This window comes from Seriola aureovittata, chromosome 15 (genome assembly GCF_021018895.1).
Source record: "Seriola aureovittata isolate HTS-2021-v1 ecotype China chromosome 15, ASM2101889v1, whole genome shotgun sequence".
Taxonomy (NCBI): domain Eukaryota; kingdom Metazoa; phylum Chordata; class Actinopteri; order Carangiformes; family Carangidae; genus Seriola; species Seriola aureovittata.
Genome location: NC_079378.1, coordinates 11,357,125 through 11,645,482, shown reverse-complemented (window position 1 = coordinate 11,645,482; position 288,358 = coordinate 11,357,125). Strand labels below are relative to the sequence as shown.

General features: G+C 39.0%; 13 protein-coding genes and 1 long non-coding RNA gene across 21 annotated transcripts in view; 5 read left to right on the top strand and 9 right to left on the bottom strand.

Annotated features, from left to right (window-relative positions):
• Positions 1-16,083, bottom strand: part of fnip1 (folliculin interacting protein 1) — a 43,829-nt gene extending 27,746 nt beyond the window's left edge. Inside the window, exons 1-2 of one of the 3 annotated variants that reach the window (XM_056396964.1) lie at positions 15,907-16,083; positions 1,253-1,382 (exon numbers count right to left, since the gene is read on the bottom strand). In XM_056396964.1, the coding sequence (XP_056252939.1) occupies positions 1,253-1,382; positions 15,907-15,998 (222 nt within the window). In that variant the 5' untranslated portion in view covers positions 15,999-16,083. Of the gene's footprint in view, positions 1-1,252; positions 1,383-7,586; positions 7,916-15,906 lie in introns of those variants that run through there. The other 2 variants (XM_056396963.1, XM_056396965.1) reach the window with 2 other exon arrangements.
• Positions 16,084-16,415: 332 nt separating this feature from the next.
• On the bottom strand, positions 16,416-20,514 carry LOC130182614 (uncharacterized). 2 transcript variants are annotated; one of them, XM_056397666.1, is made up of 8 exons: positions 20,230-20,514; positions 19,809-19,909; positions 18,677-19,040; positions 18,456-18,590; positions 18,204-18,243; positions 18,009-18,064; positions 17,779-17,849; positions 16,416-17,695 (listed from the first exon to the last, which is right to left on the bottom strand). In XM_056397666.1, the coding sequence occupies exons 1-8, from the start codon at positions 20,318-20,320 to the stop codon at positions 17,324-17,326; spliced, it is 1,230 nt and encodes a 409-aa protein (XP_056253641.1). In that variant the 5' UTR covers positions 20,321-20,514; the 3' UTR covers positions 16,416-17,323. The 2 variants fall into 2 exon arrangements, with proteins under 2 accessions (XP_056253641.1, XP_056253642.1); XM_056397667.1 differs by lacking the exon at positions 17,779-17,849 and having other exon boundaries at positions 17,505-17,695.
• A 1,720-nt stretch (positions 20,515-22,234) lies between these two features.
• Positions 22,235-60,833, bottom strand: acsl6 (acyl-CoA synthetase long chain family member 6). Of its 2 annotated transcripts, none has more exons than XM_056397204.1 (21): positions 59,688-60,833; positions 46,472-46,692; positions 44,867-44,981; positions 42,792-42,856; positions 40,849-40,950; positions 40,412-40,511; positions 39,329-39,507; positions 37,971-38,003; positions 37,139-37,190; positions 34,547-34,620; positions 34,216-34,293; positions 30,501-30,635; positions 29,912-30,046; positions 28,725-28,820; positions 27,759-27,831; positions 25,177-25,265; positions 24,739-24,855; positions 24,465-24,608; positions 24,083-24,184; positions 23,901-23,972; positions 22,235-23,505 (listed from the first exon to the last, which is right to left on the bottom strand). In XM_056397204.1, exons 1-21 carry the CDS (start codon positions 59,731-59,733, stop codon positions 23,365-23,367), a joined length of 2,169 nt encoding a protein of 722 aa, XP_056253179.1. In that variant the 5' UTR covers positions 59,734-60,833; the 3' UTR covers positions 22,235-23,364. The 2 variants fall into 2 exon arrangements, with proteins under 2 accessions (XP_056253179.1, XP_056253180.1); XM_056397205.1 differs by lacking the exon at positions 59,688-60,833 and adding an exon at positions 53,511-53,737.
• A 7,907-nt stretch (positions 60,834-68,740) lies between these two features.
• Positions 68,741-73,559, top strand: irf1b (interferon regulatory factor 1b). 2 transcript variants are annotated; one of them, XM_056398096.1, is made up of 10 exons: positions 68,741-68,890; positions 69,602-69,694; positions 70,411-70,510; positions 70,607-70,774; positions 70,980-71,020; positions 71,259-71,391; positions 71,569-71,688; positions 71,841-71,869; positions 72,065-72,185; positions 72,740-73,559. In XM_056398096.1, exons 2-10 carry the CDS (start codon positions 69,608-69,610, stop codon positions 72,841-72,843), a joined length of 903 nt encoding a protein of 300 aa, XP_056254071.1. In that variant the 5' UTR covers positions 68,741-68,890; positions 69,602-69,607; the 3' UTR covers positions 72,844-73,559. The 2 variants fall into 2 exon arrangements, with proteins under 2 accessions (XP_056254071.1, XP_056254073.1); XM_056398098.1 differs by lacking the exon at positions 72,065-72,185.
• A 25,090-nt stretch (positions 73,560-98,649) lies between these two features.
• LOC130182617 (organic cation/carnitine transporter 2-like) lies at positions 98,650-106,739 on the bottom strand. The gene is made up of 10 exons (XM_056397670.1): positions 106,332-106,739; positions 105,618-105,721; positions 105,362-105,516; positions 104,825-104,996; positions 103,613-103,739; positions 103,190-103,290; positions 102,784-102,998; positions 100,240-100,422; positions 99,566-99,701; positions 98,650-99,021 (listed from the first exon to the last, which is right to left on the bottom strand). The coding sequence occupies exons 1-10, from the start codon at positions 106,737-106,739 to the stop codon at positions 98,943-98,945; spliced, it is 1,680 nt and encodes a 559-aa protein (XP_056253645.1). The 3' UTR covers positions 98,650-98,942.
• A 1,108-nt stretch (positions 106,740-107,847) lies between these two features.
• On the bottom strand, positions 107,848-114,413 carry slc22a5 (solute carrier family 22 member 5). The gene is made up of 10 exons (XM_056396605.1): positions 113,591-114,413; positions 113,368-113,471; positions 111,553-111,707; positions 111,287-111,458; positions 111,032-111,158; positions 110,380-110,474; positions 110,054-110,268; positions 109,011-109,193; positions 108,685-108,820; positions 107,848-108,271 (listed from the first exon to the last, which is right to left on the bottom strand). Exons 1-10 carry the CDS (start codon positions 113,978-113,980, stop codon positions 108,175-108,177), a joined length of 1,674 nt encoding a protein of 557 aa, XP_056252580.1. The 5' UTR covers positions 113,981-114,413; the 3' UTR covers positions 107,848-108,174.
• A 3,244-nt stretch (positions 114,414-117,657) lies between these two features.
• On the top strand, positions 117,658-128,641 carry LOC130182564 (organic cation/carnitine transporter 2-like). Its single transcript, XM_056397575.1, has 10 exons — positions 117,658-118,203; positions 118,724-118,827; positions 120,022-120,176; positions 120,283-120,454; positions 122,587-122,713; positions 124,343-124,440; positions 125,842-126,056; positions 126,331-126,513; positions 127,566-127,701; positions 127,945-128,641. Exons 1-10 carry the CDS (start codon positions 117,793-117,795, stop codon positions 128,027-128,029), a joined length of 1,686 nt encoding a protein of 561 aa, XP_056253550.1. The 5' UTR covers positions 117,658-117,792; the 3' UTR covers positions 128,030-128,641.
• Positions 124,455-135,543, bottom strand: LOC130182566 (organic cation/carnitine transporter 2-like). Its single transcript, XM_056397577.1, has 11 exons — positions 135,337-135,543; positions 133,502-133,681; positions 133,212-133,315; positions 132,646-132,800; positions 132,304-132,475; positions 131,976-132,108; positions 131,623-131,723; positions 131,040-131,254; positions 130,263-130,445; positions 129,962-130,097; positions 124,455-125,489 (listed from the first exon to the last, which is right to left on the bottom strand). Exons 1-11 carry the CDS (start codon positions 135,541-135,543, stop codon positions 125,330-125,332), a joined length of 1,746 nt encoding a protein of 581 aa, XP_056253552.1. The 3' UTR covers positions 124,455-125,329.
• Positions 135,544-135,722: 179 nt separating this feature from the next.
• On the bottom strand, positions 135,723-145,194 carry LOC130182565 (organic cation/carnitine transporter 2-like). Its single transcript, XM_056397576.1, has 11 exons — positions 144,290-145,194; positions 143,721-143,903; positions 142,376-142,479; positions 141,501-141,655; positions 141,164-141,335; positions 140,579-140,705; positions 140,346-140,446; positions 139,214-139,428; positions 137,836-138,018; positions 137,607-137,742; positions 135,723-136,327 (listed from the first exon to the last, which is right to left on the bottom strand). The coding sequence occupies exons 1-11, from the start codon at positions 144,494-144,496 to the stop codon at positions 136,258-136,260; spliced, it is 1,653 nt and encodes a 550-aa protein (XP_056253551.1). The 5' UTR covers positions 144,497-145,194; the 3' UTR covers positions 135,723-136,257.
• A 270-nt stretch (positions 145,195-145,464) lies between these two features.
• Positions 145,465-152,776, top strand: LOC130182793 (sodium-dependent phosphate transport protein 2A-like). The gene is made up of 13 exons (XM_056397942.1): positions 145,465-145,527; positions 146,954-147,107; positions 147,232-147,375; positions 147,522-147,633; positions 147,718-147,913; positions 148,524-148,676; positions 148,795-148,798; positions 149,214-149,381; positions 149,540-149,656; positions 150,202-150,326; positions 151,023-151,135; positions 151,695-151,978; positions 152,094-152,776. Exons 1-13 carry the CDS (start codon positions 145,465-145,467, stop codon positions 152,387-152,389), a joined length of 1,929 nt encoding a protein of 642 aa, XP_056253917.1. The 3' UTR covers positions 152,390-152,776.
• A 13,122-nt stretch (positions 152,777-165,898) lies between these two features.
• On the top strand, positions 165,899-169,155 carry LOC130182792 (CD48 antigen-like). Its single transcript, XM_056397941.1, has 3 exons — positions 165,899-166,214; positions 167,967-168,257; positions 169,094-169,155. Exons 1-3 carry the CDS (start codon positions 165,899-165,901, stop codon positions 169,153-169,155), a joined length of 669 nt encoding a protein of 222 aa, XP_056253916.1.
• Positions 169,156-173,434: 4,279 nt separating this feature from the next.
• Positions 173,435-180,363, bottom strand: LOC130182695 (uncharacterized). Its single transcript, XR_008829743.1, has 3 exons — positions 180,068-180,363; positions 178,202-178,280; positions 173,435-174,049 (listed from the first exon to the last, which is right to left on the bottom strand). It is a non-coding gene; the product is annotated as an uncharacterized LOC130182695 (long non-coding RNA).
• A 12,346-nt stretch (positions 180,364-192,709) lies between these two features.
• pdlim4 (PDZ and LIM domain 4) lies at positions 192,710-238,135 on the bottom strand. The gene is made up of 7 exons (XM_056397085.1): positions 237,860-238,135; positions 228,316-228,467; positions 218,115-218,196; positions 205,748-206,031; positions 204,029-204,183; positions 197,253-197,391; positions 192,710-195,326 (listed from the first exon to the last, which is right to left on the bottom strand). Exons 1-7 carry the CDS (start codon positions 237,950-237,952, stop codon positions 195,122-195,124), a joined length of 1,110 nt encoding a protein of 369 aa, XP_056253060.1. The 5' UTR covers positions 237,953-238,135; the 3' UTR covers positions 192,710-195,121.
• Positions 238,136-257,960: 19,825 nt separating this feature from the next.
• On the top strand, positions 257,961-284,858 carry p4ha2 (procollagen-proline, 2-oxoglutarate 4-dioxygenase (proline 4-hydroxylase), alpha polypeptide 2). 3 transcript variants are annotated; one of them, XM_056398050.1, is made up of 16 exons: positions 257,961-258,098; positions 266,492-266,591; positions 268,344-268,440; positions 269,473-269,624; positions 271,831-271,968; positions 273,503-273,742; positions 276,124-276,320; positions 277,008-277,184; positions 277,754-277,824; positions 278,071-278,170; positions 278,738-278,791; positions 279,409-279,468; positions 279,540-279,605; positions 281,041-281,109; positions 282,381-282,477; positions 283,328-284,858. In XM_056398050.1, exons 2-16 carry the CDS (start codon positions 266,510-266,512, stop codon positions 283,396-283,398), a joined length of 1,671 nt encoding a protein of 556 aa, XP_056254025.1. In that variant the 5' UTR covers positions 257,961-258,098; positions 266,492-266,509; the 3' UTR covers positions 283,399-284,858. The 3 variants fall into 3 exon arrangements, with proteins under 3 accessions (XP_056254025.1, XP_056254027.1, XP_056254026.1); XM_056398052.1 differs by lacking the exon at positions 279,540-279,605 and having other exon boundaries at positions 283,328-284,857; XM_056398051.1 differs by lacking the exon at positions 279,409-279,468 and having other exon boundaries at positions 283,328-284,852.
• Positions 284,859-288,358: the final 3,500 nt, after the last annotated feature.

Below are 288,358 nucleotides of genomic sequence, written 5' to 3'. Positions count from 1 at the left end.
CTGTCAGCTGAGGCTATTATTATTGGAGATAAGAGCACCAGAACAAACCGGTCAGGGTTAGACAGGAACACACAGCAACGCTGTGAAAATATTAGGCATGTTACTCAAAATTAAAAAGAGAAAAAAAAAAGAAAAAAAAAAGAAAAAAAGAGAGGTGACTGTGTGTCACTGCTTGATGGAACTTTCAGTTAGCAGGTGCTGTATGGGAGAGGCCATACACACATGACTGGTAGTCAAAACATATAATTCACATGTTTGAGGACTGTTGTTGTACACACCCTGATCAGACTCCATTGCTGTAGTAAAACAGTTTTTATCAGCATATCTCACTGGCTGAAATGGGTGTGTTTACAATTTGCCAATGCTGCTGAAAAGAGTCTGAGTCCCACAATCTGAGGCACATAATAACACACAATACAAATTAATTACCTGTTTGACATACTGTCAGAGTTTTAGGGTCATATCTGCCTTCAGAATTGCCTTGCCCTGGAAAATTGATCATATGACTTTTTGGCACCCATTGAGTCAAAAGGAAACCGCACCTTTTGTTTTAGAAACTGCACACACAAAATTCTTAAAACAAGACTAGAGATATTTACCTCAAACAACCAGTGAGTAACCCAATTTGATTTCTTTTTTTAAAAGTTGAATTCTGTAACTCAGTAATAACCCCCTAAATAAAATAAGGAAATAAATGACTAAATAAAAGTCTAATAAAAACCAAACTGCCAAACGAGACACATTCCCTGCCTTCCACTTCTGATGCCTTGGTCAGACACTGTTCACTATGGGGCAGTGAGGCATCCTGCAGGATAAGCAAGACAAGGTGCAACTTGTGTCCTCTGAACATCATGGCAATTGCATGACTTCTGTTGGATGTCAAGCCTCTCTGTCTGTCCCCCTCCTCTTATCTTTGCTCATCTATTCTGACTGTCTGTGAGCTTTAAAAGTCAAAGTGTCTGCAGATTAAGACTGAACTGAACAGAAAATACACAACGATACCTGTAATAAAGACAAAATATAATAAATAAGCACAACAGGAGAGGGGAAAACAGGAAAGTAAAATGTTCAGCAATGTGCAATTTAACCATGTTCTGCAATGCATTTCCACATCTTACTTCCTTTTAAGGAAACCTTTTAACAGACTTTTAAATAGGACCTGCAGCTATACCACTGTATCAGCTGACACTTGGAACAACAGCAACAACACACACACAAACACACACACACACACAACAGACATGTGACTCACAGTGATGGGGGTTTCCTCGGTTCCCCTCTTTTTGGCATTGGAGTCGAAGAGGACATTTCTGCCGCGCCTCTCACAGTCCTGGTACACGATCAGCCTGATCTGACTGGGCTCCAGCTGGGGAAGTGGCCAGCTAGATGGAGGGAAGAATAGATAGAGGAGAGGGGGATATAGAAAAAAGGCAAAGAGTGAACATAGAAAAAGCAAAGTGATGTAGAAAAAGACAGATTTGGAATAGGAGGATGGAAAGTGTGAGAAAAAATAATGCAATTAGTACAAATAATCTTATAAAGCAGCAGAGATCAGTGAGATGAAACTAAGAGAATAGGAAAAGAAACATCTCACATATTCTTTAAACATCTTTCAGTTTTTCTTCCAGGGAGTTTGCACATTAGAGAAAATGAGGTCATGCTCCAGTAACAAAACACTTCCCAAAACAATCTGCTGCAGCATAGTATTGAACGTAGCAGTGGAGCAACAATACAACTATGTCTGTTGTATTACAAATTCTGAGCGCCACTATATCAAACTGTCTACGATGCCAGGGGTCAGCATGCCTACGTTCCCACCTTTGCCTGTCACCCAGCTTCCATTGCACCCAACTGCAAACCCCATCCCTGCAGGTGGTGGGCTCAAAGGGCAGCGTTCCATGTCATTTCTTCAGGCTGTGCCTGAACAGGCCCTATGGACCGAGGTCTGACCACCAGACACTCTCCGGAAAACTCCCCTCCCAGGTTGGACTCCTGGGGAGGGTCAAACCTCCATAATCCAGTCAAGATAGTGCAGGTTTGAGCCTTCTGTTTTATTACAGTCCTTAAAGCACCTCCTAGTCTGAGGCCATAGTGCTCTGCTGGAAAACGGTGGATTGCTCCCTCAGGGTTGGAGTGAGTTGCTGCCACAAGTGAGGGAGTTTATGTATCTCAGGGGTCTTATTCACAAATGAGGGTAAAATGGAGCATGAGATTGACAGGCAGATTGGTGCAGCATCAACAGTAAAGTAGGCTTTGAATGATGGACTTTTCTAGTGAAGAGCTGAGCCAGAAAGCAAAGCTTTTGATTTACCTGTTGATCTATGGTCAAACCCTCAGCTATGATCATAAGATTTGGGTAGTAACCGAAGCAGTCAGAATGAGTTTCGTGCGCAGAGTAGGTGGGCTCACCCTCAGAGATAGGGTAAGGAGCTCAGAGCGGAGCTGCTGGTCCTTCATGTCAAAGGTCTACAAGGATTGTTTGGCTGGGGTAGGGTCTCTGTAATTATTCAATGAACCCTATGATTTGTTAAATTCAAATTACAATAAAGAACTGTCTATATTAAAACTACTTGTGATTAGGGACATTTTTTCTCTGATATTTTATCTTAATAACTGATTTTGTTGTGATGATCATTCGAGCCACATTGCATTCAATGATAATAATAATTATCATATCATTAATAACTATTAATTTTTATATATTAATAATAATATCCAGTATCTGAATGGCATATACCAGATACCCGTATGAGTAGAAAACTAGCAATAAGCAGGAGGGATGACGTACTTGCAAGCTTGTATATAAACTCTCTTTAAGCTGTCATCCCTTCTGGGCAACAGACCATGCCACAGCTGCCATTCATCCACTTCATACCTCAACCAGTGGGGAGTTACAAAGATATGCCTCAACAACCTAATACCCACCTACCACCACAGATTTACAGTGTACCCAGATAACATATAGCTCGATTTCATCTGTGATAGCTAAGAAATTGACTGGATAAGTTTTCATCCAATGCTATAATTGTAGAGTGATGTGCGACTATATCATGTCCCAACTGAAACTGTTCTCAAACAAAGGAGTTTTAATCAACAGTCATATGATTTCTAACTGTTGATTAGTAACTGAAATCAAAATATCTGTCAAATTGTTTTCGTAGAAGCAGATATCTTAAGACTGATTGATTTGCGTGATTTGTGAAATGGTAGCAGGTATGACCATGTCTATTCATTCAGTAATGACTAATACCCCATTTCTTACACAACTACATATTTCTTAGCTAATCATGACTCCATTAGACAAAAGAAAAAAAGCTGCACATGCACTTAATGCAACTTGATTTGAGTCATTACACAATAATGGGTACGATTTACACCCATTTTGAAGATTTGGGATACTATTAGATTATTATATTATCACATCTTAAACTGTTATAGACTTTCATAGTGATACATTTTCTCTGGCAGGAAACACTTGATGACAGTTAAGTAACAGTTAAGCTGTTTTCACAGGCTGCCTCAGCTCCATGCCTGTTGCTAGGTAACCTGTGGTTTCATATAGCTCATCTCATTAAAGCTGTTCATCTCAAGTAATATTGTGAATGAAGTGGTTGCAAATCTACACCTGCATCCACAGAATGATCTGGCTGTGCAACAGTCACTGTGGGTACTAGCAGGCTGTCACAGGACTCCGGCAGTCCCCTCTGCGTTTGACGAAACTCAGTCCCCTTGTTGATTTAGTAGGGGCTATAAAGATGACAGGGGATTGGACCAACAGACAGACAGTTGAGGATTTCTGTCTGGAACTGATGGATAGGTGGTTCAGGCAGATGGACACATTGCTGGACCTAAATATAGCCTTTTATTGGGGAGCAGGGAGCATCCCTAAATGCAATAACACTGTATAGCAAATAAGTTGGCTGGAAAGGGTGAAAAAGTGACAGTTAAGTCCACTTAACTTGTCAACAAAGTAGCGCACAGAAGCCCACACTCAAAGGCAGCATTTCAATTGTTGGTCAGTGAGCCTTGAGAGAGCAGGGAGTACCTGTGTATTGGTGTATGGTGTATGCGTGAGAGAGAAGGTCTTTGTGTACATTTCCATGCATGTGAGCTACTATTTACAAAACATGGGTGTCAAAGTATGACCAGCATTCTTGGGGGCAAAACGATTCAGCAAGGGAGCAAGAGGAGAGAGAGTCATGTGCTGCAGCCTTAGCGTTAGGTTGTCAAACCAAAGTCATTTGTCCAACGCGGCCTTGAGAGAATGTTATGGGGTTCACATGTGCAACATTGAACAATGAGTTGTCTCGCAATTTCTGTATGGAAACATCACTAGCATTCACTCCTGTAGCTCACTTTCTTTCTATTTGCCAGAAGTGCTGCCAACCAATATGGACCAAAACCACCATCTGAATTTAAATTAGGCTTTGTGGGCATTGAGCAGAAGCAGCCACATTTCACTCCATGCATGCTGCTGCACAGTTGTTCCTCCCTGTTGCGTGCATGCTTGTGTGTGTGTGTGTGTGTGTGTGTGTGTGTGTGTGTTTACTGCTAGGATGCATACTGTAGTTCCTGTCGTGTTCTCCAATTGCTTAAGGTTCTGTGCTGTTAATAAGATGTAACGCCTGTCATTGCACTAAAATCTTTTTTGTACCTGCATTGTTCAAAATGACTTTCAGACATTTCATTTCATTTCTTTTAAAAATGTATTTTCAGATAGAATTCACTAAATCAACATTTACTAACAAGCTAAAATGTTTGGCAGGTTGGTTCACCGGAGAGGCCTACCACTGCTATTACTTTAAAACATGAAGCTAGGGCTGGGTGATAAACCAGTAATGATAATTATCTAATTTTCCTCAATAGAAACATAAAAAAATGGTTGATAATAAATTACAAACTGCCAATCACATTGCAGAAATAGAAGCATCTTGCAAGTTAGGTTTTAGATTAATTAGGTTAGATTTTATGATTATAATTGTTTTGAAAGTTCTAACTCAGCTTTGTGAAATGTTCTGCTGTTTGGCAAGTGTTACTCATGTTCTGACCATAAAGATTAGTTCAAAACCACAATTAACCCTCTGGTTTAACTCAGCAACAAAAATCAGCCTTTAAACTGGAAAGTGTTTCTGTTGAGGATTCAGCATACAGATTCCTCTGTCCCTCTCAAATATATTCAGACCAGCTCCATCTGTTCAGGAGGCTCCAATAGGTCCTCATGGCCCTGGACCAAGTATTACTGACCTCTTAGGTATGTAACAAGTTCTCACAAATGAACCAAAAGACATGCACCATTGAGCTTTATGATTCAGGCCACTGGTGGAGTTCTGCCATACTGATTCTTCCTGCATAGTTCAAAGGTTATTGGTATTCCGACCACAGGCTGTTTGGAAGAGTCACTCTCACAAACTTCCAGTGACGTAGTTATGGTTTTAAAACTGTCTGTGACATTTAATTTTGTTCTTATTGAGATCTTACAATTCACTGTAATGCTGTCAGTAATGATTATTTTCATTTCATATCAATTAATCTGCTGATTACGTCCCCATTAATTGAGAATTTGTTTAGTCAAAAAGCAGAGAAGAAACAGCCATCACAAAGCCCAAAGTGACATTTTGAGATTGCTTAATAATAACAGTCCAACAATCAAAGATATTCCACTGACTATCATTTATAACAAAGCAAATCCTCACCTGAGAAGCTTGAACCAGCAAATGTTTGACATTTTTCCTTGAAAATTACTGAAATGATACTCAAAATAGTTTCCACTAATCCATGAATCAACTCATCATTGCAGCTCTACTTGATTGGAGTACTGTCACATGCACACAAGCTGTTATTCAATGACACATCACTGGCCAGACTGTGACTGCCTTATACCCCTTTGGTAATTGATCTAATCACATGAGTCAGATAATACACTGCTGGTGAACAAATGTGCTGTTAAGGTTCAATCACCTCACAGAAAATGAAAATATCTTCAGATTTTTTCCTCCTGGTTCCTATCCAAGGGAAGACCGAACCCCTCACCCAGCCTTACTGCTAAATGGGTGACGTAATACCTGCCTGGCCTACATGAGCTCAAATTACATTGTATGGAGATAGGTCAATATTAAGCTTATAGATTTGTGTGTAAGATTACACATCAGGTGGTCGTTTTAGTGTGTCACATGCCTCCTTGTAATTGGAATACCACCTTTCATGTGTGGTTTATTTATAAATTTGACTTTGCTGTTGCTTTTAATGTGTTCAGCTTCTGTGCATCATTGTATCATTGGGTTGACACTACTTGAAAAAGCGGTGCTAGTAATAATCTCTGAAATTCCCTTTTTATAACTATAATTAACTGTTCAGAGGTTTAAAGTCAGTATTAGCTATTTCCATAGAATTTTAATGAACAAAATCCCATTCACTTTCTGGCCAAATGTGGGTGAAACAATTAAAAAAAATAAGATGATGTGTTGTTTACAGATCAGCCCGTAAGGGATCTGTATTTGTCACCAAGCTCACTGCTCCCTTTGTTTTAAACATAACACAGAGAAAAGACAGAGTGAAAGATGCAAGGAAGAAGGAAGAAGCACAGGACAGGGGGCAAGAAAGATGGCAAAAAAAGACAAAGACCTTTTATTAAGCAACAGCAAACAGAATTAAAAATATTACCAAAAGAATAGGTAAGGAAAAGACAAATAACTGGGGGACAGAACAAAAGCTAAGAGCAACATAAGAAAATAAGTATGATGAATGAGAAAATGCAGCTAATGTTGAAGGACGATGGAGAGAGAACCAGGATTAAGCATAAATAATGAGAGAAAAGGTCACAGAAAACAAAAACCCAAACAGAAAAACATCTGACAAAGACAGAAAAGCATCTGAAAGAAAGACAAGGCAGAATGAGAGCGAAGGAGGAAGTATCCCATCAGTGAGCTTGTGACAGTCACAGCGCTGACTGAGGAGAAAGGGGAGTCATTCATAAAAGCAGCACATGACTTCATGACTGTTACATACTTGTACTGCTTTGACCTCAACTGTCTGAACCAAAAATGAGTCAAAAATCCTCCCCCATACACAGGTATTCATTTTCTTGAACAATTAGTGGATCTCAAAAGGAAAATCCCAACTATTTTGTTTTGGTTACATTTAAGACAACAGGCACAGCCTTAACTACTTTGAAATGATTCACCATCTTCCTTAACAATATGTTATCATATCTGACATCACAGATATGGAAAACAGCAAATCTGTTTAAACTAACACTCCACCCAAACACGTATATGCCAGACAGTTTCTTTCCTTATCCAAAAACAAAAGGCGTGCTTCACCACAAACCCATAATTCACTTTATATAGCATGACCACAAACGACTATAACCAACCTCGGTCATCACCACACATGATACTAAAAACTACTGCCTGACTACTTCAAACTGAGTGCTATCCAGCTGGAAACAGCCACAGGTTGCCAACACTGTTAGACAGAAGATAAAACTAAAAGGAAACAACAACATTAAGAATGTTCTCAAACCTCCTTAACAAACACCATCATGCCCACTCAGATGCATATAAGTCTGGTATAATACCGACTCCTACCTGGGCATCATTGCGAGTTTGCCAGTCTTTCCCCAGCCCTCTTTCTCTCTTTCTATTCCTCTCTTCTCTCCTCTCTCAGCCAAAGCAGGGTCTAAGAATAGCGGTGAACTAAATTCACACAACAACATGAGACTGTCAGGTGATTTCAGGAGCACTGTGTGTGCTGGGCAGTACAGAGGCAGCAACAGCAGCGAGCCCGGATTGCTGACTGCCAGAAAGCACTGTGAAAAGCCAGAGACAGTGGGGATTTGTTTGTGTGTCGTTTCTTAATCCCGCTCTTTTTGTTCCTGTCTCCCTTGTGGTCCCTCTTCCCCTTCTTTCCATCTTTCTTTCTTCAATAAATTTAAAACACATGAATGCGTGAATGTACAATTCAACCTCAACAAAAGAAGTCTTAGAAGAAAGAGCAGGAAAATAAATAGCTTATAAAGAAGTCTGATTCACACATGAAAGCTTCCCAGATCTTTATTACTCGTCAAATCTTCCTTAACAGATACAGGAAGGTTGGTTAGTTTTGTGACAAGTGACAGCTTATTGAAGTTAGTGGGAAAAACTGAAACTTGCCATGCCATTTGGCCAAAGCCATTTTTTCTTCCCATCACTTTATGTCAGTGGGGTTTCATATAAGATTGTGAACTCTGGTCACTGTGGGTCATTTGAATAAAAGCCAAGAAATAAACTATTTTCAAATTTGAAAAAAAAGAGCACAATAGAAAAGGAGCACTTTTAGTTTCACTCTTATTATGCAGTGATACAAACACAATTTGCTGGCTGTCTTAAGGCTGACACAATTTTTGATATCACTGCTAAAGCATTCCCCTTTTTAATAACTACTTCCCCAGAGTAAGTAGGTATGTATCATAAATGTATGCCTCCTAGATATTTGAACATGTCAATTATTTAAACCTAATCAGTTCAGGCTTAATTAACTGTCTCAATAACATCTCTGGGACTAGAGCCAACTGAAGGAATAATTTAAGATATCAATATATCTACTTTTATCAATAAGTTGCCAACTGTAGCTCGTATATCCTGTAGCTGTAATTATATTTTACATATCTGGCATTTAGTGGCCTCTCCATAAAACATATGCACTTTGATGACTTAGCTTAGCTTTTGGGGAATGTAAAGAGTACACCCAAAAAGGGTACAAAAAAGGGTGTACTAGGAATATCAACTCCATACTAATGGGAGCTACATATCTTGAAAAATCACTGAAGAAATTAAAAACATTGTTTCATCTGACAGTGAAACAAACTCTTTAAAATTGCGGTAAAAGCTCTGCTCCTGGCTGTGTGTACTGATAAAGGTCACAACAAAGCAATCAAGTTTCCTTGACTGCAGTCTGACATCAGCCTACTTACTGACCTCAAAGAGACCTCGTTCTCTCTCCACTACCACTGGAACGTCTGTGCATGAGTGTGTGAGAGTGTGCATGTGTGTGTGTTAGTGTTTGTTGGAGACAGGGAGACAGTTACATAAATATCCCCTCAGTCCATGCTGTGTGACGTTCTTCCGGCTGTGTGTGACAGAGGTTTCTGTTAGGTCCAGCAGCTTGTCCTCCAAATATGTCACAGTAGACATTTCTGTGGCATTTCTGCTGCAGACAACAGCCGTCAACACTGTCATTAAACAAATTTGGTTTATATAAGTTACTACATTACTACAGTAAGAAACTAGTCATCAAGGATTTCTTACTGAGATGCTTTTCTCGGTTATCTAAGTCCTGCACCACTTTAGGGTAGTGAGGACTTTACTAATGGCCACAGTGTTGGCAACCACTGCAGGTGGTTTGACTGCTGCTTTTTCTAATCTAATGGGAAAATGCTGATGTAGTGGAGACAGCAGGAATATGGTAACACATGAGAAAGGTCAGGAGTGAATGCTAAAACCTGCGACACTGTGAGAAGCATTTGTGATATCTAACAAACCACACCAGGAACAATCTAGATGAAGTGAGGCGAGTTTTCCATAAGGTTAGCCTGCTCTGTAAGAGATGTTTGTTGACGTGACCTGTCCTGAGTGAACACTGCACAGCAATACTGCCAACCCGATATCTCAACACTTTTAAACTGATTGCATAGCAACTGTGTACTTAGCCACAGGTCTGTTACCAGCCCCTGACAAACTGCCTGATGTATCACAGGATTAATACATATGTATGAGCTGTGATGCTAATTACAAACTGTAGCTCATTCTGTGCTGTGATACTACTTTCCCATGATGCTGTCCACTACTCCCACTAGATATGCATCACTGGAGTGACACAGAATCCCAGTCATCACATCTAATCTTTTAGATATCTCTAGCCTTACAGAGGGCACCTTCTGCACGTACAGTCTCAGGAATGCATAGACACCTTAATACTTCCCAAGGTCTGCCTGCTTGTAAAATTGGAAACCCTCCATAAAGAGATTGGTGTATCAGTGTAATGCTATATTAGCTGAAAATTAACACCTAATAAAAGGGACCACTCCTTTGCTACTGGAGCGCCCAAGTCACACTTTCTGCAAGGTGAAACACAATACAGTATATACCTCTTCTCACAACGAAAGAAGTGCTGCACTTCCTTGAACTAACAATTGTTTAGCTATGACGTCAAAGAAAACAGCAACAGGCCCACATGACCTGAAAGCACCTGACTACCTGCATACCTGCTGGTTTATCTGCTGGTTATGTTGCGTTAAGGACTTCTGCATTCCAGCAGTCGCATGATGGTGAGTGAGTGAAGATGCTTCAATGCACAGTGGTTACCGCACTCACAGCTACAATACATTTGAACATTGACTGGTTGACTGAGAGGACTGATATGGCCAGAGGCTAAAAATGGCTGGATTCAATCATTGTTTTCAGAGTCAAAAGGAATCAAAGTCACCGGAGTTGTAGAAAACACACAAAAACAAATGTTATTATATGTCACAAAGATGCTAGTTTGAGAAATAAGACCTGAGAGTGTATATTTAAAAAAAATACCAAATATCTATACATTTGTCTTTACACTGTGTGTGTGTTGTGTGTGTGTGTGTGTGTGTGTGTGTGTGTGTGTGTGTGTATGTGTGTGTGTGTGTGTGTGTGTATGATGTAATGACTATGTGTACACTATGGCTATTTCTGTGCTGTGTCACAATCTGCTACACTTGACAGAAAAGAGAGTAATGAGTGTATGACTGTGTCTCACAGAATCACATGAACAAGTCACCAAGCTAAACAGGAGTGGTAGAAACTATGTAGAAATCAGGGTGTATGGTCAATTTAGTTAAAAGAGGATTTGCCTCAATGTGACTACTGCAACAAGTATTACACATGAATGTTTTTCTTTCTTCTTATCTCCATTTAGCAATCAAAAAAAAAAGTGTCATGTGATCTACATGATTAAATGCTCAGCCTTAAAACACAGTGATTGTACTGTAAGTCAGCACATCCTGTCTCTCTTTCAAACCACCCCCTCCTCCCTCCCTATCATTTCTCTCTCTTTCTCCCTTGCTCATTTAGAGACTGAAACTAGGCTAATCGGGTAATGTGACAGTTTGAACTTGATGTTTCACTAATCAAGGTCAACAGCTAAACAAGCCATCTTTTAGACAAAATTAATAAAAAAAAAAAAAAAAGTACACCACATCTAGACCGATTTAAGAACAGTGTACCAATACTTTTTGATCAAGAGTAAACAGTACCCAACTCAAGACAAACAGTGGATGCAATAAGAAGGGTGAACAGAAGTCAGTATATACTTAGTGGAGTTAACTAAATATAATTACTTTAAAATGACTGTCTTTAAATGTTCTAAACACTTGTAGAGCAGTAACACAGTCTGGTGTCCAAAGTATGTGATGCACAGTATCTTTGCATGGTTTGTGAGGCCCCCGCTGCCCTAGTATCATACATATACTCTCGAAAGGCCAAATAATAAACCACTCAACAACAACCAATTAATTCACCTAAAAGAGCTCACTATCCTGCAAGGTATGTAATGTGGGCAGCCCTTGAATGAGCCTCCTCACAAAGTTAAGAGGACACCAAGGTCTAACTAGATGTTAAGCTGACATAGTAGCACTCACCAGAATGCTACTGTGTGTGTGTAGCTTTTACGTAAAACTATATCTTTACCATGACCCTGCAGTTCTGAGAAGCCTGAGTGTAGCCACTTAAAATAGCCCCGATAGGAACCTGATGACAGCCGCTGTCTTTACAGAACCCTGGCAGGCCTGCAACATTCACGCACGCACACAAACACACAGACAGAGAAATAAGCAGCACTTGCAATGCAACACTAAAATATATACATGAATCCATGATGCTAAAATGCTTTAAATGTGCACAAGTAACAAAAGTATGGAGTGTGAAGCTGCACACACACACACACACACACACACACACACACACACACACACACCTCTCTCCCTACTTATCCAACTCATAGGCTTATTCCAGTGACTGAGAAGGCAGCCATGTGATCGTCCCACAAACATGACAGCCTGAGATTGATGAAAGCCTCACATGACACACTGGGTTCTGAAAGTACGCAGTGGAGGAAGGACACCATGCCAGTCAGGAACCTGAGACACTACTTCTGTAAACTACCAAGGAAAAAAAGCATCCCTATAAATAAATTCATCTGATGGTGTAAAATTTGGTTCTGCAATCTTGGCCATCATGCATTTTCACAGGTTGAAGACGATAATTGGACTCTATATTATATTTTAAATTTCACACAAATTATTACTTTTATGTCAGACTGATGCACATTTGAAATGCACATTAGTCTTTGCACCTACAAAAATAACCAAGTAAACACTATAAGCTGGCTTATCAAAAGGCTTCATCTTCATTGTTACTCATTAAGAAAGATTGTGGTCTTGTTCAAAGAAAGTACATTAAATAGCAAAGTTAAATGTTTTTCTAATAACATTATGGGTGAAATATTCAGTACCAGTTCATCAGTATCACTTCATTCATATAAGACTTCAGAAAAATACTTTGCATTCGGACATCACTTTACCCCTTTTAAACACCTCTGATTCAGGTTTTGAGGTGTTATGAAATGAAATAAAATGACTGCGTACACTAATCCTATCCTCTCCCTTGTGTACACACACTCCCTCATTTTTGTATCACAGAACAAACAGTTATATTGAGCTCTACAGCCCAGGTTAAAAAGGAAGTTTCCTCAGCAGGCAGCAGTGGCAAGGGGCAGCCAGAACAAGCAGTCTGAGCGTGGGTGAGGACAAAGCTATTGGCTGGTGATCAGTCCTCTGACTGGCTAAAGGATGAGCCAGGAGCTCTCAGTGTAATGTACAGTATGCTGTCCCTGGTCAGGTGCTAATGCCAGGGAAACAGGAGAGGCTCTTTAGGCTTTCCCCACAGGGTCAGCCAACCTGCTGCCCTCTGTGGTATTCTGGAGGGCACAGTGCTGGGCTGTGACAGAGCTTAGGGTGATGCATTATGCAGGATAACCAGGTTGCAAAACAGCAAAGTATACATACGTTTTACTTTCTATTACTCACCTGTACATCTTTTGCTTAGTAAGATAGTACAATCACAGACAGTTTAATTCAGTACTGCATAATACTCTACCCTTACTTACAAACATCTCAAGTGTGATAATGTGATATGCTCTCCCAGCTCAGAGGCTGCAGAGTATCAAAAACAATAGAGTCAGTGGGACAGACTACATAAAGACACAGTTTTAGTGTTTTCTTTCATTCTTTTTTTTTCCTTCATGTGGGTATTTGCCTGTGACAGACCGGTGTTTGGTTGAAATTCTGCTATTAAAAGATTAAGGGGGAGTTCTGATTCCAGTGTGCAGTTACTTTTCTATTATTTCTTTCAGGCCAGCATTACTCTACGACAACCTGCAGAGGTGTTGTTGTGACTGTCTTCAAAGTATAAGCTGAAAGGGACTGCAACAAACCAGCTTGATTTATAATATCTGCTCTCTTACAAAAGCATTCCTGAGTGCAAACAAATAACATTAATTATTAGATGAGGCTCAGAGTATTGTGATCGTGCTAATCTCCACAGTCCACCTCTGTCAGTCGTAAGGTGTAGACCTTATCCTCTCCTCTACCCATCCTCTAAGTTGCTCACTTCCTGACCATCCAAACTCTCCCATATTTACATTATTTTCTCCTCTCCCATCATCCTGTAATCCTCCTCCAATTCTTTTCCTCTAACTGGATCCACTCAGCCTCTCTCATCCTCCACTTTAAACCATCTATCGGATGCTCTCTTCTTCTCTTATAAACGCTTATTCACCAACTTCTCTCATTCTCAATCCTAAATTAACTAACCTAAAATATGTATGCTAGCCTATTTCTGCTCCCAGCAAGTGTCCTCTCCATCACAGCTGACCACTGAGTTAACAGAAACGCCTGCTGCCTGCCTGCCTGTTTGCTCTAGGATTGAAGCCAGCCAGCCAGCCAGCCAGCCAGCCAGCCACACACACACACACACACACACACACACACACACACACACACACACACACAGCATTTATATCACTGGGTGCAGGGCACCTTTATGGCCGTCGAACGTGCTCTGGCACAGACATGAGCCAAAGTGCAAGTAGCACTACAAGGAGGTGAGCTTTCAGGTGTATGTATTTATATATATACACACACACACATACACACACACACACACACACACACACACACACACACACACACACACACACACACACACACACACACACACACTACGGGTGACAGGTCCAGAACAGCATTTTACAATGCAAGTGTATTTAAAACTAAAAAGAGCACTTTCCCCTTGGTAGCAGACCTGACCCTGACCAAGAATGTGTGCAAGAACATACACAGGGAAACGGCAAATCAACTCAGGGAGTATAGAGTATCCTACTAGCAAGCTCAATGATGCATTGCTCAGTCAGGTTCAATTTAACCCTAGGGTATTTCAATAACAAGCACTTTTATTGCTTCTAGTGACACTGTGTCATGCTTTGGCTACATGGATGTACTTCCAAAGCTCAATCAAAGACAATTTAAGACATTTTTTCACATAAAATACTTACTGAAAACATTTATTCCATTTTAAAACAAGCAGCACCCTCTGCTATGAATGACCCGTTATCATGGCAAGCATGTCAATATTCTGCAAAAGCTGCTTTGCATCATATCAATGTTACTGGTGTGATGACAACATGATGCATTTTGTACAAACAGACACATAGGTTTGAGACTGTCTTACAGTGTGTTAGATCCACTAAAGCTGTTTAGTGGAAACCAGAGCAGTGTTAAGTAAAAAAATCAGGACATACTATCTTGCACTTCTTCTAAGCATTACTGATGTTGACTAGCTTTATATGGTTATATATGTCTGGTTAACACGAATGCAGTGTTCAGTTCTAAATCGGGACATATTATCTTTCGTTTGTGGAGGGCATAAATTGGACACGATGGTATTTCAATAAAACAAAAGCATCTGTATTTCACTTTTAACACAAGCGATTATTGATTTTTTTTTTTTTTTTTTAATAAATGCATTGTGCATACCCAATCTGGTCTGTATAAGGAGCCTGAAGCCCTGCTTGTCGTGGATCTTGTCTGTCATCAGTGGCCGACTGAAGTGATCACATGTGCACCAGCACAGAGCACACAGTGTCCTCCCGCTCTGCTGTCTGACGGCACTGGCACAGAGTACAGTACCGTCGGCATGACTGAGAGAAGCCACTTGTACTTTGCTCCAAGTTATCTGGGCTATAGCTCATGATAAGTGACAAAAGAGCGTGGCTGTACTGTCACGGATGCCTCGTTGTTTTCTTTCTACCATGCCGGGTTAGCTGATGTTATCAAAGAAACACAAAGGGGGACGCGGGGGAGACAAAGGAGAAAACACGACACTGCCTCTGCAACTTCTAAACGATGACACCGATTAACTGGTTAAGGAGAGGAGGAAGTGTTTATTATCAACTTATTATCAGTTTATTAGCAACAGCACACCAGCATCAATACTTGTGTAAACGAGCAAAAAAGTGCTAGCTAATGAGGTAAGCCGAATCCCACTAAGAGACAGCGTGTTGCAGCAGCCCTGCTAACGTCTGGTAGCTAGCATTAGCATGTTAGCTAACCTCACCAACAGGCACAACACGTCTCCCACGTCTCCCTGCACTTTGCTACGTTCATGCCAAAATGAACAAAAACTACACAACGTCAATGTATAAAAGTGCCTCCAAGTTCACCATATTCACCACACCAAAACTCATGCGCTCCAGACATCATAGCGAAAGTCATATATAACATTAACGCACACACGTACAACGTTACACACAAACCACAAACATACACACACATTACACAGCTACCTGAAAGCTGGGTCCTCTTTGCTACATCTCGGGGGCGGCGACGAAAACGCATTTCTCTTGTTGAAAAGTTTCTGGAAGAGAGTCGGAGGCATTTTGTACCAAAATAAATTCGGTACAGAAGGTCTCTTTTCTTTTCAAATCCAAGAGCAAATCTTGTTCCTTGTAACTGTCTCCATGGATGTCACAGTCATATGACAGGCATTAGTCACAGGAGCCGCTTGGTAACCCACTACATTTTTCTGATTGGCTGACCAGAGGCTGCTGCTACTACAAAATACCTGATTGGCTGGTATTTTTGGCCCAGTACCACGTGGTAAGTGGACTCGCTGTGTTGATGTTTTGTCGGGAATCGTGACAGCATGCAATTTATTCAGAGAAAATTATACAAGTGCGATTGCTGAGCGGCTTGCAAGACACTGTCAAAGATCTACGAAAGATCAACATGAGAAAAGTTAGGTGCAAAAAACATAATTGTGTTATGACAAACACAGAGAGGTATGCAACAAAACTTATTTAAGCATTGAACATCTTTTAATTTTATACATTTACACACTCACACGTGTACATTTTCAAAAAGACAAATGACTTACAAATACAGAATATAACACACAAAGACATATAAACATACATTTTAACTTTACAATGAGCTTACGTTAAACATTTAGATAAAGTTCTTATAGCATGGACACATACTTACAAGAATCAATGAAAATGCACAGATAAAGATCACAAACGATATATATATATTCTCACACATAAAACTAAACACAATCACTGCCAGGACAAGAAAAAAAGGATGGTTATTTAATAGAATACAGGTCTGACATCTAGTGGTTACATTGCACCACACACTCTTTGATAACAAATGCAAAATAAATAAAAACGGAAATGGGTGGGTAGTTAGGCTGTGTGTGTGTGTGTGTGTGTGTGTGTGTGTGTGTGTGTGTGTGTGTGTGTGTGTGTGTGTGTGATGATGGGGGTTGGGGTTCAGTTCTTACATCATGTGAAAAAAGTACATTGTCATAAGCATATATTTAAAGGACTAATTATTTTTATATGGCTCACTAACAGCTAAGCACATGGGACCACGGATTGTATGGGATAAAAATAAGGGCCAGGTAGAGAAGTAAGGGAAGGTCACTTAGATCATGTTCACAAGTTTTATGGTGAGCAAACACAAACTTAAAAGACAGACTGTGGTGTCCATTTGAATTATTCTTTTCAAATAACACATTTAAATACTAATGAAATTATTTCACAGACTCGTGCACCTGTTTCAAAGTACACACATATTACTCTTTTACAGGATATTTCACATACAGACCTCACTGACACTAATTATGGGAGAATCCACAGGCCACATGTCTACAAACAAAATTTTGGCTTCAAATGTCACAGAACAGAAGCTTATACGAGCTTAGCAGCTGAGAGGAAATAAAGGGGTGCTTCTGAGTTTGACACACCTTTCTCTCATCCTCTGAAAGAACATTTCCCTGTCACTTTCACTGACAAAGTCAAAAAACTTGGCATTCTCTGGGCTACTTTTTACAGGACTTTTTAGCGTCACCATCAGATGTTGTGTGACATCTTTGAAATGTATCTCACCCGCCCTGGATGTCTCTGCATCAGGCTTCATCTGCTCGGCCAGAGTGGACGTTCCGACTGACTCACTGGCGTTGTGAGCGGTTAATTTGGTTTCTCGGCTATGTTTTACTTCAAAGGTCTCAGCAATGATGGGGGTTTTGAATGATACCTTCTTCTTGCACAGTATAGGTCTTTTGCTGGTGATCTAGGGGAGAAAAATTATATTTGTCCATGACTACCTTTGATTTACACAAAAATAAAATACATAGACATCATATTTTAGATTACCTGTAAAAGACAGCTAGGTGGCTTTCCTGATTTTGCTGTGGTTTTGCAATTGAATGCTTGTGCCTGATTGTCTACAGATTGAAGATTAAAAGACAAAAACTTACTATGATTTACATTAATTATGATTATTTTATTTTATATGCTAGAAAGAAACCCTTGGTAATGTATGATTCACATTAAGTTTTGGTTCTGAGCATACTGTATGCATCTCATGAAATAAGACTCGATACCTGGTTGGAATGAGTCTGTTTGTACGCTAGTCTCAGCTTCAGGTCCTCTGTGCTTGCTTCAAAGTGAAAAGACAGTTATTGAATGAGTTTTGATCACGTAAATCAGTGTCCCACACTAAACCTGTCAAGTAACAACACAGCAAATGTGGCATGTTAAGTGGCTTTTGCCAGAAGAAATGCAGCTGACAAACTAACCTGATGTTACAGTTCTTTTCAGCAAGAGTCGTGGAGGCACCTGCAGATAAGAGGTTTAATTCTTATCAGACAATTATCGAACACCCAGACATCAAATTAGATCACAGTTTTGAGATTTCCGTTGCCAGAACAATCATCATACCTTATATCACACCTAATCATTATTGAATGGGATCTAAGTATCCTAAGAAATGAAATTTCAAATTTCTTACTAAACAACAAGAAACGTGTGTGGGATTTTCTCACACTTACCAATGATGGTAGAAAGGTCAGGGGGATGATGCATGTGGATGGTCTCAGCATGGCTCACATCCAGCAAAGTGGAGTTTTTTATGTTAAGATGGAGACCCAGCAGTTCCTCCTTCATGGAGAAAGCCAATGTTTGCACTGTGAAGACAAAAATAGACAAGACGAACCATTACAACAGAATAACCTTGTAATTTGGTTGTGGATCTATAAAAGTGCACACACACCATAGTTCTCTTTTCTGAAGATCTCCGGTGAAGGTAAGCTGCTTGAAGATGAAGAGGCAGAGGAGTAACAGTCTTCCTCATCATCATCAAAGTTGAAAGTTGTGTCTGTCTCCATGCTAGAAGATGTGATGCTTTTGGGAGTCACTGCCAAGTTTTGCTCTTCGTATTCAACTGGCATTTCACAACCTTTAAAAGCCTTGGGGTCAGGAGTCATCTGAACAGTTTGGTGCCACGCTGGTGACACTTGGTAGCCAGATTTTTTATCAGCTGGAGTGGCAGCCGAGATAGCTATGTGTCTGGGGTTTTCAGTGTATGCAGGGCTGGTCAAGTGTAATACAGATTTGCATTCAGGCTTAGTGCTTGTCTGTGTTTGTAGAAGATAAGCATGGAAAAGGAGGAGACAGTAAAACATAAACAAAGTTTGAAAAACCTTGACAAACAACATGGATTTTAAATTGTAGTATCTCAGAAATGATCTGTTATCCACATACCTGCTAAAATATAATGGCTGAATTGAGTGTTTGGCTACATTAATCCTAACCTCAGACTGTACCCTTATCAAAGCTGCATTATCAACTAGGAAACGCAGGTGACTGCCCAGGAGACCCCTAAAATCCCCATGCCAACTCTATCATCTGTTTTTTTCTGTGTCAAGAAATGAACACACAGAGAAAACCTCAGGTCATGTGGTATTATTCAATCATAGTTGTACTGTAAGTCTCCAAGCAACAATTATTTTCATTATCAATAACTCAATTATTTATTGTTCAATGTCAACAAATAGTGAAAAAATGCCCTCGTTATTCCCTGCAGCCCAAGTTAACCTATTGAAGCTGCTTTTGCTGTCCGAGAACCAGTCAAAATACAAAGATGTTTAATTTACAAATCAAAGAAAACTGGGAAACTAATACATCTTCACATTTGCTAAGCTGGTGGCATTTTTGCATAAAAGTCATTTAAAACATTCAATTATCAAACTTGTTGCCAATTAATTGTATGGCAATCGACTAATCAATGAATCATCAAATCTTTTCAACTTATGAGTACTTGTTGGTTCCTGGGTGCCTGGGTGAATGATGAAACGAGTTTGTTAATATCGACACATGGAATAAAACCGAAAGTGCACACTCACCCTCACCGGACTGCGTGGTTTGACAGTGGGGATCATCTCCTCCACTTCAGGTTCCTCTGGAAGTGTCGCATAATGCTTGTTGGGCAGAGGCCTCCTGTGCTCTGAGTGTCAAAGCAGGGTTGTAGAGAATATAGATACAGCAAATGACTTTTCCTGTACTTTACAGGACATTGCTTTATGAGATAGTCCTCTTAAAGCACTGGCTTTAAGAGGACTATGATTTTTAAAAAAGAGAAACAAACGAAGGCTGACAAACAAGTAATGTCAATCATACATTTTATGATTAGGCATCTGAGGCTCAAATCAAAATCTAAGGCGTAAACCGTGGGCTTATGAAATAGTAATATATTTCCCTCATTACAGTGGGCATTAACACGTGTGTGTGTGTGTGTGTGTGTGTGTTTGGGTGTTTATTTCTTACTGTATCGTCTGCTCAGCGCTGGTTTCGCAGGTGTACCTCGCCTCTTAGCAAATCCACTGTCACGACTGACTGGCCACTTCGTCCGTCCCATTATCGCAAAAAAGAAAAAAAACAAGATTTCCAGACTCTCCAGCAGACTGATAAACTTAACTAAACTGGTTTTGTACAAAAAATGTGCCAGTCAAACGTTAGAATCTAAATATTTTGTAAACACTGAAATTTAAAGTAACGGAAAAACTCGTGACGAGACGCTAAAATTAGCGTTACCTTGTTGTCTCCGGTGTCTGTGCGGTTCTTAGCAACCAAGCACACCTGCACTCTCAATCTGCCAATCAACGGCTGGTGGCTTCTTTAAGCCCTATATGTCAATACACACCGTCTATGTTTGAAGCCTCAAACGGAAGTTGTTAGAAGTTGCCTCGCTATTATGGCCTTGATGCTTGTGAAGTTTGACAGATGTTATGTTTTTAACCAGTCCATGGTTTGTAATCACTGTATTCACTGGCCTCTAGTCACCGCTAACACAGCAGCTAACTGCAATTCAGTTCAGTTCATTTCAATTCACAATAGCCTACTTTATTCGACTCTTAAGCGGCAATTTGAGGCAAGCAAACAAATGTACAAATAAACAATTCATTTACACACAAAGCAATAGAAATCTTAGAAAGAGCTAAAATATACAAGGATTTATAACTGGACAGTCTGCAGCTGCAGTGGACAGCCCAGTGTCCACAAAGGCACATATTATGGCCTATATAAGGACTTTATCAGTATTAGGGATTTTGTGTTTTGCCAGTGATTTTAGAGACAGACACAACAGCGTGCTAGTACTTTCAGGGAGACTTTAAATATAAAACCTGTATGCAAATAGCCTTGAAAACACCATGAAGAAAGAAAAGACACCAGTTTAAAATCATTCCAGAATATCTTTTATTTCATTGCCCTGGTCGTATTCCCCACCCTCCCTCATCCCTATTGCTGCACTCAATCATTACAAGGATATGGTGCTGATTCCATTTTACAGCAGAATAGATAAATAAATAAGTACAATTCATCTCACTACACGCAAAAAGAGAGAAAAAAAATCCATTCAAACCACTGATTTAATAAATATGCTTACATCTAGCTGTCCTCGTTTATGTACATCCACATTGTTTATGCTTTGGGACGGTAATCAACTTAAAAAGCCTATACATTACTTCTATGTGTAAACACCTTCAAAAAAATTGTTTCTGTTGTTTAAAAGTTGATGTTTGTTCTGTTTACCTTCAGTGAGTGGAATTCATCAGCTTTGCCTACGTTACAAAGCCTTGCACTAGCAGCAGTGGCTGTGGGCAGCTGAATACATCCTGCTATTAATGGCCACAAAGAATTACTCGCCTTTTCCAAGTCAAATGCTAACGGTCCCAGCACTGCAGGGCAAACTGCATGCATTGCCCTGACCCCGGCTTTGCATTATTTCTTTTTGTTTTCTTTTACCTGACACACTCTTTGTGCAAAGATGGATGAAAAGAAAGTTGTAAAATTGTCAACTGTGCAGTGTGAACTTTGATGATTGTTACAGTGGGCCAGTCCTTCATATAAACAAGGAGCATGCATGCTAAATTGCTGATCACAGCCATGTAGAGATGACTTAATGGATGAGTGAATATATGACATGAACTGTGATTTTTAGATGTGGCTCAAACACTCCACATGAAACAGTTCGGACAACAATGATTTTTTAAGGGAAGAGCTGCTACTCTCTTTAACTTACTACATTAATTCTGATCTGGTATTGATCTAATTGCAAAATGTCTGGGTTAAACAGAACTTTAATCCTTGTTGTGTCAGATCAGGTGAGATGCTGTCAGAAGGTTGCTTGATCAAATGAACATCTACTGTTTTCCACTGGGGATGAAGTCCATTACTGCCCCACAAGGTGTCAGTATTATCACACATCTAGACATCTCCTTGAGCTACTCTAAACACAAAGACATCATGCTTGCTGTCGTACAACTGTGGAACTCGGTTGTGTTTGGCTGGTAGGTTTAAACTAACGGAGGAGAGAAGAGAAGCAGAGTGACAGGAAGTAGGGATGGATTTTTCAACGTAAAAGTGCTGATGAGTTTCTGCTGCTGGGGACAGAGTATTTGATGGTTTGTTTGGGTGGATAGCAGGTAGCAGTATATGGAAGATTTAACATGGCTTAATGAAAAACGAATCAAACAAAGAACATGAAAAACAATACACATTGTTATATGTGTATTTTTTAATATGTCATAATTGAATGAAAAACATGTATATAGGACAATTACTTAGCTTTTTGTCTTGTTCTTCATTGTGACATGAATTTTCCATGATGTATCAATTACAAATCATAACACACAAAACAAAGAGGTGTACTGCATTAGTGTTGTCTGACAGGTAGCAGAGTAAACCTGCCAATACTTAATGCATAGCACTGTCATGACTTCTCACTTTTAAAAAAAAAAGAAAGAAAGAAAGAAAAAAAAAACACATTGTCAATGTCAAAATGGAAAGGAACAACCAACTGTCCAATCACAGCTTGAGGACAGGACAATGGGTGTGAGACTTCAGGATGGATAAATTTTGCAGTACGTAACTTTACAACTGCTTACGAAAGCACAAAGTCTAGAAGTTTTTGCCAATAAATAACTTCCAGGTACAAAAGGCCACTCACAGTAGGTCTCCTCATACAGTAATTTTAAAAGTTTTAAGTGACAGCTGACTATCAGTAGTAGTAACATAATGTACAGCAAAATTCATCCATCCTATAATCTTTTTTTTAATGCAGCAGGAAAATTCATGTCACAATGAAAATCAAATCATTCAGTTATTAAAGACCACAAAGCTAAATAACTATCTCTTTAATATATGTTTTCATGTATTTATGACACAGTAAACATACATAAAAAGGAAATACATATGACAATGTGCCTTGTATTTCACTTTATTTCTTTGTTTGATGTGTTTTTGTTTTCACACTCTAAATCTTCCACAGTAGAGCCAGGTTTGGCTTGATTTCCAAAAGCATGTTGAGCCTAAGGTGTCGCATCTTTGACCACTGCAGGTCAATGGTCAAAGCGGACCTTAGTGTTAAGATGCTTAAGGGAAAATGAGGTCCGCTGGCCTTCACATGGAGATGCTGCTGTAGAGCTGGTCGATCTTCCCCTTGAAGAACTCCTTCAGCTCCGGTCTCTTGGCCTTTAGTGTTGGAGTCAGGAGACCGTTTTCAATGGAGAACATCTCGTTGTGGACGTAGATGTTCTTCACCTTAATGCAAAATGGAAAAGAATAGAAAAGATGCTGAATGAGACCAAGATTCTTGAGAGACTCTCTAAAGCTAATGAAAGCTTCCTTGGATAAGAACAGACACGAATCCCAGCTTGGTGTAAGTTAAGGCAATGTTATTATAGAAAACAAACGCACTGGTGTAAATAAGACCTGTAATTAATATTTTTGGGCCATCCTTTACTTATCCAGGGAATGGTGTTTTATATATATAAAGATGAAAAATTGAAGAAGAATGAAGAAAGGTTTACAATGTGTATAAGTATAACCACGGTATTTTAATAGGTCTTAATTTTTGTGAATAAACTACAGACAATACTGCTGCAATAAAAGGCTAACCAAACATTTTTATGATTTATATATTTTTGCCTGCCTACCTGCTCAAAGGAGTGGAGGCCACTGCCCTTGCCCAGACGTACCAAGTCTTCAAGGATTGCTTTCTTTAGTTCCTGTTGACAAAAGAAGAAAATTATCCTCCTAAAAGTATTTACAACATCTATTATAAGCAATGATATCTGAGGGTTTATTATATCTAGCAAAGGTTTGACGTGTCACCTACCGTGTTTTTACAGAGGTCCTTGTAGGTACCTAATATGCCTTTCTTCTTGGCCCATTCGGGCATGACTTCAGGGTCAGGAACCACAATGCCCACCAAACAGGACTGGAAAGAGCAAACACACACAAAAAAAAAAAAAGTCAAAAAATTGTGTACCAATTCATCCAAAAAATGGCAACAGGTAGGTGAGCATGTATTTGATTTGTTCTGGTTTGATGTGCCGCATATCGCTTAAAGAACGATGGCACATATCAGAGCTACAAAGTACATTCATGCCTTTGAAAGCTAAACGTGGACAAATAAGAATCTGAGCAGAAGACCTACTCCATATTAAGGTCTATGGAACACTATCGTACTGTGAATGTGAGCCTACTAATGTCTTTACCTGCAGACTGTCTCCATGAACATAGAGCTGTGCCACAGGTTCACTTCTAATGTAGATGTTCTCGATCTTCTCAGGGGAGATGTACTCGCCCTGCGCCAACTTGAAGATATGCTTCTTCCTGTCAATGATCTTCAGTGTGCCATTCTGCAGGAGAGGAGAGGTTGAGAGGCGAAAACAGGATGAATTATTTAAAGCAAAAAAGCTTATAACATCAAATATTTTAGTCATTATTATGACTAAATACTGGAATCAAATGTAAGCTGCATGTACATACAGGTAACCATTTTCCAATGTCTCCGGTGTGGAGCCAGCCGTCTGCATCCAGCGTCTCGGCTGTCCTCTCTGGATCTTTGAGGTAGCCCTTAAAGACATTTGGTCCCTTCACACAAACCTAGATGGAAGATCAGAAAATTAGAAAAAGGTTGAGGTTGGAGGTGAAATACTGTATATACACTTTAATATATACACTGTAGCTCCTGTACTAACACAGGTTTTTAAAAGTCTGCAAAGATTATACTCTTTTATTTCTTCCTACTCTAGTTGTCTTTATTTCTGGCCTTGTTTCTTCAAGTCAAAGGCGCACTGTAAAATTTTAAAAGAGCTTAAACGTAGCTCTCTGACGTGTGGATACTGTGATGAACACACACACACACACACACACACATACTCACATACATACATGTGCAGTATGTATATCTCTTTCGTTGCTTACCTCTCCCTCTCCCTTAGAGGCAAAGTAGTTCTTCTCAGGAACATCCACCAGTTTAATGAGGTTACATGGCAGCGGAGCCCCGACGTGACCTATTTGGTCAGAACAAGATCAATAGTTAGGAACTCACCAAAATGAGTTTTCTTCAGTTTTTCCTCACATTTTTGACAGTGATGAGGCCTTCATCAATGCTAACAATGCCCACTGCCAACTGAATGAGTTTCCTCAGACTCATCAAAAAAAAGTTCACAGCATGTCAGTGGAAACTAAAGGAAAAGAAGGAAGTAAGATCAGTCAACATCTGTTTTCAAAGAAATACAGATGATACAGAGCTCATGGAATATTATTACTGAGCAGCAGGGGGTGTTGCTAGACTGCATTTACATGGCATTTCCAATGGTAGTATTATCTAATAGCCTTTTAGTTACTGCCCCTGCTACATGTGGCATAACACACTGGGGCACATACCATCTGAAACCGCTCTGTCTGAAATGCAGTCATTCAACTTGTGCCATTTCTTTCTTAGTGTTTGTTTCTGCCATCCTTTCCCGCAAAAAAATATGTGAACATGAGTAGAGGAAAGAGCTAACATTAAGTGAAATGGTCATAGAAACTGAGTACCTTCTAAGTGTCCTTGTACTTTTTAGGAAACATTTTTAAGTCAGTAATTTTACTTTTACGTATTTATTTCACAATGTCTGAAAACACAAGTAGAGTACAGAATTCGCAGCCTCTCCTCTTGCATCAGGTATGTGCAGATGAACAGGAGTAATGTTTATTTTTTTCACCATTTATGTTCCTTAAATCAATTTCCAAAGTAACCTAGTTTACTACCGCCTTCTTTTAGACTCACTTAAGAAAGCTCACATCCAACAATGTTGTCTCAGTGCCTCTTCTAAAATGTAAGTCATTAACTTTTATGCTGGGTACATTTTAAATGAGGGGCTTTTGCCTTTTACATGAGCAGCGTTTTACAATGGTACATTTTCTCCAGTCAAATATTAGCAGCTGAGCTGTGCATGTGTTTGAGAAGGAGATTAAATTACACTTTGAAAGAGACATTTCTGACTGCATGTGCTGTACATGCAAAACATTTGTTTAGTTTTACTTTTACTGATTCAGATATAAACAAATTAAAATAATGATAAAGACTATACCGTCGCAGCAGCTGCTTTATAATGTAAAGGTGAAAGGTCATGTGATATTTTATTAGCAATCAAATCAAGCCCAGTTGACGTTAAAGCTCTGTCTACACGGTTTTAAAGAAGACTCAAAAAAGTGGAGGCCTGGAAAACTTCTTCAGCGCCCATGCTGGGTTGTCAACCGCCTAATGGAATGAACAGGGCACCATCCAGTTCTTGATGGCAACTTGTCTCAACAACATTCCACGTTACTGATCCATAAATAGAGGTTGAGCTCTCAAGCTATTTGCTGGTTGACAAGGCTTATTATGAAACCAAGAGGAAAAACTGAGTGTTTTCAAACTTTGGCAATTTTCAAAAACATTCAGAAACCATTTGAGAAAAAAAATGATCTGAAGTTTCATATATAAACCTTAGAATTACAGTTATCTGTATTATGTGTGTCAAATCATGTACATTCAATAATGCAATGATAGGGGCGTCGAGTGGCACAGTGGGTAGAGGAGGCGCCCCATATGTAGAGGCTACAGTCCTCGCCGCAGTCGGCCCCGGTTTGAATCCCGCATCGAACGGCCCTTTACTGCATGTCATTCCCCCTCTCTCTGCCTCCCCATTTCCTGTCTCTCTCTACTGTGCTATCATAAAGGCATAAAAAGCCCCAAAAAAAATCATAAGAAAAAAATGATAATGCAATGATAGAAATAATAATTATTTGTATTCAATTGTAGTAATATTGACCCTCAAAAGATAAATCTAATTGCTCTGAAGGTACAGCTCAATTAAGAAACATGCACTCTTTTATTTTGGTAGAACTCTACCCTATAAATATACCATTTGATAAATGTCTTCAGAGGATGACACAATTTACACTTAAGGGTTAACTGCATGGAAGTCACTTGGGAAATTACCATCAGTGTCAAGCGGTCCAACATGTGGCACACTACAGGGTAAATACAGGCAGTTATGCCAGCTACAGTCTTTCATACCTGCTTGTTGATTTTGGCAGTCACCTAAGCAGGCATTATGATAGTTGAACATGTGGCCTAACAGGTCTATTTTCTCTGTCACCATTCAAGGCCCCCCCCCCCATCAATCTACAGGATACAAAGCACACGTCCTACTTTTTCCTTCTGAGAGCAGTCTAAAAATTGTTTTATTGCGTGCAGAGCTGATAAGGCATGAGATTTTACGTCATTATCTCAGTGGCACAGTCACAGTTTTGAACAATGTCATTAAAATTGATTCAAGTAGCAGCAGTGATTACAGAATTCACTTATCAAGTTTATAGAGACAGTGACCTCAATTAAAGACTAATCCAGTGTGGGACTTGTCAATTCCTTATAACTCCAGCCACATCACTTTTAAACCTTTGGACTGATACCAAAGTCAAGTAAACAGGTCTAGTCAGAGATAAAGCGGTCTGTTGCATAAACCTTGGCTCACCTGGGGTCCAGTCTCCAGGTGTGGTGAAGGTGCAGCCAGCTGTGCACTCTGTCTGGCCATACGCCTCATACACCTGCACATAGACACAGACAATGTTGAAAGGAGAGGTGTGTGTGCACCTATATACTGTATTCGTATGTGAATGTGTAGTTTGGGGCAACGTGCGTCAGTGCATATACTGTATGCCGGCCAGACACAGTTTATACCTATCTTTGTGAGGACCAAGTTTTATACCCTAAGGGTGAGGACATGTTGTCTGATCCCCTCTTCTGAACAGGGTTTTAGGATTATACCTGCAATAACTGCTTTTTTTGGCTATGTGGTTGTGATGACATATCATCTCTTTTTAAGTTAATATGGAGAACTTGTTAGCAAACAGCTGCATATTTACTCATCCAGCAGTTACATAGCAACATAATCATTCAATTGAAGTCCCGTGTCTGGCCACTGATCTCAGTTCAATATTCACATTCAGTTTTGGACTTTACCAACCTCTGAGGGTAATATAGGGTAATCTGTCTCTCTTTAAATGTGCCACTGTGTTCACCAGCAAGTACTTTACTGTGTCTCGTTGCCATTTGGCGCAGAGCAGGTGGTGTACAGAGCGCTATTTTTGCAGAAAACAGCTGCCTACTGTGGCTCACTTACAGTCAAACAATGAGCTGAAATTCGCTGTAAATGCTCTGTAAATAATTCTCTGTAGATTCATCACCATGAGTGACCCCTTTCATGTTGTTTTGACAATTTTTTCATTTGACACATTGTCATTATAAAGATATAGATTATAGCCACTTAAAGGTTAGACCTATTCTTAGGTTAAGGATGTGAGAAGGGTTAGGCATATGTTTAAGATGTTTAGATTTAGGGCCTAGAGAATTCATTATATCAGTGAGGTTTTTGTGTGTGTGTGTGTGTGTGTGTGTGTGTGTGTGTGTGTGTGTGTGTGTGTGTATCTGTGTGTTTCACCTGGCATCCCAGAGCTGCTCTGAGGAATCCCAGGACACTGGGCGAGGTAGGAGCCGCTCCAGTTATAATCATCCTCAACCTTCCTCCCAGGCTGGCCTGTACAAAAGGGAAACATATTATTAGTATAAAAACATGTCCAGGAATATATTGATGTTGACATTGAATTTGAAAGATTGGGGTTTAGAGGCATGATGACGGTTATTGGGCTCATTTGTTAGGGAAATCTAAACAGACCACATCCACCCAGTCTGGATGAAACATATTAGCTGAGTTTAGTTCAGCCATGAATGTAATTTTTTTTTTTTTTAAAGTATATTTTTTGGGCTTTTTATGCCTTTATTTGATAGTATAGTGGAGAGAGACAGGAAACAGGGAGGCAGAGAGAGGGGGAATGACATGCAGCGAAAGGCCGTCCGATGCAGGATTCGAACCGGGGCCAACTGCAGCGAGGACTGTAGCCTCTACACATGGGGCGCCTGCTTAGACCACTACGCTACACGACGCCCCGCCATGAATGTAATTTTAAAGAATAAATGCATAATGATCACCTGGAAGATTATCCAAGAGTTTTTAACGCAACATTGAAACACACTAGAGGGTAAATACAGGCGACTGTGATAGCTACTTGTCTTTTACACCCACTTGTTTGTGATGGATTTTAAAGAATGGGTGAAAATCAGATTATAAAAATACCTTTCACAGCTCAAAAACCATATAGTGAATGTAAACTGTATGGCTCTGACCTCAGCTGGGATCTACGTCAACTAGACTGTTCCAGGCATGAAGTTATTTTCTGAAATGCACTGAACAAACAGAAGCGTATGATGTCATTATGCTGTTGCAGGATAGCAGCAGTTAATGTAATAGATGTCCACAGTAGCACATGTGGACATCCCACTTAGGCAGCTGGAGCTCAGGAGGTAGAGCAGGTCGTTCATTTTCGAAGTGTCCTTGGGCAAGACACTAAACCCCAAATTGCCCCTGATGTATCACTGGTGGAGTGCGTATCATCTAGGTGTGTATGATAGAAACCTGCATATGCATAGTAAAAGTGCTGTATGAATGTGTGAGTGAATGGGTGAATGTGGCTTGAAGTGTAAAGCGCTTTATACTAGATGTAGAAGTACTATATAAGTGCATGAGGTAGACGCCCCACATTTGGTTCAGGGAGAGGAGACACTATTTACCTGAATCTTACTGAAGAAGATTTTGTCCCAGATGCTGTCACTGCGAATGATCCCGCTGCTGACTTCAGCACCTTTTCTCTTAGCAGCAAAGTTGAGCAGCCAACGCTTCAATGGGCTGTTAGCCTGGCTGAAGATCTGTGGTGGAGACAAAGAAAAAAAACACCAATGTTTTGGTTGGGATTGGCTGGCGCCTGTCCCTTCTCCCTCCAGCTGTGGAAAACATGTAAATTTATTCATGCAAATTGTCCTGAAATTACCAGGAAGTAGGCAAAACCAAACTGATTCCTTCTTTTACATTATTCTCCGTAACCCTCTTTAAGTTTATTACACAATATCTGTTTCTCAAGTCATTGTTGAAAATCAAGACTTCATCCCATGGATGGCAAGGATGTTTGTATGACTCAAAGGTAGCGCTAAACTATTTCTTTGTATTTTCAAACCACAAATCCCTGTGTGAGTCAGTCACTTTCCAGGACAGTGCAAATTTTCACAGATGTTCTGATTTCTGGAGAAAATCTCAATGAACTGAACAAGCTAATGTGATTGTTCTCTTAAGAGTCCTGTCTGTATCTGTTCAGTTTCAACTCACCTTGTCGTACATGCGGTTGAGTAGTCGAGGCACCACAGGGAAAATGGTAGGCCGTAGGGCCTTCATGTCATCTGGGAGGAGACGGATGTCGCCCTGATAGAAGCCGATCCGCCCTCCATGGCAGTAAACCACAGACTGCAGAGACACATAACACAAAAAGTGACATTAAAGCTATTAGCTATATTGTATATTTTACACAGAAAATCCCAACACAGTTTTTTTTTTAGATATGTGGTGATAAAATTTACATAACAGCCAACAATTGATGGAAATGAATGGTGAACTTTATTTATAACACTTTTTAAAACAGTAGTCAAAGTGCAAGAAAATAGATCTTTATATTCATAAAATTCTGCACATAATCTTGTGGATGAAGTGCCGAGTGACTTCTCTCTACTAATTGTGCTACACAGGATAAGAGATCCATTATGAATGGGTAAATGACTGATAAACTTACAGGCACTTGTTGGTCACTCATGTGAAAGACCAGTTAATATATCTGTCATTGTATTTGTGGTAAAGGGTCAGGGTTCTCATTCCCAACCTCTCAAGTACCAATGTCCTTTTGCAAAAAGAGGAACCTTACTGTCATGTTTGAATGATCATTGATGCATTAGAAAATGCTCATTCAGTGGTTGTTAGTGTGTGGAAGACATTCATTGTTACCATCAGTGATGGGGGAATTACTGAGTAGAGGTACCAGTATAAAATGTATACATTCTCCTTTACAAATAAAAGTAAAGAACCCAAAGTAAACAGCTGAGCAGTCAAGATGGAGCTATTTGTGAAAATTATTGATGGAATTGCATGAAAATCATCAATAATAAACACACACCACACTGTAGTAGATGACTAAATATTGTACAATATAGTGGACTGTTCACATGCACAAAGCAGAGTGTCAGTGGAGAGTCCCCAGAACAACAGTGTGAAACTCCCTTTTTATACCAATAGAAGAGAACAAAGAAACCCTGTCTGGTTTGTCTGATAGTAACCAGTGACAGATTTAAAATCAATATCAGGAAGCACTCAGTCCCACATATATCAGACCTATGGAACACGTTCATGCCTGAAAGAACACACTAAGATTTACCACAAAATACTCAAACATACAGGAATATTATTCATACTATAAAAGATATAAGCTCATAATAGAACAAACACATTCCTCCATATTCTATAGAATGCTTTCGTCGCATGGATATAGAAATTACAACTAACAGCATAACATTACACAGTAGTCACACAGCACAACTATATCATACTGCTATGCCATGTTCATACACTGTTGCTCATAAAGTTGGAATAAAATATTTTTTTCCTTTTTCCATGAAATGATTGTGACAATGTGATTTACTTCATTTCACCTGGGTAATTGGGACACATAATGTAATCATTGCACCTGGTCAAAAGTGATTACTGATGCATTTAAATAGGAATAAACAGAGAATTGATTGGAAAACAAAATTATTCCAACTTTATGGGCGACAGTATATATCATATGTAAAGAACAATTATGTAAGGATGTTATGAAAGGATGTTTTCATTGTCTTATCCAAAATATTTTCACAGTTCCTAACCTTGGGGTCAGGCCCCTGTCAGTGGTTCACAAAATAAATTTGTGGGGTCGCGAGATGATTAATGGAAGATAAGAGTTGTAAAAAGTAAAAGCAGAAGCAGCAGAAGAAGTGTTGTTGCACTCCTTCTGTGTGGCGGTGCTGATTACATTTGAACAATTCTGACTCAAATCAAGAAATTACACATCAGAAAAGTGAGAAAACTGAAGTGCAGTTTGCAAATTTTTCTGCTGTTGCAGATTGTAGTACAAACTAACAGAGGATATTTTAAATGAGATGTATATTCAGTTTGTGTTATGTTCACACGCCTTGCGGATTGCGACACTTCCACGGACTGGCCGAGGATTAACCAAGCACACATCCTTTGTTATCAAGTGGCTGTGAAAAAAAACTGCATTATGTGTCCCACTTCCTGTTTCTGAGGCCATCTGAGGACACAGCGTAACAGAGGGTCCACCCTCTTTTTTCCCTATGATAGAGCCACCACTGGTGTTAGATATGGAGTGTGGTGTATTTGTGTGCATGTGTGAGAGTCTTGAACTTGTTTCTATTGTGTGACCTGATGAGCTGACTTGTAGGGAAGTTAGGTGATTTCCTGTGTCTGAGTCTCACGTTGCTAAAAACACTGCTATGCAGGCAAACAAACCAGGCTGGTTCAGCCTGATACAACACGACTAGCCACACACACACAAGTGAAGAACCACAAACACACACACACACACACACAACAAAATACACTATTACTGATCCACTTAATGGAATAATGATACCTAGTATTAAAAACGCTCAGCAAGGCTAAAGGTCATCTAAATCCAGTCTCACTACATCTTGTCTGAGCTGTTTAATGTTTGATGTCAAGTTTTGTGACTGATCCTGAATAAGTTATGACAAGTGGTGTGAGCAAAACCCACAGCCTTGACTGACAGACTTTATATTCCCAGATTCTAAGTAAAAACAACCTCCTCTTGCCTTCAGTTAGTCTGTGTGAGGTCTGGAGGCTAACTGCTCAATTTGCTGTCAATATTTAGTCAAAAAACTTGAGTGGAAACTACTGGAAGAAAAACCAACACAAAATCTGATGCAACCTTCACTATTTACGTCTTTGTTTGATCTGCATTAAATGTTTAAAAGTTTCCTTCTATCTCTGAGAAACAATTGACCTTGCCCAGGCAGACGGATAGGGGAAATCCTCCAACGCAGTGTTTAATTTGGACATACAGTGATGAATGTTGTGTCTGTCAGTGTGTTTATATGCAAGTAACCTGTAGTTATCTGATTTCCTACACATTGGCAATTGGAGTGAAGGGGCTTCAGAGAAACCTGGTTAACACAGCTACACTTCTGGAAGATAAACCTGATTTCTCTGTTTCAAGTAAATACTTACATGGGTTTCTGGTTGGACTTTTCCCGGAAAATATGTGAATGGCAGGGGATTCAGAGAGGGAAAGTATCCCTGTAGTGTTCATTTCGTAGGCAGCATAATTAAAGCCAAACTGACTAAAACTGAAACTGATGAATCACGTTTTTTTCCATAGTTGAACAGTAGACCCTTTGCAAGATTTGGGCACTGTAAAATGGTGAATGATCTAACTACAGTCCAAATGTTCCAACAAACCAGTTTGGTTCTAAAATATGTTAGAAGAGAAATCTGTTGGTGACCAGCTGCATGTAAACAAAGGCTTTTACAGTAAACGCTGCTGATCTCTGAGCTGCTTGTAAACATGCCCTCTGATTTCCTGCCTTAACCTGAGTTCTTGCAATAACACTTTGTGCATATAGATTGAAAGTTCTCAGACATCTGCATATGTGCTTGTGTGTGCACGTGCTTCAGCAGGGGAAATGATGTAAGATGCACACCACTGACTGTAAAATGCAGACATGGAATTTATCCTCAGAGTTGGAAAGCAAAACTAAAAAAAAAAAAAAGGAGAAGATAATTTGGGGAGAAAGAGTCTCTCTCCATCTCTTCTTCCTTTCCCATACACTACAGTTCATACGAGGACATACAAACATACAAGTTCAAATTAGTGCCCACCTTCCTTCATCTTCCCCTGCTACCATCATAACAGCTTGAAAATCATAAACATACTGTAACTATCTCGTTGTTGTGATTACAGATCTCAGTTCAAGCCACTTACCTCGATGAGCCTCTCAAACATGTGGGCCAGTGGCAGGAAGGAAATGAGGCAATCATCTTGGTTGGGGAAAATGACTTTCTGCAGGAGACAATAGAAGGGAATCAGATGGCCCTGAAAATATTTTTGCAACACAGCAATTTAATGAAAAATAGAAGTTTCATGGAAAAGAATGTTAAAAAATAAAACCAGACTGATGAATCACAAAGTCAGACCTTGACATTAAATCATCCCAAAACCTGGGTGACATCTGGGGGTGGTGGTGGGGGGGTGGGGGGTGTGATGTTATGAAAGATGTCTTGAGCCAAGGACAAAAGAAGAGAAGGTCACTTACATCTGTTACTTTGAGGAAGCCTGAGAAATCAGCTACCACGTTCCCATGGGTAAGCATGACTCCCTTTGGGTTTCCTGTGTAAGCAGACAGAAAAGACAAACACACCAACATCACAGAAGTGAAACTCCCGTCACCTACCAGAGGATCCAACAGTCATCAAATGAACAGGCAAAAGGAATCCAGGCCTGGAAAGACATGTCTCTGCAGAATTTCCTCTGAATTGTTCTCACAATGTCTTTGAACAGAGGAATAACTTATGCACTCATGGACCACAGCATGTGCCATCTGAACACACACACATACATGCTGTATGTCTGAAACTAATTTTTAAAATATAGCACTATCCAATCTATTATTTACAAAATTCAGCTGCAATCACTCATTTAATCATGTGAGAAATTAAGATTTGGGAATATTATGTCTATATTATGTATTTTCTCTGGTTACTTTGCCTCTAGAAACTATAAATACACGGTTGAATAAATATTTTACTCAAATTACCAGACTAAAGCCACGTGCCACTATCATTTCAAGTGGAAAATTAGGAGTCTATGATGTCACACTTTAAAATGGTTGTGGCAATTCCTATAAGAGACTAAAATTACCATTTCTCTTCTCAGTTTCTGTAAAGTCATTTGATCCATCGATCACACACACACTGGTTTGTGTGAAGCAATGTCTCTTGAATAAAATGCGTTCCTCTTTCTAAACACACCATCTGTCTCACACAGCTGTGAGCAATGTTTTAGATTCAGAGCCGAATAGTGTGTGGTTGTTGCAACAGACACGGAGGGAATTCATAGGAAATGCAGAGCGATTTGAGGAAACGAGGCAGCAAATCTCCCTCGATGCCAGCAGGTGGCAGTGTTTTCAGCACACCAGTGAACACTGAATGCGCTGAGCTGCATCTGCTGTCACTTGTAAACTGACACCAGTGTGTCCTCACTTGACCTGGCCTTGGTTCCCTTGTCGGTTGGTTTCAGAGGCTGTTGTTGCTGTGGGATAAGAAAAAAAAAAAAGAAAGCAGCAATGCTTCCTTACTTTGATGAATGTGCCGCTCTCTGGCATGTCAGAACACGCCGGTGGAATATATTTATATAATGAGAGGAAGGAGAGGGAAAATCATCCTCTTGCTATTAGGTAACTCTGCTGTTGTGTTGTAACTAGATTTATTTACGGTAAATACTAATCTTCCTGTCGCTCATTAAAGTGGAAGAGGAGTATTTGATTATTAATTAATTAATTATTTATTATTTTTAGATCCGAAAATCCTCACATTTCTGGGAATTATGGAGGAGCAGCCCTGTAGTAAATGTGAATTACAATGTGTCATACTTTTGTCTTCTGTTTTCCTTAGCAAAATACATTCAAATGCATTACACAGAAATTACCATATACTGATTGTCAAACCAATTTTCATGTCAAAAAAACATAATTATTAGAAATTTCCTGCAAACTACTACTGAATGATTTATCTTGTATATGCTATTTTTGTGCACAGTATACTTTAAATACTTTAAACCACTTGATTATCATAATCGTTAATTACAGGTTTAATTTATAGTGCCTGACAACATCATGAGTGCTTTTATTTTCAGCATGGGTGATCCCAGTTTACAGTGGCACACTGCCTAAATCTCGCAGTGTTAGTGACATGCTGTATCCACTGAGTCACACAGGATCAACATCCAGAAAGCAAAGGGCAGGTGACTGAATTTGCAGCCAACGCATTGTGCTTTCAGTGAAATAGACAAGCCAAGCCAGCAGAGTGTGCAGACTTTGACTTCTTAACTCCTCCTAAGAATCAAATATGTGTGATGCAACTGATCAACTTCCACTGGGCTGAACAGGAATTTTGCAGAACAGTTTATGAACAGGTGTGTCCTGGGCAGGCTGTCCTGTCTGACCTGTTAACTAATAATGCAGAACAAGCATTATTTAATCAATCAAAACCTGTGCGTGACTTCATTGGTAATTTGATTTAGTTGAATTCACAATGACCTGTCCACATGTTTGATCTGCAGTTAACAATTGTATCATAATTTGCCCTGTAAAATCATAAACAACAGTGAGTACAATGAATAGAAGGATCAAAGTCAGGTGATAAGTCAAAGAGCACATAACAGTTTGACAAGAAGTAAAAGGAGCAGTTTCTGGTAAGTGCAATTATCCCATTGCTAACACAGCAGGTGTAGATATGGTGCGGTATGGTGCAGTATGGGAAATATTTTGCATGGGGAAACAAACAAATCCCTACAGAGAGGCAAATTAACAGAAGCAAAAAGTAACTATTTTCATCTATATTTAGCATCTTTATATACCAAACCCAATACTATGTATTAATATTTAGTCTATCATGCCTTCTCTTTTCTTATCTCTCATTAAAATATGAACATGTATGATTGGCTCTGCTGTTAACAGCCTGTAAAATGACAGATAGTCAAAACTTAACAGTAGCTAATAGGAATAAATTGATAGGCTACTGATAGCATTGTTAGCCACTTAGCTGCGCCACACATGTTCCTATTTGTGAATTTATTGGCACCAAACACAAATGAAGCATGTTATCCACGTAATTTATACAATTAATACCTGTGGTTCCACTGGTGAAACACACAATAGACAGGTCGTCCGGTGCTGGTGGCTGCGGAGAAAAAAATAATACTAGTCAGAAGACGTTCGACACAATCATAAGATAAACTTCTATTTGTATCTTTTCCAAGTGCAAGCTGCGCCAACACGTGTCATTACAGGGTAAAGAATGTTGGATGTTTGTAAATGTTGAGCAACATTCACACTGCTTGGCTCTGTCCCCTTTCTTTGTCATCACAGCACTATTTCATCAAAGTGCTTTCAATGTATGTCCTATCCAAGAGGGATCTCTCTCTGATTTTCAGAGAAAGAAATTCACTCTGCCAGCTAAGCTTAGCTGGCTAATATCCAGTAGCCGCAGGGTTGGGCCTGAATTGTCAGTGTTCAGTCTAGTTTAATCTGTAAAACCAGGCAAAATATGAATAAAGCCATGTGAAGATACTTGTCTTTTGTATTTTGGACTGAAAAGCAAATATAAAGCTTTCAGCAACACTGTTGTCTTGCTCATTTATAAAGTCTCAGATTATTACATTAATCCCTTGTCCGGCTTTAGACAAGTTCAGTGACGTAGTCAGCAGGCGTAGTGTTTATCATGTTCACTATCTTTGTTTAGCGTGCTATTATACTAACATTTCCTAATTAGTATTTTTAAAAAAGTATGATTCATCGTCTGCGAAACACTCGTAATATCTGTTCAAAATGTAATCAATCCAATAGTTGTTGAGATATTTCAGACTGGACCAAAGTGGTGGAGCGACTGAGAGACCGACATTGTTAGCGTGTCTAAAAATGTTGTTCCCTATGTATAGTGGAATTGTGATTTAGTACTTACTATAGGTTTTCTGTAGTGCTCTCTGCCCAGAGCCTGTGAGAAAAAACAAGATGAAAATAATTTTTACTAAAGGACTTGACACTTGACATGCATAAATGACATTAAAACAACACTGTCTGGTGTAATTTAAGGGTTATTTCTCCTGATTCCTTGAACGTGAGAAACTTTTCTAAATAAAGGATAGCAACATGTGGGTCAGTGTTGATGGGGGCGTGTTTGATTTGTCATCATTTGGTTACTGAAGGCCAAGCATTTACATGTGTCAGTGTAGATCAAGTTCAGCAGCATTTACAATAACTCATTCTTTTCATTTAAGGAGGTGTTTGTTAACTGGGTGTCTATCACACTGGCGCAGTTACACAACGGTTGGTCATCAGAGAAAAATGAACATGTGACGGCCAGCTACTTTCCTGTAATTGTCTTTGCTTTCCACAACTCATTGGAACATCCTCACTGTGCTATAAATGCCTTGTATATTTTATTCAAGCACACCACAACTTTTTTTGATCTTTGTATTTTTCACCTTTTGGATATAAGATGTCATCACTTCATCATTTTATCCTATTTAACATTTGTGTTAAATTGTGTCATAACTAGCGTATGAATTTGTGAATTGTGGCCAAAAACCATGTTTTGTGAGGTCACACCGACCTTGACTTTTGACTTATGACTACCTAATAAGTTCATCCTTGAAATGTGCATCTATCTCAAAAAAGCCCCAGCTATAACCTGCTGGACCAGTTTCATGTGTCTGTTTGTTGTGGTGATTGAGCTAATGGGGCATTAACATTTACCGTTATAAAAAGAGCAGTGAAATTACTGTAAATGAGACGGACATAGAGGTCTATTTTAATGCAATACGCGCTGTCTGTGTGGGATTTTGCGATTGTGAAATGCCACATGTGTCAGATTCTGCAGAGCTAGAGGCAAGTACAGACAGATCTCACCAAACATGGCTAAGAAGCGACGCAATGTTTTGATAGTGTGTTGACCAGATCTAAACATCACTTTGTTATGACTGGATGTTAAAAAAATTCAACTTGTGCAAAGGTGAAGTTTCCTGACTGTTGGCACCTATAAAAAAGTATGTTATCCCTGCAGCCATTACTGCTGACACAGACATTTGGATGAATCAACAATCACTCTTCATGACATGACATATTTTTTGAATTACAGTGAATATCAGGATTATTCTTGATTGACGACCACACAGTAGAAAATATAATATAATAATTCAAACCTCTTTAAGTGTGCGTATACATTTATTTTGATATAGTTTGCATGATCTGCACCGAGCCAATTCTCCCACTAGACCCGTTTTAGCTTTACAGAGTTTCCTCTTTTCCAACGTGTCACACCTCGACTTCCTGTATGGCCTGCACATGGACGCTGCAGTCCTTGCCGCGCTCCATGAGGGCAGAGTCGAAGGCATCCATCAGGATGATTCTTTGCAGGCCTGGAGTCTCCTTCCGCTCAACGTTGTCCAGCAGCACCTCAGCTTTCTCTACTTTGTCGCAGATGACCGTGGAGATGTCAGCTGAAATGACACAAGCACACAAGAGCACACGCACCCTTTGTGTGATTATCAGCAGAATAAAAAACTAAAATAAAACAATCCAAAAAAAAAGAAAAGAAAAGGAAGACCCAAATGTGAGTAGGGAGTTCAGTTGAAATCTGATCAGATTTTTTGGTAGTTCTATCTTTAGTTCAGAAATAAAGCAGTTACGTTCAGTTCAGTACAAAACCTATATAAGCACAAGGTTAACAGCTCAGCAGTCACCCATTTGCAGCAGATTTCTCACATTATGGTTGTCTCTCTGGCTTTTGCAGTCTTTAAATAAAAGTTTAGCCAGGAAGTATCTTACTGAAGTTTGTTCACCAGATACTAGAGAAAGAAAAAACAACCAAGAGAAGACAATTTGTTTCTACAAGCAGATAAACGTTGGCTGACGATGACAGTTGTCTCAGCAGTCAGGATAAAAAAAGAACTGACTCATGGGAGAAACATTAACAACCACATGTGTACCAGCACAGCTGTATGTCCCACACATAACTAAATCCCTACATCTAGAGATTATATTACACATGAACACTGTTGTGTGATTAACATGTGTTGTTAAAGTGAAGATGACGCTTTCGGATGCTGATCATTTTCCAATAGATCACACGGACTGACATTTCAGTAATGTCAGCATCATCGGTACAGCCTACATAGGCTAAACTGTTTTTGTGAAGATCAACAAATATTGACGAATTATTCTTCTTCTTATCTAAAAGTTAGTGGAACTAGCTTTCAGCAGTCAGTCACACTGATGCTGTTTCAAAACCAAGACACATACTGAATCTTCAGTAAGTAAAGACCCTTAAATGTCTCATGAAATCATGACTTCACTCTATTAAATAAAGTTATTTAGTTGCAGGCTTCATGGATCTGTTCTTACCAGTATTAATGATGAACCGTATGGCGTCTGGGCCCAGAGTGTCATAAAGGGGAACCACCACCATGGAGTAGGTGTAGCAAGCTAGTTCTGAGATGATCCACTGTAATCACACACAAGTCAGGGGTCAAAGGTCAGTGGTTAGAGTTCATTCATCCAGTGAAAATCCGGCCACATCCTTTTACTCTTTCCAAGCCAATACATTTTAATTTCTATGTATATATTTTTCAAGAGGGCAAAGGCGAATCTGTTTAAACAAGAGAGCAATGTGTACTGTTTTTGAGTGTGTGTGTGTTTATGTTTACATCAGTGGCCTGTATGAACGAAACCATCTGTAAAATGGTTTACCTTGCCTGAGCCAAATGATGTCTGATACAGACAAGAAGAATGTTAGATTCAGAAGAGACAAACTGAGCAAAAAAAAAAAGAGTGGCTGTCACCTCTGGCCGGTTCTGGGCAAACACTCCTATGAACTGGTTGGGGTTGGGCTGGCAGCCTTGGTGCAGCAATCCTGAACCCAGATGCTCGGCCCGGGCTGTCACCTATGGAGTGAGAAGATGGGACAGAGCTGATTGGATAAGGTGGAACAATACCAAACAAATACTGAGCTAGTTTTCCAGCTAAAGAAAATATTTCATGTGATATTAAAAACTCAGTTTCTTGGGAAATAAACAGTAGAGGGCAGAAATTCTTCTCAGCGTTCGGTGTTTACTAATTTAGGCAAATAACATAACCTCAGTAACAGTTTGAAAGAAAAGGGAAATCCATGGTTGTCATAGTCTGGATTATACGTGCTTAAATTGTAAAAAACAATAATATTCAAAGGTCATCTGCCACATTTTAAGCCCATTTTGGAAACATCCACAGTTGCATCTCTCGAGAAATGACTCTCCATTATGTAAACTGTTAAATTACTAAACTCTCATTTCTCAAGTTACCATGATTATGAAACACATCAAAGAAAACAGGTTTATTTTATTTTTGCTTAGACAGCAAAGAAAGTTGCATAATGACTTTCTTTCGCAAAGTGTTGCACATTATTTTCCACCCTGGGATGAGAATAAACGGTGCATTGTTTATATTACAGAAAGATATGGCTTCTCACTGAATGAGACTGTTAGCAAGTCCAGACTTATCTGGCTTTCCTGAGAAAAAATAAAAGAAGAAGAAAAGGACAATCATCCTCCCACAGTTCTCTTGTAAAAAACATGATGTCACTGATAAAATTGTTGAAGGTGGCATAATTCCCTTCTTATACAGCCCTTGAGCTTTGTTCTACAGTAAATTGCTACATCACTTGTCTTAATAAAATTCCCTGCCTACCCAAAACCACCACTCCCATGAGTCTCCAAAACATGTCAGGTTGTCTCCTGAATTGATTTATTGGGAACGGAAACTGCTTCATGGGACGTTGGAAGTTTTCCGTTGCTCATGAGCTGCCAGAGATGACTTCAGTACAATTGTGAAGTTTGCTGGTCAGCGCAGCACTAACAGTGGAAGAGGCCTCCAATCCGTACACTCCACCAGATATTGGAGAAAGAAAAAACTACAGACAGGAGACAATTTGTTTCTAAAAGCAGATAAATGTTGGCTGATGACAACAGTTGCCTCAGCAGTCAGGATAGGAAATTAATTGACGCATGGGAGAAATATTATAAACGACATGTGTGCCAGTGCTGCTGTATGTCCCACACATAACTGAATCCCTGCTGGTGCTACAGCTACAGATTATATTACACATGAACACCGCTGTGTGATTAACATGTGTTGTTAAAGTGAAGATGCTGATCATTTTCCAATAGATCACACGGCTTGTCATTTCAGTAATGTCAGCAGCATCAGTACGGCCTACATAGGCTAAAGTCTTTTGGTGGAGATCAACAAATATTGACGAATTATTCCTCTTTGTTTTAAGAATTTAAGTTTTTCATTAATATTACTGTTTTACATCCATTTTTCAAAAGGATAAAAACTGATTGCAAGTTGTTGTTTACCTCTTCTGTCAATTTATTGGGAAATCATAAAGATTCGAGCTTATACTGAAAGCGTAAAAGATTATCAATGATGTCCTCAGGGATGGGTTTTAGATTGCCTTTATGTAAAACAAACAGAAGGAAGTTTGGTTTTATTCCGGGAGCGATTACACTAAGAAAAGGTTAGTTCCCCTTATGTACAGACCGACAAATGCACTTGTACTTTGACACTGTTTGACATAATGTTCGAGCTATTGTTGGCCAGCCACAGATTGGCCACTCACATTAATCCTTGTGTATTTCAACTCTTCTTAACATTTCCTTTCTTGTCATATTCTGACATATTCTGGTTGCTGGGCAGACTGGGTGCCACAAAGCCTGTGACTGATTGTCCTCTGAAAGGCACTAACCTCTTTGTAGGACATCCATTTGTAAGGCTGGTTAGGGAGCCGCGAGCCTAAGCAAGGTCCATCACCTGTTGGAAGACAGAGTGAGACAAGTGAGAGACAATTTTAATGAGACAAGTTTAAGAACATTGTGAAACCTATGATGGCAGACAAAGCATCATATTTTAAAATAAACATATGACCAAAACTCTGTTAGTAGCCTTGAATTGTAAACATGGTATTTTGTGAGCAAATGGTTGACTTATTATCATTTTATTATTTAGTCACTTTTTAAGCATTCAAATTCTGATAGACAGGACTGGTATAATTATATTTAAAAACAATTTAAAAAGAAGTTCTAAACTATAATGAGTGGACCACTTCAGAGGAAGAAGCTCTCTCAGGAGCAGGTGTGGCTGGAGTGCTCTTAAGCAGAAATGCATTATCTCTGCAATGTGAGTCAGTCGCTTAACGTCCCTGCTTAAACTCCCCGGCTGTGAGCCCTGAAGCTGTTGCCATTAGCAACGATGACCATCCTATTGGCAACCAGAGGACTCATTTTACCTCAAGCACCAACAAAACATTGATTAGAGGTTTTATGGTCGAACCACAACATTGTCAGACTGTGTGCTATCTTTGTATAATACATGAAAAAGTACTACAGTGTGTGTGTGTGTGTGTGTGTGTGTGTGTGGGTGTGTGGGTGTGTGTGTGTGTGTGTGTGTGTAAGCCATCTTTTACTGTGCATCTAGCAGTCTAATAACTTCTGTGTGATGATGAAAGAGTTGGACAGACTGACTGAAAGGCCCTGATAAGTATTTTTGTATTCTTAAATGTTTTCTGTGTAATATACCATGACTCACTTTGCCACTTCTGTATTTTTTATACGTCATATTTTTATAGATAAATTATATTCGTTTATGTTTCTTTCATTTATGTGTCTGAAAAGCTGAAACATGAAACACTGGAGTTTTGTCCATAAACTAACGTTGGTCGGTAAATATTTCAGCACATTGTCATTTTGATCATGGTAAAACAGCGACAACATTGTTTGCAATTATCTCATGGCTGAATGCTGCCATGAGGTTCCGATAGTGCATCTATGCCTAAGACTCGTGGGAGTTGTAGTTGTTACTTACAGCAGTATTTTATAAGTACATCTCCCAAAATCATTATTTTAGATTGGTTAATATAAAATGTAAGTGAGGCATTTGCTGGGCAATAAGTACTGCATTAGACTTAGAATATAAACTCCCTAATAATTAGTTCATATTTACCAACTCAGGGCTCCTCTCATCTGGATTTTGGCAGCTCGACAGTAAAAAGACACTGTCTGGACAGATTTTTTTTGTAAGAAAATCCAGCTGAAAGTAGAAAAGTATGGGGGACACAATATGACTTTGAATAGTGCGGCAAAGGAGCGCGTGTTTGTTTCTATATTTGTGAAAATGTCCATGAATATTGGCATGTGTGTGGTTAATGATGTGCGTACAGCTGTATGTCTGTTTGTGTCGACAAATTTGTATCTCATTATTATGTAGCCTCATAAGTAAATCAATGGGTGAGTCAAGCATGTGCATGAAAATGTATTTTTGTGTGTGTGTGTGTACCTTCAGATGTTATCTTATCAGTTACATTACCCTTTTGATCACATCTGCTTTGTTGATCCTTGATTGCTCTCTTCATGTTTTATCGATTTCATTTTTAGTCTGTGCGATAAGTTTGTTCTATGTTCTACGTTCTGTCTGTCTGTCTGTCTGTCTTTGCCAGGACACTTCTGTAAAAGAGGTTTTTAATCTAAGCAATTAACTTTATAACAGTTAACTTTGTTTTAAAATTACCTTCATAAAAACACACTTATATGCTGTCCCGTACATTAACAAATGTAAATTAAACTTATAATATGGGTGGAAAACCCGATTTTGATCTTCTTTTTAGAGTGAAATAAACACTTTGTGAGGAAAGCTGTCCAAGTCTAGAGGAACAGACCAATTTGAATAGTATATATGAGTAGGAGTGGAAACGTCTGTCTGGTTGTGAGCTCACAAGTGAATACTACACAGTGTTTATTCTTCACCCTCAGACAGTATTCTACCCACCAGATATGTGGAGGCCTCTCTGGAAGACCTCGTACATGGTCCTGGCGTCGTCATGGTAATGACTCAGCAGCTTGGAACTGTCGCCCATCATGGACCGGCGACCTCCATCTTCATGCTAATGCAAAGAGAGAGAGAGAGAGGGTGAGTGAGACAAGGAGACAGTGTAACACCATAAACAACATTTTTGCAACATTTTCTCTAAACTTTGGAGGTGTTAGTATCGTAATGAAACAGAAGAATGAAACAAAACTTAAAAAAAAAAGAAGGTCTAATTCATCTGCAACAGGAAGACGGTGTTGAATAGACAGTAGAGGCTGAAGAAAATTGTTTTCCTTGTTCTTTTGTCAGCTCACAAATACTTAAAAAATGTCAGAGCTTCTGAATTGAACAGAGCTTTGTTTCTTTCCCCTGTGTGCACACTGCTGATGCATTCCGGGTGATTAGAGTTAATTCTCACAAAGACAAAGAAAAGTTCAAGCAAATTTCTTTTTGCAAATGAGTCATTTAGGCCGAAAAGATTAGGGAGCCTTTAGCCTTGGGAGTTATGAAACACTGAAACACTGACTTGAAATCTTGAGTGTCTTTGTGTGTCTCTGCATGCATGTGTGTGCTTGTACTGTAGTTTTTGCCAGCACTTCTCAGATACACATTCATCTCAGTCTGTTAAGCAGTAGCATCACTAGCTCAAACACATTTATCAAGAAAAGAAACCTGTCATAGCCACAGAAAGCGTTTCAAAGGAGTTTCATGTTGATTACAAATGCTGCCAGCCTCACCAGTTAGTCAGAGGGCACGGGGTTGAGGTGTGAGCGTGAAAAAAAAGCATGCGGTTTGGTTTGGACAGTGGTTAAGGTAAACCAGGACCAGGGTTTATCAGTTTAGTTAAAAGTTTTAATAGTGGCTAACATTCATATATGTCTTTATTACTTCTTTGTTATTATTTATTTATGTATTTATTTATTTATCATTACACTTTTATTAATAATGTAACTTTTGATATAAACTTTTGCGATGCTATTAAGACAAGTAAAATGTACAAAGTGATTCATTATCATTATTATTATTATTATTGTTATTAATATGTGAAAATTATCAATTGAATTTTCTCTGAGGGTAGTACAATGTCCATTCAACACCATTGCTGGCTCAGCATTAGTGAGCTCAGTTGTCACATGTTACCTTGTGTAGTGACCCTACAAGCTCCACCTGTGCTTAGGGCAGCATGTATATAGCCTGAAAGGTAAAACCCAGGACACACACACACGTACGCAAACCACAAACACCCCAAAGCACTCCTGCTCATGAAGCTTATTGCTTCATGCAGTCCATGAAGGTGACCTCAATGAGGGTATCAGCATTTTGCTTCTCTCATCTGGATTTTGGCAGCTTGACAGAAAGAGAGTGCTGCATGGACAGATTTTAGTGAGTAAATCAAACAAAAACAGGAAAAGTGTGGGGGACAGAAATAAAACAGCAAATAAGACTGCATCTGTAAATCCACGTTTCTCCCCAACTCCATCTATTAATTTATTTGTGTGTGTGTGTGTGTCCGTGTGTGTGTGTGTGTGTGTGTGTGTGTGTGTGTGTGTGTGTGCTCCATCTTACCGGCACCTCCTCAGACTGGTGCAGAAGGCTGCAGGGTGGTTTGATGGGGCGGGGTCTGGTGGCCAGCCAGTACGCCAGCACGGCCGTCAGAGCGCCGATGCCCACCAGCGTGGATGTTGGCAGGGAGCGGAAGAACTGGCCGATATCGTCCATCTCCGGTATCCTCAGGCCGCTCATCATCTCCTGGGCCTGCATCTTCTCCATCAGGGTGGAACTCAGCTCTGCAGGAAAGTGGACAGGTTGACTTAAGTCAGTCATCCAGGTATGGCTATCCAAGGGACTGGACAACTGGACTTTTAACCTCTCATCCAAGAGGCTTCTTCAGTTCTGACTGACTGGTGGGGAGACCCAGGTATTTAACCTCTGTGGGGTCAGAACTGAAGAAGCCTCTTGGATAAGAAGAACTTCAGGTATCTGCAATGAAGTCCACTTGCCCTCGATTTAACCCGTCTTGGATTTCAAACAAAACTCTGGTGCTTTTTTTGTGTGCACCTACAGAATCAGCATTGTTTTCAAATTCTTTCAAATGTTTCAGCCACATTAACATTATTATTTATTATTACTTTCTCTCAGGGAGCAAAAAAATCAACAGCTTTTATGCGTCTTGGCAGTCAATATCTAATAAATACCTTATAACGCTAAATCAGATGTGCCAGGGGGGGTATTTAAATAATGGCTTAGATGTTTGTGATCCAATGCTGTTGAAGAATAGACATGATCTGGAAAATACATGGCAATCATCTGTCCAAGGATTCAATTCTAAATTCATTCATTCATACAGTCTTACAGTTTCCAAAGAAACACTCATTTTCAAAGCAGGCTGTATTTTGGGATTCAAAGACAAAGAGAAAACCAAACAAACAAAACAGACAAAACCACAGTCTGGCACCTGACATTAAACTGCAGCAGTACGCATAAAATCAACCAAAGTCATGTGAACATGTGTCAATGGTCTTCAATTTTCTGGTTATAAAAAAGCAGCATCTTTCACTTCCACAGACAATAAACTCACCAAATCTGCCACGAAACTCTCCTCTTCCTCTATTCAATGTTCAATCTTCCAGCAATGTGCTCAATTTCTTAGATGTTAACACCACATCTGGTGCAAAGTATCATGAAAGAATTTATATGTGTAATGGTTTGTGTGCTACCACATGCACATCCTTGCATTAAAGGTGAGGTCATGTTGTCCCCTTACTATTAGAGTCAGTATGTCAGCGTGTGAGCTATCAACATGTTCATCCACACAAGACGAATTCATATCCCACGCTACACTGGCTGGTTACAGCAGGCAGAGGGAGCAAAATGTTGGCTTTTCAATGATTCAGATTACATGACGATTATGGTCAGATATCACAAGTAAACTTCAGCACATGACATCTGACATTTAAGGGCACTGAACAAAACCTGTTGTGCAGGAAGTGGTAAAGAGCCCTCGCTACCACTTCCACATGCAGCTATATGTGAACAGGCCTTCCCATATAAAGACACATATTTAACACACATTCGTAGAAAACTACACCCTCCTACAAATTCCACAGAGTTCTTTTTTGAACATTTTGAGTCTTGTTTGATAAACATGTTTAAAGAACAGATGTGATCTCACTGCTCCTTCACCCAGACCCTGTGACCTTTAACGCACCATTTCAAAAAAAATAGATGAATGAGGGGTCGGTCTTCCCACGCATTCCTGTTCTTACTGTAAAAGCGGCTCAGAATACATGATTTACACTACCCACTGTGGTGGGACTAGAAAGTAGATAAAACACACACATACATGTGATGTATAGTGCTCGTTAAGGCTCAGCCCCCGTCACACACACACACACACACACACACACACACACACACACACACCGTGAAATGCATAATTCAGCTGAAGGGAACGCTGACTGCAGTGATGACTGAAGGGTGTCTTCCCGCCCCTGAGAAATGAGTCAGAGACAGCACCACCTGACTCAACGGATGGCTTTGGGACAGTGCTGCAGTTCAATGCCAATCAGAATGACTTCCTGTCTGCTCACTTTTTCACACACGCAGACGCACACACTCACATGTACATAGCCACAGACACTGACAGAGTGAGGCTGATAACATATCTGAGGCTGTGGGAAAATTGACTTCCTCATTCATCTGTTATTTTGAGTACACACAGTATTTTCTTCACTACTACTTTACTAAAGGGAATCATATGAGCCTGCAATGTGGGGTGAAAGATGCATGAATTTCAAAACTAACAAAAAATGAATGTAATTTATGATGGTGTAAATGGGTTGATGTAAACAAGCTGCTAACAGCCAATAATCAAGAATTACTCAGATCATGAGTCAGACTCTCCTTCCCCCAGAAAACTTTTGCCTGACACCAAAAGTAAAGTCTAATTTTATTCTTGTAAGTATGTAAGTATATAATATATGAAAATGTTAACATTTTATTTATTGAATTAACTAATTAAACATTTTGTCTTTTATCACTTACCTCCCTTCTCCTGATTGGTCAATGCTCATTGCAAACTTATGTCCCTAGATGGTCTGTGAATTGTGCTGATGATAGACCACAAGTTTTACTTTTTGTCATATTGTTCCAAATTGTGTCACCTCGTGGAAATGGAATAAATTACTTTTGCTTCTCCTTTTTTTTTTTTTTTTTTTTGTCATTGTGGTAATTTTTCTATGAAACAGGCCTGCTGAATTTGAACCTGACACGTAAATATGTAAATTATGTTTCAAAACCTTCTCTACACTGAGAGTAATAAAATTCTGGTGGGAAATAATGAATCATTTGACCGGCCCTAAAAGTAGTAGTATGCTGAGTTTTAAAAACACTGTAATCAGATTATAAAATATCCATTAAAAGTTAGTTTGGAGTTGCAGAATCCAAACTCCTGTTAGGGAACCCCTAAATTTGGACACAGTGTCCACAGAGACAGGCTGGACAGTCACAGCATAGTTTTTTATCATTAGGCTTCTGCTTATCATGAACAAACATATGCATTACTTCTGTACAGACCTAAAGTTGTGTGCATTGAAAAATTACAAAATGTTATGTTTCATCAAAGTCATCACATACTGTAGCTTCATGGTCTTAAACCTTTTGACACTCATGAATGCCAGTACATGCCTCTTATCATTTTTTCCCAAAATACTCAAATGCTCTCACTCTTAGTGTAGTTTCTAGATGACACCACCACAGACACACACACACACACACACACACACACACACACAAATACAAATCAGACAGCATATCAGTGGTCATCTAGACATTTGTAAAGCTGCACTTCCACAGGATGACACATTTACAGTGATAAAACTATTGCTCATCTCTTCCACTACTTGGTTTCATGTCAAAAGCACACTTCCTTCACGTACAGTGAATTCCCTGATGTTGCTTTCCCAAACGCTACCTGGGCTTGAATCCGCTTAAGCCAACTAAACTGAAGTTTGTTATTCAGACAGAAACTATCATCTGTAACTGAAAAACCACAACATGACAGATCCCCTCTGATATGTCAAAAAAAGGTACTGAGCCTTTACCACCGCAGGACTCCCTGCTTCTTTTTTTTTTTTTTTTTTTACTCCAATGCGCAGATATTTCCTCTTTTTCTGTTGTCCCTTTTTGTGTCTCTGTGGTTCTGGTAATCTTGATGGGGAATTAGAGCAGTTTAAGTGCTGGGAAATGTTGAGCATGATAGTAAATAATAAAAACCAGTTGAAAGTTTTGAACTTAAGAAAAACTCGCATCTGTGTGGAAGCTGAAGCAGTTACAATGTCAAAGTTAATTCTGGGATCCTGCCCTGTTGAGTACACACAAAAATCACCCGCTGTGCGCTGCTGGTCTGAGAGTTAGACTTAATTACTGTGACTTGAAAACATAATCTGGCACAACTTCAAGTGGAAACTCTTGAGATATTTTAGCGTGGATTGTCAGATATGGTCGATGAGGATCGTATTGTCATTTTTACATTTCTATTAAGGCACAGGTTAAAAAAAGAATATACGACATGTTTATTAGTGAGCTTTAGAGTTGGCAGGATTTTCACTTTGAATAGAGTTACAGTTTTTATGTGAAGATAGGCTAACCTCAATCCAACTGCCTTCGCCAACCAGTCACAATATGGTCACAATCTCCCCTTCTGTTCTGGTGTATAGTGGCCACAAGTGTTTTTGCAGAACATTATGATGTCACAGTGAAGTTGACCTCTGACATTTTGGATATAAAATGTCATCACTGATGGCCAGAAACATGTTTTGTGAGGTCACAGTGACCTTTGACCTTTGGCCGTGAAGTTCATCTTGAGTCCAAGTTAACGTCACTTACTGAGCTGTCATGTTCATTAGAATGGAATGGACGGCATAGGAACTATGAACTATTCCTTTAAAAAGCATAGGAATTTCATACAGGCAGTAGACATAACCTCCAAAACACCAAAACATTCAATTAAAAAGGAAATAATTTACTCAAAAAATACATTATATCTTTTAATTTGTTACTAATCTCAGTGATTATAAAAAAAATTACCTGGGTTGATTATTTCTAGATTTTTTGATACAATTAAAACTAGAAAAAAAATTGCAGCAAGAGTGAAAAAACTGAATTCATGTTTGACTGTGTTGCTGTAACAAAGAATTAATGTTAATTAATGCTTCATCATACATTTTATTTTCCACATTACAGTACATATGCTACAGTCCATATTGTATTGTTCCATATTCCAGTACAGCTGTTGTATCTGAACAGTTCTGATGGGAAGATCAATAACAAAAGCACCAGCCAGACAGGCAGAACAACACAAACACACACACAGATCAGATAATTTCCATGTTGGGTGTCATAGCAACAGAACACAAACAACTAAGCCATGTCCCAAAATAAAAAAACAAACAAAGCCTATTGTCAAAAAGGCCAACATCAACAAAATCCACCATGTTTAGTTCCTCTGATACAAATACAGTAATCCGGCCTGTTCTACTACTGTGGACACAAGTCACCTACTAACATAATAATAAAAATTATCTCAGTGGGTCATCAAAATATTTCTGAGACACCAGACACACGCAGATATCACTACAGAGATCACTGATTGGTTAAAATAGGTCAATAAGTTCAAAATATTTCAGAAACACCTGATGCAATTTTGATTAAACCTGGATTAGCAGACAATGTTTGTTCTGTTCTCTGACATTATAAATAATGGTTCACGTTTCAAACTTTTAAGACCATCATTGCCACAGCACTGGCACAAAATCCAAATTGAGATTAAACTTGAAGGCATTGAGTACATTGCTAGAGACTGACTGTGACAGTTGATGTGTTTATTTACTTGCTTTGTCAGTGTATGAAAAGAGAGGCAGAGGAGGGGGGAACTGTGCTCAACCAGCTCTAAATATAGACAGACTCCATAACCTACTAACACCACTGAGCAGTTAGCTGGAATAGAGGAGGCCGCTGAGAAAGAGAGAGTGCAGCTGGTTACAAAAGCATTACTGTGCATAAACACACACACACACACACACACACACACACACGCACACACGCACACACACACACTCCAATCTCTCTCAGAAAGAGAATGAGATGGTTGAGAATAAAGGGATGAAGCAGGGGGTGCTGGAGGCAGATGTAGTGGTAGTAATAATACTAACAGTACTACTATGATGAATGCAATATTTGTCGCTCAAATGAATGATCGCAAAAACTTGCTAACTAACTAAACTTATAAAAACTATCTAAATAAAAACTGACAAAAACCTTTTCGTTTTTGTTTTTGTTGTTGTTTGGTTTTGTGTCAGGTTTTGTCCAGTAGAATCCATAACTGTGGACCATAGTTCAAAGCCGACACCGTTCTGACAACTGTGCTAAACACATTTACTCTGGATCAAGCTGAACTTACTGACTTATGTTGCTTCTCTGCTTTATGTCAAAGTACAAAGATACAGTTGAATAATTTTTACAGTTTTTTTCTTTTTTGGCTTCTTCTTTTTTATTGAAATGGTTGTGTACAGACACAAACACATGAACAAGTGTCTGACCCGGTCCTTAGAGCCAGTGACACTTGATTTGATATTGAAGTGTACTGAAGTTCTCGCATCTTCTGTGAAGCAATCTGAGAGTAACCTGTTGATCGATAAATGTATATAATTATTATTAAATTAATAATAATATAAATTAAGTGTCATCCTACATGGATAATATCTCATTTTGTTCTTTGTTGATGACCGCTGCAAAGCTGCATGTAGCATGCTTGGGAGCAAAACACTGATTTTACTGGCCAAGGTGAGACCACATCTGCAAATAATCCATGTCTCCTGACTCATAATTGGAAACCCGCTACAGGCACCTGTTTGTGAAGTACCAGGCTCATGTGGAGCCCGGAGGGTTAAACAGACCAGCGAATGCTAAAGTAAAGATCATGCTAGCAAGCCACGAATTTCTGCCCTGAAATAGCGTGACAGCAGAGGCAGACTGGCAGCCTGCCAGACACATAATTGGCCTCCAGGAGAGACGCAAACATCTAACTTCCCGCTATTGTTTCTCTCTTTCTCTCTCTCTCTCTTGCTCTTGTCTACATATTCCTGTTTGACTGCCAATACAGAGAACAGAAAAACTGTCCTTAACATTACAAGAGATAAAGCACGAGATCAAGAGAGGACAGGAAGTGTACGGAGCAGAATCTTACTTACACAGATCACAACCTGAACACCAACCACTTCAACTTCCGCTGTACGCTTCACTGAAAATATTTCCTCTTAAAAAGTGATGTTGGAAAGTAGAGAGACAAAGCTGGGAGGCAGTGAAAGGTATTAAGAATCAATTAGCCCTCCTCTATACACAGTGGCTATGTCCCATTTCAGTGGCGGACTCCTCCGAAGTACATATTTTCATAATGGCATGAAAAATCTGCCAGATTCAAGTTGTCTTCTGTTATTTAGATGACAACCGGTATCCTTCACTCAAGGTGACTCTAAGGTGAACTCTATGCCTCATTGGTGGAGATGCATGTTCAGCCTACAAACCCACAGTCCCATGAAGGCCTTACCTTTGTCCACAGCCCCATGAAACTGGACAGAGAGAATGTCTCAAGGTGTTTCTCAGCGCCCTGTGTATTAATATCCAGTCACTCAAGTTGGGTTCGAAAACAAAATCAGTTCTCTGTTTTGATAGAACTGATTTCTCACAAACAGGACAAAAGAAAATTTATCCAAGCAGATGAGATGAGGCTCTTTGCTTAAATTTGCATGATTATCTCAGATAAGCAGGGGCCTTTGCTCAGCTGTTTCGACCTCCTTTTCACTACAGCCTATTGCATTGTTTGGTGTCCAGTTCTGTCCTGTAGTAACCTAAATACCCCCCCCCCAACACACACACACACACACACACACACACACACACAGGTCTTTAAGTCCATCCCTGTTGCCTTCTACAAAGACTGTTGCTTCAGCTGGTGCGACTGGAGAACAGCAGGGCAGCTTCATTCCCAACAGCAACAACAGTGACCTTTACCAGCATGTGAACTCAAAGACCTCAGAGTTTAATTTGTGAAATGAAGAGCACATCACGCCATGAAAACTGAGTTATCTTTATCGTCCCGGCAGCAGCAGAAAATCTCTTGCATTTACAGCTGAGGCATTTAGCTGATTGGTGTCAGGACTCAAGGATGAAGGATTGTTGACGTGGACTCAAGATTCAGTCTTACAGTTCAGAGGAACACAGGAAGTAGACTTGGTTCTTTCTCTGTAAAGAGATTGGAACGAATAAAGCAGTAGTATATGTTCATGTTTATTGACAGTAAAACAGTGTAAAATAAGAAGGGGTTTATCACTAACTAACTAACTAACTAACTAACTCTCAGCACACTGTTGTCATCACATTCCACATTGAGGATACATGATAAGCGAGCAAGCTCTGTCCAGTGGTGAAGCTCATGAATGCAGTAGAAAGTCTTTTCTCGTCACTGCGAAGTATATCCGTGAACTCCTCCTTCACTTCATAAACGGTTTAGTTTATAAACTGCTTTTTGTTGATGATTTCCCGGGATTTCACTTAAGATATCCAACCACACCATCTGTCGTCTGTTTGTCATGTTTTGAAATATATAACGGAGAGACGGGATCGGTATTAGCTTACGTCGAAACCTCATCTACGGCGAGTTCTATCCCTATCGAGAAAGGAAGCAGCCTAATTCATCGGACAACACAGAATCAGGGTGGAGTGAAAATGTATGAAATACTGACGAATGGCTAAAAAAAAAAAAAAAAAAAAAAATGATGCAGCGTTAATCCACGTCCAGTTCAGATGGAACATCAGTGGACGTACATTACACGCAGCTGGAAAGCCTGACAGATGTGAGGAGTCAGGCACTGCGCAGGGGGAACATAATACAAACTGCATCATATCTATTACAAAACATGTAGTGTACATACTGTGCATGAACAGCTGGGTTAAAAAAAAAAAACATTTGAACTTTTTGTACTAGAGGACATTTGAATGTACTTCAGCTGTGAAATAAGCTACAGTGAGATGCCTTATAGGCCCGTATGTCAAGGTTAAATATTTGAGCCATAAAATGGATCAAAACAAGCAAGCGATGTTGTTACATCTTTATGTATCAACCCAAATGTCTACATTTTTGGAATTAGCTGACGAAGGTTAATGTAGATGAGTTCAAGTAGGATTTATTAGTTTGAGGGACACAAATATGTGGCCGAATATAAACTCAGATATAGTGAGGTGTAAAATTTATCCCAATTGATTTACTTTCACAATGATGCTCGACTTGAAGATGAATCACAAGGAGCAAAAATACATTTCCAGCTGTGCCCACTCACATAAAAACCTAAATGTTCTCCAGAGCTGGCAGTGTTTTGGTAAGGGAAAGAAATCTGACTGACTTTATACTGTACATGTTACATTAACATTTCCACAAATGGCTCATTTGAAGTGTCTCTGAATAGTCACTTCCCTACAGAGTTGGAGGAACACACCATCACAAATCTGACAACAGCGCTTTACTCATACAATTTAAATGATGACATGAGTAAAACCTGTTTAATTACTGAACATAAGAAACCCTGCTGCACCCAGCTTCCCCTCTGTATCACCTGTACACGAGGACATTTTCTCATCCTCTCTCAGGAAGTTTCCACTTAGCAAAGATTTTGGTGCAGCGTAATTGCTGCAAGCTATGCAGGGGATGAGGGCTTGTGAATGGGCCAGCTAGACTTCCTGTGACCTCTGAGGCTTAATGTGGAGGAAACGCAAGCCTCAAGTCCCGCCCCATCAGCCCATCCGAGGGCCGTCACTAATGATTAGAGTCCAGCGTGGGGAGATTACAGCCTATTAGCACAGAGACGGATGACCAGTAGTAACCTCACTACCACATTCTATTTAAAGACATCTTGCTCGGCTTTCTTTTATTCTTTAAATGCTTTCCCCCCCTCTGTTTTACAGCTTCACTCACGTCAATGCATTGCATCTTTGTTTATTTCCATGCTTTTCTATTTTTAACCATCAATGCTTAATCATCCCTGCACAGCACCAACTCTAACTCACTCTCTTTTAACCACTCATCCTTATCTCTCTGCCCCACTCTTCCACTTAGACCACCATGCACCAGACAAAAACCACAACTTCTTCCTGTCACTGTCACTGAGGGATAACTGTACAACCACTGTAGCATACCGTAGACATGAAACAGCCATCCGCCCCCTGCTGAATTGAGATGCTGCACAACAGGTAATTGCAATTAACATTCACAAAAGAAAACCAGATAATGATTCAGAACAAGCTGCAGAAACAAAGTAGCACTAGGGATGAGTTGAGCAGGAAGGATTGTAATATATGAAATAAAAAATGCACTTAAGTAAAATTAACAAAGGAAACATACAGAGCAAGCAAAAGCTGAAAAAAAAAGCAAACCAGGCAACTGTAATTGCACTGCAGAAGGGTTAAAGCAGCTGTGGTCTATACAGCAGCACTTACAAAGGCGTCGAAGGCAGCCAGGCAGTCGGTGAAGTGTGATCAGTGTCTATGTATGTGTGTGTGTGTCTGTGTGTAGTGTGCCAAGGGGCCTCGGGCGGATATCACATCGCCCTGTGCAAACTAGTGATTACCTTCCCATTGCCACTGGCCAGATTAAGCTGAGGCAAGCAAGAGGAAGGCAGTGAGATGCGTTTTGGCCTAGTTTGGGCCTTGCTGGCCTCCGTATCACACCACCCTCAGCTCGACAGACGCTGCGCTCTCTCTCACCACACCCACCCATCCCACCCCGCCCTCCCTCCACCACTCTCCCTCTCTCTTTCTCTCTCTCTCCCTCCCCCCGTACTTAAACACGCCGTGTTCCTCTTCACCTTCACTAAATGATACAGACACTTATCCACACTGGCAATAATGACCCCAAGTATACATCCACCCGTAGGTGCATATGTAAATAAACGATCCTGGTATTGTTGATATTTCCATTTAAACAAATTACATACACCAGCACTAAATGAGGCTGGTCCCAGTTTGACTGACTATCAAAGTGAGAGGGAAGGCAGGTTCCACAACACAATTGTTTCAGAGGTATGAGGGGTTTTGTATTGGTACACCAAGGAAAGATAATACATATTACATCAAAATTATTTCACTTTGTTTTTGATTGTGCAACACTGAAAACCACTTTTGTTAAATTGTTCAACATTGTGCATGCATCCCGTCATGGGTCTGTTTTGCAGTCATTGCTTCATTTTGAAGGATGTGAATCACAAAAGGCTGACAACCACCAAGCTAAATGCTAAATATTACAGCTTCCTGGTGAAAGGCTTCTTTCTCCTCATTGTTAGTTTTTGGGGAATGAAGAAAACGTTTTCCTTTTGATTAAATGGTGCAATCACACAGTGGGATTTTTTTATGATTTAACAAGGCTCAAGGATTTTCTCATTTTCTTAGCAGGCTCGTGTAACTGTAGGAGGTTTTCATCCAAAAGGAGCAGGACTATAAACCAAACGAGGACAACAATGAACATTACTCAGAGAACCAATCTATAAGATAACTACTTGAGCATGCGAGCGGAAGGCAGACCTGGTTCAGCACTTTAGGCCGAGCCATTACTGCTCAGCATCCCACAATGTGAGGAAGAGGATGTACTGAATGCTGAAACAGCAATAAGCCACTCAGAGGTAAAGCTGCCATGTGGATCTGAGAGCACCCAGACTGGCTGATATCACTGACTATATCAGGAATAAGACTTAAGTGTAGTATAGCTTTGATCAAATCAAATCACCACTCTTCACATCTGAGTTCTACCAACACACAACCGCATTTGCCTCCTAACACTCAGACAGACACTACAGACATTCATTACAGAGCAGGGAAGACTAAACACTCAACACCACCATGTCAGATTGTGGAGTCATACATTTTCACAACTCCCCTTCACTCTGGTTACAGTTTCTATTCAATTAAAATGGAGTACCATTCAAAAAGTTGTGACAAGACAATGACAAGACATCATACTTAAGAGTCATACAGTTCGCCTGGTGGGCGTGGAGCTACCATACTTAAATACTAAAATGTTATTGGTTGTTTTTTTGCCAAAGGGCAGGGCAAAGCCACGACCATCCTTTTAATTAAATATTGAGGAAGGGAAAAGAATAGGTTTACACGCTGTGTAGGGCTGCACTAGATGGTGATTAAAATGAATTATTAATTCTGAGGAGCAGCAGGATGTTAGGATGTGAAGCTGGGTTAAAGGTGTCATGAGTCTCCCCAAGGGGCCCCTTTCTGGCCTCACTAGTGTTTATTTTCAGCCAAACAATTCGGTCTGTTTTAAACAAATTTGGCTGCATCAGTTATTAAATATGCAACACATGCAACCCTGTAACAGAAAATTTTAATATTAATGCACCAACCAAAACCCCAACTGTTACTGGTTGCTCGTCACTTAGCAACCATGTGGTGCAACTGCTGCTGAAGACCTAGGCTATAGGCTACTCTTTTGGAATAAGCAGTTAAACCAAGGCCTATTTACCAAGAAACCCTAGCCTTGCATGTAATCTACCACCAGATTCATTTCAAAAACTGAACATTTATAATGTTTCTTTGTTGCATAAAAAAAAAAACCCAATATTGCGCTTTACAACGCCTCTAATCTGGACTTTAATTTAACTACTGTGAAACACAGCCTTAAAAGGATCAGTTTCGACGCCCCTGAAATCGCTCAGTAAACCGGGGTGGGGGTGGTGTCGCTTACAGCGGAGCATGCTGTGCTCTCTATTTTGCCGGTAGGCCGCAGGATTTCAGCACCCCCTCTCTCTTGGACAGCTCCGTCCAATCAACTGCGGTCATTTGAAGCGCGTCATCCTTCCTCATCCTCCTCATCCTCCCTCCCTCCATCACTGAGGCATGGCGGAGGACATCACAGACAAAATGCTGAGTTTAACAACCGGCTTACTGGCAAACCGATGAGTTACATTTTGACTAAAATTATGGGGGATTGATGTTTGTGCAGCTTATTATAGGCAGAAACAACTGATGCAAGAGGAGCTTTAGAGAGACAGGCTGTGGTGAGATGTACGCAAATAGGGGTTTTAAATGACGTGTGTCCGGTTTCTACGCACAATGTCACACGACCTTAGCACCAGGCCGGCCTGAAATGCACACGTTTTTATGCCTTATGGCTGGTAGTGGGAACAGTGCTTTCTTTAATGGCTGGATTTTTTACGTAAAACACACACTCCGAGAGGAAAAATCCAATCACTGATCTGCAGACTGACCCACATGAATTCAGCCGCATGGCAGCCTGTGCACCACCTGAGTAGAGGTAAACCCCACCTGAAAGCATCACTTGATGTCGCTCCAATAAACCCAGCTCTGAGGCAAAAATTCAGGCACTGTGGCTGAAGCTGCAGCCCGCGACACCGAGATGTAACACGCTTGAATCGGGGTTGAGTCTCATCAGCTACACGTGTAGTCTGAGGAAAATGAAAGATGTCACCGGTGTCATAACGGTGCAGACATGGCGCCAACTGCAGCAATAGCTTGCAGATTAAACACTCGGTAATAGAGGGAACAAAAAGGCGGAAATACCAGCTTTGATAAATGAAAATGCCGGCAAAGAATGACCAACAATGCGCCTCAGTCCCTGTGAGACAGGTGCATCGCCGTTAGCCACAGCCCAGCGATGCTAAATCATTAAAATGAATGAAAAATCACCAACAGAATTTCTGCAACTCACCTAAAATAATCCAGAGCGACCCAGAGACCAGAACGAATGCGAGCATGTCTTTCTCATTGAGTCAGCTGTCCCGGTGCAGGAGCGGCTCAGAACTGCAGCATCGACTGCAGCAAGTCGCCGGCAATCTGGGAGATTAAGGAAGGGGGGGCGACAATATATCTGAGACACACCACAGTGGGAGAGCAGAGCAGGGGATGGCGATGTCCAGCGGGTTTTACAGCTTGTGCAGCTTTCGGAGTGTGTTGACTGAGGAAACAGACCCCGACGGCCTAATGAAGCATCTTTCCTCCTGCTGGATTTTCCACCTTCACCTAGTTGGCTGCTGCGCAATGGCAGACACCCCTGCTGAAATTAAAGGGTTTATAGGTCGAACAGGAGATGCGATCGACGCCAAGGTTACTGGGGATGAATTGTGTCTTCTGGTTGCTAACCTACAAACTCAATCTTCTTCTTATTCTCATATTTATTACAAAATGCTCATGAAATTCTCTGAAGTTAGACCTGAAATCTATGATATAATTTGGGCATTCAAATTCATATTTTTATATAAAAATCGCACGTGTAACCTAGGCTAAACTGATAGTGAGTAAAGCATGTCAATGGGTGTTTTCATGATTTTTTTTTTTTTTTTTTTTTAAATACTGATTTATTTCAAGAGAGCCTTTGGTACATCACGCCATGTAGCCACGTCGCTGCAGCTGAGCACAGCTTTGACACAGAGTAACTTTGCATCACGGTCACGTGGTACAATAAGACACTCCCAATGAACTAAAGTAACCTTGAGAAAGGCTAACAAAGTGAGGGAGGGGATGAGGGAGTGACAACAAGGATGAGACACAGAGAGATGACAAGATATTTGAATGCATTTTAAAATTACGGCATATTTTGGTCATTTGTGAGGCAGGGAAATCACTGTGTGCCACACTGGTATGTCTCCAGTTAAATTTAGAGTGATTACATTTTCCATCGTGCATCGGTCTGGACTGCCTACACTGAATGCTATTTGACCTTGCAAAACATAATTTCATCCAGTGTCTATGCTTATTTAATAAAACATTCAGTTGCACCTTTAAAACCTCATTCAAGCAGGTTTGTCTGAATATCTAATATTTAAAACATGACTTAAGTCATTTCAATCTATCTGTCCTAACTATTAATTAAAACTCATTTAAGTATCCCTAGTAGTTGCCAGCATGTTTACTGTCTTATTGTGCCGCTGTCATGTTACTGACCTTATATGGGTCACTTGTCAGGACATTTAATCTGTCACTTGCAGCTGTGCCACCTTGCAACTGTCTGCTCCTCTTCTTCTTCTGTGAAACCACTGCAGAGAGAAACTAGAAAACATCCCTATATCCAGGAGCACATTTTGCCATGATGACACACACACACACACACACACACACACACACACACACACACACACACACACACACACACACACACACACACACACACTTTTAATCTCAATGTAGTTTGTAAATCTGATCCAATTTACCTGTGATCTGCCAGAGGGACAACAGGAGAGTGAATGTGAGAAGTTTTAGGTGAGGTACTGAACTGAACGCACTGACATTGATTACTTACTTTATTTATTTTGTAATTATTTTCTTACAAAAAAATCTGTCCAGACAGTGTCTTTTTACTGTCGAGCTGCCAAAATCCAGATGAGAGGAGCCCTGAGTTGGTAAATATGAACTAATTATTAGGGAGTTTATATTCTAAGTCTAATGCAGTATTTATTACCCAGCAAAATGCCTCACTTACATTTTATATTAAGAAATCTAAAATAATGATTTTGGGAGATGTAGTTATAAAATACTGCTGTAAGTAACAACTACAACTCCCATGAGTCTTAGGCATAGATGCACTATCGGAACCTCATGGCAGCATCCAGCCATAAGATAATTGCAAACAATGTTGTCGCTTTTTTACCATGATCAAAATGACAATGTGCTGAAATATTTACCGACCAACGTTAGTTTATGGACAAAACTCCAGTGTTTCATGTTTCAGCTTTTCAGACACACAAATGAAAGAAACATAAACAAATATGATTTATCTATAAAAATATGACGTATAAAAAATACACAGAAAACATTTAAGAATACAAAAATACTTATCAGGGCCTTTCAGTCAGTCTGTCCAACTCTTTCATCATCACACAGAAGTTATTAGACTGCTAGATGCACAGTAAAAGATGGCTTACACACACACACACACACACACACACACACAGACACACACACACACACACACACACACACACACTGGAAGAATTACAAATTAAAACCTGACAATGACTCAATGACTAATCTCAATGTAGTTTGTAAATCTGATCCAATTTACCTGTGATCTGCCAGAGGGACAACAGGAGAGTGAATGTGAGAAGTTTTAGGTGAGGTACTGAACTGAACGCACTGACATTGATTACTTTATTTATTTTGTAATGTGATCAAAGTACACACAAAAGAAAAAAAAGCTGCTGCGTAAAAAAGCCCTGCTCAGCATGTAAGACATCACTTTATTAGGAATCTCAAATATTATCATCTTGCCACAGATATGGGAGGTTGGGGTCAAGGTCAGGGGTCAACAGGGATAAATAACAGAGATTAACTTTCCATATCCCTCCTCTGACAGGATGGTAATAAATTGAAGATTCCTAGTGTTTTAGGGCCAAAATGTAATTTTGTTATATAAAACATGGGTGGGTCTTTGTCCATTAAAAACCTATATTTTATGGGCAAGTCAAAGAAATTCAATTCTAACTAACTAATTCAATTCAACATTTTTTGACATATAAATTAGTCTTTTGAAAAGTTTTGCATAAAAAACCTGAAGAATAGCTGAAACTCAGTAGTATCACTCTTGATTTTATAATACAACAAGACCAGAGTGTGCAGTCAGGCTTGAAGCTCTGTGAGACTAGACACAGTGGTGCTTGAACACATGAAACGCATGAAACACAAAGTACAGCTGAGGTTGATGTGAATGTCATTTGTCATTAGTTTTACAGGTATTTGGTCATAAACTAATTGGATGAATAAACGAATAAAATGGCAATCCATTCAATAGATAATGAGGGACTCAAAACCATTAAAGGAGCATTGAAGTTTTGCTATTGCTACATAGCCCACATTAGCATTAACAGCTGTTTATTTACCAGTACTGCTGAAAGCTTCAGCCATCATTACATTTAAAATACAAGAAGTTATAATACACCTTCTGAGCCGTGCTACTTCTTCAAAGCAGACTGGATGCTACAGTGACTCGGCCCTGGAAAGTAAAAGACAGTCTAGCCCTCCTGATGCTAGCTGGTTAGTATGCTAACTTCAGTAGAAGACCCCTGGATACAGATCTTGTTGAGTAAAGGAATTAAGTTTGATGTTGGTGCTTATCCTCTGGGCACCATCAGATTGTGTGTACAAAATTTCATGGCAATATATCAAACCAGTGGCGGCTGCTGGTCTTATAAGGAGGGGATGCTCATATTCGGCCTATATCATAAAATGTGTCCGTTTATTTATATGTAAATTCGCAGAGTGACAGAAGAGAGTCGCCAAACACAACGCTAGTCATTTTTAACAAAGACAAAGTCACTGAGGATCAGTAACATCTCCAGATCAACTCCGAACAACGGAATGAAAAACTTGAAAACTGCTCCGGTGGATGCTTATACTTCAAGATTCGCTCATTTCGCTGTCAATCAAAAAGGGACTCAGCCTCAGACAGATCATCCAATCATCATGCAGAAGCTGAGCGTCCGGGCCAGCCCACTGTCCCATAGACCCCCAGAGACGCTGAGCGTCCGATGGGCGGGACAAAGACCAGCATTTATCCAATGACCGTCTAGTTTCGCTGCAGTGGAACAACCCACTCTATGCTTCCCCATTGAAGTCAGTAGACGCTCGGCGTCCACACTGTGTAAAGCTCTGTGGCGCTGCGGGGATGAATGAGAAGAAGTCGTGTCGGTTACCTGTGATAAGTAGCTGATTCTGAACAAAAGATGAACGTGTTCTAGCGCATATTTAGTCAATGAAATGTACACACAACAGTACATATTTGACCAATTAATTTGTTGACATTTTAGGGGAAGCTGAGCTTCCATTGCAGTCTTAGAGCAATCGCCACTGCATCAAACAGTTGTTGAGATATTTCCCAAAGTGGTAAATTGACTGGCTGACAGTATCAAAAATATCAAAGTGAAGGTACCAAATGGTAATGTTACAATACTTATGGTTATAATTAGAAGTTCACAAAGTCTATAGGCATTTCAGAAAACAACTGAAAATTATGAAAATTATGAAAATTAGAGGCATTAAAGGCAACAGAGCAAGATAAACACTGACAGACTATAAAAGGAATGGAACATTTATTCATTGTAAAAAAAAAAAGACCCATATATATCTGTCTACCTTCGCTGTCTTTATCTTCCTGTATGTTTAAGAACTTTTTACAGCATTGGAGATAAGATACACGCACCACAAGCATGACAACATTTTGCCCCAGTGACCCTCTCACAGGAAGGGTAACATCTTTACTGTTGTCCTCTTTATCATTACCCATGTTATCATATCAACTCAGAGAACTAACTTAATTCCTTCCAATGAACCAATCAAATGTGATACTTTTACATAATGTAACTTCAGTCTAATTTAAGGCTACTTACTCCTTCACATTTGTCACTTTTCAGATTTCTCTTATTTCATTATTTCAGAGGTTTAGCAGTCATTACCAGTTCCACCAAATAGTGATTTCCCACTTTATATGGTTTCATTTAAACATTTAAACATTTAAACATTTTTTGAAAAATCTGAAAAATGGAGCCAAATATAATATGTAGCAGAACTTCTCTCATTCATCATCCCACAACCCCTCAGATCTGTCGTGTTACAAATTCTGTTTACACATTGACGCATCAGTATTAATAATGTGATTTATTATGATTCACTCTAATTGGCCTGAGGTCTGAAGTCACTTATGGAGAGTGGACATGTTTACCCATGTATTAAATTTGAATCATAGCCTATTCCTGAACTTGTTGCAGTAACATATTTTTAGCACTCTGTCACATCAGTTGTTTGTCTTGCCTTCACCTTGCTTTATCTCCCACCTTTCCTCCTCCACAACCCAGCTCCACCTAGATCAGTGTACACTCCTTTTTTCACATCCGCCCCCCCCTTCCTTTCATTCCAACAGAGTCATAGAGAAACCGAAACTTAGGGAAAAAACTTTAAATGCTTTCATGGGACATTATGGGACAATGGACTTTGATGCAGGAGGGGACCGATTCTTCTTTTCTCATTTCATCACATTTGATGTTTTTATACCAGTAATTGTGTATTTGATGGCTCAGTCATTTTCAAATAATTCCCAATAAGTTTCCTGGAAATAACTATGTTTTAAACTATGTATTTAGTATTAATTATAGGGGAAATAAGCAATACTACTACTACAGTTGAAGTTCATTTCCAAGTAAAGAATTCCAATTAACTGCTAACAGCTAAAAATGAAGTTTTTCTTTCATGGACTTTCTTAGTTTTTACCATAATTAGAACCAGATTTCACAGCTTTGTTTCCAGGATTGAATTAAAAAGATACACACAAAACAACCTTCAACAGTTGATAGTAAGCCCTACAGCCAGTATCAAGAGACTTAAACACAAACTGAGACGTTTTTGCTACAACCTGAGGGCTACATGCCCAATATATGTAACACAAATGTGTCAAAACTGAACAAATATCCCTCTATATATTAGGAAATTTAGATCACTGGGGTACAATATGTTATGAGTAGATCTTCTAATTTACACACTCCCACTCCCCCACCATCCCACCCTACATGAGGTTGCAGTGCAAACACAGGCTAACTAACAAGGGCTTTGACTTGATCCAGTGTCAGTGAGCTGCCAAAGCAGATGGTCCAGGGGAAGATTGGATGCTCAAGCAGCTTGCCTCATGCCAAAGCCTCAAATTACTGTCTTATCCTTGCAGGTGGCCTAAATAATCAGAATTACTATCACTGTATGCACAGAGTGTGAAAATTTGTAAAGGAATTTGTCATGGTGGGTTTGAAAACAAGTTAGATGCAGTTTAGCAAGGACAGTGCAAAGTAAACCATCAATGGTGCTATATCCCAGGATGAGGTGAGGTAATCAATAAAGTAGGTTTAAGCTGAAACTTAATACAAATGAAAATGTCAATGAAACATCAGATGGATCATGTTTGAGAAGATAATTCAAGTAGTATACATGAAACTGTAACATAAAACAAACATGAAATGCATCATACATATGTATATGTATGTTGGTACTTGGGTACTTATATATATATATACAGTATAGTTGTATGGTATGGAGATACACATCATGAACAGTAACAACTATACTGTTGCTCACCCTATTGCTTTATGTATGCACAGTGTTCTGGGTTGGGGTGACAAAAAAAGAAACAGTTATGAGGTTAAGTTTGTGTCACAAAGTTTAAATAACAAGAAAAGTATAACGTTTCATTGACATTAACTGACACAATAAAGTATGAAAAAAGAACCTCTGTATGAAGTGTTGCTAATAGCTCTTGTCGAAAAGTCAATCAAACGAGTCAAGGGGGGCCTTTTACATGTATGTGCCCAGGGACCCATTGTCTCATAGTCTGTCCAAGAGAATAGCTACAGATTTAAAATATGAATGTATAAAGAATGATGTTGCTGGATATTGTATAAGACATAAAATAAAAAAATAAATAAAAAAATGATAGTGTATCTCAAATCAACATACATGCTACAACTGCATAGCTCTAAGGGCTCATGTTGACTTAAGTGATGTATACATGTGAAATTGTGTTGTTTGAATATTTTCAAAGGTCTGAAAGGCAAAAACTATTTAGTACTTAACAGAGAACATGAATTATTAGAGAGAGGTCGTGAAAATGGACACAGTCTTGTTCAGAGGAAATGTCTTTTCAAGTCTCTCCTATCTGATTAATAATCTTATGACCCCCCTCAGATTTATCTTGTGACACATTTCACCTGTCCTGACCTCCAGCTTGGCAACCATAAGATGCACAGAAAAGGTAAGAGTCTTTAAAAAAAAAAAAAAAAAAAAACAATGTATTAGTACTGATCACACTCATTGCAAACAAACACACTTAAGCTAAATCAAGAACAACTCCAGCACAGTTACACCTGTTTTGCCTCAGTCACTGAATTCCTATAATTCACTCTCACAGTGTTATCATCCATCAACAAGTCTGTTTGACAGCTTCAAGTGTTGAAACACGGCACTAACAGGTCAGAAAAACGGGATGATTTTCCCCTACTAATCCAGAATTGTGCTTTCATTGGGAAATCCCATCGTCAGGGTGCCTGTGTACACTCCGCAGGAAAACTCCCTGCTATTCCCTCCCAGAGACGCGCGCGCTCGAGCCTCAACGAGCGCGCAATCACACCACGCGGTATGCCCCTATATGGACATTGAAAGCTCCGGTAACTGCTGCAACACCAGTGTGGGATTTCCCACATTCCCACGAAGAAAGCAAACCATGTGTGTGCTCCCATGTTGTTAGATAATATGACCGCCGCAGGATTTAATAGTCGTTGTTAAGTTGCAAAAATTGAAAAGCATCAGAATTCAAAGCCCAATAAAATATAATGAAAATATGAAATAATTTCCTCTCATTTTCAGTCACTTCCTTGCAGTTTTATGCACGCACTAATTTATTTTTATGCATTTCATGAGCTCTGAATAATAAAGCGTATAAAAGGCTTTGCATCCTGTTACAGAGACTACACTGCTGGTGCTACCACTGCTCCTTTACTCCACATGGCCCACATTCAACTGGCACGGAAAAGCCTGTACCACAATGCCCCTACCGGTGACTGAAATTACTACACCATTTCTTGTAAATGCCTGGTTTCTCTGCTGGGTTGCTGTTTATACTAAAGGGCTGGTCCTCTGCACATGTTTATCATGCCAGATTGTAGGATGAAGGAGCATGAGCGTGTGTGTGTGTGTGTGTGTGTGTGTGGTGTGTGTGTGTGTGTGTGTGTGTGTGTGTGTGTGTGTGTGTGATAGAGTCATCATGCACTTGAAGTTTATGATGTTAGTTTATTGCATATTCTTTTTATAATAAGATACACATTGCAAAATCTCAAAACCACAGAATATTGCAGATTCCATCACTAGTACTAAAAAAATAAAAAAAATATTAGCCTATCATTAATATTACTGCAGTTATACTCATAATCGTATACAGCCTACTGTATATGATGAAACATATAACAATGAAACCACAAGCTGTCATGCTTTAGCATTTCATTATGCTTTGTGTAAATATCACAGCAAAACAAAATTTACAGTGTATGACTTTAGCTGCAAATACTTGTACTCGTTTGCATTACGCAGTCCAGCTGCAAAATGTGCAGAACTGCTGCATGCTAAATATATAAAAAAAATACCGCGAGGGTCTCAAACGAGATAGGTCACAGTGTCGTCTACGTGCAACGAGTCTCCGTAATCAGCCCTTGTTGTTATTGACTTCCTTCTTGCTCTCAAGAACGTGATTTCTCGGAAATTCAGCTAGCGCTGTAAGGGAGGATCAACAGAGTATGCGCCAACGCGCTGTAAAAAAAAACAACAACATCCATCTTGACTTTATCAATATATTTAATAATTAAGTGAGTTTTCAAATCAGACTTTTTTTTTTAGACAGAGGGGGGCTGCTCTGCAAATATGCAGAAATGAGATGAGATGTTTACGGTGCAAATCACTTTAGTTGAAAAGTGTTTATACTGCTGATCTCAGAGTAATCATGTGGTTGTTAACTGTAGTTAACTGTTTTCTTCACCTCTATTCACAACATGGACACTTCGTTTACAAAAGGCATGGCATGAATGAACTTGTAGAGGTAGAAACCTGAAAAGCTCTCTAAATATTCTAATAATATAATTTTAAATGGTCTATGAAAAACTGACTTGTTTTTCGGTATGGACACTTTTTACAGTGTGCACTGCCTCCTTTGGCCAGCCGGGGAAAACCCGCTGGAGACTATAAATGCACTGTTGCTCACCGTTTGTGATCACTTCTGTCCCAGACTGATCTTCAGTTGGTTGAGAGAAAGAAGAGACATTTCTCTGGAACAAACCAAATCCAATCGGACTATTTTTGTGCATTTTCCTTTTGCGGATCACTGAGCAAATACAGCCTGTAAGTGTTCTGATTAAGCAATTATTTCATTAATTAAGCAATTCATTCATTAATTTTACTTGCATAGAATGTCTTATATTTAAATATTTTTTTTTATTGCCGGGAGTTGCTTATTTAGAATAGATAGCCTAATCTAAACCTTGCATTAATGTACAAAGATTCCTGAAATGTCTTATGCAACAATGCTTTTAAGTTTGTGTAATTTAACTTTTAGTTATAGTGACCAAAGTTGATGAAACAAGAGATGAAGTGACTTTTTAGAACATGTGTGTACTGTATGCACTCAGCAGTGCAGCAGGATGCGTGCGCTCCCGCCCGAGTACAGGGGACCTTTTGGCGCACGTCTCCAAATGCCTCTTGCTTGGATGATATCAATTTGCACGGAAATTTATTTAAAATTTTTGGATTGCAAACTTAGTTCACGTAGCTTACATTTGAACATTTTGAAACCCTTTAATTTTTTTTTTTTTTTTAATTTTGAAGTGTGACCTTCATTAGTGAGGTTGACTCATACAGTTAAGCGCGACCGCCTCCACACGCCCTCTTGCGTGCCCTGGCCGTGAACTCCTCTCACACTTCTGTGAGACCTGCGGGCAGCAATAAATCTAAAAGGGGAGGCAGATGTGGGAGTCCATTTACTCTCACTACTACATATCACACACAGCATTCCTCGTTTGTCTAAACGCTTTACTCTGTTGCTGCATATTTTAGGCAAACATGCCTGTGTCAAGGATGAGGATGAGGCCGTGGCTGGAGAAGATGATCGAGTCCAACTCCATCTCGGGTCTGCATTGGGTGGACAAGGTGAGAGGCTCATTTCCTCCCGCAAAACATTAGATGGAGTCATTTTAATGGCATTTACTAAAACATATGGTCAGCATATTGAAATAAGCAGAGGAATAGACATTTTCAAATGTATTTATTGTAGGGAGGGAATAACTTCTCAGCAAGTAGAGAAGGAAGTGATATCTGCAAGGCTGCACCTGTTTTTCTTTTCTTTTTTCTTTATTTCTATTTATTTGTTCTCTAACTAAACACTAGATATCTGCACGTTACAGTGACTTGATTGAAGCACCAGTTGGGATGAATTTAACAATAAAGTGATATATAAGGCAGTAAAATGGTGAGCAATGACAACCTTTTAAATTAAACACCCTCTGGCACTACAGACAGGTGAATATAGACACCAGGAGTTAGTCGTAACCCAAGTTTGGTGTTTAGTTCACAGATATCACCATGTATTCTATCACTCCTCCCTACCTGACATTTTGTGGTTCAAACTAAAAAAAAAACTGACAAAAGCTTGTTTGGTGTGTGTGTTTTTCTACTATGACTGCGCTGTGCAAAAAAATATTTTAACATAATTTAAAGCCATGCTAAAGAACACTGCTAACAGCGCCATACAAGTTAGATGGTCAGCCTCTTGCAATATTTCAAAGTTTGTGCATGTTTTAATTGATTCTATGTTGAATGTGTGGCCAACCTCGTTCCAACTCAGTATGTCCTTTTGTATTTACCAGGATAAGACGATGTTCTCAATTCCCTGGAAGCATGCAGCTCGACACGGCTGGGAGATGGACAAGGATGCATGTCTGTTCAAACAATGGGCCATCCACACAGGTGAGCAATGCAAAGACTCATGCACACCAACTGCAAAATAAAAAGGCAGCAAATTATACTCTGTCTGGAAAAAACTTAACAAAAGTCATTCTGCAGGGAAATACGCAGAGGGCCAGGACAGTGACCCGAAGACATGGAAGGCCAACTTCCGCTGTGCAATGAATTCACTGCCTGACATTGAAGAGGTGAAAGACAAGAGCATCAACAAGGGCCACCAAGCCATGCGCGTCTTCAAGATGCTGCCTGCCACTCCAAAATCTAGAGGTGAGGCAACTGACAGGAAATGAGCGTGCTTTTTTTTCTTCTTTTTTTCACGAATTAGCACTTGTATGCAGCATCTGCTGGCTGCTGATCTTTTTTTTTTTTTTTCCTTTTTCTATTTTACACATGAAGTCAGTTTGTTCTACAGTCAAACAATAAGCTGTTTAAGATGTCAAGTGACCAAAATGTTTTTCTTTCCCCTGCACAGACAAACGAAGCAAAGGAAAGGAAGCAAAGTTAAGGAAGAAGGTAAATACTGATATTATACGGTTGTGATATTGTGTAGATTGTATAGATGTCATGACACTTACTCATTCAAATTATGCCTATTCAAATTATGCTACATTGATGTAGATAATGTAATGGTCTTATCAAATGACATTATTGTAATGGCAAGACAAGCAACACATTGTACATTTCTTTGTTTTTGTTTCATCATTTGTATTTCCTAAATCTCACTGACTTTGGCTATTATTTGCTTCTGTAGAGCTCAATGGTCAAGATGGAGGAAGACTCGGACTACAGTGATACCCAGTCTCCCATGGATGCGTCACTGACGGATGAGACCGAGTCCACTCAGGAAAACACAGTCGACAGCACAGTGCAAACCGGGCAGGAAGGTGAGGAAGAAAACTGGGAGTAGTTGAAGAATACTCTTTAGAGCATTATAATTTCCTGTGTGTGATAAGTGATACTGTAAATGCATGAGCTCAAACAGCTCTGTCCGAAGCCGTCTTGAATTTGCCACTAAAAACTTGAGCAGGTGTATTCAATGCTATTCTTTACCACCCTTGCAGGTTTGAGGTGTATGACTCCCTCTGAAGTGCCTGACTGGTCTTTTTCCGTTGAGATTGGGCCCGGCAACCTCTCAAACACCTTCTTCCAGAGGTTTGAAGTTTCACCTGTACACAGCTTCGGTAAGACAACAACACATGTCACACTGGCTGATAAATGTTTCAGAACCAGTCTAAGTGAAATGAAGTAAATTCAAATGGTTGGATCGATATCACAGTGCTGTACTCATGTCGCCTCCCTCTTCTTTCCCTCTCTATTCAATGTGATCTTCTAGAGGAGAGCGTAGCTGACGACATAATCGAGGTAAGAATGGACTTCAGCTCTTACTCTTAATAGCATGCATTTTTCATTGACAGGAATGCCCATGTTTGTCTTATACTGCCTGTTTGGCTTGTGTAATAATCCCCAAAAACTATAAGATTGATTGTTAAAAACTGGTGTGGGAAATCTGAAATTGTGCAAAACGTAGCTGTACTCAGTCCAGTGTTGCTCTTTCAGATCTGCGAGCAACTGGAGAGAGACTCACAGTGGATGTTTGGCAGTTTAGACGGCAGGGGGTTCCTGAACAATGAAGCACACACCAGTCCTAGTGGGAGCCAGTGGAGTGATTCTTCCTCAGGTAAATGTTGCTAGTTGGTTGGGCAGATGGACAACTTTCATCTAAATGAATATGACAAATATTCCCTTAAGATTGTGACATGAAGTTCATATGGCATCTAAATGAAGGCCGTCCATCTGCTGCTTGAACATTACACTCCCTTGCTGGCAATTTAGGCGTTTGATGTAAATGTGTTCATGAAAGGGGTTTGTTCACCTAAAACACACTTGATAATCGGTGTCACTCACTCAGCCTACAAAATGAAATAAACATGGTTGGGTAGTCATGGCGCTATAGCTGAAATCAGTATGGAAATCGATATGAATCTTTTTCTTGAACATTCTGAAGTGCTTCTGTCTATGCGTGTAGCAAATGTAGTAAATGGCGGTTAGAAAGATGATAAAAGTCTGCCGTGAGATATCTTGCCTTTATAGCAGCATTCATGACATCTTAAAGTCACTTTTTGAAAGTTAAGTGCCTCAGGTTAGACCACCTCTCCTATAGGCTACTTGTGGTTTAAGTTTGCGTTCTCCTTCAACATCCTGACCTTGTCTTTCTTTCTGTTTGTTTTACAGTCGATGGAGTAGAAGAATATCCGTGTTACACAAATCTGGGTTCAGATTTCTCAGCCCCCTCAAACGATATCTGGAACAGCTTTAACAAAACATTCTGCCTCTGAGGGCCTCAGGACGGGACAGGACAAGGCTTTGACACTTTGGACTTTAAAAGCTGTTCGTTTCTGCCCACCAATCACCCCCCATCCTTATGAACCATCAACACCCCTCCAGTCTGTGACAGGTGGCTTCCACACTTTAAGCTAAAATTCCACACCCGCCTCCCAACTGTGTGTACCGTGTGTCTGACACTTGGTACCAGTTCGTGGAGCTTTCCTCATCTCCCTCAACCTCTATGTGAAGTTATGAAGAGAAGATTTGAAGTGCACTGCTGTTAACAGACATGCTGTTCATTGTCTCTGTTTTTGGCTGGTTCAAGGCATTGTGGTGCTCAGCTTTTTGGGATGTTGAGCTGTGATTAGACATAAATCAGTTTTGCTCAGGCAAGGTATTTACATTTTCATACTAATCTATGAATACATGCAAGCTAGTAAGTACTTAACCTCATAAATACATTCAGTACACTTCACATTTGATAGATAGATAATGTACAGTGTAAAATAATTCTCACATTAAATCATTTTCTTCTCCGTTATACATGTGAAATTTAGTTAAAGGATGACATTTTGTCTAATTACCCTCTTAACTCTCAACTTCTGTTAAAAGTTCCACTTCAGAATTTTTTTTCTGCTTATTGCAAGTTCAGAAAATATCTGTAAATAGCTGTTTTTGTCTGTGTGTTTTTTTATAAAATAAAAGAAATCTATTGTTAAAATGTGAATTAATATGGCTCCTTATTATTATAACACTTTATGAGTGCAGAGATAGATGACTTTAAGTGCTGTGCTGTAAGGAAATCAATGACTTTGACCCCTGACCCAACCACCAAGTGTCCCTCCCGTGACAAACTAAGGGTCTTATTGGAAAAAGTCAAGTAATCTTGGTCCAGATTGTCACAATATGCAGTATAGGATTATTTTAATAATCAACAAATCCTAAAACAACAGTCCTAAAAAGGTCATCAAATGTATTTAAAATGACATATCTCATTAATGTTTTATTTTTTAATACTATAATACAGGTTAAACTGGATTTAACTTTTTTTCCCCCAATTTAAAGCAAAACATTTCGACTAGTTAAAAAACAAACAAACAATGTTTTTTCCTCAAAAGGGGTGATTACCCAATTACAGTCTAAGTATAAATTATTCTGTATAAGAGCTGCAATAAATATAGCTCTTGATTAACCACGTCATTTATTTTTTCTTTATTATCTGGGGTTCCCCTATAATCCCCACGGACGTTGAGAAATAGTGTCATTGCACAACATATACTAACTGTGAACTTTATTAGGAACAACATACTAAAAAGGAGGGCTTCCGCTTGCTCTCACAACAGCTTCAATTCTTTGTGGCATGGATTCCAGAAGATTCCTTTGAGATTCTGGTTCATGTTGATTTTATGGCATCAGGTAATCTCTGTGGATTTTTTCAGCTGTACATTCATGCTCCTGTAGTACTACATCGCAAAAGTGTCATCTTGGTTTCAGATCTGGTGACTGGGGAGGTCACCGAAGTACACTCAACTCATTGTCATGTTCATGAAACCACTTTGGCTTCGTGTCATGGGGCAATATCATGCTGGAAGTGGCCATCAGAAGACGGTAAACAGTGGCCATATAGGGAAGCACATGGTCAGCGACAACACTGAGACTGGCTGTGACATTTAAATGATGATTGATTGCTATTAAAGGGGCCCAAAGTGTTACATCACTGCCATCAGCCTGGACTGTTGACACAAGGCAAGTGAGTGTCCAAGTATTTATGGTGCTGATGACAAATTCTGACCCTATCATCTGTGTGCCTGTGCCCCGGCTACGTTTTTCCAGTCTTTAACTATCCAGTTTTGGTGAGCCTTTGCCCGCTGCCTCAGGTTTCAGTTCTTGGCTGACAGGTGTGGAGCCTGACGTGGTCTTCTGCTGTTGTAGCCCATCCATCCACCTCATTCTGAGATGCTTTTCTGCTCACGACAGTTGTAGAAAGTGGTTATCTGTAGCCTTTCTGTCAGCTCCAAACAGTCTGGCCATTCTCCTCTGACCTCTCTCATCAACAAGGCATTTCCGTCTATAGAACTGCTGCTCACTTGATGTTTTTTTGTTGTTTTTTTGGCACTGGGCTAAGACTGTTGTGTGTGAAAATCACAGGAGATGTTTCAGACTCAAACCAGTCTCACTGGCACCAACAACCACCCCATGGTCAAAATCACTGAGATCAAATTTTTTCTTCATTCTGATGTTTGATGGGAACATTAACTGAAGCTTCTGACCTGTATCTGCATGATATTATGCGTTTCACTGCTGCCACATGATTGGCTCTCAGGGCTCTGTGGGTGTACTGTAGCCATATGCATGCTGACATTACTCACAATCAGCACGGATAAATAAATAGCATTAAGAAATGCAGAGGGTGTAAGGATTTATGCTCGGATCTTGATTGATTTGATAAAGATGTCTGCATATCTTTAGCAGCTGCCATTTGAACTGGTAGAACACGCTGAACAGTGATGAGCTCCACTTCTTTCACTGTGGGAATCTTGTCAGATTGGCCCAAGGTTTTGTTGATCGTAAATTGCATTAGTAGATGTGATCCAACAAAAACATGAAAACGTGATGATAACCAGGTGATGAAGGCTTCTTATGCTGTTAAAACAAACTAACAATTTAAAAGCCTGGATTAAGTGTTGTGTGGGAACCGTAGATACAGTTTACAGTATATCATGTGACTTCGGTGTGTTTTAAGAGAAAACCACACATTTCCTGTTAGGTCTTCAGATTAAAAGCAGAAGCTGCTGATTTATTTACAGCAATTTTGAATTTCTGCCACAACACCAACTTTTTACCAAAGAAAACAATTGCAAATGTATGCAAATGTGAGACAGGTACAGTACGCACTTCACTGCCACAGCTGCCTACCTCTCACACCTCCCTGTTATACATGCTCCTAAGTCATCTCCATCTGCCCTCAGTGACTACAAACCAGTTGCCCTCACATCCCACAAAAAAGTCCTGGAGAGACTGGTGTTGGTCCATCTCAGACCTCAAGTGAGCACCTCTGTAGACCCACTGCAGTTTGCATATGGCCCTCCGGTTGGAGTTGACGACGGCATCCTCTGCCTGCTTCAACAAGCCCTCTCTCACCTGGACAAAGCAGACACCACTGTGAGTATTGTGTTCTTTGATTTCTCTAGTGCCTGTCCTGCTGAGAAAGAAGCTTCCGAATATGCAGGTGGAAACCTCAACAAACTCCTGGATGTGTTTCTGAACGTGTGGTCAGCAAGACAGGAGTAGAGCAGAGGACTTTCCTCTCACCTAATTTAAATTTTTATAAACTTTTTTCTCTTTATTTACCCCTTTTAGTTATTCTGCAGTATTGCATAAACTTTACAGGTGTTTAGTTGTAGAGTTGTGGAGATCAAAATGAAGTTCGAAGATGGGTGTGGTCAAACCCTTGAGTGTTAAGTTCCTATGTAATAATATAGTAATGACTACTGAGCACTCATGGGTTGGAACATGTCACGGCTGGTGTGAGCCCATCGCAAGACGGTCTTAAATTTAACTTATTTATTCTGTCTGTCTTGCAAAAGAGCTCTTGATCTCAATGAGATTATGTGATTAAATAAAGGCTAAATAGTAGAGTAAAATAAAACATAAGTTAAAACCAGTGGCATTTAACAATCAACAGAATCTAATGCCAATGATTACTTGCTGTTGAAAAGAACAGCTCAGTGTGTTTACACATTTCTCTGTATATTAAGAAAGTTGTATCACTTTTCCTCACACTGCTTTCTCTGTTTCTTCTTAATACAGTGAGTTACCTTCATTTTCCTGAATGTCTTTCAACAACATTCAGGAAAAAAAAATGCACGTCAGGGCAATAACTTGATGCTTTCAATAAAAACTTGACTATATGGACTCAACACCACAGTGCAGCTTGTAGCCACAGCCCTTTGTCAAAAACACAAAGAGCTGTTTTGCAGCTGCACACAGCCCTGGTCCATTAAGATTGTTGTCAGCAGAGAGATAGATATATCTGCCTCATATGCAACCCATTTCTGACAGTGTGGTTAATGAGTATTAGTCGCATTTGTCTAAAAGTTGAAGTTACTTTACAAATTAAGATTGTAGATACAAACGGTTAACGCTCCATAGACAACTACAACAATTATTAATGCATCAATAATAATATTCCATAGCCAGGGCTGTAGCCAGAAAATTAGAAATATTAAAGTCACAAGTCCAAGCCCCTGTGATGTGCCACCCCTCTACCTCAAAGCTGTAAACGTTTCAATCATTTGGACTTTTGTTTTTTTGTATTTTATCTATTGAGTCAAGAGTGCCGTTACATTTTCAAAACTTTTAATTTCCCAACACTTAATACTGTGTCAAAGTCTCATATTCAAGTGGGTAAATTTTGTATCATTTATTAATTAATTGGTCTATAACTAATCAGAGTCTAAAAATACTGTAATCAGCCAATAAAATACTTAATACTTAATACATCTTCAGTTGTAGTACAATGATGTTAACAGTCATAATCACAGGGCTTTTTTATTTTATTGTACTTTTTGATACATTTGAACAATATGAACTTAAATGTAATATAATAACTCAAAATGTTCAAAGCGGGACTGAAACATTGAGTACTTTTGCAGTGTAGTTTTACAAAATTTCTCTTTTTCCCCCAGTGCAAACAACATTAAGTTATCAATAGCTGTTCATTTTACAGTATTGGCAGATTGTTTCTTAAAGACTAACTTGTACAAAAAAAGGGGACTGATTTGACTGTATTAAAAAGTACAATTATCTTGACCATTTGAAATGCTTACTGGGGATTTATAAAGCTCCAACATGCCACTGTTGCTGATGAAACATTGCCTTTTAGGTGAGCTTTAACGGGTGTATTGAAAACCTGTGTATATACTGGCCTGAATACTCTTTTCTCTCTCCTTTGTGCTTGAACAAAGGAGTGAATCTAACACTTTGTCCAACCAGTTTGATGATGACTGATGCACTGATACTCAGACACTCACACCGAATTGAGTTTGAGTTTATTTTTGTTTTAATGTGAACATGACCTCCCACTCAATGACAAATTAGTCAAAAGTGAACATCGAACTTTTCTCTTAATCACTCACAAACATGTGGAGAGTACAGATTTCCAATTATAAAAAAAAGAAAAATAATTAAAAAAATGAAACTTTACTATGAATTGTACAGTTTTATTATAACATGGAAAATAGCAGCATACAATGTGCTTCATTACCTATTATCATTTATTATGTATAACTTATCATTATATAGTCTTCGCGATCTAATTAGATGTTAGTGAACTTCTATCATAAAGCAAAGAAAACTGGCTGTATATGGTACGATGATTTCTTTCTTTGATGTTTGCACTTTGAACATATGTTAACTTTAAAACAAATCTGTTGAGTTGCTAATGAACAACAAATCAACCATTAACTAGACAAACAGAGGTCTGGTTGATGTCTGATTACTGTACCTTGATATGACAGCTGCACATGAATAACCCCTTTTGCTTTATGAGGTCATGTTTTTTTCTTACTACCATCAAGGTCAACAGCAGTCGTGTAAACATAGATTGTGTAAATTTTGTGTTAACTCTTTTTAAATATTAAAACAATATATCATGATGATATGAATGAGCTCATCTCCTGAGATTGGTAAACTTTAGACTGGACAAACTGGTAAAACCATTAAAAAGCAGATGTTAAAGAATGCATACTGACTACAGACCTCATTTTTACTGTATGTTCATGTAGCCATATTTTATTGCTGATGGCTGATTCTAACAATTCCAACACTCTATCTTTGTTTCAGACATAGTTCCTGTACAGAGTGTCATCTTCCTTCTTCTGTGGCAGACGTAGATGCGGACAACACCAGGACTACTTTTCATCCTTTGCAGATTGTTACCCTATCAGAAAGGAGAACAAATCATTTATAATTAAACACGTTTCTGCTTTATCATATTGCAAATATTGCATTTTGCGTTACACATCTCCTAAGATGGTGCACTTTATTTTTTTTCCATTCACTTAAACCTGTGAAAAGCAACTCAACAAGAAGAAGCATTACTTTACATAGGTACCAGTCATGTTAAACCATGTGGCAGATGTGACGGATTGTACCATACATGAATCTGACAAAGAAAGAAAGAAAGAAAGAAAGAAAGACATGTTGATGTGTTGATCTAAAAGAACCAAAACAAAGAGTTAAGAAGTAGAAGTTCCCCAAATTTGAGATCAAGCTTTGTAATTGTTGTATTCAGTTTTACATCAAGCAACATCCCTACCAGTTGTTATCACAAAAAAAAATAATGGCACCTACTTAACGCCAACACAAACTCTATAACCTCATCACAACCAGTTGGAGGTCAAGGACGGAGTCACGGAACTATGAAGAACGAAGAGCACTTGATATATAACAGCAGGACACCGTACTCAAAGAAAGAACATGAGCTAATGGGCTAAATAACCTTTGAAACGAGCATTTCATGTATTAAATCCTGCGCAAGTACATTGCTACCAGTCATGTTTAATGCTATCAGTCATGTTTACTCCATAAATGATTGACAAGTCCCTGTTTATTTCAAGCTTCCTACCCTAAAACCACATTCAATATGATGGCAATTTGATCAAAGTGCAGGTGCAGAGCGATGATGTAGCAGTTGTGCTGGAATGATTTGTACTATTATGCAGCAGAGTTGCCCAAAAGTGAAGCCGTGGGCAACATGGTGGTGCAGTGGTTATCACTGTTTACCTGTGCCTGTGCAGTATTCCTCTGGCTTCCTCCCACATTCCACAGACATGCAGGTTAGATTAACTGCCAACTTCAAAAAGATTTCCCGTAAGTGTTAAGGTGAGCATGAATTTTTGATTGTTTCTGTGGTCAGCCCTGTCAGCCCTGTGATACCCCACCTCTTGCCCAATGTCATTTGTCTTTTTTTTTTCTGGGAACTGATCAGTATTAAAAAATTCAAATGTATTTACTCTTTAAAAAAAAAAGAAAAGATTTCTTCTGGATTTCTCTCTGTTTCTTTTATTTATCATCAAATATATCATCATTTAAATATCCTTTTTCAAGTCATACTTTTTCCATGTGTTTAAAAAATGATATACATTTATAAATAATAAATAAAATATTTTTTCATGAGAAACAATCGCCCTATAAAGTTCCTGGAATACTTTTGCAATATGAAACAATAATTACACTAATTTCTGAAGCTATAGTTGTTAGGCAGAATATATCATAAAAAACAGACCAGTTTAAATAATTCACCCATGATTTGTCTTAAAATATTTAATGTAAGCAAATAACAGGAGAGTTGATTTCTGTATAGTAAACTCAGACCAGGTGAAGTGAACAGGTGCTGGTTATGGTACAAACTTAAACAAGGGGGAGAACACACCACACACACACTCTCTATCTCTCTCTCTCTAACACACATGATTTCTAAAAATATGTTGTTTGTGCAGTTTAATTTTACAGTTAACTGAAACTCCAGGAATTGTGCGACATAATAAAAACATGTAGAAATTCAGGTTTTTGTACAGATCAAGGAGAATCAATGGATTTTGTTGACGGCTGAGAGTTTTATACTACACATTTTACACTACTACACCGATGCACACAACACACACACTAAAGCCACTTAATCTGTCCTATAAATACTGATGTTCAAGTTTCAAGTTCAAGTGTCACTTAATTGTGATTTCAACTATGACAGAAATTATATCAGTTCTGCAGGATCATGGCACACACCACATGAAAAAAACAACCAAACTTCAGAGCTGCATCCAAAACAACCTGATTGAAAAAAAAAAAAAAAAAAAGATCAATGTACTGTACTGATGAAAAAGAAAAGAGAAAACCAGCATACATATACTGGTAGGGTGACTAGCTTAAGATCTGGTCAGCTGCATTAACTTTGTTTGAATGTGTGGTCTGTTTTTTTTTTTTTTTTCCTTTGTGTTTGACCAAAAGCGTAAATCTGCTGTAAACAAAGGTCCCTGAAGTAGGAAGTGGAAAATACCTCCTAGGAAGTGTCTTAACTGACATTTTGTTTCTTAAGAACCCTGTGACGGTGCCAATGTACACCACCCAACTTCGTCTAGTGGGAGAAAACTAACAACGGTGGTGGTGACTGACGGACATGTTGGACGTGTCTGGCTCTGCACCTGTTCACATCAGTTTACTGTGGCACCTAAATGCTGTCAATATGTACATTTATTACAGTTTTCACTTTTTAGTATCCCTTAGGTAGATTTAAGTTTTTGAACAAAAAAAAAAGAACATCTTATTCTACTCTGGCTGTGAGGGGATCACATTGATATTTTTCATTAATATAACAGCTCTTCATTGAATTTTATGCTGATTAAAATATTCAAAGACTCTCCATTATTTTTAAGGCTACATCATTTTATCAAATGGAAATATTCTGGATATCGTGGGCAACATAATCCAGGCAACAAGTGTGTTTCTTACCACAACATATTTGGGTGTATATAAATTAGCAGTCCTTACTGTAAATGTTAGAGGACAGGGTTGAATTTTATTTTATTTTATTTCTCAAAAATTTTGCCTTTATGTTCAGTATCTTTGGTAATTTTGTGATCTCCAGTAGAGTTTTAAATGAAGATTTGAGGGGATATAAAATGATAATAATATGAAAATGGAATTCTTTATTTGGCTGTGCGTATTTATATTGTGTGTAATGATGATGCTATAGCATCAATATTATCCATCTTATTCGTTGTTTCCTTGTTCCTGCTATGTGGATGTGCCGTAAACTGACCATTATCATATTATTCGGTAGGAAATTATAATAAGGGCAATTCAGTTCTTTACCCTCTTTGTTAAAGGAAAGCGCTGGTGTTATTCTATATGTTTTCTCATTATCAACAAATCCCAACAAGAGACAAACAAAAATGGATCACAAATGTATGATTTAAAAATAAAAGGGCCAAACAATCTCCTAAACCCGCTGGGCACTGTAGTTTTTAGTAACTGTAACTCAAACAGGTTGGTGGGGGTTATTTTCAATATCTTAACAGACATTTAGTGCAGAGGTGAGTATTTAAGGCAGCAGCATTATGTAAGTGTGTTTGATATAAATAAATTGCAGTGTCCAACTTTATGCTAGGAAGATGTCACCCATTGTAACAGTGTGGCTCACTGATGTGTTTTTAATAGTTTCTGGACAATAATGGAGATTCATGGCACAGGGGAATAAAATATATCAGGCTACACAGACAAGATTTTATAGTAGCATTGTTGGTGTTGGTATTTTTTATAGGGTTTATTAATAACTAGAAGCTTTATCATTTAAGTTTATCAATCAGAAGTTGACTGTTCCCTCCTGCCTTGTGCATAGATGAAATGGCTGCAAATAAACCTAGCATATAAAAACCACAAGAGAAGAATGTGGGAGAAAATAGGAAGGGAGGGGGAACTGTGTGTTTGTTTGTGTATGTGTGTGTGTGTGTGTGTGTGTGTGTGTGTGAGATACAGCAGGAAAACGGAGAGAGATATCTCTGGTGCTTTCCACTGGCAAGCATAAACATTTCACTTGACTTGTGCTCATTTCAATAACGCTACACACTGAGTCACTTCACGGTGGGACTCAGTCGGAGTCTTTTTTTCTTTTTTTAATGGTTGTGAAATGACAGAATTGAAGAAGTGAGGTTACTTCCCCTAAAGTTTTACAGACACATACCACAGCAACCAGCAGGGTAAAATCAAGCCAACTTGGTATTTCCCTAGTTTTCTCTCTCTCGTGACGCTGTCTGATATCACTCTATATCTAACACTGTGGTTAATACCAGTGTTAACACATTTACACATTTAATCGCACAGCGCCCGAACTGCAATCAGGAATCAAAATTCCACGTTCTTTATCCAAAATTACATCATGTGCTATTTAACAAAGTTGTGATAAAATTTACATTCATATATATATATATATATATATATATATATATATATATATGTGTGTGTGTGTGTGTGTGTGTGTGTGTGTGTGTGTGTGTGTGTGTGTCTCCACGCAGTCTGTTTAGCCCGAGTGGTTAATGTGGCTTATTCTTTAAATTCATAACAAACCTGTCTTGGGTCAAATTTTGGGTTTAAATTTTGTTAATTGTACTGATATTTCTACTTTATTTTTATTGTTCCAAAGTCTGTTATTTAGAGTCAAACACTGTATCCCATTCCCCGAACCAAATCCTCAGTGGTCTGAACCCATTTATTGAATCAATCACTCTTTTGGCAAAACCATAAACAATTTTCACCTGGTTAGACACAAGTATCAGATCTAATTTCACCTTTTAGCAAAACTCTGAACACATTTTGACTCTGCAAAACACATTGTGCACTGTGATGCACTCATGATGCACTCGTGATGCATAATGGAAACCACAAGTGGCAGAAGTCACAATTACAGCACAAGTGTCATAGCTTAATCACTCAAACTCAAAACTGTTTGCACTTGTTGTTAATGATGCGATGAAACCAATATAAGCCAGATCAAAGTGCACAGGTTGTTTGAAAGAAACAACGGAGGAAACTAATCTGAGAGGTAGAGGAGGAAGAGGAGGAGGACAAGGAAGACCAAGATCAAGAAAAGTAATATCAGATGAAATTCGAGCAACTGTAATAGACCGTGTTCTTGTTCATGGAATGACAGTGAGGGAAGCAGGACAAGGCCATCATAATCAGGATATTCATAGAATGTGTGTGTGTATATACTGTATGGATGTATGTATGTATACATATATAAAGGTTCACTGTATATAGATACAGTAAAGGAGGGGAAAATCACTGTACCCTACCTGTAGCAACTCAGAAAGGGTCAAAGATCAATGATTCCACTATGTGCAATTTTGCTGTACATCATTACTGTATATGCAAGTGCTGAATCCAGACAGTCAATACTTTATTGCTTACAGTACTTACAGTAGGTAATACTGTAACTGTTACTGAGCTGTGAATATTTTTTTGGGGGAAAATAAAATAAATAAAAATAAAATGCCTTTACTCTATTATACACTAAACATTGAACATTTCTGCAGCTACATGCTCTGAACACTGTGTTTTCAATTTTTCTATGTAGTGTGTAATGGAAGCTCAGCTGTATTTTTATTTTGAATGGCTTTGTGTATGATCTGAAAACATCTGTGCTTACAGTTTTGAGGAAAAAGCATGGAATGTTTCCAGAAATGTGTTTTAGAAATTGTGTAAAAGTTTTTTTTTGTGGTACAGGTTTATGTTTCGGCACCGGCAGCACTTGGTTAAGGTTATGTCTGGTTAAATACAGAAAAAGTAATTTGTTGTTTATTTACATTTAACCAAAACCACAATTTCCCTGACATTAACCAAATACCTTTGTGGCCTAAACCTAGACTACCAAACAGACTGGACTCAGAATGCAAACCCTGTACTCTGGTGTGACATCGTGCACTTGGTGGATAGTGGATATACGAAACAGGGTTGCACAGGTAGTGCTACACACTGCGGCTTTGAAAACAGTTGTATTATGTCTTCTGTAGCTATGTAGGAAATTTGTCAAGTCTGAAAAAATGGTGCTACCACTGGCTTTGGCTTGGACACTGCAAATTTTTAACAGATTCCCTGAGTCATAAACCTAGGTAAAGAGGTAGTAAACATTAAAACGCATACAGTATGAGACTAAAGTCAAGTTGTCTTGGCCTTTCCTGCTCACTTTCATTAGTTCAAGGTAAATTTTATTTAGTATTTTGATTAGGAACTCATTTGCTCAGCTTCCTAAAAGTTGCCAAAAAATGAAATGGGTCGAGCAACTGACTTATTTGTAATTTGAAACTTGTTGACAAAAATTTTTTCCAGCTCTTTCAGTATATTGCAAAATTGCCTTGCCTGTATGTTGGCAGGCAAACTGCCTGAAGACTGGCAGTAAATGATAACCCCTGACTGATAACCCCCTGATATATGGACCTGGACCATCTTCTATCAGGGTGAAAATTTAAAAACAGAAATTAAAGAAAAAGAGGTTGGCCCAATGATCTACGATCTGAGAGTTTTTAGTCAGAATGCATGGCATGTATATCATTATCTCTCTGTGTGAAGTATTGGCTGCAATCTTTTCTGCTCTTCCAGTTTAGGCTTATTAGAGTACTTTGCATTTATTTGTGTGCACATGTATCCATCTGTCATCTGAACCTGTTTGTCTTGGCATAATGACAACAGATACCAGTTTACTGGAAGCAGAACCTGGTTGTGAGCCTTCCTTAAATCGGTCATCTTCCACCGGTGCGTAAGCACATAGGAATTTTCAATGTGTTTTAAAAAACAAACGAACAGAAATACACAAACCATAACAGCTGATTATGAGAGTAACTACAAATATTAGCGGCTGCTGCTGTGCTACTTGCTACAATACACATGAAACTCGTGTTTGATTCTTGTTTTGATCTCTGTTAGGTTTGGATCCTCACTGCAGGATGGTCCCTGGACTGATACCTGCATCTTCAGAGGTCCCATTGTGTGTATAACATCAATATTATGATATCATTGAGACGAATGACCCAAATGTGAGGAGTATAGTAAACTTCCACACATTATTCTAAGAGGGTTACTCCTGCTGGCCTTGCACACACAGCCAATATTCTTTTTTATTGTGGTACACATTTGTAGTCGGTTTGTTAACAAATGAAACCAGATACAAAATAAAAGTGCATGTTGTGTAGTGTAGTTGTTTTCACCGGGCGGGAGATATCGTAGTTGTCAGAATTTCTCAACATATTTCTTACTCTATCTATTTATTATGTTTCATTTCCCTTCCTTTAGTTATTTGTGTGAAAAATGTTATTAAAATACTGTAATATAAAATAGATTAAAAAAATAAATAATAGTAATATAGAGAGTAATATAGTGGAAAAACAAATAAAGGTTTGTTTGATTAATTATATGCCACAACTAAAAATAAGTAAATAAATAAATAAATAAAATATATAAATTCAATATGAAATGGGTTTACATTTGGTACTGAGAGAAGTGTTAAGTCTGATTTACAGTTGTAGATGTTTATATCAATAATATGACAACAGCAGATAAAGTGGTGGATTTTTCCTGCAGACTTTCAAGCTTTACTTAGCATCAGCATCAGTTTGCCCTTCGTTTGACACTACCCGACAGGAAATGACAACATTTAGTACTGAAACACAATTATGTGAGAAAACCGTCTTTCATCTCAACATCATCAGTTAAACCTGAATGTGCTGGTCCCACATACTAATTTATTTTCATTATACTGTTACTGTTGTGATTTTAGATTGCAAATAGCTCAAGGAATGTAATTATGATTCACTTTCAATCACAAGGATTTGTCTTGAAGTTGCTGATGTAATTTGAAAGAACAGAGATGTATAGGTAAATTTGGTTACTCCACTATAATGACTACATTTGCTTTGCAGATTTATAATACATAGATATATAGATAGATAATATATCACTCACGGTGGCCATAATAATCACTTGTCTTAAAATACTTTTGCTTAAATAAGATTCTGAATGCATGATTTCTACTTGTAATTGAGAATTTTTAAAAAGTGGTTGTGAAACTTGAGACTGATATGAACAATTCTCCTACCACTGCTGTTTTGCTCTCATTTCATAACCGGCACCAATAAAAAAATAAATAAAAAAAGGACACCTAAACAAACATGGGCGTAGGCTACAACAACTCTGTGCTACAAGGATGTGCACAGCATTCCTGCTTTAATTAATATTTGATATGAAACTTCAAGATGGAAGGATGCCCCAAACATTAAGCCAGACAATGAACCATGGGACGTGGATTTTCAGGTTTGGATATGTCCTCTTGTGTGACTGACTGGCAGTGGTAACTCTTAATCTCCTCTGCTGTACAAACAGAGTACATACCAACACACAAAGGACATGCATGAATAGTAGCAAAGCGTCATTGCACCGTAAAAGAAATATTTGACCTTGGTGTGCGGCCTGATTAAAATGTGAAGGGTTATTGTTTCAAGAAAGCATCTGTTCCTTGATCAGCCTACAGTATCATTCAGATTCATATTCTAACCAGCTCCTGTAGACTGAGCTACATCGTTACACTCATTTGATTTTGTATCAGCATTGAAAATAAAGGGTTTATGGGTGCCAATGCTGTGTATGATGTTGAGAGAAGAAAGAGAGTGCCAACTCAACCTGCCTGTTATGACTGTTTGAGATTTAATGACTCAACTAATTATCAAACTTGGCATTTATAAAACACCAAAATAAAAAACCATATTCAGCAGTTAGACATTAGTTTCATAATGACTCATACTGAACTGCAACGATGCCTCATTACAGTACACTCCTAAGCGTACAGCCCAACGCTGTGATCAATCACAGCAGTTGTTGGAGTTCCTCCCAAGAATTCATGTCATCTGGAGAACATCTGCTTCGTAAGATTTTGTACAAAGACACGATGTGGAACAACTGTAGGACTAAATGATTTTATGATGTGAGACTGAATTAACAGTATTTACTGTAGATGACAATCTCATTCAGAGCAGTTAACTGAGCCAAAGGGCAGTTCTGAGGAACCATAGTCTTTTTTTTTTGATGGAACTTCTGTATCTCAACACTGTGTCTGTTTGTGATCTGGCAGAAGTTGTCAACTCAGTTTCATTCTGAGATAGCTGAAAACAATGGCAGGAAGCAGAATGCAGTAGTCACCCAGTTGGAGGTTTAATCTCACTCACCAGCACTAAAAAAAAGGGTGATTTTTGCCATTTGTATTCAAACATATTTTAGATTACAGCAAATTCAAGTTGTAATTGTGTAGTAGTCTAAATAGAGTGATTAATTTATGTGTCACTGTAAGTGACTTGTAATCATTAAGCTATTTACTGGGTCAATAAAAGTCAAGGTGTAACTATGACTACGTGCACTGATACCAGCTGATGGAGAACAATAAATAACACACAATCCCAAATGAATAATCACACTCTGGTACTTGGTTGCATGTGAGGGATTGACGCTGAGAAGAAGAAAAAACACTTTCACTGAGACAGATTTAATTTAGGGATGTTAATGGTAATGCTTGTGCTTGTGTGAGTGTTTGTGTGTCTGACTGAGATAGGGAGGGAGAGAGAGAGAAAGAGAGTGTTTGAGTGTGTGTGACTGAGAGAGTGAGTGAGAGAGAGAGAGAGAGAAAATGAAACTAATAGTGATAATTAATCTGCTGATTTACTGGAAACACCAGAGCTGTGTTTACGTGTTGCAAGCAAAAGAGGGATGGTGGTAACTTGGAGCAGTATCATCTCTGCAGGATTCATTAAAAAGTTGAACATTGCAGTTGCCTAATTTGGTCAATCCGGTCGATTGTGAGGATAGAAAAAGCAGGTTTGTGTCATCTACGACTTATTGTGTTATTCAAGACTTCTCGCAGTTTAAAGGTGTTAAAATGGTAAACCATTCTCGACACTGAAAAAACCAATCCAAAGGGGAACAATAAATATAAATATTAAAACTATTCTTTCACAAACAAACTGTCCCATGCTTCATTTGGACAATCATCATGACCTCTCATTGCTGAAGTGTTCAGTTGAACTGCCAAGTCAAAACAACAAAAAACAAAATAGACTGATGTGCAGGTGAATGTTGGAAATTGCGGTCAACCTCAAGACTGAATCCACCTCTGCAATGTAAAATGACTAAAGGGTTATTAATGGTAAATGCTGACATGGTTTAGTTATTCAAATTGCTTTGGATACATGGGTTAAGTTTAGGCTTACTTAAAGGTTACTAATGCTTGTGTACACCTGATGACACTGGAATCAAGACCAAACCATCTACCAGAAATTTAGGAGTCATTTTTGAAATCAAATCTGAACTTCAACAACCAAGAGCAAAGTTTTTTTGAGTTTTGTTTTTATCTGTTGAGAAGCATCTCTGAAGGCAAACCACATCTGTCTGCTGTTCACCTGAACTAGTCCAACACAATCACATGAAGAGGACATATCACCCTAATTTTAGCATCCCTTTCATCGCCTTCCTCAAGGATAGAGTTCAAAATTCTATTCATCACTTACAACATGTTAAATGGATTAGCTGCAAATCTATACACTGACACTCGGCTCTTCTTACAGTTCTTACGTGTTCACAACCTGTGTGGCTACTTCTTTTAACTGACTGACTGATATCATTTATTTATTCATTTTACTTATTATCAAATTTATCTGGTTTTACTATTCTATCAATGTCTGTTGTGTGCTTCGTTAAAGCACTTTGTAACTATGTTAAATAAAAAAGGTATTATACAAATCATGTTATTACTATAACAGTGATTATTAACCCTCTTTTTGCGCGTAGAAATAGAAAAGCCAAACCAATCAGAATAACTAGAACCAAAAAATTTGGGTGTACTTGCATGGTACTCAAAACCCTTTATAAAAAGGAGAACGAGAAAAAAATAAAATGGTGGATGAACAGGTGTGATATTCACTATCCATCTTTCCCATCTTTCCATAAAGTTGTCCTGTTGCAGCCAAATATAGAAAGTTATTATTTCCATCCTAAAGCATCATAAATAATGTCAATGGAATTATTATATAATATATATATATGTTTTCATCCTCTGTTTTGTTTGCCATCCTGTTACAAAATTAGAAACTGTTGTCAGTGTGACAATGAGATCTTAAAGTGGTGTACCTACAAGGAATTATGGGGCTTTGTGCATTCAGATGATTCCCGGTTTCTCAAGGCTGAGTGAGAATTCAACTGAATGCCATCCCAGATAAGATAACAAACCCCCCCTTCACGGCCTGTATTCGTGCTGCTGCTTGTTAAGACGCCATTTGATGTTGGCAAACACCATGACAATGAGATTCAAGTCTTAAAAGTTTTAAAAGACTTTTACTTCCATTATATGTTCTGTCAGAGGCTTTTGCAAATTGCTTCAAAATGTCATCTATAAATCATTTTCATCAAAATTGTTGAACAAGAGCCAAAGTTTAATCTCTGTGCATCCATTTTGTGAAGTCATCAACACCGCATACCATCTGACTGTTGGACTGTACCTCATATAATGAATGGGGAAGCTACACCAAGCACAAAGTGTCGTAGTGGATGACAGCAGTGAGTAAAAGTAAATGGATCAAAACCAACCATATAAACAAAAACACACCCCTATGAGTGAAATACCTTATCAAGAATGTATCAATGTACATTCACGATACATTCACAATACATTGTGAAATGTTGTAAGTTCTACCTGTATTGTACTATAGTTGCTTGTTACTTTTCAGGTTAAGATTTTATAGACAAAACACCTGTTCTCATAAAACATGACACATTGTTCCAGGATATACTTCACCAGTAGTCTATAAAATCTTTAAAATTAGCTTGACCTCCACAAATAAACAGTAAAATGCTATTCACACATTATTTCATCAGTAATCCAATAATACACTATTTAATATATAACACTTACAGGGACCAATTGTTTACAGTTGAGTACTTTTACTTTTGGTACTTTAAATACCTATAACAATTGATGTACTTTTTCCTCACATTTCCAGTGCAGAACTTTAAATAGTAATGGAGTATTTTTACACTGTGGTATTGTTATTTTTAGTTAAGTATGCAAAAAATACCCAGGCGGCTGGACAGAGACCAAACATACAAGCTTTCATGTTCAGTGTCATGGGTTTCAATGTGTTTGATAATGATACTTTTGTAAATAGGAATAGCATGTTTGCCAAAAACCCAAAGATAAGAAAGCACATCCGTCTGTGTGGGTGAGTAGAAGGGGAAGAGTACTGTAGGTCTGGGCGAGAGAGATAGACAAACAAATAGAGGCAGAGAGAGAGAGAGAGAGAGAGTGAGAGAGAGAGACAGACAGAGAGAGAGACAGAGAGAGAGAGAGAGAGAGAATAAGTCAGCTGACTTTCTGGAAAGCCCAAAACCATGTTTCTGTCTGCTTGTGGGGCATGGCTGTAGAGGCTATTTGTCATACAACTTCTGCTTGGCTTGCGCATGTAACTGTGTGTGTGTGTGTGTATATGTGTATGTGTGTGGGGTGGGGTGGGTTGAGGTGGGGGGTCTAGTATGGGTAAGTCTGTGGGAACTTCTAAGAGAGAAAAATAAAAAAGAAAGAAGACAGTTTACTAAAGTCGGCTGATTTACTGGAAAGACCAGAACAGTCTCTTGCTCTCTCTGTTTCTCTCTCTCACACACACACGCACGCACACACACACACACACTGAGGGGGTGGATGTCATACTGTGGCGGGATGGCACATCGCCCATACTACCTCACCAACATGCCAAGTAGCAAGACAAGGTCAACCAGGCAGCAGTTGGATTGTAATCAGCAGCAAACCACATGCAAATTTACATTATGGCAATAATGAGGTGAATAACAACTAACAGACTCCTACCTGACCTATTTACCTCATAATACTTTAAAAACACATTAGGGTTTGGTTAATCTTGTGACTCAACAACAAGTCATCTCACTTTTTATGAATAACTTTATAGGACTGTTGTGTTCATTTGCCTTCAGCTAAAAATACTCAACTGCCATTATGGTGTTCATCTGCTTTGTGTGAATATCTGAATGCAATTTATGATCCTTGAGTGATGTGTTCCCTGAAATCTTTATCTTGTGTAGTCACTCCTCTCGCTTAAACAATGGAGGTCTGGTGATATCTTTTTGTCATAAATTATGATCATTATTATGATTACATCGACAAGAAAAACGGGTGTCCCTGCTTTGGGAATAAATCTGTTTCATGATGTGACAACGCTACAGCTACAAACACAACTTGTTTAGGGTCTGGAAAACATTAGCTGAGGTGAGAAAAAACATCTTGGTTTGGTTTAAAATGAAGACTGTGTTGAGGTTAGGGAACCTTTATCGTAAAATAATGATTAAGAAACAATCATGGTCAGAGTTAAAAGAAACCAACGCTGTCAATAGGAAACATTAGGAAGCACATATTTTATTGTGTTCTCTAACTTAAGATAAGAATATCCTTGTTATGGTGACAGCATGTTATCCCCTATGCCGTCTACTGTAGTACTGTACTGGCTATTTTAAATAATAACACCTGCCCACAGCAACCCCGCACATGCCAGCAGTTCCAATGTTAATATCTATCCCCTGGATATTTTCATAGGCCAGAAGCTGTAAAGAGCAGCAAGAACAAACAAGTAAGAAAATGAAGATAATCGATATGATTTCTGGGCACTTGGCAGGAATATGGCGGGTCTTGGCATGGAGTAATTTACCTGCTGGGTTGAAAACAACTTCTTCATTACTCCTAGAATATTACCTCACACTTTAGTTGGCAGTGTTTAAAAGGTTTTCCACATAACAACAGCCAATATATATGTCAGAGTGTATTAGGGATGTGTGTCACAGTAAAGTTTATCTGAATAAGCAGATACTTGCACAGCTGACAGAGCGCTGTAAACATCCCACAAGGAATGAGCTACAGCCGTTCCAAACTATGAGGTGTGTCTGTTATTGAACAGAGTTGACACGCTCTTTGTTCTATGACACAGGAAACGCTTAATAATTATCTCACTGAAACCTCCCTGTGAATGCCCCAACTTCCCTCCTGTTGGTGTTTAAAGTATGTAATATGTTTAAGCCAACATGCAACATCTACATCTAAGTTCACGGCATTAAAATCATTTCTAATATCAGGACTGAGTCAAGTCAGTTCCCCATTTGCCTGAAATGACCTTTCAGTGGGAATGTCTTTGTGCTTACTATGCCATCTGCTGTGGGTGTGGTCACAGGTGAGGCCAAGTGGAAAGTCATAGCAACAACAGCTAAAGCAAAAAACAGGAAGGAAACAAAGAGCGATGATGCTGAATATGCGGGCTGCGTGACCTGTTCAAAAACATACCAAAGATTTTTATTAATTTAAGTTAGGAAAGCGTGCATTCATGTGGTTCAACAAGTGGCCTGCTGAAGTTCTCACCTTACCTCACCTCACTTAACTAGCACAGACAGTATTGCTGAGATTACACACGACTGTCTACCACAAGCTGTAATGTGGCTTGTCAGTCTTGGTAATAAAACACCCTCCAGTTTTTATGATACTTACTACAAGTTGGAAAAAAATTCTTCTTTTTGCTTGTAACACCCTTCCACACCAAAAAGGAGAATTTTGAAAAAATGCATGTTGGGCTCTTTGTGCTTTCTGAGAAAACAGTTTTATTGTAGCAACACTTTACTATTTCAGGCCTCGCTGCAAAAATTGTTACATGATAAACTCTGGGTGAGCAGCTCTAAATTTTCATGAGATAAACAGTGCCTCAAATTCATGATCAATCATCCAGACACCATTGCCTCATGTTGATGCCACAAGATCCTGAACCCAAAACTCCCACGTGTGATTTACAGGGATGCATGGAGGACTAAATTACATAACTAAGAGGTCAACTCATGTGCAGCTTAGAGCCCATTCTTTATTCTATAACATTCAGATAAGAGAAATAAAACTACAAAAATACATGATGCAATTAAAGAAAACTGCTGAGTCAAGGGCCTTACAGTTTCTCCGTTAGGTTCTGGCTTACAGTGTGTGACCTGCTATAAAGGACAGGCTCGATTTCTTATAAATCACGTGACTTGAAGGAAAGACTTGCCATGCAGTTCCACCATCTGACCAGCAGGTGGTGCTACACACAGGGGATGCTAGGGCATTTCTGAGAAACCTGCCTCGAGTTGGGAAATCCAATTCTAGGTTTTATAGTCTCCTCATCCCCTCCCAGTCCTGGCTGAGCTGCACCACAAATATTTTGACATTACCCCTTACAGTAGCAGCCAGATTAACCATGAAATTTACAAAAAATCATAAGACATGTTTTTATTAGGACTTTTCTATTAGGACTACTTTTCCTTCAGGGCACTGAATCAGCTAGATTCCACTGGATGAATTGACCACTGGAGTGGAGAAGAGCTGAAAGACGACGGTTTCCTCTTGTCTGTCAGATCAGAATTGCAAACGACTTTTTGTTTTAGACTCCTCAGAGTGCAGGATGGGTGGGGTTCAAAGTGTCACGACAGCTGTGCTGAGTGCTAGATAAGTTGGCAATCACAGGAATAGCACCGTCAACAAGTCATATAACCTAATAATCCAAGTGCACTGAAATGGAGCAAAAATTAGACCTAATTGCTTATGTTGTCACTGGGACAACATACCACAAAATATATGTGACATTGTCTTAAACAAGGCTATTTACTTACTACAGGGTGTTTTTTTGTTTTTTTTTAAGTCTACTGATTTACTAGATCACTCGTAACTAGTTTCTGACAACTAGAAATTCAACAATGAGCTGTGATGGCTTTCACATCTACTTATCCCTGACCATCTGTGTGAATCTGTGGCAGCCTGCTATCTATCTTTTTCCTTTGCAGTCGTTACATCTCCTCCAGTAACTGATCATAACTGATAACGAGATAGACACTCAGTGTCACAAAACAGATTGCATGGAAACCAGACAAAGGCATGCCAAAACATTTATATGCCGTGACAGACAAACAGACAGACACACACACACATAGGCCTACTGTTGAAGTTGAAATTCATCAAGTATCTTTTAGTCATCTTTGAATGTCTCTTGGAGGTTATTTTGTGTGCAAGACTTGTGCCATGTGATGGTATGGGGAAGTGTGTTTTAAGTTTGTGATATGTTTTGCACTAATGTGACACTTGTTTGTGCTGCTCAAAGGTGCTGTTATGTAAAGCCCCCCCCCCCCTGCGGCTGGTTGAGTTCAAAGTAGATCAAATTTCACCGCCCCAGATTAGAAGATTAATTTCCGGTTTGTACTGTAGGACTCTCATTCAACAGCGCTGCAGGGTCACTGGTCTACTCTTCTCTATATACACTCACACATAAGCAAATTCCAACTGTAGATGTGTGAAAAGCTGAGTTTCATGGTAAGCATATAACAAAAAAGGCAGGTATCCAGTGAATCATTTACACTGAAACCTCAATACTTCCTTTTTCACATGCATCAACAGAACACAAGTGCCAGATAAGAGTGTCATGGGTCATGCTGTTTATATCGAGGTCTTTAATGCCATCTAGTGGTTATTCTTGATACAGTGTTTATCTAAATGTGGACCAATGGTGACATCTGGTGTTCCCTCATGAAATCTAATTTTTTTTTCTCTTTTGTTCAAACAGACTTCAGTTCAGTCGTCGTAAGGAATGAGTTATAGAAAAAGTATTTAAGACCTTAACTTCAATAAAAGAAGTAAAGTATAGCGTCAGTGTGCTTGAGTGACAAAACTAAAGGACTTGTTTTTAAGCTTGGTCGATTCCAGATTGTTTAATTATTTGAGTGCTAATATTTAAACAGTATTTCAATGATGTAGCCGGTACTCGCACTTCGCTTAGTATTTCCATTTCATGCTACTGCATACTGTAACTTTACTGCACTACATTTATCCTAGCATTTTTAGATAGATAGATAGATAGATAGATAGATAGATAGATAGATAGATAGATAGATGGATGCATACTTTATTTATCCCCTAGGGAAAATTCATGTGTCCATTAGCTCATTGATGATAATAATAATAATAATAATAATAACGAAAACGGTTAATAACTTCATTGATGAAAGTTTTACATACACAAGAGTAGTTTATTAAATATGATGCACTGTCCTAGATGAAACTACTAAATGTAAGCAGGCATACATAAGGATTTTGCTTCCGCCTAAGCCTGTTCAGTCACTACTTAAAACATAGATCGTTGACTTTGACTTGATTGGTTTTTTTTTACCGTTTATATTGCTTATATTTACTGTATTATGCGTGATGACTGAATACAAAATACTTCAAAACTCCAAAGTTCAAGCAATAGCATATAAAATATGCATGGACAAACTACAACAGTAAAATGATACGAATATATTAATACATCAGTGAGATCGAGTAATATAATATGTCATAGTGTAACACTCACAGGGACCATTTTATGTATTATGGGTACTTTTATTTTGTACACTTTAAGAACGTTTTGCTGATAATACTAACATTACATTAAATTGTAATGGGGTATTTCTTTATACTGTAGTATTGTTACTTTTTACTTCAGCAGGCTAAATGATCTGAATTCTCCACCCACCACGGTTTACTAATCAGTTGGGTAGTTTAAGCTATCAACATCTGCTTTTTTTTTTTTTTATGAGATCATTTCCTGTTTTGAATAAGGGGTGGAAGAAGTACTCAGAACCTTTAAGTAGGTGAAACAAAACCACTAGTTGAATCTTTAACATTGCGCTGCATTTTCATCAAGTTCATCAGCAAGTTTCATCATCAACTTTATCATGTTTTTAGTGTAAAATCTCATGAGTAACTATAGACATCCAATAAATGTAGTACAGTAAAAATAGGCACATTTCCCTTTAAAATGTAAGAGAAGAAGCACGAAGTGGCATAAAATGGAAAAAGTCAAGTTAAATGCAAGATCCTTAATTGCTTTCCTAAAAAGCACGGTAGGCCTATATCTTACTCCTGTGATAGGAGCACACTAATCTATTAAAGATATACAATTGTACAGTAGATAAGTTTTCGAAATAAATGTGAATAATCACTTGGTATACAATACACTACTAAAAAGATTACGTTATCTAAGCCGTGGGCGCGTTTGGCGCCATCTGGCGGATATTTATGATAGTGTTTATTTACGTTTTAGCTACTGTTACCGTTACAGTTGTGAAGTGGGGACTGGTCTGGGAATAGCGACTTAAAAACCTGTAAACGGTCTCAGACCGGGCTCACTCCCATTGACTAGGCATTTAAACTAATGCCAGTTAACTAGACTCATGTTGTTATTTGGCTTGTTTCAGCTTGCTCAAACTGAGCTTCAGTCCTTTTCCTGTCTTCAAGTACATATGTAGGATATCTGTGTGTGTGTCTATATATATATATATATATATACTTCTTATATGTGTGTGTGTGTGTGTGTGTGTGTGTGTGTGTGTATATATATAAAAACATTTAAGAGCAAGATGTAAACAGATGTAAACAGACATTAAGTGTCTCTAACAGGAATAGGAAAAAAGAAAAGAAAAGAGAAGAAAAGAGATGATTAGCCAACTGTAGGTTGGATACGAAAACGACTTTAAAACATAATTATAGATCAATAGTGCTGCATTGCCTTTCAAAAACCACATTTCACAAGGTTATTTCTACGTTATAAAAATAGGTGGAGTTTAAATTGGGAAACATCATAACTATCTCCATCTTGGTCGATAAACCTACATTTTACGGTTTAAAATAAAGAGAAAACTCACCTTCGATGGCTTCCATCACTTATTCCATATGGAGGTTACATTATAGAAGTTAATCCATCCACAAACACGGCAGACGTTGGACAAACTGAACAAAGAAGCAAACGGCTGGGTCTCGGTTCCAGTGCAGTAGCCTGTGCTTTCACTTTTGCTTCAGTCAAGAAGCCTTCAGGCGAAACTCAGCAACATAAACACTGCCGCAGTAACTCCCAGCCACAGCTGCTGCGGGGTGCGCCAGCAGAGCCCAGATCAGTTTACCAACGGCCCCTACATTACAAAATGAAAACAGCGACTGCATGTTTTTTTTGTTGAGATGCAACGTTTTAACTAAAAAAAACTAACGCAAAAACGTCTCCGCATATTTACATTTGAAGAGGTAGGTTGCCTTGCAGATTTAAAGTGAAAGTGAAATGACTGAGTGGACTTTCCAGGGAAACAGATGACGCATCAACTCCAGGCTATACTGTTGTGCTTCCCCTTAACATTCAAAGAATTGCCTTTATGTGTAGATATGATGCAAAGAACCTTTTGAGCCCATTTTGATAAAAAAAACAGTTTACTGCTACATGCCCACACATGCATGTCTGAGAGAATCCAGCTGTTGCTGCAGAGGGACAGACTGCTGGAACACCTGAGGCCTTGTCTCTGCAAGTTGAACCGGTTGGAACCAGTGTTTGTTTTTTTCCCTGTTTTTTCGGTTTTTGTCATTTTGCAAAGAATTATATGTACTTTTTATATTATGAAGAGAGGTTTTACCTTTTTGATCAAAGTTTTGGTTACATATTTTGTTCACTGTCTCAGTGCTGAAGAAAGTATACAAGCTACAGATTTGAATCAACAGTTTCATCTTCACTGTGTATGATATTAGACTTTGATGCATTAAGCGACTCTACACAGATGTTAAAAAGCAGTTTCAACCTGTTATAAATCCGCATGTTTATAGCAATAAGAAATCAGCACAGGCTAATTCGTGCAGGTTTCCATTATTAAGCATTTCATTTTATAGTCTTCTTTTATAATATAGAAAAATGCAGCTTGATGATGCGTATAACAAATAATACTATCGCTTAAAACTGGGAATAAATGTGTACTAAATACAACAATATACAACTCCTTTGTTTGGACATGAAAAATGTTTCTTCTGCATTTTAATAGGAATATCTTTTGTAGATGGATGTAAAATGGTTATCTAGTATTGACAATGTTGTACATGGCAACATGCTGAAATACTGATTCATATAATTAATACAATTGCATCAGAGTTATGAATATATGTGGTTGTCTTGTTTTCCTGTCGTTAAATATCTAAATTCTAAATAAATCTAAATTCTATTCTGTCCCATTTGATCTTATTCAGATGTTATTATTCATTCATTATTCATGTTTACAAAAAAAAACCTTATTTGAAACGTAGTGCTTTATTATCATTTATTTATCATTTATATAATATTGGAAAAATTCACATGATTTAACAGATAAAACTTAAGTCCCTGAGTTGAAAAATACAAAGACACACAATACAATTAAAAACATGCTGAGTCTCCTATTTTCTGTATCATGGCACAGGGTATGCAGTTAGAGATTGATTTATTGATACATTGATAAAAAATGATTTACAACATGCTTTACAATAAGTTAAGTAAGTTACAAATACAGTAACGATCTATCATTTTTCCAAAAAAAAAACATATGTAGAACCGAACAGCTTCAGAGAAAAAAAAAAGTCACTTGAAGTCTTGTTATAGTCTGTGATCATCAAACAACTAAAAACTAATTACAACTTGGATTCTTTACTCTGATATTCAGCCGTGCTCTCCTCATTTTCAGCTTCCTTAGCTTTTTTTCCTCTTTTCCTGTTTGAACATTGAGATAATATTTAGAACAGTGTGAAAGTAAAGAGTGAGATCCAAGCTTACAGGTCAACCATAGCTTTCTTTGGGACAATGTGAAACTACTTGGCATCTCGCATATATGAGAGCAACACAATAATCAGTGATTAAATGTTTTTTTATGAAAGAGTTTACAAAGTACCAGTAACTGTAACATGAGACACTGTAACATAAAAAGAGAAATAAGAAATAAGAAAGTGAAATAGTAACTATATCAATTTTGTGTCTGCCCTCTGTTGTAAAGTTAAACCAAGCCATGTAAATCATCATACAATAATATATAACCAATATAACCAATAATAATCGGGAATATAATGTCAAAAATATCATATAGTAGTGTAAGAAGACTCGGGATGTGTCACTGAAGCAATTTGTTAAAATTTGAACTGTCAGTAGTTGAAAGCTGAGTCAAAGGTAAAGCTGTGACCTCTACAGTTGCTCCATCTGTGTAATTAGTGAAAGGCCGTGGCCAACAAAAATGTACAGTATGTTCAGTGTGTAAACTCACCTGCAAATCTGTGGCATTTGTGACATGGTCTCTGGCAAGGGGTTCCCAAAAGTTTCTGGCAGCAGGAGACATGAGAGGGCACCGCCAATGGCTAAACCACCCATCAGCATGTATGGAAGATCCTTGATGTATTGTCCTGCAAAGAAAGAAAAGAACACCATGAGAAAGGCAGAGGAATTTAACATCTGGAGGTGCACCTTTGATAAAAAAAACCTTTATTTCCTACTTCCTGTACAGTGATTGTTGACAGAAATAAGAAACCTAGCTAGTTTGTGGGAAACTAAATAGAGATTAATGCAAGAGATTTTACCTAGGGATTTCTTACTGACTTAAGCTGCAAATAAGTTTCTTGATTAATAATCATTTAGTCTATATGTGACCATGAGTTTAAAATCTTGAGATATTCAATTTACTGTCATATATGACAAAGACAAACATCAAACTCTCACATGTGAGAAGCTGAAACCAGAGAACATTTGGCATTTTTATTTGAAAAATGACTGCAATGATTAAGTGATTGATCTATGATGATTGTTGATTAATTTTCTGTTGATTGACTAATCAATTAACTAACCAATCACTGCAGCTCCATACTCCAGAAATAATAAAACACTGCTAGGCTATTGCTAGTAGTGTTGACTAAATGCTAAAAATAGAAAACTAAATGTACTTACCTAGGTAAAGGATAAAGGGGGAGATGATGGTTCCAATACGAGCAGCCATGGAGCAACACCCCATTGCTGAATTTCTAATAACCGTTGGGAAGAGCTCGGATGTGACGGCATACACCACACAAAATGCAGATGTGATGCCAAACTTCCCCAGCATCTCAAGAAACACAGCCACACCTGGTAAATCTAAGGAAATTAAGAAATGATAATAACTTTAATTACAGCAAATACTAAAGTCCAATAAAGGAGTTTTTCCTCCAGTTCGCTTAATATGTTTTTTAGCTATGCTAGTGGCAACCCTGATAGGTCAGTCGATCAGTCTACCACTTCGGTGACGGCTAAATTATATAATATATCATTGTCATGAAATATTATACAGACATTCATGGCTTCCAGGATGAATCCTAAGGATTCCGGTGATCCCCTTTTCATGTAGCACCACCATGAGGTTCACATTTGTGGTTTGAACTGAATATCTCAGCATCTAATGGAAGCTCATTTATCTCTGTCACAGTATGAACTATGATAACTTTGGTGATCCCCTAAATTTTTCCTCTAGTGCCATCATCGGATGAAAATATTCATTTGTCCAAAGCTTTGGTTTATGACAAATGTGGGAGAAAAATTCATTGGTTGTAGATGTCAATGGTTTCTTCTGAGAAATTACATATGTACTCTGATGTTCATTGTATTCTGTATCGATGGGAACTGTGTAACTATATAACCTCATACTCAATGTGTCATATCGTGTACGTTTTTAGATGCCCCCACTAGCCCAACTGAGGAGAGAGTCCGTGAGTGTGTAAAAACAGGAAAAACTTTGGGAAAACAGGAAACTAGGTGGAGAACAAAAAATACAATAAAAGTGGATACTAAAACTGAGCTCTTTGATCATGGCTAGACATTTGCAGGCAATGTGCATCCTGTCGCGCTCACACACTCTGATGTCCTTAGCCGGCAGGTGGAAGATAAGACTATGTTATCACCTATAATACATACTCATAATACATAGTTCCAAAATGACAGCTATGTAACTGGACTGGACTAAGCACATGTGACATATGGGGGTTCTTCTCTTCCAACAGCGGTCAGGCCTTCTGGTGATGGCTAAACAATGTAGTTTATTTCAGTTTGTTTGAATTTGTTAAAACTAAGCTATGTGGCAAGCAAGTGGCTCTGCTGAGATACTTTAAGTGCAACAGAATGAGCGAGGTTTTGAAAAAACATAATACTATGACATACATGATACTACTGGGCTGAACAGACTGATCAAGAGGGCCAGCTCTGTTCTGGGAACTCTCACCCCGTGCAGGACACTCTGACAGCACTGAGCCGCTCCGTCAGTGACAGGCTGCTGCACCCACAGTGTGTGAAGGAGAGATACCGCAGGTCTATCCTTCCTGATGCTGTCAGACTTTACGACAAACACTGCACTCATTGACCTCACACACCAAAGACTACCATGTGCAATACAAGTGATCTGCTGCTACTTTTTCTATTTTGTATCTTGTATGGTTAGTATTTAATTGCACATATGATATTATATATTTTTATTTTATTATTTATCTAATCTTAAGTATTTGTTTCCGGTCATTTGGCAATCTGTTTTTCTTTGTTTGTACTGTTCACTTTGATGTTGTGACCCTGCAAAATTTCCCCACTGTGGGATTAATAAAGAAATATCTTATCTTATCTTACCTTATCTTATGTCAAACCTCTCAGTTTAGTGTCAACAACTTGGCTGGGTCATCGTGACCTAGTGTTGCCCAGGAAGGGAGAGGAGGAGACTGAGCATAATACATAAATTAAAAATATAATCCTTCTTTGCATGGAAACCAAGCGGCCCAAGCAAACCAACAGATGCACCCTCCAAATGTCAGTATATATGGATAGGTTTTCTTCTGTCTGTTTTTTTTTTAATGTAGAATGTCTGCTTGACTTTGTTTGTATACATGTTTTGTTGCAGATAAACTTCTAGTAAAATTCTCAAACTCTCCATGTGCCACATGAATCCTCGTCTACACTTGATTTTAATTCACCAATTTAGAGGTTAGGTTTCTGTGGTACCTCAAACAGATCGGGGACCTGATTTAGTTTCAGTTGTAAGAGGTGCGGCTTTAAAACCTCAAGTTTGCTGAGTACCAAGAAAACCACCAAGCCAAACACCTGCAATACTAATGACATTGCCATCAGCCATTATGAGCTGTAATTGTGAACAAGTTCATATGCTGACATTAGCTGACATCTTCCTCACTCTCCTGTTAGTTTGTTGCATCTGTTAGCAACGAATCAGACCTTTCTCGGTTTATTAGTGCATGGAGTTAGGTGAAGTCTTGCATACTTCCACCCAATTTCAATCTAACCAACCAGAATAACTGCGTGTGCAGGGACTTTATGTGGTTCTTACATTTTTGGTGACAAAATCTGACTGTATTTTATTAGTATATCGATGATGATGTTAACTTATTTGCCCACCTGTGTTGACTACTGATTTTAAAGTTCAATTACTCGCCAACCTGCTTGAGGAGCTAAAAATCTGAGCATTACCTATTGGAATGAGGTGAACACAGAGGATCATAACGCCTCCGAAGAAGAGTGAAGAGCACTGGCAGAAGTGCCTGGAGCAGTGCTGGAGCAGTAACAAGGCAATTATGTAAGCCGGCACCTCAGTCAAAGCAGAAAGGAAGCAGTTGAAGTAAGGATCTCCATGCAGGTTTGAAGTGTTGAGGATCAAAGCATAGTAACTGATGGTGATGACGATCCTGCAGAGACATTCAGAACAGTAAATTGTAATTGAAATTGATATCTGGAGACACAAAATGCGAAACCAAAAGCCAATGTAAGAATTATCTTGTATATCCTACACTTTTTGATTTTCATTTAAGTATGGCCTGTGAATGAAGGTTTTACTGTCTTATGGTTTATGTAATGTAGGAGGAAATCGTAGACATACCACAGAATTGAACACAGTAACGTAATACAGAAGATATTGCAGCTGCGCAGGATGACCAAAATGTTGTATTTCTTATCTTTAGCAGCCAATGCATCTTCAACCTGGGAAAACAAGAAGGAAAGGTTCCAACAATGAACAATTCAATCCGCAATATGTGGAAAGGAAACATGAGCCCTGCCACGCAGAGACATAGCATGATATTGTAGAGTTGGATTATTCGTATACCTATACAGACTCTTAAGACAGTATGTGGTGTAATGAGTCACTCAACAAAACATGCTGAGCTGAAATGCAACACTGAGCAAGAGATGACAGGAACAATGCTTTAAACAATAAAAACAATACATTACATTGCATTTTAAGATCTCTGAGGCACATATAATTAATGTGTATCACATGTTTAAACTTAAATCATAAACTCACCTCAGCTTGTGTAAAAATGGGCTCTGGAGGCTCTATGTTATTTTCCTTGGCAGCATTTCTCAGTATGGCCTCAGCCTCCTTGACACGTCCCCGAGCAAGCAGCCAGCGAGGAGACTCTGGGATTAACCTGGAGAGTTGAAACGTAGAGATACAATGATACAGACGAAAGCATCATATTTGCTGTGTACACCATCTAATTTTATAGATCACCGAACTACTGGCCCCCATTTGGGACTCTCTCATCCACTGCATTTGGGATACGAGTGAATATTGGCAGTGGGAAAGTTAACCAGATGTGCAGTCACCAAAGCAATCATATCATCTTTGCACAGCGTGTCCTCGTGACTTGTCAAGTTACTATTTTCTGAGTCTGGAGAGCAGAAAAACACCCACTGTAACTGCACATGGTCGAACCTGCAGTCCTAGTAGGGATTTCCTTCCTGCACCTCCCCTCTAGGGGGCAGCAAGGAGCTCATTCCACACTTAAACCTAGACAAGCCCCACAAAGGTGAGATTTATACTATACAGGAAGCATTTTAAAACAGTATGATTTGTTTTTACAAGAGACAAGCGTTCCATTATCATGGTTAACTGATTGGTTTTGGCAAATGCATTCTGCTTCACTTCTGACAAGGAGCAGTGCAGAGCCGCTTCTCCAAGATTTTCTAAGGGCGACGTCATTGTCTTTCATACAGCGGATGACACATTGCTAAAGAGTGCAACTAAAATAGAAACTCCCATGGTATGATTTTCAGTTATGACTTAACTGTGTTAACTTATTCTTCTTAAGTGACCGAGCGCAAATAGACATGACCAAGCTTCCGCCACCTCCTTGTTTTTTGTTTCGTTACTTTCTTGTGCAATCGGGCACTGGAAGTCTGTGAGGTTCCTACTTGCAAGTTCCTTTGCAGTATACTTATTTCTTGTACATCATCACAATAGTCAAAAAGCAAACCAACTGGTTGATTTTATTAGTTGATTACTCACAGTATTTATTGTCTGCAGCCCTCACCCCATCTTAACCAAACTTTAATCTTTACACTGAATAAACATCATTCAGCCAAGCAGCTCTCTAATGTGATACCCCCTTGATTGGCACTTTAATGGGATTGGTTTGTTAAAGTTAAGCAGGAATCTTATCAGTATCACTGTATATTGGCCGACCTTACTGAGGGACACCACCTATCAAACACAATATGTGAATATTCTCACCACCACAGTGGGATGTAGATCAGGCCACAGGCTGCCATGGGAATCAGCAGCATCCGCCAATCACGGAGGAAGTAGGCCACTGCAGGCATTACCATGTACCCCACAGCTGAAGCCATAAAAACCCCAAGCGAGCAGAAGACCACTCGGGCTTTTGGGCTTAGAATTTCTGTACCTGTGGGTGTAATAAATGAAAGGAGAATTTGGCAAAAATAAACCTGACACTCAAATGTGTTTATTGCCTGTCATTTTGATTCAAAGCAAATTTCATGTGGGACCATCAACCAAGAGCAAGAGAATATAACTTTTCAATTTGGAAGATTCTTAGAAATCAAGATAATATGCAACTAATTTGTATTAGCAAACAGCATTTTGGGAAATGTGCGATGTCATCCAGATTATCTTCAATAAAATCGCTGATGCTGGCCCTTAGTATGGACATGTGCCTATAAGTTAAAATGTTTTCAAACAGCGCTTCTCAGAGCAGGATTATTGATTTACCCTTTACAACATTAAGTGCATCCTTAATGGACAACATACCCAGCACAAATGCAATGATATAGTTGGAGAATCCCCCAGCACCCGCAAAGAAGAAAATTAAGGTGAAGATTTCCCAGCTTGGAGAGAATATCTGTGCTGTGATTGCCACAGTTTGAAGAACCATCATGATAAAGAGTGCTGGCTTCCTTCCATACCTGTATAGGAATGGTAGTTTAGTGATGAAAAAATTACATGTTTTTTTTAACAGCAACATTGGATCATTTTGTTGAAAAAACAAATTGTGTACAGGACAGACCTGTCAGACATCTGGCCTGAGAAAAATGCTCCCAGTAGCACACCAATGTAATGGATAGAGGTGGTGAGCGGACTCTTGTACCCATTCTCACATACCAAGTCCCACTGGGAAATCAGTCAGTGCAGTTAGAATGAGAAGGAAATAATTGATTATATTAACCAAGCAAAGTTAATTGGTCATTACAGACATAGGGTTTCATATTAAGAAATGTTGTTTTATTTTTGTTTTTGTGTTGTTTTTTTTTGTGAAATGCTATTTGACTAATTTTACTTAACAACTTTTTTCTTTTAGTTAAAACTATTTTCTGTATTATTATTTAATGAGAGAATACTGAGAATAAACAAGCAATAAGTATGTATTATTAACTTGAATGTTTACCCTTTGACCTTGCTTAGTGTTATTATAACTAAAGTGCTGTCATAGGCACTATAGTTTGCTTAGTTATGGACTTTGCAAACATACTACAGTGAAGTCAATGTCTTGTCTGTCTGTCTGAAAAAAGGTAAACACAGCGAACTGATTAAAATACTATTAGATTATGCTGATTATCTCATAGACAAAACTAAGTTGCCTCCAGGCATGTGTTGGTTAATTATATTAAATTTCAGCTCCTTAAAACTAGGCATAGTTACAAAAAAGTTACTAAATACAATTTCTATGTGAAAACCATAAAAACATCTTTGAAGGGAAGGTAACTGATGACTTAACACTCACCTCAGTGACAATGGTTGACTGGTAGATTGCTTTGCTGTATGTCCATCCATCCAGACAACTCTCCAAAGGAATTTCACTCACATTCACATCCACATATGGGATGATTTCATTTTCAGAGTAGTTCCTGACAATTTCCAGGTTAAGCCTTGTGCAGGAGCTGCGCTTTGTAATGCCATCAACTGATTCCGACGGAATTGTCACATTTCTCCACGTCTCACTGATGCTATAGTTTTCAGGGATATAGCACTCATGAGGTGGAGTATCACCTACAAATACTATGTAGATGCCAATAAAACCATTCGGGAGGATGCTGACTGCCAGTGCTAAAAAAATCCTTAGCTGAAAAGGTCCCCAAGATCCAAGGAAAGACGTGATGCTGTCAAAGTCTCTATTTTTTAAATTGCCCATTATGTCACCAAAACCCTTGATATTTAAAAAAGAAAAAAGAAAAAGTGAGGAGATAAAACTCAAGCAGAGACTTTGTCAATACTGGAAGGTATAAGAGAGTGTGCTCTCCTGCTTTACTTTTATACGCCAGCCTCACTGGTCTGGGAGGTTACTTAGTTACATACAGTGCTGTGAAAAAATAAAACAACAAAACAAAAAAGCTTTACATTACCAATGGTCATGCATAATTGTTTAACGTGCTATAAAATCCTTTGAAATATATATGATTTAGATATTTTCTATTAAACTAAACTATTAAGAAAAAGCTTTGATTATATAAAATGTAAGGCAACATCAGTCAAGGAATCCTTGAAAAGGGAGTTAATCATTTTCAATCAGGTAAAACAGTAATGAAACTTGTCATTATCGATATCATATAGTGACATTTGACTTGTTTATTGCAGCTGGTTTATAAAGATAAAAAAGTTGGAACTCACTTCCTTAGGTGTTCATTTGTGAGGGGTGACCAAAGTCCTGTTGTACAACAGCTTCAGTCATTAGTGCAGTTTTGGCATAAAAATAATTAAATAAAGCTTGAAACATCAACATTTATACAGATACCTTCATTTTGTTAACAGTAGCACTTGTTTCCAACTCTGTTAAACACTGTTCATTTCTGGTTTGAATTCAACATAGCTGACACGAGTTTCAAAGCTCATTCCTGTGTGTATAGACTCTTTCAGGCATGTCACGTTACTTAAGGTTGTCATACCGGTGCAGAGTGGAGGAGGCTTTAAGTGGTTGCAAATCATCAAGGATGGAATACCGGCTGCAGTTTTTAGATCTATATTCATTTGTCCACCTCTCCCATCTTACATCAGGTAAATTGTATTGTATGTAATGGGCTAGTGTTAGTGAGCTTTAGAGGTGCTGGCGGTTGGATTTAGTTTCTGTTGGACAGAGTCAGTGTAGCTGTTTCCACCTGTTTGTAGGCTAAACTAAGAAAACCAGCTGCTGGCTGAAACCTTTTATTCTATGGGAGAGATGTTACTTTCTCATACACTTTCAAAAATGTTAAAACTATTGGAATATGAAAATATCTTTGTTAAAAGATGAAAACAACTCAGGCTGTGTTTTGGAAGGGTTCATATGTTCCATTTTTAATTACATTCATTTTGTGATGAAAACTTAGGGACTAATCAGATTTATATGCATTTCAATGTTCATACAAAAAAATCAAAGAAGTACATTTTTCTGAAAAATATTTCTTGAATTACAAGCACCAACTGAGTAAAAAAATAATAGTTATTAAAAAAAATGACAAAAACAAAAAAATAAAATAACAAAACAAAACAACGGTTCTTGGAAATGGACTTTTGCCTCCCCACTACATGTGTTTAATTTTCAGATTTCAGATTCATTCTTTCTCTCTCTCTCTTCGCCTCTCTCTCTCATTCTATGGAGTAAGTGTTTGCACATCAGATTTGTCCTCATGTTGTATAGGTGAGTTCCCCCTTCCTGCATATTTCTTCTTTTTGGGTCCACTACACAACCTGTAACCATCAAAAGAAAGGAATGTTGAAAATGGCAAATGAGTAACACAGATAGCATAGAAACATATTGGCAATTGACATATTTATATTTTCTATTTGTCTTCTTTTCTTTTATTGTGCTGTAAGTTATCACATATTTATTTTTGATCTTTCTATGTATGAAGATAGTCAACGTTAAGGTGTATAGTATCCTCTTTTTACTATGGAGCTAACAAAATAGAATAAGAAATGCATCATCACTTAATCAGCTCTTTAAGCTCTTTCCAAGACGAGCGCTCAAACCATTGTAAGATCTAAGCAGTTCATTAAGTCGTTATGTGACTGAGTTAGTGTGTTTATCTAATCTGTAACAATGTGTTAATGGTGACCTGAAAAATAGATGAACTACAGTAAACTGAGTGCACTGCACTAACCCCAAACATTCTTGCATCTGCTCCACTGTTTCTGGAAGATCTTTATTTAGAGTCTCTGGAAGGAAGAAGTTAACGACAGAAGAGGCAATTGTGAGACTTCCCATGAGGATGTAAGGCAGAACCTTATTATAGGTACCTGTAAATAACAAAGAAGAAGCAAAAATCCTACATTAGAAAATGAAAAAAAACTGTTACTTGAATATAGAAAACATTATGTTTCTTCATATCACTGATTTTAACCCAATGCAGACTTTATTGTTCTTTTAGATACATTGAGGATATCAATACAGCAAATTTGTGAGATACTGTGCTCAACCTCTACATACCTAAATAGATGACATAGGGAGCTGTGATACTGCCGATGCGTGCAGCAGAAGAACACATTCCCATGCCTACGTTCCTGAGTACAGTGGGGTAAATCTCAGCGGTGTAGATGTAGACGATGCTGAAGGCCATGGTGAAGCCAAACTTCCCAGTCATTTCCAGAGCCAGAGCAACAGACTGGAGGGCTGAAGAGGTGAGAGAGGAGATATCTGGAGTGATTTCTGAATACACTCTCCAAATTTACTAAAATGCTTATCTTTGGTACTTAAACAAAAAAGACAAAAGTCTTTTAAATACTAGGCAAGTAACATGATCTGATTACTTCATCACACAAATTTGGAATTTGGAACCCAGTGTCACGTGAGCTCTAAGCTCATGTTATATATTAATTACATACAGCCCTCCAGAACACTGCACATGCTTTAAAATATACTCTGAAACGTAATGATTGCCAGTGTGGATTTGGAAACTGCTTTCGAAGAATACAGTCCATGTGCAGATCTGAATTACACAATCAACAGCAAAAGTGATACTAAGCATGTGTTACAAAACAGCCTGCATATCTATTATTAAGCTGTAACATTTACATAACCAGCACCCACTTACATAAAGCCTACTTCTGGGAAACAACCTGCCAGCCCTGTGACCAGCTGTATTTGTGCCACAGGTTAAACTTATGCCCTTCTTAAGAAAGAATGAAAGAGGTCAGAAAAAGAAGGTCACAAGGATGTCGAACTTACCACTAGTGTTACTGGAATTTTGGGATATCTGTCTCTAAAATGTGTGCCTCCACTATAAATACACTGGATGTTTCATTTGTAGTTCTCAAAAAATGAATAATGAAAATATTTATTTTATAATTTTGCTCAACTGTCTTTATAAATATTACACTGCCATGTAAATGAGAACACTCATCACCAATAGCTGTGGTGAGCACTGAGTCCATAAATGTTTTACTGCATTATATGCAATTAGAATGTAAATCAGTGTTGGTGTCTGTTACGTTGTCATACTGTCATTTTACATCATAAAAAGAAGGTCTTACTGTCAGGGATGAATTGGATGAGCAGAAGAACTCCTCCTCCAATGGCAAGGAATGATGACAGGAGTACTCTTCTTGGACATTTCTTTAGCAGCCAAGTAGAAACAACATAAGCAGGGACCTCAGTGGTCGCTGATAAAAAACAGTTCATGAAGGGATTTCCACTCAGGTTGGAGGTGTTCAGGGATAAACCAAAATACCCGATGTTTATGGCCATCCTGAAAAAGAAAAATGGTATTTATTAATTTAAATAGATAGTCTCATCTTCGCTGATTGACATAGTTTTGGTAACTGTGAACAACCACTACTCAGAAAACACAACCACTCACCACAAAAGCAGACACATCAGTGTGATGCATCTGATGTTCCTGGATTTCAGAACATCAAGCATGGTATATGTCTTGTTTGGAGGCATTGCCTGGTGCTAAAACCAAAGCAAACAATAGAATTAATGAGGTTATGTTGTCAAGATTGCAGACAGAATATCTCAAATATGTTATGAGCAGATTCAACTTAGGCTTTGGTCATAACAACGGATATAAACAGAAATTATACAATTATGTTTGATTCCAAATACTAAAAAAATGGTTTCAGGGTCAAGAAATACATTTAAAATCTAATTCTAAGAAACAGGAATAATGTTTTTCTCTGTGAGAGCACGTTGGAGTATTGATATGTGGTCACTTGACAGGGAAATGTCAGATACTTCACTGTACCTTTGAACCAGCTTTCACTCAAACTAGGCAGACTAGGCATACATGAACTGGAAGAGGAAACCTCCCTTCAGCGCATAGGAGAAAACAATGAACTGTGACCCCACTGGTGGTAGGGAAAACTAAATCAGTAAAACATTGCCAAGTGGTCTCTGCAGACACATTCCAACATTTTTTTTCGAAACCATTATGACATCTATTCTGTTTCGTAAAGACTCTATTTAGCGTTTGAACAAACTCATTGTTAAAAACAATATGTGAACCTCACCTCAGATTTTTTAAAAATGACAGGCGGAGCTTCAACTTTGTTTTTCCTTGCAGCGTATCTCACTATGACCTCGGCCTCTTTCACTCTTCCCTGGGTGATCAGCCACCGAGGAGATTCTGGGATAAACCTGCACAATACTTTTAGGTTAGTCACAATAGGTCAGCAAAATCAGAGGATTTTGTTTACTGTTAAACTATGGATGCTCACTATTCATGCATAAAATATAGAAATCGATAAGAATTATGCGTAACGTACCACCAGAGAGGGATGTACACCACAGCAGTCGCGGACAGGACAGCAAGCAGTGTCCTCCATTCTCTGATGCCATATGCAATCCAGGGTAGTGTCATATACCCAATGCAATAAAAAAGAAAGGCCCCGAGAGTTGTGAACAGCACTCGCATAGTCTTGCTCAACACCTCTGTTCCTGTCCAAGACAAAAAAAAAAAAGTCACATTAATCATCTGTTTGTGTGCAGCTGACAAAACCAAACAGGGTGAGGAGTATTTTACAATTCATACCTAGTACAAATGCCGATATATAGATGGATATCTGGGAGGCTCCAACAAAGAGGAACATGATACAGAACATTCTCCATGAATGAGAGAAGGACTGAAGCAGGACCGAGACACACTGGGCAGCAAGAGAGATGAAAACAACCTTCTTCCTCCCAAATCTGAATGGAAAAAAAAATGCATCATTGACAGTGATTCACAGACAGAAACTATGATGGCGGTGACATGTTTGGAGTTTTTTTTTTATGGTCAAGCGGAGGACTGTTCTTTACAGTAAGTTGATCAATTGATCATATAAAGGCTAGCAAAAATCTCCTTTTGCTTAACATGAACTTACACCTGCAAACTCAATGATGTCCTCCAACATCTACCATGCAGTTCAAATGTTGCTCTGAAAGGTTCTGTGTGACAGTAACGGTGTCCATGCAGCTCCCCACTAAAGACAAGTTGCATGTATTGTTTCCTTGTATAATGCCCTCACAAGACACTGTGACCTTGACCTTTCCACTATTCTCTCTAAACACTACAGATGGATATGTCGCTTGACCCTTCAAAGAGGGAATGTTAGGAGAGACTAAATGAGCAGTACTCTCCTGAACTGATGGCAACATGCAGTGATACTCTTTAATAGCTTTATTGTAATGCTTAAAATCCTAATGTGACACAATAATCAAAAAGCTCTACAAACCTCAAAGCCCCTCACCCTTAGCCTCCCCCATTTCCCATCCATTGAGTGCAGAGTTTTCACAGCTGCAAAGTGTTCCTCACCGCTGTGTCCTGAGCTGCATGCTTTTTTACAACTCAAGCTACAGGACACTGAAGTCCGTCAGAGCTGAACTCTTAAAACAACTAATATCAAAAACTCCACAAAGACTCACAAGACCCCGACAAAATCACACCTGTCAGGTTCAACAACCCTACACTAACGTCTAACAGCTGCTTGTCTTCCAGATCAAGGTAATGTGCATGTGGTTTCTATTGACAGGAAGCAAAACCAGTGCAATCCAAGACATTGCTGAAATAAATCACAGTCTTGTAACTAGGAAATTAAACAAGTATTTAGGCACAATTAAATTTTAAATCCAAACGAATTACTATTACTAAAAGCAGCTGCAGTCCTGGTAAGGACGTGATTGTGTGGCAACAGTTTCAAACTTTTCTTATTAACAATCATTTTAGAGGACATTTAGAAGAAGGACTGGCTCCAGCCCCCCCACAAGCCTCCAAGGACAAGCAGTATAGCTAATGGATGGATGGATTTAGAAGACGTCCAAAGAATTCTTATCCTCTGGCTAAAGATTTTTAGCATCATCCACCACCATTATTGTTTCACCAATTTGCTCTCAGGTTGTGGAGCCTCTTGTGGTAAACTAATCCTGTCTGAATGTCTTTCTGTCCTTCCAGACCGCTCCCTAAGGACAAGAGCATTTTCATATTTGTGTACCGTCACTGTCAGAATGGCAATGGCAATGATTTCAGTGGAGGAGACTTCTTAGCTTAGTGGAAACAAGCCCTCTCTTGGAGAAAATGTCAACTTCAACAGTAGATGGGGCTGTTGTTACAATAATGACAACTAATCAAGTCCAAGTCTCCTGTCTCATTCACTACAGTGTGCTATCCTCACTTTGTAAAACCCAATCCACATATAAGACAGCTATTCATTTTCTATTTCTATGAGCGTTTTCTTAAGACTTCAATTTTGACCAGAATTTCTTCAATGATGAGATAAAATAAACACACATATGTAGCAAGTTTCATTTTGGAATATAATAATATAGAGTTCATTTAGTGGAATCTCACAGATGATTAAGGATGAAATACCTGTCAGAGAGCTGTCCTGAGATCAACGATCCAACAAGGTATCCAACAAACAGAGTTGATGATGCAAAGGGAACTTTCCACTGGTTGTCACAAACAAGATCCCACTGTGAAAAGACGCAAATTACATACATATTTCAAACAAACAAAAAAAAAAGAACATAGGCAACTGACAACTTTCATCACTAACATCTTATACAGAAAACACACGCACATTCATACTGACCTCAGTGACAATGTTGGACTGGTAGATTTCTTTGCTGTAGTTCCATCCATTTAAACATCCCTCCTGCTCCAGGTTAGTGAGGTTGACATCCCTTCCAGGAATGAATCCTTCAGCAGATAGGTTTCTAACCACATCCAGCCTGTATCTGCTGCACTGGCTCTGCACCTCTTCACCATCCACTATCGTAAAGGGAATGATGGCATTTCTCCACTCCTCAGTCAAGTTGACATCTGGAATGAGACAGTGGTGTTTCGGAGCCGCTCCAACAAAGACGATGTAAAGCCCGTTGAATCCAGTTGAGACAAAAACCGTGTTTAGGAGGAAGAATGTGGTCCAGAAGTAAGGACCAGTCTGTCCAAGGAATGCAGTGTCTTCATCATAGTCTCCCATTCTTTATAAAAAAAAAAAATACCTCCCTGCTCTTGAGGGAGAAAAAAGTCCTCTGAAATTCCTCAGACTATGAGACGTTGTATCCCTCTTAAAGTCTTCAGCTTAGTACCAGAGTGGTGGGGTTGAGCTCTCTGTGGGGCAGAGTGAGCTGGTCCCTCAGCGGGACGGAGTCACAATTCAAAAACTTCTGTTTCTAGTCCTGAGAGCATTAAACCTCCTTTCTAGGGGACAACTTTTTCATCCCGGAATTCCTCCCAGTCAGACTGCTGGATACACCGTCTCAGTTTATGAGCAGACAGGAAAACTATTTATCTGAGATTAGTGAATGAGACATCTCTCACCCGCTGATTAGATTTTCTAAAAGTGAAATGATCAAAAGCTTCAGAGTGGCCAGTCTACCCACCCAGCCCCCGCACCACTGTGGTCAAAGTGGTATTTTCTCTAAACAACATTCCACACTTTTAAATACCCCAAAGAAGTGCACGTGCCTGTACTCTAAATGTTGCTAAGTAGCATTAAGACTCCCACTGGACTATTTTTAAGCCTCACTGCAGAGTCAAGCAGAAATTATAACAAATCTTTATGTTGGCTTGAAATTGTATAATAAATATGTTAATTTACTTATATTTGGAATAAACTGCTAGAGTGTGGCAAATACAAAAAACTACATTTAATTTTACAGTAATGCATTTTTAGTCTGTTGCTTAAACATGTTCCCTGCATGCTTATTGTGTATACTGATAATCACATGAGTATTTCCTGAATCAACTATAGATTTTGATCTAATGTGAATGAACTGCAAATGGTTAATGGGCTGTTTTTGACCACTCAGAAGTGCTGCACAAAAGCCACATTCACAGATCTCTTTTTTTTTTCTAAACATACAGCGCTTTTTCACTCACTCACACACTCGCACTCTGATGACACATCGGGTGCAATTTGGAATTCTGTATATTTCCTAAGGAAACTTTGACATGCAGACTAGAGGATCATCATGTTTCAGTCTTCTTTTCTCAGCGTACAATAATTACTGAGTAAAGCTTTTACTCTGATGTGTTTGAACATTATTTCTGTCACATTTTTTAAGTTCTTCGTTAGACCTTGAGAACAAGGCAAAGGTGGAAAGCCATCACTCCTCCTACACTGAGAGAGGATTGCTGTATTTCACAATAAAAAACAATTGGATAAGATTTCACTGGAACAGTATAGCTCGCAGTATTGAGGTGAATTAGGTGAATTAGTTTCTAACAAGTGCTAGCCCAGTCTACTGCAACATAGACATCAGAACCAAACTTCACAGTCAAATTTTCAGTTGTTTTCCCACTGACTGTTTTCTGTCTGTTTTTTCTTTCTTTTTCTCTTTTGGTCAGCTTTTAATTTTGTCTTAATTTCATGTTTGAATTTTATCTTTGCCCTTAGTCCTCAGCATCTGCAATAACCTGTGGAAACAAACAAGAAGAGAGGGCCCCCCCCCCCCCAGAGGCTCTAAAATTGTTTTAGATACCAAAATAGTCTGACAGACTATTAATTCTACCAATTTATAATGCAAGTAATGTAACATTTAAAAAATTGTAGGTAAAAGGAAACTTCTAATGTCAGGCTTTTTGAGGGCCCTCTTCATGTTGCGGCACTTGGTTCCATTATTCCCCTTTACTACTACGCACTTGATGATACTATCAATCAGTTTCATCAGCACCTACATGAAGATCCTTTCATGAAGATAATCAGAGATCTTTCAGCTGAGCAACAGGATGCATCCATTTGCAAGGCTGTGATAAGGTGTCTCCACACACAGTGGTGATTAAGGACATTTAACATGTGACAAGATTAGATCATTGTCATATGTGGTCACTGACGACACCCACTGCCTTTCAAAAACAACTAATCAAAAGTCCACAGACTGAATGATCTACTCCCACGAAAGTGTGAAAAGATGCGACTGCCTGATTCCGGTTCTGTGGTGCAAACAAAACTAAAGATGCTCACATGCTGTATCTGAACCATGTTTCTCATGAGTGGATAATTAGCTTAAATTATTTATTCTAACCATATAATGAAAATCACATGGCAACTGAACAGCAGTTTAGCTCTAAAATGATTTAATTTACCACATACATACATAAAACAGCATACATACATATATAAAAGTGTCTCCCAAAACTCTGCACATATATTTTAAATGATATATACACTATTACTATCTGCATATGAATCTATTATTAAAGCTGTTATTTTCTTTTACTGAATGCGGTAAATAGAGTTAAAAGGTATATGGTCATAAATAACAGATTGCTTAATTTCCTTTGCACACATTGCAGGAGATAGCACATTCCTCAGTTTCACCATAAAGCTGAAAGTCTGTATAATCATTAGCCTGGGCTTCCATGGCATATGTAAAAGATTCCCATCAACTGAGGAGGTCAGGGTTTACACAGTTAAAGGCTTAATTGGGTGTGAGCAAAAGGGATTTCCTGCACGTGACATGTGAGAGAACACATGAATGCCATCTGCGCATGCATCTAAATGTCAAGGGTTAGTGTCTGGTATTTTCTTTGTTTGTTTTTACTGCTTTGTGTGGGTGTACCTAGGACTTGTTTTAATATTTTGTCTTGTATCATAAATAAATACGTTTATCCTGAGATAATATCAATATATATTTTGTACTTTCCACTTCTGAACTTGGATCAAAGATGTGTCACAGTTGTCATTGCAGAGATAGAAAAGGTCCAGAGGGAATCTGAGGCCTGTGTGGCAAGTAGAAAATAAGAAATGTTGAAAACTGTTTTTATGGTAGTGAAGGGGAGGGAGACCGTGTCTGCTGCAATGACTCTCTCGCTCGCCCTCTAACGATGGACTTAGTTTGTGCTTTGACTTTTGATATAGCTGTCTGGATAAAATCAAGTTTCCTCATGTCCCCAGCTGGAGCTTCAAAACATGCCTGCATAGAGATGCCAGTACAAGTTCACAGGAGAGTACACAACCAAATTTGATCTGATTTATATTTACTTTTCAATAGAACTTGGATGTTGTTCCCATGCTTTTACATTTGCTTTAAAGAGATGAAAAAAGGAAATTGTAAACACACATAGTATGATAGATATGTCATGGCTACTTCACCCTTCACCCAACCAATTTTGTTTTGATTTTTTTTTAGGGGGCGACCTTTAGGCAAGTTTTCTTCACAGAATTCTAATAGGCAATAAATGAATGTGTTATCTCACTTAGCCTAATCTGTTTGGTATTGTGTTTAATCACTTCAAGTCCGAAGTTTTTTCAGCTCATGATTATAAATTCTGAAGCTGACAAGTGCATTTTCTCCACTGAAACTGAAGAACCTATAAATTACTTACGCCCACTATTTTTGACCATCCAAATGATACAAATATTTAAAAGCTGTGCGCAGGTCTGAAAATCAGCCTTTTGTTTCTCATCTGTGCAAAATAAAAACTTTACGCCAGTTTTACCGCCATACTACTACAAAACAAATAAAAAAACAATTATGACACGTTTTCCTTTTGTGTGGCATTATATTACAGAGCGAACTGTAGCAAAAGGCCAGTTAATCCTGCTGGGAGTGTCTGTAGACTTCCAGTGTTTTGGTTTCATCTACATTTGGATCACGGATTGTGCCTTTAAAGATCGGTTAACTTCGGATACCACAGCCAACTTAGTGCAGCGGGTGGTGGGTGGGATGGTTTTGTCGCTCAAACAAAACCACTGCTTTTGAAATGACCACTGCGAAGTCCTTCATTCGCGTCTCTTGTTAACTCTGCCCTAATTTGTGCGCCTTGATTGTGCAGCACCGTAACCCAATGACTAGAAGCATGGCCGACTACGAAGCGGAAACCGCCTTCCTCGGCGAGTGGGGACGTTTTCAGCAGCAGGTGTTTTTCTTCCTTTGCCTGAGCATCATCCCCAACGGTTTCACCGCTCTGGCCATCGTGTTCCTCGCCGACACGCCGCCCCACCGCTGCCTCATTCCCGCGCACCTCAACCTCACGGACGCATGGAGGAACAGCAGCATCCCGCTGGAGGAGGAGAACCACAGCGGCGCCTTGGTGCCCAGCAAGTGCTTTAGATACAAACTTGATGATATGCTGAGTTTCTCAGAGAGAGGTTTACTGCCCGGCGTAGATGTAAATCTGACTAATGTGCCAAAAGAAGGCTGTCTGGACGGGTGGGAATATGACCGGAGCGTTTACATTTCCACCATCACAACTGAGGTTTGTGTACCTGCGCGGGTGCCAAATTTAGTGGAAGCTGCAGCTGCTTCCATTATAAGGGAGAATCGTTTGGTGTCTAAATGTGGCGCATTTATTGACATAAAGCCACGCATGAGTTGTTGTGTAAAACTGTCAGATATTAAAAGTTAGATGAGACGGATTTAATCACCCACTGATTAGCATTGACCACAAAAACTGAAAAAAGAAAAAAAGAAAAGAAACCAGATATCAACCAATACAAACATGAATGAAAAATGGAAATCCATTTTTGGGTTCATATAGCTGTTTCTAATATTTTGTCCACCTCCATTTAATAATTTTTTTAACATAATTATGTCGTCATTACTATGTTGCAACATATGTCAACATTACAGTACAGTCTCAATAAAAGTGAACATTCTAAACTCCACATAAATATTTATTTTCTTCTTGCTTAGAATACCATCTTAAAGAGTCTACTGTTTTACTGTATTTGATGTAGTTATGATTTATTATTCTTGTGAGTGTGTGTGTTTTGCAGTGGGACCTGGTGTGTGATGACAGGTGGAAGAACCCGCTGACATCCTCTGTCTTTTTCTGTGGAGTTCTCACTGGCTCCTTCATTTCAGGACAGCTTTCTGACAGGTGATAGACAAAAGATTAACTTAACCTCTTTGTCAGAATGAACATGTCAATGAACACTTCCCCATGACTGCAGTAGTTTTCTGCCAAAACAAAGGTCCATTCATGTGTTAGGCCAATCATTAAGCTTTAACGTTTAACTCCATGACTTCTTTCAGAACCCAACATTAAAACAAATCGGTCACATTGTCAATCAATTACTAGATTTTTCAATTATTTAAATGTCATGAGTTGAGTTATAAAAAAAAAAGTGTTTTGTGAGGTCACAGTGACATCGAACTTCGATCACCAAAATCTAATCAGTTCATCTTTGAGTCAAACTGAATGTTTGTCTCAATTTTGAAGAAGTACCCTCAAGGCGTTCACGAGAATGGGATGGACGGACAGCGTGGAGGCATAAAAAGCAAGCATTAGCAAGATTTCCAAGATTGGGCCTGTTAAAAGGGAACCCCACAGATTTTACACACTTTCCAAAGTCTGTTTACAGGTTAGGGGGAGTCCAACTGCATGTGTGAAAAAAGTTGTATAAGTCTTGTGTGGCTCCAGATGCAGCTGCAACTGATACGTTACCTAAAGTGATGTCATAAATATAAAAAAAAAGGAAATAAAACTGGGTATTTGGAATTTGAAAGAAGTTTAACAGACTTCAACAGGTGATTTTTGACTACTTGGGGGCAAAAGCTTCTTCAAAATGAGCTAACAGACACACATGCTCGACATGTCACCATATATACCTGTAGTTGATATTGCTAACATTATAGCCAACAGTTGCCCACTTACATACACCAGAGACAGAGCAACATTATCATCCCATGGGAGTCATGTTTCCGGCCACTCAACGTATGCAAGTCTGGTGTTCCCTCTTCTTTTAGCTGTGGTTTTGTGCAGACCAAGTCTGGAAAAAAAAATGTGGCTCTTTACCTGCTAGATATTTGATTTTCTTCACCAGGTAGCCAAAAGAAGCTAAGAGGTGGAGTAAAACTGCACAAATGACTGATAATTCTATATAGGTTCATCAGTAAAAGTGACCCCACTCCTACCAAATGTAAAATAATGTACTATGTAATGTATGCTCTCAACATACAGCCACAATGAAAAACCATACATGAGGTCAATCATTGTGGCATGACATTGAATCACCTTCCCATCTACACAGCATGTATTTGGCGATTAATCTATGCTTTATGTCCTTTTCAGGTATGGGAGGAAAATAGTGATGTTTGTTACCATCGCAGTCCAGACAGTGTTCACTTTCATCCAGGTCTTTTCTTCATCCTGGGTCATTTTCTGCGTCGTGTTCTTTGTTGTCGGGTTGGGACAAATATCCAATTATATGTCTGCATTTGTGTTAGGTACTTTTTCCCCTCTACTCATTGAATCTCAGAACTATTTAATCGCTAACCTGTTCATGATAATGCAGAAGACTATGACATTTCTCATGTTTTTTCTTGTGTCAAGGAACAGAGATTTTAGGCCCACGTGTGCGGACAATTTTCTCCACTGCGGGTGTGAGTCTGTTCTTTGCCGTGGGATACATGCTACTGCCGGTGTTGGCTTTTTTCATCAGAGACTGGAGGATGCTTCTCCTAGGCCTCACCCTGCCTGGCTTCCTTTGTTTGCCTCTCTGGTGGTAGGTAGGTGTGTGCTTGCTTGTGTGTGTCTGTGTGGATTGCAACCATGTAAAACCTGGGATTATATACCCATAAGACATTTTCAGAACTTGGTGTGGTACTACTCTGATTCACGTGCTGACTGTGTATTGCTCATAGTTCTCTCCTTGGCGCCAAGCTTACAATGAATACTTCTGCCTGAGACATCGGAACTCCTGGTCCATGTGTTTTCTCCAGCTCACAAGAATTTCAATCACACAAACTACATATAGTTGGTCTTAATTCCCCAAACAGCTCTGGCTCTGGAAACAAACTCCTGGAGGGGGGCTGGAATCTATCCTTTTCTGGCGTTGCCCAGGGTGAGAGGCACTGGGTGGGCGTGGGCTGGCCCAGGGGTCTCCTGAATGAACAGACGGGTACCAGCAGGCCAAAGGGGCTCCAGCTGCGAAGGACGCAGTGTAGGAGGAGTTTGGGGAGGTCATGGAAAAGGACCTTCAGATTGCTTCAAGGAGGTTCAGCCAAACTGTCTGACATCTCAGAAAGGGGAAGCAGGGCTTAGCCCAGGCTGTTTAGCAGGTGAGGAGAACTGTTGACTCAGACTGAGGATATCGTCGTGCAGTGGAACAAACACTATGAGAAACTCTCGAGACTAACCAACCTGTCCTCTGAGGAGGAGACACAGTCTGATGGCTCGGAGGGAGTCTCACTCATATCTCTGGGGTCTTTGAGGTAGTTGAAAGCTATGCAGTGGCAGGACATCCGGAGAGGATGAGATCTGCTCCGAGATGCTGAAGACTGGACGTTATTGGGCTGCCGGGGCTGATACACCTCTTCAATGTCGCATGAAGGCTGGAAACAGTGCCTGTGGCCTGGCTGACCAGTGTGGTGGTTGCCATTATGTCCGCTTTTTAAGAGAATTACCTCTTTACTATTTGCAGATGATGTGGTTCTACTGACTTCATTAGATTTTGAACTTCAGCATGCACTGGGGCTGTTTGCAGCCAAGTGTGAAGCTGTTGGGATCAGTCAGCATCTCCAAATTTGAGGCCATGGTTCTCTGCTGGCTCCCACTCCGTGGGGGTGGGTTGCTGCCCCAAGTGAAGGATTTTAAGTATCTATGGGTGTTCCTGAGTGAGGGTAGGACTGAGCAGGAGATAGACATGTGGATTGATGTGGTGTCAACAGTAAAATGGGTGTTGTACCGGACCATTGCGGTGAAGAGAGACCTGAGCTGGAAGGCAAAGTTTTGGATTCACCAGTCTATCTGTTTCGATCCTCACCTAAGGTCATGAGCTTTGAGTGGTGAAGAAAAGATTGAAATTGTGGATCCACATGATAAAGATGAGTTTACCACCCTGGGTGGCCTTAGAGCCGGAGAGATAGGGCGAGGAGCTAGGAAATCTGGAGGGTCGTTGGAGTAGAGCCACTGCTCTTTAGTGTTGAAATGAGCGAGTTGAGGTTCAGATTTGGGCATCTGATTAGAATGCCTCCTTGGCGCTGTCCAGTGGAGGTCTTCCAGGTTCCAAACATGCTGGAGAGATTATATATGTCGTCTGGCCTGGGAACGCCTCAGGATCCCCCAAGAGGGGCTAGAAAACATTGCTGGGGAGAGAGACATCTTGCTTGACCTACTGCCAATGCGATCGTGACCTGACCCTGGATTACGTCGTTGAAAATGGATGGATGGATGGATGGATCGATGGATGGATGGGTGGATGGGTGGATGAATCTTCTCAGTTGGTAATATTTACAGGTTTTCTTCGTCTTCTGTCATACTAAAATGACTATCTTCAGGGTTTTGAACTGTTGGTCACATAAAACGCTTTTGATAGACTGTTTTCATTCCTTTTTTTATTTGTAGAGTAGATTGTAGTTTATGATCTACAAAATTTTCAAATGAATACATTTGTATACATTGATTGTACCACTATGTATTGCCAGTTTAAAAGCCACAACAAAATCTGCTTATGCCAACTTAATGAAGGCTAGTGTTAAGTAGGTTTTACTTTTATGGCACCACTCAATTTAGAATTATAAGGAATCAAAATGAGGAAAAGGAAAAGCCTCAATTGTATTTTTGCTGTATAGTATGGTTTCCTCTGTTGCAAGGGTTGAAGCTATCTCTCTCTCACTCTGTCGTGTTATGAGGCAGGTTCATCCCAGAGTCTCCTCGGTGGCTCCTCTCTCGGGGAAGAGTAGAAGAGGCTGAGGCCATAGTGAGAGATGCTGCTAAGAAGAACAAAATTGAGCCACCATCTGTCATCTTTAATCCTTCGCAGGTGAGATCTCAGTGAAAAACTGAGTGCATGTGTGAGTGCATGAACACCAAGGTGCTGGGAACTGCCATGGCCGCTATAGTAGCCAGATGCAGGTGTACCATATTCAATTCAGTACAAGTTGTTGAACTTAGGGAGTGGGGAGTTAAAGCTCTGTTTTCAGATAGTTTCAAGTGACTGTCAGTTTATTATAGTAGTGTTTGTGTTTTACACTATATGACGTATAGTTCTTTTGACATATATCATATAAACATGACTTTAATTAAAGTTACTGTGCCTTCACTTGAACCTGCTTGAAGATCGTGATTCAGATCTTCCACCTCTCCTGCTCTATGAAAACAGGTTTACAGAGAAAGCTGAAAAGACCAACATCAGTTAAGTCTCAAAGTCTCAAAAATAGACCCAAATCAATTTGTCAATGTCACTACATAAAATTTACGAAAAAAAGGAAAGTTATCACTTCATAATTTATCACCAAAGCCATGGGGAATGACAATGAATTTAGCCTTCTATTCTACTGAAAGCGCAATACTTCTGTAACCATATAATCCTTATACCTAAGCCATTAACCAGTCCACACACATTTCCCTGCTCATACTGGTTTGCTGTGGGTAAGCTTTTCTGGGCATGTTTGCTCGAATTGTCTGTGAGTATCGTAAAGCAGCTATATATGTATGTCGAATAACTGGATGTTACGATTCCATTAAGGGAGCTCATTGTAATACCGTTTTTCTACCAATTTAATTTTTTCATCCAGCAGGCCTTACTTACTCACACCTTTAAACCATTAACTTTGTTCTACAAAACAAAAACTGCCTCACTGACAACCTTTCCTCTGTGTAGACACATTGTCCTGCACTGTCCACCTTGGAAAGAGCCAATGGACTCTCTGCAGGGGTCAGAAAGTGTTAGTGGTTAAATCAATATCATTTTGAATGATTAATGTTTTAGAAACACAATTTAAATATATACAAGGCCATAACAGTCAAGTTTTATTTTTATGTTTACCAGTCCTATATTATTATGCTGGAACATTTTTACATTCTTAATACAAATAAAATACATAATTCGTACCACTAGCATTTGTTTTGCCTCTTACTGTGGGAAATTGGATTAGAGGTATTGTTATCCTACTGAGCCTGTGTGTTTGTGTGGAGTTGGTCATTTTTTATATTTTTCGCAATATTTGATAGAGGTACGGGCCAAATTCTCAGTTTTCTATTCAAAAAAGCAGAATCCAGAGTCGTAGCATTCAGCAAGTTGCAAAAGTTAGCATAATGTTAGAAGACACTGATGCACAAATATATTACAAATATAAACAATTATGTATATGCAGCAGCACTGAAAAATGAATAGTATGATAAAAATGAATGCTAAGAAGGGATGAAACCATATCTTACAACTGATTAAAACTATTTCTGCCGCATCATTTTGTCATTTCATGTTGGACTTCTGCCTCCATTGATTTCTGATCCTTGTGTTTGGGTACTGTATGTGTGAACATGTGCACATGCATGTGCTCACTCAGCAAGTGGCCATTCCATTACAATGTTCTCTGTAATGAAATTATTTCTAGACTGATGGCTCTGCTCGTTAAGTGTCTGTTGTTCCACGTGCTCTGCTACCCCACAGAAAGAAAATCAGTCTGAGAAGACGACAGCCCACAACATCTGTGACCTGCTACGTTCTCCAAACATCCGCTGGATCTCTGTCACGCTGTGGCTGGTGTGGTGAGTCCCTGCTGTCCCACCTGACCTCCACATTCAGTACAGTGACCCTACATGCACAACTATACACACACACACACACACACACACACACACACTCACTCACATAAGCCCCCCTCTATAGACATATACACACGCTGTTACACACACAGTTTCAGCCTGTTCAGGCATCACTTCAACCACATGTCAAGCCATCTCAGTAACAACAAATAATGATCTGCTGGGTGCTGTGAAGCCTGCAGCTAAGATCAAAATCAGGTTTTATGTAACTGCACAGTATGGCTGTATTCTTCCTGCACTCACTTCCTTGCCAAGTCTGAAAACAGGTGCAGCTTGGTGTTTCTTTGATTTAGAAACCATTCCATTTAGTTTAACACTAAGAAGTCACGAGCTAATCAGAGCAGGTGGATACGCCCTAATTTGCATGTTATTTTTTTTGGCTGCTATTGAAGGACTAACTTAAACAGTCAAAAAATATTCAGGATGCAAAAGTTAAATATTTTTCCGATCTATTGTTTGCCATCACAGCTCAAAGCTTTCATTTAACATACATAAATGCCCTGCAAATGCTTCTCATATACTGACATTTATGCCTCTTCTCTTAATAACATCATCTATTATAAATTAACCAAGGCTTAAAAATGTCACCAAAACTTCTTTGTTGACTATTTTGCAACAGCTTTTACTGGGATTTTATATTTCTAATTTTCTTCAATGTCTCCCATCTGCACTTATGGTCAGAAAGCAATACTTCCAACTGTCCTTTGTATATGCTGTTACATTTCTTGAACCTGCAATAATACGTTTTTTGGCCACTTGTTGGCAGAAACAAGCTGTAGACAACAATTATATATTATTACCTTTTATCTTGATATGGAAAACAAATAGTTGACTATTTACATATGAAGCAGATATGTATAAACATTAGCAGGTGATCATTTTTCTGCACAACTACCTTCACATTGGTTTCCGGTTTTTCTGGTATCTTGTTGACTGCTGTTGTGGCGGCATGTGAGCATCCAGTCAGGATTGTCCAATCTTGTTCTCTTGTTCTATGAAGAAGGGCAGATTCAGTCTTAATTAATCACCACATACCGTATTTGTGATCTTCACACCTCAACTACTTCAGTGACAGTGCCAACAAAGTGTCAGTGCCCATTTGTGAAAGTCCTTCCCTCAGTTCCTTTGCAGCTTTTGATTCAACCTAATTTCATATACATACATTTACAACCATTAGTTGACAGATGACAATCTCCAGACAAGAAATACTGATAAAAACCGATTGAGTGTGGAAATAAACAAGTTTCATTGTTTCTCAAAAGGCTGTAGTGCCGTGTCATTTAGCTGTACAGGGTAATAAACACCTACCAGACTGTTATGTATGATTACGAATTATCCCCACAGGAACACCGTGACTATCGGCTACTTTGCACTTTCCCTGAACACGGCGAACCTTCACGGCGACGCGTACTTCAACTGTTTCCTGTCGGCTTTGGTAGAGATTCCAGCCTACACTCTGTCATGGGTTTTGTTTCGCTGGTGTTCCAGAAGACTGAGTCTCTTCTCAACCCTCTTCATGGGAGGATTGTTTCTACTCTTTATACGGCTCATACCAGCAAGTATGGCACTTCAATGGACAACAGTTTAACGCATTTCCGCAATTTTCTCCTTCGTTGTTTTATGTAAGATCATTACCTATCATAAATTTATCATTATATAGTTGGAAAACTCAAGTTTGCTTTCTTGCTCACAAGCAAGCAGATACACTCATGCAGGATCTGAGATGTTTTCATTTTAAGTAGCAGTAAGTTGTTTGAATTATTGTTTGAATTGTCAATTTTATTTTATAACTCACATGCATTCTTGACCAGTTGAATATTTTGTACCCTCTAGACCTGATTTATTTTGCCATAACGCTCGAGATGATAGGGAAGTTTGCCGTGACGACAACATTTGCCATCGTGTACGCCTACACAGCTGAACTCTACCCAACTGTACTGAGGAACACAGCTCTTGGCGCCTGCTCCATGGCCTCCAGAATAGGCAGCATTATTGCTCCATACTTCATTTACTTAAGTAAGGATCAGATTACATCTGCGTAAAGCCCATCAAGTTTATGTCCCATCACTCATCTGTCTGTTGATCTTCATTCTCTTGAAGTTACTGGAATAATTTGACTTTCTTAAAATACTACATGGACGCACTTCAAGTTGTAAAATCTCCATCCATCTATTATCTACACCACTCATCCTATACAGGGCTGTGTGAGACTGGCTCCTCTGTTACAGGGTTAACACACTTGGACACTAACAGTCACACTTAAGGGCAATTTTAGAGTTCCCGGTTCACCTAACCTGCTTGTCTTCGTATAGCAATCTGCTATTAGCTTAACCAGCGCGAGACAGCGGACAAAACAGATATCTCTTTTCTGTTTAAGATAATATGTGCCTTTATTAATCCCCTGTAGAGGAAATTCAAATTGACACAGCAGCACAAATATTAATAAAGACATAAAATATGAATAGAAATAGAATCTAGAGTAAATAAGATAAATTAGAAATACTATATACAATAAAATATACAACTACAGGTGGACATATCTGTACATGGCTGTTGCTTGTTGAGCAGGTGGTTTGATAAAGTTCTTATTGGCCTTTTAAATCAACTTCAGTAATCTTCACTTCACCGGAGCAGCCTCTCAGCTCTGCTGTTTGCTGTGTGTGTGTGTGTGTGTGTGTGTGTGTGTACATTGAGATATTTGAGTGTCTAGATTTTTTAAATATTTTTAATGGAATTGCATTTGCAGGGATGCAGTGTTAAGAAAAGCAGTCCTTTTCCCCAACTGACTTGTGCTGACACGCAGCTGGACCAACTACAAAAACAAAACAAGAACAAATGTCACTAGAACAAAAGAATAAAAGCAGGCTTGATTAGCACTCAGTTTGGATAAACCGGCCTAGTTTAGGAGTCGGTTTAGTTTCAGTTAAGATTTAATGGGTTGGGTTTACTGATGCATGATACTGTTTTTTTTAAGTCTCCACCTTTTGTCTTTTTGTTTTAACTGCTCTAAAGTACCATTGTAGCTAGAGTTGTTTTTCAGTGTGTCCTCCTCTGATGCTTTGCCACAGGAAGCTATTCGATTTCACTGCCTTACATCCTCATGGGAAGTCTTACAGCTCTGGCAGGGTTGCTGAGTCTCCTGCTGCCTGAGAGCTATGGAATGCCACTGCCTGACACAATCACTCACATGCAGCAGTTCCCTGGGTAAGACTACACCTCCCTGTGATTACTTTTTCTAAAGACAAGGGTGATTGTTGATCTGGTCATTAGTTTTTTGTAGTTTTCAATTTTTATGTTATACTCAGACACATTTTAAAAAATGCTCCATACCAGGCTTTAGGTGCTTGCCTCATTTACCTACAGTAAGAAAAATAGGCCTTCACTGCTGTGTAGTCTGTCAATCACGACTGCAAGTGTCTCACTTTTTTTTTTTTTTTTTTACGCTAGATGTTGTCAGAAGACATCTTATGCACCCACACACACTGAAGAAGAGGAAAACGCTTGTGAAAGGAAGTCTCCAGTTGTCCCTTGAACAAGGAGCAGCACTGATCCAGCTTGAGGGGAATAACTGGGCAAACATCAAGTCTCTCTGCACATTTCTGCTTAATGGACATTTGTCAGGTATAACTCAAAAGATGGTTCTTTTTGTCTCTGGATGTGTGAAATTATGCAGGTTCAACAGGACTGAAGAACATGACATAATATAATTTCTGCAAACCTGGAATGATGTTTTCTCTAAGACAGCGCCAAAATACTGTTAAATGAAGAGTGAACCAATGCATCTGTTACCATACTTACATAATACTGCTCTGTAAATTATGAAAATAGTGTAACTTTGAATGAATAAAATTAACAGTGCATCTCTAATATTCTGAAGAGACATTAATCAGAACCAGCAGCCACATTTAGGGTTTTATGGTATTGCAACTGCAACTTTTGTTTTTAAAATGTGCATAGAAACAATTATAGGCAATATTTTGTACACATCTTTGTGATTGAAGATAACATGCAGAGTGACCTGAAAGGTAGAAAGTGTTCTACACTGTAATATAATCAAACAGTTCTGTAATAAACACTACCTTTGTGAGACTTGAGTGGACTATTTAATAAAAAAAAAAATAAAAAAAAATACATTTTTAATGGACACCATTTTTCATTGTGTTGTTTTATTGGACTGACCTTTATTTCTGATGTATTTGCTCCTTTGTATTTGTAAATGAGGATGGAAATATTACAGACAACTTCGGGGATAATGTTACAAAGCACAGTACAAAGCCACAATGTCCTATGGAATTTAGTCAATATAGAAACAATTTTCTGAAATTTTCAATAGTAAAATCAGTAAATGTAGCAATGATAAACAATAAGAATATATATTAAATAATATATAAATACATTCTATATATTAGTAAGAGATATTTTTATTGTTTTTATTTTCGTCTCATTCATGTACGTAAAGTTTTAGAAAATCACAATTGGCTGTCGAAAAGCAGATTTTGAGTGCTCTTTTCTAGTGATGACTGGGCATTTTATGCTGTTGGAACAAAAGACAAACACGTCATGATGTCATGATGATGAAAATAATGAAGGCATACATGGTTTTGATATTATACTAAAAGATTAGTCTAACATTTTCTGTTTCTGTTGCCATTTTCATGTCTGGACACATAGTATCAGTTGGTCCGTCTAGAATAAATTTATTTTACACATTTTTTCGTAGCAGGTTGTTTAGGTACAAAAACATGAAAAAAAAGCATAAATTGACAGAAATATTCAGGAAAGGATGCCAGTGTCATGACTGTCTTGCAGTATTTTGGTTGTTGCACTCTTAAAACAACATTTTTCTTGAAAGGTTTTGATTTGATTTGAAGTCTCATAAAATTACCCTTTTCTTGAAAATACATGTTATGACTTCTCCCAAGGACTAAAAATACTTTTAAATAATATTTTCTTTTCTTTTTCAGCAGAGAAACCAATACTCTGAGTGATAAAGTGACCACTGGTCAGCCATGTCATGTACGACAGTCAGCGACATTCACGTTTCAAGGTGAGCCAAAGCAAAACTCTATTAACTTGGGAGAACCTGGAACCTCCTGAGAGAAAGGACCAGGATAGAAACTTGAAAGGACCTCAATTGCAGTTACAGTGCTAAACACATGCTGTGTAAAGTAAAGCTCTTGAGATAAACCTAAACTTACTGAGTCTGGGCAGTAACAACTGAGACGTTTTGGTGATTGATATTCTAAAACAGGCTATAAAACAATTATGATTTCATTTAAGTGTAAAAAAGTTTAAATCATCACCGTCTATTTTGTGATTACCAGTGAGAGTTGCCAGAGTCACAAAGTTTAAAGTCCACACATGAGGGCTTTAAATAAATCAATGAATAATCTTGAATAATTTGTATATTATAAGAAGATTGACATGGTAGAAGCATAAAAAAATGTATGTATTCCTTTCTCACCTTCCTCTCTGATGCATCTGCTGAATAGTTTGAGGCAGAGGTCGTCCAAAACTCTCTGGAAGGAAGAAGGAGGCAAAGGAAGACACAACAGCCAGAGTCCCCAGTATAATATAAGGCAGGTACTCAGAGTATTCACCTGTACAAGGACAAGATGAAATTATGATGGAAGAGTGTGTCTATAGAGCATCCATACTGTATATAGGTGAAATCAGATGTTTCTCTCCAAAAATTTGTCTATGTGCTGAGATAGATCCACATTAAACAAATGGTAATAATAACTACTAAAGACCAGTTTACTCACTCAGCTGGAGCAAAAAAGGTGAAATGCAGCTGCCAATTCTGGAAACAGTTGTACATGTGCCTGTCGCTGTGTTCCTGAGCACCGTTGGGTAAAGCTCTGCGGTGTAGGCGAACAGCAGGGCGGTACCAGTGGTAACAGCAAATTTACCCAGCATCTCCAGTGCAACAGACAGGTCTGATAAACCTGACGGATAAGAAATTGAACAGAAACACAAACTCTCTGTATGATTCACTCTGTAGCACTTGATTAAATGCATGGTAACTAAGTGTTTGTAGATTTTTTTTTTTTTTTTTTTTAAAACCTTTTTCCCCTGGGTCTAAAAGCCTAAATATATTTTTTTGGAAAAAGGCAGTATTGTGATGCACCATGTCATGATTTCTTCTGCTGTGCGGGCTTAGATGGAAAACAAGCACAGTCCTAGGTATTCAACAGAGAAATCAGGGCAGAGATGAGGCTGTTTGAACCGGCAGAATTCAGTTTTCGCCAGTTTCTGTTTTGCCCTGTTATCTAAGTTTTTGTAAAAAACGTGTTCTGCCAGTTTTGAGTGAGAGTACCACTACTAACTGGGATGTAGTCTTACAAAGAATCAGTGTAGCATGTTATTTATCACTAGCCTAGAAGTATAATTTTCCATCTGAAATACATGGTGCCACTACATCAGCATCTTATGCAACACATCTCTATTGTTCTTTCTCGTCTTGAGACAAGAGGAATTTTCTGGCAGCAGGGATCTTCACATCTGAGAAACCTTTAGCTCTTGTAATTTAAAGTGTTTACTTTGAGGCACCAGTTGAATCAAGTACAGTGACACTCCTCCAAGGAGCAAGATACAGATGACAGACAGTCGTCGAGGAAGGTATCGCAGAGCCAGCCAGCTGGAAATGTATGCAGGCACCTCTACAGCTGCTGAGATGAAGCAGCTTATATAGGGGTTTGCATTGAGTCGGGATGTGTTCAGGGACAGGCCAAAGTAGCCAGCACTCAGACTGAACCTAGGGAGACAGAGATAAAGATATCAGAGATGTTTTAATGGAAACCTACATAGAAACAGAATTTAATAGCACAGACTATAAGACAAAACCATGAAAACAAGGAATGTTAAAAATGTTGAGAGTAGTTAAGGTGAATACATACATATTAATGTGATTAACCAGTGAGCACCAGTGGACATTATATTCTAAGAATTAGCTTTTTTAGGATATCAACCAAAAAAAGCGCTGGATGAGGTCCAAAAAGCCACCTTCAATATGTGTGCAGCTATGCAGAGTTAAGATCTATGTAAATGTAAATGAGTAACTATTAGTATTGCTTGAATCTAATTGTTTGTGTATGGTGATTGATGCTCAGACAGAATACTGACCACACCATGCAAAGAATGACAGTTGTGTTTCTGATGTTTCTGGTCCATATCAGGCTGAAGATGTTGTAATGCTCCTTAGGGTGCGTCTCTGTCTCATCAGCCTGCAAAATACAAAACCTCAGTCTCACCAGCAGTTTGTTGTGTTTAGCCATGCTATGCTAACAGTTACTGGATGGACTTCCATGAAATTTTGTACAGATATAAATGCTCCACAGATGATGAATCCTACTGACTTTGGTGATTTTAGCGATAGTGAAATGTTTTGACAAATATCAGGATGTAGTGCAAGGCAATTTGGTATAGACATTTATGTTCCTCATACACCTGTATGATTTAAATCAAAGCCAACTTACTTGTACATTGTAATTATCAAAGATGACCTCTGGTGCCTGAACTTGGTTCCTCTTAGCAGCATCTCTCACTATGGTCTCAGCCTCCTCCACTCGTCCCTGAGAGAGCAGCCATCGAGGAGACTCTGGGACAAACCTGCCTCGTCATTCAACACAGAGACAGATGTTTAGGCTGGATCCGAGGGATTTAAAATACTGCAAAGTGGGTGCATACAAGTTATAATAATCCTGTAGAGAAAGGACCAAATAAGAGCCATAGGTTGCCATGTTTATGGTGCATGGTAAGGAAAACTTACCGCAAATACATTTTCTTGTAAAGAGTTCAACCTACCACCAGAGCGGCAGGTAGAGCAGGCCAGGCACAGACAAAGCCAACAGGAGAGAGCGCCAGTCCCTTAAAAAGTAAGCGAAGAGAGGCAGCATCATGTAACCAAAGGCAAAGGCCAGACATACACCCATAGATGAAAACAGGACCCGCACATTGCCAGTCAAGATTTCAGTACCTGCAGAAAAAGAGAGAGGAAGAAATACGAATAAGAAAGTGCAAAGGTAAAAAATACAAATGCAATTATATTTAATTAAATTAATTATAAAAAATTAAATCATAATTATCTTTCTATATCCCTCATTATTCAAAATCACTAATGTATAAAAATATTGTTGCGGCATTTACCCAGTACAAAAGCGGACACATAGTTGGAGATCTGTCCCAAACCACTGATGAAGAGGAGGATGGAGAACACTGTCCAAGAAGTTGAGAAGATTTCAACAAACGTAAAAAATGTCTGAACTGCCATGGTTGCAAACAGAACAGGCTTTCTTCCAAATCTAGTGAAAAGTGAAACAATGAAATGAGAGGACAAAATGGGCAAAAACACACAACAAAAACACTGATCATAAAATACAGTTTTTTGTCTTCTTAAGCTCAGAGGTCATAACAATATGTAATGTAGCTTTACCTAACAAAACATGCTGTATCACAAAAATGAACCTGACACTGAAAAAAGGACTGTTACATGAAAGTTTACAGTACAGAAATTAGAAATGAAAAACTAAAAATTTCCTTTACTAAAATCTGCAATGTTTTCTTTAGCAAAAAAGTAAAACAAGCACATCTTAAGGAATTTTTTTATAAGATTATAAAAAATATTATAATTATCTACATTGTTCAAATAAAGAATTATCAAGACTTACAAGTACATTAAGGTAAATGAAAAAGATGAGATGGTGTTTTCGTACCTGTCTGAGAGCTGTCCTGACAAGAAGGATCCAACAAGAACTCCTAGGAAGTAAACCGTGGAGGTGAACGGCTGCTTCCACTGCTCACTGCACACCAGGTCAAACTGAACATTCATGTAAGAATGATTAAACAATAAAAACATTAAGAGCACAAGGAATACATGTCAATGTGATGATCAGTTATTGATTTAAAGCAGCAGCATTCACTTCTTGGTCAGTATTACTGACTCTACCTCAATTCTAAAACTTGAACTAGACCAACAAGCACTCAGGTACATGCGCTCACTCACTTCAGAAACTATGGTGGATTGGTAGATGTCTGTGCTGTAGCTCCACCCGTCCACACAGTCCTCCTGCTCCAGGTCTGTGAGGTTGTCCCTGCCAGGAATGTATCCCTGAGCAGAGAGATTTCTGACCACATCCAGCCTGTATCTGCTGCATCTGCTCAGCTCCTCTTTCCCATTCACCACCTCATAGTGACACAAACATTATTAATATTATTAATAACATTTCTTTTTCAGTATACTTGATGGTCATTGAAGATTCGCGATGGTGAGATTAAGAGAAGAGCTAGTGGCAGACGTGTCAACCACATAGAAATGTAGAATACATTAATAAGGCTGAGGGGATGTGACTTGGAACCGTTACAAACTTCTGTGTGACTTCTACCTGAGCGATGATCATTAAACCATTTAATGGAGCACCCTCCATCCTCCGTCTTCACCAATTAAGCACACTTTTCCAGAATACCACCATGATCGACTGAATCAAATGCTTTGATAGGTCTTTGAGAAGTGCAGCACAATGTTTATAATATATTTATATAATTAGTTTATATAGCACTAATCAAAATCAGAGATTAAAAATTGCTTCACAATGACAAAATAACAAAGAAAAGACAAATGCAAACAAATCACTCAAGATAAAAAAACAAAAACAATAAAAATAGAAACACAAGTAAGCAATGTTAAAACAAGTGAAATATTCAAAAGATTATTCAAAAGCTTTGTGAAAGAAATGTGAATGAAAGCTATTGATTTTGCTAGTCTAAGTTAATCGGGCACGTTGTTCCTGAGTTGTGTGGCCTTGACAGCAAAAGCTCTGTCCCCTTCAGTCTTATGTATTGTTATAGGCACTATCAACAAGTTCCTGACTGAGGACCATAGACTACGAGCAGCTTAATAAGGGGCAATTAATTCAGAGATAAAATCTGGTGCTAGGCTGTGAAGTTCTTAAAAAGTCAAAAGTAGAATTTTCAAATTGATTCTTTAAAAGGACTGGCAGCCAATGTAGAAACCTTAAGAGGGGGGTAATATAATCTCTTCTCTTAGTTTTTGTGAGCAGTCTGGCAGCTGCATTTTGTACTATTTGAAGTCTATGAATTGTTTTCTGATATATGCCACTTAGAGACCATTACAGTAATCAAATCTTGAAGAAATGAAAACATGTATGATGGTTTCTGTATTGTGAAGGTCAGACATGAACAGAATTTTGGCAATGTTCCTTAAGTGATAGAAGCAAGATTGTACTATCTTACAGACATGAGTCTCAAAAGTTGGAATCAAATAAGACACCTTGGTTTCTGACAGATGAATGATTGGCCAAGTGAGGATTTTAAATCTATTTGCACATCGTCAGGGCCAATGACAAGAATCTTACTTTTTTCTGGATTTACCGGAAGGAAGTTCAGAGACATCCAGTTTTTTATGTCAGCTAGACACTCTTAAGGTGGACAACGTAGTGGGCTTTTCAGGCTTAAGTGCGACATACTGTATATCTGTGTATCATCAGTATATAAATGATAGTAAAGACCATGCCTATGAATTATTTCACCTAGAGGGAGCATATATGAAAAAAAAGGACTGTTCCAAGAATGGGACCCAGGGGCACCTAAAAGTGCTTCAGGGAAGGGCGTGAAACAATATCACCAATAAAGACAAAACAATATTGTTGATGATTGTCCAGGGCTTCAATGATATAGTTCAGTACACATAATTCAGTTTTCATGTACTATGACATGATCTAAATTCTGACTGGCCAGGCTGTAATATGTCACAGTTGAGAATTTCATATTTAGAAAACGAGGTGGCAAAGCCACAACTCTATCTTCCTCAATCTTACATACCTTTACTGGGATGATACCTTCCTGCCAATCTTGGGTTAAGTTAACCTCTGGAACCAGGCAGTGGTGACTGGGAATGTCAGTCAGGTAGACAAGAGAGAAAGCACCAAAACCATTGGGAAAGATGCTGGCACAAAGCAAGAAGAAAACAATCTGCTGGAAAGGTCCCCACTGACCCAGGAATGCCGTGGTGTCATCATAATCCTTCATAATCCCAAAATCCTAGCTGTGCCCTCCACAATCTTTATTCTTGTAGACCACTTTTTACTTGCCACCACCCACCTGCCAGGTAGCCACTCCCTGTACTACATAAAACTATTCCTGAGATAATATTCCTCACCTACTTATGACTGCTGTTTACTACTGTGACCTGGGCAGTAAATAATATAGCCAAAGCTGCTAGATATGCAAACATTTTATTGATTTTATTTGCAATAACAAATAACTGCAATATTTCAATTAATATTTGACCCAAACTGATCCTTATTCAAACTGTAACAAAAACGTGTTTCTGTTCAGGTAAATGCCATAAAATATCTTCTCAAGTTCTTTTTTTTTGTCACTGCCAGGTTATAGATTACAAAGGTAGTAAAAAGTTACAGTATGACTGGGCACTTGTCAGGTGTCCTCAACAGACATGAACTTTGGAACTTTTATTTGACAACTGAAAAATGTATTACCAGCTTTTTAAAAAGCTTCATAGCTTGTATATGAAAACATAAATAAGATAAAAAACAGAAAAAAAAAATCAGTATTTATATTCATTATGTAACCAAAATACATTCTGTAACTTGTTTATTTAAGAGATTTGCCTGCCTGATAAACAGCTTTTTGTCTGTCTTAAGAAAAAACAAACAAACAAACAAACAAAACAAAACAAAAAAAAGGACAAATGTTTAAATCTTAAGAACTGTAAACAAATAATCATAGTGGACTGTCCAGGTGTTCTGTGGGTACAGAGGTTTCTTTTCTACTGATGCATGGAAAGGTTATCCTGTTATAAGGAGAAAAGACAAACAATATTGTTATACTGTTTTGCAATTAAAATGAGAAAAATTAAAAAAAAAAAAATTTTTTTTTGATGCCTTCAATTTCATCACTATCATCACAAGCAGGTGTGTTCATCAAGTGACTCATGTCATATTATCACGTCCACTTAGAAAATGTTTTGTACACATTTTAACACTACAACTATTACACGAAGAAAGAAAACCAGATCTCTTAACCACTTAAATATAATAAAGGTTTTAAGATAATAATAGCTGTCTGTTAGCTCTCTTTTTGGTCGTTACCAGCTCCTGTGGGATACATCCCTCAGCTGCTAAATGGTTCACTATGTTCACCAGGCAGACTTTGTTTGTCTTCTGTTTGTTTTTTTTGTTTTTTTGGGGTGGGGTGTAGTGTATAGTTGATTTATCAGAGCTTTTCTCTGAAACCTGCTGCCTGCAGTGACCAATAATAGTACTGTGTGAGTGGGGAGAGTGAATCAAAACTGGACAGTCAAACAATGAGCTGAAACTCACTATAAAGCTCCATTAATCCAAGGGAAGCAGCGGATTTGGTTTTCAAAATTTAATTTGACACATTGTTATTGATAAATTAATGATTAAACCTTTAACATAAGGAGTCTGGAATGTACCACTGAAAATAAATACTAAATCTTTCAGTGGTTAATCATAATGATTTAAAATTGAATTTAACATTTTTTATGCTGGTCGATACATGTGCCAGATTCCAGGTTATTATTCTATTTTTAAAAGAAATTGTAAAATCTATTTACAGGGTTTTAAATTCAGTTTCCTCATTTTGCATTTACCAATATGTTTTCTTATCCCGTTCCATATCAAAATTATTTTGTAAGCCTCACTCTTTAATTTCAAGATGTGTAACTACTGGGACACACTAAATATTACATTAAATTGATGATGATGAAGTTGATTTTTGTCTACTGTGCAGTTGTGTTTTTTTACTGTGAATATTGGACTTATACTGTGTACGTATAATGGTGCACTGTGTATAAGGAGTTGCACTAATAAGATAATAACATTGTGGTTTTAAATAGTAAATCAGTACACAGTCTATTTGAGAAGCTAAATGAATAGGAACAAATTTAGCAGTGCAACAGAAAGTGAAATTAAGATTGATTTAAAATGTCAATTCAGTTAATAATGTCAGAGTTATTAAATATATAAACCATGTATTATAATTTAGTATATAGAAATGAGTTTGGCACAGCAGTAGCTTCGGGTTTATTTTATATAGGACAAGAATACCTTTCTCTTTTGTGCATCTGTTGAATAGTTTCCGGTAGAGGGCGGCCAAAACTCTCTGGAAGGAATAGAGCAGCAAAAGAAGAAACAACAGCCAGAGTCCCCAGAATTATATAAGGAAGGTATTTAGAGTATAGACCTAAAAAAGGAGAAAGGGATGTTTAGATGGGAGAAAAGGCTTGGTCTTCTATGTGTGCATTTAATCTCTTTTATCTAAACCCAGTGTACTCACTCATCTTTAACAACAATGGTGTAAGGCAGCACCCCAATCTTGAAACAGTAGTGCATGTCCCTGTTGCTGTGTTCCTGAGCACTGTTGGGTACAGCTCCGCTGTGAAGGCGAACATCATGGAGCAACACGTGGTAATAGCGTATTTACCCAACATCTTCAGTGTAAGAGGCAGGTATGGTAGATCTAAAGGATGAATAAATACTTTGTTTTTAACTGAACACACAAAAAAAAAGAAACACATAGACAGTCTTAACCAGTCTGTAACTCTTCATTTGCTACATTTAATTGAGTGTTTAGTGATCTGATGGGCAGACGAAGCCTTATGAAACTTTGTAAGCCCTTAAAAGCAGTGATTGAGATAAATCTATCTCGGTCACTGCTTTTAAGGGCCTGCTTATGGTTATTTAATGATACTTGTAAATGTTTTACTTCTGTTTGCTTAATTGTCTTTTTTTTTTTATTTTGTCCCTTCCTCTTCTTTTCCCCTTTTGGCACTTGACAGGCAGTCATTGTGAATAAGACATTTTTCTTAATATCTTACCTGGTAAAATAAAGCCAAAATAAAATTAGAAAATAAAAATACAGCAAGCACAGTGAAATGTGATGGCTCACACTTATAGTAGCCTCTCAAGTCTGGAGCCGAAGCAGCTATATTTTTGAGTAGAGATGCTACATTAAATGTAGATGATATTGTGCAATAGGTTACAGTAACATAATTAGCAAATGCATTATCCAAAAAGCCTGACATGAAATATTAATGTACCTTATTAATGTTTACATTCACTGTGGGTAAATGTGTCTTCATGGTTGATATCTATGGAATGTTACATCATTAGATTTTTCATAATTATGATTTGTTTTATGCCATAGTTCTCAATTGTTCTACTTTCTTTTTATCCCAAAAATACACCTATCACACATTTAGCTGCAAAACTTTAAAAACTGGATGGATGGAGCCTTTTCTGAAGGAGCAGTGCTGTTTAAATCAGACATCATCAGTCACGTGGAATTCTTCATTTGACACCAAGCTCCAATACAACATATTAGCACAGTGCGTTTCCGTATCATCTGCCTGTCTTTACCCACCAGGCACACTTTATAATAAAGATGCAAAACACAAGCTAAGGTAATACACATAACTAATGTATGACTGATGATGATTTATTGCATCAGTTAATGCAGGATATACCATGAGCTCCTGTTGCTCTCCATTCAGAAATGATCAGTTCAGAGTTATGTGATTCTCAATTACTTGTTTTAGTTCTTAGAAAACAAAATAAGTCTGAACAATTTCTTCTGTTTATTTATTATTTCTACTTTACTCCATGTGTCTGAAAACTCAAGTCTCTTGGCATTCTGGGTGTACTTTTTTGCTTACTTTGAGGCAACAGTTGAATGAGGTACAGTGACACTGCTCCAAGGAGCAAGGTGCTGGCGATAGACAGCCGTCGTGGAAAATATCGCAGGGCCAACCAGCTGGAAATGTATGCTGGGATCTCCACAGCTGCTGAGATGAAACAGCTGATGTAGGGGTCAGAATGGAGTTGGGATGTGCTGAAGGACAGGCCATAGTACCCAATAGTCGTGGTAAACCTTGGCAAGTCAACGATATGTAGACATACAGCAGAGATTGAATAGAAACCTTAATACAAAGATAATTTAATATGACACATATTTGAGTAAATTCTAACCACACTTTGATTTTATGCAGTTCAGTATCGCCTGTGTTTCAATACAGGTAGAATATTCCAGAGGTTTGTTGCTCTCACAGAAATGGCTCATTAGCCTGTTTTGCTGTTTCTGAATGTGACAATTCAATCTCCTCTAGCAACTGACCCTGTGATCAATAAAACTGGCTCAAAACAAGAGGACAGCCCTACACAGTTCAATATAGCACATAAGTGCATATACTGCTTCAAGCTCCCAATACTGCAAAAAATAATATCTATAATAATAATGAAAACTGAAGGTTTTCTATTTCTAATAACAATAAAATAATAATAATAAAATAATAATAATAATAATAATAATAATATCTAAATAATATCTAATATGATAATGGTGACAGTTCTGTTTTTATTAAAAATGTCTCAATTTACTAACACATGTGACTTATGTTACTGGTAATCAGGAGTTTGAGACATTGGAGATGGAAAGTTCAGACAGTAAAAATAACTTGCAGCATCTTTTTTGTATTTGCTTGTGTTTTCTGTATTTTCTGTGTGCCAGGCATGTGTTGCCAAAGTGATTAAAACATTTAACTCGTGTGTGTTTTAATATTTTTTTTAATCTTTAATGACCTCTTTTGAAATGGGACATACGTGTTACCAAAGTGGTGAAGATATTCTCTTCAGTTAATTGTGTTTTTCCCATTTGCAAGTTTTCATAAGTTGTAGTACAACGGGCTCTCACTGCCACTGTACTTAGTAATGTTAAAACTGTTAATAATACAGTACAGCAAATCTCATTGTGAGTTTATGGTGATTGAAATGCTCAGACTGTTTACTCACGACACCAAACAGAGAATGAGGGTTGTGGTTCTGATGTCGCGCTTCCTCAGCAGATCGAAGACGTTGTGGTGTACCTTCAGGTGTGTATTTGCCTTATTAATCTGCAAAATACAAGAACCTCAGTCTCACTCTGTTTTCTCTATTTTCTAAGTTGCCTAATATTACAGGAGTTTTTTCTCTCTTCTTTTTTTAATTTTTTTTTTAGATTTTTTGTCACCATCTTGTCAACTTACACTATAATCTTCAAAGATGACCCTAGGAGCCTGAACTTTGTTCCACTTAGCAGCCTTTCTCAATATGGCTTCAGCCTCCTCCGCTCTTCCCTGAGAGAGCAGCCACCGAGGGGACTCTGGGATTAACCTGCCTCATTATATAACACAGACACATATAGAGTTTCAGTCTGGATCAAAAGACAAACCATTAAGGATGGTGGATATAAGTTATTATACTTCTCTCGGGAGAGAATAATAATGATAATGACGACAATGGGTGCTTTTTCAAAATGACAATCTAAGATCATATGGATGCAGATTAAAGGGCCATGCAGTCAATTAAGACTTAAATTTGACATTTGTTTCAGTGGGTATGTTTCTTTTGGAAACTCTTACTATGAGATAAAAAGATGTAAAACAAATGCAACTTTAATAGTGGTTTAAATTACTGTCTGCTCTTTTAGGCTGTGGTTTCAATTGGAATGTAACTCCAATAACACTGACTTTTAAACACAAATACCTTGGTAAGAGATAAAGTCTATGATTTATGATAATTCATGGTAAGGCAAACAAAATATAAGCTTTCTTGTAGTGAGTGCAACCTACCACCAGAGGGGGAGGTAGGCCAGGCCAGGCGCAGACGAAGCCAACAGGAGAGATTTCCAGTCCCTTAAATAGTAAGCGCAAAGAGGCAGCAGCATGTAGCCAGCAGCATAGCCTAAACATGTGCCTAGAGATGAGTAAAGGACACGCACATTGCCAGTAAAGATCTCAGCTCCTGCACAGAGAGAGAAAGAAAAGCAAAGAGATGGATGTGTGCTGAACAAGGAAGAGGGCATGCAAAGAAGTACAGTATTTCTGACAAACTTGGTTATTTGCATTATCTAGATTCATTCAAAACCCTCAAAAAACAGTGTCTATAGAATGAGATGTTCATATTTACCTAGCACCAAAGCAGCTACAAAGTTGGATATTTGCCCCAAACCATTAAAGAAGAGGAGGATGATGAACATAGTCCATGAAACAGAGAAGACTTGAGCAAAGGTAAAAACAGTCTGGACTGCTGTGGTTGCGAAAAGAATTGGTTTCCTTCCGAATCTGAGAATTTGAATGAAAGTAAAAATTAGGAAAAAAAAAATCACTACCAAAATGCATATACTGAAAAGGGCAGGCATGGCAATGTGATCAGCAGATGTGCTCAACACAAACAAGAAATTCACTTTAAAATAATTTATATAATGATGTCTACCAAATTGATATCTCTCTTCTGTTAGTTCGGCTGCGGGACAAGTTACAATTTAATCATCCTTATTAGTAACGGAGTAGGCCTATGGTCGCAACATAGTTTTTCACAACTTCACCCTGAATACATCTAATCAGCCAGAAAAACTGCAAATGGCTGTGAAGGGCCTTAGTAATACATATTATATAAGTTGACTACATGTTTTAATGCAAAATCAAATTAACTACAACTGTAAAATAAATGTAGTGGAGTAAAAAGTACAATATTTCCCTCTGAAATGCAGTGGAGTGGAAGTATAAAGTGGCACAAATTGGAAATACTTATGTAAAAAAAAATGATACAATAACTCAAAATTATATTTGCCACTGGGTATCATGTTGTGTGGTACTGACAAAAAAACACTGCTCAAGGTAATTACAAATACCAATTCATAATTAACATAATGTTACATAACTTTCTCTGTGTAAAGTCACACTAAGTATCAAATTACCTTAAAAAAAGTTGTGGTACAGGATGACTTTAAATGAGTGGTGTAGTGTTCAGTGTATATCACTTGAAACTGGTGATTCCAATACCTGTCAGAGAGCTGTCCTGAAAAGAAGGATCCAACAAGAACTCCCAGGAAGTAAACTGTGGAGGTCAATGGCTGCTTCCACTGCTCACTGCACACCAGGTCAAACTGGAATAACCATTCATTAAGAGTTGAACAATGAAATACACAGACAAGAAGACATCCATGTTAATGTTATTGATTTAATGAATTTAGGATGTGCTCTCTATTGTTGGTTTTATATGGTACTTATTCGGATGTCTCTTCAGGTGTACCTGGTCAGATTATGCTTAAAGAATGCTGATATTCTATGTTTTTCTTATTGTTAACACTTCCCATAAAATTACCCAAACCAACAACACATTAGTCCACCTGTTAACACTTTTTGACTTGCCAATCTCTCATCCTAGAGCACAATCTTGAGATCATAAACAACTAACCTACATTAGGATAAATAAATAAAGTCTATGTGATGATAGTCAGAGCACAGTATTTAAACAAGCCTCTTTGGAGGGTTGGACAGAATTTTCCATCGCTGCTAAAGGAAATGTTAAAAAAAAAAGGTAGGCTACAAGAGTCGTTAATACACAAATGCAATTTGTTGATTGATTGAGTTTTTTCAGGAAGACAGTTCATTTACACAAGCAATGATTTCTTTAATGACACCTAATTAACACCCCAGGCAGAATTTTCCATTCTCTGCCTGAACCGTGAAATGTCATGTTAGAAAATGTGAGATCACATATTGCATCACATGTCTCACAGAAAGTATTCACCCAACTAGCACAACAATGAAACAGGCACATGCAACAACAAAGACACTGGAATTACATTCAAATCCTAACATGCAAATTATGTGACAGAAGCATCAGCAAATACAGAGACCGAAAAAGCTGGCTAACCAGACTGAAAATGCAGTTGGAATTACAAAGACAAGTTGCATTGAGTTAAACAAGCTGTCAAAGGGTGTGCTTCTATGAAATGCAAGCACACTGTAAGGTATTTAGTAGCCTGACACGTACAAGGAAAGACATGATTAAATCACAATTTGGCAATAGCGGACTTCTTTACTAGTTCACTGCACTGAACACACCCAAATGCTGTAGAGAAAAGCCTTATCTCACACAGAGAAATGCAAATAAGATACAGACAGACAGAGAGGGGGCTGATGTTGTGCACATGCTGACACAGTAAGCTGGCACTCAAGACACCTACAACATGAACAGGAAACTGCAAAGGCTGCAAGACAAATCCACAAACAGACTATGGAGATGTGGAGTGAAGACTGAGGAAGAGGAGGATGGGGAAAATGAGAAGAACAACAGGTTTTGGCAACAAGCAAATTCATAGTCGTGGTCACATACACTCACCTCAGAGACAATGGTGGATTGGTAGATGTCTGTGCTGTAGCTCCACCCGTCCACACAGTCCTCCTGCTCCAGGTCTGTGAGGTTGATGTCCCTGCTAGGAATGTATCCCTGAGCAGAGAGATTTCTGACCACATCCAGCTTGTATCTGCTGCATCTGCTCAGCTCCTCTTTCTCATTCACCACCTCATAGTCACAGTGACACAAACTTTAATTTTAATTTATCGTAAAAAAAATTTCAGTGAGTTACTAAGTAAGGAAATGTGTTAAAACGGTGATACAACAATGGCTTTTGAACGATATGGTGTTGACAACTGTGTCCTAACAGTTCCCGTCCTTCTCTATACCTTCATGTTTAACCCTGAAATGTGGCCATATAAGTTTATCAGCCTCTATTTATCAGTTTTACAGAAAAATATTATTTATTATTGAACACTGTTGTAATATTGAGATTCCTTTTTCCTTTGCCAAGATGTTTTTTTTTTTTTTAAATCTTCTCAATCATCCTGTGCTCAAAATATTAAAAAACATTTTTGAGGTGGAGCTCTCATATTAACTAATAGCCTACTCACCATTATTGGGATGGTGCTTTTATGCCAGTCCTCTGTGAGGTTGACGTCAACCACCTGGCAGCGGTGACTCTGTACATCCATCAGGAAGACAAGGGTGAAAGAGCCAAATCCATTGGGCATGATGCTGGCACAGAGCAGGAAGAAGATAACTTTCTGAAACCGTCCCCATTGACCCAGAAAAGCTATGGTCTCATCATAATCCCTCATAGTCAAAAGTATCCTCTTCTTTTTGAGACTACTCTTCACTGTCTTCCTGCAACCGTCTCCTGCAGAGTCAAATATCCTTTACCGCCTTACTTTCCAAATCAACAATGTACAGAGGAATTTGACTTGGTGGAAACATTCCCAGTGATACATAAAAGTTATGGTGTCAGCCAAATCATCCACTTCTTTCTAAGACTGCTCTTGTATCCACTGTCTTCTGGCACTGTGTTCCGCAGTATAGTAAAGTTATATCATAAACCCCCTGGGGTTTTTTTCTGCAGCGTAAGTGGAGTCATGCTGCTACCTGCCTCCAGCAAGCCGCCCTGTGCAAGGTAAAACAAGCATACCAGCTGAACTCCCTACATTCCCACAATCAAAATCAAAGAAACGTGAAATCAAAAGGCCACTTGATGCAACTTGGGATGAATTGAGTTCATTGTCCATTAAAAATTTAGAAGTTAATATCCATTGACAAGAAACCATAAAAAAAAAAGAACAGAGGTCTTGGCTCCCAAAGCTGCTAAACCGGTCTAACCAGTGGTATTACTACTGTCTGTCTCTCTCTCTGTCTGTCTCTCTCTCTGTGTCTCTCTGTCTCTCTCTCTCTCTATCTCTTTTCTCTTTTTCTCTTTTTGTTCACAATTGTGTTACATTCACCTGACAGGTGCGGCATATCCAGACGCTGATTACACAACAGTATTATTGCAGAGGCGTGCCTCAGGCTGATCACACTAAAAGGCCACTCTAAAATGTGTGTGTATGGGAGTGTGGTGAGTGGTTGGCTAATGTCTGCATTGTGAACAGCGTTCACACAAGATATCCATAGTTCAGTGCCTAATAAAAGCTTTTTTTCAAAATAAAAACAGCACATTTTAGAGTTGCCTTTTACTGTGACCAGCTTAAGTCACACCTGTGCAATATTCCTGCTGTGTAATCAGCATCTTGACATGGCGCACCTGTGAGGTGGATGGATGATCTTGGAGAAGGAGAAGAAAAATGGGAGCAAATACAAAAGTGTTGCGTTTATATTTTTGGTCAGTGTAGTATATTTTTTGACGATATGGACATTATCGCGATATTAACATGTATGATTCCAGTGAATAATAATTTCTAGCGGGAAATATGCTGTCTTCACTTTGAACCTATTTCTACAAAGGAGTTCAGAAGTAGAGCGCTTTGTCACATGGTGTAACGAAACCAAAATAAAAAATAAAAAATTTACCCAGCCTGAAAATTTATTACATTAACAACCTAAATGATCAAAGAATGGAAAATGAAAACAAAAATGTCCTTAAAGATACACAAGTGTTAGTGTACAGTTTGCACAATTTGAAATGTAAAAACAAATCATAATTTCATCTGCAAAAGACAGAGGAAGTAATGTGGATGTGTGGGTCAATTTCTACTGATGAAGATAAAAGATGTTCACATACATAATAGTTTTTAGTGAAGTACCAACAGAGTTCCCCCCAAAAAAAACTTGCTGTACTGTTACTTAATTTTGGTTTACAATATGACATGCTACAACTGTCAACAATTGTGAACACAATCAGCTTAAGTCCACCACTAGATGTTGCTGCTTCATCAGCATAATGCAGTGCTGTTTTGAAACCACTTTGCCTTTTCAGACAACAAAATTACTGTTCTTTGATTTTATGCCATCTCATTCATACATTGCAAGATCTAATAGAAATATACATAATTTTTTGATGACTTCACATATTTTTTGAGTTTTGTAGTACTCCAATTATAAATAGTAAAGTGAGTACTAAACTGAAACATGAAACTATGATATACATCCACACTTTAGTGAAGAAGGATTGAAAGAAAGAATGATGAAGACAGCCTTAGCTTTCCATTATACAATCAGTCATCCATGCTCTACTAATAGAGTTAATCTACACTGCACAGTAGCACCTCCCTTTCATTTTCTGCCATGTCTCTCTGTCCTCTTTCTCATCTTCTCGTGTCTAATTTTGTCTCTTTTCTCTACCTTTACTATATAAAAGTGGATGAGTTAAAAAGTACAGTTCTTTGGCTCGTCTTTTCTCCTCTGCTATTATTTCTTTGTTTCTTACTTATTAGTATCGACTGGAATCTAAGTCGGTAATCACTTTCTGAAGGAATTTTCACAATTTCATCAAAACCCAAGGTATGATAAAATAATATTATTTGCACAATCTGTATACTTGAAGCAGCACTGATTGCAAGTCATTTTTGTTTTGCAATTAATGTGTTTTGATCACAATATTGGTTAGAATGAACTTTTGTAATATTAAAAACAAATGTTTGCTCTTTCTTACATTGATATAGTAGTGTGTCACAGTAGCCTTTCATGTAGTGGTCTGTAGTAGTAATATAAATCATTAAATACTAAAATAACTATAACAAGTATTCCCACCATTAGTAAAACTACTTAAGCTACAACTACAAATATAACTTCTATTACTTCTACTCCAGAACCTCCAGAACCGAACCATGGAAACTCAGCCGAGATCAGAGCGAGTGAAAACAGTTGTATCTGCTCTCTGCAAAATCCCACTCCTCTTTCTCCTTTTGTACTTCTTCGTGTGCTCCCTTGACGTTTTAAGCTCTGCCTTTCAACTATCTGGAGGTAACAACTGTCATCTAATTGTCAGTTTTAGTTACTCTTAGAATATACTGTATGCTCAGCTTGATTTTGAATTTTAAAGCAGTCCTACTGTCTGTCCCTCCTTTTCTTCGTCTCTCCCTTCTAGGCAGGGTGGCAGGGGATATCTTCCAGGAAAATGCAATCCTGTCTAACCCAGTGGCAGGGCTGGTGGTGGGGATACTGGTGACAGTGTTAGTCCAGAGCTCCTCCACCTCCACATCCATCATAGTCAGCCTTGTCTCTTCGGGTTGTGAGTTAAAGTTTTAACAATCCAACAACGTTTCTTAGAGTTCTTATGGAGAAAGGTCTAATGCCAGCACTTTGACAAGACCTGGCTAATTGAATACCACATATCACAGATCAACACATTTTGTCCAATTATGTCTTTCTGTGTAGTACTGGATGTTCAATCGGCGATTCCTATCATCATGGGCTCTAACATCGGAACATCAGTCACAAATACCATAGTTGCCCTAATGCAGGCTGGAGAGAGAGAGGAGTTTGAAAGGTACGGCTGTGTGTGTGAGATGTGCATATAATAATTGTAGGTATGTGTATTTGAAAGTAACATCTGTAATTGTTTTTACTCCAGGGCATTTGCTGGGGCTACAGTCCATGACTGTTTTAACTGGTTGTCAGTTTTGGTGCTTCTCCCTCTGGAAGCTGTGAGTGGATTACTGAGGCAACTGTCACAGGCTTTGGTCTACACACTTCAGCTCAGTACTGGAGAAGAAGCTCCTGAACTTCTTAAAGTCCTCACTGAGCCACTTACTAAAATGGTTATTCAGGTACTTTGCCTGTGTATTTACATATGCAGAAAAAAATAAATTATAGTAGTATTCAAGACAGATACAGAAGCAAAGCCAGTAAGGGTCAGATACCTGGGAAGCACAACTTGCGAGTTTAACAGTCAACAGGAAGTAATCAATAGAAGCTCTTCAGAATGGGTGCTAGAGGTTTTTGCTAAAAATCGTACCAAACAGTTAATAAAAAGCATTAGCTTACAAGCGCCATGCTAGAAAAAATGTCACCTTTCAAACTGATTTTGCATAATTGTATTGTTGTTATCTGTTGAATTAAAGACAGCCACAGGAATAAACGGGGCAAACAAGCTTAGAGACATAAGATTAAAAAGAAAAGAAGAAGCAGAAAGAAAGAAGCAGCTTTCGAGCAATTAATTTCCAGTTGGAAAGTAGTAACATGGCCCTTCAGACACACTTTTCAGAGCTAGACATTGTGACAATGTGACATTGTGTACATCTGAGTTAGGGACACAAAGGTCTTATTCCCATCCTTAAGGTTAATGTGTAATTTCTTTGTAGACAATTGATGGCAGCAATAAAGTGTAATTCTAACACAGTATGACAATAATGTAATAAAATGGCTCTGGTTTTGCAGCTGGATCGGTCAGTCATTACAGCGATCGCTACGGGAGACCAGAGTGTGAGGAACAAGAGTCTGGTGAAGCAGTGGTGTCAAAGCACAACTGTGGAGGTATTGATACCAAAAATGTCCCATATTAATGTGAAATTACTACATGCTGCTTCTCATGTCCTAGTCCCTGGGGTGACATATTTATCTCACTTAAGTTAGGCACATTAAGCTACTTACATGTATGTTTCACCATCTATAAAGTAGGGTTGTTCATATATTGAATGTGCAAAACTAGAAGTGTACTGAATGTGTTACATTATATTGCATTCTCCTCCATCCCTTTGCCTCAGTGTGCCCTCTACCTGTTTATCATTGCTGACAGGACAATGAAACATCCTGGGGAACTCACAACCTTTCAGAACATACACAGAAATGTACGCAATTTTGTCATTTTCTAGCATTTCTCTAATTTTAGGTTTTTAGGTCTATAGAATAACATCTCTCCTCTCATACATTTTCCCTTCTATTTGTACATTTCAATGACAAGATTTCACTTGTTCATCAATCATCAATCAGTTTTGTCAGTTGTTCCCAGAGAGCAGCTGCATTCTCTCTTTCCATCACATTTTGGTAATCGAATTTTGTTTTTCACTCAAACTCACTTCTTCTGTGCATCAGACCCTCACGATATCATATCTCTGTGTCTCTGCTCAGGCAGGCATCTCTTTGTGGACTGCTCTCTGTCAGACTTGGCCATAGGTTTGATCCTCCTGGCGTGCTCCCTGTTGGTGCTGTGTAGCTGTTTGATACTGCTGGTTAAACTGCTCAACTCCCTGCTAAAGGGCAAGGTGGCCAGTGCTATTAATAAAGTCATTAACACAGGTAATAGAGCAACATGACATCACTATTCCTAAATGCATTACAGCTAAACCTATAGCTTTTCCAGTTATGCTAACCTAAAATTTGTAATCTAGAATTGTAATCTTAAATTTAACAATGATAATGTACCCCCACCTCTCCCATCTTGTCATGTCCTGTAGATTTCCCTCACCCTTTTACCTGGCTGGCCGGTTATCTGGCTGTACTAATGGGAGCAGGCATGACTTTTTTGGTTCAAAGTAGTTCTGTCTTCACCTCTGCCATCACTCCTCTCATAGGTAATACACAAACAAAGACAAAATTAAGGGTATAAAGAAAATGAAAATATAATTAAAAAAATACGACTGCATTTTTATACCTAGCAAACTGAACTTTATATCGATTTATTATTTGTGGTTTCGTTAACATCTGTAATTGCTCACTACATCTGCTGCATCATTATTTGCTACATATTGTACATGAAATAAGCCATTTGTAACTGGAAATGGTAGCAATATCTCTTTTGCTATCCACTTCAACAGTTAATAAATTATCTCCTAAGTGTTTTTACAGTTCAGCATTAACAGGATTGGCCAGATAATGGTTAAGCTTGTTTGTGAAAAAATGCTCCATGAGTAGGAGATTTGTTCAGTTATAGACATATCTCTATAAAAAAAAAAAAGAAAATGTTTTTCACACCTTTTCCTAAAAGTGCCTTACAGTTGATCTTTCTTGTTGTTAGCTTGTATCGCTCTCTTGTTTATGAATTGTCTCAAGTGTAGATTTTGAGAAATGCAGAACTGGAGCTATGGTAGCTGTTGCTAATCATACTACGAACCCTCAGGGATCGGTGTAATCAGTATTGAAAGGGCCTACCCTTTAACCCTGGGGTCCAACCTCGGAACCACTACCACAGCTACACTTGCAGCCCTGGCTAGTCCAGGAGATAAGCTAGCAGCAGCCACACAGGTACACAGACACACACAGACACACACAGACACACACAGACACACGCACACAATTTTTCTTCATGTATCTCTGTATGGTGCTCAAACTGTCACAGTATCTCTTTCATTCTCTTTACTTTCTATGTCTTTGCTCAAGCCTCTCTCTCTCTACGTCTTTCTCTCCGTTTATGTATCACTGTAAGTTTAACTTAACACACATATAAGTTTCAATAGCATTGTTAGTATAAACACTTTTCTGGTGAAATTAAGCACTAGCTTAATACAAACAAGCAAACATGCAGTACCTGACCTTGGCAACCATAGCAACCACACAGTATCACCATAGCAACTATCCCAAACAAACTCATGATAAGCTAACAACACCCTACTATTACGTAGAACCACACAGAAACCACCTAGTGGCTAATGTAAAACTATTAACTGTGTGAGTCACCTTGTTAACCACACACATTTAGAAAGCTATTTTGCTAGCAGTCAAAACATCACAACCACTTAGCAAAATGTTCTGACACTATCACAGATGACTTAAAGAAAAAATCTCGCAATATCATAGAAAGCACCTCTCTTTTAGCAACCACCTAGCAATGCTCTACCAACCATTTACCTACACCCTTTTTAAGATGCCATCCAAGTTAGTTTTCTATTTGTGTGACTCTTTTGACAGCATCTTTTATCATCACCTCTGTGTTTGTTTCAGGTTGCCTTATGTCACTTTTTCTTTAACCTCCTTGGTATCCTGCTGTGGTATCCCATACCAGCCACCCGCTTACCCATACGTATGGCCTGTGCCCTTGGCAACTGCACTGCCAGGTATGAGAAACAAAATTTTGTTTTTAGTCACGACAAACAGAATTACAGTAGCAAGACCTTCAAGGAAAATCTAAATATGCCATTTACTGCCTTGTGGTTGTATGCCTCTGCCAACGAGTCAAGTTGCAGGAAATATGGGCACAACCTCCCCTTCCTGAGTTACACCACTGAATAATGGCAAGACATGTTTCTGAAGAACATTATGATGTCACAGTGAAATTGAACTTTGATCGTATATAAAATGTCATCACTTCATAATTTTAGTCTGTTAGACATTTGTATTAAATTGTGTCAAACTTAGCGTATGTTTTGTGAGGTCACAGTGACCTTTGAACACCAAATTCTCATCAGTTCAGTGAGTCCAAGTGAATGTTTGAGCCAAATCTGAAGAAATTCCCTCAAGGCGTTATTGAGATATCGTGTTCACAAGCACAAACGGATGTACAGAACAGACAACCCAAAAACATAATGATTCCAGCTCTGGCTGCCACTGGAGCGAAGGCATAATCAAACTGCATAATGGAGAGTGGATAAACTAACATAATTCACACATGCACAGATACCGCTGGTTTGCCGTTTTGTACCTTCTCCTCTGCTTCCTGCTACTCCCATCCCTCGTGTTTGCCCTCTCCATGGCTGGCTGGAAAGTGATGACTGGGATTGGCGTGCCAGTTGTTATGGTGATTATATCTGTTGCCACTGTAAACATGCTCCAGGCAAGGAGGCCTCACTGTTTGCCACTCAGACTGAGGAACTGGGACTTCCTCCCTTTTTGGATGACTTCGTTGCAGCCCCTGGATAACCTCATCACCATGGTGACCCTGTGGTGCAGGCAAGGGAGAGGTAAATATCTCAGCTACTATTATGATACAAACTCAAGCACTTTACTGTATGTTGTTGGCATTATAACACCAATCTAGCTGAAATTCTTACCCTTTGCTGTGTGTTTCACGTCTAGGTTGGAGTTGTAAGGGAAATGATGTCCCAGTGGAGGTCATTTCTGTCAACCCTGATAGAAAAACAATGGAGAAATGGAAGCAGAATGGGAAAGCACAAGAGACTGATGAGAACTGGCAAAAACAAAGAGGACTCAGCAAACCTGGATGTTGTGATCTACAATATAACAACAGAGACAAAACAACAACCACCATGTCTTCAGAGAACAACATCTGCAACATGGGTGCTTTGGGGTCCATCAAGGAAAACACAGATTCAAACAATCAGGGCACTCAACTGATTAGCACTCACTTGTAGTGCTATTATCTTGTGTCTAAGGGGTGCCAGATGTTTCATAAATTCAAAGACCGGTTCATCAGTGAGAAAATGTTTTACAAAAAACAAAACAGAAAATGGAATTTCCAGGGCATCTGTAACTGGTTGCACCAACTCATTGCACTATAAGAAGAACTAGTGTAACTTTTGGGAAGGTGGTCTGCTTTCACATGAGTAAAGCATGAACAGTTAATCAATAGCTTGTCGGTTCCTTACCACCATAAAAAGTGATGATTATTAACAGGCTAGCGGGAGGACTTTTTTTAGAAGCTTAAGTCAAGTGTGAACAGGCAAATATAAATATAAAACATATATATATACTTAAGCTTTGTTCATATATAGAATTAGAACATTAAGCATTGCAGTACTTCTCTTGTGTATGTAACTGGCAAATGTTTGAAGTCTAACATTGTTTTAATGTTGCTTTTTCCCCCTCATTGAAAAATAAAAAATCTATGTTGGAAAAAAGTGTGGAAAAGTAATTAATGATGTTACTGGCTCTGATCAACTGTTCTTACAGCAGATTAAAGCTAAAAATGTTATGTTCGCTGCCTTTCTCTCTCTCTCACACACACACACACACACACACACACACACACACACACACACACACACACACACACACACAGTACTTGTGGGCGCTGCTTAAAGTGAAGGAATACATGAATATTTCTGTTTTGTTTTTTATGTAAATGACCGTTTTTAGTGATTCATATGAACAAACTCAACTCTACACAGTTATGTTAAGGTGTATTAAAAGCAGAGATGAGTCTGTTAGAGTGTCAAACTGAGCACTGTGGCTGTGACAGAGAGAGAAAAAAAAAAAAAACTGAGAAAGAAAAGAACTGTGGTGGTTAATGGTCAGTCACACACATGGTTTCTGGTTTCTGGAGTTCAGTCAGAGGCTGAGTTGAACACAAACACACAAACACATTTCCACAGAGAATGGTTGGCATATCAGTTGCTAGATAGGTTGTAGAAAAAAATAGTTGGTAGAGCGTATTTTGGATGACTTGGACATCTAAATTACTGCTGTAACTAATGATTGTTTTAATTACCAATTAATGTGCAAAATATTTTCTTGATTAATAGTTTGGTCAATAAAATGTCAAAATATGGTAAACAATGCCTGTCCTAGTTGAAGTCGTTAAATGTCTTGTTTTGTCCTACCAACTCAAGATATTCAGAAGATAATAGATATAGGGTTTATTAGCACTTTAGACAGAAAAGCAGAAAATCATTGCAATTTAGAAACTGGAACTGGGGAACGCTTGTCATTTTTGCTTGAAAAATTACTCAAAATGAATCGATTCATAGAATGATTGCTTTTCTGTACATCAAGTTATTGTTACAGCTCTAATCCAGATTTTGGACAAAGGCACCACCATGGCTGATAAAAATCAAGGACTGGAGCTCCTGATTCACTGTGTTCAGATAAACTGCTTGAAGTGACTCAGGCACCATAAAGATAAGCTGATGCCCTTTTGAAGAGAGAAGGGAGGAGACCAGCACCCACTACAGCGATCACATCTTCCAGCCAGACAAAAGCACACAGGACCCTTCTGGGAGGGAGAGCAAAAGGAAGTTGTTGTCAAAATTAAAAACTGAAATACCCTGAAATACTCCCTGAAAACCAAACACACACAAACAAACACAAAAGAATGTATTGGGGAAAAAAAGATCACACTTTCTCTGCTTTGTAACTTAATATGTAAATGTAGTTCTACCTACTCGTTGAGGTGTGAGGAGACATGCGAAAGAACACTTTCTATTACAAAGTTGCTGATTTGGAAGGCTATGCTCTTTGTCTGTTCTGAGTATACAACATCTCTCTGATGTTGTTCTTTCTTATGAGATACATTTCTTGAAATGTTTTAGCTTACTTCTGAAAAAGTAAGCTAAAATTTTTCTTCCTAATTCCTGCCATGTTGTTACAGCCACTGATTAACTGTTGTTACATTAAATCAAAAGATTATGGATAACTGCTATATCATTACACCATAAGAACATTCTTTTCAGTTAAGCAAAGAATGATACAACAATCTAATTCTTAACTGATTTATATTAGCAAATTAAACTCTTAGAGTATCACATGGTTGCCAGTCTGCTGTATTGTAATGTGGAATGCCAACTAACTGGACAGTTATGTCAAGCAAAAAAGGTTATGTCTATCTGTGTTAACACCAGACACAGCGAGTCCCACCTGTCCTGAGAGAGTTTCAAATGAGGTACGGTGACTGTGGCAGTGACAAAGAAAAAAGCTGTGGTTTTTAACTGTCAGTCTCAACTCAAGATTTAATTTGGCACTTTCCGTGTTGCCTGTGAGAAAGTCTAGTGATGCAGATGTTTCTAAGTAACATGCAGCATGTGGTTTTTAAATAAAAGGCTTAGCTATACAGTACATCGAGAGGCAGGAAATGTTTATATCCGCATTTGGTCTTTGCAGAAATGCACCTCTCAGCTGCAGGTTGGTTTAAAATGTGCATATAACATAATTAAGTGAATTATATAACAATAGCAAGTCTCCATGTGTTGGAACCATTTGATTTTTAAAATGTGGAAGACAACTTCTTCCCCAACTCTGCCCCGAACCCATGCCTTTATTAACAAATGTTCTGCACTTAAACAATTATGACATTAGAAATTATGATAAGCAGTGTCCCTCAAACAGTATTTATCAGAGAAACTGGTGCCATTTGCACAAGAGAAATCAAAAGTGGATTCCCTTAAAATTCATACAGTATAGTGAGGAAATAAACTGCTACACAGTGCCAGTTTGACAAATGTCTAAGAAGAAACATTCACACCTGGAGGCTTTTTGGGTTGTAGCAACGTCTGCAGCTGAAATGAAGTCACACCTCAGCATGAGGAGCTCTGTCCTCTGAGAATGTTGCTTTTTATTCAGCTTTCAGTGCTCTGCACAACTATAGGGTTGAGCACTACTGTCAGCTGTGGCCATTTCTACAGAGCTATTACAAACGAGCCTGTGACTTGACACTGTTACTAAAGATATTTTATTGCTCTCATTGAATTTAGAAAAATAACATGAGTGAGAAGCAATAGCGTATAAGACGCAGAACATTGGGAAAAATAACATAAAGCCTTAGCATGAATCTATAGAGTTACCAGGCAAATCCTGGTAACTTAAAGTTTCCTGGTGATTTGAATTCCACCTGCTCAATCCAGATACACTTATGTAAAAATGAAATACCACACTTTCTGTTACAGACAGTAGAACTGAGACATGTGTGAAATTTGCCATTATGTATGGAGACTTTTGCTGTCTCCTCTCTGTATGTCTCTGTAGAGAGGCATTACAAGTAAAGGATATGTACTATCATTGTCCAGTTTGCAGAATTTATTTTTTATTGAAGCTGATATTTACTTAGTTGTACATCCTTTATACTAGGCCCCTGTCATATCATAATAACATGCAGAAGAAAAGGTTATGGCCCTTAATTACAATCTGTCTTTATAGTAGCTGATAATACAGGTTATTATTTGTCAGAATATTTAATCTAATTACTATCAGATGTAAAATGTTCAGTTTATAACTGCAAAAGCAGAGAATCTTTTATTCATTGGCAAATTGTCAGCAACAATACAACCACTTCCTTGTTTCATATCACAGAACATGATGACAAGAAGACAAGAGCAAAACTGTCTGTCAGAGGAAAATTCACAGGTCAGCTTTAAACAGCCACGAAGACGACATCACAGCATTGTGAATGTGGTGAGTAACGGTTTGAAATTTGAAGTAGAATAATTAAAGTGAGCAGAAACACTGTAGTTTTTTTTCCCCCCATGATTTTATAGTTTATATAAATAGAGTTTATAATTTCTGAGAGGGCTTAAATTTGTATCCCTTTTCTTCAACTGATTATGAAAATAAATAATCTACACATGTTATTCATATTGCTCTGCTTAATTTTTTTCATAAAAATGTATTTTCTATCTTCAAACTAACAACTAACCTGAGGTTTAGTCATTTTATAGTATATGAATTAATAAAATTTAACATTTAAAATTTACTTTTGATTTATGTTTCAACAGACAAACAATGACTTCAACCTTCATAATACTTGCTGCTCTGGCAACAGCAGCTCTGGGAAAAGGTACGTTTCACTGCAAGTATGTTACTGCAGTTACCAGTATGTTATACTGACAATAATTCAGTTTGACAAGAAAAAAGAAAAAAAAAAAAGGAAATGATGATGTATAATAATATAAAAATATAATGATATAAAAAAATGTTGAATTGGTGTTGTACACTATTCTCACAATTCATTTAATTTGCATTTAAATTAAGCATTTCATAGTTTTCTTGCTTGTTTTTTAGGGTCTGTTGAATGCAATTTCTTAATACCTACTGGAGGTCAGCAGTGTTTTGGAGCAGTGGGGCAGTTGTTACTTTTTCATCTGCCAAATACATCAGATACAGAAATTAATTTGACAAAGGATGAGAAACATCAGGTTTTAAAAGTCAAAAATCATAAAGTGAGTCTAAATGAGGATTACATGAATCAGTCTGAAGGCTTCACCGGTGGAACATTAAACCTTGGCAACGCAATGAAGAAACACTCTGGAGACTATGTGTTGGAAGAACATAAATCTGATGGCACTTTAATGAGAAAAGTTACTGTTCATCTAGAAATACAAGGTAGGTTAAATAAGTAAATAAAAATAATATTTGTCCAACACCAACTTTGGATGAAGAACAAAATAAACACTAACAAATTTATGCATAAAAGGAAATAAGGTGGTGCATTAAACATAGATATCCACCATTACGGTATATATCCACACTTAAAAATACCCGCAGCTTAAAGATGATCTGTCATTATCTGAAATTGCAGCTCTGTGTTAAGGTCTACAAATGGACCGTGCAATGAAACTCTAATAAGGGTTCGAAACTGAGAATTTGTAACATTTTAATTTAATTATTTCTTTTCTTATAAATATTTTTGGATAATTTTTTACTGCTATGTGCAGTACATTTAATTTCAGGGTTTTAAATGTATATATATAGCAAATATATAATAAATACAACTGTAAAATAAATGAAGATTTCTTAAATTTTTTTGTATTTACATTTTGTGATAATTAATTTCAACTTGACTAAATATTTGGTCATTATTTTTTCAGAAGCATTTTGCCTTTGTTAGACACAGTGGAGAGAGACAGGCCCTGTGATATGTGTCTTAAGCCACTGAACTAATAGAAAAAGTAGTGACTGGATTTATTTGTTTAAACATGCTGATGAAAAACATGCAAGAGGCAAGCTGATGCACCGGCCATAGTATAATTATTTCAAGGTCCATTATTCATTGTTTCATCATCATCATCATCATTATCAACCTCTGATCTATGGTGGCCTTTGAATTAATGTTTAATTCCATAGGTACATAGATACCCCTAAAACATGCAATGAGAATTATCCAGTAACTCAAATCCTTTAAGTTGTCTTTCTAATGAAAACATTTACAGTTAGTGTGTAACTGAATTGTTTTAGGCTCCAAAAGGTTTTTCTACACTTGAAGTACAAACTACAATAGATGTTGTAAAATAAATGAAGATTTCTTAGATTTTTTTGTATTAACATTTTGTGATAGTTAATTTCAACTTGACAAAATATTTGGTCATCATTTCTTCAGAAGCATTTTGCCTTTGTTAGACACAGCGGAGAGAGACAGGACCTATGATATGTGTTTTAAGCCACTGAACTAATAGAATTAACTAAAAAGAAAAGTAGTGACTGGATTTATTTGTTTAAACATGCTGATGAAAAACATGCGAGAGGCAAGCTGATGCACTGGCCATATAGTATAATTATTTCATGGTCCATGGCCTTTGAATAAATGTTTAATTCCATAGGTACATAGATACCCCTAAAACATGCAATGAGAATTATCCAGTAACTCAAATCCTTTAAGTTGTCTTTCTAATGAAAACATTTACAGTTAATGTGTAACTGAATTGTTTTAGGCTTTAAACGATTTTCTACACTTGAAGTGCAAACTAGAATAGATGTTGCGGCTCCATGATTTACAGAGTTGGCAGTGGCACTTTGCTTTAAATCATGTATTTGCTGTACATGTGAGTATGTGTTTGTCTTCCAGCTCCAGTGTCAGAGCCAGCTGTGTCTCAGATGTGTTTGTCACCAGAACACATGAAGGTCAGCTGCTCCTTTGAGGGAGATGGAGTAGAGTTCATTTTGACTTTGGACGGTCAGTTACTGATAGATACCAGAGACAACAGTCTGTCCCCAAGTCACTGGACAACAAACACACAGTCGCTGACGGGGAGTACAGCTAAACAAGACACATCCAGTGTTTCAAACGTTACCCTCAGCTTACATGGTCAGCTGACAGGAAACCTGATGTGTAATGTTCGAAACAATGTCAGCAGAGATAAAACAGCTATTCACCTGAAAAGCTGCAAAGGTACAGTGTTTAAAGAACAGTTATCTTAATTTTGTAATTTTAAGTTCAATGCCATTTCATATTCTAATGCTACGAAAAAATTATTCAATTGATTTTTCACTCTGATACTGAACATCTCTGAACTCTTGTGGGTGGGAGTAACCGTCTGGATTCTCAACTGTCTCGGTGTGCTATTGTTTTTTTTGTTTTTTTTTAATAATAAATTTAAATCCACTGCTACCGTAGATTTTTCTATACATCAAACATCAGATGAATGAAAATAATTGATAACAGTGTCATTATGATATGATCATTTTGTTTGAAATTTGTTTGTGTTTCCTAGATTTTCCTTCTTCCTTCCCCGTTGTGACTGTGGCTGCGATAGCTGGTGTTGTGACTCTCCTTCTCCTTGTGGCTTTGTGTCTTGGTATAAAAAAGATTTATAACAAGTCAAGACCCACAACTGCTAATGATGGTGAGTGAAACGATGAAGTAATCTTCTGTCTCAATAAGGACCATACTGATTTAAGTTAAGTTACCATAGTTTTACCATCTTAACATTTTACTCCTACATTTGAGATGGCTATTGCATTGTATCCATTTAACACCATGAAAATAATTCTTATAGAGTTGCTTAAGAAAGGTTAAAAAGAAGACATGGTGTCTTCTGTGACGTGTTATCACTTCAAGACTTATTTGTTGTCTGTTTTGTAGTTTTCCAAGGTAACCCTGAAGATGAAGTCATCTACACAGACGTCAGAGTGACAAGAAATATGAAGAAAACCCAACCCACCATCCACAACGCACCATAATTTCCTCCAAAGTCCTTATTAAGTGTCAGCCTTTTTTTTTTTTTTTTTTTTTACCCTAACCTTTACCTTGCCTGAAACCACATATCTTAATCTTGAAATAAAAATATGATCTGAGAACATTGTCCCTGTGGCTTGAAAAAGATTAAAAAAAAGGTGGGGGCTGGAGGTGTCAAATTCATTTCTACCTATAGGCTCAAGTTTTGTTTTTTTTTATTGTGTGAATCATATCTACAGTACATTGCAGCATAGACTATTCACAGTAACCAGAGTTTTATTTTCTTCTGATTTTTTAAAATAAATTTGTAGGGATGTTTTATGCAATTGCTTTTAGAGATAAGAGATATAAGATTTGATTTTCTGTAGTTGTTTGTCTTGTATTTGGGTGGCATTGTAAACAAGTTTTGAAACATTTGAAGTCTTTTGCCTTTTGTCTTTACTTGTATTTTTCAGTTAAAAACTTTATATCTATAATTTCTGTTTTCATACAAACCATCAAACAGGATGAAAAGAAGGTAACTTAAGATTTCCATTAAACTGATAAAAACAAGTATTCTTACTTTATGTTGAACTTTTTTTTATCCATACTAAACTATTACCCATGAGTGACATCTGGAGGAAACACACTGTTCTTGCAGTGAAAGAAGAGTACAAGCTGCAAACAATGTAGTGACCACAAGATGGAGCTAAAATTCCTGTCCTGTAATTACATGAAGGTCATTAAACAATACAAATTCAATGTTTCTTTTTTACCATATCAGTATGGCTGTTTACCGTACATACTTGACTGAGGGATAGCACTGCTTCCACACTAACTGTATCATAAATCAGAGTCAGTCAACTCATAATTCATACCTTTTTTATAGGGATAAAAAGGAACTTGTTAAACTTGTGTTGCAACACAATACAACACCATGTGACAATGAACTGCGTTAGCCAAACCTCGAGCAAGCGCACATTGGCTGTAGATCTTTTAACAGCATAACTCTGCTCAACAGTTTAAAAGAAAATCTTGTTTCATAGCATTACAAACTCCTGTGCAGTGTTTTGGTATGTGATAAATTATACATACTCACACTGATGCAGCAACGGTTTGTTTTGTTTTTTTCTATACAGTCCTCACTTTTTTCCCCAGAGCTGAGCTGAGTCTCAAATCAAACATGGAAGTCTAATATGATGTTTTATATAGAACAGGGGTCTCAAACTCAATTTACCTAGGGGCCGCTGGAGGTAGAGTCTGGGTGAGGCTGGGCCGCATCAAGTATTCCAAAAAAAAAGTTCAACTGATCCAATCTTCTCAATCTTAACAAGTCAGAACATGCAGAACATGAACAGTTCTTCAGAACATAGGCTTCATTTACTTCCTCCTACTCTTTGCTGCCAGAGACTTGGCAGCGCTTCCTCTCACACAACTGAGCCACATTTGGCTCGAGGGAGGAAGCAACTGAGACCCTCAGTATGGCTTTAAGATGCTCATCTTTAAGTTTGGACCTGAACTTTGACCTATGCCTGTAACATGCACTGTTTGATCAACTCGCCGTCTTTGAATGGCTTTCCTGCCTTAGCAATCATCTCACTCACCACGTAGCTAGCTTTGACAGCCGCTTCACTCTCTTTGCTTGCTTTCTTGAAAAAATCTTGTTGCCTCAGTAGACATGTTTTAAGTTTGGCGACCTGCTCCTCTCGCTCATCTCCCAGGTATTTTGCATACTCCTCAGCATGTTTAGTTGAGTAATGACGTCTGATGTTATACTCCTTGTGCACCGCGACTTTATCCGTGCATATTAGACACGTTGGGATGCCCCTGTGCTCAACAAAAAAATATTCCGTCTCCCACTTCTCCTGAAATTGTCTGTGCTCATCGCCAACTTTTCTCTTCGCGGCAGGTTTTGAAAAAGACATGACTGGGGCTGACAAAAACCGTATATCACTAGGTGACAGGATATATTTTCCCTCCACTCGGTGACCCAAACATGTAATGTTACAAGTGACCAACTGCTAATTCGCGTTGTTGTCACGAGCCTGAGCTACGGTAACCCACAAGTGTTAAAAAATATAAAACGCCCAGATGCATGTGAGAAAAAGCACGCGGGCTGCATTAACACAAAACTTTGATTTCAGGCAGGAGGCCACAAAATATTGTTCTGGGGGCCGCAATTGGCCCGCGAGTCTGAGACCCCTGATATAGACAATTACACGTAATTAGACCAAATGGCATACAAAAAGCCATACATCAAGAATCAAGTCAACGCTAACGTGAAAGCTTGATTTGTGAGTCTTCACTGTATTGATTCAACCAACGGACATCAGTCTACAACAGCATGACCACATCTCTCTTTCTCAATTTTCTTTGTCTGTTTTCTTTGATCTTCTATTCTTTCTCTGCAGTCAAACACAAACACCAGTCTATTCCTGTTAGTGCAGCAGAAATAGCAAAAGAAAAAGCTGGGTATTTTGAACCAACATACAAATAAATGATGTGAGCGTGTTTATTGTCTGGCCTGCAAACCAACCATGCCTCATAGAAATGACATTTATATCCTACTAATCTGCAACAGCAAATACTTTTGAAGGAAACACAATGCAGACTAGTTTTTCTAGTAACATAAGGAAGAAATGTTGCAAGTTGCAAAATGTTGGTAACAAAGCCATTGATGCATGTTCACTGACATCATAGTTAATTTATTTTCCTACAATAGCCACTAATAGCAACAAAAGCATGATTTAACTTCTTAACCTTGTGTGTTAAGGCAGCCACAACACTTGGTTAAGGTCAGGTCATGTCATATTGTGATCTTGATTGAATATGCATAACAGTGACTGAGAAAACAAGGTGTCCAAACTCCGGTCGCCAAAGTCTGTGTGGTACATAAAATTGTGTAATGTGTAAGTGAGAGTGTGAATTGGTAGTATATTCTTATCATTTAGTAGACAGGATTGTGCAAACTTAAGTAGGAGTCAGAATCAAGTCAGCATTTTACATGCTGCATGGATCATGAGAGAATGTAACCAACGATGCGTCACTCTGAAAGAAATGTGATGGTCAGAAAATTATGTGAGCCAAGCATTTTACAAAGACCTCTGGTCGCCATTTACCTTTACACATCTGCATTACGCTGCCACTTCGACATGATCAAAATATCACAGATAAATGGATGAATTGACACACAAATTGTGCTTGCTGACATTCAATGGTAACTTTTGATAAATAGCAGAGCACATTAATTCAACTCTCACACAACAACTATACTTGTCCTACTGCATGCCCACTTCCTGTTTCCTCACCACCACAGGCTGCATGTGTGTGTTCACTTTGTGCCTGTCTGTGTATCATGTGCCCATTTCTTTCCTTATAGCCACCTTACATCCATCATTATCCATCTGTGTGTTGACCAATGGACTGAAATCTTCTTTAAAGACATCTCTGGACCATGCATACCACTAGGCATGCAAAAACAAAAATATCTTTTCCAGTTCTATCTTCATAATGAAATGCGGCAAAAATGTCATTAGGTGTATGCTCCTTTAAGTGGTTAAAATTTTAAAGTGATCTGATATGTCCACTGTATAATAAGGTGACTAGGTACAGTTATAGGCCCTCTTCACTAGGCCTGTAGAATTCACATTATAGCTCAACACTCAGAGTACATGATAGTACATGACAGATATGATAGTTACATGATTATTCACAATTAAAGAACACACCAAATGATGCCAGTTGTCCATGATATACAAATTTATGTCAGCAGTCTATATCTAAAGACCGTTAGAAGTGCAGTAGATTTATATTTGCAAAATAATACAAGCGGCTTGTACTTCACTGGTGTTTGGGTGAGCACAATTTGCCACTTCCTCAATTCTACCCACACAGCAAGACAAGGCCGGAAATATACCACCCTGCCATCTTATTTTAAGAGCTGTGAGTGATAGTTTTAAATTTGAGTCTACCAATACTGACATTAGTGAAAGTATGAAAAAGTAGTGTTTCATTTATTGTTGCTTGATTTTTTGTAATTTCTCAAGATCTAAGTGTCTTTTTAATTTAAACTTAAAAACCAGGTGCAAGTGATGAGTTGGTTACTCTTCATCATTGTAGAAAGCTCTCAAAATTACATATCTGCCGAACTTTTGCCATTTAACTTTTCTTTGTGTTTCAAGTTGACTAATACTTAAACCTAATGTGTTCTAAGCCTGTAATAGTATTTGGAATAGTATTTGGACAGTTTCATATTTTTTGTTCTTCAATTTGAAATAAAATAATGGATACTACATAAAAAGCACCATCTTTCAGCTTCAATATGAGTATATTTACGTCACTATAGAAAGTGTGTGTGTGAGATATTGTCCTTTTAAGACATAGTGTCCAAACTGCAAGGGTTTGAACTAAGTTTAAACAAAGTTCTATGGACTGACGAAAGGCAAATCAACCTCTATTAAAATGATGCAAAGAGAAAAGTGTGGGGATAAAAAAAGAAACTGCTCATGACCCACAGCCACCACCTCATCTCTCAAACATGGTGGTGGTGGTTCTGTTATGGCTCAGACATGTATGGCTGGCAATGGAACTGGCTCACCGGCATTTATTGATGATTTCACTTCCGAGGGAAGCAAAAGCCTGAATGCAGCGGTATACAGGAGCATTCTGTGCACTCAGATTCAGCCAAACGCATTAAAACTCGCTGCACAACATATCACCATTCAGGAGGACAATGATCCTAAACACAAAGCAAAAGCAACAAAAGAGCATTTAACGTTGAAGAGGAGGAACAATCTTGATTGATGGAGTCAATTACCTAATCTCAATCTGTTTAAGATGCATTCTGTTTTCTGAAGACCAGACTAAAGGCAGAGAGACCACATAACATGCAAGAGCTGAAGGAGGCTGCAGTGAAGGCCTGGGAGACCATCACCTGGGAAGATACAAACTGCTGGCACTGTGTATGGGTCAAAGACTTCAGGTAGTCATTGACTGCAAAGTTGTTGCTTCATAATACTAACTACACATTACAGACACGGTACATCCTCTCTATCCTATCCCTACACGCTGCTTCCTTATTCCTCAAAAGTGGGACTAGTGACCAAAGCTTGACTTCCACTGCGTAATATTTTCTTGTAGAAGGCTGCGTCCAATTGAGACATCCTGTTTAAGTCTAATCTTCTATGCCAAAATCTCCTGCATAAATTGCAACTACATTCAAAAGGGAAGTCTGCCATCCACATAAGCTCACAGAATGCATCATTCAGAAATATGAATCCAAACACAGCAGAGAATACCAAACTTCTGCACCAAATACAGCCAATGTTCGATGGTCTGATATTGAGAAACTATGTTCTAGTCAATATCAGCAGTTGTAATCTGAATACGACATGAACCTCACTAATTTTGCCATCAACATGAGTACAATACAAACTAATTAAAAAATAAGAAAATCAGTGTAGTGCTTCAGTAGTACTTAACTGAGTGCAAACAATTGCTTCCGCAGTTCTCTCCACAGAGCAAGAATAAAAGACCAGAAATACACCGCCCTGCTGTCAGTAGAACATTTACAAGCCACAAAGAGGACGTCCTATTTTAAAAAGTGGTGAGTGACAGTTTGTGTGTATAAATGCTATTGTTAAATACAGTGTAAACTGTAATTAGGCATTATGCATATAATTCAGACATATTGTTCAAGGTAATGTTTATGTAATGTTTATTTATTTATTTTCTTCTTAATTTTGACTAAAAATCCACTTCATAATCCATACGAAAAGGCCACGTATGAAAGCAAACATCTTTTTAATATGGAAGGCATGTACTATGTTTTAAACATAATTTGATTGTGTTACAACAGAAAATGAATTTCACTTACATGATCATGACAATTCTGGCAGCAGCAGCTCTGGCAAAAGGTAAACTTTAATGAAAACAAACTGTGCAGTTAATAGTACAGTTGTATAGACTAAAATCACTTCAATGATAATATATATTGAGTTATTATTATTATTATCATAGTTAACAGCTATTATATCATTAGTTATGTTACTTATTTTGTCAATTAGTAAATTAATGAAAGAAATTGCTGAAACAAGTAATTAATGCAAACTAATGCAAGGTAACTGTCTCATGTATATGCAGTAGTTGATATTTATAATAGAGATATTTTCTTAACATCTAGGTGTTTTTTTCCCCTCTTTATTTCTATTTAAATGAAGTTTCACATGCCAGTTGCAAGAATGATGTTTTGATGAGTATTTTGTTTTTGTTTCTATCAGGGGCTATGGAATGCAATTTATCTGAACCCACTGGAGATCAGCAGTGTCTTGGAGCACTTGGGGAGCCTTTGATTTTTTACCTACCCAGTGGTACAAATAAACAGACAACTCTGAAAAAGAATACCCAAAGCATTTTAAGGATAACCATTAATACAGGAGTTATCAACAGCAAATACAATGACCACTCAGCATTTTTCACAAATGGAACCTTTAAGCTTGAAAAAGTGACAATGAACGACTCTGGAGATTATGTGTTGGAAACTCATGGATTCACTGATGGTCTATTATTGCACAAAATCAACATCCATATTGAAATACAAGGTAAAATATATACAATATATATATGAATAAAGCGTTGAACACCAAGTAAATGTAAAAATGTACTATAGAGCTAAAAATAAGAACATGTTTAACATTTTAAACTCAGCAACTATACTGTGTACATTTCAGGGAAGGAGGGACTTGCTACCTGTTTAAATTACAAAGTAAATAAATTATGTTTAATCCTAAAAGGTATCTGTGCTTAACAAATTGCGTCTGTCTCAGAAGTTGTAGTTGTGTGTTAAAGTTTGCTCATATGTATTGTACAGTAAATCTACATCGGGATAAGAACAAAATGTGCAACTTGTAGTTTGTTTTTTGTTTTTTTTAATATTGTAGTTTCCTATATACTGGAGTTTATTTGTTTATTATACAAATATTGAACGACATTTGGGAATTTTCTTACTATTCCTTTATATAATTTCTAAACAGTGTTATTTATATAAATATAGAAATTATACAATATAAATATTTTCATGTCAGTATTCACTTTTTATACACCTTTAATTACCATTTGGATACAGTCTCCATTTGATGAAAGTTTTTATAGTTGACAACAACCAACATTGAAAGTTTTCCAGACCTCAAAATGTTTTTTTCAAGTTGAAATAGATATAGACAGTTATATATAACAGTTTGCCCAGTTTGCAGGGTTGGTACTGTATGAATGTGACTATATAACTTGTCTTTCAGCTCCGGTGTCTGAGCCAGCTGTGTCTCAGATGTGTTTGTCACTAGAACTGATGAAGGTCAGCTGCTCCTCTGAGGGAGATGGAGTAGAGTTCATTTTGACTTTAGACGGTCAGTTACTGATACATACTAAACCTGGAAGTACAGATAAACAACACAAACCCAGTGTTACCATCAGCTTACACGGCCAACTGACAGGAATCTTGACCTGTAATGTTCGAAACAATGTCAGCAGAGAGGAAACATCTATCCACCTTACCATCTGCAAAGGTAGTGTTTTTTGTGAAATTATTGAATTCTACTTTTATCTGTTTATTTACTTATTTCATGCCTGAGATAATCCCCTGGTATTTCATATTTTTACATTGATATATTAAATAAGAAAAAAGCAAACTAACTTTCCAGCTAGATGCAACAAGTTGGCTTTTAGATACAACCTTGTGCATTAATAGAGTCTAAATACCGAGAACACATTTACGATTTTCCTATTTAGGCCCTAAAAATTACGGCCTACATCAGGGCTGAACGATATGCAAGAAAACAAAAAGTCATTTCGCAATTATTTTGGCAGATATTGTGATTGTGAAATGAATCACAATTTCAGTTAAAATGGTAATTTTTGCATTTCAATTTCACTGAAAAGAAAACAGAAAAATGATGGGATTTTCAGAGTGGCTTGTAGGAAACAAATATCACATCATCATCAAACCTTTTACATCTGGAGAATATGATCTGTAGTCCAGGGCATCTCTGTAGCACCACAATGCTTTAGTTATGGTATGTTGATAAATCTATGTTTATCAAAAAAAAAAGAAAAGAAATTGCAGCTCCTGTGACTTGGATATTGCACTTGACCATACTGCCATTTCAATATTTTGATTAATTGTTCAGCAAATCTACATCATCTTACTTGGGATAATGTTTGTATTTCAAGGTTCAACTTCCCAACTTTGTCTTTTGACTGTGGCTTTGATAGCAAATGTTGCCTCCCTGCTTCTCTTTTTGGCTTTGTTTCTTGGTATCAAACATATGAATACTGGTACTGCGTGTACATGTGACTACATTATTGTCTTTCAGCTCCGGTGTCTGAGCCAGCTTTGTCTCAGATGTGTTTGTCATCAGAACAGATGAAGGTCAGCTGCTCCTCTGAGGGAGATGGAGTGGAGTTCATTTGGACTTTGGACGGCAACTTATTGATACAGACCAGAGCTGAGAGTACACTTAAACATCACGCACCCAGTGTACCAAATGTTACCATCAGCTTACACGGCCAACTGACAGGAATCTTGACATGTAATGTTCGAAACAATGTCAGCACGAAGGAAACATTTATCCACCTTACAAGCTGCAAAGGTAATATATTTTATGAAAGTATTGAATCTGTTTTTATCAATTTATTTACTTACTTATTTCATTTCCTGATTGATATAATATCAGGGTATTTCATATTTTCAAATTGATTTATTAAAAACGAAAAAAGCTAATTAATTTTCCAGCTGGATGCAACGGGTTGGCTTTTAGATTCAGCCTGACATATAAATAGAGTCTTGTAAATAACAAGTACACATGTAGAATCTTGATCTGTTTAAGATATAACGGAACAAGAAATATTTCAGAAAGATCTTTGAGGCAATGAGAATGACATATCTACATCATCTCAGTAACGAATTGAGATTGGTATTTGTTTGTGTTTTTTAGCTTCTGTCTGTCATTCCATTGTGGCTGTGAGAGCTGGTGCTGTCACTCTACTTCTTTTGGCTCTGTGTCTTGCTGTCTACCATGTACAGAAGAAAACAAGACCTAAGACTGATCATTAAGGTGAGAGAAAGATGTTCTCCCATGTTTTCATATTACTTGTGTCTCCATACTTACATTTTTGCAGATTTTACCCAATGTTTTAATTATTAACAATGTACAGTATACTTGACATTCCCTTGAATAATTTTAAATCACAGGCTCCTGAGTGAGTCTATATAGATTTATGTTTCAAGTAAGTCCTGCAGTAGATTCATTTTTAATTCAAATTATGACACAAATTGCTTGAAATTGGTAACGTCAAAAAGAAAAATTAAAGTCTGAACTAATTTGAACTTGAAAACTCTCAAATGTATTACCACAAACAAAGGTTATCACGGTCAGATGAATGTCGAGTCTCTTTTTCATTTTGCTTCTTTCGTGTAATTCTGCAGATTCGATTGCTCACTGTGTCGTTTTAGTGATGCAGACCACAAGGCAAACCAGACCGAACTAGGATCAGAAGGCATCGTTTTTTTCTCCAACAACATTAAAGATGAGCCAACCTTAGCCTTACACTGATCTCTCTGGAGATGTTTTGACTTTAGAGCATCATTGACTATGTGTTAATATAGAAAATAAACAATAAAAGTAAAAATACCCAGTCATTTGCTGCAGGATATTGCCTAGCCTTCATGATGGAACAACTTCTCCACTATATTGCCACCTAATGCATTATGTAATAAGGTTAGTGTTATGTAAGTCCACCTACAGTTGCATACCCAGTGTTTGTATGATTGGGGTATTTACTGCCATATCTATATTGCGCACTAGACTGTTTCATGGTAAGTACTTCCTATTGCCTCTTATCTGTGCTATCATTTTAAAATTGTGGATTTTGATTTTTAAAAAGTTACTAAATATTCTTGTATTCACTTGTAAAATGTATCTGCTTTAATTCTGTTACTTTAAGTGATTTACTTTGTAACTATGTGCAGCATTGTAAATAATTTTTTAACTTTTTATATTATAAACACCTTACAAAGGATTCAGACCCCATTCACCTTTTGCACACTTCATTATGTTGTAGCAAACACATTTAAAGGACTCTGAGAGTATAAGGAAAATTATTCTCTGTTCTGATTAGATAAAAATTGAAACCTTTGAGCAGAGAAACACCACGCACTGCTCATCACCCAGCTAATACCATGACTACAGTGAAGCCTGATGGTGGCAGCATCATGCTGTGGGGGTGCTTTTCAGCAACAAGGAAACTGATCAGAATTGAGGGATCGATAAACAGCAAAATGTAGGGAGATCCTTGAAGAAAACCTGCTCCAGAGTGCATGTGACAGTTTATCTTTCAGCATGACAATGACCCGAAGCACACAGCTAAGAAAATGCTGGATTGGCATTAGGACAAGTCTGTGACTGTCTTCGAGAGGCCAAACAAATGCCCAGACTTAAACACAATGCAGCCACATCTGAGGAGAAACCTGATAATGGGTTTTCAAAGATACTTCCCATCAATTCTGATAGAGCTTGAGAGGATCTATCCAGAAGAATGGGAGGAACTGCCCAAATACAGATGTATAAAACTTTTAAATTTTTTTTTTTTTAAATTTAATTTAAAACAAAGTGTGTAAAAAGTTAAGGGTCTGAATACTTTCCACAGCCACCATAATTGTCATAAAAACTTTTACATGCATTTTTAAATAAACATTGATATGATTCATAAATAAGAAATTTTGCTTCCTGCCTGTTTAACCATCACAAACAATTAAACTAAGATCAAATAGAGAAAAAAGCAACAGTGCATAACAATAGTATAATATTGTTTCAGGTTTCTACCATACCAGAAAAAAGTGGAAAGTCTTCTGCATTTTGGTTTGTAATTAGTATTTGGTCAGTGACTAAAATATAAAGGTGTAGCTTGTGGGTTAGTTCTGGAGAAAGTATGCTGTTCTTTCAGGTACTCGGAGAACCGAAGTACAAGCTGAGAGCAGTGCTGAGATCATTTTTGAACACAAGATAGAGCCAAAAGCACTTGTGTAACTAGACAGTGATCATGCAATAAAAAAAAACAGTCAGTCTGTGGTAACCTTTGTGTGGTTGTTTAAATACTAGGCTGGTGTGCACACGCAGTCACATTATGTTAAAACTGTAATAGTCCACATGAGCTACTTTGGAAATGGCCACGGTGCATCAATTGAGGATTAAGATCTTGAATGCTCAAAAGTATAGCCTTACCATGCATATTTTTTTTTAATGTGGCAATCTGGCTCCACAGGGTGTCAGCAAGATTCTAACTGCAACAGAACACACTCTAAACTATTGTCTTTTACTCTTTACACCACATGTAAAGTGAGTTTCGTCTGTGAGAGTTTTGAGTGGGCTACATGATTGTTATTGGTGAATGACTCTCTTCACATACTTCAATATTGAGCATCAAATCATGGCTGAAACAAATAAAGCTCAATTCATCCTGACTGTGTTGATTCAGACTACCACAGCATAACCATATCTCTCGCTCTACCTCTTCTAACCATCTTTGATCTTTTATTATTTCTTTGAATAAACTCTGCGCCTGAGCAGTGACACAGAGTACAGAAAATAGCTGTGGTTTTTAACAGAACTTGAAGATATCAAATGTAGGTGTTACTTCCTTTAAGTTTCCTCTAACAAACTTTACTAATGCACACTATGGTGAACAGTGTATAGTAGGCTACACTGTTTGGAAATAAATCCTATGCGAGTACATGTAGGATGCTAAGATAAGTCTTTAATAGTTTATTCTCCTACAGAAATTTGGGGAAGCACATCTCTGGTAGGGGAGGAGAGCTGTAACTGTCCATCACATAATTGATATTGACAGTATGGAAAGTAAAACATATTAGGATTTTTTATAATAATATTAATGTGTGAAACATAGTTTTCAATATGATCAAGTTCCTGAGTATAAGGGTCTGTAAAGTGACAATGCAGGTACTATAGGCTTTATAGAGGAAACTAATGGGAATGTGGTGCTAATATCATAACCCAGAGAAACTGTGACGCAGTCTCACTGAACTGCTAAACTGTAGTATGGCACCACAGTAAATGAAATGCAAACTACATTTTAATTAAAGAATACAAGAGGGAAGGTGGGCATAATGCAATGGTTCACACCCAGTCACAGAGAAGAAAAACTATAGACCCTTCTGGTATAGCAAAATAAAAAAATAACGAAGAAATTTCTTTGTCTACAGACAGTGATAGCTTGTGTCACGTAGCTGCCACATGGCATATTCATTTAAAAGTCTTTCCAGACAACTACACATTACAGATTTATGTCCGCTTTCATCCTCTACCTATAGTCGGCCCCCTTATTTCTCAAAACTAGGACCAAAGTCGCCATGTTTCTTTTAACTTTGTCTTCCGTTGTGTGTCTCGTGTCCACCATATGGCATCTTTTGTGTAGACGGCTGACATCTACCAGTCTGTGTTCTGTGTGGCTTTTGTATAGATGTCCTTAGATATCCTGTCTACCTTGTGTCGATGCTGACTCGATGCATATAAACCACAAAGATGATACCTTAATCTGTTGCAGCATCTGTAAATGCATTCAAAGTCACTCGGGCAAATGTTGTATGTTTTGCAAGTACCTTCAGAAAAAAAAAAAAAAACAACCAATATATATATATATATATATATATATTTCTATTCCACTAGAAAAGGCCACAAATGAGAGCAAACAACTTTTAATTTGCTGGTTTTTGTTTACACTGTGGAAGGCATTTGCCATGAAGACATTTGCCATTTTTTAATGTTTCAATAATAATTTGTCTGTTATAACAGAAAATGAATTTCATCTACATAATCATCACGACTCTGGCAGCAACAGCTCTTGTAAAAGGTAAACTTCAATAATTACAAATTGTAGTTAACAGTACTGGTGAATAGACAAAAAACACTATATTTAATGATATTTAAAATGATTAAAAACAGCCATTATGTCACATTGTACGTATTCATGAGTCATTTGGTCCTGTAATGGACATGGTTATGGTTTTGCATAGTTAATGAATAGATGCTGGACAAAAGCACAGGAAAATAATCATGTATATACAGTAGTGAAGAGATTTGTCTCAGATGTGTTTGTCATCAGAACAGATGAAGGTCAGCTGCTCCTCTGAGGGAGATGGAGTAGAGTTCATTTGGACTTTGGACGGTAACTTATTGATACAGACCAGAGCTGAGGGTACACTTAAACATCACGCACCCAGTGTACCAAATGTTACCATCAGCTTACACGGCCAACTGACAGGAATCTTGACATGTAATGTTCGAAACAATGTCAGCACAAAGGAAACATTTATCCACCTTACAAGCTGCAAAGGTAATATATTTTATGAAAGTATTGAATCTGTTTTTATCAATTTATTTACTTATTTCATACCTTGATCGATATAAAATCCTCATTGCTATTTCATATTTTTTAATTGATTTATTAAAAAAGAAAAAACATTTCAGGTGGCGTAGATTGGCTTTTAGATACAGCCTCAAGCATAATTTGAGTCTACATACCAAGAACACATCTAGGATTTTAAGCTGTGTTTTCTCCTTCAGAACAATCTCTAGAGCCCTTAAAATGACAAATCATCTAACTTGGGTTAATGTTTGCATTTCTAGGTTCTACACCGCAACTTGGTCATGTGACTGCAGGTGTGATAGCAATTGTTGCCTGCCTGCTTCTCCTTTTGGCTTCGTTTCTTGGTATCAAACACTTAAATAATAAAACAAGACCTAGGACTGTTAATGAAGGTAAGAGAAAGACGCTCTACCAGTTCCCATGTCTTAAACTAACATCTGTCTCACTTTGGAACATACTGATAGTTATGCATATTCTTTGCTAAATTAGTATCGGGGTCCTGGCTGTGACCAAAATGATCACATATGCAACCATTTTTTAAAGGGATGTTAAAATTTCACATGGTTGCATTTGTGCGAGTGCATGATGATCATTATAGGCTGTTTTGGTGCCCTTCTGGAAGGGGTAGTGCATTAGCCACTGTGTACAGTGCCCTGAGAGCTCAATGCATTGCAACTTAAACACAAACAAATTCAGAAAACATCTTCATTAATTTGACAACACATTTGTATCGTGCTTGTCTATTTGGTTGTGTTGAGAGTATTTGCAGTGTGTGTGTTGTCAAATTGATGAAGAGGTTTTCTCAATTTGCTTGCGTTTTGTCTATTTCTATATGCTTTTAAGTTGCAGAGCATTGAGCTCTCAGGGCCACCGAAATTGTAGCTGAAAGTAGTACTTTTTCTTCTCAAGTGGCTTGGGGCTCAGTTGGTCTCTCTCTGCCTCCACTTATCATCAGTGCTCAGGTTACCTTCTTCCGAAGCGGTCTCTGTGGGTTAGGCATCTTTAATAAAGAGAGAGGGTGGATGAGCAGGTGAGAGAGGGGAAGAGAGGGAGCAAGGTGGACTAGTAATCACTGCCTATTACACAGAATATGGGGAACATATTACACAAAGCCTATTGCACAAAATGTTTCTCCAAGTTATTTATTATTCAATTTTTTTACCCAACCCATCCAAACCTTTAATTTTTTCTATTAAGCCTACCCAACATGCAGGTTATGGGGTTGACCAGCACAACATTAGCTTATTATTCTAAAAAATAAAATGGAGGAGAGGAGGAGGTTGGTGGAGAGGGAGAGTCAGCAAGAGGTTCTGACTCAGGCACAAATGATGATTAGAGAGTGCAGGTGCAAACTGGGAAAGACTAAATGTGCTAGTGAAGAAAAAAAATGCTACTTTCAACCACAATACATGCTAACACAGTACCTGTGGTTGCAGGACGAGGAGAATGCTATGCTGTGTGTGAATTGTAGAAAATGTGGCCCATCTGTTGCATGCTTGTAAGAACTGAAATACCAGATCAAACACCCAAGGCAATACATACATACTGTTCAGTCTTTGCTTTTATTTGATTACATTTTAGTCATGTTTTATTTTAAAGTTATATAAAAGAAGATAACCTATTCTGTCGGCCACTACTCCTGGCAGACAAACTTTATGTTCAGATTAGAATATTTAGCAAATATCAAGTCTCGAGTCACTGTCAACCATGCTTGTCACCATTCTGTGGTACGACAGTTGAACGGAGATACAAATATATATTTCAAGTGTCTATTTTTATTTCTTTCAGATAACGCTGAAGATGAAATTGTCTACTCAGTGGTTAGAGTGACGAAGACAATCTAGACACAACTCGCATAAAAATGCTATTAATTTTCTCCCAAAACGTTATTCATGACCAAGCCTTCGTCTGAACCCTAATCTTACCAAACCAGAGTTTTCAAAGTCTGACACTGTCTGTCTTATATGGCAAATCCCAAAGTTTGAAAAACTATTATCCAACCAAAATAACGTGTGCTGAATTCACAGTGGTCGTAAGAAACGACCTGCCAGTAGAAATCCATCATTTTTCCTCAAGTTTTGCCACTATGCAGGTAGATAAAAACCTGCTTGATGATTATTTCTGAGGACATAGTTAAAGGGGGTGTTGTACCAGACTACATTATTTTGAGCGGTGTCTAATTTTGTGTACAACTTCATTACGTACATGAGGGGTGCTGAATATTGAAACACCTCTCTCAAAACCATAATTCTATTAACACTTCTATGACTAAAAAAAAAGATTAGATCGCACAGGTGTACCTAATAAAGTGGCCAGTGACTATATATATTGCACTTTAGAATGTCAATGTAAATTTCATAGTACTTCTTAAATCCTCTTGGTTTTGGGGTTACCATGTTAAAGTGTGGAATTCGTTGTTAAAATCATTCATGCATTTTTTTCCTCATATGTGCGTTTTTATTTTTGTGGCTTTATTTTTCATAGCTTGTTCTGTAATTGATTTTGAAAATAAAAAAATATCCACATCTTACAACTAATTTCATTTTCATTTGTTTTCTCACATGAAAACTATCAAACCAAGATCATGGAGCTTATTCACAATGTTCTAAGAAATTAAAAAAAAAAAAAAAAACTAACACACCTGCGGATCTAGATATTTTTCTGCTAGCTACTATAACACTTGACCTAAAAATAGAAATTTTCCAGTGAGCTGAAAAGTAGTCATTAGTTGGGCTGTTGCTCTGTGTTTAGACGAGGGGAGCTGGGTCTCAAAGTCAAGCATCAAGTCATAACCTGAAATGTAGTTCTGTTTTTCTTCACCGTGTTGACTGTTCTAACCTAAAAAAAAAAACACATAAACTGTAACCCAGTTTCACTTTGCTGCTAAGGTGAAGCGGCAAAGAGATAAAAGTGCACGCTATATTTTACATTAAGACTGTGTATTTATAACAGATATGAAGTTACGTATTTAGAAATCTTTAACTAAAGATAGCAAATACCAACTTTTCTCACCAAACACTAGCACTGGTCATTAGTTCAAATTTGAAGGATCTATGTTTAAGTTTGTGTTAACACTCTACTATCAGACAACCGCAAGATTCTCACCAAGTCTATAAACTACATATATGCTTTGCTTAGTACTTCTTTCTTCTTTTTCTTTCCGTGATTCTTATCACAGAAGATTACGGACAAGAAGAGCATACACCAGCCTATAACTGACAGAGTTACAGTTACAGAGTCTTTCACAGCCACGTCCCATTTTGAATGCAATTGCTAGCATAAACCAAATGAGCATAAAAGTTGTTATTTTAATTTATGTATGACAGTAGTAAAAACATGACTTCCATCTACATAATCATCACAGCTCTGGCAAAAAGTACATTGTGGGGAACTCTATGTATGTATCTATGTATGTAGATCAGTAGCTTCAGAAATACTCAAACCAGCCCATCTGATACCAACAATAATGCTTCGGTCAAAGACTGATTGGATAATTACATGATTAAGCAGGTACAAAAATGTTCCTAATAAAGTGCTTGAGCATATACAATATAGTATGATAGTATGGTGTATAAACAAAAACACAAAAGAAACATTATTGATGAATTGTGCATTTTTCAAGTCAAGAGAAAGATTAATCATTATCATTATTATATTATATTATTAACACAAAAACTATAACTTGAAATATATGTTACATTGTTGTTGGTGATATGTACAGGTATTTCGTGAAGAAAATCATCAAAAAAAGTCAAATATGATGTGAATAGGAGACCGTTTTACAAATGGGAACAGGACATTGAGAGTGTTTCGCTTGACATGTTCATCGGTTTGTAAGTAGTAATTTTTAAGTGATTTAACAATGAAAACTCATAGCTGACATCTGGAATGTCTGGAATCTCTGGTACTAACTGCAAAAACAGCCATTACCAAAGAACTTGACCTCTGAGTTGTAAGTAATGTAGTTAGCATCATTAACCACATGATGGAGACAAATGCCACCACAGGCAACTAGATAATAGTCAAGAAAGAAAATCTCAATAAATCAGTGTATCTTTGCATTTAAATTAAGTTTACTTATTTGGCAGATGCTTTTATCCAAAGCAGCTGACAAGTGAGGGACATACCCAAAGCTTCAGTGCAGTAGGAGACCTTGATGTAAGTACTAGGTACCACATCTATTCAATACAACAAGGAGATCAGGTAAAGAAGTGCACCAAACGCGCATAACTTCTTGTTAATTTTATTATGGCTGGTAACTTTTAACCTCTGATGAAAACTGATGAAGATAATTATTTCCTCCCTAACTGTAAAATCATGGTAGAGTTAACCACTCCTTAACCACACTGGCTGTATAAATTGCAGACCTGCATGTGGTCTGTAATAACTGCAGAGGATACTGTTCACTGATTGAGCATTACAACTTCCAAGAATGTTTTAACCTTTTTCTAGTTTTCAGCTTTGTCACGGAAGCCACTGTTACATGCACAGTGAGCAACTGACAGACTGATTTGACCACAGGGTGGCGACAACATGCAACAAAACACCTATATTCCTGAATTGAATATTTTAGGTTTAAAGAATTGACTGCATGGTCCTCAATACATTGGGACAAACTGTCCAAACCTTCAGCTTGAAACAAATCTTCCAAAGACCACAATATAAATTCAAATTTGGATTGTGGCCAAGATTAAAACAATACCGACTCTCTTAAACAACTACAGCAACGCTCATGTTCAAATCAATATGTAGGAGATAAGTTTAGCAATACTGAATACTCCATAATACTGAGTATTGATAAAAAATGAAATAAAGAAAAAGCAGAACCACGGGAACATGACAACCCCATGAATATTCAGCCTCCACTGGTGACTCAGAGTTGAGAATCAGAAAAATTCTGATTTGGGTACAAACCTACTTACCCATTATAGGGTTTTTTTCATTAGAACACCATAATACTGCAGGGGCACTCAGTGATACCCCTAACTCTCGCTGTGTGAGTTCAGTTTTTTTTTTTTTTTTTTTACTTAGTTCTATATCGACATTTTGGAAAGACATGTTTCCTGCAACATTTTCTCAGTCAACTTCGTTCATTATGACAACAATGACAGGTATTCATGTTAGTTAGCCGTCACTAGAATTAACAACTCACCACATTTAGATGTCAAGAAATCCCATTTCTGTTGAGCTGCATATAAGGAAGTGTCTTTCACTTTGGGCAGTAGTAGTAACTGAGGAAGAGAGAGAGCAAGGATGAGGGGGATTTAACAGAGTGTAATGGTAATAACTGTTAACTCTATGCATGGTACACTGGAACAGCTACTCGGTCTCACATCATTAATTACTCCACACCAAACACTAGTTTAAAGCACATCATTCTACCCCTCTGGAGCTGCCTCAGTTTGTCTATGTTAAACCTGCAATCTCTTTTAGTTGTTCACTAATATGCATTCTCTAGGACTGCCTTTCCAAATGTGCTTTTTACATTTCTCTTCTCTTCATTACAATAAAGTACATAATATACTAAGTGGGCAGTTTATTTTGCCACATCATCCATCAATGCTTCATGGACTTACTTCTTTATTTAAAAATGTGTTAGTGTTTTGAAATTCTTGTAACTGTACTCAAATTTTAACATAAAATAAATACACAATGTAAACCTGATTAACTGTACAATTATCTTTCTTTCATACCTCCTTCCACTCCATCATCTCTCTCTCTCTCTCTCTCTCATAGGCTTGCTGCCATATCTCTGGTTGTGTTTCGAAAGGGCGATTCCCACAATCTTCAGTCCACCATCTGCCTTTGCATAAGCACCATGCCGCAACATATGTCGACCCTCACCCACAGCCACATTTGAGACTGACTTTACACTTAGGTCATATGGAATAACACTTATGACTACCACTTTCTCTACCTGCCACCCTCCCTCTCTACCCCTCTGTGTTTTAATGGGGTGACTGCAGGAGAGAGAAGGAGGTCTTCCCCCTTTGCCTGACACCTCTGCTTTGAGAACATGTGGCCTGGGAATAATTGGGTTACAACTGCAGCAGTCCAATGAGCTGGCCTTGATTTAGAGAATGACTCCATTTACTTTTGTCTGACTGCCTGCTGCTTCCACAGCTGCAGCTTTTATCCTCCATTCAGGCTCAGGATTTTACAGTATATAGGCTTGGCAGACAGCCAGAAGAGAGAGTGGAACACAATCCAAGCATTAATATACTAACCCACATTCAGTGGGTAAGGTCAGAGAACAATATCGTTAATGACAATTAATGTAAAAAGGAAAATCTGTGATTCACTTTCTTTTTTCTAAAATAAGAGCCACTTTGTTTTAATTTTTGTTCGCTTTGGCAGCTGTTGTGAACAAATCCCATATCTTGTGTCTCAATTCCTTATTATGAACAAAACAGGGCACATATGTATAAGGTCACACTACATGAACAGTTAAGATGGTACTGATGTGTACATATTGTTGTTTTTTCTGAGCCGGAGGAAATCAACCTATTCATTTTTTTCAGCTCAGTGTAGTATCTTCATTTTCACTATGCATTTTATGCATTTCATTGTGGGCCTGAAGGGCCGTTTTAACAGGTGTATCCAATAACGTTAATGATCGGTGACCCAGCATGCACAATACTGGGCCTTTCCTCTGCAGCCATGTAACGCTAATTGATTACACCTGTGCTTCCGTTGCTAAGTCGAGAGTAACCATCAACACTAAAGTTAAACTAAAATCCGAGTGATTTCAGTATATATGTCTTCATAATATCTCAGTGTGAGCATCACACTCAAAATATGGTTTAAATTTAGTAGCTATGCAGTTGGATCTCAACTAGCTAGCTAACTGCTATAGTGTTTGTTTTGGTAAATTTCATAACAGGCTTAAATCAGTAATCGTGTCATTAGTTTTTACAACAAAAAGTTACGTTAGCTTACATGACCAATTATAATTTAAAAATCACTCGTGATATTAGATATAGTAACAAATCCCAGAATATTTTTACTCATGTCTTACCAGGAGTCCATTGGAAGGAACGACGAGTGAGCAGGCGTTGACAGGGGAAGAGGAGTCGGCTAGCGTTTGCCAAGAGAAAACAGCCCTTCGCGTAACTCCAAAGATTCTTGTGTCTTCATAACTGATGAACTAACCGCACCCCCATATCTTGGAAACGTTGGGGTTTTGTTCAGAGATGAAGATGGTGCTGGTCGTAGTCATGGTCAGTGATTAGCCCTGAAGATTTTACGTCAAAAGAGGCGCGTCGCTGTAAACCCTCGAAATCTCGCGAGAATATGTAACGTCACTTTTGACTGTAGGCGATACTATGGCAATTACTTGGCTGCTCTGGGCAGTTGTGCTGGTGGTATCAGGTTAATCCTCCAACCACTGTTAACTACTGTCTGGTTTCTGGCTCAGAATGAGCACCTAATAGAATTAAACATGACAGGCCAGACTAAAAGTTTTTCACTGTGTAAGAGAGTGGACTCTTCTGAATGATGTACACTATATGTTCATTGTGTCAGAATTGTAGGGAATACAATGAACTGAAAATGTAATTTGTGTTCTGTTTTCTTCCAGATTTGTCTGGTCTGAGTTTACTTCAGTTTACTTTACTGGCACATAATGTAAAATGTACAAGTCCATTTGCTCCCATAGTTAGATTGACCATGTATGCTGCATTTTATACAGAAAAAGAAAAGGAAAACACAAAATTTTAATGAGATGGTGGATGGAGACAGGTGCATGGAAACCTGATGAACTGTATTAAGTAAAATAATTCTCACACAGCATTATTTGTTTAGACCTGCTCCTGGTCTGTCATGATAATATTTCCAGCATGATGGTCCTGGAAAAGACTAAATCTACTATAATGAACTCATAAAATAGCCTAGATAACAAAAGGAGAATCATCACCAACAACATATTTTCAGGCTGCTTTTAAAACAATAGTGGCTGCACTGGTTAAACTTCCTTCAGTGTCATTAAAGTAGAAGATTTTTTTTATTTTTCAGGGTCATCGTTCTTGTTGTGTTTTCATGGCAACCTCTCAACAAAGCCTGTCTGCTGATTGGTTCATCACACATTAATGACATCAGAGTTCAAAGTGCAGCAATTGGACACCAGATACTATCAGATTTGTTCTGCACATGTCTCTTCCAACAATGTGTACTCCGTGAGCCAAGGTTGTGGCAAAAAGTTTCCTCATGCCATCTGTTTTCCTTATCGGAAACTTTTCCACCAATCAAAACAGGCCAAACCTCCCCCAGCCCTCCTGCTTTCTACTTGGAACACAGTAGCTGTTAGTTTCTTCTCAGCTGGAAGTAAGATAAAAGAGGTCAAGGACATTGTTATTAATGTGGCGTTATTCATTTTTGGAAAGAGCAGGAGCTGACATAGTCTCAGTCAGGGTCACTTAGACAATGAAGGCTCTTATCTCCCAGCAAAGACTCTGTGGTCTGTGAAATAGGTGACACACCCTGACACACACAGGCACTTAGAGGGGAAATGTTTGTTAGCACTCAATTTAATAAAATAAATCATAAAAACAACCTTGGAGTCACAGCTGTCCTTGAATGAGATAAACATAAATTAATCCTGAAATGAAACATTAATTCAGTTCGTCAAAGACAAAGCTTTATAATTTGCTTTTTAGATGTTTCTACAACCAGCCTCAAAGCTTTGCCACCCATTATAACTTTTCATGGTCATTACCCAGCCTGAATTGCAAACGAATAAAACGGTCAAGTAAGCATTCATGTCAGTGCAGAACACAATAGGTCCAGTGTACTCTCTGTCCAAAAAGGGAACCACTTTGATGCACAAACAGAACCTGCCGGAAAGTACTGTGTCATTGGGATTTCAGAGCAAACCAGCCAGTGAATGAATTCATGTCCTGAATGCTCTTGTGGTGCACGAGGGGAATGAGACATTATGTAGCTTTGATGCCAAATGGGATAGTCATTTACACAAACCCACACAAGCTCAAAATTGCATGCTCACATACAGAGATACATTCACAAATCCCATGCATATACCCAAATATATGCATGACATAGACAAAGATGAAAAACAGCCTCTTACATGCAGTCACTCTTTATCATCCTCTCTCACACACACACACACACAACCATACACACGCAGCTCTTTTTTGCCCCTGCCCATGGAAACCATTGAAATGCCAAGCAAACAAGTGCTCTCATTTGGCAGGCGGGCAGCGTGCTGTCTTCGGTCTATGGGACCTACTGTACCAAGCTGCTGTGTCAGTTGTATGATGGGACACCATACAGGCCTGACTCAACCATTAACAGCAAGGGTGGTGAGGTAACTGACATGGATACATACACATTTAATCACTCAAATTCATGCACCACTGCATTGCTTCCAACCTTCTTAGTAGAACCATTTTCATGTTGTGTCATCTAATTTTAGCTAACAATGTGCTCACTTACTATATGATGGCATAGACCACGATACTTTGCTTGTGCTAAGGAATCGTAGCATCCATTCATTGGCTCTTTTAAGCATTTTCCTGCCCCATTATGGGCTTCATGGTGTTGTTATGATTGTTTGGTTGTGGCTGTGAAAAATGCTCTGGTTCTCGATAACCAAGCCAACACAGAAACATGTTTTTATTTCCCATGTTTGACTTATTTTCTCATAGTTGAGGCAAAGCTTGACTGGATGATTGTTGATGAAAAATGTGATGGTACAACAATTACACTCTAATTGCCAGTAAAAGGGCCAAAGTCAGTGGGATTTAGTAAGTCATGTAAAAATAGCTGATGTAGAAGATCAAAAAGCCAAAATTTAAATCATTTGTGGTTTCTCTCTGTAAAAGTTTTGTTGTTGCAAAAGGGTGAAGACTTACTCTGAAAAGTTTGAATTGATTGTGAACCTTACATTACAAATCAGTATTTTGCTCTTTACCATAACAGTAAATATGATTGACTATCATCTGCGACAGCAGGTATGGTATTGTTTTCACCTTTTTGAGTCAGATCAAAGTTGGAGGTGTGTTCACACATGTTAATTTTGAACTGTATGCCCGATTTTCAAAAACAAATTTCAAAGTGAATACCTACTGTATCTTGAATCAGTTTGTGTGCATGTGAAAACGCAGGGAAGGTTTCTGTGGAATATCTGTATTCTTTACATGAGTGTGTTTGAAAGAGAGAGGACACAGATGAAATTTATATCTGACACATTAGGCCTTTTAGTCTTTGTCACTCCAATGGCTTGCAAAACTGCTCATCTGCTTGCTTTCATGGAGAGCGCTTTATTCAATAACTTAAATTAGTTCAAGATAACCCATGCATATCATCTTCCCGCCGCTATTGTAAAGTGCTGTATTTTAGTGATAAATCACCTTTTGAAGTGAGTATGACTTGAGACAGAAAGACAGGAACACACTGAGACTTTCTGTTCTTCTTCTTCAGGGCATCAATCAGCAGCAGAGTGAGTCGGTGTATCTGGACCACAGATCCTGCTCCCATTCATCTACATTTACAGCCAAGGATTTGACCAGCTGGCTGAAACTGAGAGTTCACTCCAGTGTGATAGCCTATCAGTGTGTACCAAATTGTCTAAATATATACATGTATTTATATAAATTGTCATTATATATCTAAAGTTCAGAAATTCAGACATACACAATCTTGTAATGTTTTTTTTTTAATTGTTTTTGACCACACATCTTCTGCAGTCTCTGTCCCTGTGTCACATTTGTGTAGTGTTTTCTTTTCATGCAAGGTATTTCACATAAGATACATAATCTACTGAACCCATGACTTCTGTAGCTTAATGTCTAACCTGTTGTATCACTCTTTATATTAATCTTTTGTTGGTTGTTTTGACATTTGAAGTTATTTCTCATCCTTACGAAACCCCTCTCAGCCTGATTTCAACAGTGAACCCATCGCTACCTTTGTGCAATGTCACCAGTGAAAACAAAATTTCAAGTACTCTGCTTGATATTTTTCTTGGTGGGGTGGGATGGACTCTGAAATAACATTTAGATGAGGTAACATTAAACCTTTGCCCTGAAACTAATCAATATTAATGAAATTCTATTGGCTGGGTGGCTTCCAGCTCCTCAGGGCAAAGCCTACAATGAGAACTCAAAGATGGTCGGAAAAACTGGTGAGCTTTACTGTTTCATTTAGAAAAACCTGTGGCTTTTTACATGAAGGTAACATACAAGGGTCAAAACATTTGCAAATAGCTCTTTGTATTTGTTTTAGATTATAACATTGTGAGAAAGCAATTTAAAGTTAATTTGACACACTTTGTGTTTGACAAGCCATGGGACACAATCTGGGCTTCACGGTGCAGTGAGCCTCACCTCCTTTTTTACTCCAAGTAGGTTAATGGAGTTTCCCAGCTGCAAATCTCAATTTAATGTGGTGAATTGGAAGAAGAACATGAAATCTTCACTCTTGAATGCACATTAAATGAAATTTTAAGCCCCGAGTTTGAGTCATAAGTCTGAATGTGGAGATGAGCTCATGTTTGCAAGTGACATGGTGTAACTGCAGGGTTTCATCCAGGCGGTCTGCAGAAAACCCCCACACATCTGTGGATGGATTGAACATTATGTCATATTAACACAACTATAATTACACATTCCCTGTCATTTACACAGGGGTGGGTAACTGTAAACTCAGTGTGTGTGAGCAGATAGTTTTGGTGTTCTGAGCGTACCTCTTTTTATGAACTGTTCACATTGTGGTCAGTGACTTTGAAAACCATGCTTTTAATCAGGTTTTATGGGCTTATTTTGCACAACCTCCTGCTTCTGGTGTTAATCCATCCTGTAGAAATAAAGTCAATTAAAGCCGATACAAAGTCTGGTTTGTGACTCTTTACCACTAAAACATGGAGACATTCCTTTCTGCGCTGTAAGCCTTTTTTATGTATGAAACCTGCAATTTTTTGGCCACAAGTAGGTGAACACAGCATTGATACATCATCACCCTTAAAGTTGATACGGCAAACTTCAAACTGGCAAACAGTTTACATAACCAGCAGTTATTACCATTCATTTGAAGTTGTGGCTCCAGCCATCTGGCAAGTCCAACATTAACTGTCTTTTAGTTCTGTTCTCGGTCTCCACCAACTCACCAGCTGTTCGCCAGTTCCTCAAACATGCACACTAAAATTCCTTCGAGCCATTTCACATTATTCACACTGGCAGAACGGATGCCTCACTAGATATGTACGATAGTTGAGGCCTGTTTTTCAATGTGTTGTGAGAAATATACTGTAGGTTGATTTCACAATATCCTATTCTTGTGTTGATACTGTATGTTGTCTAGTTTAATGTTGGCTGTTCCTGTTTACATTGGCCGCTTGTTGACTGCTGTGCAGCCCTCCGCGAACTCTCAGACTGACAACACACATAAAATAATATGTATGGCACATAAATTATGTTTGTATGAAGTTCCTTCCTGATACTGCTGGGTTTTTCTGTCCAGTCCCCCCCATTTTTCTGGACTCGCCTAGGTTCACAATCACTCACCTAGGTCAACCTGATGAGCTTCATTTCATGCTCTTCTCAAAGCATGTGATGTAGAAGGGAGTGCAGTACACGAAGCACAGAGTACAGTTTGATGGGTTTTCAGTTCTATTTAATGCAGCATGGGTGTTTAGGCTTTTATAAAGTCATTTAGTGTTTTATTTGGTCAAAAACCTGTTTTGATTATGGTGGCATGTGAGTCGGAGAAAATCCATAACCCAAAGGTCGCAGGGTTCTGGCTGCTCCTATGTTCTAAATGAGCTCCTAAATAACAGCTAAAGAGTTTTATGATTTAATACTTTTGACCGTTGAAGTTAAGAGATGAATACGGTCCTAGCTGTCAGTGTTTGTGTGATTCATACGGTATGGCCAAAGCCAGCAATACAAATAACTCCAAGCTGGACCAACCTCTTTCTGTCTCCCTGATAGAATTATGACTTTCCTTGCTCTATACTTAGCTCCTCAGACGATTGTATCTCCAGTCCGTCTGCTTCACGAGGTCCAGACTGAGTTGTTTGGAGAAATGAAGGCCTTTTTCACTCAGTTAAAGATGTCTGGGAAGGATGAAAGGCGGAAAAGGGGGGAAAAGAGAGGAATCAAGAGAAAGGGGGCGGGGTGGAGAGAGGGCTGGCACTTGTATTTTGCAGTGTTTGTTCTATAGTTGCCAACTGCTGTGGAACTTTTCTTACAGTCACTATGGTATCCGCTGAAACACGGAGCTGCTTCTTGAGAGGGGGTATGTAAAGAAAAGGAGAGTGGGAATGTGTGCGCTTCAGTTGTGTCCTTAAAAAGAGAGTTGAAAAAGTGCAGAGAGGAAGAAATGAGGAGAATCAAATGAAGTATGAAGGAGAATGTCCGGAAAAGGGAAAAGACAGTCAGGGAGACAGAAAAAAAGACAAGTTCACAACATCTGTTTACTGTTTTTGTGATTGGTTTCCTGTCCCTATCGCTCTCACTTTGCCTAAATGTCCTACATTATGAGCCCTGACCACATCCAGGTTTCTTCCAAGTGTCTCTGGCTCAGTGGAAGGCTGCAGAGGTCCATTTAATCCATCATTTAATTTAAAGGTACTGTCGAAGGTTCAAATCCCCAGTATACCACCGCAGTTTATTAGTTGACAACCTTCAATTGTCGTTGCAAATTTAAGAAAAATAGGCCTGAGAGAGAGCAGCAGCTGGCAAACCACTGTGCAGGTGAATATGGTTAATGGAAGTGGTTAATGTGAAGGTTTTTGTCATTCACCTCAATGCCAAGGAATAGCATTGATTCCTCTCACAGCACGGGGTATAATGTTTTATCAAGTCCTTATACTGACATTTCCTTTTAAATTAGTATATATATAAACATGTGTCTGTTTTATTCCTAATTTTATATTGAACGATATATTCACATTTTCAGGTTCAGAAAGCAGAATTATAGAAACAAAGATGAGAAAAACGTCTCAAACTGACAAGGTAATCATGATATTCAGTCAAAATGAGCAAAGTCTCTATTTTTAAGGAAGAAATACTATTTTTTATCTAATTAATTAATCCATCCATTGCGTCGGTCTGTCATCACTTTCCGTTCAATTTACCTCACCCCGAGCCAGGTTTTGGTGAGAGCAGAATCGTCTCCAAAACGTGAGCCATCTGTTTGGTTTTCGGGAATCCACTTCTATTTAAACAGACTTGAGACGGCAGAGATGTGTTGCGTATTTCTGAAAACCAATGGATACTATGTGAGCTCCTCTTGTTGGCTGGATCTCTGCCACTTTGGCTGTTTAGACTCTGTAGAGTAAGCAAAAGACCTCAGAGGGGATTCCGTCTCTGCATCGCAGCTCATGTACCGTATGTTCTGTACAACTTTAACAATAACAATGTTGACTGTGAAATAAAAATTTGTCTTCTGAAAGACTGACGTTATGAGTCTTTTCCAATGCCAGCCAAATTCACGCAAACTTCCAAACAGCACAAATGACAGTTGCTGAAACAATTTCCATGCACGATATATTTCTTCACATCACTATGGATTTTGCATTTTGTTCTGTTGTCACGAAAAATTATTCAAGGGTCAGTGTGAGCCGTTTAAGTTCAGAGTGATGTCACGCTTTTGTACTTGAAAAGGTTAGGCAGCTAAGCTAAACTAGAAATGATTCTGAGCGCATACCTCTGTCAAGGCTGCACAAACAACATAAAAGTGTCACCACTCTATTTTAATAGTATAAAATGTTTTGATACGTTTACATCTGCATTTGGGTCTGCATCAAAACAATGACAGACACCGAGGCAAAACACGTGCCAAATAACTTTTCATTCAGTGAGAAAATAATGAAAGTGTTCATAAGGGAATGACTTGTTGATCTTATATTTCACCACATTTTATTGTTTCTGTCAACACTGTTTTTTAGATATCCTAGTAAATCAGACAAAAAAGTTGGACTGAAAACATAACCCGCTCAGTGAACATAAAACAGCTCAAGTTAAATGAGGTTATACTGAGGTAATTTGTGGAAGTTTGCAGGCACTAGGTGAGAAGATGATGAGATGAAGGTGATCTTCTGCCTGTAAGACCCTCACTTGTTTCCACTTGTCTCTTTATCCTTAATCCTTTTTGGGAAAAACAGTAGCTACGTCTTGCACATTGTCCTGATCTCGCTCACCTCAGGGACAGCAAACCTCTTGCTCTGGCAGCATCACCTCTTCGGGATCCCCTGTTGATTTTCCACACTAGAATTTATTGCTCGTCTGAGAGCTGAGCGACTCTGAGATCATCCTGTGGGTGTGGCTCAAGATCAGTGACTGTCTCTTTCCAAATCCCCTTTTAATGAGAATCAAAGCAAGGCTCAATCAGAGCTCCAACCCTTCACCAAACCAAAACATTAGGAGGATCAAGGGGCTTCCAGTGGTGGACACAAAAATCCTTGCAAACAAACCATACGGGTGCGTTATATACTCAAACTGTGCACCTTTTCATCCCTCTGTGTAGATTTTGTCCTCACTGAAGAATATACACACACATGCGCAGCTAGAAATATAACATTAATAAAGCTCTGCTATTTTTTAAATGAAAGAAGCGAGAATTAAGAAGAAGTCACTCCTGCAATCAGCCATCTGTATAACATTCCCTTGACAATTGTCTACATGGTCCAAGTGTGAATAAAAGAGGCCACATTCCATCGATGTTTTCTAGACTACCTGTGATGATTTTGTGTATAGTGTGCAAGCAATCTCGAGAGTCAAGGAAACGATACTTCAAATGTCGCTTTTTCCTCACAGACATCATTTTGAAAGGAGCAGGTTTCACGCTAAAGAAACTTCTGCACGTGACAGAAACACAGCACATTTGTAAAAATGGCCAAAAATTTCAAATGACAACAAAAGCTCATGCTGTGTATCGAGGTTAAGATAACAAAACCATGTTGTGCCTTCGTGCATCGCCTCGTTTTGTACCAAATATTGTGCACACATTGTGGATTTATCTGTAAAAGTTTTGTCACATTTGAGGGAAATCAACACCAAGCTTATTCATCAGAGTGTGGTTACCACCCACAGTGTTCAGCATCAGATACACAAACCCAGAAATGTTACACAACCCACACGTTCTCCATGTTTCATAGCTAACAACCCAGGTCAGGATTTTTACTCTCTTGCGTGAGATGCGTGGCATTTCTTTGTGACAAGTATGGTCATAAAAACTAAATCACTTGCATTATAGCTGCAGTTACGCCACAGTCATTAGAATGGAGCTTGGTTACAAAGCTGTTTTTCCCTTTAATATACACGAAACTGCCAGTGTTATTATAAAGCTAAACAGAAGATTATCTCCAGACTCTTTCATCATCAACCAAACACTCTTCCAACAGAGCTCCATTTTATACCCACTAAGAACCTTTACCGTAATAAATCTAGGTCTCATATAAAAGGTTCTTTTGAGTTATGGCACATGTTTTCAATTTATATCTGAGGAGGAATGGCTAGAATGTTGCTGTACTGTATGTACAGACTCTTATACCCAGGTATAGCCGGCACCCATCCAGTAAGACTCTACAAATCACGGCAACAGGTTAGTACCGTATGGAGCCACAAACCTGGAATGAACAGTTTGCTGCGTGAAGACGGAAGGAGGTGCACTGATACAAGAGAGGAAACCGAGAGATCAGGTTTTGTTGTCATCAAACACAATGGATGTTATCATAACTTTTGATTTGTATCACTGTGTTACAAATTGGGGCAGAAGTAGGTCGCTGAATGAGAGAAAAAGAAAGTGGGAGAAGTGACATACACAGAGGGAATGCAGAAGGAAAACAAGCCTGTTAACCATACAGGCCTTATTAGAGATGGTATTAAAGCAGAACTCCATATGAAGCCTGCAGAAGTACAAAGTTAAATTGGATACATCCGACTGATAAAAATACATCTTTTATTTTTATGAAGGTATGTGGTGGAAAATGCATTTTAAAACTGCCCTCACACTTTGTTGCTATGTGTCAAAAATACTAAAGTAGCAAAGGAAGCACGTAGGTGTCTGAATTCCTTAGTCACTCAAACAGGAACTGGAATCAGACGCCTCAGTCCGGACGAGGCAGCAGCGCGTTTTTTTGGTTGAGGTGAGGTAGCAGGAGGTTGCTCATTCTGGCAATGAACTTGTAACCTCTGTGGGACAGCTCCTCCCTGACATGCTCACTGTTGTGTATGAAGTCAAAGTCAGAGAGCAGCGCTTCGCTCATTGCTGTGGAGACATGTGATCTCTGTATGCCTCATTTGCAAATGCTTTAATAAACTCACAGGAAGACAGATCCTTTTGAACTTATTGATTCTGATCTGATAAATCTACAAACTTATTGTGTTTGTTAATTGCAAGCTAGGCCAAGTGAAGTTTGTGCATATTTTCTCAGGCTCTTTTCTTCTTTCCCTTCAGATTAAAATAATTGATGTTCCTGAAAACAAATGCATGTAATAAACAAACAAAGTGGGGCATGTGGAGAGAAACAGAGAAAGACCAAACAATACTTCATCCTCACGATACGAGGCCCACGCGAAGAATTTGTCTCTGGTTAGCTTGGTTGGTAGATTCCAACGTAAGCTGAAAGAAACCGCTTAGTCAGTGTCCACAGACGTGATGGACACCGCACCAGTTGGTTACGTGGTGATGTTGCAGTCTGCAGAAGCGAAGCGAGCTCCGTTTTCTGTGCAACTTGAAGTGTTTATCTTTAAAGCGGACTAGATGTTTATAGATGTGAGAGCGGCTGAATTCTTTCCGTGTAGCCAAGCCTCAGTTTCTCTCTCAGTATCTCTCGTTGCCTCTGTTTTGCTCCCACTTCGCTGTGTGGGTCTTTCCAGTGAAGTTCTTCCATGACTGATTTTTAGGTAATTGCATATTTACATCACAAAAGTAAACTTAAGAACAATGAATCATGTGCCCTTTGCAGTAGTTTTTCTTTTTCTGAGGCGATGTCTAAGCTGTGTCGACTTCTGTTTCTTCGACTGAAGAAAGCGCACTCTGCTGTAAACTTATCAGAGCTCTTTCGTAAACACAAAATACATACAACTTGAGTCAACTGAATTTTTGCCTGTAGTGCCAATTTTAAAGAAAATACCTGCATCATTTGCCAAACTGCATTAAGTTAAGTTTAGCAGATGTTTCCCATGCCCCCCCCCCCCAAATGCTGAATACACAAAACCTCTCAGAATAGTAACTGTCGGCCCAGACGCTGGCGCTTTGTTTACTTCCTCCTCTCTCTTGGCTACTTCTCATGAGATCTGTCTTTTTTTTTTTTTTTTTAAATCTCTCCCTGATTTCTCTCACACTTAAAATCCACACACGTTTACTATGAGCGTTGAATGAGCTATTACCGAAGGCGCAAAGTCATTTAATGGGGTATGAAGTGACTTCTCGCCTCCTGGTTTTGATTACCGGGATTCCCCTGAGACTGTGCCATGCACTGTAACTGTGTGTGTTGCAGATTTGCCATTCTGCTCTGCTGCTCATGCACATATATGACGAAAAGCCAGAAACTTGATCAACACATTTGTAGTGCTATTAAGCATCACTAAAATATATATATGTGAATACTTCAGCACCACTGAGGCATTTCCCAGACAGGCACTAAACCTACTTTTAGGCTATGGTCTCATAAACCAGACATATTAACTTTTTCAGATATGATTTGTAATAGCATGACAGAGAATTCAGCCTTACGTAAATGAAGTAATTAACCGATTTCCTGAAGAAAGATTGGAGGTGGAATAGGACTACCTTAGATAAACCTCCAACAATGCAGGTTTTTACTGTAAATTAATGCTGCCTGTCAGTGGAGATGTATGGATTATGCCACTAACTGGACAAGGAGTTAGCGATAGGAACAATTCACCCAATAGTCCAAAATAAAACTAATTTGCATGACTCCTCTACAGTGTCTTACTTTTTAAAGAAACTGCACTTTTCATTTCCTGTAGTTCAGACGCGCACTGTTGTCGTGAAGAAAAAAACCTAGACATTTTTTTCCCAAATCCACCACATCCTGGGCTTTTCATAATTACCTGCAGGTTTTTCATTAGGTCAGTGCTGTATGTGAATACAACAAATGAGGACTGCAATAGACATACATCAGTAGGCTCAGTAGGCAGGCAGGTACAAAAGATGACATAATAGACAATCTGGCAGCATTCAAGTGGAAGTAGACTTGTATATATACTAGTGATCTAATGAGGGGATTGGGAACAGGTGAGCAGGTGGGCGTGGATGAATCAGGTGACTGGAAAAGGCGGGAAGGGATGGGGTTACTCCAGGGCAGGTGATAGTGGTCGGCTGAAAGAATCTGATTGAACTGTTTCAAGCCGCTTTTAAAAAAAAAGGATGAACTATTCTTAATAACGACCCACTCCTGTGAATTTGTCCAGAATTACTTCACACACAAAAACACTTCTTCTTCTTGTGGGCATTAAATTTGCATGAGACACAAGAGTATGTCCTGTCAATTTCACGCTCAGATTTCAGTCCTCTCTGAAGTGCACGTCGGAGGATTTTTGGTTGTAAGACACACATATTGCAGCCTGGTGGTCGTATTATATCTGTTAAGGAGAAATCCCTCGTGTATTCCACAGTGCGGCTCTGGAACATTTGATGTGGGGAAATCCGCAATTAAGACCAGTGAACAATCGTGTCATGGTAATGCACTTCTCATTTTATTTAGATCCTAGAAAAAAAAAAAAAAAAAAAAAAAAAAGCAAATAAGAATATCCAGATCAAAAACATGTGTTGGTAGAACAATAAGTTAAACACAAGAAGAGGATTTGTGTCAAAGGAATCATTTAAAGACACAGGCTATGCAAAGGCATGTGAGTGACATGTTATACATATATGTTAAAGCAATCACAATAAAACAAATATGTACAATACCAAAGAAACAATGTGGTAGCAATATAATTTTCACATAATTTACAAGATAACTAGTACAGATGGCATACCAGAAGCTACGCAACATTGTTGATGACAAAAAAAAGATGGATATGAGCACTGCAAAATTCATTTTCTCATTCTCATCTCAAATGATAAAAAGTAGTTTTTGTTAGCAACAGTTTTAAAATTAAGAACAAAATCACTCTTCTCCACCCAGTTCACTTCACTATTCACAATAAGCCAAGAAAGATGGCCCCCATATTGCAGTCATAATGGCACGTTTCTTTCTTCTCGCAGAAAGAAAGTCTGTCAAGAGAAGAAAATACATGCCGTGCCCTCATTTCTCTTTCTCTCCCCATTTCCGTAATCCCTCCCCTTCCGCCCCTCTCTCAGAGGAAATGTAGAAATATATTTCATTTGTTTCACAGACTTGGCTGTGACCAGGAATCTGAATTCATAGTAGGAAAGGAATAAAACTATGCATACTTCCAACTTCTGTCTTTTTCTGTCTTCCAAAGAGGAGCTGAAATGTATCTATGTAGTGGGTCCAAAAATCTAAACAAAGTGAATATTACTCCCACATGTTGGAGACTGTGGAGTCCCAGTTTACGAATTTCCAACAGTTTTCTATGGCCGTATCTCCTGTCTCAGATGCACATGACCATTTTTTATAAGTTGTCATGAGGGGCAGAGAGCGCACTGGTGTTAACCTGGAGTGTTTTTAATAAACACTTCCAGTGAACTCTGTGCTCTTGTCTGTATGAACTTGAATTCTTCAGTGCGAGAGTTGAAATTCCTCTCTCAGTCAGGTGCATGAGCCAGAAGCACTTTATCTTTCTTGTTCAGAATATCACCTTTGCATGCATTCACTGCAGTGGATGAAGATATTTCACTGTTAAAGCCTTGTTTTTTGTTTTTTTTATATAAATTGAGGTTGTGACCAGATCTGGGAGAAATTCTTTAAACGGATCCTCACCAAGTTCTAGAGTTTCTCACAGAGCTTTGAGGACGCCTCCTGCAGGGATCTGTTTACATGTCAGAAGGTGGTGCTTGCATAGCTGCATATGGAGGCTTTGACTATAGGTTATAGTTCAGTAAAACCACACCCCAACTCATACTGATGCACATTCCAGAAACTCACAATTATATCTGTACCTGATCTGCTTATAATGACTTATTGTTTCACTAAACTGACAAGTGAGCATAAAAAAAAGGCAATCAAAGAGAGATGTTCCCCAGTTTTGTAACACAGAAAGTCCAAAAAAAGTCCAAAAGGTAAACTGCATACATGGAGTAAACTGCAACAGAAGTATAATGTGTAACTGTAACATAGTTAAAAAGACACATAAACCTTTAAACCCATTAACCAAAACATAAACAATATATAACCATACCTAAGATGACTTTGAAAGACACAGACAATCGATGTTATAATGGGTAAATGCAAGATCAGTCCGAAGGAGGAAAAACCACAAACTCCTCTGCACTGTTCATCACAGCAAACAAACCGATCAGCTCCAAAATACATCTCTTGTGGTAATGCATATCACACACACATTAGTGTTCTACAATTAAGGCTGTTGGGAGAGTTGTCATTGGACACTGGATGATATGCTGATTGTTAGCTGGCTGCTGGTGAAGTCATTTCACACATGTCATTCCATTTTCCTAATTTTCTCTTCGTCATCTTTGCATCTGTTTTGTTTTTGGTTTATTGGAATACTCGGGTAATACACTGTGTGCTTGTGTTGTGGATATGAACTTCCATATGAACACCCACTCTGTTAATATGACCTTAACTGGTCATCTTCTATCTAGGATTCAATGTGAACACATTGATTGAGAGATGAGGGCTGTCAGATTAGGACATAGCAAACAATGTTGGGTTTTAAATGAGTTGAACTTTTGGGATACTCTTCAGACCCAAGCCTTATTCTCAACATATTTCAATATGCCCAATATACATAGCATTTATTAGGTCTGTCAGTGTAGAAATGCTGATATGGGATCACTAAAACACAAATCTTATAGGACTCTCCCAAAGACAAAACTGATCCAAGATCGACATTCCTGCTCGACAGAGCCTGATAAATGTAGGCTAGGATTCTCAGTAGCCCCGTTCTCCCATATTTTGGTCTCCCAGTTATATTACACTATGACCAGCTCCATCTCCATCTCAGACTAGCTCCACCTTGGAGTTGGGGTACACCGCAACAACGTCATAGCCCTCAGGGGGCTGGACGCGTGCCTTGGCGTGGGTCTCACAGTACAGATTGTCCTCGATGAAAAAGTAGCCTCTCTGCTTGAGGTTGACGCCGCAGTCGTCGCACATGAAGCACTCGGGGTGATAGAGCTTGTCCCTGGCCTTCACGATGGTGCCACTGGATGGAGACATGAGCGGAGACAGAGAGTGTTAAGACTTCTGGATACTTAGTTATGGTACATGTAGGCTACTGTATGTAGGCTAACCCATTTCGGAATACAGAGGATGACTGCTACAACAATCCAGCAAGAGAAAGAGAGTTACAGATGGATGTTTTGCCTTTTCCCCTAGAATTCCAAACACCGCCTCATAATTAGCCTGAACAGTCCTGCTTAGTGTTGTTCACAAGCTACAGACCAGGGTTTAACTAACTCAGTTACATCTGGTCCACCATCTTGATTCCCAATCAAATTAACGAGCAACACCTGGTTCCAAATTGCTCCCTGGTGACTGAAAACAAACACAGGACAAACATGAAAATATTCCATGTACTGACTGAGACTTTTTATCTTCTCTTCTAGACTGCTATTCCTGGGTGTATGTTTATGTTTCTTGTTTATGGTTCTTCATCCATTAAAGCCATTATATTAACACTTATTTTGTGACTATAGCTCTCTGTCCGTCAGCCTTTTCCTCAACATCCAGCTTGAGGGTGATAATGGAGTTTAGTGTTGACCAGTTTTCTAGTTCTTCCCTTTTCTGGCTTCTGGGGCCTGTGTTCAGCTGGGCCCAAAGTATTTTCCAGTATGAGTGTTGAGAATTTTTATTTACAGTGCACAGGAAGTAGCCAGTGTCCAGTTTATTATATAAAGCTAAACAAAAATAGCTGAACATCACAGGGTTGTGCTACTGAGAAGGATGAAAATGGATAAATGCATAATAGGAAAATGATGCCTTGACGAGCCAACTGCAAAAATGCAGAGTGCCTTAAAAGGCTGACTGCATCACCATCATCGCAGAGCACAGAACATTAAGCAGAACACTTTAAAAGGAAGTAAGTAATGATGACTTGCTATTGACTGACTCACAGTTGTTTACTGAATTTCCCCATTATCTATGCAAATAAATGATTATCGTTCTTTATAGCAACTGTAACCGAGCAAGCATTTGAATATCTCTCATCATATGACATCGTATGATAAGGGAAGTTTTCAAAAAAGGTCACACATATTTATACTGTCACACCTGGGAGCTGAATAGTACATGCTTATTCTGCTAATTGGCCACTGATCAGCGCTAGTTCCTTTTAGAAGTTCACTGCTTTACTCAGTCACACAGTGACGCCAGTTGTTAAGGGCGTTGTTCATTCACTGCTCCCAGTAAGATTTTCCTTTGTGGGGATTCAGGCCAGCGAGCATTCAGTCATAAGCCCGCTTCTTTTTTTAACTGCTTTCCCCATCTAACCACACCACTCGCAGGATAAACTCTTGACACAGTGTTCTATACTTGTTTAAAAAGCTGTAAAATGCTGCCAGGTCATAACAGCCTTATTATGCCATGTGAGCGCCTACAATGCACTCTTGTTCATGAGTAAAGTAAGCCCATGACATCACTGCTTACCTGCAGCTGCTTTTATAGAGGGGGGGGATTACCGGTGCATGTGGTTTTCTTTGGCAGAAAGGTGTGTGCATGTGCATGCACTTTAATGCTTGGCGTAAGTTTGTGTACATGCACCGACGTGCGCGATTACGAATACGTGTGTATACAGCATGTGTGCGTGGGAAAGGGTGCGGAGGATGGCTTGGTTTAATCATTAAAGTGATAAATGGGAGTAGATTTTACTGAGTACTTGTGAAAGGCTTGTTGGTGCACGAGTTAACCTCTTTGTTTCAGGGAAGAATCTTAACTCACCTCGCGTAGTTTTTATATCTACAAGCACCATGAGAAAACAAGTGGGCGAAATATTCTTCCCAGATCGTGATTAAAGCTGCTTTAACAGCAAATGAGATAAGACTAATCATTCAAATTTTCAGTAACATATTTACTGTATCTTTTTCACCTTAGTTTTGGAATGAAAAACTAGGATCTGTACTGTAATACTTACACAATGCCATTACAGCAGCGTGTGCACTGGGGTAGCTTCTGTAGACCAGACATGGGGCTGGGGATGGGGCTTCCCAGTTTGGGGATTGGAGACCTGACTGGAGACTTTAAGTTTCTCATTCTCTCTGTTGGGGACACACCTAGAAAAAAACAACATGACAACAGAATAAATATAGTAGCTGTGGACACTGGACATACCGTGTGTGTGTGTGTGTTTGCGTGTATTTGTCTGTGTGAGTGTTTGTGTATTTTTTCAAGGGCCACTCATCCAACACTTCCTGGTACTGTCCATCTGGTATTTCAGGGGGAAAAGCCACACAGATTCATGTGAGTGTGTATTGTGTATTTGTGTTTGTGGTTGCACACTGTAGGAAATACCCTTTGAGTTCCAGGTAGTAAGACTAGAGCGTGGTGATTTCCAGGTCTGTAGTAGGCTGGTAAGTGATACAAAGACGGATAAATATTTCTCAGAACACTTTCAAAGGAGGCATCATGGGTCAGTTTCTCATCCCCACAGAGCTACTTCTCACTATTTCTGCCCCCCCCCCCGCAGAGCTTGTTGGGCAACACACACAACTATTATCTTACATATTATCTGTCTTGTGTGTGTTTTTTTTATGATAGATGACTTTTCCAACAGTTTTGGCAGAATATAAACAATATGACAAGTCAAAACCTGCAGCACCTGTGTTACCACTTCTGTTCTCATGCATCTAGCTAAAAATAAAGCAGTCTAACACAACAGTCCCGCAATAAATGCTGCCTTCCATAAAGATTGTATTGTTCAGTTTTTATTGAAAGTCATATAGAGAGGCGTTGATTCAACTTTATGATCATTTTAGGGGATGCAATTTGAGGTGCTGTTGCATTATACAGAGAGGTGTTTCTGTTATTTTGCTGACCCTCAATGATATAAATGGGGTGGGAAAAATAATAGAAGCTCTGGCTACCTGTCAGATTTACTGCAGGACTGTTGAAGCCCTACAACTTCCCCATACTTGCAAAACTTTGGACATTTTGGACTTCAACAGCTTTTGCAGAACAACTGCCCAGCTTAGCACCCTTGCAACCACACAGAACACATTAGCAAAGAAAAAAAAGGAAAAGAAAATCCTTATGTCCTAACAACACCTTGGCACACCTAGTAACCACTTCACAACCCTCACAACCATAAAACGCACACTAAAAACTGACAATCTTCAAGTCATCTTGCAAAAAAAACAAAAAAACAACACCACCACGATGACTTTACTGCTGTGTCATGCTCCAGACAACTTGGTAGCCTCCATTGTCCGCCAGCGGTAAATGTTAGTGTTTTGTTCATGTAACCTAAGGTCACATTTATCATTAACCTTGTGGCCTGCTTTCACAAACAGGACGTTGCCACTTGTGCACTTCCTCAGCCACTTGCATTGCATTTTTCTACATGTGATCATTCTGAAGAGGTTTACTCTTTAGCTTTTTGTATTCGATGAAGTACAACCCAATGGCCAAAAACAGGTAATCAGTTTTCCCGGAGATGGAGATTTTGTTATTCACCAGTATTACAATAGTCTCTCAGAATGAATGTGCTAACGGTTCATTGATGTGAACATGCTAAACATTGGCACCTCTAAGTGTTGTTCTAGCCACAGAATCAAAGGTCAGCGTTATCTCGTAGGACTGTATTTGTCTTTTCTTGTTCACCTGCCCCTCTCTTTGACCTCTCTGTGTCTCTCACTCATTCCTGTCCACTCCATTCAAGTGTCCCGAGTCTGCAGCGGCATTTCCTTGTACAAATGCATCAGTCAACCTGCCTAGAAAGCTGGCAGGGAAAACATCCCATGTTACTCAGAGTCCAGCTTTAACCATCACACCAGTGCGCTACAATCACACAATATCTGTGAACGAAACGAGGAGGTCATCTGACATTCATTTTAACTGGCAAAACTGTTACATACAGCTTCTTTGTTCATTCAAATATCTGGTAAAATACTAAAGGAAATGACACACCTCAAACTTAACACAAATCTCTCATTTTTACCCATAAGAACAAAGTCTGTCTGGAACTATGTGAGAAAAAAAAGTATATATTCAGTATATAATGCTCATTTATTTTGCTACAGTAATGCCTGGGGTTGGTTATGATGGCTGCTGCCTTCCCACGGGTAGCATTTTTTATTAAGCACGATCATCTCCAAGCATCAAGCATTTAGTTATGCCTGGCTGGAATGCATGAAAGGGGCATATTTAATACTGGTTATGCGGAGCTGCTCCAGTGCACCAGGGCAGATCAGTGGGGCACAGCTGGGAACTGCAGTGTACGACTTCCCTTCACTGATGATGTGCCAGGAGAGGCTATTCAGACCAACAGACCACCTATCACTGCCACTAACCATAGTCTAATTACCTTGCACCTGGCACCTGACTCAAAGGACTTTTAGTCTCTCAGTAACAGTTAGCCTCTGACTGCTCCGCGGTGTGTTAAGAGCTGACATTAGCTGGGCATGTTATTCCTGGGATTAATGTGTCCGTTACCTGCTGATGCACTCTAATGGAAAACCTTTTTACGTGCATGACTCTTGTGACTTCTTCACAAAGGGGAAAGTTGACTAATAAAAGTCTTTAGAGTCATGAATGAAAGAAAAAAAAAAAAAAGAAGCAGGATGAAAGAGCGCTTGTTTAGTCTTGCTTCTATATTTTAAATAGCCAGACTACTTAGGACCCCTACATTTTGTTGCCAGCTGCAGACAGACACCATATTTTATTTGATAGACAGTGACAAGTTGGCAGATTACAACACCTATCTCACCCCACGCAACATTCATAGCGCTCAAGTGTGTCCCACACTGTGACTAATACCTACCAGGCATATTGTTAAATCGGACACACACTCATGTTAGGGCCCATCTGACTCAAACCTGTCAAGTGCAGAGTTGGAAGCCTGATGGGGAATTCAAGGCAAACCGAATCACAATATCAAAAGATAAATAAACAGCTGTAATGAAATACGTTTATACAGCTGTTGCGGGATATTGTTGCATCTACAACTTTTCAAGGAAGCCAGAAAAAAAAAAAAAAGTCTTGATTTGTCCCTGACCATATGTACTGCAGGTTTCAATTCATGCAAGAGTTTTAAAAAGGGTTTTTAGAAAGAAATATAATTGGAAAAAGGATCAGACATGTGTTGGAAAGATACATTTACAATATCTGGGGCCACACATGCAATCAGAGAGAAAAAGCATTACCAGGAGGGAAAGAAAAATATTGGAAAATATGGTAGAAAATGCTGACATGATAATCACTGACAATGACTTCTCCTAAAATAAAACCAAATCTTTCTTTGTTGCAGTTTCCTGACTACATTTTTTCTTCTTTTTCTTTTTTTTCTTTTATATCACTGATGAAGGGTTAACCCCCACACCGGTGAAATCCCATGTGTACTCCCACTGGACCATAAAATCTAAGCGGGTCTTTAAATCTTGAATCTTTTCAGGTCTGTCCTGATCCGGTGGAATAACTATCTGAATGGAATGTTCCCTCTCTTTTTCCTCTGAAGTTTCCTTTCAACATCCACAATTACATTTCTCGGGAGTGGGTTTAAAGGGAAACATCACTGAGGTGATGTTTATCTCCATCACTTCACTTACCTGAGAATTCTAATCATATTCAAGCTGGTTCATTTAACTTCCCACATGGTTCATCTGACAAAGTGACCTAAAAGTAACAGATCTCACTAAATGTGAGCGTTACGCTTCAAAATCCAGGAGGCAATCAATAATCAGACAAGTGTTATACTTTGAAAGTATAACATTTCCTTCTCTGCGGAGATGCTGATGGATGTCTGAATTCACAGAGGTCGTATTCTGAGAAAGGACACAGCCTGCTTCCCTCCTGAGCGCTTTCTTTTTGTGGCCATTATTCATCACTGTTGTGACGAGCTGTCTGCTGAAAAAATACCCCCAGCAGCTGATGGAAAGTCGTTTTTTGCTGGAAATAAACATGAGGTGGAAAATATGATATTTTTTAGAGCTTAATAACTTTGGAGTTGGGGGAAGGCATGAGGTCTCAGAGAGGTCTCTGGCACTAATGTTTATTTCTTTTTCCAACTGTTCATTCATCATGTCGTCTTATGTCTGTCTTCCCTTCAAATTTTCATTAATGACGGTGGAAATTGTTTGATTAAGTCATTTGATTTCCGAGCACTTTTCTAAAACTTCTTTAAAACATACAGAAATTGTACTGTTTATGAGTAAAAGCTGGCTTGTTAGCATATAACTAAGTAGCCCTAACATGTTATGGAAAAGACAGACCTTATACTGGAACAATAGGTTCAACTTTTAATAATCCATCCTTCTGGGTGATATTGCTTTAAACACCCTGATTTAACACCAGTATTTAACAGCCACTATCGCTATCCAATCACGGTGGAGCCTGTGGAATTCTGGGTAAACTGACACTCTTGTTTGCTTTAACTTTAAAAGCCCCTGAAAGTCAACATGGCCTCTACAGGGGACTCCTTCAAAAGGAGGACCAGCTATGGTTGATTTAAAAGCCTGACAGCCAAGTATGCATCTGAAAACAGGACGATTTTACTTTTACCCGAGTGCTACTTTTGTTCGGCTGTTAATTTGACTTGTTTCTTCTCTGCCGTGCGATTAAAAAGCAACAACCCAAGACACCTGAGACAGGATTTCATAGTCTCACACAGCTCCAGACACGAACGCAGAGACAGGTAGCTTTTACAATGATCCCAATCTAAACCCGAGGTTCGTCACGTTTGTTTCTTCTGGGACTTAGCCTGTCAATCAATCTGTCAGTCTCCCAAGCTGAAAGACCACTGACAGCAGACAAACAGTTTCCTTTTAATCTCTTTAATCCATCAGCAGTGCTACTTACTCTCCCTCCCTCCCTCCCTCCAGCCCCCTTTGTCTGTCATTGGCATCTGTTTTTTTTTTTTTTCTTTTTTTTTTTAACTGTCCCACCTCTCGTTGCTTTGAGTAATAATATTGAGCACTAAATTAAGTCTGAAACGGTCTGGCAGCGCTCCAGGCTCAGCGCTGTTCCTTGTGCTGTGGATTACCCTGTCGGTTCTCACATCAAAGGCTGAACCAGAGGTGTGATAACTTGCCCAGGGACAGTGATGTTCTTACAGGGAGAGAAAATCAGTCACTGCTTTGTTCTAAAATAGGAGAAGATAATGGAGATATTGGAGACTCAACACTGTTATCTGGTCCTTTAAATACACAAATATATAATAATCATTAAATATGTCAGGGTTGCATGACAGATATCAACGATGTAACACACAGCATATGTTACTGGTGCTATTATTCTGGGTTTAAGAGAAAAGATATAGATTTATTTTCTGTTTCTGTGTCATACACTGTCAAAAAGTAAAAATCCATATGACTGTCTCTCATAAATAAAGAGTCCTACAGTCCTCTCCAGTGCTGATGCACAGGTTGCAAGTAGAGTGTTTCTTTTTAGTTCAAAAAAATTAAAGCGAGAGAAGATGATCTCAAGCTGCAAGGCGCAGTTTGCATGCTGTGTGAAACAGGCCCCAGGAGGACACATTAACTACGAGTTTTTGTTGTTTTGTTGAATTAAAATATTCAGATTACGACCATGTATTAGCCACGATTAAATTCTCGAGCAAAAACATCTGCAGCAGTACTGGCATCCAAAACACCACATCAGTCAAACCAGAGTATGTGAACTCTCTCAGAGCAGGTAAATCTTCGGATGGGGGTTCTCCCATCTAAGTGAGAATTAAGAGTTCACATAGATGACTGTATGACAAAATACAAACATTACAATACGTTAAAACCATTATATATGTATGGGAATAGTTACCGAGCGTACATGCTGACTTTGACACTGCAGATTCATGCAGTCACAGCTGTTAGCACTCCAGTAATAGTAAAGGGTTAAAGGACTTTTCTCAAGGACGGGTCAGCGTTAGTTGCTGAAGTTAAGGTCATAAGCCCACTTCTCTGAGGCCCGAGCTATTTCCGCTTGAACATACCAACACTTGGCTCCTAATTCCTGCTTTCACAACTTTTGTTCTGCTTTACTGATAAACAAGGAACCTGAGGAGAAGGTTTTAGTTCCAGGGATTATCCCTCCTCTGCTGCTGTCAGCATCACATGACTCCTCCTCAAAGGCTGGAATGCTAAGCGGTCAGAAGGCAGACAGGAAAACCATATTTCTCACTTTATTGTCCTTTGTGAAGTTGTTTTTGCAGTAAATTGCCTTACCAAAACTTCCCCTCCCCTGTTCATCCGTGCGTGAGCTATTTAAAGTACTTCATCTTTCGCCTGCTCCCTGTGTCCCTTGTTTTCTCTCATTCTGACCCGCTCTCGCTCTCTCGCTCTTCCTCTCTAACCCTATCCTCGCTGTCTGTGTCTTTCTATATAAGGAAAACTATGCCAGTAAGACAGAGGAGTTCACAGCAGTCAGAGAGAAGCTGCCTGATCAAGATGTTCCTTTGGCTGGAGTCAGCCTCATCTGCATAAGAGGAATTATTTTACTCCAAAATGTATATATAAATATATATATAAACAATATGACTTTACAAAACACTTTGTGACTATTGCGTAGATGCATGCAGGCATAGCCAGGGGCCAAGCCACATCATAACTGCCTTATACCCGCTCAACAGGTTGTGTTAGTCATTTCAACATCTTATACTCCACCATGGACAGCAGAGCAGCCAAGTGTATCAGACTCACAGTAGCTGACTTTGTATTATTGCGGAATAACAGAAATACAATCCAAACACAGAAAAATTCCTACCTCCGTCAGCTTCCAGGATTCCCTGGAGGTATTTGAAGGAGCCAGACTGTTTGGGTTCAGAGGCAGGCTCCTCGTAGTCCTGCAGCATCTTGTAGACGTCTGACTGTGGGTCGAAACCATTACGGCCACCAGGGGACTGTATGGGAGGCTCTGGGCTGAAGGAGAAAAGACAGGCAAGATGTAGTGTTAATGCAATGCAATCTGATTAATGGCAACTAGATGACAGATGAAAAAAACATTCATTTTCCTTTAGCAAACAGTCAAGACAACATTGGGGTGTCGTCTCCTGTATCTAATTTGGCCTCCACATCTTTTACCAGGTGGTGTCATGATGTGATGTTTGACAAAGGCAGGAATGAAAGGAGCTGAAGTAGCCTAAACAAAAAGATAAAAGAACAGATGACAGTTGCCAGACCACCAAAGAAAGAAAAGAAAACTTGAGAAAAAGGCAGCTGAAAGATCTATGGAAATAAATTCCGACAATTTTCGTTCTCCAAACAGACTGTGCAGAGCACATCTTGTATATTTTCCTGTTACTGAGACAGCAGAGACGGATGCGAAGAGGAGGAAACAGAGGTGTGTAATTTACAATCTACATCTGATTCCACAGGCATGAAGTCTTAATCACAACAGCTCTGTGTTATACTTCTGCAGGTTCATCCATCCATCAAGTTATTCCCAAGCCCCACAGGATGTATCACGCTCATTGGATACATTCAAACCTCTGGGAGATGAGCAGGGCTGCTGACAGATGTGTTCAAATCCTGACACACTTTACTGCATGCTTGTCTCCAGACTCCCCTCCAGGAGTCTGAAGGACTGCAGTGCGGAGTGTGTGTGTATGTGTGTGTGTGTGTGTGTGTTTGTGCGTGTATGAGTGTCTGTGAGGGAGAAAGTCTGAGTTAGTGAAAGTGAGACTGAGAGTGAGGGACAGAGACGGGAGATGAGCAGTGTTAAGATGGTGTTTAAATGTGTCCTTGTGTGTGTGTGTGTGTGTGTGTGTGTGTGTGGTGTGTGTGTGTGTGTGTGTAAGTGTGCACTGGGAGTGCTGAGAGAGGATGTTCACCGGGAGACTAAACACACACATTTATTGTCCGCTTGAGGGGATGCGCAACAATAAATGGCTTTTCCAGATCACATGGCCATCTGTGCAGTTGTGTCGAGAGACATCCAAAGTGTGCATGTGTGTCTTTTTTGCTGTGTGTGCATCTGTCGTTGAGTCTTTTGGAGTATCGCAATTGACTGTCAGTGTATTTTTACATTAGAAAAATACCTGGTGAGGCTTTAACAATAGAAAGGTTGATGGGTTTTAGAGGCAGTCACTTGAGACGTACTACTATTTCCTTGTGTGATTTTCTCACAGTAATGGTGTGCAACGAGGCCGGTCTGGAAAAACTCACAGAGGGATATTTTGAAAGCCGATGCAACTCAACAGTTCCAGTTTACGGTTTAATACCACTGCATAGATAAGGTTCACGCTTTGCTTAATTTGTAAGAAAAAAAAAAAAGACTTCCATTTCATTTTTAAGGTGTTGTTAACTCTATTTTATTCAGTTTTTTTTTATTTAATCCAAATTCTATTGTTTTATTGAAGACTGTAATTCCAGATTTCCAGACTAGTCCTGTCAAAAAGTATAAAATGTGTCTGGATTTCAGACCCGTTTGTTTATGTTTTGCTCTCCGTTCACTCCTGTACAACACATACTTTGACTGTCTCACCTGTGTGTGGCGCTGAGGCTGAGGCCCCCCATCTTGCTCGGCAGAGATCTGTCTCCGTTGCTGCCACCATAAAGTCCTGCCGGGTTGTTGTACTGAGCGTGCCCATGCCCGTGCCCGGTTCCGGTTCCAGTTCCGTTTCCATATCCATAGCTGTGGCCGTTGTTGGGTCTGGAGTGTCCATTATTCAGGTGAGTGGGCTGGGTAGCCTGCGGGGACTGGGGTTCAGGGGTGTACGAAGGTTTACGGCTGTAACCGCCATATCCGCTGGTGATGGGCCGGAAATTCTAAGAAGACAGAAGCAAACAAACAGGAGCGTATTTTTAAAAAAGAAAAAAAAAAACACAGGAAATAAAAGACAGCCTAAAAGCAAAATACCAGATTTTTATGGTTTAAAATGTACTTAATTACAGAGAAACAGGGGCGTGATGGTGAAAGAGAAGAAGCTTGTTACATTAGAGGAAGACTTGCTAATGTTAGGAGGAACAAAGAAGGGTAATGCATTTATTACAGAATGCACCATTACATTTTGGTTCAGGAAATGAGAGTAAAAAGAGGACTGAAATGAGAAAACAAGCACAGCGGTGCCCCTGACTAGAAAACCACAATTCTTCTGAGGCGAAGAGAGTGGTTGGTCCCAAATGAGGCTTTGCAGCAGTGAGGTTTGAGAGAAAAAGCTTTTTCCACTTCATTTCTGCTTTTACCCTCTTTAATAGTAAGGCTTATTAAGAAGGAGCTTGCATTAGATTTCCTGCAGATGTTTCTGTCAAAACAAATTAGTTTGTGTGGTGTAAATATTGAAAAAATGTGTTGTTTCTTTTTTTTTCCCCTGGCTGTTTCTTCTATGAATTGAATAGTTTATAGAGGCTGACAGAGCTGATATACTGCACAAGATTAAATTATCATCGTTCTGACATGCTGGAGCAGACTATCCACATTCTTGCCATATAGTCACTCTCTGCCGGGACTATTTAGAAGAATCTGCTGGACTAATGCGGGACAGATGCACAGGCACCTACACTTACACCACTGTATACTCAGTGAGTGCGTTTATCCTGAGGTCAACGCCCTTTTCATGCATTTGCAAAAAAAAATCCACAATGACATCATCGAGCAGCTCAGTGTTTACCACGGCTATCAGCAAACACAAGTGATAACGCCAAGTGCCAGCCCGGCTCGTCTGGCTTAGACACTGAACTTCACAGATAAAGTTTTATTGCGTGTCTTGCAGTGATGTCACGCATCTCTGATAGAGTGTTGGTGCTTTGAATTCTAGAGATAGCCAGTAGTTTTGACTGAAGAAACAGGGCTGCACATGATCAGAGTTTTGGACTATAAACATTTCAGCTGAAACGAAGCGACTTGTTTACAAGTTAAGCAACGCAGCGGGATGAGAAAGGAGTCACTCTCGGTCAGACTGTTGTAACTATGAGCCGCCGGAAAGAGTGTGCGTGCATGCACGTGTGTGAGAGTGCGTGTGTGGCTGTGTGTTTTGGGCTAGTTTAAAGTGCCTTAGCCACAGGAGATGGGGGTTCACAGCCTCTCCAGACAGGACCCCTGTCATTTCAACAGATGGGTCTGCTGGATGTCATCCTGCCCTCGCCTGGACCACACACACACACACACACACACACACACACACACACACACACACACACACACACACACAGGTCTTCTGTAATCAGCACTTTTCAGCGTGCTAGAGACCTCCTCTTCATGTACACCAACAAGCCCACATCTTGAACCTGGGAAAGTGCCCTGTCATTGCCCTGCCTCCTGCAGTTAAGACAGATGACTTTCAAGAAATATAAAACCGCCTCTTCCTGCTCTTCCAGAAACCTCAGGCTGTAAAGATGGATGAATCCAGAACATACTAGCAGATAGCCATTCATGGTTAAAGTTTGGAGAAGGAGGCTGGGGAGTCAGCACTCAATGCAGCTTCACCCCAAGAGCCAAACCCTGTTTTGGCAGGATGTCAGAAACACCCAGCTCTCTGCGGCTTCCTCTCCAAGTAAACCAGACACTCTGAAGCTTGGTTCTCACCACGGGACCGAACAGGCCAAACCAGATCCTACTTATTATCTCTAGACCTATTTGCACAGATGGTGGACCTCATGTGATTTTGATTAAAAATTCCCTCAACTACAACATTTTGTGAAACATATCGAGTTTGTAAAGAATATCATTTACTTCTGATTAATAATAGTAACTACAGGTAGGGTGCAAGGACAGCTGAAGATGTGGCGCTGGTGTTAAATGCAGACGCCCTGTTTCTTTGGACCTGAGAGGAACATTTTCTTTGGTGCCCTTTTGAACTAAGCTATCTTTTATTTCACTGCCAAGACATCTTTTGTCTTTCAATTTCCTGAGGACATGCCCAGAACAGGAAGGGTGAAGTTTTTCAGAACAAATCACTGTCCTTACATGTCTTTTTAGTCTTAATGCAAATCCATTATTCATTCCTCATAGTTAGACAGGGGCTAAATCTTTAGATAACACCCAGTATAATAACTGTATCACAGTCAGGCAAGCTTACTCATGCCTGTGTTCAGAGAATAAAGGAGGCAAGTGAAGGGAAATCCCTGAGAGTGTATTATATTACACGCTCCTGCAGTGGCAGGACAGTAAAGACATTACATTTATGACTCCTGATCTGTACAAACACGGCATGTGAAGGAGGACGGGCACTCACACGCTAACCTATATGGTGATATAATTAAAACAGAAATAAATGTCGGAGAATAAAAAAACATTATGATCTTGTTTTATGACTCAAGGGGAATTGAACCTGAAGAAGAAATCAAATTAGGTTTATTTGCATAGCCCCAAATCACAAATTTGTCACAGACAATCAACAATTTGAAGAACACAAGACTCTCTATCCTTAAACCCTCAGTTCAGATAAGGAAAAACAACAGCCAAAACAAAAAAAAAAAGGAGAGAACCCAAAGGGAAAGGCACCGGAGGAGGGAATTTTAGTGGATAACTGGAAGCGGTTGAAGAAGTACTCTGATCTTTTACTCTTTTACCAAAATATTATGGTCGGAGCTGAAGACTATGTTTGTAAATAATCAAAAGCCAAGTTGCAGGACATATGGTCACAATCTCCCCTTCCTGAGTTACAGCATGGAATAATGGCCACCAAAATCGGATAAGTTCATTCTGAGTCCAAGTGGACATTTGTGTCAAAGTTGAAGGAATTTCCTCGAGAAGTTCCTGAGGTATTGCGTTCACAAGGCCAGAACCGCGTTCCGTGAGGCCACCGTGACCTTGACCCGTTGACCACCAAAATCTAAATCAGTGCATCCTTGAATCCAAGTGAATAGTGGAGTTTTTAAAAGTGTAACAGCTGTAATACCTCACAAACAGAAAGAAATCAATCCTAGAAGAGGCAGAATGGTAAATTCCCTCACTCCCTCCAGTCCCCATTCCAGTGAATGAAAGATTTTGTTAACCATCATACCCATATTTGTATCTTGCCAAGACAAATGCATCCGTTAAAAGTGTAAAAAATGAGGATTTTGCACCTGAATACCACTGCTTTAGGTAGATTTCCCTGTTGTCAGCAGTAAACACATGTTCACCCATTTTCACCCTCACACTCCTGCCTGAGATGGTGTGACTCCTTCTGTTCCCCCGCCCCGCCCCTCCCCAACCATTCCTTTTGTCTTTCTCTCCCATAACCCTCTTCCCTCTCCGGCTTTGCATGTCTGTTGCCCAGATATTTGCTTTGGGTGGATGGCAGATTTATAAGGCAGCACATCTGGTGCTTGCCTTATAAAAATGCCAGTTTGGTAACATTCAGGACTTGTAAGTGCTTTCAAGTTGCTCTGAAGGTATGGTGGCTTGGTTTTTTTTTATTACAAAAATCAGCTGTAAGCCAACTGTCTCGTTAAAAAGATTTATTTTACCTTTCGACGTCTGAACTGCATACAGGCTTAATGGCGATTCTGTGTGGAGGTGACAGTCACGTTAATCTGGTGGATGCCTTATCACCCCAATTCCCCTGGTAACCTTATCTTGTTTTCCCAATGTAGACAAAACAGTTTAAAATTAATACGAGCAGCTTCAGTCTATCTCCAACAGGAACTCAACATAACAAGGCTGTTGAAAAAGGCCATATGTGAGATCATCTATTTCCTAATTTCTCTCTCTTGAGAAAGGATACTCTTTCATTTTCTCCCAAATCTCGACTGCATTCCTCCTGGCTCAAAGGACGAGAAAGTTTGAAATGTGAGTAAAAAAAAAGAAAAAAGAAAAAAGAGAAAGAATAAAAAACAAAAAGCAGTAACTAGAGTTTTTATGAGAACCAGCATTGTCTACCGCTGTGTACTCATAAATTCAGGTTGCCATCTGATTGCACTGACCTGTTTTACAATGGTAACCAAGCATGGCTAATGGTTCAGGATGACTGATCATGCATGTATGTATGTGCAAAAGAAGGAAAGAAAGACACAAAGAGAGACAGATAAAGGGGACAAAAGTTTATTTTTACACGTACATTTACCTCTGTATGTGCTTATACACTGTGTTATGTTGAACTGTGGTGCTTCCAGCCAAGAGGAACCAAGTCCCTCCATTCATCAACCTGACTAAAAGGCACTCTGATTAATAAGGGCTTGAATGGGAGAAGACTGCAGTTGCAGTTTCAGCTCCGGTTCCTCAGTCCGCAACCGCAGTTTGGTCAGAGAAGGGTAGATAGACGGGGGGGAGAAAAAGGTGGAGGACCCTAATTGAAATCATATGCTCGTCTTTAACTGAGGACCGAGACCTCAGCCTGCCTGCCTCACCGGAGACACATACACAAGTTCATAATAACACAAACACACACACACACACACACACACACGCACACACACCACCTCCTTCTCTTCTGCCTCCTGCATGGTTTAATCCCTCTGGACCTTCGAAATTAAGCTTTTCACATGGCGCTCTGCACTGCTAACCAAACACAAACCAGCCCTTTATGGCTCCCTGGGTCTGGCCCTGGGTGCCTCACTGGGAGGAGAGACAGACGGGCTGCAGAGGAGGTGGCTGACAGCTGAGCCGGAGTGGGGGTGCTCTGGGGAAGATTAATGTAGCAGTGGAATCCTGGGTTCTAATGTGTAAAAATGTGTAAATAAAGCCATTCAACTTTTTCTTCCATTTTGCCAAGGTTTGAATGAAATGTGTTGTGATGTAGCCAATTACAGTGTTATGATACAGCCCTAGGGTTTCAGGTGACAGCACTTTCATTATTTGGTTTGGAGTAAATGTATGCTGTAGGGAAAAGCACCTGTGTTAAAGTAAGCTAACTGCCCTCCAGTATGAGGTAACACACGAGATTAATATTGCTTATTGTGCATGATTTAGCTAGTTTGGTAAGAAAAAGCCAGAGCATTTTTTTAAATAATGAAACTACAGAGATGGTCTAAGACACAAATAATGTAGAGTGGAGGAAACTGGCAATTATTAAAAATGTGAATTCTGTTTTTATGTTTAAGTTGTCAGTTATCAAGCACTTACAATGGTTGCTAACAGGCCAGTAATTTCTACAGTTTTGTGCTACAGTGTCTTTCACAAGTAGTATTATGAGACAGGACGAGACGGGGCTAGCTGGTTAGCAAGCTAACTTCAGTAGAAAACTTCACCAGAAATAAAAGCAGAACAAAAGGTGAGTAAAGGAAGTTTTATGCTGAACTTGCAACCTTTCTTCTAGACTGGTAGCTGTTAATGCTAACGTTGGCTATGTAGCGATAGCAAAAAAAAATAAATTACATACAGCACAGTTTTAGAAAAAAGTGAATGGTGCAACACAGCAAATAAGATACGATAGCTTCCTCCATTTTGGAGTTTCTCTCTCTCCGTTCCCTCAGAGTTCAGTACTGTCAAGGTTGTTTGCTATTGGCTCTTCAAGTTGAACTCAGCGTGAAAGCTTTAAATGGATTTACACAGTGCTACTAATAGAGGCAATGCTGTTGGAATTAATGTCAGTTTTAAAGGCTAGCGTGACCAAGCCTTGACCAACAGTAAGTATAATGGATAAGAGTTTAACACAGACGTATCTTTTTAAAACATATTGGACAGTTTGGGTGAGTGTTTTCACATTTAGGCCTAATTTTGTGCTTCCTCTGTGCTTTCTTTTTGTTCCTTACATAATCCCACTTATCAATAAATTCAATTCTTGATTTAACTTGTTAATAAAGATTACCAGAACTGTAAAGACACAAGGCAGTTTATGTGCAGTTCCTTGTTGTTTCAGGGTTTAGGGATTTGTGTCACATACGCGACGCACAGCAAGAGAAACAGCTGAAAACAAAGGGATGGATTGAGGTTAAAAACAGAAATCTTCCTCTAATCCTTGAAAAACCGTCTGAGAATAGGTTGTTCTAAATCTGAATGAGCCTGGATGGCTGCAGTCTCCCTGGGCCTGTTCACCCCTGCAGTGAGTGCTCTCAGTGACCCCGTCCACTCCGCAGCACGCTGACAGCCAAGCAGAGCGGGGAAGGCTCCATTAGGAAAACCCAAAGACTGGTTTGGACATTTCTGGGATTACTGGCTGATTAGTGAACACAAACAACCAAATAAGTGGGGTCACAGGTCTGTGATCTAAAAGGCCTGCTGTGTCAATGAATGTGGAGCAGCTAAAAAAGACTTTCCAGTAATGCTCCACTGGTCTGAGATTTCCTGGCAGGGGATTAAGTAGCAGTAGACCCAGTAAACATATTTTGGCACCCAATGAGAATACTCTAAACCATTTAATGGCCCCATATTGTTAAGAACTATTCATGGGCTCTATGATATAAATGTTAATCCAGTTTTTGCACAACATCTAACTGGTCTGCTTCCCTATTTATTATTCCTTAGTGTAAAAATGCATCTTTGACAAATTAAGTTTATAACTCTTGAGTTCTGTTAAGTTTTTAACTTATTACTGTCATGTGTTTTTAAAAGGCAGATATTTGAAAGCAAAGGCCTTGTTCCATTCCTAAAACAAATTTGTCATGCACACTTTTTTTTTTTTTTTTTCAGAAGCAAAATTCAATTCCAAGCAGTAAAGGAATTACTGTCTGTAAGTCATGCAAGGACTTTGTCTGTCAGCTCCTATTAATGTTAGCTTGGAGAATTCGCCTTCAGCTGCCAGCTCCTGGACTGAGACTGGAAGCCTCAGTGACGTGTGATCCAGACCTCTCAGCTTCCGCATTGTGAAGCCTCATTCTTTCCACAGGGCCATAGTGCTCGGCCACAATAGCTATCGCTTTAATAACAGGGTATCCGCCAGGAATGGCACTCTGATTATTGTGTGCCAAGAAATTCTGTTTGACTTTAACATTGACCAATATAGACAATTCCCACCTACTTGAAGCTGCCACTGTGTAATTTAATGGAAGGAATTTTGAAAACCTGAAAAATGCCAGTAACTGGTGGTATTACTTTACTGGTGCATAAAACTGTCCCAAGATTAAAGCTGACAACCAAGAGGCTAAAACGCAGATGTAGGATGAGATAACCATTTACAAGCCGGAGAGGCATTTTCTCTCTAAAACTGTCTTTCTCATTGGAAAAAGGTTCAGATTTAAGATACTTTGCATGCCATTGCATTCAGAGCTGTCAGTGTACTGTCCTCAAATAGAATAAAATCCAAGAAATACTGGAATTTGCTTTGATTTGTTTAAGTGCTGCCCACTAGTCATTATATATATATTATATTATATTATCAAAGGACATCTCACAAAGACTGATCTTCCATCTTGAAAATGGCGGAATGTCATAATTTGCTGATTTGACCGCTTCCACTTGAAGACTTCTGGTGAGAACACTGCATCTGGTGTGTTTGATAAAAATTACGATGTAAACTGAACAAGAGCATGAAAATGTGAATCACATCTCAGATTAAAAAGGAAAAATATGTCAGTTCAGTCCAAAGATTTGTTGTCACCAACTACGTAATGTACTTTCCAAATGGGGAACTAAGCAAACACATCTGTTCAAATGCACATCACTGTACACATCAGTAAGCGATCACTTCGCTTGATTCTTCAGTTCAGGTTTTGATTAGACGTAAAGCTGGGTCCCTACTTGATTAGGGTTAATGAGGATTAGCAGCACCCACTGTTGATACATGACATAGACAAAACCAGGTGGAAAAATGTCGAACGCATCTAAAGTTAAGTGAATATGAATCAAGAAGGAACAAAAAACAATCAAGAGTGCTCTGATGCTGGCTAGAGTATCAAGATTCAACATAGCAAGGTTGTTTTATTGTTTTTTTAAAGGTGGATAGGACAGGAAAAAGGGTGATTTTGATTTAGCAAAAATGCATCATCGTATTTGAATTAAGTTCAACTTTACAGGTTTGTCTTACTAGTTTCCCAAATACAGTAAAATAAGAAAGAAATCAGAATATAAAAGGGAGAATTGATATTTTTTTTCTCCCTCTAAATTACAGCATGACAGAAAAAGTCTGAGAACCAATGCTTTGGGTCATGCCTGTCAGTCTCCAATGAGGGGATCTTCAATGGAAAAAAAGCTACAGTTGGGCAGCAATACAGATGATTCAGGACAGCTTTTTTTTTTTTTTTGGACTTGATATTGTTTGGACAACCTTTCTCTCAAGGGTACCCTATTCTTTTGCATGGAATTTGAAAACTGTGTGAAGCCTCTGATTATAACTCATTTGTCTTCCAACTACACAAAACGATTCATGCTGTTCTTCTTAAGACACCTCATCTCTGCCACTCCTCCTTATCAAAATTATTTCTATTTCAGCAAGTTGTGTATGACATCCGGTGAACAATGTTGCCAAGACATGAGCACAGTTCCTTGGAAAAACATTACACAGTCACTACCAAATTACCCCAACAGATAAAAGAAACACTCCAAAAAGTCTTTGCAAAAAACAGTCACATCAGCCGTATGAAATCACACACTTTCTTTTATCCAAAAATACAACATTTCCTCATCGACTTTTATGACAATATCCCGTGTTCCCAAGGTGAAAGGAAACACCTCATAGCTTCCATGTGTCACTTCCTGCTCAGTAGCTAATTCCCACAAGTGAGACTGGAATTTCTAACTAAGCCAGTTGGTCAAGAACAAGAAGCTTATGATGAAAAATGGAAAAGTTAAATAGAGCAGGCCCTGACGAATGCTGTCATCAGATTCCTAACTATCTGGGCACTTTTCATGAGGCTCAAGTGGCAACATTTCTGCAAGAAAAAGCTTTGCCTTCTGATGCTCTTTTTGTAATATTCTTAGTTAACGGAGACAATCTGCTTTACAAAAACAGCAATGAATGTCTATGTAGGCCGGAAAAATGTGTGGTCACTTCCAGAGGAATTTGTTTATACAAAAGCTGAAGTGTCCTGGTGTGCCTCTTTGGTTTCAGTTCTCACCCTGCTAGCCAAAGAGTACTGCTTCAGAGTGAGTCCTAATGTTGTAGGTCACACAGCGGTAGGTAAGTTTTGGATGACAGAACAATGCCTCCGATCTTTGTTAGTACAATGAGAAATCGCGTTGTCGTCCTCATCCAGCGTTTTGATTCAGTTCGTTTCTGCTCGTGCTGCCCAAACTGACTCACGATTGGAGGCACTATGTGTCACATACTTCAGTTTGGATTTGGGTCAGCCGCTGTTAAGAGATACCCTGGTGCATTTATTGTTTCCAAGGTGTCTGAGGAACAATCGCCATTGTTGTGTGTCAGCGCTGCCCTTCAAGCTGTATCTGAATACAGCAGGAAACAAAGAAAGAGAGAGAGAGAGCCTTGGTCTTTTATGTGACCCCAGGGAGCGGATGTTTCCTCCTTTCATGCAAAGACGAATTCACCTGAGCGTGAAGCTAAAGTGGCCCTGACTTAGTGGTTTCCAGGCGTCAAGGTTCACTTCATTAAATGAGACGCCAGGGAACATTTTTAGACTTCGGCGAGGGAGAGAGGAAGAGCTGGATAAGATGTTACAGAGATACAGCGAGAGGAGAAAGGCAGACTTGGACAGAAAAGAGCATGAGAGAGACAGATTTTTCTATACTCTCGTATTACCCACACGCAAAGCCTTCCTGTCATGCATGTCCGTGTTTGTATAAACTGCTGTAGCTGATGGTTCCTCTCACTCAAGTTCAGTATTTCCTTGCGTTAATCAAAGCAAGACCCGAGCTGGTGCTGAGATTGTGCGATGAAGACCTTTGAGGTGGAGTTCTGACCATTTTATGGACATAGAGGCTATAAAACTATCCAGGGATTAATATATACCTTATACATGTGAATACTCTGGTCACCTGCCAAAGGAAAACACTGGCTGTGGCCATCTGTTCTTTGAAGTTTATTGGTAGCTAGTTAACTAATGGTTATGTCTGTTTTAGTGAGAGTACCAAATGTTATGCATTGTGCCCTGACTGAAAACAGTGGTTAAACTTCATTTCAGATGTCCTCTTACACTTGTTTAATGGACACCTGCTCAGAAACAAGTGGACAAGGTGTAAAGCACACGAAAAATGATACTTTCATGATACCAAAAATGCAGCAGCAAAACATTTTACTGATTGGTGCTTTCAGAGTAAAAGTCCCCTGGGCGGCTGCTAATATATCAATCGTTAGAAGGAGAAAACGAGAATTCTGATCCCAAGACCTCCAACAACCCTGATTAATTACATACACTAAAGCCTCTTTCACTTTGGTCTCTGCCACTGAAAACAATACTTTCCTGTGAGGTGTCAAACTCCCACTGATGAGCGGACGGATAGATTTCACTTCAGGTCTTTGTGCGACGGTTCCACCCTTTAGGGACAAGAATACCCTGCCTCAGCGAGGGGCTGAGGGACACACAGATCAGTCCTGACTCCACAACACAATACTTGACTAATGGACATCTCTCACATGTCTGAGCCACAATATGCTCATTGTCTGTCTGTTTCACTCACACACTCTCCATATTCACAGCATATGTGTGATCGAGCACACACACACACACACACACACACCTCTTATTCTCTCCCTGCTCAGAAACCTGTTGGCCTGCCAGCACTGGAAAACTTGGACAAGATCATCTGCAAGAGTTCATCATGCCTTGAATATCCGTTTGGCAGCTCGCACGATTGGAGAACAATCAAGATACTATTTCAAAACCTCGCTGGTTAACAGTGGGATGCATTATCTCACTTATAACCATGTGAATAACAGTGTACAGTCAATTTACAAATCGAGTGTTGTGCCCGTTTCCATGGATTCTGTTTATGATATAAAAGGACTGAGAAGACTTGGGTCTCACACCCAGCAAACTGGACTTTTTTATGTATTAAGTTATGGCCCCAGATGTGAACTAGCCTCTCTTGTTAGGTAGGGAAGGACCTTAATCCAAAGCAGTAGATTTCAAAATACTGGGTCCCAGTCTAAAGGCAGTTTGACATAAATCAGACCAGAGAAATGTGCTGCTGAATCCCCACTAGCAGACGTCTTGTACAGTATCATTAAGGTGGCTGGTAGAGGCGTTTCTTATATGCATAGGTAAGTCAAAGATTTACATGTAAATGATAAGAATGTATCATAGCTGGCATCTCATTCAGAATTAAGAAACTTCTCTTACCAAACGAGTAGTTTCATTTTAACGTGTTGTTGTATTCGAGATATCAGTCTCGGTAATCAGGACATTATTTTGAAAGATAGAGAGATAAACTGATGAAATTCCATTAACTTACATTGTATCTGTGTTGTGGCACTCTCATTGGTGGAAGCTTTGGGACGTAGTAAAAGTCCCATTAATTTTTCCCACAGCCAATGTTACGCGACTTACAGTTAAAGTGCTTCTACAACTTGGATGGATATGAAACTCTCCCTTTGGAGTCATCCGTCAAAAGAACACACAGCTGTGATAGAAAATGTCTGGTCCTTTGACAAAAAGGTGAAGGTATAAGGTTGTACACACTTAAAAAAAAAAAAAAAAGTGCATTTCTGCAAGAATCAATCACAATCTTATAGCTCCCTTACTTGTGCCACTGATGGCAGAAAACAGGCTGAGGATTTCAATGTTGAGGAATCTGCAAACATTCTGCAGCTCAAAATCAGTTCACTTTTGGATTCTGGGACAGTTTTGGATGAATTCAGAAACTGTGGTGCTATGTTTCGTTCTCAAATTCTACGATAAAAGCGTTTTGAATCTGCTACTGCTCTTTTTTTTTTGACAGCAGCTGAGGCTCACAGGGTTTTGTAGTATTTAGGGTTAGGGTTAGGTCTCTGCATTTTTTGTATTTTTCAACCCAAGCCTTAAGCAGTAAAACTTGATGTTGGCAGCATGAGGAAAGAGGCAGATTAGTCCTGACAGCATCCCAGTGGGCGTGAGCTTAAATCGAAATAAACACCTACGACTTGTGCTTAGCAAAATCCCAAATAAACAGTGGTTACCTGTGAGTCAGGCTCCATGTAAGGGCTTGTCTTGCCATCTTCACTAACAGTTGGCGACCACACTCTGTCTCCCGGTCCCGACCTGAAAGACAATACCCATGAGAGAGAAAGAGAGACAGAGAGAGAGAGAGGATGAGTCTCGAATAAATCTTGTGCCACCTAACACCCAGGCATCGAAGCATGCAGTTATTTCTGCTGAGAAGCGTGAATTTTTCTTTCCACAGAAGATTCCTGCGCATGAAGTGTAATTATTTCTGAGAGTGGATGTTGAAAAGAGTGAAAGATACTATTTACTGTAATCGTCTTATAATTACTGTGAGATGGGAAAAATGACAACTGCAGCGTCCCATGATATCCCATAACTGTTGTGTAATAGGAGCGGTGCAGGTCCTCTTTATGTGCCAGAATAATCACATATAGCTGCAGTTAACAAATCATTTACTGTACTGGTAGCTTTGTGCGAGTGAGTGTATGAATGTATGTGAATGTGGTTTTGTACGTTTGCCAGGTTTTCACATTAGGAATGGGATAGGGCTACGTCCTGGCCTCTTCCCACTGGTACAAAGATAAAGTCATCATCACATCATAACTCCAGCGTATGAACTATCCAGAACGCACAGCAGTCTGGGCCACAGACTTTTCAAAAGTAGTGATAACTGAATTACTGGTATTTGGGATTCCCCCCCTCCTGTTGAGATTACTAGTAATTGACTCCAGTTGCACATACTTAAAAAAAAGGACATGACTTACTGACTGGCAGCAATGATCAAATACATTATTTACAGCGCTGCTGAATGGGCCTACTGTGCGTGCATAAGCAGGGGTCCCACATAATTTATTTTGTTCTTTAAAAAGGCAGAGAATTAAATGCTTTGGTGAAACTAAGAGTGTGCAACTTGTTCCTCCTCACTGTGATTCATCACGAACAGTTCACATGCATTGCCGTTTCACTTTCAAGGTACATGTTGAAGTAGTTGCGGTTTGCGTGTCATATAAAAAAGACCTGAGGAGACTTCTTTGGTTCATCGAGTTTTTGTTGCCATGGCGCGGGCAGATAAGCGGGAAAGCATCCAACTGCCAAAAGGGTAACACCAGGACATTGCGCAGAGTAACTACAGGACAGCGTGCGTCTTTGTATGTGTCTTTGTGTGTGTGTGTGTGTGCGCGCGCTTCACTTCACTCATTCACACCTCCTACCACAGAGAGATAAAAAACTATTAACTGCATGTGTGTGCGTGTGTGTGCATGTGTCTGGTGTGTGCGCTTGCATGCGTTGATTTGTCCACCCCACAGGGTGGAGAACTGATGTCTACAGAGGTGAGGTCATCAGGCTGCAGCTGGCACGGCGTTGGCTGAGCTGAGGCAATGCTTCAGATATGAAGCGCGGAGGTGTTGCTATCAAGGATGTTCTTATGAGACGCCGAGTGTCTGGCAAGACAAGCAACAGCTACTGCGTAGGATCCTCAGACAGAAAGCCTTCGTGTTTTCAGATTGTTTGGTTTCGATGGTTACCGCACAAACAGCCTATTGAAATGAGTCAAAGTTCAGTCTGAAGTGGCCTATTTGAATTGACATTTTTGGAAATGCAAGAGAGATACATGGAATTTACCGTCCATCCACTACAGTGGAGCTATGAACGCCGAGGCGTGGGTGGACACTGAGGGAGAGACCAATTTAAAATTTACAGTGTTTCACTCATTATATTGAAGGTCAGTCTTGAAAGTGACGTCAGTACATACTTGAATTTTGAAAAAAATATTCCACTGGGAGAACGACACTGCTGGCTGTTTTTGGCTTCAATGCACAGCTACACGTAATCTGACATTTCAGATTTTGAGCAACGGACATAATCTAGTTTTATTTTTCTGCCAGAGAGGAAACTGTTCTGGACCATCTCAAATGTAACCCAACAGAAACGGCCACGGAAGACAGAAACAATCTGCTGCACACAAGTTTGATCACAGACAATGAACTGTATTGTTAGTTTCTCTTTGACGGTATTGGTTCAGTGTGTGAGGGATAACCCTGGACTATCCGATCCAAGCAATAAAAAGCAGCCAGCAGCACCAGAATACCATGATCTGCACGGCTATAGGAATATTAAAAAACGAGTTTCAGACTTGAGTGGCTGTATCTCATCTCACTAAAACCTCCTCTTACTGTTGCCAAAAGGTATTCTGAGAAAACTGATCGCCACAGCAGCACTGTGCACTCTGTCTCTTAACAGAGATTCACAATGATAAATTGGATAGGGGCGAATAGACCCAAACTCATTCCTTAAGTGCCGTCTTCGATTTCCACCCACCGGCTCCGCTTCTGCTCGTAACTAAATACATCAATGTCAAACAAGACTGAATACGGACTGGCAAAAAGGAAAGTAAAAAAGAAAAAAAAAAAGTTAAAAGACAGAGGGTGAAAAGACAACACATGGGGAGCTAATTTTCTAAAATCCACGTTTTCATTATGGTGACCAATATATTAAGTTACTTGCTTTTTGTTTTAAGATGACCACAAGTTGTTTGATAATCCTCATTCATAAAACACTTTAAAAAGCAAGACAATTACATAAATTACATAATATTGACAGGAATGGCCATAAAACTATCATAAAAATTGTAAAATGAAAGAACGAGGAAAAATAAACCCATAAAATTCGGTCACAGAAGATTGAATATAAATGGGTTCATGACAAAAACATATAAAAGTAAAAAAAAAAAAAAAAAAAGAGAAGGACAATACATACATAAAGCAGCACAGAGAAAAAGAAAGTCTCAGGTCATCACAACAACTTTTCCCTAACACCCCCCCCCCCCACACACACACACACACACACAGCAGTGGATGACTTTACTTTGGCTGCACAGGATCACCATGTTCGAGGAGGAGCATGAAAACCGAGTGCCCTCAAATTAAGATGCAGCTGATCACGGAACATTTCAGGGTTCACTCAAAGAGTCCGGCCTCGCTTCATCAAAACCCATCGGAACGAGGATGGTTTTCAGCCCTATCGTACATCAGACACCACTGGAGATGCTCCTCCTCTTATTTGGTTCTGTGAGAGGAGCTTAAATACTTTCTCCTCTGCGAGTAAAGACAGACAATCATCCTTTAAAGAGCAGTTATTGGGTCTTGTCAGCAGACCTGATGGGGTCACTTGGAAAAATCTGCATCTGGGTGATGACAAGATCAATGCAAGGGGGAAAAAAAAAGGATAGAAGGATTGAGCACCCACCCCTCCTTCCCCTCCTCCCCTTTTTCTGCAACACAGGCTCTTAAACTCCACTGATGCTGCGTTTACAACCACCACAAAAAAGAGACCTTGGGAGAGCGTGAGAGGGATGACGTGATGAAGGGATGAAGGAGGAGATGAAGGCAGCGGTGCTGGTGGTGGTGGGGCATGTGTGTGTCAGTCGGTTCCTTTTGGGAGGCTCCTTTTTTTTTTTTTTTTTTTTTCTTTCTTTGTCCCAGTTGGAGTCCTGTGTTCCTTTGGTCCCATGCAGCCTCGTGCATAATTCCTCAGCTGTGAGTCACAGGTCGTGGAGTCAGAGCCAGACAGCAGGGGCGAATCCTGCACCGGAGCGTTCTGACTGCGTCTTTTCTCTGCCTGTTTTCCCTGATTCCTCCTGAATCCTCCGCCCTGTGTTTTGTTTTGATTTTATTCTCCAGATCATGATCGGATTTTGTGTTTCTCCCCCATCAGGACTCAGACATGCAATCACATAAATGCATTACACATCACCTCAACCCCCTTATCCTGGCCTTTACCCTCAACTAAAATCAATCCAAACTGAGACCTTGATCCTAAATAGTAACAAACAAAATCTCCTTGTCTTTGTAAGGACATTTCTCACTGACAGTGACATCACTGCATTATAATCTTGATTTCTACAGTGTGGCAGAATAGTCCCAACTCAAAGGTCCACTTACTAGCCTTTTAGGAGCTTTTAATCAGTCAGTGGATGGCTGGAGAAAGATCAAGCGGACGATTTCCATTCAAATCCACACAGCATCTTTGCACTGAGACAGAGCTTATGATCTCATATTTGTTGTTCTCAGGTAACCCACGGTTTACACTCATGTAACGAAACTGTAAAACACTCACGCCATTTTCAGTCACTGATGAAGACTGTGAGATGCGGCTGAAAGCTTTTAAAAAGTTAGTAACCCTTGGACCTATATGCTAGTGAAAATGACCATCACTGTTTTTCCATGTATTTTTCTGGTTAACTCGTGGTGAAGAAGAGGTATTGAACTACAAGATGAAACACTCACATTTGTAACTTTGCTTTGAAGACCCTGTGCAAGTTCAGTTCAGCAAAAAAACATTGTTCTTAAGCTTTGGCGAGCGGTTAGACCGACAGTTTCAGTTTAATGTGCCTCGGTTTTGAGAATATCTACGTCTTAATCTTCTGTTGCCCCCCGCCCAATAAAATGGAGATGAATGGATTCCAGTGAAAACTCTTTATAGCGAGGTCTCCGGACTAACCAGCACAAATTAAATTCCATACAGCCCCATTAGAAGAATTGGATATATGAATGAACTGATCCTTTAAGCTCTAAACCATCTGCAGGTCAAACTTCATTCCAGCCTCGACCTAACTGTAAATTTTCCTTTCTACAGTAAGTGAAATTGAAACAAGAACAGCAGGGTGTCCCTATTTCACAAGACTTTTTTTTTTTTTTTTTTTTTCAGAATTCAAGAACAAGAGTAACACACACACAGCTCAGGCATCATGACTCATTTCTCAGCACATTTAACATGCCACCCCAGCAGGAGTCTTTCCGAACAGCTTGACCGGCGGTGGAAACACACATCCCAACCGCCATCATCTGTTCCTCAGGCCTCTGCAAACCGCATGGCTTTCTCCAAGAAGCTCTGGCAGACGGAGGGAAACTGCAGGGAGGTGAGGTCAGGGTGGAAGACAAGAAGAGATGGCAAGAGAGAGAGAGAAAGACGAAGAGGAGATATAAAAAGAAGAAACAGAGCGGGATGAGCAGAGTGGGATTTACGGTTTGGAGAGGGAGACGGCAGAGTGGCGTGTGGGGTTCGGGGGACGGGAGATGAAGAGGCCGAAAAAGAAGAATGAGGAGGAGAGGAAAACGGTGGCGAGAGGGGAAGGTTTTCCCCTCACAGCTGGGTCCTGTATTCCCAGAGTCGGATATACAGGCCAAGCAAAGCAAACATGACACACACCAATATAGGCACCAAGTGCGTCTGTCCAGTTCCTCTGACATTACAGTGAACTTGACAAGAGGGGGGTGGCAGCCATTTTTTGCTCTCCAGCCAATGCCAGGAACTAACAGAAACTAGCAGGGGTGTTTCACCTCACAGTGGAGCGCTGACAGGCCTGAATCAGCACATGGGAAGCTGTGATAAAGTGCGTTCCTTCCTAATTTTCCCTTTCATTCTTTCCTTTTCTTCTCACTGGTTCCCCTCCTTTATTCTCTCATCTTTCCCCTCACTTAACCTCTGGCTGGACAAACATAAATCCACCAAGAGCACAGAGATGTTCAATTATTGGTAATTTTCTGCGTCGAGTTTCTTCTTTGGTGGTATGGATGACAAATTGCAGAGCGCAGAAATATACTGAACAGAGATGCTTCCAGAGAGAACTTGCTGGCAGAATCATACAGGAAAATATCATATCAAACTGTAAGAGTATGTAGTCTCTCCCTGGCCTCAGTTCACCAGAATGTAATGCAGCTGTAAGACGTGTTTTGATTAAGTGTATTGGCATAAAACTCAGATCTGAATGGTTCAAACAAATGTTCCTGGGATTCACTATCACTACCGGCAGTAAAAGCAGACAAGACAAAGTACTTAATCGCAACAAAAACATATTCTGGAAAGTGCAAATATAGTGTTTGAAGGTTGTATTTTCTTTTAACGGCAGTATAAAAAAAAATAAAAAAAATTCCACACAAACAACTGCAGCTGCTGGCCCAATGTTCAGTTTTCATGAGCTTCCCGGGGCACCTAACCAGAAACCCTCCGATGCAGGGCGCTCTTAAAAATGCTCCGTAATGCAAATGATGAAAAATGGGGCTTATGAAAGTAATAAACGCGGACACATTACGGAGAAACATTCTTGAGTTACACAAGACCTCAAGCCCCGATGCATCCAGCGTACTGTAATTTTGGTTCACAGCAGACGTGTAGACTCATATATTTGTCCATCGGCAGCAACACAAAATTACAGGTCTCCCGTTTCCCCATCTATGACTCTGTGACTGTTTGGACTATTTTATGGCGTAGGCTTTTAATGAGGGGCTGAGAACTGTTGTCCTCTGAAATATTATTTTTCTCGTGAGTCAGCACGGGTTCTCGTCACTCCCAATTTTTTTGGACTCCAGAATCAATGGTTGCAATTGAAAAATCCACAGTTATTCCTGTAGCCCACAGCTGAGGAGTGTTTTCAATGAACTGAAAATCACATATTTCACATTTCCTTTAGTAAATAACTATAGTTAGTAGCCTTTTACATATGAATATGACATCCCCATTGTCTGGATAATGAATAACATAGGGCTTGGACCTTATTCACTAACCAGAGAGCAAACTACCATTTTTTACACAGCTCATTGAATTCCTGGGAGAACTTTTTCAAGGTTTTAATAATACATTATATATATATAATTATAATAATATATCATTATTATAGAGTTTATTTCTAATTATTTATGTTACCATTTAAACTTCTGTAGGTTTCTTGTTGGTTAATTTGCAGTGGCCAAAACTGTGACCTCTTTTTTCCCCCCATTATTGAATTAAGGCTTTTGTAGATGGCTGTGTTCTGTTTGTCTGCTCAGTCATAGTGACTGTTGCTGTTTATTAACACATAACTTCCTGTTCAGGATCTTTCCTGCGAAAACACTACTGCACACCAAGAGTTGTGAATGCAATGCTTTAATCACCTGGCTTCTGGTTGAAAAAGGATTGCGTTGGAAAAACATGGGTATGAGGCTTCACCCACACGCAGCTTTGATCTGACGTGAGGAATGTGTTAAAAAAAAAAAAAAAAGTCAGCGTCCCGTCATCTCCTTCGCCCAGCAGGAATATGTTAAGATTATTTCAAAACTCGTGGTGCCTTACGTGTCTCCTATTTGAGGGAGAGGAACTGGACTCTGAGCTCCACTGTGTTGTCGGTGTAATTGAATTTCCAGCAATGCACAAAGCAGAGAACGCTGGCTGTAAAAACGGCATTCTGGGCAGAGAAGGGCCCATGTGGATTTCTCACTTGGTCTCTCTGATTCACCGCTCCTCTACTTGGCTTCAGTCTCCCTCCCTCTTTCTCTCTCTCTGTCGTAGTGTCTCTTTCTCCCTCTCTGCCGCTGCTCTTTTTTCCTCTCTTTCTCCTATTTCCCACCATCTTTCAGCCCCTCCCTTCTCTTTCAACACTTCCCCTTGTCTGCCGTCTCGTCTTTTTGTGACTGCGTAACCCAAAACTTTCGGATCCATTTTTAAAACGGTCTTATTCCTCCGCCTGAACCCCTCTTGCTCTGTCTTCCCTCTCATTCACCACCGGTTCATTTCAGCTCTGGGCGCTGGAGCCAGAGGTGCATGCCGACATATCTCTCAGACATGACTTACCCTCCTCCTGTCCCAACAGCAGGGCAGTTCACACTGTAATTATTCATCCAATACACTGAGGGAAGGTCACATACCAGCAGCTAGCCTCGCTCTGCCTGTGTTGATATATGACCCTGCGCACAACTGCTATCTTGTCAGTTTAAATGGGAAATTAAGGAGGATTGATGAACAGCATGACTTGGTCTGGCAGTTCACTTGTGGTTCTAATTCAGAGGAATGATCTTTAGCTATTTATGAGACCTGAATGGGTGTCAAATATCAATGTTCACATCACAGAGAAGTCAGTTATAGCTTTTCTTTACATCTCGTCCACCTGCATTTTAACCCGCTTGTATTTCGCCTCTGATGAGATTGAGAAAAGATCACTGGGTTTGAATATATTTTCTCTATTAACAAAAAATATTTCTCAAACTCACTGAGTCACTTTGTCACTCACCATAAACAAGATAATTTCTTTCAACCTCACCCATTACAAAGTCTTGCTGACAAGCGTATCTCAAACCCACATCAGTTCAGAATTATGGTCGAGATCCCAGTGTTTCCAAAACACTAAACACATCCTCATGAAACAACATGGACAATGTGTGAAAAATGATGCACAAGAAACCTTTTAATTGACCATAAAAAAAATCGTAGGTTTTCATATGTCAATCAATATAAATGTGATGTGCAAGCAGATGTGGGGCAAAATGTCAGCCGCACAGCATATCCATAACCTTGTAAGTGCTCCTGCTTTTGTCAAACTACTTCTTACATTCTCGCTTGTGTTAAATAACTCAAATTTGAATTTGGGAATGTTCGGGTGCAGGTGGTTGAGTGTGGGAGTTTTTCTTGTGCTGCTGCAGCTGTAGAGGAGCTCCCCTGGTCTTTGCGCTGAATACTACTTTATGTATCCTTAAATAAATTTACTATTCCTATGTGGACAAGCCACTGAATGCTCAGCCACTCAGCTTGATATATGAATGGATGGGGTTCTACTACAAGCTGTGGCAGAGGGGGTGGGGGTGTGTGGGTGTGGGTGTGTGTGTGTGGTGTGTGTGTGTGTGTGGTGTGTGTGTGTGGTGGTGGTGGTGGTGGGGGGGGCTGCTGCATGCTACAGTGCAAAACTATAAAAACACAAATACAGTGCAGAGGAAGAGAAAAAAAAAAGAAGTTCTTCTTCTCTGTCTGAATTAGGGAGCGACTGCATGTGTGAATCTCTGTTCGTCTGACGGGTCCGGTTACTCCGGGGGTTATTCTTATTTCCACTGCATCTGCAGGTCAACTTCATGCTCCAAACCATTACGGGAGAGAGAGAGAGAGGGAAAGAGAGAGAGAGACTGTGTTGTCTGTTGCCCTAAAAGGAGAGAGCTGAAGCACCAGTTGGCAGTTGTCACTTCACTGAAACCACAGTGTTCTTCATCTGAGAAGATGGGGTTCAGAAGTTGCCAGATTCGCTCTGCACTTTCCAGTGCTCTGGCAACCTAAAGTAACCATCTAATAGAAATGTGGGAAGCGACTGACATTTCAGTTCAGTTTCAGTTTTTCCTTGGTTACCCCCCCCTTCTCTCTCTCCATGTTGTTAACCGTTTAGACAGATGATTTCCATTCTGCTACCCTGACAGAAACATGTTGCTTCTGTCTTCCACTTAAGGTCAAATCATCCATCCTCCCGTACTCCCTCTGAAAATGATGCACCAGTCTGAATAGTGGAAGATAATAAGATCATTTTCCACTTCATGAAGTGGCAAAATGGAACAATATCGACCTTTCAAGTCCATTTGAAAAGGTCACTGTCTGACTCACTGTATGTACAAGCCTCATGGACTTTGACGGCGCTCTATAGGAGCAGCGATTATTTAAGCTGCTGTAAAGCTGTCATCTGTCCCTGTGACTCGAATGCGCCAAGGCGAGCAGACGCACCAGAAATAGAAACAATATGTGTTCCTGGACGAGAGGCAGTAAATGACCTGAGTCATAAAAAATCAGTCAGGTTTTTCAACTCAATTCACTTAATGAGCCTCAGAGCAAAAACCATAAGCAGCCGCTGCTGAGGGTCAAAGCAGTGACGACTGATTAGCAAGTGACTTATGTTAGAACATTTCCTTATATCCGACATCATAATTCCCATCAGTCATCCCGTATGGAAAAATCAAATCTTGCACGAGCCTCTGGCCTCAGGCAGGAATGAGGAGCGGGCTACTGACGTCTGGGAAGCTCGGTTTTTATTAACTCCACACCCGCAGACTTTTTTCATTTTCAGAGCTGTACTCTTTTAGACCCAACCACCTGACATCACTTGAGGCAGTTTATCAGACTTCACACAGCTCCGTACAACTGTTTTCACATGTGCAACGTGTACTCCCCCAGACCTGTACACAGACTTTGATGTGTGAAATCAGTTGGGGCTCCCCCTTTAAGGCAACTGGAACTACTTGGTTGAAAGTTAGGTTAAGAGCTTGATCATAATTTTAAGAAAACCAAGACTGACTGTCCTGATTTCCTCCATTAGCAGGATTGTGGTGCACAGCCACAGCTCCCAAATCAGGAAAAATATAAACACACTCTTAGTCAGTTGACCAAATGGTCCTCTGTTGTTTTTCTGGTAAGAACAGTGTCATGTTTTCATACCTGCTGATGTTGAGTTTGAGCTGCTGAGTGCAGGTTTTGATCCTGTTCTGAGCCTCCATGTGCGTCATGTGCTCTGTGCTGTCGCCGTTGATGGCCAGGATGGTGTCGCCCGGACACAGGTCACCTTGGGCCGCCTTGCTGCCTGGTGTTACCTGGAGATAACATTCACACACACACACACACACATACCGATCCAAGCACACCCAAGAAAAGAAAAGAAAGAGCTGTTACAAGTGGTGTCAATGTGTCAGTGAGAGAGAAAGACAAAAAAGAATGAAAGAAAGAGAGTATTAGTGCGGGAGTGTCAACACGGAGGCCAAATTCAACAAAAGCAGCTCTCTTTTGATTTATGTAATATTGCCTTGGGCAGCACTCTGGGTTTACATTTTCAAAAAGCCAGCAACAATGACACTGGGAAGTGAGAGGCCACTTAAGAGTATTGAAGGTGGTGAAATAGTTGGAAAGAACTGGAACATTTTTATACGTTTGGCCTTTTCGAATTCAGTAAAAAAAAAAAAACTGCTCTGCAGTTGCATCAGACTAAACCCCCAGTGAATGATCTCAAGTCCAGGAGTAAGTTCCATTAACAGAGTTTGCATATGAACCTTGAACCTTAATCTCTGTGTAATGTTAAGATTCATTTGGAAGCATCTGCTCCATATATCCTTCGAGCTTTGCCTCGTCCTGTGACGTGGCCCGTTTTGATCCTGCGAAGCGTAGGCGCACATCGCTTTAATTTCGAAGATTATCTCGCAGCCGCTGGACAGTGAGCAGGTTCCTCTCTGTGATCCTTCAGTCCACAAACATGCTGGTCTGTGGACATTCGAGCCCCACGGGGAGGCAGAGGGGGAGGGTGGGTGTCCCAGTGGGTATGTTTCACCTTCGCAGGACACACTAAGTAACATATGATAACAATTTTCCATTATTGCAACGCTCGCGCACACACACACACACACACATACAAACGTCCCTGTTATTTCCAGGCCTGCGTCTGACTGGTTCGTATGGTTTTGGCAAAGAGAAATGAGCAGAAACTACCAATCAAACGCTCCCATCATCAAACCAAGACATTCACAGTAAAAACAGTCACTGTCATATGGCAGCAAGCTGCTGAGGAAAATACTCTCTTCACCAGCACTGAAACAAAAATGTAATGAAATGTGAACAATTGCCATCATGTCTCTGGTCATCTTTGTTGCGCTCCATGTGCTGTCAAGGTACGACATGTATGACTATTATTTTGACTGTATTTTTCCAACCATTAAATGTGAGGAGATTTGCTGCAGCTGGATTCAATTGTGATTGTCACACAGTTTTTAGAAGGAATTGAAATCATTAATCTGTGACAGATTCTCTGTGGCAGCTTGAAGAAGCGTAACGGGGATTCAACCAATATTCATTTATACACATTTTAATTTTGTACAAACAGAGGAAGAACTTTATTAGCAACTATGGCTAAAGACTATTTTCATTATTTCATTATTATTTCCTTGATTAACCAATTAGCCAAAAAAAAAAGTACATTACAATTTGCAAGAGTCACTTGTTTTGTTTAACCAATAAATGATTAAACCAACAGATCATTGTTATTGACTAATTGGTTGATCTATTGGTGAACAGCTACAGCGAACATGTCACCATGTAAAAGCTGAAGCAGGGAGGAATTCACACTCCAACACTTTGTCATGTCTGAGAGCTTAAAGACTAAAAATTACTAGACTATCTGTAAATCTGTAAAAACACAGGGAACAGAAGATTTCGGATCACTTTCCTGTTAATGAAGCCCTTGTATGTCAAGTGTTGGTGATTAATCTTTGTCCCGTCACCCAAGTTTTTAAGTGGGTACCTCTCTTTGAGCTCATTCATCTTCACACCAGAGCACCCACCGCCTGACCCCACGACGTCTCGTAATGCCTATTACCCTGACAGCTGCACATTAAGATGTATTGTGTTTGGAACGGCGAAAACCTTGCTTCAAAATAACACTTACCTCACTAACACATATTAATAATCTAATCCAAGACAAATCAAGACTACGATTGGCTGAAAAAGTTGATGCACCGTGGAATAATGAACACGAGAAAGAAAGAGAGAGAGAGATAGAGAGAGAAAGGAGAAAGAGAGGAGCTGCCAGTGCAAGAGCAACAGACTCGCTAACTGGGGGAAGAGCGGTTTAAGAGCAAAAGGCACACAAGTTCATGCTCCATGAAGCACTAATAGCTAAGTCGTGTGGTTCAGATGTGGAATTTGTAATTTACAGCTTCTGACTGCCCCAGTGTCCCTGACTCAGTTCCGGTAAGCTCAGGGGTCAGCAGCATTGTGGGAAATGTGTGTAAATTTTTGTGTGTGTCAGGGAAAGAGAAAGCCATGTGAACACATTTCAGTCATCAGCTGTTTCTGCAGAAATCTGACACAAATTACACTTACATAATCTAAGGGGTGTAGGGGGAAAGATTGAAACGTTTAAAAGGGGAAAAAGCAAGAATCTGTTGATAGACACTTACTGGAGGTTGTAGTTTACCCACATCATTTAGCACAACCTCCCTGGTGAGAATGCATTTTAAATGTTTGTGTGTCTATGTGTGTGTGTGTGTGTGTGTGTGTGTGTGTGTGTGTGTGTGTGTGTGTGTACGTATGTCTTGGATTATTGCCTGGGCTGTGTCACAGTGGAGTGCACCCCAGTGCACACACAGAGTGAGTAACATCACTTCAGGGTCAGGCCCTTGAATAGCAGTGCATGAATCACACACACACATACACACACACACAGCGGTATGCCAAGTGACACAATGGCATGACTGAGGTCGTCACCAGAGGAAAAACATTCCCAAAACGTAAGGAGGGTGTAGAGTGAAGTGGTTCAGACATATCATCACGATCTGCTATATCTACACTGCACACGTAGTGATGTAACGACTTCAAACTATAGAGCTTTAAAGATGAATGTCATTTTCCAATTACTATGCTTCGAGGCCCATACCAGCATTTTGTTGTTTTTGTTTTTAACTGTAACTTTTCTTACTATAACTTTCTGCATTCGTCTTCTTGCTCACACGAACCACTCGTGACAAAAGCTAAGCGATCAACTTCCGCTTCATAATGATAAACTGATCTAACTCAAAAATGAGAAGTGACCCTGGTCTGAAAGCTGACCGAGTGTGTGACCGCAGCGCACAAAGAGTGATCTTGGGTCGGGCCAAGGATGGAACCAGAGTTGTTGTGAACAATATAAAGTTGGTTTCTAGGCCGCTGTGGAGGACAGAAAGAGATAATAAATTGAATAAAATTACCCAGCTTTGCTAAAAGTAGAAACTTGGTATCATATGGTATGACTTCAATCCCATTTTCACCCAGTAAACCTACTTTCAGCTCCAGATTTTCATGCAACTTCACCAAAAGGGATTTTTTTTTTCCTTCATCTTTACTCACAAAATGAGTTGAAATCATATAAATTTGTGACATAGAGGATATCATATAACTATTACTGCTCATATAATCAGATTTTCTGTCATTTGTTGTACACAAACTGCTCTCGCTGCTAACAGAAGGACTTGATGTACTCGGAACAACCTGTTAAGACCTCAGGCGATGACTCTGACGTTGGCGAGCAGCCATCGTGGATGCGAGGCAACGTTGATCGTGGAGAGAGCAACTTCACCGGTTGTTGGGCAATCTAAAACGGTCCCATCACAAACATAGTGACATAGTTAATTGCTAACAGATAGAGTGGTTTAGCATAATGGCAGCCTCATGTCACGCCGAGTCATCATGTGGCACGCTGAGGCCCGATGAGGAGTGTGGTTTCACCTGTTTTTCTCCGTGTGTTTGAGAGCGAGGCCAAGAGAGGACACAGGTGTACTGCGTCTCATAACAAAAAAAAAAAAAAAAGAAGCTGCATCCACACTTTGAGTCGAATGTGACATCAGCCTCGGGGCAAAGTATTCTGTCATGTCATCATTGCTTATGTCTGTGTGCACTGTCTTTCTATTTTATCTGGAGCAAGCCATAAAATTGAAAGTGCTTTTCTTGGCTCCCTTATAAATTGACCTTTAGAGGATTTTTTTAATACAACTGTGGTGTGTAAAGCACATGTATGATCCAGGATGAGGATGTTATACTGTCTTTTTAGTCGCATAGATGTTCCTGTGAGGAAAGTTTTGATTCGTGCAGAGATTTCTTATCAGCAGGAGTCATTTTCCTGCCTCTCTCCTCTGGATATGGACAGACAAACATACAGCCTTCTCCATAAGTAGTGTATACTGCATAATTTGTAGTAGCGGTGAAAAGACATGTCAACGTCCAGATTAAAACTGGTCTTAATTTGACTGAAAATTTAAGGTTTTTTCAGCTTCTCAGAGACAATATTATAATCTACAGAAACAACCTGGTCATCTAAATACCCCTTGACCTGCAACCTGTCACTTTTAAATGTTGTTTTTCATGCGTGAACTCCACAGAGGCGCTCTCTGCTGGGTGGGAGTGCTGAGTCGCACGTCTCAGCAGCACAGAGAATAATTCCTGGCAACGTGTCAGACGCCTTTGTTTGCTTGTTGGACCTGCGATAGGAACCATGGTTATGACCTTGGTGACGCTTTGGAGAGACGTTACATAGTCGGGGGTGTGAGGTTCTGACTGGTTTGTGATTATCACACTCAAACAAAAGGCACTGAATCTGCCAAGAGCAATAAGCAAGACTGGGGATTATGATTTAATATGTGAGGTTAGACTTTAATGAGAACACAAGGAAATGGGAGAGTCACTGCGACTTAATTGCAGTCTGTAATGCATTTGTGTGAGAGTGTCTACAATGACCACATACTATTCATCAATACTACTCATCAATAAGAAAGTAGAAATCCCCTGAGATTAGTAATCACTGACGGGTTTTTGCACCTCAGCTTTTCCACATTTCCTCCTCAGCACGTGATGTTTCAACATGTTCATGAATCAAGAGTCATGTTTTAGATACTCTGCGATCCTTGGAGCGAAACACATCGAAACAAAAACATGTTCGCGGTGATGCATGTGGGTTAAGACGATGAAAAGACGAGAAGTTAGAGGGGAAAGCACAAAACTCAAAGCTCACTTGATGACATGAGGGAAGATCTACGGCTAAGGGTGAGAATTTGGCTTTTTTCATCATAGGCGGAAGCTGGTTCATTGCTAAACTTTTAATCTGAATTTTTTGTGTTAAAAAGACCAGAAATCTGCTTCATGTACACAGCCTCATGTTAACACCAATTACAGAGAGTCACTTTCATACACCAGATAACCAGATGAGCAGGAAACGCTCAGCCGTACTGTTTCAGGATCTCCGCCGCTTCACTGACAACAGGAAACTCTTGGAGTTTTTACCATCTGTTATCTTTTGCTCAGTTTGTTGTGGAGATGCAGCTCGCTGCATCTATAATTGTAGTCTGGAGAAAAAGAGCAGCCCAACACTAGTCTATGACAACCAGCAATGTCAGAGAAACAGCCCTTGTGGCTTTAGGTCACATGTTCTATCTTTGGTATGTGGCAGAGAGCTCGACAGATGAGAGATTCAAGGGCACACAATTCATCTGATGTATAACTGCTGATGCAGTTCAAGTTATATTTGATCTTAATCCATGCACTGTAAATCAAATACCCTTGTATAATCAGCATAAGAAACATGGAGTGATATGTCTTGATACGGTTTAAGCCTTTTCTCTTCACTCTATAAAATTCCTGTAATTCCATAACCAGGAGAAAAAAAGCTCTTTGCAAAGCATTTCTTTGCAGCCAGTATGGACAGGAGGGATTATTACAGCGACCAGTAACCCCTCAAATGTACATATGGGCATGTCGGTGTTGTTTTAAGATAGACTTGAAAGAATGTGAAGCTATCCTTTAAATGCATGACAAACATTTGAGCACAGAGACAGTTTACACCACTCTGACAATGTATCTGTCTGCCTGAAGTTGGACTTTGATTCGGTTCAGATAATACATGAATCTTTTTGAAGAAGAAGACTTCCAGTTCTACTGGGTCGATTATGACTTTCACGGTGGGTGGTGACGAAACATTTCCCCATTCCAGATTTTACACCACTTTTCTCTAATATTTTGCACATGAAGTAATCAATCAAATAATAAAAAAACATCAACAAACAGACTACAAGCGCACTATGAACCATCCGGGATGTACAACATAAAGTTCTCAGATGGGAATTCGGGACAGTGATTCGGTCATTATTTAACCAACACTCGGATGTAAATTCCTATCCAGAGGATGATTGTTTGCCAGTTGGCAGGACTGACAAGTGTCCTGCGTCACCTTCTGCCTGGACACTGGTTATAAAAAGTGCTTTTACCACAGCTGCCATATTCAACGTATCCTCTCTAAATGCTTCTGCAGTTACACAAGTGATTTTATATGTTTCGGTTTCTCTGACACTCATTCTCTCTCATGCACTCACAGCCATTTAACGACCTACCACTGCGCACGCACACACACACACACACACACACACACACACACACACACACACACACACACACACACACACACAATCAGGGCAAATGTTTCCAGAGTCAAGTAGACACGCCATCAACTGGCAGCGGTCCTAATGGGCTGGCAGGGGACTAATGGGCTCATCCTGGGACGTTATCACCTTGAGCAAAGAACCAGCTGCTGCCATCAGAACTTGTTTTCTGGTATTTACAACTTTCACCCTCAAACGCAGGTGTTTCATGACATTCACTTTTACAAATGCAGAAAGACATGGAAGAATGAGGGAGGAGATCCGTCAGTCATGGAAAGTAGAGGTTTGATTGGAATGATTGTGTAAAATATTGTAAAAAAAAACTAAACAAAAAAACTTAAAAGCAACAAAGCTTTTAGGTCCTGTCTCATTTCTTCTATTGATCAGCTTTCCAGAGAAAACAGACACTGTTACACCCTTCAGCCTGTTCTGGCTTGTGCTAAGCTTACATGATAGTAAAATGCCCCCCAAAGAGGAATTTTGGATCCTGCAAGACATAAAGTATCCGTCTCTGCAACACAAACACACTCCCCATCTCCCTCCATGCATCTCCTTCTGCGTCACCATTCAACACACTGTAATTGCCGTCTTGGGCACGCACTGTAGAGCAAGAATGCAAAATGCATATGATGAATAGCGAGTTTCGGAGATGCTGAGCAGCCACACCGTGCTTCAAACTCAGAATGCAACCAGCTCCCATGAGATGAGGCGAGTGGATTCCTTTCCCATCACTTCTATTTTTTTATTTTTTATCACTTCTCCTTGAGTTCAATTTCGACTTTTTGCACTCACATAAACCAGAATATGAGAGACCAGGACAAAACAATTATCGAGTTCTGCCAATAAAACACATTTTGTGCTGTCAGCTGATGTTTCAGCGCATGTGACGTCAATTGGACACTGAACTGCTCTGTAATGGCTGGTAGAAAGCAACAAAAAAAAGTCTGCAAGAGGCAGTGTAATCCTGGGACTTGCTGCCAAAAGACTGTGTGTATTTATGCCTCTGACATTACACATTTATCTAAATATGCTTGCATCTCAACAGCTGCTTCCTTCTCTAGTTCTCAAGCCAAGATTTTGGAATTAGTCAAAACTCCCTTATTTATTCTTGCAAACAGGTGTTTTTTATTGCCACCTCTGCTATGTAACAAAGTGAAACCTGTAATTAATTTCAATGATGCCAGCCTCACCGAGTTACACAATGTTCACGATGCGAAATGACTTCCCTGTGCATGCCGCGGTTTTCATATTGGCAGTCAAACAAGTATGCACAGATCAAAACCGATGGGAAATTGTGAGACTGACACCGCGACTTGCCGGCTGTACAAGAAGTTAGGATGAATCAGAAAACCTGAGATGCCCTGAAGCTGCCTTTGACTTTAAAGTAAGCATTAAACACAAGAGCCATGAAGCCATAGTGTAGATTTCCCCCCTTTTTTTTTTTTCCAAATGAGTTCTAGTATTGGGCACAATCTCTGTTGGAAACTTTGCTCCATGCACATAGATACCAAGATACTTAGTGAAACATGAAGGTCAAGCATACAGTCAGTGAGCCGTCCAGAAAACTGGCTTTGACAATATAATCTGAGCCCCAACCAAAACAAGACATTTAGCTACACGCAGTGAGGGGTGTATTAATGCCATGTGTGATTTCTGGATTTTTTTTCCTCAGTGAAATATTCATCTACCTGTCACTGTCATTTGGAGAAGTGAAAGTGCCAAGTTAGAAAGTGTGACACACTTTGAGTCAAAGCATACCTCACCATTGCATCACAGCTTTTTTTTTTTTCTTTTTTCTTGATATAGTAAGGTATAGGTTTAAAATCAGAGAGCACTTCAGGTGACCTTCAGGGGTTCGTCTGCTCCTCTCAAAGTCGTCAATCGGCTGCCGTAAATCTAAAAATTACACCTCTAGTTTGAAATGCTAGGGCCCTGTAGTTAAAGGGTCGGTTTGGGGCTGGTGGTGATACAGCTGAGCACAACACCTGGAATCCCTCAGCAGCACCAATGAGCTCTGATGAAAAACAAATGTCAGCACCCCCGCCCACCACAACCCACCCCCCCACCCCCATTCTGTGAAGCCCTGCAGCAGGACCGGGCTGTGTTTACCCTGGATGGGATAAACTATAGGCTACTGCCAGATCCACTGCCAGCACACTGACTCCTGACCCATATTCTGAGGGTCAGGGAAGTTCACGAAGGTTTGAGAATAGGTCTGCTACCACTACTTCAATTACTACTACCAACAGCAGTATTAACAATGATTAAAGAACACATGCAATAACACATTACTATATAACACAATAATACTAATACTGCCATTTCCAAATAGATTCTAGATAACAGCTTATAAAGATCTATATGAGCTTGACTGGAACCACTTACTGACACGTGGTAAAAAGTTGGAAAAAAAAGTTGGAATTATATTATCATTGAATTTTTTTTTATCAATTATTAATTTCAAAATCGAGGATCATTTCCTTGACATGCACCATATGACATGTTTGATGGATACTTATATTGATGTTATTTTATTCAAATTGTTAAAAACTTCTTTTTTTTTAAATCACCATCATGTGTTTTTCTCGTTTCTACTGACAAGATGATATTCAAAGCCTTTACCTGATGGTCGGCCAATTGCAATGACTCACTAAATTGCAGTGGCAACTTTGGCTGCCAGGAATTAGACGGCACCATCTGTCAGCTTTTAGAGTAAAGCTCCTGTTGATACACTTATAATTATTGCTGCTAGGGATAACGGACCTCGGCGACCTCTTATTTGACGATTAATTAATTGGGCTACAACTCCAGGTTGACTCATCTCCACCTTTCCAAATCATTAGGCCTGTAAACGATGAAGTCATTTAAATGGCTGTAATGAGATTGATTATCACGTATGTAGAAATACGAAAATCGAACTTTACTGCCAAGTTGAGGTGCTGGTGAGCCCCTCCGGCGGCGCGTGGGTACTTTGCGTACGGCTCAATGAATGGATACACATCGAAACAACAAGACAGCAAAGTTAGGCTACAACCTACCCTGGAGATGGTTAACGGCGTGCTGAAATCCCGTCCTCCCACCAGCCGAAAACCCCAAGGAGAGGGTCCCTTTAGTGTCACGGTCTGGGTCATGTTTGTCGTAGAGACGGCGAGAGGGAGACAGACAGATGACAAGGCTGACTGAGAAGGCAAATGTCCGCGGTTCCTTGATACACCAGTAAAGAGAGCCAACGTGAACTGAGCGAGTGAGTCCTCTGCCCAGCTGCTAGGCAACGCTGTCCCGACCGTGAAAACTTTCCTCCCCTCCTGATTCAAGTTTAAATAACGAAGCCGCCTCTGACGTGGGATGACGGCTTGTCCTGCCCCCCTGCACCCGGTCTGTACAGAGTGGGAGGGGACCGAGCTGTCCGCGGGAGTCACAGTAATCCGCGTTTTGTTCAACACAGCAGGTATAAATGTGAGTTATACTGTGTATTCCATCATCAGCTGAATAGGTGGGTGGTGTGTGTGTGTGTGTGTGTGTGTGTGTGTGTGTGTGTGTGTGTGTGTGTGTGTGTGTGTGTGTGTGTTTGTGTGTGTGTGTGTGTGAGAGAGAGTCCGTGTGTCCCTTTTGTTTCCTTTATTTTCCTTCTTCCTTCTTCTCTTGCTATTCATTCATTTTTTATAAGGGTGATGAAAAGTTTTTCTAAATGAAATGGGGTGTTTTCTTTTTGCTCCCTGCTGATCATGGTGGAAAATGCAGGTCTGATTAACGTTGAATGGATCTACCTCAAGCAGCACCATAAACATTTACATTTCACTATTTTCTATTAGAGTGCATGTTAGAATCAATTAGCCTTGAGTCCTGATATTAGATATAGTTTATTAAGAAATGTATTTAATAGCCTAAACACTACTCCATGTGTGATTGCCTGAAATTTGCAGTTTGATGCGTTTGATGAGTCCATTAATTTGGAAGTAATAGGGTAAAGTTCTTGCTTGTAGTTAGTTCTAGTTAGCATGCTAATATTCACTAATCAGCACTAAACACAAAGTACCGCTGAGGCTGTTGGGAATGTCATTAGTTTTGCAAGTATTTGGCCATAAACCAAAGTACTGGATGAAGTTCTGGAGGAAACGTCAGGGGATCCCTAAAGGTATTAAAATTCATTCTGTGGAGAACATGAATGTGTGTACGCTACTAAATGTCATGGCAATCCATCCGACAGTTGTCAAGACATTTCACCAAAAAAAAACCCAACAGACCAACGTTGCCATCCAAAGAGCCACTAGCTACAAGCGTGACTATGAAGAAATGAAAACATAGACGGGGGCTCACAAAATATTCCAGCCTTCAGGTCTTTGGAGGATAATCTGGGCATCCAATAAAAACTAAGGCCAGTCAATAACTCACTGATCAGAGTCTTAAGCAAAAGGCCGTAAGGCCCGTATATCATCTTTAACATCTTCTGGACACTTCACTGGCAGAAAAGACCTCTCCCATTTGTCAGGGGATGTCCTCGTATCCTCCTTGCCCCACTTCTCGATTCTTTAAGTTTCCCAGCCAATTACCGAGAGCATACAGGTTTTCTTCTGCAGAGGGGATGATCTCATAGACATTCCTGGGAATCTGTCTTTCAGACAACTGCAGGCATGTGGCGCTCTGTCTGAAGATCTGACTCAGTGCGAGTCAGACAAACCCACTGGATCTAAACATCAGGTATCCTCGCGTCCCTGAGTGACACTGTTCTCAACGTCTCTTGTGAACTTTGCACAATGAGCTGCTGTGACGAAACAACTGAAAAGTGATGCGCACGGCGATGATCCAGGCTGTGAGACTGTTTGAACAAAAGAAAACAAACAAGAGAGAGAATATGGGTCAGATGATGCCCCTCAAAAGTCACTGAGTGTATCAATTCAGTGTACACAAACCTACAAACCTCCTCTCAGGACTTTGGATTCAGACAAACGCAAATAAGCCGACACATAATCAGTCACATGCTGACACGTTAGACATGCTTGTGGAAAATAAGCACTTTCCTATCTCCCAATAATCCCACATTTTCACAACAAAATTTTAGGAAGATCTTAAAAAAAAAAAACATATCCATGCAGTAATTTGTACAGACAAAGCTAATCTTATTTCACCACGTGTCATCAAGCAATATGTACAGACTGCCGTTGTACTTGTTACCACGGCTACATCAAAGGATGACTAACCAGAGACCAAGAAAGGATGAGAGGGCTGAAGTCTGCGCTGGAGATTTGTTGAGCAGATGAACGGGCTGACATTTCGGATATGTATCTTCTTCAAAGCCTGTTGCCAATAAATCTGAGTCAAACTACAGAGAGCTCCCATCTCTCTGTTCTTTTCCCCCTGGATGGTCATCATTCGACATACCCTTGGCAGCATCTAAAGAAATCCTTTTAAATGCCCACAAATCTGTCTGATTTTTGCCTCTGCCTTGCGTAGACAAGAAGAACCTGAGGGAAGCAGGTAAGACAAGCGGTGCTGTAATCATGAGCTGTCTACCTCCATCTGGATTATCTCTGCTGTCTGGGAGAATGATCTCATCTAAGCACAAAGGCTTCTTCACTGGTAGTAAATAGAGTCTGATGGTTATTGATGTTGTCAAACAAGTAAACCCTGTAATCTCCAATACATTTATTCTCATGAAATGAGTAAGAATTTTACTGATAGAAATGTATTGTTAATAGAAAGAGTTTTTCCTAACTGGTGCACGCACATTACCAAATTTGATAGTTAGTTCAGGACTGATACAGTGGGTGCAGAAATTTATGACAATAGAAAAAACCTAGAAACTTTTCAAGACAAAAATCAGGGTCAGAATGACTAAAAGCAACATTAATGCTGACAGCAGCGATAAGCAATATTTTAATATTAACAGTGGATTAGTTTACTACTTGTAAGGTGAAAGGAGTTGCCATAATGACAAACTCAGATAATTATCAACCCACTACAGCTCTATAGAGCTTTTTTAGCCTCTTTCAGCTCATCGTTTTGGTTTCAAAGGCAACGTCTTCACCGTTTGGTTCATTCTAACAACTCATCAATCCTGTTTCCACTGAAAAACCTCTGATAAACCCACTGTACACCACCTGTACAGCACCAAACCACAGACGCAGTTAGTGACTAGCTGGTGAACACACAAAATTAATTATAATATAATGCTGCTACATGTCTGACAGATATGTGTAAAAGGGCAAGTGGTTGCTAACACATTCCCCTCAGTTAGCGAATACTATCTCAGAGTTGGGAACAGCTTTTTGCGATGCACTCACGTGGCCAAAAATCAATTCATTCAGGTTTAAGTTCATTTGTAATCAAAAGCCCACATTTATCATTGTATTACCAGAATTCTTTTTAGCATCACCACCACTGTTTTCACTGAGGTCCAGGAGTCTGCTGCAGAAAAATCTAGCAGCGCCTGCCTGCTAGCATCTTTGCTGCACTGACAGAAAAACACAGGTTCTTTACTCGGTTTCCCCGCTCACACAACAGTTGGTATAGCTTTATGTCCCCTGCGTTGAACATGGTTAATTCTTCTGCATGACACAGGCGGGAAACAATGGTGCCATTTACCAGTGCTGTGCCTGGAGCGCCCTATGGGGGAGCAAATAGTTGCAGGGAAATGATGAAGCTTAATTTATGTGGTTGCAATATTGCTGAGTCAGAAATGAAAAACAGATGATTTCATAGCATAAGACTGCCACAGCCCCAAAGCTATCTCATAAGAATGCTGCAGACGTACACATAAACCATCAGCAAGTTGATGTGATTACAAATAATTGACGGGGAAAGGATGATACCGGAGGAAATACTCCTCTTTTTCTGAAGAGCATGTGTCCCCTTCTCTCTTTTCTCACAAAGCCAGACTTATCTGCTCAGCATTAGCCAGTCAAGCTGCTAAGTTGTGATCAGTTTCATGTGTGTTAGTGTATAAGTATGAAGTACTGTGGCTGAAAAAAAGCCTCAGTAAATGTCAGAATGGAGGCAAGAATAAATGTAGTCAAATTTATTCATCTCACATATCAGTCATTTTCAGACCAAAGTAATTGCTTCATAAATCAGTGTGGTTATAGTTTGCCAACCTGGTGAGAAGACTGCTGAAAGAATAACAATCAACCTTTACACAGCTATCCATCTTTGGACATGTAACTGAACGACTGTTTCCTGGCCACACATGCACACACGCACACACACACACACACACACGCACTGACCAGATGCTAGCAATGAATATTTAATGTGGTGCTGCAGCCTTACTGTTGTTGGAATAACAAACAGATGTGAATGGATCTTCATGTGCAGTCCATTAATATGAGAAACAATCGAAGTAATATAAAATATTCTCTCACTGTTAGGACAGTGTGCTGACATGGAAACAAAAGAGATTAAGTGCGTAATTAACCCATAAGTTAAATGAATTTTTTTTTTCATTGTTTTTTATGAAATATTATTAATATACTATACATTTTGATGCCTGAATCTAACTGCACATAAAGAAGCATGAGTAGGTGGGACTTGCTATTATGTAGTTTTTTGTAAAGGAACACATCTCATCAGGGGCCCAGCATTTCCTTTTGGAGATGTGGCAGACCTGTTTATACTATATATATTTGTCATGGGACAGGACATTAGAAAATGAGTGCAGTTTAGTACAATTAAGTGTACAGGGCTGGACTATGACCTGGAGGTGTAGGTGTCTTTGCAGCTTTTTGACCAGCGCTGTGCAAAAAGACATGTTGCTGCATGTCCCCTCATTATATCCACAGTTGCTCAGAATAACAACGTCACTAGGCAGTGTTAGTTTCATAATCATATGGAGTAACAAACTTTGTAATGTAATAATTCACAACATGTACCTGCATAAATATGAGGTGCATTTTAGATAAAGTGTCTTGTATCTATTCAACAATATCTCCAACCTAAACGACCATCGTTTGCCCCTACCCATGGACACAACCCGTAGCAGTGTACCAGCACTGGGAGTATTAGACCTTGTTTGTCATGGTAACAATAATGAACACGTGGTTAAGGTTGTGAAACGTCATGGTCTGGTTCGGTTTAGGCATAAAAACTACTTGGTTAGGTTTAGGAAAAGAACATGGTTTGGATTGCAAAAAGTATTTCCTTAAGGGTAGAGGACCTTCGTCGTCATGGTTACAATAATGGGTTAGGGGGTTGGGTTAAGGTTGTGGAACGGTCATGGATCAAAAAACCTAATTTGACTGTTGGTTACAAAGGAGCTGCGTCTCTGTGTAACAACCACCGACCCTAACCTCCTCCTCACGCAGACTTTGTCGCTCTATATACTACGTCACCTGACTTCCACCTTTGCTCCAGTCATAATTACTGTGGTCGCTAGAGGTCACCTGTAAAATAAATTACTTACACAGACAACCTGTGGGCTTGTTTTTTACAGGACAGTCTCCCAACATTGTTTCCACATACACTGCCGTCCGTAAGTATATGGTGACTAGAACATCTTCTATTGTATTGGAACTGTTTTCCACCAGATTGTTTTTCACAATTAAAACAGTGACTGCGGTTTAAGTGCTGACTTTGGGCTTTTAGAGGGTCTTTACATGCATACTGGGTGAACAGAGTCAAATTTGTAGCCTCCTTAAAAGAAATATGACCGCATCACTCAGCACTCTGTCAGCACATGCCCTGAAACAACATATGTTTACATTTAAGTGGCAAAGTCCTCAGCTGTTGGGATTATGACTCTCAATGTGCGGCAGTGTTGCTGTAGAGCTACATACAAGAAGTCAGACTTAAACACAGGAGGCTGCTGTTTGTTTCTTGTTTCATATTGACAGCCAATGTCAGTTTCTCCCCAACTTTAACCAAGTTGTAATACTGTTACCATGACAACCTGACCCTAACCTTAACAAAGTGGTCCTTTTAACCCAAACCATGATCTTTCCCTAAACCTAACCGAGTCATGTTTGTGCCAAAAATAAACCAAACTTTTTTCAAACTTTTAACCATAGTGTTGTCACATCACTTTCTTCACATTATATAGGGCCGTAAGATCAGTAACCGCTTAACCCTTACCCTAACATGAACTAATGAGATGTGTTTTGCCCTTTAATTTGGAGGACCTAACCCTCATTATACATAGTCCTCAACCCTAGCCCAATACTTGCTGGCTGATATGCAGTAAGATGGTTTGCTGGTCACATATTGCAACTTAATGCTTAAATTCATCTTGAGTGGCACTCGTGATCATACCTCACTCACTACTACTTCTATATTCATTTTATCTGTGACTTCCTCCCATCTTTTCTCACGCTGCTCCTCCCTACCTCTCTCCTTCTCATACACGCTCCTTCTTTCTAATTAAGCTCACCAGGAATGAATCATCAAATACCAAGCCGTCCACTGAAACCGAAATGAGCTATGGACAAGTCTTCCGCAGTATCACAAACAAAAAAAAAAACCCTAATTGGCACCGAGCCCTCTCATTACAGCAGAGTGAGCCAGCCTGATGCTGCGATTGTAGATTTCAACCATGTAAACAATGTAAGAAGAGCAGTCATTGAACAGGCCCACAGCAGCAGGAGTGGCATGAGGGCTTTTACATCTGCACTATTTAAATTAAATAGTTGAATTAGTCTGTGAGACTTACGGATGTGGTAGACATTTCTTAGGAACTTCTTACGCCACAACAGTTAGTCACAGTTTTTGGATTCACTTCACTGCTGTTGTTTTTAGTAATTTTGACCCTGATCTTTGTCTTGAAGAGTTTCTAGGTTTTTTCTACTGTCATAAACTGAGGGTCTAAATGGAGTTGGTTGGGTTTGATTTCAGCCCTGCTTAAATAGTCATAAATATTTGTTTTTACAAGCAGCCGCAGGCTGGATGTGTCTGAATAAGTCTGACCTGAGCAGCGCTGAAATGGTGTTGTGGTAACAAACGACCCACACAGATGAGATTTTATCTGCTAGACAAATAATTGATTACAGTTGTGTTTGCATGCGGAGGATGCCTGCCTCGTGAGCAAAAGATTTGAAAGCACTGATCTGCACTTGCTCTGCGTAATAAAACAGATTAAATTAATACCAGGAACTGAACCCCTGCCGGTGGAGATAAAGAGAACTGAAATGAAGGGAAATGATGTTCCAGGCCTCGAGTTTGGCTTTGGAATCATCTGATGTTGATTCAAATCTCATATAATCGTCACTAAATGCCCCTGCAGATATTACTCCAGATCAACGCTGCAACAATGCATTCTTTGTGCCTGTGCTGGATAATTCTGAGCCAGGAAAGACACAGCAGTGTTCCTCGTGTGCACACGTGCCAGCTGTTCACAACTGAGTTCAGCACTTTAACTGCTTTGTTTGTATTTACAGTTGATGTGCAATAACAGAGAGTTGAAGGCCAACCCCAGTGATGCCGGCCGGCAGGCCTGCCTCTGTGACTGCCTGACGCACGGCTGCTAATGTTTATACACATAATATGCGTACACATAGAATGTAAATATGCATAGAACACGATATGAATGTATTAAACAGTCTACATCAACATTATGAATGTAATTAAAACAATGACGTGTGTAATAAACATCTGTTTCATTTTCTTCACAAGCCAACAAAGAAGTGTTTATTGGAAATCAGATCCTTGGCTATTGATGCAATATTTATCAAACAAATCATGCACTGATATCCCCAGACTGGCATACTGTATATCGAAAGCATCGAAGTGCATTTGCTCACTTAAGTACCTGCACTTAACTTGAATGCTTTAATTTTGTGCAACTTGCTCTGCATGTCATGCCCCTTTTGCATTGTTGAACATCAAACTGTGCCAAATTATAACACCGATGCATCTGACTTATGAATGAATCAGTCCTGTTAATAGTTTCATACTTTTACTTCCAGGGTCTGTTCGCTTGCAAAAACCAAAAACCAACAACCAACCTTTCACTCAAAGGATCGGAATACTTCTTTCCCCATTTCATACTGTAGTAGTGTCATAGCGTGAGGTATTTTAACAGTAGCTGTGCGCTTGCAATCCCTGATACTAAATGGGTTTAACAAGCTCAGAGCTGTATGATCCCTCTCGTCTGTTAATTGTGGTTAGTAATTGGAAACTCCTTTGTTGGTTATGGAAATGTTACAAAGCTCCCTCTGTGGCGCTGTACTGTAAACTAAGATTTTCATTTTGCCTGTAAAACTTGTAGGCTCGTAACACGGAGAGTGAATTTTCAATAAGTGTTGTGCAGAGTTTACCTCAAAATCAAGACGAACAAAAAAAAACAAGTGTGTCTAGTGTGAAAACCTCTGCTCCCTGCAGCATTTTAATTTTTTTTTTCAAAACCACAACTGTGTCACTTTGCCTTGCTTCAAAGGATGAGCACAAACCACCAAACACGACTATCTTTGACTCTGAGGCCTCACAAGAGGAACAGGTGTTGTGAAGCAGAGCTAAAAGATTACACACATCATAAACCAGAGGGGAAGTCCCCCCGATAAGCGAGTCCATCAGAGTTTATCTCAGCCATTCAAGGCAATTGTGAATGTGCTGCTGAAGAGCGAGTGTACAGAGGCAAAGGGAGATTCAAACAGGAAGATGCATTTAATTTATTGTGTAAGCCCAATTAACCCTCAACTAAAAAAAAAAAAAAAAACAGCTGTGGAATAATTGCATTCACTATTGCTACTGAAGGAAATTGTATTTGCCAAAAGCTTAAGGAAATAAAATGACAAATCCCTCAGATCCTCTTCATGAAAATCTCTGTCTTTTGTGCTTCTGCTTCATTTAATTCGAGTTAAGAGAAGAAGCGCTATCGAGAGCAAGTACATACTATACACACTGCAAGTAAATGTAGTGTTTATACAATATGACCGTATTCCTTATGCCTGGGGGCCATAAGGGCCCTTGGAGTCCCAGAAAAGTTTAAAAAAAAAATTGTCTAGCGTACTTGATTCATGTTATTCAAGATTTGCCATTTATCCAAAGATACATCTACTCCTTCTCTCTCATTGAAAAATCGAATTAATATGCAAATACTGTTCATTTCAAGAGTTAAACTGTCTGTCCGGGCCAACACCCACATGAAGTAAAAAACACATTTATGAGCAGGATTTTAACAAAAATGTTTCTTTATTAGAGTCACTGACATCAAGTATCTGTTGTTGATGTAATTGTCTAGGTAGAATTTATGTTTGGGATGTTTTGAACTACAGAACAGTTCTGATCAGCGCTTGGTCTAACTCTGAGCCGGTGGTAACCCTTTGGAAATCTGGTATATCATTCATCAAAAGTGTGACATGAGTCACTCCAGCTTCCTGTGACCTAAAAAAAAAAAATCGCTGCTTCTTTTAAAGTCATTTGAGCCCAGCTTCCTCTTTAATTCACAGTTCATGAACAGTGACTTTGATGTTTTTGATGTTCATAGTTTTGTGGCCCACTCAGCAAAACTTCCATTCAGTGGTACGTGCTGCTTGAGCTCAAACCACCTGACCACCCACGACACGCAAGCAAATGCAATGCAGGACACCAGCATCAAGGGTTTTTGTTGGACATGTCTGGTCCTGAATTTGAGACCAGTGTCCACACACACACACACACACACACACTCACAAACACATAAAAGGCTGTGTGTCCCCTGGGGGACAGGCAAGTTAGATAAAGCATTTCCTACACTGCTTGAAGACAGAGTCGTGATGGTTTGGTCGTGTCAGGATGATTTTCATAACTAAGGTTAAAATTTGAACACACACTGCCTTTTAGTGTAAAGTTGAGTCTCTTCATTTAAACAAACCTATCCGCAGATTAGGTTTGAAAGCCCGAGTGAGGTCTTTGGAAATGAAACATGTGGCTTGAAACTCGGTCTGTAACTGTACGTAACCTTTTTTGGGCCTGTAGTGGAAAGCAGGCTGAAGTACGATCATTTCCCACAGGACCCCTAAATAACTCTGATTTTAACGTACATGCAGCCAATAGTAAGTGTCCACATCGTAAGATCACAGTGTTCCTCTCTGAGGAGCGCTGGAACATGGGATGAATTATAGCTACTGGGCAGCAGCTGTTTAACACCCCCAGCACCACACACACACACACACACACACACACACACACACACACATACATACACAAACAAGGAAACATACCCAAGTAGACCAATTAAATAAAACACTGAGGGAGTCCTTGTTTAGAGTATAATGTCAGAGCTATGAAGTTCTGGATTCCCCAGAATATCCCCAGCAAAGAAACGAAACAAAAAAAAAAAAAAAACACAATTTATTTGTGAAGTTCAGGAAAAGCAAAGTTGAAACTGAAAAGGCTTGTGTAAACATGGTTGCAATAAACAACATTATCTCATTATCTTTTCTGTTTCTGTTCCCTCCTCTGTTTCTCCCTTCATCCTTTCTCTTAGGTCTAGCCCTGTACAGGAATGTCAAACAGCACTTGTGAGAAAGAAACATAAAAGAGACCACCAAACACACACACACACACACACACACACACACACACACACACACACACATGAACCCCCACCTACTCACACAAACAGCTACAGCACCCACTCACACACTCACAGGAAATGACCCAGTGTCTGGCTTTTGTTTCATTTTATTTCACGAGAGCTTGTTTACCTGCCTTCCTCTTAAGCCTGAGCAGAACTAAACCAGGCCGCAGTACAGATGGTCAACCCCCTCCAATGGCTTCACCAGCAGTGTGAAAAATGTCATACACACCTTGCAGTGGAATCACTGGCTTGAAAAAAAAAAAAAACCCTGTTTTTCATATTATCGTTTGCAGGGATGACAAATGATTTCTGCCTTTCTTGTGATTTACTGTTTTCAGATGAGCATGGTGTCTAGAAGACTATAAACACATACAAAAGTCTTGGATATTGCATTTTATGCATTCAGTGATCAATCCAACATATGTTTAGAAAAAAAAAAAAATCTACTTTAGGAGAACTCACAGTCAAGAACTTTCCTTTCATAGTGCAAAAAAGCTGCAGTTACTTTGTGATGAATACAGTTGAAGCCATAAAGGTTTTCAACACAAACGTGTCTAATCCATATAATTTCCTTATCTTTTTTTTCTTTTACCAGATGCTGGTTCATATGTCATTTCACTGATGGCTTCAGTGTATGTGTGTGTGCGTGTGTATGTGTGCTGTACATAACCACAGGATGTGTATTTAAGTGTGTGCACTGTTTGGATGAGGGGAGCTGAGTATTTCTGAGACAGCCCTGAAGAATCTCAGAGAACCTGTTTACAGCTTCAGTGGCTTTTGGGGGACTAAGTGAGGGGAGAGTTTAACGTCCTCTGCATAATGACTTCCAGACTATTTCGTGTTGCCTCTCTTTTATGCTACATACCCCTGTCAGGGTCCATCACTGAGTTAATCTCAAAGTAAACAACCTTTTTATGGCATGGTGTGGATTTGACTGATTTATATCTCAGTCAAAGCCAAACTGAGACGCTCACACAGCTCGTATTGGTGATATTTGCTTCTATGGTGAGTAAACTAAACAGAGTCTCCACGCTGGATTTAGAAAATACCAATGGGGCGCACTGCAAGTTTAAGCACATATCATTTTATTAAGGCTGAGTCCCTACACTGCTGCTGCCCGGGTTCAAATCCACTGTCCACTGTCACTAGCTATCATAATAAAGGATAAACGCCATAAAAATACTAAATAAATAAAGTTACCAAAGAATTGATTGAGTTCAGAGTGATAATTGTAATAATTATTAGTAATTAAATCCTATAAGCAACTCACCACCTCATTGTGAAATGAGAAAATTCAAGTCAAGTCTAAAAAAAAAAAAAATCAAGTGACTCACAGTGCGAGGGTAAATTCAATGAGACTTCAGAGATCTTTCTCGTAGTTCACGAAGTTCAGATCACTTGCAACTCTGCACGCTTTCATTTTCTGAATTTGCAAACTCCCCCAAAAGTTTTTTTCCACCACAAAACTTGAAAAGACAAATTGAAACCACACCAATTCAGATAGACAGTTTTCAGGATCAAAATATTTCAATGCTATAAATTCAAAGGTGTTTCAATTTCAATATCGAGCATTAGGTTCTGGTTAAATTTCACAGTAAGGTATTCAATTGCTTTAAAAAAGAAAATTTATTTTGGCCATTTAATGCTTCCATACAGCGTGTGCAGGATTTTGTTTCCTATTGAATGAATGGGTCGACATTTTGTCAGTCATAGTCAGGAGCTAAAATGGGTCAGCTGGGTTTGGGGTTTTCTGGTGGATCCGCACCTGCCAAGAGTAACAACATGTTTTTATTACACCAGCTCCCAGTAGAGATGAAATTTCTCAAATTTAGGTCAACTCCATTCAAATCTAATTTATTTCCAAAGAACTTAAAAAAAAAAAGGTTAAGGTTAATCGCAAATGTTCTTCAAACACCCAACAGAGACAGAAATAGACATAAAAACCCAAAAGGCTCACACTCTCAGTAGCTGACAGTCGGGACACTGTAGATCCATCACAGTCAGCATCCAGGCTTCTACTGAGATGTTATCATATAATTCAATCTCCGCTCCCTGTGCTTTGAAAACCTAATTCAGTTACAGGTGCACTAATGTTTGCCATTTGTTTTTGTTGTGTTTTTTTTTATTTTTTTTATTTATTTTTTTTTATTTTAGGTGAGACGGTGTGTAAGAGGTGGGTGGGAGGCTTGTTTCTTTTTTTAGCTACTTAGCTAGATGGTTCTGCTGATGTCAGTGACATCATGTCTCGTCTGGATATGTTTAAAATCTTTGCCAGAGGAAAAAAAAAAAAAAAATCAGAACCACAGATAGACATGATGTTTTCAGTTTTATTTTGAAGGTTTCGCCTCTACACAGTTGCATAAACGGAAAGTCCCTTGAATCCTACTGACTGGATCTACACCATGATATCTGATTGGCGTGGCTCAAAGTTTTTCTTTTGTCTGACAGGAAAGAAAAACTGTCTTTTTTTTCCTTTCTCTTTCTGCCTGTGTCTGTTTTCCCAGGAATTGGCCTCTCTTCCTTAAACAGCCTGCGGTTTTTAAGATGCATGCGGTTTTTGGCCTCAAGTGATCAGTTTGCGATTCAGTATGAAATGGGAATAAGGCTTTCTCTCTCTCTCTCTCTCTCTCTCTCTCTCTCTCTCGCTCTCTTTTAAAGATTGCCATCCTCCCTTGGCTCCTTGATTGCTCCAGCACATGTCCGAGGGAGTGTATTTTTGTACGCCTCCCTATGCTGCTACCAGTCAATCACCCTTTCCAAATGAGAACAAAGTGCCCTGGATGTTGATGTAATTTGACAGCCAGCAGCAGCTCTACAAACCCAAGGTCAGGGAAAACTACATTTTTGTGGATTTGGTGGGCTCATCATTTACACACGAGGGATGATTTGACCTGCTGTCAAAGATTGTACAATGTAGGAAAGCAAACAATTTTGAAAATGAACTTGAAATTAAAACCCAAATAAACTGAATACACACAGTAAAAATGCATGGTTCAAACACTCAGATTGAATCAAGGCAACAGATCCAACTGGGTCATGGAGCAACATCCATCCCCTCACTACCAGGTGAAGAGGGAAAGAAATGGATTCTGCCAGCAGGCGTCTGTTAATCTGCCTTTCTCATTCGCGTCTTTTATTGCTGTGGGAACTTCTGAAACAGCAGACAGGAGGGAGGTTTCCAGTCCTTGTGCAGTATGAAGTCCACAACGACTACGGCCCTCTGTGGACCCAGAGCATCTCTCTCCGGAGACGCAACCTCCGGGACCGTGTCTTTAAAGGGTCTTCCCCCGAGTGACCGCTGTCCAGTTAGTGTTATAAACCGATTGGGGCCAGTTCTTGGAAAGGAGTGTGAGTTGGTTTCAGTGTTGTCAGATCATAATACATGATGTATAGGTGGAGGTGACTTTGGCAGTGACTCTGGACGGAGAACTTCATCTTCAATACCTCAGGTGAAAATAAACTCACAGTCACAGTCAATAAAGTCACAGATGTCATCTATTTTACCCTTTTCTATTTTATGTATTACAACTATTTGGGGCTGTAACAAATGCTTGTTTTCATTATTGATTAATTTATACTTTTTTCAATTAATCAACAGATTTTTTTGGGAAGTTTATAATGTCAGAAAAGAGTAAAAAAAAATGCGAAACCCCATTTTTTCGAGGCAAAAGTTCAAACGTCTTGTTTCATCACAATCACATAAAAAAGAAAGAAAAGCAGCGAAGCCTCACTAATGAGAAACTTCCTACTGGCTTTATTTCATCTTTAAATCCATGAAATGAGTTTATTGTAGTCATGAGCAAAAGACTACGTGAAAATAGAAACCAAAACATTTTAATATTGTACTTACAGTAATTGCAATGCTTAAGAACATCTCTCTGTTTTCACTTATGCAGACTGAAAGATGTCTTTGTCTCTTGCTCCTCTCTTGTATGTGCATATATGCACATGCACACATTTTTTCTTTGCTATATTGTTTTATTGCCATGTAAAGCAGCGCTTTTTATAACATCACATCCAGCATCAAGTGAGGATATGTTTCAAACTGCAGCTCCGACCCGGTCAGTCAGGGACATGCCTCCTACACCTTCCTTCTGTATTTCACAACCGTAAAAGGCTGTGACCTGTTTGCGCATCTGTTGGAGCTGCCTGCCTGTTCACTAGAAAGAGCTGAGTCAATATTGGTGAAGCCATAACTCACTGATAAGCTGAATTGTTAGATAATGTTCCGGTGACAGGAGCCTTTAGTCAAATGAGATATGTGCAAACAGATACACTTCCACGCAATCTCTCACAAAGGCACGTGTATTTACCAGCTTGTGTGCACAGTGAAAGAAGGGGAAAGGCTGAAATGGACAGAAACAGATGAAGGGCATGTACTGTAAATTATACAGAATCACACTGAAGTGATCAGGGAGCCCTTAAGAGGCAGAAGTGACCCTGAAAGGTGATCTGTTTTCCTTGACCTTTTCTGTTTATCTTTAACTGTTCCTGAATTTTCAAGATTGTTCCAGACTTACAGTCTTCTGTGTTTGACTCTTGTGGGTGCTTATTACCAACTTTTACTAGTTAACGCTGACTTTTCCACATTTGTCCCAACTTTTCATTGTGGTTGTAAAATTTTGCAGGTTATTTCCATAAAAAAAAAAAAAAAAGAAGTTATCCTTCATTTTACTAGATGATATTCTCAGAACTTTGGTGTTATTCCCACAGTTTCACATTTCCAACTTTTTAGGTTATTTCAGGACAATTTTTCAGGTCATTCTGAATTTTTTGTGTTATTTTCCAAACTGTTTATTGATTTGATATTATGACACATGTTTCAGTGTTACTCCAGAATTTATAGGCTTAATCCTTGGGGATTATTTTTTTTTATATTCAGAAATGATTATTATTTTAATTAGCACAAGTTTAAGCCTTTTGTTTTTAATTGCATCATTCTCAGAGTGGAAGTAATGGTGACTCAGTGTTAACACAGTGCACAGACATGCAAACTGCTCACAGAGCGGTGGCTGTTAGACGAACTAGTGACTTTAAATTGCCCGTAGCTGTGAATGTGAGTGTGAATGGTTATTTGTCTGTTTGTGTCAGCCCTGTGACGGACCGTGCGGGGTGTAACTCTCACCCGTATGAGCCCCCTGTGACTCCCAGCGTGATTAGTGGGTAAACGAGAGTGGATGGATTCACATGCTGTCAGAAGAGCTTTCAATAACACACCAATCAAGCCAACTTTGAGAAGCGTTTCCTGCGATTACTAAAGGTTTCTGGTGTCAGACACCACCCATTTGGGACTCCAAGCTCCCTAAAACAAATGTGAAGGATTACCTCCAAATAGTATTTGACATCAGTGTGGTTGGAACAACACTTTGTCTCTTCTGTCCCGAGGGGCCTCATTTTGTCAGCGCTGACAGACAGCTCATGTAACCCAATCCTCAGGTACTGCAGCCCTGAGTCTTTACTTGGCACACACACGCGCACACACAGACACACAATTACACACACACAAACACAAAGCGAGAGACCACAACAAAATGTGCCGCATGTGCTTCACAAAAATGTTAACGCTTTATTTGAACCCACTAATAGTTTAAGGACATCTTACAGGATGGAACAAAAAGCTGCATCTTTACCTGAGAGAGCAGAAACACTCATGGGAATGCTCCCCCGCACACAGCAGACTGGATGATCCCTCCTTTGTGCTTTTAATGTCTTTTTTCTGCCTCATTACCTGTTTGGAGTCACTGGACCAGACACACACAGACACATACACACACTGAATTGTTTTCTCTGTGTCTTACTGTGTTGTTTAAACTCCCACCAGGGTGGAATAAATGGTGCACAGACCGGAGTCACCGCCGAGCCCCTGAGCTCAGCAGATGAGGTTTGATTAAAGCCCGTGAAACCCAAAACTTGGTCTGTGTGTGTTCACTTTCAATCATTCAGGCTCACACACGAGCAAGAGGTCAGGTAGTACACCAGAGAGACGACACGCATAACTACTCACACACACACACACATGTACTAGGCTGTCTCTTTGTGTGGGTCCTCTTTAAATCAGCGCTGCAAAACAAGGGAGCATCTTTGACCTTATGACCTTTCTGATGCATGACTTACCAGCCTGAGCCAAGTACAGGATGAGCCGTAACGCAAGGAAGCACTCGAAACATCTGGAAAACCTTAACCCTCAGCTAAATGAATGGGTGGAAGTAGATGCTTGGTTTTATGTAGTCATTTTGTCATCACGTGACACTCCAAAACATGATGGAGCTGACTCTAGACAGAGTCAGAAAACATATTTTCTGCACTGACGTCACACTCACAAAACATTGTCTCCAGCACCACGCATGAAAGATTTATAACACATTCCTCCACTGTGTTTTACTGTTTGTTTACTCCTCTCTGTTTCTGTGCGTCAAGATGTGTGACATGCCAGACATTCAGTTCTCTATATGTAATTACTAAATGACAGTTTCACAGGCTTTTTTTTTTTTAGCTTCTGCTCAGGTGTGAAAATTACCTGATGGTTGGCGGGGTGTTTCTTCAACCTTGACAGCATGGCAAGCAAAATACCTTTGTGTTTAGCTAAGAGGAGCGACGCCCTGTTGTGTCAACAAGATCAGATTTATGATCAGATTTATTATACTGCATCATCGTGGTATATGTGGGAATGGTGGCTTTCCTGAACTGCAGATATGCTACAAACAAACAGATAGGCCTTTTCATCTGTATTTTGGGAAATGTGACAGATAATGTCAGACAGTGATTACATTCAATCTACTGTAAATCCTTACAGTGTTAAATGCTCAACGGGCAAAGAGTGACATCTGCTGGCCAAAGTATAAACAACACGAATACCAGTTGTGGATTTCTCATGCCAGTGGTTCCCAAATGTTATGGCTTGTGAATTCCTAAAACAAAGTTAGTCTTGTGACCGCTTGTCATAGGTTACATAGGAGTAAGAAAAAATAAGTAAATCCATCAGATAATTCATAGGTAAAACAAAAATTACATATCAAAAAATGTAAACATGGGTTTGTTTAGCAGAAATATGTTTGTTTTCTTCTCTCCTATCCTTGGGAACCTTCGTTCTAAGCCATTAAGCATTAGTGTAGTGCATCAAATAGTGTTTGTTTTTCTGATCTCTGTTGTCAACACACATCAGTCAGCTCAAACCCAGCTGATGAAAGCTTCTACATACACACCCAGTTGTCTCCCACGGAGAAAAAGGAGCATCACATGTTACCACAAGCAAAACCAGCGGTTGGTGTGTGCAAAAAAGTAGAGAAGGGACGGCTGGCCACATGAAGAGAGAATTAACACTCTAATGGCGAAGTTAAAGCCATGTGAAGGTGATTAAGAATCTGAAAGAGTGTTTTTTCTTTTGTCCAGTGAATACTTCATATAATAAAATGTAGATAGGTAAATCATAAAATGGACGAACGCTGAATTCCATTTAGCGGCCTCAGCTTCAGGGTCCTGGCATTATGCATGTTAACTCACTGCTTCACTGACACACCTGAAGAACCCAGAGACATCGTTAATGTTATTAGTAACACCTGTGTGTTTCCTATAAATGTCTACTGTGGAAAAGGGTTTTTAGGTTTGTTAAGTGTAGATGTGAAAACACCTGTAATCGTTTCTGCAATTATCTAGTCGGTTAAACAGGAACTATTTGGTAATGGCATTCTTCTCACATGTTAGTTTATTACAATCCTGAAGAGTAAATATATCAAAAATTACAACATGTACATTAGTCATCTGTCTCTTTAAGACTCATTGTAAAGTGTGAGTTGGTACAACCTATTGTTGGTGGGCCTACCTGTGCCTATCTGATGCAGATAAATTGCGTGGAATATACAGAGAGAGAGTGAATATTGTAGGAGAAGCTAGAACTGACACAAGCAGCAAAAAAAAAAAAAAATAGATTAATTAAAGACAAAGATTATGTGAGACTGTGTGGTTAAAAAAAAATCACTGATTCACTCATTAGTAATGTACGACATATTTGCGGTGTCTGCTATTTTCATTAAATCCAATTTGCCTCCTTTCCTTGTGAGTAATGATGAGTCATGACATGGCAGAGATGGAGCAGGAGCATTCAGGCCCTTAGAAAAATGGGGCGTGGATTGTAAGAAAGGATTGTAACCTGAACGTTTCTGAACGGTCAGTTCAAGTGCACAGATATAAGACACCGAATGTGTGCCAGATCAACATAGTTTTATTTAACAATTTGATTAATCTACTATCTTGTGATTTTCTAATTTTTCTGTCAAACTTATTTTAATCATCATTCTGCTATGTTGCTCAGTATAACACTGGCTGAAGTGATTGTGTTTGTGGATTTTGGGGGGACATTCTTGTACTGACCCACACTGACACCTTGTGGTCAAATCACAGTACAACTGTCATCATGCACATTTACAGCAACATAAATCTATGGATTACAATGTCAACCAGAGACAGTAATATATCTACATTCTATGGGCCAATGCAATGAATGTGTTTAAAAGTCAAAATACAACATGTGCCAAATCACAAATAAAAAAAACTGATTGTATTATTAGACTTACTATGAACAATTTATCAATAAAAACCATTGACTGACCATATTCATTTAAAACAGTGAAGATGGACTGTTCTTTCTGTCATGTTATCAGCTAAAATATGTTATTCACTGTGGAGATGATGTAATTGTATAATGCAATCACTAGGAGTGTTTCATCAGATGTGTCCCAGCCCCCCACATGTGTAACAGTACGTGGCTCTACTAAAGAAAAAGCATGTTGTCTCCTCATAAACTTATGGCTCTAATTACGTTGTCTTGAATCTTATATGCCATGGCATAAGTAAATGGAAATGGAAAAGAAACATCAGTGACAGGGGCAACACAGAAACAGAATAAAACAGAAACTTCCAGAACAGCAGATAACTGAATAGTCATGTCCAAGTGATTTTCTCCAGATGGTATTCAGTCCATCCAGGGAACAAGCCCTGGGAAACCCAGATTCAAGCTGTAAACGTGACGGGTTGCATGGATTACACTACCGTAAATATTCTAAAAGATTGAACTTTGTGGAAGAAAGTGAATGAATGGGTACAGGTAAGTATAATTCGTCTGCAGTTGTTCAAGTTGTGTATTGAAAAATGCCCTCCATCCATGACCCTTATTTGTTTTCTGCAACAGCTAAATTTACATCTTTTAAAGGGCTCTTACTGAACTAACCAACTGATATTTATAGACTGGCTGCAGGCCCAATGCGCCATTTACAATGCATTTACAGAAAATACAGAAACATTTGCAGAAAATAGCTGTTAGGGGTGTTCAACATCACTTTCACTTAACGTAATATTGTTTTATCATCCAATATGAACATTATTACTATCATTATTATTATTATTATTATTATTATTATTATTATTATTATTATTAATACATTTTTTTGTTTTTCAGTACCAGCAGTCGTTGTAGCTCTCAGCTGCTGGTTGAAGTGCAAGTAAAATTGCTGCTTGATAAAACCAAACCTTTGCCTATTTGTTTTCTGAGTAACCCGACGGTACCATACATAGGTTAAGAGTCGAAGCTTACGAGGTGCTCTTGAAGGCAACGCAATAAAGCTCAAGGAGGAATGTCTCTGCGCTTCTACTCGTGCTATTAAGGTCAACGCTCCAGGAGGTTCTGTACGTGGCAGCGACCAAAACCCCTCTCTATCCTGTTCATAACCAGGGGGTACCAACTGAAACTGTGTCCACATACCAAGGTGTGACGTTGCTCTGTAATACCCAAGAGAATAAAGGTAAGAAAATATTAAATATTGTGTAGAATTAGCTTAAAGAGCCCGTGTTTAGCTCTGTGGAAGGGGGCTTGAGTGGTCGAGCTCGTGTCCTCCCGAACATGCTTAGATGATCAATAACTGGGTCCAACAGGTTTCTTTTTTCTTGGAGTCACGCTAGAGATGTGTGGCAGCAAGAAGGTAACGTTACAACTGCTAGATATTTCTTGATGTATGTGTTTATTTCCGACATGTTTGTTACATTGTAATGGGAGCATCGGCTAGCAATGTTTCTCAGCGAAACGGGAGAAAGTTTTTGAAAGTTTGCACAAACTTTGTGGCCGAGCATCTCCGACGGTGTTGCGCACATGACATTGTTGATTTCGCTCACTCTCTTAAGTTACAATGACGTCATTTTTTTGTATTTTGGTGCAGTTAATATAAATCTCAGCGCATGAAGCCTGCAGCTCGCAGTTCAGGAGAGTCCGTGGACTCAAAGAGCTACAGTGTTGGGAATTTCTAGAAACAACTGTCTTGGGGCTGACGTCACCGGCACGGCTACTCTCCAGCTGGAGATGATGAGCAGATCCAGGGTCAGCAAGACGAGGCTCACGTTTTTGCTGCCGCTCAGACCCAATTTTACCCAACTTCAATTGACAAACATTCAGAGTTAATGATTATTGATTCATCTGCTTAATCATTTGTTTTATCTGTAATGTATGACCTATAAAAGCATCAAATTCTCACATCAGAGAACCTGGAACCAACAACTGTTTTTGCATATTTGCTTCAAACAGACATAAGGTCCTGATTGTCCAAACAATTGCTAATAAATTTTTTTCAAGCTCCAGATGTCTCAAACCGTAACATATTCTCATAACTAGATACCAGTAGAGGTTTGATTTGATACTACTATAGCTGGTATCTAGTCGTGGGAATATAACAGGGCTTCAACTGATGATTATTGCCATTATTGTCTAACCTGCTGATTATTTTCTCAATTAATCAGTCATTAAACTGCGAGAAGGTAAAGCCTTCAAGCCTTCAAATGTCCTGTTTTGTCTGATCACCTATCTAAAAAGACATTCATTTTACTTTGTCTCAAGTCAAAGACAAACAGTAATTTCTGACATTGGAGAAGCTGGAACGAGAGAATGTTTTGCCTCGCTGAGTGAGGATTGACTTAAGCGATTAATCATTTTTCTAAATAGTTGTCATTTAATTTCCCATCAGTCTTCTTGTTGAATAATTGACTAATTGTTTCAGCTCTAGAACTGACCCTTTAATCTGAGCGAGTTCACAGTGGTTGATCAACCACAAAGGTTGGTTAGTTCGTAGGTAAAAAGCTCCAAAAGAAAAGACATTGGTTTTGTCCACCCTCTGCAAATAGTACAAAATGCCAAATGAACAATCAGGCCCAGTATAAAATGTTGGAGGCATGCCAGGTGAGCGATGCCCTGCAGGGATGTTTATGTAGCACAATGGTAGTAATTGTAGGTGGCAGCCATTATAAATGGGGTGCATTAAATCTGCAGCAGGCAGCATGCACACTCAGGCTATGCGAGACACAGGTAGGACATAGATTGGCTTAATGAAGTTATTACTTACAGTTGTCTCTGTCTGATGAGCTCCCCTTCTCACAGTCTACCTTCTTTTCCTTATTGCAGCCACTGTCCAGTTTGTTTATGTCTCTTTATTCTAAACATTGAAGCAATACTTGTCTAAATGCCTGGGATATTTATACTTATTACAACATTTGTTTCTTGTTTTATTGAATGTTATTTGTACAAGCATTCAGTGTTTACATACCACAGAGATTTTTGGATGGAGTGGATGGTGTGTTTGTGTACTCTTGCACTTAAAGAAAACCTGTGTGTGTGTGTGTCTTTGAGTATTTGTGTATTTGTGTGTTTGTGTTTGTGCTCATGTCCATATTTATGCTTGCATATGCATGGATCTTTGAGCCCGTCTGTCTCTTAATGTTAATGCTTAGTCTGAAATGAGGCACACTCTGTAAACCGGGACTGTGTGGTATGAATAGGTTGAATTGGCAACAGCATTTTGGTTACAGATTACTGGTGTTTAGATAGTCTGCCTGCTACATGAGCATGGTTTCCGCTTTAAGTAATATTGATTGATTTAAAAAAAAAAAAAAAAAAAAAAAAATTATTTTACCAACAACGTGGCTTCAAATGTTTTTCATCTCTCATTGCATCTGAGACATATTTGCTTTTCCATCAACTACATATGGTCAGCAGAAGTCTTGGAAGGATCTTTTTTTTTTAATTTTTTGCCATACACAGAGATTTACTACACTGCTCTTCCTTCCTGATATTTCCTAGTGTACAGGGTCAGCTAAACCCTGTGGAAATAATCACTTCCTTTGTCCCAGGGACAGACTAAAAAGCCACAATAAGTGTTTTTATTGGTTGGCTGGTTGGCTGTGTAGGGTTAGGAAATTGCTTCAAAAACTAGAAATTATGCTCTTTGCTCACCCATCATGTGATGTTCAGTGGAAGTGAAAGTCAGAACAGTTTTTTGTACACTTGGTGTAACATTGCCTAAAGAGTGAATGAACTTCAGGACATCATTTGTCTTATCAAATAATCAATCAAAATTTCGCTGGCAATGACGCCTCAGAGCATCACATTGATCTAATTATAGTCTAACTGTGGAGGAACAGTTGTTGTTCTACCCAAGGATTAAACTGAAATTGCACGTGGCAACAGCAACGACAAGTTTGAGTTTGAAATTGTTTTCTTTGCTCGAGGACAGTTAAAGCTTCGAGAGTGGCAGGCAGTGATTGCCTGAGCATGTTCACGGCCTGTGGATAACTGTACATGCACAGATTGTATGTGGCTACGTAACATGCATGAATCACTGTGCTCTTGTGTATTTGCATGATTACATGACTCTGTATTTTGTCTATGGCTTTGCGTGGGGAGTACATGCCAGCCCTGTTTACTGATTGACATCAGTCAAAAAAATACCTGTTCAGCATCGACCATTTGTTGCTTATCTCTTTGCACCATATGCAGCCTTCACAGTGTGCAAGGAATTGGCAAGCATCTCATCTGAATTATGAGGACTACAGTATTTTACTCCATGTTAGCTCTACCAAAATACTGGTATTAGGTCTTCGCTGCCAAAATGTAATATAGAAACCTTGTAAACTGCCATGATAAAAAAGCCCCCAAGCAGGATGTTTTTTCTACACTCGGTAACAGCTTTTGCAAAGAGAAATAGGAGTGAGTTTGAATGTCTGGCTTTGTCAGACAGTCATGTGTGAGGTAAATAGCTCCATATTTTGTTCTGGGAATCACTTTTGGGTGTACAGGGACATTGTTATCTGTTTGAATGCGTTGGATTTTCCAGTGAAGCAAGAGTCAGGCTGCGGTTCAGTTTTTTCATATGCCTCATCCTCCTGGTGTTCTTTATCTTGATCATTTCCCTGAACTATCCCACGTCCTACACATTAATTATATTTTGTAGATTTGATTCTGAATGACAAATTTAGTTTATAAAACACATTTCCTATAACTGTTGCTTCACTTGCGTTGATGTCGCTCTGTTACTTACATCAGTGTAAGTACTTTCTACTTTTTGGCATTGCACTCGTTTGCATTTCTTATGAAATCATATTTTTCAAACTACCATGGGAGAAAAAGGTGATAAAGATCAGTTTTGTCCTTTTTTCTTGACACATGTTTTAATCTGTTTTCCCTCAAAACTAACAATGAAATGTGTTTTAATAACTTCCCCAGTTGGCACTTGTGTGACCCAAGACAGCTGCTGCTCGGACCAGCCAGGTTTTTGTCTGTGGATATGTTGAAGTGAAGTGAAGTGCAGTCCAGTAGAACTAAACAAGATAACTACAGATGGAGATTTTACTCCCTGAGTAAACTTTTGCTCTAAAGTGACCCCTTCCCCATTACAGACCTTGGATCCTGACAGCTTTGCAAGAGAGTGTGTGTTCCTTATCTCTCTCATGGAACCAAACCTCCATGTAAATAACAGTCATCTGAAAAAAATACAGAAGTTGGTGAAAAAAGAGCAGATTTTGTCACAGCAGAACACTGCTTAACACTGTACTCACTTGTTAACCAATTAACAAATAACTAAATGTTGTCACAGTGACTGAAAATGCCAAACACCACAAATGACACACTTTGATGTTTAAGAAAGTCTTTGCTGCGTATAAAAAGAACTAATTCTCTGTAGTAGAATCATCAGAGTCAAAGAGAACAGAGTACAGACTATCCTTTTTTTCAATTTGAGGAGAGGGTGGATAAAAAACACTGTCCAGTTCTGTCCTCTGATGACCTATCGTATATAGATCCTGTCCTGTCCTCTCCTGAGTGCTATTCCCCACATTTGCCAGAAATGCCATGCAAGGGTCAAGACTTGGGTACTAAATGTAACAGGCCCCTTGCCAGGAATGTGACGGGTGTTACGGCCTGCAACAACAAGTAAGACTGTGTTTGGGCTGGGCAATCACACAGGCTGTAAATTACAAGGAGAGAGCTTTGGTCCTGCTATTTGTAGTTTAGGACTGTGGTAATAGTTATCTGGGCTGGCACTCACCAAGTAAAACAAATGCCCTCCTACCTAACGCACTGGAAGCTGAATTAGTACCAGTAGGAATACATTTCCCAGAGAAAGGGACTTGGGAGTGATTAATGAACCTTTTGTTAGCAAGGAGTAGAAGTTCTCACCTGAGAGTGAAGGATATCTCTGTTTATGGCACCGAAGTGAAATCTGTGGTGTCTTTTTCTTCACTGGTTCTGGTGTACACTCAACACAAAAGACTGACTAGCTGATTCTTCCAAATTTAATGCAGGAAAATAACAGGAAATAGCACCATTTGCACACAGTTGAAGTCTGAAAATATTTTTACATCAACAAATGCAAATCACACCCAAATTACTGTTTAGTTAACCTATGTTTTGAGTTCAGCCTCAGCCAGTATGCATATTTGGGCGTCGTTCATTATGTAGGAAGCTTAGGCACTGATTTTCTGCTTCCGTGGTCGAGTCCCATCCGTGCGCTATGTGCACCCAATCCAACTAATCAAAACACTCATGCATGCATAACCAATATTTGTGTAGTCTTCTCAGTAATTACGTTAGATGGTGGGAAATTAATTAGTATGCATGGCATAGAAGCCAGTTCCATGTTGAAGTTGTATTTTCTTGTGTTTAATTTATCGTAATTTGTAATAATAAGGCCAAGCAGGCACATCAAAAGCTTTAATCCACTCAGTATATTCGAGGAGGCGAAGAGGCTGATTTAATAGTAGTGTCATTCATTTCTATATCTGTGGACTGCGTGAGTATGTTTGTCCTTTCATACCTTCTGGCAGCTTCCAACAAGTTAGGACAGCTCTGCAGCTCTCCACCACCGTGGAGGAGAGAGGATGACATTTCTATGTGAAGTTGATGTGCTTTTACTCCTAGGCCAAAAAGTAACACCAAATATGTGTTGGTGTGTGAATTTCCGTCCAGTCGTATTCTCAAATGTTTGATACACAGGCACTGACCAATATACTCAAACCCAATGTGGTGAAGTCCAGCAAAAATAACTATAATTGTAAATGATGAAGCTGAAATGTGAGAGTCAAAGAGAATGCAGAAAACGAGTCCTTTCGTTTCACCAACACAATTACTAAGAGCAGGTTTGTTGATCAAAATATTTGTGAGGTTTTTGGTCTTTTTTTGTAGTTCTTCTTAAGATTCATCAGATGGCTATTTAAAAAAAAAACAACCTTGTTTTCATGTAAGATAGTGTTGTTCATAATTAACTGCTTAACCATAATACGTTGAATGTCCAGGGACTTCTGTTCCCTCTGAGCGGGTATTCACTGCCACAGGTCTCACAGTTAACAGACTGCACATCAGACTAACCCCACAGCATGTCGAAATGTTGCTACTTCTGTATAAAAAACTGAAGAAAAGCTGACCACTGTGCTGATTTTTTAATTTTTTTATTTTGAGGTTTAATGCCAGTCCAACTATGTCACGCAAGCAGTAGTCTGGCTGTTCACACCAGAAGCACATTTCTCTGCGCAGGTCAAATGATTCTGCTCTTTTTTTTCGTGCGTAGAACTGATCTTCACTTCATGAATTTTTAACGCAAAGCTTTTCATGTGTTCCTGGATCAGCGGGATGCTGCTTCTTCTGCAACAATGAAGTTAAAAGAACTGTGTGCACACTCACCTGTCTCGCTCTCTGCTCAGACATTCTGGATTGTTCCGGTCCACTTTAACCGCTGTGTATTGGTATTTTTTGTATAAATAAATTACAGACACTCTCAGTCTATTCTAAATAGCAGCCTACAATTTAATCCTGCAGGTTACCGGTTATTGGTGGTTATCGAGCATCGGCTATCTGTTAGGAAAAAAAACATTCAAAATGAAGATCCCTTATGTGAGACATGCAAGACTGAAACACTCTGGAAAGTGGAACTTGAATTAACAGTGACTTGCTGTATGCTTTAAAGCCATTTCCAACCCTTCACCAATAATACTGTTAGTTAGTACCATGTTGTCTTGGATGTTTGTTTCATTAAAAGTGTCCATTTGGCACTAATAAATGAAATTCTATCTTCCAATATGTTTTGCTTTACAAATGATCCACTGAACTCTGATAATGTCATTGGCAGACAGTTGTGCTTTTGTTCAAATTTTTTCCCTGAAGCATGTTCACTGACATTTTGTCCTGGAAATGTACTCTGCATGTTGGTGACTCACTTCCTCTTTGACATTATGTTGGTGTCCTGGTGTCCTCAGGTTCATGTTAAATGTTTCCGCTTAATGCATTAACTAATTTTGACAACAACAGAAAGTTGACTTGTATTTTGTCAGTCATGTAAGTGAAATTATTTCTTTTTCACCTAGAGCAGATTCCTCTCTAACACACTAACAATCAAGGTGCCACTTTTCAGCTTCAGATCCTCTGTCCCACTAAGCTGTTGATTAGATACTGATGCAGAAAGAAGTATGTGTGCGCGTGTACGTGCGTGTGCTGGCATTTGGAAGTATGTATTTCTAAATGCTGTTTGTGCACACAGTCAACAGAAAGCAGTCATTAACTGAGAAGTGATGTGGTAAAGTAGAATTAGACGAAATCCAAGAGGAGAAAGTGGAGCAGTGTCACTCTCACAAACAAAGCAAGGCCTCAGTGCCGGACTGTGAACAGGAAGTTTCTGCCAGGTGATACGTCATTGTGTAGTCTTGTTTTTTCAGCCTCAGATCTGTTGTTGGCTCCGCAGTAGCTGAAAGTCCACGCAGCTAATGTTCCTTTCGCCCTAGATAACACTATTACTCATTTGAAAGAATGAATGTTTGTTAAAGCAACGTGGCAGCCTCTGACAATAACATCCTAAAAATCATCATTAAATGTAGAATTATGGGCTTTTCATAGCTGTTTGAACTGAAACTGCCAGTGATAGCAATCTAACTTGCTGTTTAGTGACTATTTTCTAATAATTATTAATGAAGTCATATGTTAAATATGTCAAGTAGATCTTTGATTGCAGGTTTAGTATGTGAAAGATATAACCTGTTATGGTTGAATTGACGTTAACATTCTGAAAGAAAATTACTTGAGAGTTTCTGCAGTGCCAGCTCTGGTTTATAATACTATTACACTTGGCACGGATTTTTATTTAGTCCTTTCATTAGTCACAAAATTTTTTTATTAGGTATCTGGAGGCCATGTTGAGTTCCAGACTAGAACATGGAAAAAGAAAATGAACTGACCTTGCATGAACCAGATGTTTTGTTGTGCTTTGTGATTTTATAATATGAAGGTTCCTACATATATTCTGCAATGTAGAAACAAAATGTTTTATTACAAAAAACACAATTTTTTTCCCCACAATGTCCTTTTATTATTCTTTCATAATGAGAACCGGGCATAGAGGCCAAGATGACAGCTTGCCTCCCAGCAGGCACTGGTGACTCATTTGTAGGAAACATACTGGAAAGTTTGAATATTGTTAGACCATCAGTTGATTTAGTATGGAAACCCAGCATCATTGCATAAACTGTTGACTCAGGGTAATACAAACTGCAAGTTAATTTTTATGTGTTGTTTAAGAATAAGACAGAACCACATATTGTGATCAAAATAGTGTTTGTCAGCCAATATGAAAGCAAAGCACAGTGCCAACTTTTGGATGGACATGGTATGAAGTATTGAAATATTAAAGAGGGACCTGTATGGAAAAACATGAACATACACTCAATCAATAATGGGTAAAAATGTCCCCATGTGTTTAACACTGTCTGGCACAATTTGTTCATTGGCCTAATGAATAATAACCAACTGGCCTGCTACACAGGAGTATTTTACGACATGAAAATTAAATGAGCTCAGATCGTGTGATACGTGATGTGATAATGTTTGTCATTGCAGGTTATTGAAAAAGACAGAATGGGGAAGTCTCTGTTTTTCATCTCCTGGGCTCTGCTCTGCTGCTGCTGGACCACACAAGCAGAGATCTTCACCTCTATAGGTGAGTTTTTAAAGAGCTACATTGTTTCTTGAGTTTGCTACAAAATTCTCTTTACTGATGAAATATTTTGCTCTTATTATGTATATTGAACTCACAAGGCAGTTGACACGCAGTTATTGTGCTGTATAATCAGAAGAAAACCTGAATTTTGCTTTGAAAGCTATAATAAACTTTACTACTTTACTACTACTCAACTTGGACTTAATATTTAATTAGGAAAGTGCAGCTGCTTTTACTGTCACTCTCTGTGGAAATTGCTGAGTGCTACATGTAGAAGAAAACAATTTTTAGCTCAGGAATGCATGCCTTTTATTTGCCATAAAAAGATTTTAAATGGAGGTTGTGGGCAGGAAGGAAAGAAGTCTTAGTTTATTTCAAGGTAGCCTGAATAACTTTTAAGATAAATAATTATGGTTCACTGATTCCTTTTTTCAAATCTGTGAACATTCTGTTAAGTTTTTGTGCACAGTGCTCAAACACAGCCTGGTTTCTATAGGTGTGATTCAGAGGTCTTGTCCACACTTCAAAAGAAACAACAAAACAGAGCCTGCAAATCCCCCCTAAACTGTTTATTCGTCTTTTGTGCCCTCATAAATCTAATACATGAGAAGAAGACCTCTGCTTTTGATAAAAATATATGAAGGATTTTTCCCTTCTTTAGGTCTGTATGTGGTATCAGGGAGTGTTTCCACAGGTCACTTACAAAAAACTCGAAGGCAATAGTCCGCTGTCCGTCTCAAGAATAGTTGTTAAGACTCTGATAGAGTAAGGCTGGCCCAGTCCCCAGCTGCAGTTGCCATAAGCAACCATGGTCATAAAGATAAGATGGACAAAGCCTCCGGTCAATGGAGTGAACAGTCTTAACACACGGCCCTTCAGCTCTGGGGTAGACTGTCTTATCTTGGGAAAGTATTGCCTAAAATAAACAGCATGACTTAGATCAATATGATTTAATGTTTAGGATTTGGTACCCAATAGAATCTTCACACGTGTGGATAGGTGCTGTGGACATGTACTACATATTGTATAGGTTTAAATACACCCTGCAAGGAAGATGACCTTCAGAACTGGGTGCTATTACTAAACTGTAACTTGTATTGCTCATCTCCACTCTCCTCGCTCAACCTTCAATAAATGCTTCTGCTTTAGACATCTGAAGTTTCTTTCAACACAATTTAACCAGCTCGCAGGATTTCCATCACACATTATGCATCGCATAGTCAACAAGCTGAATCTCATGACTTAAACAGTCACTTAAGTCAGACTGATTTACTGCACTTGGCCCTTCTGGGGTTGGATGCAAAAATAATGAAAGTGTTTTTTCACTGTTCCTCTTCCCTGGCAACCCCTGTGAATTAATCATGGCTGCACATTTCCATGGAATTGTTTACTATGCACACCACAATCCGACCATCTCCTCAAAGGCTCATGGATGAACACACCTCTGCAGTTTGCTGAGTAATTCTATACAATCAAAGTGCCACAGTCTGTGGCTGAAGATTTATTTTTACCTCAGCCTAATTATAAGACAAACAGTGATACCAAAAATATATTTTATAGGTTTTTAAAGCAAGGACCAGTACCAGCAATACTCTCACTGTTTTTGATTAAATAAACCAAGGCAAAAACATTGAGTAAAGAAGCTTTGAAGTAGTAATAGACAGTTTTTTCTAGCAAATGCTAAACCTGCACATTACCTGAAACCTCTCCCTCAGTATCTGTCTTCCTGTCTGTTTGTCTGTCTCTCTGCAGGCCAAATGACAGACCTGATCTACACAGAGAAAGAGCTGGTCCAATCCCTGAGGGAGTACATAAAAGCAGAGGAGTCAAAGCTCGCTGCAGTCAAAAGGTACATTCTGAGTCCTGCTACTGGTTACTTTTCAGATTACTATTATACATACAAAATATATAAAAATGTATATCATTATCTTATAATACGTAATATATTGTTAAAGATTACGCCAGCCTTGTTGGCTTTTGATCCCAGTGTCTACTTGTCATGTTGGTTTGGTGGTTTCAATTAAATAACAGTTAAAGGCTGTAAGAGGTCAAATTGTCCAATATTTCACAAAACAAGAAAAGAAAAAATGACAAATTAATACAGATTTGTGTAGCAGAGTTTTTTTTCTTATTCTTTCTTCTTTTGTTAATATTATCATGACCCCTCAGATTTATGTTGTGACCCTTTGGAAGTGCTCAACCCCTAGGCTGAGAGCAACTGGACTAAACGACTACGGAAATATAAAAGTCACCAGTGCCAGTTTTATGCAGAACAAGTCATTTAAACTTCAGTGAAGTACTGATAGTACTGAGGGAAGTACTTTCTTACTTAGCAAGGACTTTTTATGCAGAGCTTTTACTTGTAATGGATTATTTTAACACTGTTGTATTAGTAAGTAAAAAATCTCAGTGTAGTCTTGTGATTTTGATGTTGTCAGTTTGAATCCAGCTTCTTATCACTGACCTGTTACACTTCATTTGTCTAATGTTGCTTAAGAGTTACCATGATAATCCAAAATAATCCCTCCTTTTGGATTAAGGAATTAAAATTTTCTCCATATCACTGGCATGTTTTACAAATATTATAAATATCTTTCAGAAACAGGACAAATTAAGTAAAATATTTATGTCTGTTCCATCAACAATAAACAAAGCGATTGGTTCATATCAACAATTCTTTAACCATTTATTGTTTAGAACTGTGGAAGTTTATCACAAGAGCTGGAGTATTTTTTATCTAATTTGTTTCTTTTGTTACATCGGCAGGTAAAATCAATGTGAAATGATATGTAGAATGTGTGCTGTGTCTTTAAATATATACTGCATGTATCTGTGTAACAGGAGCTTCCACAGTAGTAACAACACTGTGTCTGTCTTTTAGCTGGGCCAAGAAACTGGATGCTCTGACCAGAGTGTCCACCTCTGATCCAGAGGGCTACCTCGCCCACCCAGTAAATGCCTACAAACTGATGAAGAGACTCAACACAGAGTGGTCTGAACTGGAGAGCCTGGTGCTTCAGAACCCTTCAGATGGTGAGGAAATTCCCCCTAAAACAGCATGTGGGTGAAGGACGACTGAACAAGTATGCCGTGATTTAGCTTTGCTGGGAGCATTATTGTTTTCTGTATAATGAGTAATAATACCTCTCCATCTAATGAGCAAACTGTGTTCAAATAGGGCAATAAACAGTTTTTGGCCTTGCTTTATCTGTGTAAAATTGACTCCTGTAGCATCTGTGAGTCTGTGTTTTTTGGCCACATGCAGAGTCTGCTGCCTGACAGAGTATACAGACATTTGCTCCCATAATAAGAGCACACTGAATATGTGACCTGCCTGTGTCTGTGACAGCTCAGCCCAAAGGGTACCAAGAAACTTATTATAATTATTATTTAAATCCAGTCTAATTATTTTTTTCCCTGTCTGTCTGCTTTAAATAATGACATATCTGGAAATTACTATAAATTTTGCTCAAGTTGAAATAATTTCAATCCAGTTAGAAAGGTGTTTGCATCAGTTTTGCTGCCCGTGGCTAAATCTCAATCTGTTAGCCTCAGCAGTTTTTAACCTTTCCTGTTGACACTGCATTCATTCCACCTTAAAATATCGCTTCACCTCGTATAGTGCATCTGAAGAGCAGCATTCACCACTTTTTCTATGGGGCTAGTCTCAGCATAAGCGGAGAGTGAGCGGTCAGGGTCGAATAAAAGATGCAGAGCGGGTGTGAGCTGACTGGTTTGACTGCAGAGCGGAAAGTTCTGTTGTGCTGCTCTGCTCAAACACTCGCCCCACATGAACAGAGGGAGAACAGAGACTGTCATGTTGTAGCTGCAGCTGTTCTTCATCTCTGCATATTTTGACCATGTTCTCCCTCTGTGTTTGCGTGTGTGTGTGTGTGTGCATGTTTAGACCTAGGTCCATATCTGTGTCAGGCAGATGAATTGAGCATGAGAGTGTACTGGGTGTCGTACAAGTGAATCTGTATACGTGGCCATGAGTCATGAGTCATTTTCCTTTATCCACATTTTGTTTCTCTTTAAGCAAGTTAAAAGAAAAATTGACACTGAGAGAGAAAGAAGGATGGAATTTGGACCTTTGCCAGTCATATATGATATACAGTATCACACATGACTCTGGTATGTAGATGAAAAAGGTTCCTCCTCTGAATACCCCCAAGCGAATACAACACATAGAAATGTCACATCTGCCCTTGGAAGTTTCTGCTTTTACTGAATAGCAGATGGTGATAAGGAATATGAAAGGGCACACATGATAACATTTCTCCAATGCATAGTTCTTGTTAGTAGTCATCATTAGCCACATGCAGGAGACACTGAACTAAATTTGATTACTTGGTAAAGGCAACTTGAGGATAATATTGGTCACTCAGATGTCTGTCTGAGGTCAGAACAGAGGCGCTGAATTATTTACAGAAAGTCTGGTACTGCTGTGGCAGGAAAGCTTGTGCTGACTGTGGGTTATGAGCCTGAATACATCAAAGATATTGGCGACAACCTTTGTTGCCTTTGTTTTCATTAATATTTTTTGTTGCAGACACGGTGAGACAGGAAAAGAAAGACAGAAAAGCTACAAAGACAAAGGCCCATTAGAAGAAAGAGGGTGATTTGCAGTTTTATTGTCTAATGTATTTAAATTTGTTCCAAGTAAAATCAGTATCATTTATGTTTCACTTCAATAGAAGAGGAACATTAACCCAATCTCTGGAAACTCATAAAAAAATGTAAAGGATATAAAAGGTGTAAATAAAATCAAATCAAATGAGTTTGATATTAGTGTGCATTTTCACCCATTATGTTTGTTTCTATAAATGTCAGCTTTCATTCGAGAAGTACAAACACATCTTCTAAGACCACCCCCGCCCCACCCCACCCCCCCCCCCCATTTGCGTGAACGCAGCGTTGTGTGTTTAACAGATATCAATGGTTGTCTATTGATAACCATTGTTTTGTATCAGTGAGTGATACAAAGTAGCAAAACTGACTTTTGATGGATTGAAAATTACTCAAATTTGAGTGTTTATTAACAGTTTTGTTTACTTAACTGTTACTATAAATTATTTTCGCCTTAAGTTGCTAAGTTCTAGCAAAGTTGTACATTTAATAACCTTTGGATAATTTGGTGATTCTTTAATTCCCTTACACTTTTTTCTCTTATCAAAACATCATTTTCATTTAATTTCAAACATTTCCAACTTAACCTTATCTTACTTTCTTTCTTCAGGGTTCATTTCCAACATGTCCATACACAGACAGTACTTCCCAGATGAGGAGGACGAGACGGGTGCAGCCAAGGCGTTGATGCGTCTTCAGGACACGTACCAACTGGATTCTGAGGCCTTCTCAAGAGGAAAGCTGCCAGGTAACCAAGGAGTGTGGCGTGATTTTGTAAAAAAAAATAGCATGGATATATTAACATCGATAGAGCAGTGTGTACATTTCTAAAAGAAAGAGAGGAAGGCAAACTGCATCTGCCATTAACAATTTTTGTGTGTTTGTGTATTTATATATTTTCTTGTGAAAACCAGTTTGAGTTTCGGACCTCCTGACAGAGTACATTTTTGTGAAATTAGGTAATGTTGACCTGTCCTCACCTCTTCAACAGTTCTAAGAGTTAGTTTAAGGTGGGTCAAGTGTTATTATGTTATTATCAGTTATTATTTTGGTTCTAGGACATGACATGACTGAAGATTAACTTTTTATGTGGTTAAGGATCTAATGATTGAATTATTTACAGATCTATTAACTGGCATGCAGTACTGACTCCACCATGGTCTTGTTTTATACTTCAAATAGTCACCAAAGTCAGAAATCCTCAAACTAATACACATAACTAATTGTCAGTTGAGATGTACTTGAAGTATAGTTGCTAGGTTTGAACTGCAGCCCCGTACCAGTGGCATCTAGACACTATTTGGATGCAACACAGGTATGAAAAGGTGTGTACTTGTGCAGACTTATGCAAGTATGTGTTTGTTTTCAATTAATGAGGCACAAGCCTGTTTTTGTATGAGTGTATCTATGCCATTTGACTCTGCTTTTTATGCTGAACTAGGATCCATCCAATGTCAGTTGACTCTGCATATCTCTATCTGCCTATAAGCAAACAACTTTTAACCAATATATCATGGATAGTTGGCCAAAAAGCGAGAAATCAGATGTCTGCTAAAGTAGACATAGATTTACATTTTCATATTTTAGATGATGTTCTAACAGAAAAGTAGAATAATTAGTCTCGCTTTGTTTCACAAGATGCTCAAAAAAAAAAACAACACAAAAGATAAGATCACATAAGATAAACTTTGATGATCCCATGTAGGTAAATTGAAGTGTCAAAGCAGCAATGGAAATGTGTAATAAATATAATATACACCACAGGAGATTTATGAATCCACTCTGTAGCAACCACAGAGTGGATTCATAAATCAAAAATCTGTATGGAGAATGGAATCAAACGGTGGGTGTATCAGCCCATGTTATCTTACCACAGATATGTTGTTTTGGCATTTGCACTATTGTATTCTTGGATATTAAGTAACTAGAAAATGCTGCGCTGAATTATTTTTCAGCTGTAAAACTCAGCTGTAAAACTCCCTGCTAAGTACAATGATTAAATACTTAAATAACTAAATTAAAGCGGCTCTTATCAAAAATGATTTATTTATTAGACAAACAGCGTCTGATATATTGCTATCAGACTTTTTTTTAACTCTCGAATATCAATATCTGTACTGGCCTAAAGTTCAGTACGAGTTGGGCTCTATGGCAGATACCCGTGTTTGTCATGATTCACCTGTGATGAATAATTGATGATAAATATGTCATGAAAAGACTTCTGGTAAGTGAAATCACAGTACATTATGGTCAGTGTTTAAATTCAGTGAATCCTGTTCCAGGTTTGCACTCCAACGCCTTTTTGACAGTGGACGACTGCTACGACATGGGGAAGACGGCTTATAACGACGCAGACTATTATCATGCTGTGCTATGGATGCAGCAGTCTTTGAAGCAGCTGGATGCCGGGGAGGAAGCTGTGGTTTCCAAGGCGGACATTTTGGACTACCTCAGCTACTCTGTTTACCAAATGGGAGACCTGCCTCGAGCCATTGAACTGACACGCCGGCTGGTGGCTATTGGTAAGATGCAGCATAGGCAAGTGTACTGACACAGAAGATGTAAGCTGGAATCAGTGTGCACACTAACACACATAATCGCACAATCATTTATCTCAGCATGAGACTCATTAATTGGATCTCTTGGAACCATAAATGATGGGTGAATGAGTTCACGGTCTCAACTTTTGAGAAACTAAAAAAAGCACATTTAACATGTTTTTAAGGAGCACTGTTGAATTTTTCAGTTGCCTCCCTCCCTTGGTTAGCTGACCAGTACAACCACAGTCTTCAACAGTGGGATAACCAATGGGTTGTCTTCTTGCCGTTTCAGTCATCACTACAGTCCACCCTCCTCTCACTGCAGTGGTGCTCTGTGAGCAGCAGGGTGTTGTCCTTCCAGAGTGAGGGCCGGTGGTTTCTAACTGTTATTTTAGTCTCTGCTGTGTTGACAGCTGCAGGCCCTCTTTTTAGAGCTACGGCATGCTTGATTACTTGTCAAGTGAAATGAATTGAGGTAGAGCAGATGTAGCAGACACAGACTTACTTTGTGGCATCAAGTGCTACTAACATTGAAAATGCACAGATGCAACTCATAGTGTTACAGCTCAAAAAAAGAAAAAGGAAACTGAAACAGTAAAGTATATACAAAAGCAATAGTCTAGATAAAGCAAATACAATCATACTAGAAATGTAAGAAAAAAAGGAGTGGAGCAGAGGAAGGCAAGCAATCAATTTCAATCTGTTGTCAGTGACACATGTTTAAGAAATAGTGCGACAGTATGGGAGACTGACGGATTATACGACTCTGGGAAGTAACTGCACGCAGCCAAGAAATACTCACTGTTCATCAGTGAGCTTCAGAGTCACTGGTAGGCTGATTCTGTTACCTTCGAATAGAAGGAGTCTGGCTTTTTCCCTCATGTTTCAAGGCTTTATGCTCCTTTTTATTCTAAGCTAACCATCTGCTGGTTCCAGCTTCATATTGAACACACACGTATGAGATTTGTATCAATCTTCTCATCTAACCGAGCAAAATAGTGATTAGTGCGTTTCCCAAAATGTTGAACTATTCCTTTGAAACAGTACAAATCTAGGATCATGCAAGGAAGACCACATATAAAATGCAAGAAACATTTTTTTTTTCTAATTCAAGGTTGAAATTTGTTTGTCTTATGACCTGTATTAATACTTGTATAATCGTTCCTGTTGAATCTATCGATGGAGGTGCTTGATGGTTTCTTCTATCGGATCCCCATTAGTAGGAAAGTATGGTCATACTGGGCATCTCTCAGGACTGAATTTGTGTCACTAAATCTGTGTGTATTACAGCCCTGCTGGAAAAGACCACACATACTCATTTGTATCTCAACATTTGTAACTCCGCAGTATTTTAGTTACCTCCAGCAGATTGTTGAACTGCACCTCTCCCTCCTACAGTAAGACTCTAAACTAAATCAAGACTTGGGAAACACATGGTTTACTGCTGTGGTTACTATAATTTTGGTACACAAGGCAGCATCACTCTGAAAGGAGGCTCAGTATGTTGCTGCAAGAAAAGTAGTACTACTGCTCTATGAAATACTCCAGTACAAGTAAAGATCCTACATTAAAATGCCACTCAAATAAAAGTACTGAAGTAGTTGCAGTAAAATGTACCAAAAGTAAATGTACTCATTATGCACAATGGCCCCTGTCAGTGGGAAATTAGACTGTTGGCTCATTATTATTGCAACATATAAGCAGCACTTTAATGTTGCAGTTGGTCTATGTTGTGATCATTTTCAGCACTTTATACATAAACTGGCAGGTAGTTTAATATTTATCAATGCATCATATTGGTGATGATTATATGTGCTGTATTAATCTGAAAAGTAACTAGTGACTTTAGTTGTTCAGTATAAAATAGTGTAAAAGAAAAGTAATTTAACAAGTACCTCAGAAGTCAGTTAATAATAATAATAATAATAATAATAATAAAAAACTTAATTGCTTTGCACCACTGAGAAGAGAGAGTTCAGTGAAACTGAGTGGGGAAAAATTAGGTCCACAGTGACTGTTTACTATAAATGGTAAGTGATGTTGTAGTGAGTTTGTCTTTGATTAAATCATACAGTACTTGGTTGAAGTGATGAAATAAAGCTTAAACAAGCTAAAGTCTAGAGAGGTAAAAGATATCAATGTTTACAGTGCAATTCTTATCTTCTTTGTTTTTGTTTTTTTAGATCAATTTCTGTTAACTAGGAGTGATAACTTGTTTTCATTTTTGTGTCAACAGGCATGAAAGGGACAACACTGTTTAAAATTAGGATGTTTTAATTCAGTATTTCTTCAGCTCTACATGTTAGCCTGCTGTTCAGATGAGATCTGAGCCACTAAAAACCAAATATTTCTTGTGCTGACAGAACCCGGCCACCAGAGGGCAGGAGGAAACCTCCGTTATTTTGAGCGGTTACTGTTCAAGCAGCTCAATGAGCTGAACCAGGCCTACCAGCCTTCCTCTGAGGAGCCCATCCAGCTGGGAACCTACAGCAGACCTAAGGACCATCTCCCAGAGAGAGAGGCGTACGAGGCCCTCTGCAGAGGAGAGGGGCTTCAAATGGTGAGACATGAAGAGAAAAATAAAGGCATGTTGAGAATTGGATGTGATGTGAAGGCCTGTCGCAGAGAGGCAGTCAGAATACTTGTTCTCTTCATACATATCTGAAGTGCTAACATTCAGCTGAATTAAAACCTAAAGCAGCAGATACTTTGATCCTCTGCTGTAAGTTGTTTGTTTTCATGAAAATACACTTTTGGTTGAGCAGATAGATTATTTTTATATTAGATTGGTTACATACACACATGTGCTTGTCTTATAAAGCAGTGCATTATGCATTATGCTTTCAATTTCACAATGAATCAAGGAATGTATTTAATATTAGAAGAACAAGATACCTTCACCATGCCTTGAAATGTTTGACGTAAGTCGAACAACCATGAAAGAAACAGGCTTATAAACACATATTAACAAGTATTTGTATGTGGTTTATTTGATAAATATTTAAAATCAGTGCACTGGAGTTATTTTGAGCAAAGTATTAGAAATTCATCATGTTATGAAATTACATTTTGCCAGCAGGGAACAGTCAAAATTAATCACCTCTCCCAATATGATGGAAATTGATGCATTCATTGTCATAATTCTTCAGCTCTTCATAGATTCAGACGAAAAAAACGAACTCCTAACCAATACAAATAATAAGAAAAAAGCTTTATTATTTTCTGCTTACCTTATGTATTTCACCAGAACGACAAGAAGCGCAGCCGTTTGTTCTGTCGCTACCAGGATGGTAAGAGGAACCCTCGTCTCCTGCTGAAGCCCATGAAGGAGGAGGATGAGTGGGACAGCCCCCACATCGTTCGCTACCTGGACGTCCTGTCACACGAGGAGATTGAGAAGATTAAGGAGCTGGCCAAACCCAGGGTGAGACAAGAAGCAATGAATAAATAATAATAAATATACACAAGACATAAAACAAAATGAGAGACACACTCTTTGGATTTATCTCATCAACTCCATTTGTCAGTCGCTGTAATTATGCAAAATCATATTTGGTGGTGCATTCCTCTTACAAAGTGCAAGCAAAGGTTTGGATATCTTCTGTGTTTAACAGTTGTTCACAGCATTATGCCCAACAATAACGTGAAGCTCTGACAACTATAACATTGTCACATTGTGAATATTTACATAATCGGAGGCTAAATAAGACTAATAATGAGAAGAAGATTTTTTGCCCATGAGCTTATGATGTCAGGCACTGGTACTGTTAAAATGCTGTGTCTATGTAACAAGGACACAGTCAAAATAAATTATACAGGGCAATCATTCTTACATTCTGAATGTATTCTCATAGAGAAAAGAATATAAGGAATCAAGATTATTAGCTATACAGTGTATTTATGATATAAGATTAATGGGGAGAATAAATGTAGATATTTATAAAGATACTTATTTCCTCCAACTGTGTGAGTGTGTTTGTTTTATTTTGTCAGCTTGCCAGAGCTACTGTCCGTGATCCCAAAACAGGTGTCCTGACCACAGCCAACTACAGAGTATCAAAAAGGTAACTCTTTCAGGGGAAAGGTTCCTTGGGTACTCTCTTGTGGATATCAGTGATTACATTTAGATTTACATGTACTCATTTGGCAGATGCTTTTATCCAAAGCGACTCCAGGGACATCACTAAAGCTTCAGCTTTATTTTCAACTTGCAGGTCAAGGGGCGCTAAACTTGTTTTTACTGTGTTTAGTGTTTACTGTGAGTGTGTGTATGTGTGCACTATACTATGTACACATTTTTGGTTTTTCAGTGCATGGCTGGAAGGAGAGGATGACCCCGTCATTGAAAGGGTTAATCAGAGAATAGAAGACATCACAGGCCTCACAGTCACCACTGCAGAGTTACTTCAGGTAATCACTGACATCCAGTTTTCTAAATGACAGTTATATTCATAGTAATTCTCATAATGATAGGCAGAATGTATCTAAGAACAGTGTGTGTAAAAGAAACTGATCTTTCAGCAAAATAAATACAACATGGTACTTTTGAAGGGATTAAGGTTGACCTAGTATGTCTGAATCCAGGCTCAGTCACACTTCCGCTGCAATTACTTTTTATGGATTGAAAAATTAAACTGTGTTTCACCTTTTTGCAAAGAAAATGAGAAAAACAAAACAAAACAAAAAAACACGTTCTAACTCAGGAGCAGGATTTAGTTTGTGGTGTTCAAAGCTTCTGTGGAAAGCTACTTTAAAACCCCAACAGCAGTGTGTCCTCACAGAAACAATGCCACAGTCCCTCATGATAATCCGCACTCTTCAGTGTCAAAGAATAGTCTCCATTTAAGTTATTACATTAAATAACATGTATCAATATTCACAATGTCAAATCAATACATGTAGATACACTGTAGTCTACCAATACATTTTTAACCACATTGGTTTAATATATAATCATCTTTGTCAATGGCTGACCAGGTTGCTAACTACGGAGTTGGAGGACAGTATGAGCCACATTACGACTTCTCAAGGGTGAGTTCACTTGTGTGTCAGAGTGTTGTAAAGATGTAATTGACATGCTTCTCACATTTCCTACAGTCCTTTGAAATATCCCTAAATCTAAGCAGTGTTCTCGCAACCATCTATGATTTTTCACGTGATCTGTAGCTGTATGCACTCTGTGCGGTGCATCTGTGCAGCTGTTTTGCTATGGAATTATTGAATTTTTTTTATATATATATATATTATATATATATATATATATAATACAAAGGGTCATTGCAAATAAGACCTGTCTTGTTTAGCTATGGCGTCACTCACCTGGGGGTAAGAAAGTAGAAAATGATGAAAATGATTAATGGCCATTGTCTGATATGGATAACCCAGAAAGAAATAACTCTTTAGTAGAAATGTCTGTATGCTCCATGTTATCTTTATATCTTTATGTGCATTATGCAATATTAAGCATATAACATAAAGCTATTATTTTGAGATTAGATGAAAAATGTAATTCATTTGTGGTTTAACAATGTTTCTGACAGATAATAGAGTAGACTTGATTTGTTGTGAGTGTAGTTAGTGCCCTTAGTGGCGGACCCCTGGTGTGAGTCTTTTTGGTGATGGGTTAAACGTGTAAACATCTGTTGCAGCGTCCTTTTGACAGCACCCTCAAGGTCGATGGAAATAGACTTGCTACCTTCCTAAACTACGTAAGTACATGTGTGTGCGAGTGTGCAGCGTTTTCATCATGTATTTTTACTCTTGAATTTTATCTTCATAGAAAGATGAGCCTGATGCTTTCAAAAGATTAGGCACTGGAAATCGTGTGGCAACTTTTTTGAACTACGTAAGTACGTGCATCCAGTCGCCGTTGATTGAAGGCTGGGGGTGGCAGTCACCTGAGATCTACGCTCCATCCTCCTTTTGTTGTAGCTTCATAGGCGTAAGCATAAGCTCTGGTTCAATCTTGGACTTGGATTGATTGACTCCCATAGAGATTTACTAATTGGCATTACAGTTCTATAGTTGGAAACGTAGAATGGCTTGACGTAACGAGACAAGATGCGGAGAGAATACCCTAAAGTGGTGCAAGATAAATATCCCATCATGTAGATGACTGAGACTCTTTGTAGACAAATATTTAAGAATAAAGTTTTTCTGTCAATCAGTTCCAGTACATATTGTGGAGAGTTTTGTTGGCCGGTCCCCATTAACATGCTTTAGTTAGAAGCAACTCTTTATTTTACCCTTGTTAACACTGGGTCGTACAAAATAGAATTGCATCCAAAAGTAGGTACAATATTTTGTTCTTAAATGAGGCATGTAGTTGAACTCCCATAACCTTTGACTGCTTGACGTTCAGTGTTCACCGTGGTGCATGATGTGGATGTGCTCTAGTAGATTATTGATCTATAGTATACGATAAATGTCAAATATATTCGAATAGACAAGTTTAAGTTAATGCGAGATACGGATGGGATATAACAGGTCAGAATACAATGAAACCCTTGATTCCTTTCAATAAGGGGCAAAACCTACAGAAATAAGACAAAGCAGTTTTGTTTTGGTTTATTAAAATAGAGCAGGAAGAGTTAAACAAAGTTAAATCGTCATAACTAAAATGGTATAGACACTATTGATTTTTACACTGAAACACGCAATACAACGAAAAATTATCCAAAAGTCATAGCACATTACATATTTTAGATAATTGACGGTAACTTCAGATCAACAAATGCGTTTGACTCGTGGAGACAAGATGTATGGTGGGACACTACTGATCATCTCCGCTAAGTAACATCTTCTTTGAATTGTACCTGGAACAACTGATGGGTTAGTTTAAAGAAAGACCGTATTCCCTTTTCTTCTTCTTCAGTTTTTCTGGAGTCTTGCTTGATTTCCCTCACTGCACAGTCCAGTAGTGTCTGTAGAAATGTCATTTGTTATTTTATAACCCTTATTTCTTTGTTGGACCTTGTTTTTGATCATGTTTTATAATGAAATGACATAGAAAAACTTTTATAATTTATTACTAAATTTATTATCAGTAGAATTTGTCAGTTAATCAGCATCCATTGGCATTTCATTATTTTAAGAAAGGACATTTTCCTTAGCAACAAGTGTTTTGGTATGTTGACATGTTATATGTTGCTTTGACAAGTAAAACAAATGTATGTTTTGCTAAGCACAAACACAGATGTGCTCTTGGAGGATTGATGAATACCGCTGTGTATTCTTTGAGAAAAACAGAGAAGGTTTCCAACCTGTTGTTTTTTTCTCAGATGAGTGATGTCGAGGCGGGAGGTGCCACGGTCTTCCCTGACTTTGGAGCTGCAATCTGGCCTAGAAAGGTGATGACAACAGTGTGTGTGTTTCTGTGTGTGCATGGGAGAATTATATTAAATGTCATTTATTGTGTGTTGAGTGTGCTTACATGATGCTGCTCGTGTCTCCTGTGGGGAAATAAACAGTGTCAGTGTCAGTTTAAGGGTCAATGTGCCGAGACTTACTTTGGTAATTATTACAGTAAGTCGTGACATAATGACGGAAGATCTCATGTGTGAGGTTCTCTCTACATTATTCTGTAGTGTATGAAAATTAGCCAAAGATGTCATTTGGCAAATTTTGAATGGAAGCTCTTTTTTTTTTTTTTTTTTTTTTTTTTTTTCTTGCATGAAAATTGTTTTACTTTTGGACTTTTTGAAGTATTACATTTACATTTACTCATTTGGCAGACGCTTTTATCCAAAGCAACTTACAAGTTTCAGTGCAGTACGAGACCTTGAAGTAAGTACTAAATCTGTTCAATAAGGCAAAGTGCAAGGAGAACAGGTAAAGAAGTGCAGAGTAAGTGCTAGTTAGGCATGTCAGGGTTTTTGAGATGATACGCAAGAAGTGCTCTCAGAAGAGACGAGTCTTCAAGATATTCTTGAAGCTAGAGAGGGATGTTCCACCATCAGGGACAAACAAGAACAGTCTGGACAGCGATTTGAAAACAGGCATGGCAGGGCCATATGACATTCCTTGGAGCAATGCAGTGGCCAAGGAGGAGCATAAACTTGCATGATGGAGTCCAGGAAGATGAGTTTAAATTTGATTCAGGCAGCCATGGGTAGCCAGTGGAGGTGTAAGAGCCGCGGAATGACATTTGCCCCTTTAGGCTGATCAAAGAACAGAGACACCGCTGCATTCTGAACCATCGGCAGTATATAAGAACGTTTTGCTTAAGGTATTGCAAGTGTTTTCCAAATTCGATCAAACAGATTGATTTTCACTGGCCAGTCAGCATAGCTGTGGTAATATAGGCCCACAGATTGTCCAGTAAAGGCTGCTGCTTATTGTTAACTAACTTGTCTCACGTGTCCATGTTTTTTTTGGGTTTTTTTTTTGTTGCACGTGCTTCAGAAATGTGCTTTTGCCAATGTGCCAAGCAATAACATAGTTGTCAAACAACCAAAAGTCTGCTTGAGGACCACAGGGGTCAGTATCACACTGCAATAAACTGCTCAGCTTGAAGCCGCTTCAGGTTTTCTTCTCATTGCTTGTTGGATCTTCGTGTTCCTTCTCTCTCGTGAACACCAGATGTTCCCATCATTGTTTCGTGTATTTCATCTCTCCACAGGGGACGGCAGTGTTCTGGTATAATCTCTTCAAGAGCGGGGAGGGAGACTATAGGACCAGGCATGCAGCCTGTCCTGTCTTAGTAGGAAGTAAATGGGGTGAGTCAAAATTCAGATTCATCACATTTAACTATTGATACATTGAATTAGATAGCTACATTAAGATTGAAATCAAAGCGATAAAGTTAAAATTGCTTGTGACTCCATGTTACTTAACAATTCCAAAATATGCTGTTTAGAACAGGCTCTTTCAAGTTTTGACTGCATCTACTGGCTTGTAACTCCTGAAACCACACCCTGAAAGTTACTGATACATATAATAAATATGATATATATATATATATTTTCCAGAATAAAATTTTTTCTACAAACACTATTGTACAACAGCCTAGCTATTGTGCTACAAATACAAGGTTGATAATTGTAACCGTTTTACAAAATGTCAGCATTAAAACCATGCTCATTTGATATTTAGTCTGTATTCTAGTCTAGATAGAAGAACCTTGTACATTTTTTGTAGATCACAAAAAATATGGCAGTAAGGGCAATTTTAACCGATTCGCAGCATGTCCCTAGTACTGGTATCTGGACACCCAGATGTGTGCAAGTGAATGGATGTTTATATATAGCACATCCCAGTAAATCCCAATTAAGGGATCTCTTGGATAAACACACGCATACCTTAAATACCACTACCGTAAATAAAATTACACATACACAGAAGATATTGCATGATTTAAGAATAGTTTAGTTAATTTAGATATGAGTGAAAGCAGTTTTTAACAAGAATGAGCTCTCATTGGATGAACATTCATACAAACACTAAACTGTACTGGGAAAATATCTTTACCACATGCTGTTATTTTTTTCATTTTATTACACAGGAATTATTGAACTGTCTTGGCAATTTTGTGGTCCTCACATGTTTTTTGTTTTTCTGTTTTGTCAGTGTCAAACAAGTGGATTCACGAGCGAGGACAAGAGTTCAGGAGACCCTGTGGCCTGACAGAAGTGGACTGAAGATTGACCCACATCTAAGGAACATGCAAACAAAACACACTCACACACACACATGTACATGCTCTGTAGTGCCTTATTTCTGGCAATAATGCAACTCTCAGACACTTACAAAAGTGCTGTCCCTCTCAACTTGTCAACATGGTTAACAAATGTTTTATGAGGATATTGTGACACAGGTATGCAAAGATAATATATTTCTTTTCACTAGAACATGTAGAGCTCAGTTCTCTGTCAGGCATCCTCACACCACCCCCACCGGATAAAAAAGGAAATTAAGTGAAAACATTTTTTTAAATTGTTAATAACTAATAAACATTAAAAACTATTACTTTATGAGCACTCAAAATTAAATTACTGGTAGATCCAAATGTGTGGGTCCACTGCCAAACCTTTCTATTGATACCAGAACCTAATTCTTGGGGTTTTTTAGCTGTCAGGTGAACAGCTTTTACCTCAGACTGCTCTTACAAGCAACTTTCAATTTTTCATAGTAAAAACATCAGCATTAGTGGTTATACAGAGAAGCTTGTTTGAATTTATATATCTCAGCTGTTCCATACAGGATGGTGTGACGGTTTTTGTTTTAGATTTATTTCAAATTCACTCATACGTCTTAAAGACAAAGAACAAAAAGATTTACACATATTTAACATATTTCTGAATATGAAGCAGCTTTTGGTAATGAACAGCTATAGACTTTGTACTACATTCACTTTTTGCAAGTTAACCCAGAGTTAACCATTAACGCTAATTTTACAGTATGAACACATTGTCAAGTTGTTCTGCAAGTTCCTGAGTAGAACTGAAAACCTTTTTCATAAATATTTGACTGCCAGCAATCAGAAATGTCAGTTTACCAAAAAACCTTATATTAAATCTATAGTCTGGTATTGGTTCATTTTAGAGGTTTATTTGGGAAGCAGTCTCAGAAAAACAACTTTTCTCTGCTGGTTATTTTAAACAGAAATAGAGCAAATATTAGGAAATAAACATCCCAAGTTACAATCTTTAGCTTTAGCACTGTATCGTCTTTATCATTTGCATATATCTTTTATCATTTGCATCCAAAGTGTTTTTCCCAGTCCAGCCTGACAGATAAATACATTTCCTCCAAATCATGCCCAGGACATTTTTATTTATATAGTGTTTAAGTTATTACATTGTTGTTACATTGTGTGCCCTTTCTACAAGATGGCAAACAAATAAGTCAATAAACAGTGGCTTTTACTAAAATGTTTTGTGCTTTCATTCACAGTTTTCATGATTTCTCACCGTGTCATCAAAATCAGACTGACTCTAAATCTGTTGCCAGCGTTTTCCTATGAATCTGAAGCATGGAGTGTTTAGGATCCAGAGGCTTCATTAATACCATATCAAAGTCCTCAAAGTGTAATTTTTATATCCACCAATGTGCCTGTTACACCACCCACATGCAGCAAGAAGCTAAAGATGATGGCATTTTTAACTGAATTGAGGTTTATATTAAACTGGCAGCATTTTGTGATTCACTACAAGTTTTATGGTGACAAGCTCAAGGCTCTGATTGGGTTATTTGGTGTCAGTTAATGCTGGTGCCAGTGATCAAGGCATATCATTGGACACTGAAAGAATTTTTGAATTTGCTTTACCAATCTCATAAAGACAATGGCTATAAAATGATCATTGAGAGAATTTTTACACAGTTATATATGTATCAAGCTCATGTAAAGGTATGCGGTTTAAACAGCACTTTTGTTCAATTTGAAAATATTGCTAATTTCTACACTTTTACATAAACACTTGCAAAAATTGAACATGTTTTGGTTTATTGTACTGGTCATATTTTTGAAGTTTTTCATATAAACTCCACTCTCATAAATCTAATTCACATCTGCTTTGCACCATTGGCTCTGTGTCTGAATGTAACGGGAAGGAAATCTTGTAAATCTGGAATGCTGCATCTCAGCCTATGTGGCTGTTCAGCTCAGGCCCTTGGGAAGTGCGGGTTCTGGTAAGCTTATGCTTTGTAGATTTACTGAGGCAAGATTCAGCAACATGAATTGTGGAACATGGAGGAACATTTCTTCCACCTACACAGAGCCATAAACTGACAGGGGTGCCTGTTGTGAGGAAGGAACTAGATGGGTGTTATTAGCTTACTTCTCCATTGAGAAGGACAAAGGGGCTGCAGTGGTGATGTTTTTGGTCACAATCATCTAATGCTGACTTTTCACTTTTGTTTCAGACTATTTGGCTCCTTGCAGCTTATTTACGCTTATTTACTGTTCTGTGACTTCATGAATCTCAGCAAACCAAAAATGATTAGCCATGTCTTCCTGATTTTTGTTGTGGGTGTCACTGATTGTTACCATGGTAACATTGGTCTTAGGCCTCAGTTAGCCTGGGGGTATGGTGTCTTACCTTTTTGATTTAAAATAAAGTCAGTTAATTTTGTGAAACTTACCCGCATTAGACTTATCTGTGAGCAAAAATAAGAGTGGACCAACATTACAGACCAGTTTAATATCTTTGTCTTCATCCACTCTTCACAAGATCCTTACTTCAGCCAGTTTGGTATCAAGTGTACTCCGCCGCTTCGATTTGTTACCCTGAGTTTTCCATGTTATTTTCTGAACTAATCTATATCTCCTTGTGCTCCAAGATCACCACATGACGCCTAGCTCAACTGTCAGTCTGCCATGGCTCACAACACAACCTACCATTCAAACCAGCTGGAGTTCTTCAGCTTTGAGCGATGATTTGTTAGGGTTAGGGTTCAAATTATGCCAAATGTACAGGGGGTGCTTTTCACAGCAGGGATGCCTTCACTTGATCATTTGTACCATGCCATACCGTGTCTTGGATTTAGGTTCACTTGTCAAACATAACAAAAAGCAAATCATAAAAAAAGGTCATAGAATGTATGCATAATATTCGTCATCTGGAGCTCTACAATCTTATTAAATCTGTGGCTCCCAACTGTTTGTCTGATGTACCGCCAAAGTAGTGCTGGGATTTATATACTCGGTGTGAACTTATAAATGATCTAGTATTCTGATTTTTCCAGGACACAGCAGGGGTAGGGTGGGTTGTGCACAGAGCAAATGTCCTCTGCAGTTTCTCAGAGAGCAGTATTGGACACACACACACACTTTTTACAGACTGAAATCTAATGTTTTTTTTTTGTTTTTTTTTAAAAGAGAGAAACAGCTGCAGGCACTAGGACCACATGGTAACATCGTCTACTCAAGCTCTCAGTCCCCCTTCCAAATCTCCCTCCTGTCTCCTCACTTGTTGTCGTTCAAACCGACAAAAACTGCCAGCAGCTTAGCAGATCATCCAAACCCAAAAACCCCAAATGTTCACACCACCGAAATTATAGATCACTGACAACATAACGGTTTTTTGTTGTTGATGTTGTTGTTTTCGAAAAAATGTTGGAATATCGACTTTGTAAATGCCGCAGGTTAGCTAACTGTTAGCAACACAAAATGGCAAAGTTGAATTGCCCAATTCTGTTAATGTTAATTATGCAGGGTACTAAGACAGACATCTTTAATTTTCTGCTTGTTTTCCTTGTACTTAGCTAGCTATATATAAACAGTATTGGTGATCTTCCTATAAAGGGGGTAGTTCAGTTTTGCGATTAATTGTTGCTTAACAAACTAATGTGAAAGCTGTGCATCGCCCTCCCATGTAGCGAAGTAGTTCTGGTGAATACTACATATTGTGTTCCTGCCAGGCACTGGAGGTCAAGGTAACATCAGAAAGACATTGGACTCATTTTTGGTTGGAAATGAAAATCAGGTTGATGTCTGTGAAGGACATTTTTAGCTAGGGTACTCAGGGTCTTATAGATAAGGGGGTACAAGGAAAGCATTGTGTTCAAATCTAGTTGTTGTCAAGGATGAGCTAAGTAGGGAAAAGGACAAGACACATGTAATATTATTGGGTAAGAACGTGACAATGTGGATTTTGGTGACCAATAGCATCTTCACACATGAATGTTTCGGATAAAGTTTAACCTTATATGGAGTAAGGTATATGGATGTATGGTAAAATGTTGCAACCATGTCAAACCTGGGATTATATACCCGTAGTCAGACAAGACATTTTCAGAACTTGGTGTGGCACTACTCTGATTTACAGGTTGACATCATTATCATTATGTCATAATTTTCTGGTGCAAAGATTGCAATAAATACTTCTGCCTGAGACATCTGAATTCCAGGTCATCGTGTTCTCTCGAATTTCAATCAAAATGTCAAAACCCAATGTTGGCTAACTGACATTGTGACATTTAGCAGACTAGGAGTTTTGCTCACAACCAGAACATGGATTTTATGTCAAGATAGCATTGGCATGAAGGTTTTGGTAACTCATCAACACAAAACCAACAAAATATCAACAACTGTTTTCAGCATTCTACGTCAAATTAACACTGGCATCAGAAATTGTCCTGACATTGAATTTTGATCACTCAATTTCCCAACCTACATTCAATTAAACATCAACAACTAACTATGGTGGCCGGTGAGATGCTACTTCCACATCTGGACCAATTCTAATGCACACACATAATCTTTAACACTGGAGGATAATTTAGAAGTATAATTTCTCAATTTTTTTTCTACTTAGTTGAGCTGCTCTTCAATCTTACCCTCTGGTAACTTCAGAAGTAACCTGCTATGTTTCAGGACTGGTCCATACCAGTCATTTTTGGACACTTTAGCCCATGTTAGACCATGTTAATTCATATGTACTGTCAACAAAATCAACATGTAGACTTTTCAGATCATCAGTTTGTACTTAAAAATCGATTACCACATAATGATTATGTAAAAATCACAATGACCACTTGTTATCCCAGGCTAGACTCTGAATTAGATGCATATGGTATTCATATTACGTCTACCCAAGTGTTTTTGTCAGGACTGAAGCCAATGAAATAGCAAAGCTTACTGCGCAAGCTTGTATATGT

Excerpts from the sequence above, each read along its gene's own strand:
- acsl6 (XM_056397204.1), bottom strand. The coding sequence starts at position 59,733 with ATGCTCGCATTCGTTCTGGTCTCTGGGTCGCTCTGGATTATTTTAG. Across the intron at positions 25,266-27,758 it reads ACCTGGAGACTGGACCCCAG|GTCACGTCGGGGCTCCGCTG; the intron begins GTGAGCCAAGGT and ends CTGACCAAATAG. Across the intron at positions 23,506-23,900 it reads GCCTCCACTCCTTTGAGCAG|GTGAAGAACATCTACGTCCA; the intron begins GTAGGCAGGCAA and ends TTTTGCATTAAG.
- LOC130182792 (XM_056397941.1), top strand. The coding sequence starts at position 165,899 with ATGGAATGCAATTTATCTGAACCCACTGGAGATCAGCAGTGTCTTGGA. Across the intron at positions 166,215-167,966 it reads CATCCATATTGAAATACAAG|ATTATTGTCTTTCAGCTCCG; the intron begins GTAAAATATATA and ends ACATGTGACTAC. Across the intron at positions 168,258-169,093 it reads CCACCTTACAAGCTGCAAAG|ATTCGATTGCTCACTGTGTC; the intron begins GTAATATATTTT and ends GTAATTCTGCAG.
- LOC130182566 (XM_056397577.1), bottom strand. The coding sequence starts at position 135,543 with ATGAAGGATTATGATGACACCACGGCATTCCTGGGTCAGTGGGGACCT. Across the intron at positions 131,724-131,975 it reads TTGATAATTACAATGTACAA|GCTGATGAGACAGAGACGCA; the intron begins GTAAGTTGGCTT and ends TGTATTTTGCAG. Across the intron at positions 130,446-131,039 it reads GATTCAACTGGTGCCTCAAA|GTTTATCAGACCTGTCTGTT; the intron begins GTAAACACTTTA and ends CTTATCCGTCAG.
- LOC130182614 (XM_056397666.1), bottom strand. The coding sequence starts at position 20,320 with ATGGGACGGACGAAGTGGCCAGTCAGTCGTGACAGTGGATTTGCTAAG. Across the intron at positions 19,041-19,808 it reads AACCACGCAGTCCGGTGAGG|ACAAGCACTAAGCCTGAATG; the intron begins GTGAGTGTGCAC and ends CTACAAACACAG. Across the intron at positions 18,065-18,203 it reads GAAAAGAACTGTAACATCAG|CAAGCACAGAGGACCTGAAG; the intron begins GTTAGTTTGTCA and ends TTCACTTTGAAG.
- LOC130182617 (XM_056397670.1), bottom strand. The coding sequence starts at position 106,739 with ATGGGCAATTTAAAAAATAGAGACTTTGACAGCATCACGTCTTTCCTT. Across the intron at positions 105,722-106,331 it reads AGTCAACCATTGTCACTGAG|TGGGACTTGGTATGTGAGAA; the intron begins GTGAGTGTTAAG and ends CTGATTTCCCAG. Across the intron at positions 103,291-103,612 it reads CCATTTTTACACAAGCTGAG|GTTGAAGATGCATTGGCTGC; the intron begins GTGAGTTTATGA and ends TTGTTTTCCCAG.
- LOC130182564 (XM_056397575.1), top strand. The coding sequence starts at position 117,793 with ATGACTAGAAGCATGGCCGACTACGAAGCGGAAACCGCCTTCCTCGGC. Across the intron at positions 118,828-120,021 it reads TCAGGACAGCTTTCTGACAG|GTATGGGAGGAAAATAGTGA; the intron begins GTGATAGACAAA and ends TGTCCTTTTCAG. Across the intron at positions 120,455-122,586 it reads CTTTGTTTGCCTCTCTGGTG|GTTCATCCCAGAGTCTCCTC; the intron begins GTAGGTAGGTGT and ends GTTATGAGGCAG.
- LOC130182793 (XM_056397942.1), top strand. The coding sequence starts at position 145,465 with ATGATCTTGGAGAAGGAGAAGAAAAATGGGAGCAAATACAAAAGTGTT. Across the intron at positions 145,528-146,953 it reads GTGTTGCGTTTATATTTTTG|AACCTCCAGAACCGAACCAT; the intron begins GTCAGTGTAGTA and ends CTTCTACTCCAG. Across the intron at positions 147,376-147,521 it reads CAGCCTTGTCTCTTCGGGTT|TACTGGATGTTCAATCGGCG; the intron begins GTGAGTTAAAGT and ends CTTTCTGTGTAG.
- slc22a5 (XM_056396605.1), bottom strand. The coding sequence starts at position 113,980 with ATGGGAGACTATGATGAAGACACTGCATTCCTTGGACAGACTGGTCCT. Across the intron at positions 110,475-111,031 it reads TCATTTTTAAAAAATCTGAG|CACCAGGCAATGCCTCCAAA; the intron begins GTGAGGTTCACA and ends CTTTGGTTTTAG. Across the intron at positions 108,272-108,684 it reads CAGATGCAAGAATGTTTGGG|GTTGTGTAGTGGACCCAAAA; the intron begins GTTAGTGCAGTG and ends TGATGGTTACAG.
- LOC130182565 (XM_056397576.1), bottom strand. The coding sequence starts at position 144,496 with ATGAGGGATTATGATGAGACCATAGCTTTTCTGGGTCAATGGGGACGG. Across the intron at positions 143,904-144,289 it reads AAAGCACCATCCCAATAATG|GTGGTGAATGAGAAAGAGGA; the intron begins GTGAGTAGGCTA and ends TGTGACTATGAG. Across the intron at positions 137,743-137,835 it reads ACCATTGTTGTTAAAGATGA|GTCTATACTCTAAATACCTT; the intron begins GTGAGTACACTG and ends CTCCTTTTTTAG.
- pdlim4 (XM_056397085.1), bottom strand. The coding sequence starts at position 237,952 with ATGACCCAGACCGTGACACTAAAGGGACCCTCTCCTTGGGGTTTTCGG. Across the intron at positions 228,468-237,859 it reads CGCCGTTAACCATCTCCAGG|GTAACACCAGGCAGCAAGGC; the intron begins GTAGGTTGTAGC and ends TGTTATCTCCAG. Across the intron at positions 197,392-204,028 it reads AATCCTGGAAGCTGACGGAG|GTGTGTCCCCAACAGAGAGA; the intron begins GTAGGAATTTTT and ends GTTTTTTTCTAG.
- irf1b (XM_056398096.1), top strand. The coding sequence starts at position 69,608 with ATGCCTGTGTCAAGGATGAGGATGAGGCCGTGGCTGGAGAAGATGATC. Across the intron at positions 69,695-70,410 it reads GTCTGCATTGGGTGGACAAG|GATAAGACGATGTTCTCAAT; the intron begins GTGAGAGGCTCA and ends TGTATTTACCAG. Across the intron at positions 72,186-72,739 it reads GTGGAGTGATTCTTCCTCAG|TCGATGGAGTAGAAGAATAT; the intron begins GTAAATGTTGCT and ends TTTGTTTTACAG.
- p4ha2 (XM_056398050.1), top strand. The coding sequence starts at position 266,510 with ATGGGGAAGTCTCTGTTTTTCATCTCCTGGGCTCTGCTCTGCTGCTGC. Across the intron at positions 276,321-277,007 it reads GAGGAGAGGGGCTTCAAATG|AACGACAAGAAGCGCAGCCG; the intron begins GTGAGACATGAA and ends GTATTTCACCAG. Across the intron at positions 277,825-278,070 it reads AACTACAGAGTATCAAAAAG|TGCATGGCTGGAAGGAGAGG; the intron begins GTAACTCTTTCA and ends TTGGTTTTTCAG.